This window comes from Thermobia domestica, chromosome 1, assembly GCF_964235325.1.
Source record: "Thermobia domestica chromosome 1, izTheDome1.hap1.1, whole genome shotgun sequence".
Lineage (NCBI taxonomy): Eukaryota > Metazoa > Arthropoda > Insecta > Zygentoma > Lepismatidae > Thermobia > Thermobia domestica.
In genome coordinates, this window is record NC_137454.1 from 259798713 (window position 1) to 260087070 (window position 288358).

At 35.9% G+C, this 288358-nt stretch overlaps 1 protein-coding gene across 3 annotated transcripts; it reads right to left on the reverse strand.

Annotated features, from left to right (window-relative positions):
• Nucleotides 1-7477: 7477 nt before the first annotated feature.
• On the reverse strand, nucleotides 7478-178885 carry Herc4 (HECT and RLD domain containing E3 ubiquitin ligase 4). Of its 3 annotated transcripts, none has more exons than XM_081726048.1 (23): nucleotides 178718-178885; nucleotides 167313-167475; nucleotides 156937-157047; nucleotides 153370-153492; nucleotides 148937-149050; nucleotides 144211-144372; nucleotides 137770-137921; nucleotides 132302-132432; nucleotides 120498-120744; nucleotides 109683-109810; nucleotides 102966-103134; nucleotides 100481-100670; nucleotides 90444-90553; nucleotides 81708-81887; nucleotides 78022-78042; nucleotides 66193-66282; nucleotides 55387-55566; nucleotides 41905-42082; nucleotides 31758-31890; nucleotides 19799-19948; nucleotides 17443-17591; nucleotides 11654-11844; nucleotides 7478-9163 (listed from the first exon to the last, which is right to left on the reverse strand). In XM_081726048.1, the coding sequence occupies exons 1-23, from the start codon at nucleotides 178739-178741 to the stop codon at nucleotides 9011-9013; spliced, it is 3249 nt and encodes a 1082-aa protein (XP_081582174.1). In that variant the 5' UTR covers nucleotides 178742-178885; the 3' UTR covers nucleotides 7478-9010. The 3 variants fall into 3 exon arrangements, with proteins under 3 accessions (XP_081582174.1, XP_081582181.1, XP_081582187.1); XM_081726055.1 differs by having other exon boundaries at nucleotides 178604-178878; XM_081726061.1 differs by lacking the exon at nucleotides 178718-178885 and adding an exon at nucleotides 178467-178604.
• Nucleotides 178886-288358: the final 109473 nt, after the last annotated feature.

The window sequence follows — 288358 nt, forward strand, 5'->3', positions numbered from 1 at the left end:
AATCAAATAATACAAGAAATTCTATTCTAAAAGTACACAAATCATACTTATTTTCTGTTAAGTTGCCCACTTTTCGATGGAACCGATGGTGGCCAACATAGACAGGTTTCACTGTACTTGCATTTTTTTGTATGTCCCTGTATAAAATTTCTTCCTTTTTGCAGATTCTCAGCCAAAAAAGAAGAAATTGAATGGGACATGCAAGTATTATATACTTTCAGAACTAGCAATTGTGCCCTTGCAGAGAAATCATAACACGGAGGCAGACTTAGGCAAAGCTACTGTAAAGGGTGGTGAAAATTTTGCCTTCCTGAAGGGTTGATTTCCAGTCGGCAAAGAGCCACTTTTCGACGGCGGCAAGAGGTCGGGTGCTGCCTGTGGGAGAATCGGGAAACCGACATCGAAAAGAGGTCCTTTCGAGCAGTCGGCAAACAGCCGGAAAGGCGCATAGAATGCGCCGGCGCCGCCGCTTTAAAGTAGCCATTCCGAGCAGTCGGCAAACAGCAGAAAAGGTGAGTAGCAATGCAATGAAAATCATGGCGGATTCCCACCAGTAATGTTGTACTCGGTACATTTCTACAATTCTCAGTATGATTTAAGTGCCATATACAGGGAAAATATCTGGGAATGACTTACAAATGCTTGAAAGCGACCCAAAATAACAAGTAGGCAGCTAATAGTGCCCGTTAACACGTCTGTGGGCCTAAAGCACATTTTTCGCTATCAGGACCACTAGGAACAACACTGTTCTATGCATTCAAAATTTTATCGTTGCAAACTCTTTCTTCAGAGAAAAGAAAAAGCCGCAGCAATCCGTCGGGATACGGACTTTTCAGGCTGTCGTTTCCCCACCAACTACTTGAGAAAGGATTTTAAACGTCAATTTCAGTTTTTATTGGCGAGCATGGCCAAAAATCGGCGACTATAAACAAAAGAATAGTCATGGTTTAATTTATCAGATTTACTGTTCCACTAATTGCCTGTCAAAAAAATCTTTGTAGTTGGCACGCCCCCACCGTTTCCCATTGACAATCCGTTGGAGGGCCGAGAGCCCAAATAAGAAAATACAGAACTGTTTGATTTTTTACATAACCAAACTTGTGCATTTATTGTTCTTTGATGCAAAGAGTTTCTGCAAAATTATACTTAAAAAGTTGGGAAAAGCATTATTTTTTAAATATCTTTTCGTAATTGTTAACTTTATAATCTCGCCAGAGAACACGCACCACTGTTCGCGCGCTCTAGCGTGTAAATTGAAGGAAGGAGAAATGTGGCGAAAAGTGATTTTCTAAATTTTTTTAAAATACAAGGGTCCCACTCTCTCTGGAAAATGAGATTTAAATAAAAATTAATGAAGTAAAAATTATAAATAAAAGTATTGTAATAAAAGGTAGATGGTGGCGGAGAGATTCAAACCGGCCTACCGCTCACCGCGCTGACGTTTTCCCCCTGGAGTGCGGATTTCTGCTTGGAAATAGCGTTCTTTTGATTGTATTATAGGGGTGCAGCCTGTATACCGTCTCGCTTTATTAAGTATTTTTGCGATAATAAAACGTTGCGGGTCACTTTTTCACTCTATTATGCAACAACTATTCACAAAAAGACAAAATCAAGTTATCACCTCTAGCAGTACCCCAGAGTTCTTAATCTAAAAGTTATCCAAACTAACGTAACCTAAATTTACGGAATTACTGCTCTATCGCAGGACCAATTTGAAAATCGAAAAAAATTGCACCAAAACGTATAACAATTGGTTATATTTAGTTGGATTAGATTAAGTTACGTTCGATTACGTTAGGGGCATAAAAACTACAGTGCAAAAAACACAAATTAACCTGTGTAGTTGGCCACTAGAAAGCACGAATGCTACGTAACAGTCAGGGCAGGGGGACGTTGGTGGGCCAGCGCGGAGATATGTTCGAAGGGAGCAGGTGTGTCAGCGACGGTGGGTATACGCGTAAGCGAGGGTAGTGAAAACAAGTGGACTTTGGTAATCATACATATTTCAATATGCCTTGTTATGGTTTCATACTAGTAACGCTTCAGTTGTAAACATAAAATACAGTTTTCGTACACTGTACAGAAATACATTGCTGTTGAGTTAGAAGCCACTTAACTTTGCAATTTCAAGAAGAAAATCGTGTACTACAGTTTCTTAACTGTCGCTCGTTATTTTTTAATAAAATATGAAATGAAATCTTTGTTTTACGACCCACGCTTATGCCGGTTAGGCTAAAGGAGTCTGTGATGATGAGAAATGAATGAAATAGTGGAATGAAGAAAGTGGAAGGAAACGGGAGAACTCCGAGAAAACCCACGAGCACGGTGCTTCTCCACCACAAAACCCACATGGCGCGAGGTGGGATCGAACCAGGGACCCCAAGCACCGGAGGTGAACGCTCTACCACTGGGCCATTGCGCCCTCCTATTTTTTAATAGTTCTATATAACTCACACATGATATGTCATTCCCTTGACATATACGCACCACTTCCACACTGCCTTTCGCGCCACTATATCGTAACAAGTGAACCTCTCCGCGAAATAGCCTATCCGCCTCCACATAGAGTGAAGATTACATCGGAAACAACAACTTTATTACTTTTACTATTCCCATTACCTAACTTTCACTCATGCTTTTTTACAAACAAACAAATTCTCCAATTGACCCGGTAAATTTCCTGGGATCGAACCAGGGACCCCAAGCACCGGAGGTGAACGCTCTACCACTGAGTCACCGTGCCCTTATTTCATTGATCGACTTCTCCTGTATTAGTTTAGCACAAATTTCCTTGAATTTCATTGACACCCTTCTTGGATGTGATTTCGTTAGTGATATGGGATGTGGATAAAGATGTTGTGCATAACATTTAATCAGAACACTAACAGTGACTCGTCCCACCACAAAGTCATTATTCCTACATTATTCTACGCGGGAAAGGCTTAAGTTTGCATGGGAAAGACACATGACGTACCCGTCTCTAAACAAAGATGTTATCCACTACACCACCTTAATTGTGCTGCACAACAGCTGAGAGGCCGATACTGTGTGGTGCGTAATTTTCTTGCTCTGTGAAACCCGTTTGCAAGGTGTCATGTTTGGAAATTGTTCGGATGGAAATGGAACAGTCTCTGTAGATTTTTTCCTAATTATGCGCCATTCGATTATTAGGGCTTCATCTTGATTCTTTTTTTTTTTTTTTTTTTTTTTAAATGTTGGTTACTATGATAATCATAATATACTACCTGAAATGGGAAGAATAGGTTTATGTACAATATTTGAACCCCCTTATGATGCGTATTTGAGCAAAATGAAATAATCATACAACGAGTTCAATCCAAGTGTTAACTATGTTCAACAGTTTCCTTATTATTGCGATTCATGAAAGAAAAATTAAATATTATAACGCTTTTAGAACGGAATTTTCGAAAACGTTTGGACACGAGACAACTTATACAGTAGCTCAATGGTAGGCCGCTTACCTCTGATGCGTGGGGTCCCTGGTTCAATCCCCAATCAAGTAAGCTTGTGGTGAACATCGTGTCTGCGGGTTTTCTTGGGGAAGTCCCGTTTTCTCCTACATTCCCATTCCACCGATTATTTCATCATCATTTATTTGCTTTAATTATCCGTCTCCTTAGCTTATAGGTCATAATCTTGGGACGTTTGGCTGAAAGATTTCATTTACGAGGCAACTTTATATAGTCTTCCATCTGCCCAACGTGGGAATAAAACATATAACAATAAAACGATATACGAAAAATAAAACTCAGCAGCGAAAAGGAAATATGAAAGCGATTATAAAGCTCAGAGAAAGTTGAGTTGATTTTGAGTTTAACGTCCCTTTCAGCAGCGAGACTATATGAGACTGGACCTACTGATTAACGTGGAATCCGAACCACATGAGCTCTCGCCGGGAATCGAACCCGGATCTCCCACGCGAAAGGGCGTACGCTAACCGTTTAGCCACGAAGGAGCTCCAGCTCAGAGAAAGGTTGTCAGGCCTGAAGCATGAAGAAAAACAAGCATTCGCTTAACAGAAACTACGCCATTCCCCAAAACACCCGCCTAACAAGCAACGTACAGAACAAGGCAGGATCAGATCCGACTCAAACTTCGCCCAGAGGACACATAATAGAAAAGAAGAAAAAATGCCAAATTGGAGCTGCCCCCATCCAGAAACACCAGAGATATGCTCCGCAACATAACGTACCACGCGACAATATGATATAAGGTAAACGTCGCAAGATACCCATTTATGTCGAAAACGGAAAGAATGGGCAGCACCAGGATGATCCAAGATATTTGATATGCTATAACACTGACTTGGCAGCCATCTTGAAAACCGCGATCTTGGATATAGCGTAAGATATTGAAATGGGAAGTGCGGTGTGTCGTGGGTTCTTGCCCTATTATTCTGTTCCTCAAATATACGTTTGTTTTGCTCGAATCTTCCACACTTCGTCCCGTCCACACCATTACACATATTCGCGGTTAAATCATTGGTTTTCCTTCTGCATTTTACCGTACATTGATATATCAGACACCCCGCTTCTCATTTCAATACCTTACGCTATATCCAAGGTCGCGGTTTTCAAGGTGGCCGCCAAGTCAGTGTTGATATCATCCTGGTGCTGTCTATTCTTTTAGTTTCCGACATAAATGGGTATCTTGGGACGTTTACCTTATATCATATTGTCGCGTGGTACGTTATGTTGCAGAGCATATCTCTGTGTTTCTGGATGGGGCAGCTCCAATTTGGCATTTTTTCTTCTTTTCTATTATGTGTCCTCTGGACAAAGTTTGAGACGGATCTGATCCTGCCTTGTTCTGGACGTTGCTTGTAAGAGTACTCGGGAGTCCTCTGAGATCTGAGTATTCAGGACATTCAACAAGACCCAATCTCGATGTTATTCTTATATACTGAGAAAAAATTAAAGAGCTTTCCCCTAATGCCTTAGAAACAGAATTCTATGAAACGCTGGGACACGTCTTCCTAACTTGGGGCTAATGCAAAGTTCCTACTGACATGGAGAAATCTATTTCCCTGACTTTCATGACAGGTGTCGAATGACGTTGACATATAAATAAGAAGTAAATAATGGTGAATATTTATATATGAGAACATTTATTCTGTAGAGACAAATAGTAATCAATTGTTCATACCTGCATTCCAATCACCTCCCATTAAAATCTGAAAAAAAAAAAAAAAAAACAGATTAAAGCCAAATAGGTATTATAATATTTGGCTAAGCTGAAATCGGTGTACAATTAATGTTAGAAAAAAATGTATTTTATAGAATTTCCCGGATTTCCAGTCTTTTTTTCCTGAACTTCCCTGACCTGCACCATGTTCCCTGACTTCTCTGACCAGTACGAATCCTGTAATGAGACTGTACTTTTTACAACTTTTTCAACCACCTCCTTCCTTCCCATATCAAAGAAGTGATATGGTTAAAAACAGAACAAAAAGCTCGCGGTAGGTACTATCTATCTTTAAAAATTCATTTCAAACAATTCAACAGCTCCCCGTAATGATGAGACAGAAAACATCGATTTTACTTACAAGAGAAGGCCATAAAGTTCTTAGTCACTGTGAGAGAGATATGCTAGTAATGTAAAACTCTGCACAATGATGGTTGGCATCTCAGTAATGTGTGTGTTAATTTGTGTCCTTGCAAGTCCCGCTGAATTCATGTTACAGCTAGAAAACTACGCAGCGGCAGCATGTTGGATAAAATAAAATGCCGAGCTGTGATTAAGTTCTTTCGTCTTCAAGGAAAATTAGCACAAATAATACATGGAGATAATAATTGTGTATTATGAAGAACGTTCATTTTACGACACAGTGAAACGCTGTAACAGAATTCAAACGAAGTCGCAAACTCTACAGGATTATCCAAGAGAAGGTCGTCTACACCCCAACGGCTACAGACCCAAGCGTGGTGATAAAACTTGAGCACCTAGTGCTTGAAGATAGACACGTGATCATGAATTGTTTAGCTAGGTAGGTGAACATCTGTAAGAACTGTGCTCACACCACATTGGACGACACTCCGCATATGAACGAAGTGGCAGCAAAGTGGGTTACCCGACTAAAAACAGCAACATTAGCAACATGCACAAAGCATTTTGGATCTATACCACAAGGGCAAGGATGTTTTTGGATACAGATCAGTGGCTGTGGATGAATGCTGGGCATAGCTGTATTTGAACCTGAAACCAAAGAAATGAGTAAAACAGAAAAGATATCTCGTCTCTCTACTCCAAAAAAAGAATAAAGTGCAGCAGCCATCCAACAAGGCTATGTTGTCCGAGTTTTGAGACCATAAAGAAGTAATCTTGCCTATTTACAAGGGTCTGCGATCACAAGAACCCACTGAGAAGTTACGGATGCTATGAAAACAGAGACGGGATTTGCTCTTGAAAGATATGTTGCTCCTAGCGGACAATGCACCGGCACTTCGAGCAGTAGAAACACTCACTTTTGTGCATCAATATGCCCACAACCTTTGCTCCACCGACCTTATCCTCCTAAGACCTGATGGTCGATATATTAACCACTAGAATTTCACGTCTGAAGGGTTTGAGGTATAAAATAGCGATGTAAGTGACATAGTACACATACTAGTAGAAAGATATATCAATGTTGATGTACTACGTTACTCATATTGCTATTACATACATCAGTTCTTTCAAACGGGAAATTCTAGTGGTGGATATAAAGACCATCATGTCTCAGGAGGATACTTACCCGATCTGGCTCAGTCCAATTACTTCCTCTTTCCAAAGAAACAATTGTGGGATAAGCGCTTTGCTGATGATGTCATTAATGCAATGTGAGCTTGGTTTACCTCCGACTCTGCAGATCGTATTAGGGGGACTGCTCCCTAGATATGAGAAATGTACGATAATAAAAAGTAAATATGTAGAGAAGGATGTTTCTGTAGACCAAATTACAGATTCCTACTACTGTAAGGGTAACAGCCTTCTAGCCTCCCCCTGTTTACATGAAAAGTTCTATAATCTAATAATTTAAAATTTTATGTGGAAGACAGTACATTTTCGAAAATGAAAATTTGTCGAACGGAGTCTAAATTTGCCAAATAGGTCCTCACTTCTCACAGCTGGAGAGAGTACGTCGCACATCCTGCAGTAAACGCTCTGAGCGCAGAAGATACAAATTTGTATCATAACTGTAATTTCTGCTAATGAAAAGGGGGATAATGAAGTTAAAAAAAGAAAGAAAATTGTCTACATTCATACAACATCATAAAGTGTGTTACAAAATCGCAAATGACTTGTAATACTTCTCTTTATAACTTGTAATACTTTTGGAAACTGATAAGGGTATCCAAAATTCTTCAAGAACAATAGATCTCTATAGTGTGTTCTTACTCCTGGGGAGGTTATGTTGGTTAGTGGTGGTTAATTAACATTATTTTAAGTCTCAACAGATATTTAAGAATCAAGAAAATAGACTGTTTAGCTTCACTGTATTATACAACAAACTTCATAAAGCAATTTATTTCACACTTAACAGTTTTCATATATCAACAGAACATTTGCATGAAGATATAGATCATCATTTGAATCTAAATCCACAATTTTAGATTCTACAAATCAACTGATATCTTTAAGGAACTACATAATTTTCTTTCAATGCTCGATAAGCACATGTATAAAAAGTATCCCAAAAATATTGTCTCTGAAACAATGTATCACTAGTAACAGGTTTGGCAAAGAATATCACGAAATACTTCTTCTATACAGGATAGCTTTGTATCTTCAAACATATTTTCTCAAACTCAAAATAACAAGTATTTAAAAATTCTTTTACTGAATTACATGAATTTAGTTTCAAAAAGCATCAATAAACAAGTTACAGCCCTGTATATCACTATAATTTTAGAATAGCCTCTTCTCTCGTAAAATAAAAGCCTTTGAAACTAGTGAGTAAATCATGTGCCTTTTATCAGTAACACTGTTGAATAAATCGTCTAGCTTTGGAATCTATGACTCTACACAATTTGTGGCCTATATCTCAACAAACTGACTACTCGTTCTTAACTGAACAGATTTATCACTACCAAGTACTTCCTACCCACATTTTGCTGAGAGAAAAGAAACTAGATTGACCAAGTACCAGGCAACAATTGTTTGGAGAAAAAATACAATAAAATAAAATTAAAAAAATGTTTCAATGCAAGCATGTGTTATTTAATGATAAATTACCAAGCACTAAGCACCTGCTTTTATCTGCAAATGACAAAAGGAAGCAGGGACGGATCCTAAGACATATGTACATGTTGAAAAGAAATATTAAATTAAAGAAAAGACAGTACCAGAAATAGTTTCTTTGATATGGATATGTTTCATTGTTGGTAAGTAAGTATGGTTTGTAAGTAAACATACATTAAAAACGAAAATAAAAGACAATACAACAAAATAAAGATTAAAAAATGCTTTCACAATTATTCATCTCTTACAGTGTTAAGTTTTTTCTTCTAAATAAACTCAACTTTTATATTTTTACAAAATGTTCTCAGCTTTTCAAGCTCCTTTTTGCCTCAAATAAGTCTTACAATTTTATGTCACAGCATTTTGTTTCCATAAAGGATAACAATAAAAAGATTGCTTGGAGCACACAATTGAATAGCAACAACATAGATTACAAACAAAAAATTCATACAAACTTAGGAGGTATTATCCTTAAATTGGTCCTGACAAATTAAGTGTAAAATAATAATAATAATAATAAAAAGTATTACGAAGAACAAAAGATATATTGTCATGTTTCACTATGATTTGGGCTTTTGGTATCTTTCGCACAAATATTAACATTTGATAAATTATTATATGTTACAGCATTAATTTATTAACAATGATCTTCGTTTTACCGTTGTAGGGAAGGAGAACTCCTTTATTTATTCTTACATTTTATACAATCACTGTCTTTTCATTTATATTATATACAATATCAACAATAACATAAAGTACAACATGAATATTACACTAGGGAAAATCCCTGTGTACACTGTATGGCTTGCAGAAGTTTATACCGAAGTCTTTCTTTAGTTTTGTATCTAGGCAAATCCAGCAAGTTGAAACAAGTATGCGCTACTGGCAAATATTTCTCATCATTAGTTGGTTGAATATATATCTGAAAATATATAGCAAACAGTTAACACTTCCATTACATGTTGAGGTGTTTTCCTATTACTTTTTAACATTTCTACCTTTTAAATTTTCAAAAGCAACAACACAACTCATAATATCGGGGAAAGAAACACCAAAGTTCACTTTACCTGAAAACTGTATTTTGAAGTTTGATAACCCGCCAAGCTTGCAGTATGATATACTCTAAAGAGATTTCGTATGTTGTAAATTTGAATATTTGACGCTGGAATCAGGAATAGTCACACAGTAATCGCATTCTTACTAACCAGTATAATTACGTGTTTGGTCCATAACTGTTGGACTTAGGTCTCTCTTCCAACAATAGTTCCTCCTTTCCATGGCTCTGGAGAGGACTATTAATGTTACTTTACTCCATCATATTTACTTTACTTACATTTACAACTAGCCTGTTTTAATTTTGATCTTTTCGAGCCAAAGAGAATTAGGTCATTTTCCACGCAGCTAATCACGCAAGTGCGAGCTTAAATCTGTTGCATAATTAGGTGAAATTGCAACGATTTTGCTGCTCCTAAATACAGGCGTTCCCGTCATATACTTCCGCAAGATGCATTTACGTCACGCTTATCCGGTGGTAGGAAAAGCTCGACCTTAAACATTACGTTACATAATTTACAGTTTCGAAATGACTTTGGTCGCTCTTTCCTCGAGCTACTTAATTCGTCTTCTACACTTATTTCTTTAATCAAAAGAAGTTACTTTAAATACTGGACTAAATATACATTAACATGTAGTTTTAATTGTTAGGTCAAAGAAACACGTCAACCGAAAACATCGATTATGTAGCATACCGTACAACCCGTTACAATCCATTATACGTCCAAACATCCGCTAAAATGTTCACTTTTTGTCAACTTGCAATTAGTACCTCTTTGATAAAATTAAGAGTCGCGATGGTGTAATCCAGTGACGGTCATTTTTTTTTTTTTTTTTTTTTTTAGAAGAAAGAAAAAAGAGAAACTTTAGATGCGCAAATACAATTTATTCAAAATAACAGTGGTAAAATAACAATAATAACTTTGAAGTTTCTTATAATCTTGTTCTCTGGATGCACTGATTCTCAGATGTGAAGTTAAATGATCATCTGTCAGTCTGTTTACAACACAACTCTTTCGAAGTAGCCCTGTTCTTCTTTTCATTTGTCAGATTAGGAATCATGAGGGCAGGATAAGTTCTTTAAAGGGGCTGAATCTGTCCTGCGCGCCGTAGCTTACTCATCCCTAGTTTAATCAGAAGATGGACATGAGTTGACACCCTGGAAGTTTGCTGTTCCGTGAGTGTATAGAATAACCATGAAGATTTACTGCATTAGATTGTCACTTCTGATGAAAAATGGATCTACTATGACAATTGTAAATGGTCAGGACAGTGATTCAATGTAATGGAACTTCAGGATGGTTTCAATCCCCACTCCCCTTCCATTCACCCGCCAAAGGTATTGTTGTTGGTATGATGACATCTTTATTTCTTAGTCAATGGTAAATGACCATTAAGGACCGTTATAATGCTGAACTCCTCTAAATGCACCGCAAGCTTGTTCGCAAGCAAGCAAGCAATGGTTAACTAACACAGTATTCTCATACCAGATGACAATGCACGTCCACATGCCACTCAAAGAATGGTGCAGATTCTCTGAGTTACAGTATGAAATCCTCCTCATCAACAGTATTCGCCTGGTGTCTGTCCCAATGACTATCATCACCTCTTCTGGCGTCTCGATGACTTCTTAACAAGGAAGAACTTCCAGAATGACTAGTTGGTGAACTTTTTTTTTTAAATTTTTTTTGACAGAATCCGATAGTTGACTAAGCGATGAAAGAAATTAATAGAATTAAAAGTGTGGTTGCAGCCAGAGTTTGTTTTGACTAACCACATATTGTAGTTTTCATTCTTTTGGCCTTCGAAAATGTTTGCGGTAGATGGACATTTCAATCGCATTACAATATATAGATGATAAAGCAGGTATCATCGCCGATTTCTGAGACTTTTTTTTTTTAAAAAAAAAAACGCATGGAAATCAAAATTACTTACCGGAAGTCAATTAAAATATTAAAGTAGGAAGGAAAGAGGACTAATATTAATATGATCCTAACAGTGATATTTCCCACTTATATTCTTTCTCTCTGATATTTCCTTAAAAAAATCCCATAATCAGTGAAAGCGCTTCGAACACAGTTTTCCTTTATAATGACCGTTCACCGTATCTTTAGTATATCAACGAAATCATAATCTATAACATAGTGAATTAATATGACTTATCGGAAAAATATTTTCGCCACCTGGAACACAAAGAAGTCAAATTACGGTAGATTAAAAAGACAGGAGAATCCTTACCTATTGAGTAACTATATTACCAAAGTTCACTTGTCATTGTTGTTTTGTTGATTGTTAATTATTTTAGTTTATATCTGGAAGTTTGTTAAATACATTAAATGTTTCAAATTCAAAGTCTTACCTTGATAGACTTCATGCCCAATATTGGAATTCGATCGCTGCCCGTAAGATAAAGAAGGAATTTCTTTTTTTGTTCCAATGTTAATTCCCGAAAAACTTCCCAGAACATCCTTATTGTAGGATCATTTTCTGTGTATCCATTCTTGTACTCCGCATTTCTTTCCAGCTCATCCCAATCATAATTTTCATTACCTTCAATGGATAAAAATTAGAGAAAATATCTTTAGAGTAAAATAATAATAGTTGAACAAACGATGATAATATGCTTCTGTGAACAACTGCAAATTAAGGAACGAGACTTTACAAGCATATTGAAATCTTACGAGAAAACAGCGAACCAAAACATCATTGACTCCACCGAGTCAACCAGTCTCTGCATTAATTTTTCATTAGGTCTGACAATATACTTTGGTACTTTGATGTTTGTAATTTTTTATATATTTTTTGTTTGTAATTTTTCAATATGTACCTATAACAGCACTTTCCCCTCCCCCCAAACACACATCCTGGCTACGCTACTGGATAAAATAGAACTTAAAAATACAATGAGATAAGTTACATAAACTCTTATCTTCTAGGAGCTGCTTTAGCAACAAAATCAAGAAAAACTTTATTGATTAAGAAGTTAGCCAAACTGGAGACGTATTTCTCACGTCTGTCACTAATCTCTGCATATTCTGCCCTTTATTTATTAAGAACATCATTTACTATTCCAAGATTGAAAGACTTGGCTAAACTAATCGCTGAATCGTCCATAAAAGCAGGCGCTTGCCTTAAAGCTTTACCTTCGCTCCCTCTAGGTCTTCATCTCAGTAATGAGAGGTTTCGAATACCAGTTGCGTTACGGTTGGGAGCAAATATTTGTGAACCCCATAAATGCCTAGCATGTAAGACTCCAGTACATAAAAAAGGATTGCATGACTCTTTTGCACAAAAGGTACAAGTAGACATTCCCGACACTCAAGTGTCAATGACTTTATTATGAGAGCACTCATTTCAGCTGATATACCGGGAATAAGGTAACCAAATGATGTAGTAGAACAGATGGTAAAAAATCAGATGGTATTACCTTGATACCTTGGAAGAGACAAATCATTAACTTGGGATTTTACATGCATGGACACTTTCGCACCTTCCAACCTTCCTTTCTTTTCACTTCAAGCGGGCAAAGTAGCCAGTCGAAAAGCAGCACAACAAAAAAAAAAAAAAAAAAAAAAAAAAAAAAAAAAAATACAGAAATCTAACGGGGAAGTACCAATCTATAAACCTGCCATTGAATCCAGACGATCGTGGGGCAAACAGTCCTAAACTTTATACAGAAATACACATTTATCCGGTGATGATAGAGCAAGCACCTTCCTAATTTAAAGAATACATATGGCAGTACAAAGTGGTAATGTAGCCTCCATATTAGGAACCACACTATATAAAGAACTGGATGAGATTTTCCTGCTTTAAAACATCTTCCGTCGACTGTGTAACTTAATTATTCTCTTATCTATGGGACAGCCGCTTCTTGCAAAATGGATAATCCAGCTATTTTGTCCAAATAATAGATTCCTTGAATGCACAGGATCCCAAAGACAATGCACAAATTTTCCCAACGAGGTGAGGAGAGTGCAAAGAAGATGACCCTTGCTGGTCATTGAAGCGAGGAAGATAAATATTTTCTAATCCTGTGTGAGATACTGACGGAGTTACATACGGAAACCTAAAGTGTGTGTGGTGTGCAGCAAAGAAAACCCAAAACTTTCAATCCTTCATGGAGGAAAATGTTTACAATAAGAATAATTTCATTTTGGGTTCATGAATTTGTTGGAGGAACAATTATAAAAATATATATTGTTTTTCCTGTATAATTTCAAAAGAAAATAAGTCAAGAATGCCTCGAATACACAATGAAAGACATAAATGATCATAAATGGTTACATAAATGGTCAAATATTCCACAATTCGGGCTACTCAAGGAAACAGAAATTCAAGGGGCAAAATATCCTGGTAATACAATCTTCTACCGGTGCAAATACTTCGGGTAAGTCCAAAAAAGCACTATAATCATATAACAATTCTACGTTAAAAGAGGAATCAGTAGGAGTGCACGCAGTCATTTAATAATGTTATGTGCGGCTCGGATCAAAGAACGAATTGGATTCGAAAAACAATGAAACTGCAAGTTTAAAAGCTTTCTAAACATTAAACATTAGTTTCAACACAAGCAATGGTTAGAATTTTAGACGTATAAACTCAGATTGAACGAAATACATGTGTATCAGTTTAAATTAAAAAAAAAAAAAATAAATAAATACATAAATTACGTAAGTCTGTGCACAAAATAAACCAGCAATTCACGGAAAAGGAGGGAAAAGATCAACATAATTACCATATATGAGTTACTAGAACTATTTGCCAAATTGGATCAATATTTTTTTATTTTATGTTTACCCAAAATAGTAAAGAACACATATTACCACAATTTATACAAATTTAACCAGCCATAGATAAATGAAAACTGGATCTGTTCACTTTGGGTACGGGGTAAATTAACATAAGATGCTTATAAAATTAATAATTTACACTTACAAAAAATTTAACCTGCCTGTAGCTAATTCTCACCTTAGAAGCCACCATAGACCCTCTACCTAACACACGACCCTGAATATAACTACGGCATTAGTAAAATATAAGCTTATCATAATCACTAAGGAGGATTTTCTCCCTCATTAAAATGAAAACATTAATATAACGTTTCTGTTTGTGCACTCTGCGCTAAATCATCATCATCATAGGTATGATGATGATTTAGCGCAAAGGGCACAAACAGAAACGTTATATTAATGTTTTCATTTTAATGAGGGAGAAAATCCTCCTTAGTGATTATGATAAGCTTATATTTTACTAAACGGTAAGGAAACGGATAATTAATAAAAGTGAATGATGCTGAAAAAATTGGTGAAATGATACTCTGAGAGAAAAACGAAAGAACAGAGAAATCCCACTATCTATCTCACATGACCTATGATCAAATCTCTTTACAAGATGAACGCTCTACCACTGGGTTATCGTGTCCTGATTTGCCCCAAAATGGTGTTAAATTAATAATATGCATTTCCTGTTAACACAAATATTAACTAATATATATACATACAAACTCAAGAGGATATTATAGAATACTTAAAAGCAAATTTCACAGAAATGAATCTATACATGTGGAACATGTGCCACAAGTGAGATATAAAATTTTACAGGACCATAAACTTCCAGTTAAGTGAGTTCCACATCCCTTGTTAATACCTTTACAATCCAATATTTACGAGGAATAATAGCTTCACCAAAATATGAAAGTAGTAGTTCGTTTGAATGACTAACTAAAGATGCTTCTGTGAGAACAACTATCACATAATTTCATTTTATTTTCATTTTCATTTTTAGATTACTTCCATAGGGAATTATATTTTTCCTTGTATCATTAGTTTGTTCAAGGTCAAATTCTGAAGACTGATGTTAACCGGTATTTCTCAGAAACTGTTTCACAGATTTAAGTCAAAATGACGAGATGAAATGATCTCATTAGGTAGCCTGCCAAATATGGTTGGAAATGAGTAGGGCCAGTAGCTACATTTCGTTAGGTTCAGTCCTGACCAAAAATGCAAATCGAAAATGTAATAATAATCTGAAAATAAAATGAAAATACACTCTGACAAGAAGCCACATAAAAAGTAATGGGAGACTTTCGATCATTCATCAAACGAACACATCCTGGAAGTTTCTATTATTTTTCTAGACGTGTCTCAAACTATACGAAATGGACATTTTTTTCTCACTTTTGGATATATATATTCTTTCTTGAATATTAAATGTTTACTATTCTATAATATTATCATTTAGTGTAAGTATTAATTTAGGTATAAGCTTAAGCAGACGACTGGAAAGAACTGATGGAAATACAATATGGGGTAAAAAGGGAGGAACTTAAACCCACAGAAACAATTTTGACAGCTTCAAGTACACATGGCTTATAACGAAACTTAATGATTCTTCGCTACTATTGGTTGAGCCTCTCGGTTTTCATATACAGAAAAATTGACACTTTAAATATAACCATTTTAGACAAGAATTCTACAGGGTGAGCACAGAAACAATCCCAGGTTTCAAATTAGTGTAAATTTAATATGCGAAGGAATATTTTGCTGAAATTTTGAACAGTGATAAATAAACTCAAAAAGTTTTTGTAGCAATAATTGAAATCACAAACACTCGATGTGCGCGCCACCTGTAACGCGGGAAATATCGCGGCGGTAATCTAGCTCCAATCACACGTTGTGAAGCATATCCGGTGTGATGGAGTTGACAGCATCACTGATGCGTTCTTGGAGATCGTTCAGAGTTGCGGATAATGGAGGTGCATACACTTTGTCCTTCACAAATCCCCACAGAAAGAAGTCACAAACAGTGAGGTCAGGTGATCTGGGAGGCCACTTGCAAAGAACTTGATCATTGACTCCAGAGCGCCCTATCTATCGGTTTGGGAGGTTCTCGTTTAGAAACCTGCGTACAGCACGATGCCAGTGTGGCGGCGCTCCATCTCTGCATTACTAAGTTGCGGAATCAACCAGTTACGTAGGAATGCTGAGTAACTTTCACCTGTAATTGTTTGTTCCTGAAAGAAGAACGGACCGTGCACCCGACGCTCTGATACTGCACAAAAAACATTGATTTTCGGTGAGTCACGTTCCACATTTACAGTTGCATGAGGATTCTGGGTTCCCCATATCCTTATATTGTATCTATTCACCTTTCCACTTAAGTGAAATGTCGCCTCATCGCTGAAAATGATCTTCGTCAGAAAGTTTTCGTCGTCCTCCATGAAATTTTGCATAGTCTCACAGAACTCACGGCGCTTTACCTTGTCTTGTGAGAATAACTTCTGAACCAACTGCAGTCGGTACGGGTAACACCGCAAACGCTTGCGTAAGATCTTGCTGATTGTTGTTTGTGGCATCTGCAACTCTCTGCTAGCTTTACGTGTAGACTTCTGTGGGCTGTGTACGAAGGATGCTCTTACGCGCTCCACAGTTTCCTCGGAGACTGGACGTTGCCCTGAATGTCCTTTTCTTTGATCACAAATGCACCCCGTCTCAATAAACGTTCTATGCCACTTCACAATGGATTTGTGTGTGGGTGGATCAGCATTAAATTGTCGTTTGAAATCACGCTGCACTCTCACAAAACTATTTGTTTTTGCAAATTGTAAAACGCACCAGCTTCGTTGCTGTGGGGTGAACGCCATTTTCGATGTTACTGCCCTCTAGCTGCCATGGTCAGAACTAGGATTCTGAAAAGATAGATGGGAAAATACTTTGAGTTTACTGAGCTCTGTGCAAAATTTCATGTAAATATTCAATTAAATGTTAATTATATGGCACTTTAAAATCAGGTGCTGTTTCTGTGCCCACGCTGTATTTTCTTTCTCAGACCTATCATGGTACTGAGAAATTAATTTTCAATCTTGAAATTATTATGACTCAGTAACGAACAGAAGTTGATAGATCAACTAAAAAGATCTATCCTCCTCCTCCATTATTATTATTATTATTATTATTATTATTATTATTGACTGATTTTCTGAAATTTGCCAGCACTGCTGATCTTGTGCATGAATATAATATGTGCAAAAATATTAAAAATGTTGGGCACATAGAAAAGTACAGAACGTTATTTCAATTCATAAGACAAAGCTTTTGTGTCGCTGAAAAAAAAAATCAAGTGGTTTGAATGAATTTAGTGTCTTACCTACAACGACAGCCATGAGCTCATGTGAGTGAAAAAGTTCTAGAACTCGTCCGCCACAGACTTTATGAAAACCCTGATGGAATGCTTGAAAATGGATTTCCACTGATTTGTTTAGCACGAAGTCCACGTAAAGATCTACAAATTCTTTCCTGCAGACAGAACAGTAAATAAAATAAGAAATTTTCAGATACTATCCAGTATAATTACAATCACAATTTAATATTATCCATTTTAACTTACTAAGACTAAGTCACTGTTTTTAAGTTGCTATACATCATACTGAATTATGGTCAAAAATTCCATAACTATGAATTTTATTGAGAATCTCACATTCTACTTTCATGAAATAAAATAAAACTGGATGTTACAGAAAATGATATTAAGAATCGTACTGATAAAAATCACAATGTGTAAGGATATATAAATGAAATAGGGATGTTATCTTTTTTTCAGACCAACACTCAATATAAAATTTATTTTTGGTCTGTACTATCTAGATATACTTAATTAGTCATAACCATAACAGCAAATTTAATGTAAATAAGAAAATTTTAATAATGTTAAGACACAAGTTTACACTAGTAGCGCTAGTAGTTCTTCAAATGGAAATGAAGATTATATTTCACTACGTATCTATTTATGTTCTAGATACTTTCAACTACTAGCTGTTTTGGAAACAAACATTGTCCAAAATACTGTATCGATGAACTCTTTAGGAATTAATATACACGACAGGAAAAATTAATGAATTTGAAAAAGTCGTGATGCAGCCGAATTTCGACGATTAATTTAATAGTAAGTTAAAATACGAGGTACAGAAGATTAATCGAGTTCTATGATTGAAATTAAATGATTTCCAATTAAACACCCAGACTAAGGTTCAGAAGTAGATATTCAGTCTATCTTCACTGAGATTTCCTCTTGTTTTTTCGTCTTACATCAACTGAACAAAAGGATATAACTTAAGGAACTGGACTGACACATAATTACAAATATTAACTTGAACTAACCTTGATATATTTTAGTTAATGCCTATTTTTTCAGTGGAAACTTCCATTTTCATCAATGGCGTTTTCTAAAAAGCATCTATTGCAAACTCATTACATTACATATCAATTGTTAAAACTAAATAAAGTTATAGTTACTTCATAGGTAAAGTTTTATTATTACGGGATCTCATGCAATTAAATGCTTTGCCACTGAGTTATATCTCTTTCCGTTTAATATCCCAATAAATCTTCTTAATAACGTTATCAATACATGACTTTCATAGATTTTTTACACATATAGTCTTCAACAACCTTTTAAGACCAATATTTGATCCATCTTTATCATGAATCTATTACTGCGGGGAATGGTAATCCTACTCACACACAGTAAAATTGCACCTTGTACTTTTCTATCTTATCACCGAGGGAAACTGCCTGTAAAAACTACTACACTGACACGTTCCGTTCAAGGGATAAGATAACAAGAAAGAGCGGTTCTGACTGTTGGTTAACTTTATTTTTTGGATATTTTATTTTTATTTCTTCCATGAACAATTTCCGAAAGCGAGAAGCAAGTTAGACTATATTCTTTATTTTAATAAATATTTATATTTGCTTTCTGGAACAGTTTTTCCATGGATATTCTTATTTTGCCTGGTAACCAGGGTGTACGATTTCAGCCAACAGCTCACGAGCATTCTTCCTTCCGTCTGCTTGGCTATGACATCATACTAAACATGCTCAGAAAGCCAAAATTTGTTTTAAATTTATTTTACATTTGTATGTTTGTAAAAATAATGTGTTACATGGATAACAGTAAGTACAACTTGAAGTAAATCTAAATGTAAAAACAACAATGTATTAATTAGAATATATGTCTGAATATTAGAAGATTTTGTTTGTTTGCTCTAAATCATTTCCACTGCGAGATTTATTACGTACGCATGCTCGAGACCCGTACATCAAATATTACACACAAGTGTGTATGTAAGTAGTAGCGAATCAATTTTACGTTCTTCTAATGGTAGTGCTAAATGCAAGGTGCTACGTGTTCCTAAGCAAGCTTAATTTTACTATCCTGTCAAACTGTATGACAAAATGAAATATACATAGTAGGTTGGAAAAGAGAAATGATACAAATGCATGATAATGAAAAAGTAAAATGAAAAAAGTAAGAGGGAATCCAAGATCTTGATAAAAGCTCACATGAGGTGGGATCAAATGACAAACTATTCGCACTACAAGCACGAGCTCTTCCGTGGAGACATCGAGTCCCTAACAACCGGGAAAATAAGTTTTGTATTAAATTAACCAGAAAAATTAACCAAAATATTAACATAATTTCATAGGGATAAAATTGTACTTACTTATTTTTTGAAGTAACAGGAATATTACTACCGTTTGGTTTCAGCTGATAAACTCGAACTTCACCGAAAACTTCTCGAGTAATTTCAAAATTCAAGTTAAATGTATCTTCAATGTCATCTCCATCATATTCCAAAAGAGACTGTAAACTCCTAAAAGAAAAATATAGTTTGTATAATTTCTACTAATTCTGATCAATAGTGTACTTATCATCCATAATTAAAAGTGAATCTTACTATATTCAACAAGGCTTTTTTTTTTTTTTTTTTTTTTTTTTTTTTTTTTTTTTTAAATTTTAAAGCTGTCAAAGTGAAACTATTTCTTTTGACTTTCCATTATCTCTTGCGAGTCTTTTGCCTTACTTATCGCTATTCTGGTATCGCAAAATCAATAACGTTTTTCCTGTAATTGTGTCTACACCATTCCCATAGACCCAACACAAGCTTCATATTCAAATGTTTTTAATAAGCATTCATATATTAAAACGACATCTTTGCATAAAGAATAACTGGACAACATACTTGAATTTATACTTAAAAGGAATACCGCAACTGAAGTGTAAGGAAGTGTGGCAATCACTTGCCTCTCCACATCCTACCTGTCTCTCTCTCTCTCTCTCTCACAGCTTGGTGACCTTCCTCTGGTAAGAAAATTTTATGCTTTACAATATATATATATAGGGAGAAATCAAACGGAGAAACCAAAAGAGGGAGAAATCGAAACTTTGCACGAAGCAACTACAAGGAGGGGGACATCTTCGCACGTATTATATAGAAACAACCAACAGTGTTGCCAACCCAATATATATTTGTTCAAATGGCACTACGTCAGATTATTACATATTTCAAATCAACATGTCAAGCTAAAACTTAAAATATCACATTTATTATTCAGTGTTGCAAACTAAGGATGTTATAGTATTACAAACATCCCAAGTTGGGAAGCCTCTATCACGCATAAAGCTCAACGGAGATGGACAGGATAATGCATATCGAAAGTATCTTAGCATTGGATACATGGTTATGATATGACTTGTTTCGAATGAATAGGAACGAAGTTATAAGGGGCTTCAAAATCTGAATCTTTTTGAAAGGGTTGATTTCGAAAAAATAATTAGGTAAGTATAATATCTAGTTACTTGTATGGTTTGCAATTGGCAAACAAATCATTTTGCCGTTTACAACACTTCGATATCTCCATGCATTGAGGACTGGAATTTATATATATGCAGTTTGGAGAATGTACGTTTATATATACGTTTTGAATAACAGTCCACTTCTTGTATAACAGTGTGTTCTCCTGCCACCAGAATATAAAATGACTCTGGCTTTGGGAAGTTGCCTATTTAAGCTGCATCGAGCCTACTTCATGTTACCATTTATTCTACATTCATCAATCGCAGAGGAAAAAAAATACTCAAGATTTAAGATCAAATCTAAAATGAGTGAGGTATATAAAGGAAGAAAAAAAAATAGATTAAACGGAAACGTATTTCTGTGTAACCAAATTTTATTTGATATCCATAGCATCTGACTATTTTCATTTTAATTTAAACTATAAGTATTCCAGGAACTTGCAGTGGTGCTTTCCAACCACGAAACTTCAATTTATTTTAATTTACATTAGCATGAAAAGAAAACTTTATATTTTGTTTGATGAATTTATCTTAGCTTAGTTACTAAATTTATTACTTGTGGCAAATAACAAGCCCTTTTAGATGGATATTCACCAAAATCGCGAAGAGCATCTGTTTTACGAACGCCTTGAAACTTTATGATCTAAAACTTTTATCTTACTGATCCAGTCTACTTTACTACAATACTAGCTATGCTATCCAAAAACAGTTTTTATTACTTTCATAACCGAGAATTCACTTCAGGTGGTAAAGAAAAAAAAAAATCAAATTTTCAAGGACTCACTCATAATCCCCTGGACTATCTTGAGGTTTTCTACGAACTCTACTCACCACCTCTTGTGAAATGCCCTGAATACATTTGATAATAAATAATATGGAATTCCAATTATTATACAGATAATAATTATTCCAATTAATTCCAATTATTATTATTTAATAACTAAATTCTCTTTTTCCAATAAAAGAAGTTGCACTTCGCATTTAACTCCAACTTTAATATTCTACTTTTTAAATAACAGAATATTATTCAAGTTTTCGAACATAAATTTTTCAACATGGCATCAACTGTGTTAATAGGCAAGTTTAATATACCAGGTAAGGTGCTTTATGAGGTTTGGATGATTAATAAAGTATTTTACGGATGGAATCCATAAAACTAAATTACTTTTCATGTATGGAGAAACTAATTACGTATTATACAATGAAGTTTTATTAGTTTACTTAGCTTCATAACTGAAATCCGGGTTTGTTTACATTTTGCAGAAACTGAACATAGGCCTAGTATATTTCTGTTCTTGAAGTTCTCTTACTCAGAATTTTACCTGTTATGACTTCTATTGCTGTCTGAAGTAGGTTATAATACTCGTAATGAATCATAGTACATTCGATAATAGTTTATATTTACATATAATATTGCAACATGATATTATCAGTATATAGCGCGGTATACACAATTATCAATACATGACCATACGACCCTAACAAGTTACTTAAACATATTCACACATATTAAGCATGCACGACTAGCTTTTTAGATTACTCAAAACGAAAAATAAGGTTGCCTCATTAACCTTTTCAGGACGAACGGCTCAACCCTTGAGCCAGCAATTCAAACCTCTCTAGCTCGGTTCCTAATTAACCTAGAGATATGATTTTGGTATGTATCTCTTCAGAAAGGATGGAAATTTCTAATCCTGTGTATATCATTCATGTAATGGGTCCCGCCGTGAAGGGGGAGGGGGCAAAGTTGGGTGTTTATAGTTTTCTCTCTTTCCCTTCAGAATTTGGGGGGAGGTACCCCCTGATGGAGCTACAAGGATAAAAAATGGCATCCATAGAGACAAATGAACATACTAACTAGCCATACCCAGTCCATGACTTTTGGGCTTGAGAGGGGTAAATATTAGTGGTACTGAATTTGCCCTTTTTCTTATTGTATATTTTCTTATAAAGACAAAAAAAAAAAAAAATCAAATTTGTGGAACTCTGGCAACATTGTTATTCATCGTACGCAAGAAAAAAAAGTCTCACATTTACGACAGATATTTGGGACAATGATACACCAAAGTCAAACCCGTCGGTTCAATACGAATGAAAAAAGAAATTCGGAACCCCACACCTACGTGACACATCCTGTATATTATTCAATATCCACTGTAATGTACTCTAACGTTGACAGCCCTAGCGACATTCCTAATTATCACAGACACACAAACCATACCTCGTAGAAAACCTTATAGACCAGCCATTCCAACAATGTAACTTTTCTGTGTCTCGGGCCAAACCAGTAAAAGAAGAAGAAGACGAAAGTCAAAATTTTGGGTGGAAAATCAAATTTTTCCAAATTTGTCGGACTATGGCAACGCTGTTATTTGTCGTACGCAAGGAAAAAAATCTCACATTTACGCCAGGCATTGGGAACAACGATATAAAAAAATGAATGGTGTAGGTGCAATAGGAGTGAAGAAAAAAATTCGGAACTCCGACCCTACGTGAATCATCCTGTATGTTTTCGAGAGATTGTGTATAAGCTAAGACTGGCAGACTTGGCCACGCCCCTAATTGTCAAAAACATCAGCTATACCTCGTTGGAAAGCTTATAGAACAGACATTCCAACAAGGTAACTTATAGAGGAGAGAGAGAGAGAGAGAGAGAGACAGACAGACAGACACACACACACAGAGAGAGAGAGAGAGAGAGAGAGAGAAAGAGAGAGAGAGAACAGTTATCACCTCAGAACGCACCGTTCTATTTTTAGCCTGGTCAAGGTCAACTGTAGCTATCAGTTGAATGTCGTAAATATGCAATACATTTCTTTCAACTCCCTCCTTTGACAAGTTATTTAGTTTCAGAAAAAAATCTTCCTGTCGAAGTAAAAGAAAAGAAAAGCAATGATCTTTCGACGAACAATGTTAGGTGAACCAATGCGAGTTTATTCTCTGCCGTTAGTAAGATAGAATTTTTCTGCATTCCTACTGCACTTACACGGTTTATTTTTTGCACAATTGTTCACAATAACGGGGGTAAATGTGAGAATTTTTTTTTTTTTTTTGCATACGACAAACAACAGCGTTGCCATAGTCCGACAAATTTCGAGAAACTTGATTTTCCCCCCAAAATTTTCATTTTTGTCTTCTTTTTCTTTTACTAGTTTGGCCCGACAGACACGAAAGTTACCTTGTTGAAATGTTTGTTCCATAAGCTTTCCAACGAAGTATAGCTGATATGTTTGTGACAATCAGGAGCGTGGCCAAGTCTGCCGATATTAGCGTATACCACAATCTATCGAAAAAATACAGGATGATCCACGTAGGTTCGTTGCTCCGAATTTTTTCCTTCATTTCTATTGCACCTACACCATTCATTTTTTTATATAATTGTCCCCAATGTCTGGCGCAAATGTGAGATTTTTTTTTTCTTGTGTACGAGAAATAACAGCGTTGCCATAGTTCGACAAATTTTTAAAAAATGGGTTTTCCAACCAAAATTTTGATTTTCGTCTTCTTCTTTTACTAATTTAGCCCGAGAGACACCAAAGCTGCCTTGTTGGAATGAGTGTGTTATACGGATTCCAATGAAGTATAGCTGATATGTTTGTGACAATTAGGAGCGTGGCCCAGCCTGCCAATGTTAGCGTATACCACAATCTCTCGAAAAAAATACAGGATGATTCACGTAGGTTGGATGTTCCGAATTTTTCCCTCCATTCCTATTGTACCTAAACCCTTCATTTTTTTATATCATTGTTCTCAATGTCTGGCGTAAATGTGAGAATTTTTTTCCATGCGTACAACATCTACCAGCGTTGCCATAGTTGGACAAATTTGGAAAAAATAAATTTTCCAACCAAAATTTTGATTTTCGTCTTCTTCTTCTTCTTTTACTAGTTTGGCCCGAGAGACACGAAAGTTACCCTGTTTAAATGGGTGTCTCATAATGTTTCCAACGAGGTTTAGCTGATATGTTTGTGACAATTAGGGGCATCACCAGACTTGCCAATGTTCGCGTATACCACAACCTATCGAAAAAATATAGGATGATTCACGTAGGTTCGGTGTTCAGTATTTTTCCCTCCATTCCTATTGAATCTAAACCCGAGACACGAAAGTTACTTTGCTGAAATGTCTGTTCTATAAGGTTTCCAACGAGGTATGCTTTGTTTATGTGTGGCACTTAGGGGCGTCGCCAAGCCTGCCTGGTAGACGAAAATTTCTCGGGAAAATAGGAACAGGATGATTCACCTAGATCGTACCTTCCGATTTTTTTTACCTAGCTATTGTACCTTTGCCCTTCATTTTTTTGGTATAATTATTATCAATGTCTGGCCTACAGGTCAGAATATTTTTTCTAGCGTACGACTAGAAACAGTGTTGCCAAACTCTCACAAATTTCGAAAAAATAAACTCTTCACTTTTCTCTCTTTTTTCTTCTTCTTCTACGGGTTGGGTACGGTAGCCTCAAAGGTTATCTTACTAGAATCTTTGTTTCATAAGCTTTCCAACAAGGTATAATTCATACCCATGGAAGAATTAGGAGGGGTGCTAGGGCCGCCAAAGTAAAGGTCTACGATTTTCTTGAAATCCCTGCCCGTCCTGGAAAGGTTAATATGTACCCTTATATATACGAACCCTGGTCTAATGTCAAAAGCACAAAAGTCCCAACATTTACACAAATCGTTCTACGAGTTACGAAAAGCAAATCGTAACACTTTGGCATATATAGGGTGGTTTTGAGAATGGATGATGAATGTAACGCAATGATTATTAAATAACTGGTGGAATAATAATATGGGAGCAAACGGGAGAGCCCTGGGACACAATGCTATCCACCACAAACTCTCCTAGAAGAAATCGATCCAGGGACTCATCTCCAGGCGAATTCTCTACTACTGACCACCGAATGCCTTATAATTTATTTGCGGTACTTTTCCGAAACAAAACTTCAACAATCACGAATGTTCTTTGTTCTTTAGTTTTATTCCAATAATCGACAAAAATATTGTTACATTGTACAAGCAGGTGAAACAGTAATTAGGATAAAATAACAAAAGCATGACAATAAATTTCTTGTAACAGGTGAAATTTCGTGTCACGAGTTTCACCCCAATGGACCATATCGAACTTGCAGAATACTGGATTAGAGTCAGGTAAAAGTGTACTAAGGAGACAGCACAATTGCGACTGGTTTTTCATCAGGAATTCAAACTGGGACATTCTACACATTTAGCAGAGAGAAACATCAAGAATGGATTTGGGTTAGGACTAGTGAATGAATATACCATACGATGTTAGTATGTAAAATTTGGTGCTGGTGACAATTGGAAACTGAGATCTATGGCCACAGACCAACGGCGTAGTGGTCGGTTTGTCGAGCACGTGCTTGACAAAGGCTTCCCTAACACTGTGAGTGAGACACACAGTCAATGCACTCAGGCTTATCTCTCCTGCCTCCCTTCTGCAATCCTGCGGACATTCATTCGTACAAATTGCAGATGAAATAGGCATACAGCATGACATTATAGATGGAGTGGGCTACCAACACGTTATTTCGCATGACGTGTCATGCTGCGGCCGGTCTGAAGACTGGCTCTGTGTACATTGTCCATAATTCCTCTATATTTGGACTCAATTGTCCTCGTGCACAATGTGCACCTTCAAGGTGTCCCTCAAACTTGGTACGCTTTTGAACGTCTAAGGCCAGTTTCTCAGGGAGTGGGATACGCCCACTGTGCGGCAAGACATAAGTCCTGAGTGCCTACCAGTTATCCTACAGACACTTGATGGATCTCTGCAACCGACAAGATAAAGACTCGTGAGTTGACACTGATCAACAAGAACCACTGTATGGGGGTGTAAAATTCTCCGGATATATGGAATAACCGGAAAGGTTTCTTGTATCGTATTGCCACTTCAGATGAAAAATGGATCTGCTGCAACGATCGTAAACGGTCAGGACAATTTTCGGATCGTCATTATTGTTCAGAATGGAGTCCAAAAACATCCCTCACACAGCTGACAGTTTCGTTGCTACTATTGTAATCTATACATCATGATGTCTTTTTCATTAGAAGTGAAACCATCACTGCAGATTATTAGAATCTTGAACTCCGTATAATGCATTACAAACATGTTCACAAGTAACAAGTAATGATGGTCGACAGAGAAAAAATTCTAAGGTTCACTAAATACATGCCCTCAAAGGACAGGGCAGACTGTCCATGATCCGCAGTATAAACCCTTCTTCACCCACCGTGTTCCCCTGACATCTATCCCACCAATTACCACATTTTTTGGTATTTCGACTACTTCTTTGCATCACAGACTCAGTCTTCTTTCGTCATGGAATCTAATCATTGGTTGAGAGATGGCAAAAATATGTAGCTTCAGCCTGATTCTACTGGCTAACCTGGTATTTTAGTTTTTTTTTTTTTTTTTTTTTTTTTCACCTTTGAAAGTGACGCATGTTAGTTAAACATTTCAGTCGCACCAACAGCATTTTAATAATGCATCTTCACAACATTTTTGTTCGTTTTCTTCATTGATTAATGTAGTTTGATTTAACACTACTTTTCTGCGCCGACGTATATCTACACTTTAACGTTCAATTAAAATATATTACTTCTCATCGCAAATTAAACCCAGCCACTTGGCCACAACGAGGCAGATAAGATTTTTCGCTTCGATTTGGTTAGGAATACTGTGAATACGCCTAAACTTAAAAAAAAAAAAAAAAAAAAAAAAAAAAAAAAAAAAAAAAAGACGTTTAAAGCAAGAATATGCACTGACCCATTAGCTGAAATTCCGTATTCCAAGAAATTTAATGAAATGATACAAATTTAACGGAAAGAAAGGTTTATTACATCTGTTTGTTGTAGCCTTTTAATGCCAGTATTTCACTCAACTCTCTGTTTTAGAATGGTATGGCTTTGGTTCGTACGTATGCTATTCTTTCAAAATATTCGTATTTTACGCATCTAAGCCTATAGAATTTATTTATAAAAAAAAAGATCATCCTTCACTCCATAGCAAAGTTGTGGGCATAATCGCACTCGTTTAGTATGCCCTCATAAAGAAAATGTATTTTTTTTTTTTTTTTAATATGCTGAAAAGTTAGAAAGCTCAACTATAATAATTCGCAATCGGCCGGTTTGATAACAACCTTTTCTATTTCACTCATACCAGTAATATTACAAACGATCCTGTATGGTGTGTAGTGTCTGTACCTCACTTTCTCTTGTTTACCCCATTTCGAAGTGGATGTCTTGTGTAAACAAAGGGGAAAGGCAAAAGAAGCAAGTATGTAAGAGATATTACCGATAGTACTCTACTTCTGAGTATATATGTAGGTTAAAGAAAAAACTTAACAAAAGTAATTTTTTTATGTTCTTCCAGTTCTTACGAATAAGAAAATCTTACACGTATTCTACTTCTCAAAAAAGTGAAAAAGATTTAAAAAGACAAAAAGAAAAGGGAATGGGATTCGATACGGTGTCAAAATGCTATGCGAGTTTTGTAACCTTTCTTAGAATATACAATATAACACTCCTTTTTTTACATTGCGAAAAGATGAAAAAAATGTGTGAGGCACAATCCAAACAACAACAGAGATAAGAACCATTCACAGAAGATAAGAAAATATCAAATAAAAAATTAAATCATTAGGAATCTTACCCAACATTGTCTGTGAAAGAGTAGAAAAATCTAGACTACGCCAGTATGGCAATATAGAAGGAATAAAAAAAGAACAGTCAGCTATGACATTTTTGAACATGAAAATAACAGGAAAACGGCTACGCGAGGGACCAAAGAATAGGCGACACGTTGAATTAGAAAGGGATGTCGAAAAAAGTGAAATAAGATGAGAAAAAAGACCCATGAAGAACGGAGAGGCCTTGCACACACCTAAATGCGGGAGGATGGTAGAATTGGAAATTTACAATCATGGTAATATTGACAAACAACAGGAGTTTACTTTAGACAGAATATATTGTAATATGGTATGTTATGACAAATTTAATTTGATTTGTGTTTTCCATACATAAAGAAATAGTTTTATTGGACGGATAATCACTTTCAAACTTCAAACAACAGGAAGTGCACGTAATACAACGTATAAAAGAAATGTTAAATATGTTTTTACATATGTCGAGCTCAGTTTCAAGACGTCTCTTGTCAAAAATTTTGGAAATCGAGAGAATGACTGTTTATTAATCTTTAATGGTTTCTCTATCAATTTCTGCAGGAATTTTGTTGCAAATCAATCTAGAAACCTGTAAAAATATCTTAGAAATATGGATTCGGTTTCAAAACGTATCTTGTTAACATCAAGATGGCGGACATTTTCGATCAAAATAATTTCAAAACAAAATGTCCCTTTTACAATGATTTTTCATCAACGTTTCAACTGCTTTCTTTCAAAACGTCTCTGGTCCCTTATACTTAACTGAATATCAATAGGGTTTCAAATACTAATAAATTTTTGTTTTGTAAATTAGTGATGCTCTATTCGTTGATACAGACGAATTTCGCGAGATTTCCTTCAATTACGCACCAAAATACCTGAGGTTTCAATGATAGGTTTTCTTTCTGCTGTAGTGTTTTTAGGAGGCCTGTTAGTTTCTGTTCGCTTGTTCGATTGTGAGTAAAATACGTTATTTTCAAGAAAGAAACATTCAGATGTGGTTTCTTAGTTATGGAACGTATCGAAGAAGGCCAGCAGCAAAAGTATATTGTTGCATGTAGACCTGGGAAAGGAAGAAAGTCTATCCTGCAATATGGCAACGAAACATAGCAAAGAGACAACCGTACTCGTCTAGAGCTTTACCTCGGCTACCTGACCGTAACCCTGCGGGAAAGACTTGAATGTAAAGAACTTTTTCTACAAGATGTGCGCAAGATCCACCAGTGTTGTTAGGAAGAGAAGAGCAAACTGATCCAAGGCAATTTCATACTGAAACATATAATATGCAAATCATCTAAACGGAAGCGAGCATGGAATGAACCAAAGCAAACTAATGAACTCTGGATTCGTTTTTTTGTTCCCAAATCAGAAGGAGGTACGAAATCACTTGTACAGGTTTGTAAGAAAACATTTTGCAATATACTTAGCGTATGTAAGAAAAGGGCTCAGCGTGTTTGTAAACGTTATTTTAGCACTGGCACGATGGCAGTGGAAAACTAAGGAGGAGACAGCAAGTCTCTCCTTTTTGAAGCAAAAAGAAATGCAGCTAAATAAAATACGTTTATCGAGAAGCTTACGCCCACTGAGAAACATTATTGCAATTTATCCATGATCTGTATGCTGTCGTATTGGCTCAATGAGTGTGATGCATCAACTGTGAATGAGGTTCACTTAATTTTTCCTGTACCGGGACACTCATTCCTCCCTCCAGATCGGGTGTTTGGGAGGGTTGAAATTGAACTGAAACAGCGTGATAAATTGTGATGCCTGAAGAATACGTGGAAATGTTCAAAAATCATAGTACTACTGTGAAACTGTTGTTTGACGACTGCGTAGTATATTACTGGAAACAAGTATCCCAGGATAAAATGAGGAAACCAAACCAGTGGCATTTCAAGTTCCCATATGCTAAAAGATTTATAATTCTACGCGGAAAATCCCTCAAAGAACCAATTATTGTCAGGGGAGAAGCAACATATAACATTGACACTGGAATGACGAAAAAGGTTTTCAAAGTTGACGTCAACGATACAAATTTTTTCCTACCATAAATTGCGAAAGGTGTTCCTATGAAGAAAAAAAAAAAAGAAGCTAGAAGACGTTGGGAGATTGCTGACACTACATTTTGGAGAAGGACAGCTATGCCGTAGTTGCAGTTCTACAAGGAAATATTTCGTAAGGAAACAACCGAAGAGGATTCTGAAGATGAGGCGGAATGAGGAAGATCTGGCAGACCTCTAGTGTAAAAGTAGATACACTCCATTGTATATTTTCTACTTTTATACTCAACTACCCAGGACATTCGTGGAAGTTCTTATACTACAAGATGTTTTTTTGTTTGTTTGTAGCATATTTAGTGACTTCTTTAAAAGCGAGTCATTTTTTCTCCGTGGTATTATTCTGTTTTAAAGTAATGGTAAACATGTACAATACATCATATTTCCGATAAATAAAAACTCTTTTCCTATTATTGTATACATTTGAACGAAAAATGTTTCTTACCCAAGGTTTTCCTTTTCAAACCGTCCTTTTTCCTGAATTTAAAAAAATGAAATCTTTAAGTTTTACGTCCCACGCATATGCCGGTTAGGCTAAAGGAGACGGTGATGATGAGAGATAAGTGAAATGGTGGAATGAAGTGGGAGGAAACGGGAGAACCCCGAGAAAACCCACGAGCATGGTGTTTGTCCACCACAAAGTCCTCACGGCGCGAGCTGGGATCGAACCAGGGACCCCAAGCACCGGAGGTGAACGCTCTACAACTGAGCCACCGCGCCCCCTGTCCTGAATTTAGTTTCAAAACGTACTCTGTCCTGAGTTTAGTTTTAAAATGTCCCTTATCCAAACAAATTCACTTAATTTCTCTTTAATAGTGAGCACCACCAAGATTTTTCGCACGAAAATAATATTGACCTCGAGAAAATTTCTGAGTAATACAATGCTAAGTTAATGACATAACGAAGACGTTAAAGGTTTTTTCTTCATTTCCCAAAAATTTAGAAAAGTGGACAAGAGACGTTTTGAAGCTAAGCTCAACATATGATTCTACTCTAGCAGTCCATACTTTTGTGGATTTATTCCACATTAAAAATTAGAAAATCATCAAATAATAATTACTGATAAAGAGTTAAATTCAATGACATACCTTGCAGTTGTAGGCATTAATCCTTTTAAATCCTGAAGTGTTACTGGTTCGTGAAGTAGCTTCTTATACAAAGCAAGTGGAAAAGGTAAATCGATAATGGTAAAATTATATATAGCCAATCCACACAGAAGACCTAGAAATACATTATTACCTTAATATTAGTCACAACAATAATTTTTTGTCTGGACGATAAGAAGCATGCTTACGCTTAACGATTTTATATATGAAATATTTAGTTCCATTAGGATATGTGAGAACCTACTTAACATATCAGTCATGCTTAAATTTCTATTTTCCCCGCTATTACTGAAACTTCTCAGTGAGCTAATAGTAAAAAGAACTCTTATCAAGTTTAAATCTTTCGCAAGCTAAAATTATTCCTCAATATATCCGCCAGATCAAGATAAGGGGATATCAAGAGAAATGTGTTTAGGTTTAAAATTGACAAGCAACAGAATTATCAATATGATTTTCGGTACTTGCTCATGTAGATGATTCCCCACTCTGCTATTTTCCACTCTAGATTAAAATTGTCAAAAGTCGAGTTCATCTGAAATATTTGGGCCTGATTCTCATTCTAGAAATATAGGAAATATTTATCCAATGGGTGCTCTCACTTCGCTAGTCGCGAGGTTCGGATTCGAATCCAATGCCATCCACTATAAAGATTTTCTCTATTACATTTCATTTCTATAGAGTGACACAGATGGTTTAATCGACGGAAAATATGCGAACTAAAACAGTGTTGTAAAATTATGACTCTAGCAGTTATTGTTGTTAAAAGTACTATGTTGAACTATTAAGAAAAAGATGTCCATCTTATTCCTTTCATTTTCATTGTCAATTCATATTCAAGAAATATATTTTCCTTTTTCGGAGCTCTCTCGTGGCTAAGCGGTTAGCGTACGCGCCTTTGGCGTGGGAGACCCGGGCTCAATTCCCGGCGGGAGCTCATGTGGTTCGGATTCCACGTTAATCAGTAGGTCAACGTCTCATATAGTCTCGCTGCTGAACGGGACGTTAAACTCAAAATCAACTCAACTCTTTCCTTTTTCGGTTGAACAATTTGGAGCCTGTAACATTTCTCCAAGAAAAAAAGAGCAGTAGTTTGGACTGAAACAACTGATTAGTCAATTGCGCTTACAGTTGGCTACTATGATTTATGTTGGTAGGTCAGGTTCATTGTACCGTACTTCATCATTTGTTCATTGGGAATTAAGAACGCCACCTATGAATTTTAGTAAAAGTGACAACTACTGATTTGTGTCAGAACAGAAGAAAAGATAATACAAGTCGGATCTAGTTAAATTCAATGGTGTTTCGTTAAGTTAAACAGGGTTTATGTTACTAAATTTGTGAGTGATTCGGTGTTAATCTAAGATCCACATGTGAAGTAGTGTGAATTAATATCACCTGAAATGTGATAATATATATATATATATATATATATATATATATATTGTGATTTTCTGTGAGTGGATTTGATGTGGCATATTCGGCGGAGACTGTAAGTATGTTCTAAATTTTAATCTATTTCTATTGCGCCATTTTGGACCAACGAATACTTCGTTTCCGGAGAATATGTTCCATCAGGTCACACGTAATTATTCTTTGCAATATTCGATTCAAGTTTAGAGATATAAAGTTTTCGGTATTAAATTAGAAAGTTATGTAAATCACTATTTTGATAGAAATGTTTAACAGGAATCATAGGACGTTGAAATGTGGAACCGTTCGCACTGCTATCTGAAACTATTGAAAGGGACGTCATGATTATTATTACATTTATTTAGTTGTTACTATTATTAGTTGTTGCATTTATTCATGAATAAATTGTTAATTCTATTGAAATTTACTGAATATTTCTTGAGAATTGGATGCTTGCCTATCACTCCGCATTAAAGGGAAAGCGTTTTGAACCCTTTCAAATATAGCAGTTTACCCGTTTTGGTGCATTGCTGCTACAAGCCTCATATAGAATGAATATAAATACAGTTATGATTTAACTTTGTTTTGATTTGAGCTAAACGACCGTTTCAGCAGTGTGGCAGGTGAGACCTGAACCTACACCTTAACGTGAGATCTGAGCCACATGAGCTCCCGCCGAGAATTGAACCCAGATTTCCTGAACTAAAGGCGCTTACGCTATCCATATACCCACGAGGGAGTTCTACAGTGAGTTATGAATAAAAATACTTTCTAATCATTTTATACTCTCTTAAGCTATTAATGACTTTTTATTTTCACTTGGTATGTTTGAAAAAGATTTGTTTCGTAATCTACATCCAAATGCGACCAAGATCAGATGAATTGTAGATCTCGTACGACATTCGACTTTCGTACGACGTTCTCGTTGTTATTTATTTGGGATCCCTAGTTCGATCCCATCTAGCGCCAAGTACGCCTTGCAGTGGAGAGGTATGAAACACTATGTGCGTGGGTTTTCTCATTGTTCTCCCGTTTCCTCTCGCTTTCTTTATTTCCACCATCATTCATTATCATCACCGTCTCCCTCAGTCTCGGAGCATAATCGTGAGACGTGAAAAAATATACAGTTCAAAACATGTAAAATAATCTATATATTATAATGATATTTTCTGACTATGATTTGATGTCTAAGAATATAATTCTTAGCCTTATTATGTCTATATTGTAAATAAAGGCACACACTATAGTTTTATTACCTTACTGTAAAACGCAGATTATCAATAGTCGCATAGTAATCGTAATACAATTACATAGAACATAAATATTCTTATTTCAAAATAGATCTGTGATAATTACTTGTATACGTAATTTTTGTTTCCTTCCAATTCCCTTTAAAAAACCTGTTTGAAAATATGCTACTTGCACGAGTGCGAGGGAAAGCCGAAATTTTCCAATGAAATAGCTTATCGAGGAAATGTAGGCTAATGGTTAGTGATCTTGTTTCTTAATATGATAATCCCAAGTTCAAACCCAGAGACCGTTTATCTTCCATGAAGTTTCTCCAAATGTTTTCCTCAAGTTTCACCAGAAAACTTGATATTTTTCAACATAGGCACTCTTCAATTTTCTTCCACTTCGTTTATGCTGTTGTAAAATGTTGCTATTTTTCAGTATAAATTAGCATCTCAGGCTGTATCACGAAGTTCGCTAAATAAATAAAAGAACATTTGTGTTCAATACAAACTTAATGTACGGTATTTTAAAGCATTCCGGGTAATAATAGTGAACTTAACAAAGGCTCGAGTTTAAACTTCTTTAGAAGGGGGAACTCAACAAAACCTCTTCTATCAATTAAGTAATTAATATTATCGTTATATTATTATTATTATTATTATTATTATTATTATTACTTTGGGTAAATAAAAAAGCTGATCAGATGTTGAATTTTGTCCTCATTATCCGAAACGCCTCGTATGTACTAAATTTGTATGAAATTAAAATACATTAAAAATTATGTACAGTCCTGTTTTCAATTTCTTAAAGACTATATTTGTGAATACTGTGGTTTTGTTAAGATACCTGTCAATGTTTCAAGTGTGTACTGCAATTCAGAGTAAATTTGCTATTATAATCACGTAGCACCTATCTCCAGCACACTGTCAACGTAGGGATTTTTTTTTTTTCTCTCGACAAGAAAGTGTCAACCAACAGGGGTTGTAAACAAACTGCACACCCCAAGATCAACTATCAACAGAGTTGATTTGCCATATTTAACATTAAGTTATCCTACATGACTGCCGACAAAAGAACGAACCACGCGGTGTGCTTCAACTGTCTTTCAAGTATGTGGCGTCTGAGGCGCGTTTGCTCGAAGATGTACGGTTTTTTCGCTCTTCTCACCAGGAAAAAAAAAGGAGGCAGAAAAAAGGAAAATGATAACTATAAACACGTTATCGCAAAGAATATGAATTTAAATTAACTATTTATTTATTTATTTTTTTAGTATAATCACGTGAACACAATGTTCCATAAGATGCAAATGAAGACATTAAAAATATTTATTATTATAATAAAAGGAAGAGAAATTAATAACCATGGTGAAAAACTTACTTGATGTACAGAACATAGTAATCATCCTTCCTATCTCATCATCATTATTGCTACTGTCACTCTGTGTTAACGGTATAATCAATATGTCGATATATTTCTTTTTAAATCCCTCTTTAATCCAGACCTTTTGTATTATACTCCATGTATATTTCACTACATTATCCCATAATAAATTAGCCCTCAACGCTGGTAGTTACTAGTGCGTATGCTTTTGTTGCACGATTCTTGGTGGGAGAGCACAAAAATAATTTTACAATTATTCACTTTCACAAATCACCTGTGTCCTTATTCTAAAGGGCATAGCCGTGGCAAAAAAAAAAAAAAAAAAAAAAAAAAAAAAAAAAAAAAATCTTTATAATAAATTGTTTACTTTGTCTGTTGTGGGAATTTTCAATCTAGGGGTAGCGAAGGGAGATGAAAAAGATAAATATAATTAGAATCTAGAAGCGGAAAAATGTATTTTTTTAAATATTTTTAATTTATTTTGATGAACATATATTTACTTCCATACTTGTCAATACAGGAAATAATATAAAGCAAATAGAAATAATGGAAAAATAACTAGAGTAAATGAAGAATGAAACTGGCAAATAATAATAATAATAATAATAATAATAATAATAATAATAATAATAATAATAATAATAATAATAATAATAATAATAATAATAATAATAAAATAAAATAAAATAAAATATACAAGAATACACATTCAACTTAAAACTGTAAGCGATGGGTAGCAATAATCCAAGAATTTATTGCAACGCGGAAATTAATTATTGGGGGTTGCAAGCAGGAGGATTTGATAAAAGGAGGTCATGATATAAAATAGATTGAAACAGCCTAGTCTATTGCATTGTTAGTAAATCTTTCGTGGTCATTGTTTTAACGAATCAAAGTAAAAGATAATTTATATCAATTATTATAATAACGGAATAGCAGAATGGATATCAAAACGTGCCAGCATAAAAAGAAGCAAGAAAGTCCTACAAATACCTACACAGATCCCAAATACTAACAGACAGAATTTAAAAATAGTTTTACAGAACAAACTTAACATCAATTTTGTATCTACTACCAACACAATATTAAAAAAAAAAAAAAAAAAAGAAAAAAAGAAAAAAGAAAAAAAGAAAAAAAAAAGGAAGGGTGAGAACATGTCAACAACGCCTTGTCAGACAGAAAGTAGAAACTATTCTTAGTGCTTAGCTGACACTACCGCCACGTTAAAATTGGTGTTCACTTATCAAGTCATTTGTGTCTTGCTATACTAGGCAGATTCTGGGAATGTAAATTTAAATGACCACTTTACTCTAAAAAACAACTAAAACAAGCTACTCGAGCTGAGATTTTTCCACATCCGGTATTGTGTTAACTACTATACAATGTTATTTTAATTTAAATGTTTAACTGATAATTTCTAACCACAAATTATGTTATCCAAAACCGTAAGTTGCACGAAATCCCATATAAGGTAGGATGAAGTTTGAATAGTTTTATTAAGAAAAAAAAGTCCACAACTCAATAATGACAAAGGCAGTTTACATTTTAGATGGCATATACTCAACTCCATGGCAAAAAGATTAATAATAAAAAGGTGATTATTAGACAGGAGAACAGGTTGCAGCAGTCATTGTGTTCTATCAAGTAATCTTATTTACTTCTTAGGTGGGTTATGGCTCATGCAACTGCTTCGTTTCATTTTTCTGGTTTTTAAGTTAAGTTTTGTCATCTTTGCATTATTCTGCACTAGCATGTAATATCATATATCCTCCCCAAGCCTTTTATTGCCATTTCATGATACGTAAATATTTTTTATTTTAAAGTCGATTAATGCTTTTCTACGGTTCTTTAGCGATACTGAAGTGGAATGGATTTGTACTTTTCTAAAATATACTTTAGGTTCTGTTACGTAGTTACAAAGGAATATCAACTCATAAATTCTGAATTTTTGGGCAAGCGTCTGATCATACGTTTGAGATATTTCCACATCAGAAAAATTTTTTGTAACATGTATAGATTACATCCATTATGCGACTATATATGTAGGTCACCAATAAATAGACTGCGATTGACCGATCGATTACTCAACGGCATTTAGTTTATAAGCTAATTTACTTTATGATAGAAACATGCTTGTTCTATCCATGTAGATAATTGATAGCTAGTAAACTTATTAAAACGCTCCCTATGTAGCTCGGTTTCTAACACCTGGTATATGGTGTAAATACGAGGGTCACTACGAAATTTTTGAGATACGCATTGTTGTGGCACAGCATTTAAATTCCAACAATTGCGTTCGGTAGTGGTATCCAGAGCGAAGAAGCGAAGCAAGTTTCAAGTCGCCTCGCTTATCGGCGTGGCCGTATCGCCTTCACTTGTTTGTTAATGTGAACAGTATTCGGCCGTCTAGAATGGAACTCGAAAGGGAACATTTTCGGGCAATGATCCTTTACAATTTCAAAAGTGGTTTGAACGAGACACAAAGCCTTGACCATTTGCAGGGGGCATTTGGGGACTTTGCTCCTTCCCGTGCTACAATTTTTCGGTGGTTTGGTGAATTCAGAAGAGGCCAGACATCGCTTAAAGATGAAGAGAGAGCTGGATGTCCGGCAACAGCAGTGTCAGATGAAAACATTGCCGCTGTGAAACAAATGATTCGAGAAAATCCTCGAACAACTTTCAAGGACATTGAATCTACAGTGAACATTGGATCGCCAGCAGTAACAAAAAATCTTCATGATCATCTTCGGCTCAGGAAGGTTTCATCTCGTTGGGTGCCTCACACTTTGACTGAACAGCAGAAGCGCATGCGTGTGGAATGGTGTGAAGAAATGCTTGCAAGATTTGATGGAGGCAATTCTCGACGCGTCTCTGACATTGTTACTGGTGATGAGACTTGGATCTATCAATCTGACCCTGAAAATAAACGCAAGTCTACAATTTGGATCTTTCCAGACGAAAATCCACCCACGAAAGTGAAGCGACCGCGAAGTGTAGGGAAGAAGATGGTAGCAACTTTCTCCTCCAAATCTGGCCATGTTGCAACTATTCCACTTGAAGAACAAAGGACTGTTACTGCTCAGTGGTACACCACTGTTTGTCTAACAAAAGTGTTCCAGAAGGTTCGGGAGCGGCGTCCAAGAACTGGATTGCGTGGGATTCTGCTTCATCATGACAACGCGTCCGCACACACGGCCAACATCACAATGCAGTTTTTAGAATCTACGGAGGTCAAACGATTTGTTCGCCGTATAGTCCTGACTTGGCCCCGTGTGATTTTTTTTCTGTTCCTCAGGATCAAAGATCGCATGCGTGGGAAGAGATTTTGCAGCCCTGAAGAAGCTGTAGTGGCTTACGAGAATGAACTTTCAACACTTGAAGAAAAGGACTGGCAACACTGCTTCCAAAAGTAGTTTTCGAGGATGCAATACTGTGTACAGTGTAATGTTGAATACTTTGAGAAAATGTAAGTCTTAAATTGATTTTAAGTATGTAAGTTATTTCACATCCCAAAACTTTCGTAGTGACCCTCGTATTATTCTGGTGATTTAAAAATCCAGTCAGTAAGTCACTTCCTCTTCAGTAAACCATACTTCTATTACTTTCCGTGTATATAATAAAATTACTTTTCTACCTAGAACACCCATATTATCACAACTATCACTTTATGTTAAAATCACATAATCGCTGCTCTATTACTACGAATCTTCATATTCGCCTTCTAAATAAAATGATATGCTACTTCTGCCTCTTTTTCATAATGTACATTAACTTTACATCTTCGTTATTTATTACGAAAATTTTACAATAAAATAATCCTGAATGTACCATCCTCTTTATTAATTCAAAACTACTTTAACCGGAAATTAAGCACTTTAACAGTTAAAAATCGAATTAAAAGTATGTGAATAAGTGATGAAGTTTACATGTAACATTAACCGAAGTAGTTAGTGGTAAAGAAACAATTAAGTGAAAGAAATTCAGCATGTCACGTACGGTGAGTTGTTTCAATATGTGATAAGGATAATAATACTAATCGTGAAATAAAATATTTATTTTAGATGTGTTTTAATTTATTTCAGCATCTTTTTGGTTGATACTTTCATCAGGGAACGTGGATTTGAAGAAAACTGAGTGCCTTAACCGTGATCACATTCCTGTTATTTTCTCAAAATTCCGCGTCCAACTACTAATCTTATTACATATCGTACACATTTACCACAAATAAAAATGAAAAAAACAATATTAAGTTTTTATCAGAAACATTCGCTATTTACAACATCAGTACTCGCATCCATGTTCTTTAGTGTTGCCAATTTCTAAGTTCATCTTGTTCTTTTCTAATGAGTAGAAAAATCCCAGAAAATGTTAGTATTCGATTTATATTCCTGACGTAATTAAATATGAAACGTTTCGTATTTATAACATTATTCCATAGATTAGCCTATTGAGTTTTGTAAAGAATGGATCTTTTACTTTTATTTTTTTTATAAAACAACATTTATTGGTTTTCCATAATTATTTGTGCTATATTTTAACAGACACGTAATATAAAATTAGAGAAAGGACTAGTCTGTGTACATAAAAAATAAAAAATAATAATAAATCAATAAAAATATATATATATAAAGGGTGAGGCAGAAATAGTTAGACGATGTAAAATGAACATAGAAAACGTAACCCGATAGATAACATGCTCATTTTGTTTTGTTTTGTAAAGTGGTTCAAAGCATTGTGTATGCATGTAGGTTTGTTCGACTGTTCGGTGCGCATGCGCAGTATTGGAAGAATTACGTAAGCCTTCCGTCAGTAGCCATGGAGCATTGGTCGGACGAACATCACGCTTCCCCAGTGGAGTGTTTCTTTAAGAACAAAGACTCTGCAACAATTACGCAGCGTAAGTTTCGGAGTCATTTTATCATTGGCAGAAATGGACAAGTACCGACACAACAAACTATTCTTAATTGGGTGAAAAAGTTTCAAGCTTCGGCTTCTGCAAGATCAAAGAAATCCCCAGGTCGTCGACGTTCAGTGAGAACACCAGGAAACATAGAGAAGGTTCGAGAAGCATTAATTAGAAGTCCAAGGCATTCAGCTCGTCGGCATGCTGTGTCACTTGGCATGTCAGATAGGAGTGTGCGGCGAATATTACACCAGGACCTACACTTCCACCCATTCAAAATTCAGACGATTTACAAGTTGCTCCCTGAGGATTTTAATGTTCGCGTACAATTCTGCAATACGCTGTTGCAAATGATTAGTGAGAATCCAAACTTTCTACAGAGGTTAATCATGTCCGACGAGGCTCATTTTCACATTGATGGATGTGTAAATAAGCAGAATTTACGGTACTGGGCACCCAGAAATCCAAGGTTCTTGCATGAAGTGTCCCTTCATAGCCCTAAAGTAACAGTATGGTGTGGTGTTTATCTTGATGGGATTACTGGACCATACTTTTTCAACGACGAGGATGGTAACATTGTAACTGTCACGTGTGCTCGATATGTGGACATGCTCGAAAACTTTTTACTCCCAGAACTGCGATGGCGTCGCCTTAGACAGATGTGGTTCCAACAAGACGGGGCCACGTCACACACAGCTATTGCATCGATCAACATTCGTGGAAGGATGTTTCCAGGACGGGTTGTCTTTCGTCGCGGCAATGTTCCTTGGCCTGCACGCTCGCCCGACCTATCGACATGTGACTTTTTCCTATGGGGTTACTTGAAGCAACAAGTGTATGCAACAAAACCAGCAACATTACAGGATTTGCGTGAATCCATTCAACATGCAATCCACCAAACCCCGCTGGACATGGTTCAACGAGCTGTGAGTGCTGTGAGGCGACGTGCAGAGATCTGTTTGAATAACCATGGTGCACACCTCACTGACATAATTTTCAAGACGTAGTTACCATATGTAATGCTTTTGTATGTGCATTCTGGACATGTAAAAGTTTTGTTCATAAAAGGTCATTAAAATATTTAATTTGCAAAAAAACATCGTCTAACTATTTCTGCCGCACCCTATATATATATATATATATATACAAATGTAATGTATTCCCCACAATTTCAATAGTCTAACAAGCTGTCGAAGTTATTACCTATTAAGAAGTACATAACTTCTTCCTCAAAAGTAGCTTCACTAAACCATATCATATTAGAATCTTCATGGTGTTTGAACATTCCGTATTTGGGATCTAAAATCTCTCGCAGCAACAACATAAAAAATTCCTTTTTCACTCCTCCTGCGTCTTCTGCTTCTTCTTCACAGAATTTTACCTTTAAAAGAATTATTAAAAAATAGTGATTGTTAATACATAGTTTCGTTTTTTTTAAATGAAATACTATACAAAATTTGTTTTTTTAATGATTTCAATACGAAATCTATATACGAGGGATGGAAAATACTGGAAACACTGAGTCCACACTGAATATAAACATGCAAAGGTTTTGTTGTTCCCAGAAAGTACAGTGGACTGAATTTTCATTACACTTAATGTCACTCGTGCAATATGTGCTTACAAAGACACAGTTGTGAAGTGTTGGTGTGAAATTGGACTGCCCTGAAGTTCTCTTTTTTGAAGTTGGAGCAGCGTATAGGGTAAGGATTGAGGTGGTCCATGGTAGAAATGTAAGAATGTATGCGGACAAGTTACATTCTTGCAAGTGACGGTTTGGCGTTTAAAAATTCTTCCAGAACCCAGAAGTTTAAAAATGATATTGATAATGGCGTATAATGTGAAGGAGTCACACTCCATCATCGGTCATTCCATGGTGACAGGTGCCATTCAGACGAGTGGGTGTTTCTTTTCAATTTGTTTTTTCGTTGAATTGATGTACATGAGTTTATTTATTTATACAAACTTAGAGGAAGTCATATATAAGAAATTGACATATGACTTTCGTGTAACGTGACTTTACAAGTTATTACAAATATCTTTGAAATAAACTGCTTAACTGTTCCAGATTTATTTTATTTTCAAACGGTAAGCATTATTTTACATTAAGATTATGACAGCATTTGGGAAGTATTAGAACACACACATATACAGTCATACAATAACTGTGACGGATGTGACAGATGTAGTGGTTAAGGTTACATGTACGTCATAATACATTAAACTAAACAAAGAAATGTCTCCCCCTCCCTTCCTCCAAATCTTCAAATCTGAAAGGTCCAGAGTTATTGATACGTTCATAACATCACAGCATTCAAACAAAATGTCATCTTCCTCAGACGAAATCGAGTAAATCCCGCGTGGATGTATGTATTTCAATGTTAAGTTCTTTCTTTTTATAATCAATTTCTCGTACAGTAGCCACGTACCGTTTGCTCAGAACTGGTGCTTTGGAGAGGTTTGCAGCCTTGACTGATAATGATACTAACAAGAAATCTTCGACTGAAATAACTTTGAGCGTTACTTGAGGTTTTGTATGGGCCATGTCTATCATTCTTTGATTTTGACTTCTAACCATTCTCCGTACCAGAAGGTAATTTTCACTGAAGACTTTGAAGTGATGTTTTGAGAGTGACATGGGTATTGGAATTGTGTTTCTGCACTTATGACATAACATTGGGTTGTAACTTTAAATTTCTTCAGCAAATGCACAGAGTATTGCATTTTTGACAGGTGTTCTACACAATGATAGAAGTCAACAGCAGAACTGATAATCACGGACAGCTTTATGTTGAGTCCATGACTTCCGTTACTATATGCACCAATTCCGTCTACTGCCCCTTTACCTGGAAGATGGAGAAAAAAACCCATTTGTTTCACACCGAAGTCTTCTTCGAAGTAACAAAGATTATAAAGAGTGTGGCGATTTTTAAACTGTGAACCGCGCCGCCATTAAAGAAAACCTCAATTTATGCTAGTTTAGGAAAAATCTTTTAGCTTTTATATAACAATCATCAGGAACATCCAAACATCATTTTTGTCGTGAATTAACTTGTCACTTATCATAACTATTGTGGTGTGCCTTGCGACCAAGTTTGGCTAGATACTGATTTCTTTTTCTTTAAAATAATTGTGAAGTTGGGTTTTTAACTCATTTATAATGTTCTCAAGTGATCCATCAGTCACAACGACTTATGTATCTATCCACTATTTCAATGTAACAAAATCATCCAAATCAGCATTCCTAAGTACCACCTCAAAATCACTTTCACAATCAAAACAGAGACCTATCACGCACTTCTCGTTATTTATGTCGCTGCAGAAAATATTGAACAGTGTCTTTTCATTAAATGGAAAATCTGTAACGTCAGGTGGGGTGAAGATGAACAAAACTTGGGAAATGTTAAAAGTGTCTCTAGTGAAGTAACTACGGAAGGTATGCGAAAACAAGTTAGTGCTGTGGATAGGCCAGTCTCTTCTTTTCAGAAAAAAATAAAAGACGCACAAAAAAGAAGCAAGCAGATTTTTTTTTTTTAAATATACTGTATATATATAAGAACACTTTTTTTTAAACCCAGAAAAACAGTCGCTCTAACTTCATATGAGCACAATGTGTTAAGTGAACCTAGAGGATTGACACTTTGTCTTGTGATGCCTCAACATATTGTTGTGTTATTTTCTTCGACATTTGTAATCATGAGGCAAATATTTGCTTTTTGACAATTTTTTTCAGCTTTACGTCAATTTTTTTTGGGGGGGGGAGAGGGTTGAACATGAACAAGATATATCCACAAACATGACAGTTATATTTTTGTCGTATTTTGTCAGATATATAGAAATAAAGGGTACCGTTAAGTCTAAAATGCATCCCAGAACGAAACATTTTGTTGGGCAAGTAACAGACAATATGGAAGTATGAAGAGAATGTCTTGTGAAATATTTTTAAAAAGGGAGGAAGGAAGCAAATTTTCCTGGCCACTTCAGGAAGATGTTTCTTAAGTATTATACCAAGATGCCAAGGGAAAGCTTCCCGAACCTACAGTTGACAGATGGGAATGCCCCATATTCCTTGCCGGGTTTGATAGTTTTGTTATAAGTTATAGGTTTATCACTGAGTTATCGTATCGTCTTATACAAACTACCATGCTTCACATTACATGTACCGTAGTGAGCTTCTATCACCCATATATGAACTATCTTTTGTGTAAACTGTAACAACGATTAATGTTTCTGAACTCCTTCTGAAGAATTTTGACTTTTATCCAGGTTTGTACGTACCGTCGTAATTTATTAGTTATTGTGCCGTATACGTATTTTCATTTTCGAGAAACACCTTCCTTGAAACTTTTGCTCATAACCTTCTTGATTTCAGCTTTAGAAATGTTTTAAACATACCCCCTAAATCTAGAATCTTTTTTTTTTTATTACACATTGTACGAAGGGGGAGGGATGTAGAAAAAAAAAATCATGTAAAATCTAGGGCACGTGAATCTAAAAATGCTTACATTTCAAAATTTGGACCATAAACAATTTTTCATACGTACATGATTGTATATTGTGTTTTGTTCAGGTTTTTTTTTTTTTTTTTTTTTTTTTTTTTTTAAATGAATTTTTCAAATCTGAGGTCAATATGAACGCATGTCTCACAGACGATGCCTTACAATGAAGATTATATGGGGTGTTCACGTTGACCCCACAACAGAGGTAAAGATGAACACATGATTTTTATTTTTTAAATCTTTTTCTAGTGCATTTAATTTTTTATTAACTAGTTGAGTAACATTACTGAAACCTAAGGTTATAGCTGACACAAATTATGCATCCCAGCTTTGCAAAATGAGAAAGTTATTTTAAAAAAAACTCAAAATTTTGTTCATCTTCACCCCACCTGACGGTAAAGCAATTTCTTCTCAGCTTGAATAAGAAAATGAAAGTTGGCGTGGTACTTGTGCGGTATTTATGTGATAGGCAGGCAGGACATTCTGGGCGAAATTAATAGCATTTGGATTTCATTAAGAAAAAGGGAATAATGTTAGCACTTTTATTCTATACCTTTCGTTAATGCTTTTCTTCTAGAGTAGAAATCAATGTCTCGATATTTGCGATCCAGCAAAACTATTGAAAGAACAAATATTAATACGAGCATAATAAACCGATTAAGGTATCGCTCGATTAAGGTATCCTTTGTACGTTCAATTAGAAGATTTAGTTTACAGGATATACGTAAAAACATCAAATTAATTTATTCCAAATAATAATGGATACAGATACACATGGATTCATTCAGGAAGACTATTCATTGACTATAAAATTATTAGGAAATAACCATCAGCTAATAGCTTTTACAAGAAACGGAGTTCAAAATATTGCAAATTACGATCAAAGGTCACTTTTACATACGTCATACCCGTCTTCCTCTATTTATTTGTAACAGAAAAATGTATCTTCACAATAACTATGTCTTACATTTAACAGATTGATTAGCTTACTTTCATGTTTCCATTTTATAAATAGAAGCACTTTGCTACAGCAACAAATTATACATATCTAAATTTCAATATATAATAATTAAACATACATGCGAATTCCAAATTACGCTGAATGTTTACATAATCCTCTTTTCACAGCAGAAACTACTTATAGTTGCTAAACAATTGATCGCAGACATATATAGCACTGTTGCCAAATCGTAATTATAACCATTTAAGGGATCAATATACTGCTTGCATTTAACATCGACCTTTATATTAATCACAGTAAATCTGTTTTTATAATCAATTACAGAAATTTCATATTAAACTTTACGTTCAGGCCAAAACTAAGGAACTTCCTAATAAACTACAACTGATGTCGTTTGTCCATTTTTGCATGGAATAACCGTCATGTGGTTCTACACCACTAGCTCATTCCAGACCGCGTACTACCTCTTCTTAAATCGTCACTTTTGTTCTGCTTTTGGAGGAAACGGCGGCGGTCCAACCACGTCTGCGCATTGTACACGTGACAACACGACTGTCACAATAACAATCCTACTCTTGTAGGAGACTTATTTCGACGGCGGGGATAGGAGCTCTTTGAACATCTCCATACTCTTCAGATCCCCTGAGACTTTCATCTCTTCTCCCAATCGAAAAAAAAAAAAAAAAAAAAAATAGCGCTCTTCTGTTAGAGACGCCACTCTATGCGAAATGGAGTTCTGTCGTGAAAATTAATCAAAACGGGACTGAAACTGATGTTCAGTGTTTATTAGCTCCTGTTGGTTGAATTGGGGTTTAGCATCACGTTTGGCAGCGAGACATGGACCTACTGCTTAAAATGGAATCCGAAACACACGAGCTCTCGTAGGGAGTCAAACTCGCGTCTTTCAGCTGTGTGACAGCAGGTCATACATGTTTGAATGTATAAAGCATTTGTACGTTCTCAGTAAATAGTTTGTACTCTTGGATGAACTGCTATGACTTTCGTTTAACCCTTGTATAACTATTCTGAGAAAATATTTAAGTTTGAACACCTACTTACGGTTCTAGTCTTATACCAGTCTTAAACATAAATTTATATATGTTTCCACATGACATGTTTATTTTTAGATCTTCACTCTTAATAAATAGAAGACGCTTTGTGATCTTTCTTTTTCTTTTTTCTTGTAATTTTTATTATTATTTTCTTTTCTTCGTACGCTCAAGGTTGATTCGTCGAAGCTCGAAAATTCAGTATTTCTCTTTAATGTATTTAGTGGAACGCATTGTTTCATATACCAATGTATCAATTATTTTCAGTATATCTGTTCTCGGATCATTTGTTGCATTAGGTTAGTGCAAATGAAATGTCGTCCCAGGTGTGTCATTTCCGAAGGCCAAAAGAATGAAAACTAGAACATTTGGTTAATCAAAATAGTCGCAGTCTGCAACCGCACACTTTTGCCATCGATCAGATAGAGATCGGATTGTATGACGAAAGAAGTCTAGAATCTTCGATGTGAACATTTCCCAATAGCCCGTTCATCACGTAGGTCTCACCTTCTAAGACATTATCGTTATGCAGGAAGAAGAAATGATAGTCAGTGCAAGAGATGTCAGGAAAATACACAGAGGGTGAGGAAAGGTTTCATTCTGCAACATGAGAACTACCACGTCTGTTGACCATTGTTGGATGCTTAAGAAGAAATTGGTGATGCATTTCATGGGGTTCAACACTGTAAAGCTTTGCATTGATGGTTTTACTTCCCTAGACATGACGTATTTAATGTAAACCACTATACACATCACAGACCACTGTACCAGCAACTAGTTTCTGTGCGTGTAGAGGCAGTTTAAGAAACAGTCGATCACGATCCAACCATTGTCCTTACCGTTTACGGCTGCCTAAGCATTTTTTTTTTTTTTTAAATCTGAAGTGACAATCCGATACAATAAAAATTCCTGGTTATTCCTTACACCTAGAAAACTGCATATTTTCAGAGCGATTATTCTTGTTTGCCGATTTCAATTATATGACACCCATGAATGCAACATTTTCACCTTACTAATTGCAGGGGCCGCCGAACGACAGTGGTATGATATGTCTAACTCTTCTGCAGTGGTGTGGACATTTTTCCCAGGATATGCTTCTTCGGTGTCCTTAAGGAGCTCATCCGAACATGTTTGGTTTCCGGTGCACACAATGCTTATTCTGCAATGTTGTATCACCAGAACGAAATCTGAAAAACCAACAGGGAATGGAATATTCATTCGCAATTCCATGGTCCAAATGCACCGTTAATGGTTTTTGCGACTTGCTGTGTAGAATGTCCCAGTTTGAATTTGTAAAGAAAATTCACTCGCAATTGTGTATTTTCCATCGTGCAATTTTACACAATCCTGTTCAACAACGCACTACAACCTCATTACGTGAATATTACCGTTTATTTGCTGGACGTGTATTGAATTCATGACGTTAGACGTGTTACCTTAGTCCATTCTTATGTTGTATTGCTGAGGTGAATATCCACCAGACGTCAAAGCGGACATTTTATTCGCACCGATCTAATATATATGTTGCATCCCTTGGTATAAACACAACGCTATATCGGATGAGAGAAAAAAGTAAGAAAAAAGAAAAAAGATTAAAGTAACAGTAAGAAAATAAATGGAAAGAAGAATATATAGTGTAAAATAGGAGAAACGAGATAAATATAACAAGAAAATAATACACAAGATGATACATTTATTGCCTCATAATTTCCCTTTAACAGTGTAACAAGATACAGCATTTGAATGCCATGATAACCGTGAGGGATCAATCTTGAAACCCTGAAGGAAATTAATGTGTGACTGTTGTTATTGACAGTGAGAAAAATACGTAGTGATAAGTATAAAAATAATAATAAATAAATACAGTAAAACCTGTCAACTTGGCCACCTCTCTATGTTGGCCACCTGCTCATCTGGGCTTGATTCGTCTTGAACCTACCTTTTCCCATAAGACATTCGTTACTTATTACTCTGTAAGTTGGCCACCTGTCTACCTTGGAAGTTGGTTGCACTGAAGCAATGTTTATCCTATAATGATAACGATAAATTTACCTGCGTATCTTGGCAACGCAAAATACCGTTTTGTTGTTTTTCTTAATTCTTTCGTATTCTCATATGAGAGGCAGATATTCTGTGAGACTAGAGACAAAGAGCATGGATTCCCATGATTTGTTCGTGGAGGTCAATGGCCAAACACTACCCTGATAAAGGGATGGTGAAGGAAGATGTGAATAAGAAAAAGCATGCATAGGAATCCAGGAAATGGTTGTACGTATTTGTTTATCCTGTCTGTTTTGGTAAAACCATTAGCTATACTGACTCCTTTCATCAGTGAGGAGCTTTAGTAATTCCGGAATATTCTCAAGGTTAAAGCTAACCGTCTCAATTGTCAAATATTGGCACCTGAAGGCTTGTTGAAAAGTAGTGGAGGTTTTTGAGATATTAATTCCTTTAAAATTTTCTCACATCATCTTCTGCTCCGACGGAAACACTCGTAGCTCTTGAAAGAGGTAGACGATACTATACAAAAATTACTGTACTGTAAATTGTTATCATTACTCTATATCAGGGTTGGCTGGTTTAAACCAAGGTGGTTTAACCCATGGTTTAAACCAGCTGGTTTTTTCAAAAAAAAAAAAAAAGTTTTTTTTAAAAAAACGAAAAATGTTCGTAAAATCTTGATGAACACACATTTGTGGGTTATCACGTTTCACTTCCGTATATTATTCGTATTATATTCAGACCTAAATTCTCCATTCAGTACTCAAAGAGATTACGCTACAAAAGCAACTTTTATTCTTTTTATAACTTTATGAATGTTTCTTTTATGATTTTTTTTAATAGATTGTTGTTATTGTTATGCAAGTGCAATCAAAGAAAAATTCTAAATATTGTTTCATTTTAATAATTTTTACTGTTGGTAAAATACATCGAAGTGCCGTACTTTTTTTTTTTTGGGCGGGGGGAGGGTCATACAAAATCCCACCAGAGGCATTTATTGAAATCAGAAGTATCTTTGGTATTTATTTATATCTAAATGGGTCAGGACCAAAGTGAATTCAAATAATTCATATCTTTATTCACTTTCCTTACTGATATGCAAATTAAGTCGTCGTATTTCTTTAACTTGGACTAAACTAGTAAACTCATAGTAAACTAACTTTGACTAAATTAGTTCTTCTGTACTCTGCAGTATTTTGAAATTGTCCATATGTAATTCTGTATAATGGTTTCACTTGTGCAACTGTTTATTTTTATTTTATTAATTAATTAATTTATTTATTTTGTCCTTCCGAAATGGCTCTTGACAATTATATTAACAAGTATGTAAAGATCAGTATGATGTATTTTTATCAGGAGTCCTTCGTGAGTGAGTCGGCAGACGTATCGCCAATTAATCCTGCTTTCGAGTTCAAATAGAGGACAATTTCTCTCGGATGTAAGCCGAGAAGCGGTTTGGATTTCGCTTTAAGCTTATGTAACCCCTTCCAGCGTAACCCGATTGTTGTATAATAACACCAAGGCGAAACAAACTTATTTCTGTCCATATGTGATGTAAATACATAGAGCAAATTATTTAAACCAAAAAAACCTGGTTTTTTCAATAAAAACCATGGTTTTTGCCAACCCTGCTCTATATACATTATTTAAAAGTAGCTGTCGTGCCATTGCTTATTAAAATTTTACAATCAAGTTATACTAGAAATCCTATTCTAAAAATACACCAATCACATTTATTTTCTGTAAGTTGGCCACTTTTCAATGAAACCGATAGTGGCCAACATAGACAGGTTTCACTGCAGTATTTTCTTCACTAGTGTCGTTTTAGTAAGAACGGACGGGGAAAAAATTATGTGATTGAAACACAATGGGCAGTCTGAAGATGGTTTGGTATTCGTAATTTATCAAGTAAGACAACAATTGTATAGGGAACTGGAGACTTTTTTTTTCCTGGGTAAATGGTAGCATCGGCATGCGCTGTGTCAAACTTGCGTGAATGATATTTGAATATGTTCACTTGATTCAACGAAATCGTTGCGATTAAACTTAGCTTATCACTCTTATGGTACCTGTTAAGACAGCAAAAAAAGAAATCGAGGATGTTACGCATACATTAGAAAAATCGGACAAGTAAAGCGAATGCGTTATTATCGATGGTTCCTCGCTATTCTTACTCTGTGAATGTTTTTCGGATATACGTATGGCTTTTTCTGAACATTTCATATGTAATATTTTTTCTCAGGAGAATGGAAATTTTGTAATCATGTAATTTCCAGACATGTGGCACTTTGTGCTCAGCACTGTACAACTTACGAAGCTTGTAAAGCAGTGAACGCTGCGTGGTGGAAAGAGAAGAAATGACTATTTCATATACTATTTGTCAGTGTACAAATTCAAATTCGGGTAAAAGAAACTTAGGTCTAAAAATATCATTGCCTATTTTGAGATCACTTTCAAAACAGTTCTTCGGTTAGATATTGATCAACTATGCAAGGTCTTCCATGGTCATGTTTCCTATTCCTGAAATCTGGTAACATATGCAGCAAGAAGAAATGGAGAATAGAGGCCGTGTCCAAAAGATACAAGTGCACATTTGAAGTACGCTTATTTCCGGAAATGACGTCACCTAGTGTGCGTCAAAAGGTCCAAGTTCACAAGTGTGCGAGTGCATAGTGCGTAGTGTGCGAGGATGTACACTACGTTAGTATACTTGTGTGCTTAATATGGCGATTTCTCGTAGAATGACCTAATAAAATTTTAATAGGCATATTCTTAATATTTTTGTTTAAGTAAATATATTTGTGGACTGATTTTATAATAATTTACTTGATAAACATACAAGTTAGTGATTTTACAAGTCGAATATAAAAATATTACGCAAATAACAAATGTATTTACGTTATGTTCTTTGAGTATGCAATAGAATTTAAAATAGTATAGGGAAAACAAACAAATAGTTTCTTTAATAATGCTATAAAGACATTTGTGCTTAAATATTACATGGTTTATGTAGCTTAATTGAAATAGTTGCACTATCGGTAATGCGGCTATTTGCACGTAAATGACAAATTTTAATGGTGTATGAATATATTAAGTTCTAGCATAGTATACATAGATTATTCTTTCTCTATAGCTACAGCTACAGCCGCAGCCGCAAATGTTAATTCATAGACACATAAGCCTAATTTTATAGTTTTGATTCTGAACGAATTCCTTTCAACGATACCATATTTCCTTGCACTTGAGAGAGACTGTAATATACCAATTACCATACATTGTGTATTTTTGACAGGTACCGAAAAGTGAAATACAGATCAAAAATTCCTTTCTCCACATTTATCAAAGATTTCACAAATTACTCCTGGTAAGTCTTTACTATTGCCATTTCATTTTTTTTTTATTCTTCGATTTAGCGATTTGATCTCTTGGTTCCGGTTTTAACAACTTGCCTCTTCACCCATATACTGTATATAAGGTAGTAGGTAGGTTGGTTCCTTTTTGTACCAAAGTATAATATTTAATTCACATAATATTGACGAGCGAGTGTTAGCGAGTGAAGGCTGGTTGGAACCCCGCAGAGCACTTTCTTTTCCGTCTTCGTTACGAATCGGTTCATTGAACGATTCATTGAAAGAAATGTCCAAAGTAAAGACTTGCCTTCCTCTTAATTCATATAATCCCATTACTGTACCCAATATTAAAAGATTATGAACAATAATTTCTTCCGTATAGTTGAACAATGAGAGCCATTACATTACATACTGTATTTTTTCATAAAACCGTCTCTTAATTTTCATAAAATTCTTATTATATTTTTAGTAGTTTATTTTACGTTTATATTTGGACGAGGGGATTTGTTTCGTTACTGAATAACCATTTTCGCAGTGGGAAGCATGTAGGAGAGTATATTTCAAGAGAGATGTAGGGCGCCGAAAGCGTAGTAAAATGCACGTAAATGTTGAAGTGTATACAATATACAGAACTCCATTCAAGCAGGCTTATAAGATAGTAATCTCACTTTTTTTTTTTTTTTTGTTATTTTTACCATACTACTTTCATTAGGGTTATTCGCCTTGAGCATGCATTATCCTTATAAATTGGTATTTCATAGCGACATAATAGCTTTTTTCTGTAATTTTGGTCCTCATGTTGTTCAACTTTACCATTTCTTTCCTTGTCATCCTTCTATGTGTTAACTTTTGCTGTAGATTAAGAATACGGAGACACTATTTCGATGATTTCCAGGTAAAATCAATAAATTCACAGTGAAAGAATAACATCTAAGGAACTTCAATATTAGCGCAATATGGTAGAAAGAGTTCAATCAGTATGCCTGAACTGAAAGAATACAGTAGAACTACAACAATTATACTGTCATTGTTGTGAAATCTACCGTACAGGAAGCAATTATACTCAGTATCAACCCTCTCCCAAAGTAGTTTTGTGCCACATTATTGTAAATACCGCTCCCCTCGGTGTCCTAACGCTCTTGCACGTTGCCTACTTTCAGTTGCAATAAAATTCCTAAACTAATTCGCAAAAGTGTCTTCAGCGCCCTAATCACCAGTGCTACTCTTCTTTCGGGAGATTATTAAATATTCCCTCCGCAAGCATGCCTAATAAAGTAGAATATCGCCAATAGTTTAGTGTTTTTTATGCTGTTACGAGTTTATTGTGCACATAAGACAACGCACACATATATTATATATGTATTGCATTTATGCTCCGCTCTTGTTAATCTGCGCGTGAAATACCCAAAATGACAAATATTTGCAGGCACCGCAAAGCTGAAGCTGTTGGCATACATGAAAAAAACTCTTAAATCATACATGAAAAAAACTCTTAAAAACCCCATATAGTCAATCTGTACGGTTTATTTATCTTTAATATAACTGGAAAGTCATTCATCTAAAGAAAAAAAAAGCATGCTAATTTTTTCTAGTACGCGAAATTCTCCCTTCTTTTGTCATCAATGTTCCATATTCCACCACAACGAGGCGCTGTAAGCAAGTGCTGATCAAAAGCTAATTTTACGAAGTGTACACTATTTAGTGTGCACTCCATTTGTAGACTTCGAGTGTGCATCCTCGAAGTGTGCACTATGCACTTTTGGACACGGCCAGAATATAATCTGCCCAAATTTGAGGAGGTACGACCGACCAGGTACGACAGAACAAAAATCCAGAAAAAGCATACACTAAATTTGAGACTAATAATGCACCACTGGACATACCTCAGTATCCATTTATAGACAAAACCAATCACTATTTTTGAATATGCACTTTAAAGTTGAATTATATTCGTATGTGCGGCATCAGCACGGTAAGCTGAGGATCCGTGTTCGATTTTCGGCCCAGTCATTCATTTCTACTTTGAAATTCAATGTAATTTTACCTATAGTACATAATGAGTGCTCGGAAAAAATTGCAGGAGCATATATAGGGTCTGTCCGAGGGAAGTCATGAAAAACAAAGAAAGTATTGCAAATATACGTATAGGTGCCTAAAATTCTTCGAATGCGATCCTTTTACGTCAACACAACATTGCCAATGCTTCTGCCATACTTGGTACGCCCCTGGAATTGTACAATCGGACTACGTAGAAGCTGCTTGCACTTCTTCCATCATCCCATAATGGTGTACTTTCAGGTTTCGTTTCATCCAATGGAGAAGACAGAAGTCTGATTTGAAAGGAGACTTACGTAGCGTTGTTGTGTTGTGCTCCACCAGAATCTTCTTTACGCGTAGCGACGTGTGACTCGGCGTATTGTTGTGGTGATTTCAGGTATCGGTGATTTCACTTCGGATCGACGGTCCCTAACTTCAACCGCTCGAGCGAGCATTTTCACATAAAACTGACAGTTCAGTTTCTTCGGCAGGTTCAAACCTGAGAGTCAAAGAAAACGATGAGCACTGATTTTGCTCTTTGCTTTTATTTATTTATTTATTTAAAGGACAGTATTTATCTTTGCATACAAATCCTACTAATGGTTCGTATTCCACCTTAAGCACTGAGGCCCGCCTCATATAACCTTAATGACGAAAAGAGGTGTTAACTCCAAGCAACCAACTACATTGTTCTAAGGAATTTCTTACGTTTACCACTAACTTTAGTAATAAAATAATATTCAGCTGCAGTGTCATCAATAGATATACTCACAAATTTCAATTATTACCTTGAGTGGCTTCTTCAAATCAGACGCACTAACATGAAGTAATTGAGAAAGAGTGTCCTGTACAATATTGTCTCGACTAACATTCAACACCAAATACTGACTCACAGATGCATCTAGAACTGGTTGAAACAATAACTGCGTAATTGCCCTGGTAGCTGCTTCGTTCATTGCATTTTGCATCTGAAATTATTAAGAAATTTTACGAGAAATCAAACAAAATGGTACAGGAAAACAATCACAAATATATATATGGTAGTTCTTTAGTTTTTTGGTTGGTTTATTACACTAACAACTCGCTAAGTTTATCCGATCCAAGTAACTTCGGGCTCTCCTGTAGATAAATAGTTAACATTCCCGAGTCTAGTGTGCGGGAGTACCAAGTTCGATTCTTGGTAAAAGGTCACGTGTTTCGAATCCTACGTCAAGCTGTAAGTGCTGTAAGACCTCATTATAGCCTTAGTTTAGCAAAAGGATGCTCTACACCAAAACCAAGAACCAATCAACTCCTAAACAAAATTAACCCTTTTGTATTACGATCTTCACAAAAAAAATTCTTCCTGTACTCTAGGATCACTAATAACACTGATTTATTAAACACAGCAAAATCGTTAGAGTAACATTCAATAATCGTATGAATGAAATACATCCCATGCTAGTACGCTACTCATTCACATTTTTTTCTAGAACTGAATAAGACCATATTGTGCTTATCATTAAATGAGATAACCAACGGAAATTAAAAATGAATTACTTTCCAGAGTGAAAATAATCATACATACGGAAAAGTAACATTAGAAGCGATTTCGCTAAACGCTTCATAATATAGGAGAAAAGTCATGCTGGCTGCAGCATTACCTGGTAGTGAGGTAAGCCTGAAAAATTTAGTAGATTAAGATAAAACTAATGGGGCGAGTGGGTCGGTAAGAAAAGGAAATGAAATGAAATCTTTGAGTTTTACGTCCCATGGTTATGCCGGTGAGGCTAAAGGAGACGGTGATGATGACTAATTAATGAAATGGTGGAATGAAGAAAGTGGGAGGAAACGGGAGAACTCCGAGGAAACCCACGCACACGGTGTTTGTCCACAAAGTTCACTTGGCGAGGGCTGGGATAGAGCCCGGGATCCCAAGCACCAGAGGTGAACGCTCTACCACTGAGCCACCGCGGCCCCCCTGGGTCGGTAAGAGTTCAGAAGAGAGAAGGAATAATAATTTAATATATACTATGCAAAGGAAGAAAACTTTAAAACTGAAATTAACGGGTAATCATTTCAACACGTACTTGAAATTCTGTGGTAGAAGCTCCCACGCGTTACCGGATGCAAAACAAGAAGAGGTACGGGTAACATTACGACGTTCTTAAACTACGAGTTTGCTTTAACTGACGGCACAACAGATATCGTATGAGAGTACACTGAAGACAACGAAGAAATTATGTTTCCGTGCATACCATAACCACTTTATGGGTTACTTGAAATAGTCGCTGTTTATAGCATTATAGGATGCTTATAGATGAATTATTAAATGATTGTGAGTAGCAGTTCAGTTTATTCAAGTCCTTAATATATACACAAGGGTTGAGAAGTATGGAAACTCAATAATGTTTCGACGATCAAAGGATGTACTAAAAATGTGTTATATAAAACTGAAAGAGTATCCAGAATGGATATTTTGTTGGTAGGAATCATGAAGAAAATCCAACCAACCCTGTGACATACACATGTATTAAGGCACATGCTACAAAAACTCATCTCATTGTGATAAACCCTCAAAATTAAGTATCTCCTGCGCTATCCACAGCACGCTGCCATCGATGTTACAAAATCTTGTCTGATTATGACAATCCCTCAAAAGAACCTCTCTAATTGTCTACTGCACGCTGCAATCGATGTGGAAGACACCAATATCATCGGCAGCACCATCCTCTGCACCATGCCTGAAGCGTTGATCTGTTACCGTACAACATTTTCAATGTCCAGGTGGGTCGCATATCGTCTTAACACGCTATGGTTTTCCTCCACATGAGCTCAAAATCTCACAGTGACAAATCCGATGAATACGCTGTGTTCCAACTATTTCCATTCCCATCGGCGCAGCAAGTTCCGTACAAAATCTGCTTTATGTGGCTTTGCATTATCGTGCAGTATGATTACATTATGCAGTCGATCTGGACGCTTCTCCTTAACGGTACGTCGTAGATGTCGCTGCAGGAAGTCTTTGTAATACTCTGACGTGACTGTGGTGTCATGAGGAACTAAATGACAAAGAAGTATTCCTCTTGTGTTATATGCCACAATCACCATCAATCGTATGGTCGAAGAATTCTGCCGAAACTTCTGCCTATGCGGTGTTCCTGGATGTCTCCACTCTGATGACTGCGATTTCAGCTCAGGTTCATACGCCCTGGACCAGAATTCATCAATGACGATGATTTCGGAAAGAAATTGATTGCCTTTATTCTCATAGCGCTGTAGGTGATCAGCATATCATGTCCACTTTTAACATAAACCTTCGTAAGGGCATGTGAAACCCATTTTAATGTAACTTGATGTAACGTAGGTTCAGATTGCGTCAACACTTTATGAATGGTGTGCTTCTCAATCCCAGTTTCCGTCTCTAATTCACGTAGCGTCCATCGTTTCTCGTTCTCCAACAAATGTTCCAACACGGCACGTGACACATCGGTCCGTACAGTTAGAGGTGGCCTGACCGTTCCATGCCGTTGGTTGCTTGTCGTCCTCGCTAAAAAGCTGCTAGCCATCTTGCAACATTTCGATATGGCAGAGCATAATTCCCTAACGCTTCTACCAATTCTCGGTGACATTCACTAGCATTTCTCCCCTGGAGAACGGCCACTTTGATGTAGGATCGCTGTTCCATTATGGTCTTCCATTTTACAACACTACTGACTCCGAACTGTTTTTCCCTGGAGTTGCCCTGCGTTCATCCACTACAATATAAAGTGCAACCTATTGACCAGATGATAAAGTACTGGTGTCAGGCTTCGTCCGAAATCTGTATTTTCCGTCCACATTTGCATATTGTTAAAAATTACTGGGTTTCGATTACATATTTTGAGCGTTTATCACAATGATACATGTGCATTTAAACATGTGTATGTCTTCTTGGGTTTTTTCATGATCCCTACCAACAAAATATTCATTATGGATACTCTTTCAGTTGTACATAAGACATTTTAATAGTCTTCGATTGGCGAAATAAATATTATTGGGTTGCCATGACTTACTCCCCAACCCATATTATATATATATATATATAGATAGATAGATAGATAGATATAGATATTCGAGGTCTGGACAAATAATAACGAAACTGGTGCCAAAAGTACGGTTTATTGTCACGAACTTACAAATTAAAGGTGATCTCCTTCAACATCTCCTCTCATTGTCTATACACATTTGCATACGAAGCAATTGTGGATATCTTCAGGTGTCACCGTCTTGAGTACCGCTGGCGTTTTCTGCTTCACCTCTTCCACGTCTGAAAATAAGTTCCCTCGAGAGAAGATTTCACTTTTGGAAAAAGAAAAAATATTGCACAGTGCCAAGTCCGGCGAATAAGGTAAGTGTTCCAGCACTGGAGACTTCTTAACTGCCAGAAATGCTTAACGGTCGAAGCAGTATGCAAAGGAGCATTGTCGTGATGCATCACCCATTCATTGTTCTTCCACAAGAAGGGTCTCGCGCATTCTCGCAGCTTCACCAAAACCTGCTAATAATGCTTGTTCACTGTCTGACCTGATGATACCTATTCAATCAGGAGCAGGCTTTTGATATCAAAGAACATAATGAGTATGACCTTCACTTTCGACTTACTCTTGCGTGCCTTTTTCATTGGCGGTAATGAGGCAGATTTCCAGTGCATGGATTGTTTTTTTGTTTCATAATCATATTGATACGAGGGCCACTATTTATATTCTGAGCCTAACAAGGAAAAAGCAGTAATTTGTCATCGAAAATTAATTTATTGTTTTTCGAAATATTCTCCCTTACGATCAATACACTTTTGCATTCGTTCGAATCATTTGTCAAAGCATTTTTTTTCAATTTTCTTGAGATACCTCCATAATATGGTTTTTGAACGCATTAATGCCTTCTTCCGCCGACGAAAATCGTTGTCCATGCAATTTATTCTTGACATTCGAGAACAAGAAGTCGTCACTGGGTGCTAAATCAGGACTGTACGGTGGATGGCACATCAATTCTATTTTTTGAGTGTTCAAATAGTCGGTTGTTAGACGAGATGTGTGAGAGCTCGCATTGCCTTGATGAAGAATGATCCGATGGCGCTTGTTTGTCTTCTGTACTTGACCAAAGACCTCCGGCAAACAAATTGTTGTGTACCATTCAGAGTTGACCGTTCTACGTTCCTCTAAAAGTACAGTTGCCACATGACCAGTTTTCCCGAAAAAACAGGCGACCATTTGTTTCGATGTGCTTCGAGCGTGAACAACTTTTGTTGGATTTGATTTATCTTGAAACACCCATACAGTCGATTGCTGTTTACGTTCCGGCTCATATGCATATATCCATGATTTGTCATCTGTTATAATCTTATATACGTCTTTTGAAGCACCGCCATAGTATTTATTGAGCATTTGTGTGCACCAATCGACGCGAGCTTTTTTTTTGAGTTTTTTTTCTTTTTAAGTTTTTACCAAATTATGTGGGATCCAACGAGAACAAACCTTTCTCACAGCTAAATGAACATGTAATATTTTATATATGCTGGTGGAACTAATGCCTAGGGTTGCCACAATCTCACAGTATGTCACATGTCGATCTTGCAATATTAGGTTTTGCACAGCATCAATGCTTTCTTGAATAACAACTGATTTTGGACAACCTTCGCGAATTTCAATGAGCGAATGGCGGCCACGAGTAAAATCGTTATACCAGCGTTTCACAGTGGCAAAGGATGGGGCTTCATCGCCAAATGTAAAAGTAAGTTGATCGATGCACTCTTGTCTTGATAATCCACGTCTGTCACGCAATCTTCAAGTCAACGTAAACAACACAAATAAAGCTATTGACAAAAACATTTGAAGTACGTTATGGTCAACAATGCCACACGTTTCTATGCAAACAAGAAATAGCGCCTAACTACAATCAGTGTTGCCAAGGTTCAAAATATAAATAGTGGCCCTCGTAGATTCACGTCTCCTCACCAGTGACAATTTTCGTTAACGTATCAGGTTGTGCTTCCAGGCGTTCCATTGTTTCACTGCGCATGTGCTTTCAAAAGGCCTGCTAATGCGTAAGGTTTTTCGGTATCGTTTTAGCGTCAACTTTGAACATGTTCCAATGGTCCTGCAGAATTGCGCGGACAGAATCTTTATAGATGCTCACCATGTCTGCTATCATTCGAATGCTAAGTCTGCGATTTTTCAGGACAATGTTAGTCACTTTTGCCACATTTTCTTTGTTGTTGCTGAGGCAAGATGACCCGGTCTTTCATACTGAGGAATGTCCCTCGCTGAAGCGTTTGCTCCACTCAAACACACTCATACGTGACCTGTCTTATCTCTATATACACCTGGCAACAGTTTCGCACATTCACTCTGTGATTTAATTTCACAAAGAATTTAAAGTTGACGCGTTGCTAAGTTTTCACATTTGCCATTCTTGAGACAACACGGTTGTACACTTCTCTCTTCAATCGCTGCTTACAGACTACGTCCGACTCAAGCAGCAATTTATGTATATCATTCTCTTCTCAAAAGTTCAAGGTAGCTCTGCGTGCATGTGCTTCTCATTGCTCCATGTATGCTACTCATAAGGTTGCCAGCTCCATTATTTTTAGCCAAGCCTCATATATATATATATATATATATATATATATGTTAGGGTGTCCCTTATTTTGGGTAATTTCGTGTTGCGATATGCACACCCCCCAAATGTATTCTATGTGACTGTAAACACGCATTAGTGAAATAACAGCTCTCTACGAGAACGTTAACCCATGCCGACTTGACGACAAAGTCATGGAAAATGACATTTCCACATTATAATATAATTTAATTTCCAATCGTGATAACAAAGAAACTAAAAGAGACAGAGAAACGAAGTTTTGCACGAAGCAACTAGAGAATGGACGACATCTGCTCGTCTATTGGCGAACATCACCGGATGAACAATGTTGCCAACCCAAGAGAAAGTTATGTTTTTGTAAAATGAATGACTTATATTGGATATCATCACTGGAAGCAACAATAAAAATAAAGACAAAAGAGATGGTAAATGGAGATCAGTGTTGCAAACTTTTCGAGAAATAACTTGTAACATCTGTTAAATGCAAACACCGTTGGAGCACATAGGGAGTGAGGTACTCAAGTTTTGTACACCTTAAACCAGATATTGATAAGAACTGTTTACGCTGACTCTAAGTCTACAAGGATCCACTGAACAGTGCTGCCATCAATATAAGAGAAAAGTTGAGTTTGGAAAAGGTACAATAACTCGGAAAAGGTCACTAATGCTGTGTAATTTGAAGCATGTAATGCAAGGGGAGTATGAGTAGTAGTACCGTTGTTATGTGAGATCGATAAGTCACGTACTGACGGAAGCATTCAGTATCTTGTTAAATAAGAGAAGTAAGGTTTATAAAAGATGGCAACGCTGCAAAGCGACAGTTTTATACTCCTGACGTCATCATCGTCATCAGTGACCTCAAAAGCCCAAGAGTACATAAACCCATGCAAATTGCACGCTGTTTTCATATTTAACCAAATTGTTGGGATTCCAACCCGCTGTGCAGCGTTGCCACCTTTTACAAACGTTCCTTGTCTGCTTTTACAAGATACCGTAATCTTGGTCAGTACGTGGGGCCCCGGTGGCTCAGTGGTAGAGCGTTCACCTCTGGTGCTTGGGGTCCCGGGTTCGATCCCAGCCCCCGCCAAGTGAACTTTGTGGTGGACAAACACCGTGTCCGTGGGTTTTCTCGGGGTTCTCCCGTTTCCTCCCACTTTCTTCATTCCACCATTTCATTCATTACTCATCATCACCGTCTCCTTTAGCCTAACCGGCATAACCGTGGGACGTAAAACTCAAAGATTTCATTTTTTTTCATTTTGGTCAGTACGTGACTAATCGATCTCACATAGCCACAGAACTACTCCTCATGCTCTACCACCTTGCATTAATGGTTTTAAACCATAAAGCACTAGTGACATTTTCCGAGTTGAGTATCCTTCCCAAACTCAACTTTTATCTTATATTGGTGGCAGCACTGTTCAGTGGATCCTTGTCGACTTAGGCCGTGTCCAAAAGTCCATAGTGCACACTTCGAGGATGCACATTCGAAGTCTACAAATGGTGTGCACACTAAATAGTGTACACTTCGTCAAATTAGCTTTTGATCCACACTTGTTTACTGCGCCTCGTCGTAGTGGAATAATGGAACATTGATAACAAAAGGAAGGGAGAATTTCCAGTACTAAGAAAAATTAACGTTTTTTTCTTTTTCTTTTTTTTTTCTTTTTTATTTTTTTACATGCATGAATTTCCAGTTATATTAAAGATAAATATATCGTACAGATTGACAATATGGTGTAACCATAAAATGACTTAAGTTTCTTTCATGTATGCCAAGAGCTTCAGCTTTGCCATATCTGCAAATATTTATTAGCATAAAAACCACTAAACTATTGGCGATGTTCTATTTTATTAGGCATACTTGCGCGAGGGAATATTTATAAATCCCCCGGAAGAAAAGTAGCACTAGTGGTTAGGGCGCTGATGACACTGCTGCGAAGTGGCTTAGGAATTTTATTGCAGGTGAAAGTAGGCAATTTGAAAGAGCGTTAGGACACCGAAGGTACCGAGGGCAGCGCTATTTACAATAATGTGGCTCAAAACTACTTTGGGAGAGATTTCATATTGACTATAATTCCTTTATGTACGGTAGATACACAATAATGGCACTATAATTGTCGTCGTTCTACTGTATTGCTTCAGTTGTAGGCATATTGATTAGACTATTTCTCCCATATGGTGCTAATGTTGAAGTTCCTTATACGTTACTCTTTCTTTGTAAATCTATAGATTTTACCCGTAAATCTTCAAAATAGTGCCTCCATATTCTTAATCTACACCAAAAGTTAATACTTACAAGGATGACAAGGAAAGAAGTGGTGGAGTTGAACAACATGAGGACCAAAATTTACAGGTAAAAGCTATTATGTCACTATGAAATAACAATTTATAAGGATCATGTGTACTTAAGGTAGATAACCCTAATTAAAGTAATATGTTTAAAAAACAAAAAATATAAGATTACTATCTTATAAGCCCGCTTAAATTGAGTTCTGTACATTGTATACACTTCAACATTTACGTGCACTTCACTGTGCTTTCGGCGCTCTAAATCTTTCTTGAAATATACCTGCTGCCTCTCCTACATGCTTCCCACTACGAAAATGGTTACTCAGTAACGAAACAAACCCCTCGTCCAAATATAATCATAAAAAGCTACTATTAATCTAATAAGAATTTTATGAAAATTAAGAGGTTTTATGAAAAAATACAGTATGTGATGTAGTGGCTCTCATTGTTCAACTAAACGGAAGGAATTATTTGTTCATAATCAATTCATAATGGGTACCGTAATGGGATTATATGAATTCAAAGGAAGGCAAGTCTTTACTTTGGCCATTTCATTCAATGAACCGATTCGTAACAAAGACTGAAAAGAACGTGCCCTGCAAGCCTCTAACCTGCCTTCACTCGCTGACGCTCGCTCGGCAATAATATGTAAATTAAATATTAAACTTTGGTATAGAAAGGAACCAACCTAATATGAGCTAACAGGCAAGTTCTCAAAACCGGAACCGAAAGATCAAATCGCTGAATCGAAGAATTAAAAAAAATAAAAAATAAATAAATAAAATAAAAAAATGAAATGGCCAATGTAAAGACTTACCAAGAGGAATTTGTGAAATGTTTGATAAATGTGGAGAAAGAAACTTTTGATCTGTATTTCACTTTTGGGCAGCTGTCAAAAATGCAAAATGTATGGTAATTGGTATATTACGGTCTCTCAAGTGCAAGGAAATATGGTAGCTTTGATAGGAATTTGTTTAGAATCAAAACTAGAAAATTAGGCATATCTACCTACGAATTAACGTTTGCAGCTGCAGCTGTAGCTGTAGGTATAGAGAAATGAATAATCTAGTTATTCATTATTCTATGATAGAGCTAAACATTTTAATTCATACGCCATTAAAATTTGTCATTTACGTGCAAATAGTTCCATTACCGATAGTATAATTATTTCAATTAAGCTATATAAACCATGTAATATTTAAACACAAATGCCTATATAGCATTATTAAAGAAACTATTTGGTTTGCTTTCCCTATACTATTTGCATACTCAAAGAATACAACATAAATACGTTTGTTATTTGCGTAACATTTTTATATTCCACTTGTAAAATCCTAATTTGTATATTTATCAAGTAAACTATTATTAGATCAACCCACAAATATATTCACCTCAACAAAAACATTAAAAATATGTCTTTTAAAATTTTATTAAGTCAGTTTGATATTATTGTTGTTCCTACTACGAAGAACTCCTATCTTAAGTACGCAAGTGTGCTAACGTAGTGTACATCCTCGTACACTACGTACTATGCAATCGCAGACTTGTGAACTTGGACCTTTTGACGCACACTAGGTGACGTCAGTTCCGGAAATAAGCGTACTTCGAATGCACACTTGTATCTTTTGGACACGGCCTTAGAGTCAGCGTTAACAGTTCTTGTCAATATCTAGTTTAAGGTGTACAAAACGTTAGTACCTCACTTCTTGTGTGCACCAACGGTGTTTGCATTTAACACATGTTTCACGTTATTTCTTGAAGAAGTTTGCAAAACTGATCAGCGTTTACCATCTATTTTGTGTTTACTTTCAGTGCTGCTTCCAATGATGATAACTAATTTAGGTCATTCAATTTACAAAAACATAACTTTCTCTTGGGTTGGCAACACTGTTCATCCGGTGATATTCGTCAATACACCGGCAGATGTCGTCCATTCTCTAGTTGCTTTGTGCGAAGTTTCGTTTCTCTGCCTCTTTTAGTTTCTTTGTTGTCACGGTTAGAAATTCTAAATTATATTATAATGTGGAAACGTCGTTTCATGACTTTGTCGTCAAGTCGGCACGGGTTAACGTTCTCGTAGAGAGCTGCTATTTCACTAATGCGTGTTTACGATCACATATAATACATTTGGGGGATACGCGTATCGCAAAACGAAATTACCCAAAATAAGGGACACCCTAATATATATAGAGACCTTACGTTTAAAATATAACGGTAACACTGTTTCCAACGTAAAGAAAGAAACTATAGAAAATGTCCTCCTTCTACTCTTAAAACTGGAATTCTTAAAAACGATGTGACACAGGACCGCTTATTTGCAATACGGAGTTTGTACACCAAGTTTAATTTTAATTTGACAAGATTCTGAGAAACTCAATTTTTCGCTTAAATTTTGACTCCCTCCGCAACACTCTTAGAATATGCATTTGAATCAACGTAACATGATAAAAATCCAGATTGATGTACTTGATGATTATATCCAAAAATTCATTTCAAACGGTTCAGCCCTTTTTCTGTAATGCGATCAGAAACAAGGTCCTTTTTATTTTATACAATAGATAGTGTGTGTTTCAACAGCAATAGAACGACATAAAGATATATATATATATATACGATGGAGGAGTGTGGTTTCCTTTACGAAATTTCGAAACCTGATTGCGTAATTGCGTATCAAACCAACTAACCTGAAGTGCTTGATCCGTTTGCAAAAGAAGAGTTTTCGCTGGTGCATCAAATAAGAATGGATAATTGCAGAAATGGAACTTTGATGTTGCCTGAAAAGAAAATAACGAACATATAACTTACCATATTACAGTTGACAGAACAAATAATATAATCTTGAGTTTTATTACTATTTTAACTATTCAAATTTTACACGCACATGTAAGCTTATATATTTACTAAAATCATTATTAAGTGAAAAAGTTATTATATCTTTAATGTAACTAGTCCAGGACCATCATGCAATGAATTGAAAAAAATATATATAGGAGAGAGATGAAACTTTTTGCAACAGTCTTAGTTTCATGTCCTAGTTATCATATTAAAAACCCCCTAAGTTGCGGGCTGTGGAATCTGAGTTATGACGTCATCAATATGGTCGCCTTAAGAATTTCTAGGGTATTTTTTAAATGCCTATAAACTCTCACAGAATTAACGTAGAAAGGTCATTTTTGCACCAAATTACAGAGAAACAGTTGAAAAATGTTTATGTCGCAATATCTTACACATATATCTAACATTTCTTCCTAGTTATATTTATCAAAAATGAGAAAATGTCCTTTTTCAACCTTTTTCGAAGTTTCTCTATAAATAACTAGGTAGTTATGCAACAAAATGAGATTCCCCCCCCCTACCCTCAGTCATGTAAGCATTCTTAGAACTGTAAAATGTTACCAATAGGTTGTCTCTACCATTAATAATAAGGGAGTTATATGAATTTATTTACTGTAAGGTGAGATTATTCACTAGCCAGACACGTTCTGTAATACAATTTTCTTAGAATGGTTACGAGTTCCCAAAAATCCGAATTAGAGTGGATACATGCATATTTTAACTAGTCACGTAAGTCAATATGATGTCTGCTGTATTAGCACTCCTTTTCCTCAATCCGAATTTAACTAGTATGGACCCATCTACAGTGTACTAATATATGTAGTAGAAGAGTGTAAATGTCTGCAGCAAAGCACCTGCATCGTGGCATTTGATTAATCGTTTATTCAAAGGCCTCGCAAATTGTAGCCGAAAGAGAAAATACAGGCGAATTGTCAACTGTTGTAGTCAGACCTGGCGGATTCCATACATCTATATCATATGTGGGTGCAATTGGATTTATCATAGGTGGAAGTGGACTTACAACGTTCAAGCCATTGAAGATTTCCTCGACATTCCCACGTAATGACAACAATGGAAGAACTACAGTCTTTTATGAAGGAAGCAGCATCGAGTAATCGGACTGCCAAATTGTAGGTGCAGTACTGTGAACAGGTTAGCATCATGAGGCCATTTGTACGTGCGGAACGCACTGGAGATTGCATTTAGAAAGGTTGAAAAATATAGTTGTTTTTTCATGCAGCTGGCCACCTTGCATACGCAAAATGTGCACATTTATACCTACAACAGATATCGACACTAGAAGAGAGACTGACACCAGGAAAGTTCCAAAAATTTGTTATCGCACAACATTTTGCAATTAGACGTACCGACAAAATGTGGGCTGGTAATTGGAGTCACATGACGATAAAAACAAATATTGATGAGATCATTCAAATCATATGGCGATCTGACACATGAACGTGGAATAACGAATAGCACCCTGAATCTATGGGTGCAGAGGACGTATGTATGTTCAGAGCTCATTAAGCACATTAAGGAATTACGTGGTATGGAACTAACTTCCTCTGAACAGCACATTCAGCTCAGGAAGTCACAATAAGTACGTAATTGTAACGACTGTTCAAAAGTGGTGGCGTGGTTTGCATCTCATTTTCATTCTAAGCTCATATCTTTATCAAGTGGTATTACAGCAAGTGAGGCTCTTAATTGTGACGATGCAGTTAGTGTCGGAAAAGCTGCAGCGGGACGAATTGTAAAGAAATCTTTTAAGGAAGTTCATTTACGTCGAAATGTCAGAGTGCGGACTTTAGCACATATGACTAGCGCTGTCAAAATCAACGACAATGTGGCTACTCCTATAAACACCATGCAGTTATTCCTCAGTTAGTTGTGTTGCGAAAACCGATTAGGACCTCCAGAAATGTTTAAACCATGAACTAACGACTCTTATTTCTATATGATGATTGTTACCTGAGAAAAACATTGAAATCCGTATTGTACGATATAATAGATATTTGTATCGAAAGTGACAAGTATCTATGTCCTCAAGATTGTACCTACGTTGTAGATGGTGGATATTTATTGCGAAGAGTTGTTTGGCCACAATACCTGACTTACAAAGAATTATATGGACTATATTAAATCTATGTGAGGAAACATTTTGGTAATAACTGCGTTGTCGCCTTTGATGGTTATTCCATGCCCAGCACAAAAGTTGGAGAGCACAGGCGTCGTGAGGCAAAATCTCAGTCTCTTGACATCCACTTCACAGAAAACATAATGTGCACGGTAGTACAAAAGAAGTTTCTAGCACTTTTGGAAATAAGGAACGATTTATTGCTTGTTTAACAAATCACCTTGAGTTTGGGAATATTTTGACGCAGCAAGCACAGATTGATATGCTGATACATTGATAGTTATAGTTGTTATGCTGATACAGCACTGGAGATGGCAGAAGAGAAAGCAACTATGGTGGTTGGCACAGATATCGATTTACTCATCCTTCTAATTACACTTGCTTCCGATGACTTACTTCCAAAAGTCATCTGTTGAAAAATGCCCTTCACGGACTTACCATATTAACTTTCTCCAAGATGCACTTGGAGATATATTTGGTCTAGGAATTAATTCGTGCGGGTGGACAAGAGATGGCGCAACGAACGGAGCGTCCCACAGTTCCGTGTATTCACACATGTGTTGCAAACCCCTGTCATCGCGTATCGTTCGTAGTATAGGGCAGTGGATTAAAGTGTCAACAACACCAGTTTGTAGTTAAGTGAACATGGCGCAATTTGTGCCTGATAAAGTGTTTTTGCGGGGTGTCCTGCTGTATTACTTTAACATGCAGAAAAGTGCGACTGAAAGTCATCGTATTTTGGTGGAAGTGTATGGTGACCATGCTCTAGCTGAGCGAACGTGTCAGAAGTGGTTTGCACGGTTTAGATGTGGTGATTTCGGCTTGGCAGACCAAGAGCGAGCTGGACAGCCAAAAAAATTTCAAGACGAAGAATTGACAGCATTGCTCGAGCAGGATTCGTGTCAAACGCAGGAACAACTTGCAGCAGCATTAGGCGTTGATCAAACAACAGTCTCCAAACGCTTGAAAGCCATGGGAATGATTCAAAAGATGTCACATTGGGTTCCACATGAATTGAAAGACAGAGACGTTGAAAGACGAAAAACCATTTGCGAATTGCTGCTTCAACGACAGAGCAGAAAGGGGTTTCTGCATCGAATTATTACGGGTGATGAGAAGTGGATCCATTACGAGAACCCTAAACGAAAAAAGGCCTGGGTGAAACAAGGTGAACCAGGCCCATCACAACCAAAACGAGATATTCACTCTGCAAAGGTTATGCTGTGCATATGGTGGGATATGAAAGGTGTGGTATACTATGAGCTGCTGCAACCGGGTGAAACTATGAATGGAGAACGTTATCGACGACAATTAATGCGTTTGAAGCAAGCTCTGGCCAGAACACGACCAGAATGGGAGAACAGACATGATAAACTTATTGTTCAACATGATAACGCTCGCCCACATGTCGCAAAACCGGTCAAAACCTATTTAGAAAATGTCGGATGGGAAGTTTTACCCCACCCGCCGTATTCACCAGACGTTGCTCCTTCGGACTACTACTTGTTCGATTGCATGAACAACGATTTGATTGGACAGCGGTTTACTTCTTCAGAAGATATCGAAACATGGGTCTCTGACTGGATCGCTTCCAAGGATGAGGACTTCTTTCGCCACGGAATCCGTACATTGCCTGACAGATGGGCGAAAGTGGTGGCTAGCGATGGACAATATTTTTCTTAAGGTATTTATGTATTTTGTGTTTGTACTACAGCTTCAATGTGTGCGTACCAACCGCACGAATTAATTCCTAGACCAAATATGTCAAGGGATGCTGTTTCAGGGTGTGACACCACGTCATCTTTGTTTGGCCAAGGGAAGAAAAAAGTATTCTGACTTCTCCAAACACAGTTTAATCTATGACAAATTACTTCAGTATTCAATAATCCCAATGCAAATGCTCAAGAAATAACAGAAGCAGGCGCGCAACTTCTATTGGCCTTGTACGGTACTCCTAAAGCAAAGACGTCTCTGAATATTCTTTGATATCAGAGTTTCCTAAAAGCAGTGGCAACAAGTCTTATCACCTCTCAGATGGAACTTCTCGACTTTCCCCAACATCTGCGGCAGCAAGAGAGCATTTAAAACATGTTTATCTTTAGGTGCAACAGTGGAGAAGCAACAACTTGCTACCCACTTCATGGGGACGGGTCTTCAAAAATGATTCTCTGCAGCACTTTTAACGCAAGAACCTTCGGTTCCGAACTTTATCTTAAAGTTAATATCATGCATGTGTGAAACTGGATGTGAACAAGGTTGTCGCTGTCGTGGTGTTAGTTCACAGTGTTACGTTTTGTGTGGATATTGTAATGGTAGTGGGTGTAGCAACTCCAATATTCCCGGTTTCGATTATGATGATGAACGTTCTGTTATCCGTTACCTGTTCGTAAGAAAGATGATTCAGATAAGTAAGATGTAATGTCGAATCGTTTGTGGCATTCTATATTGGCGTTGAGTGCTCTTTGTTCATTTATTTGCATGATGCATTATTGTTGGTTACAATGCACTATTATTAGTTGGTTCAATAAGAAAATAATGTTGTCAATAATGGTTATTTTTGTTCAAGTTATGTATGTCTCAATTTTAACCAGGCAGAGTTGATAAGACCAAAAAACATCTCCATCATTCATATATTTTTTTTTGAATTCAAATTAGAGCTCTGTATTATTTAGATAGTCTACACTTGTTTTTAAAAAGTAAACGTTGAAATGTGTGCCATGATTAGGAGAACAGACATTTTACTATCCTTTGAGAATATTCATATGTACTAACAAGTATTGAGCAGAGTTTAAAAATATATCTCCATAAATTCTAATATAAGAAAGTTCTATCACCATTTTGCAGTCGGCCTAGTGAATAATCATATCTTGTAAATAAATTAACATACCTCCCTTACTACTAATGATAGAGGAAACATATTGGTATCGTTTTAAATCTCTAAGAGTGTATTACATAACTAAAGAAAAACATCTCATTTTGTCGCATTTTGTTGTTAGTTATTTATAGAGAAACTAAACAAACAAACAAAAAAAAAAGATTGAAAAAACATTTTCTCAATTTTGATTAATATAACTTAGAAGAAATGTTAGATATATATAAGATATTGCTATATAAACATTTTTCAACTATTTCTCTGTAATTTGGTACAAGAATGACCTTTCTACGTTAATTCCGTGACAGTTTACAGGCATTTAAACATTACCCTAGAAGTTCTTACGGCGGCCATATTGTAGCGTCGGCAAAAATCCACTGTCAAAAATTGTACAAATTTTTGCCGCGCTCCACAAAAATTAATGGCAATTAGCTTTGTTAATTATGATATAGAATATTGTTTTCTTAAAATTCTAAAACAGGAAAATAGAAAGAACATATGGAAGTCAGTCTTCCTCTTAGCTCACTCAGTTCCTTCACGTTGCTTTATTTATTTATTTACCGTATTCTCGCGTGTATAAGCCGCACCCTTAAAATTTAACTTTACTTCCGTTAAAAAAAATCTTTTGTTCGTTTACCGGTAATTATTGATTCAAATCAACAATAGCGGTATTTGAGTTAACGTGCTTGTTCCTATATTGAATCGTTGTTTCGTCTGATTGTGGCTTTGTGGATTTGTTTTCTATACGTGTTTCGTGTGCTGTACGGTAAATACCGTACAACAAACGCAAAAAATTAATACCGTAATTATCTTTAAGCCATTTTAAATCATTCGCGTGTATAAGCCGCACCCTACATTTTCGTTTGCTTTTTCGTGAAAAAAAGTGCGGCTTATACACGCGAGAATACGGTATTATTTTTTTCAATTAAAAGATTTGTTTTATTGTGTCTGTTTCCATCCTCCCTCCGAAAGTTGACTTCGTCTGGTGAGAATAGTTAACCCATCATCGCTTCCGTCTGGGGAAGATAACATTGTCTTTTCAAGAAAAGTAATAGATACTCATTTTGGTTATCGTAGTTTTAAATTAAGAAAAGAGACAAGAATATTCTAAATTAAATTTTATTTTGTCCATTGGTGAAAAGGTTATTTTTATTTGTCAGTAATGTATCCTGTATGACTAACACAAAGTCTAATTTCCTTGCAACAGACCCACAAGTGTTTGATTATAAATTTTATTACTCACTCTGTTTTTGACAGTTTTCGTCATACAACTTGTCACAGATCCTAAGTTACTACTTCCACAGTGCATGTATGAAGTTTGATCTTTAAACTTTCCAAGTTTTATTTGGTATATAATGTGCTTAGCTAGCAGTGAAGTAATTAAAATTGTCATCCTAAATTTACACCTTCTGTAACCAGATGTGACTCTTTGTGCACATGAGGTGAAATATCTAACCTCTTAAAATTATCAGAGTCCTGTATTAAAAAAATATCTAATGTACAGTAAGCATTTAGGAAACGGCCCTTCTTTCTCCTGTGCAACTCCTGAGTCCAAATTTCGTTTTACAGATAATCAAACTCCAATCAGGTAAGACTAGAGCTTATCCCCTTATACACCTGACACTGCCGAAGTGCTTGGTGCAATTGATAAGGTTTTAACGAAAGCCTATTGCACCCTCGCTCTCGAGGGAAAATGGTTGCGTTTTCGCCGAGGCACGAGCCCTGTGCTCTCCCGTTCAGGAGGAATTTCGTCGAACATTCACGACGCGGACATGCTGTCCGTCGTCTAAGGAGCAATTGCTGTGTTGTCGCCGAGACACGAGCTCCATGCTCGTTGCCCCTTTCACGGGAACTTATACTTGGAGACTTGTCTCCCGTAGACAGTTCATCTCCCGTCACGTTTATTACCGACTAGTGCTACTTTGTTGTGTCGGTACTGACTCTTAATAACATCTTACGGCGTATGAACTGATTGGCGAATGCTTTAGTACCACGGTCGCCTTAGTTAAGAATTCCATCTCTTAACTTTACTACGAACAGTGCGTGTGTTATCGCCATTTCATTCATCAGTGTTAACTTCAGTTGTACTCAGTATTATTGTGAGTATGCAGCTCAAGCTAGAACTTATTTGCTGCTATTAAGACTTTTCTATTAATCTACAAGAACTGTGTTATTCACGGATCCATTACGATCCATCATTAACTCTAAACTGCTTTGGCTTCTAAACGCTTCCTAACTCATATTTACAGTTTGCTTGTGCTAAGACTGAGTTACTTATTTTTCGAGACCTCATGTAGGACATAGCCTGTTGTTGTATAAAGTCTACGGATTTATTCGAGCCAAACAATAAAACTCTATCTACCTCCAACTACTTGAGTCGCTTCAAATTCTCACAATATTTCCTTATCTAAATCTCTCATCGTTTCCTCGAGACATCTATTAACGCGTCATTCATCGGCGTACGAGTGCTATAGTCTACTGGGGAATCAGAACAATCTGTGAAGTCAAATCCCGTTGGATGCCATTCTATTGGGCGCTGTATTCTACCATTCGTCTCACCTTTATTCCAATATATTCGGACCAGAAGACCAGCCTGTGAGAAGTTTCAATACTCAGAAGAACTCCTGTACGAAGCCCAGTGACATCATCTTGTACAAAGTCCTGGTAATCGTCCTTCTACCCTGTTCTTGTGTTTCAGCCGCTCGAAATACAAGTGAGTAATTGTAACATCAGTTGTGATTTAGTGTGTTAAAGTGAAACTCGCTATCTGATGTGTACGAAACGTCTATACCAACGTCGGTGGTACCCCAGGAGTTTTTCACCATCTCGACTTCAGAATGCCTGGCGGTAGGACCACGGACCTCAGGTGGGTTACAACAGTTTCTTTAGTATTTCAATGTACCTATCGCTTGCATTTCCTTTTCCATCAAGTCGTTTGACTATAAAGAAGATCACCTCGCACGTAGTTTCAAAATTACTTTGAAACCTTTTTATTGTTTTGGTGTAGCTTACGTGAATGTTGATAGAGCGAATTCCAAGCGTTTCTCTCTATTGGTAAATTGATATTTATGTTTGATTTCGAATGATCTCATTTATTAACGAATGGCAATATCTTTTGTTTAGTGATAGCGGTATGATGTATTTTTAATACGATAATTGTTCAGTAATCTAAACTGACTGATAGCAGTGGTATTCCAACTCGCTGAAGCCTCTACACTAATATTAATAGAGTTGTAAGATCTATTTTTGGCATATCCTGTAAACGTTGATTCATATTAATTACTCATTCTTTTGTGTATTAACACTGCTTGTCCGATCTCTACCGAGACGGCCACATTCTATTTATTTGTATTGCTTTGGGACCCGAACTCTGTTCCCTTTGACAAGTGGTTATTCGATAGCCTTATTACTTGAGATGGACATTGCGCCTTGAATCATTTGATATTGTAATTGTGTTAATAAATCATCTACCACTCGAGCCACGTAGCTCGCTTTTGATATGGACTAATTTAAAGTCCCTATATAAACAGCCTTTTTCAAGGCTACTACTTGTTCTTTGATATTGTTATTTTGTTGCGTGTGGACTTATCACAAGTCCTGGTGGTTGACAGTCTCTCCAAGACTGCTCATTCTCATGCTATTACGCCCGATGGGATTTATGACATTCCGATATGGTAGATTGTTACTAAGTGTTCTTGTTATATGACATTTATGTTTTGCCGGTATGTAAACACTTTATTGTTGTTTGCTATCGTTCTCTGTCGGTGTCTTAAACACCCCGTTAGTACGCCCATAAATTAGTTAAGCGCTCGTGTATGTTTGAATTAATATTTGTGGATACTACAAAAGCTTACTTGAGAAAGTGAGCAAACTATTATTCTCTGAATGCAAGTGATAGAAGCAGTGTTCTCACAACCTCAAAACACTGAAAATCCTATCAGTCGGCCACGAAGATCTATTTCCCCTTGACCCCCTTCGTGAGCGCGACAATATTGATGACGTCATAACTCAGATTCCACAGCTCGGAACTTCGGGGACTTTTAGTACGATAACTAGGACATGAAACTGAGACTATTGCAAAAGGTTTAATCTTTCTCCTATTTTTTTCAATTCAGGACTTTATTATTATTATTATTATTATTATTATTAAAGTTACTGGTCTATAACGGTATTTTAAATATTGCATTAACAGGATCACGAATCCCGATTTCTCACATGACTTTTTTAGAATAAAGGATTTAAATGCCAAGTGAAATGATGTAATCTCTATGAACTACTATAGAGAACTCTGTTCTATCCAATTAAAACTACGTAGATTATAAAATTAAATTTGAATAACTTCCTATGTAATGTGTAAGAATGTGAAATAATAAATTTAACAATGTTAACGGAAAAGATAGATCTCCGATTTTAAAGCTCTATATAGATTTATATAAGTTTCTGTGGTATGAAACTAGTTCTACTCTTTACTAAAGCAGAATTATCTGACATACCAGAACTTGAAACAAAACTTCAGATGCTTTTTTTTTTTTTTTTTTTGTTAATCAACACTTTTTTTTTTCGTCAATCAACAAGTGCCCGCGACTTGTGAAAAATCCACCGGTACTATTGTGAAATACCTTTTTTGTGCTCTACAGGGAATCGAATGCAACAAAGAACAACACATTTTAGTCAATAGACCAGTGAGGGGGGCTACTTACAACTTCTGAAAATTCCATTCCTGCCACGTTCTATACATATACAATTTTTAGGTCCAGGGATCAACTGAAGTCTACACTGCTAAATTAATTTTATTATTCATGTAACGTGTAAGGTAAAGACTAGTTTTTGCATTTTCTTTCGAAAGAAATCAATCGAGGAACGAAAAATATACAAATATGTACTTACAACAAATAAATATAAATGAAAGTAGTGTCTTTACATTTTAGAATGCTTTCATATACAGCAATATACTGTCTTCACATTTACGTCCTATTATTCTACCTTCTTAAGACTAAATACTACAGCACTTTCATAAATAAATACAAGGTGCGAATTAATGATTTCATTAAGCCGGCCTACCATACTTATTATTAAAGGAAGAGATATTATTGAACTATAAGAAATTATGATAGCGAAAATAATACACGTAAATTCTACATTGATAACTCGCATATTTTTTATATGCTGGCACGCAAATAATGACTAGCACTCTACTGAATTATTGTGACCAAATAAACTGAAGTTATTCTGTGATTATGTAATTAAAACTTTCTCTTTTATTATTTAAAACACCTAAAATACCTACTAATATTTAAAATATCATGTAGTCTAAAAGATATTGAGTCTTTTGAGCACGAGATGGTGTTAGTGCCCCAAATCTGAGAGTACATGAATCGCAGCAGGTCAAGGTTAATGCCATTTGACAAATGACTTGAAGCTAGCAGATGCGCAAAAAATGTTGAAATTCTTGTAATCAAATGTAAGGTTCTGCGTCCTAAAGATTAGTGAACTTTCTGCAAGACTGCGCAATGTTCCATAGGCCTGTGAAGAAATTTTTGCTGTTTATAGGCAAGATACGCTGTCAAAAGCAACAGCCAAAAGACGGTATAGTCGCTCTCCTTCTGGAAATTTCGATGTCCAAGATGATCTTCACAGCGGGTGACCAATCACAGAAAAAGTGGATGAGATTCTGGCGAAAGTTGAGCAAGTCCAACATGTGAGTAGTCATTACATCGTCAAGGACTTAAACATCTATCACCAAATAGAGTTAAACCATTTGGAGAAAACTGGCTACAAAAAAGAAGCTCAACGTTTGGGTGCCGCATGATCTGACTCCAAAACATTTACTCAATCGAACTTCTTTTTGCGAATCTCAACTGAAACGCAACGAATTGGAGCCATTTCTGAACCAATTGATCACGAGCGACGAAAACTGGATAACCAATGACAACACTGTGTGAAAAAGATCGTGGTCGAAGTGAATAAAAGCTCCTTAATCTTTGGCGAAGTCCACACTGAAGCTGAAGAAGATTATGTTGTGCGTTTGGTGGAACTGGAAAGGTATCGTGCCGGGCAGAACGATAGACTCGGAGCCATACTGTCGACAATTAGTGCAAGTGTAACCAGAAGTAAAAAGAAACAGCCGGAACTGTTCAACATAAAATGTCTCGTATATCATGCTGATAATGGCAAATCTCATACATTTTTAACGATCCGTCAGAAATTGAGAGAACTTCGCTGGGAGGTTATAATGCATCCATCGTATAGTCCGTACCTGGTACCGTCAGACTATCTCTGCAAAACTCCCTGAATGGTGGTGTCAAGTCAGTCTCAAAAGAGGCCTGTGAAAATGTATCACAATCTTTTGATCGCTACAGGAGTTCTATAGCGATGGAATTGTGGTGTTGCCGCAGAAATGACAGTCATCGAACAAAATTATGCACATGTGGTTTCATAATGTTATTTCTAATTAACAATAAATGTATTACCACTTTTGGACTCCAAAGGCTCAATACTTTTAAACAACTTGATGAATCGACTACTACGACCTAATGAATTGGGTTATTAGCTTAATACACTAGAGACCGCCCGAGACATGGATATCTCATCACTTTAAGGAGGAACAATTTCCGATAGTACCAAAGATAATTCGCACCCTGAATGTAAAATTAGCCTACTAATATTTACCCTTCTTATTAATCCTGGTATCTTGATCAAGACGATTCAATCAGGAACACATAAAACGAAACAAGAGTTTTGAACAGTGAGCAATCTTTATCTAAGGAAAATCACACAAATTAAGAGTATCGGGTTATTTACAAATAATTACGACACATATTTCAACATTTGTTATGCACATGGCTCATCATAAATACATCCTGTGAATAATAACATGAAATACTGTGAATGCAGAGCAATACCTGTTCGTTTGCAAGAAGTATGAGGAGCTGTTTACACTGGATCATTATCAGCCATTAGATGGTATTAATATTTAAGGATAATAACCGAAAGTACTGTGCAAAAACTTTTTATGAACCATGTTTTGGTTTTATTAAGGAAAATGTAATTGATTTTAAGCTATAGTTCAACGTCTCCATTCCTTTATGCGTATTCCATACACCTTTCTAGAAGCCTGAAAATACCTTTACGGTTGAACTTTGTTCCAGCCGCTTGCAGACACTAACTCACTGCTTTTAGTATCTCCTCCGTCGTCTGAAAGTGCTGACTTTGTAACTGAGTCTTTACATGACTAAACAGATGATAACTTCGAGGAAGAGGGCAGATAAAGGCTGAGATTAGTGCGGGCGTGCATTTTTATGTTATTCAGGACATGTTATGTTATTATGTTATTATTTTCTTTCCAGGACATTTCTCTACAATGCACATTGGAGTTAGTAAAGTGTTCGTACTAACGGCGAGCATTTATAGTCATGTTTACCTTTCTGAATTCCAGAAGACGGCAGTATTTTTGGTTTCTTTTCTTTTGCCGGTAGGGTTGGAAAAAATCACGATTATTTAAACAAAAAACATTTACTTATATGTAATAGACATTGATCATCTTTTTGTCGCCAAGTTGAATGATGCAAGTAAGATTCGTTGAAAAGCATTCATCTCAGTGGTTTAAGAAACTAATAACCTATATCAAGGTTAACCTATATCAAGGTTAACTGCATACGAACTGACGCTACCGAGGTTATATAAGCAACCGAATCCATCATACGTGGATCTTGCTCTAATAAGGAGCGCAAAACTTTGATGAAAGAGCACCTGTTTCAACTGGACCGCCTAGGAGAGCCAAGAACTATTTTTCTCAATCGGTAATAGCAAATCAAAGCAAGTAAGTGCCACATTGTCCCGGTTAACAAGATTTGCTCTCTAAACCACAATGAATCGACCTTGATATCTTCATTGTAAAACTTTCCTTCTACCCTTGGGAAAAGTATTTCAATCAAAGTATAGAAATAATGAAAAATATCCAGGTCAATCCAAACGCTAACAATGCTTAACAATATTTTAAATGGTTAAACTGTTTTAGCGCTCATGTCAACTTATTTTCAATATACCGAATTCCATTTCCCTAACATGAGGGGATCGTAAGATAAGCTTAATTATCAGCATACCTATTTTGAACTCTTCTTCCCATATTTTAATGGAAGTGACATGCCCGGCTTGAGTCAGGTACTACAAAAGTACGTTCATAAATTCATTTCAAACAGTTAAGCTGTTTTCTCATGATGATGAGACAGACTTCGCCAATTTGAATGTGAGAGGGAAACAATATATAAACATTTTTCTCTTCTCATTTTAGAAGTGAAATTCTGGAAAGTGATGGGGCACGTGTCAAATTCATTTTTAATGTTGACCTTATATGCCGAATTTCATCATCTTAACTTGAGAGGCTCTTAAGACCCTTTCTTTTTGGTATAAATTTTGAATCCCCCTTAGGATACGCATTTTAATCAGTGATATGATAAAAACACTTTGAGGTACTTGAGGTAGGTGCTTGAACTACCAGCTTGCCGTATGTTCAAAAATTCATTTCAGAAATCCTCTCTTTAACAAGGAGTTAGATCATCGCACGTTCTTGAAACGAAACATTACTATCAGCCATTTTGAAACAACTACCTGCACTCACGCGATATAAGTTAGTGGCGTCAACCTATTTCGATAGGTTTAAAAACGTGCTGGGTAAGCACCGGCCAGTAATATGGAAACCGGGTTCGATGGCTGACTCAACATAAAAATGAAATGAAATGAAATCTTTGAGTTTTACGTCCCACGGTTATGCCGGTTAGGCTAAAGGAGACGGTGATAATGAGTAATGAATGAAATTGTGGAATGAAGAAAGTGGGAGGAAACGGGAGAACCCCGAGAAAACCCACGCACACGGTGTTTGTCCACCACAAAATTCACTTGGCGGGGGCTAGGATCGAACCCGGGACCCCAAGCACCAGAGGTGAACGCTCTACCACTGAGCCACCGCGGCCCCGCTGACTCAACATAGGAGTTGGCAAAGGTAGAGACAATTGACCCTCCCTGGATTCTTGTATTCAAATAAAATTTATTTGAATAAGTCCATTTCAAATAAAGTGCGTACTAAATGTACCCTTGCTTTGTGAAACTGAGTTGACTACAAAATATGTCAATTTGATTATTTGTTGAAAAATTATTGATGCTCTTCCAAACAATGCAACACATCAGTGGATATCTTTTAGTTTGTGCAGCTTCCAGATTTGCGAAATATTTTTCCGAATTGAAGTTAGCTGCTAACATTCTTTAGTGTTCAAATTGATAATTTTTCTTCTGTCCAAGATCACGTGATCTAGTTGGTGATTATATTCCAAGATCACAAAAAGCGTTAGTATCTTCAATAATTTAATGAAAGTTACTTTAAATATTTTGAGTGAATTAAATATCGAACTGACTGCACACCAACAAGTATCCAAAAATACATCGATCTAACTATCCAAGAGATTTGGAGGAATAATTAAGATGTTCAGTATTAATTCCATATTTAGATTCTCTAACTGCATCATTGGAAAACTACTTTTCTCCTTGCAATAAGAAAACATTTTCTGTGAATGATACTTAATCCTGGAAAATAATATTGCTGGTGGTCCAACATGGTAGGAACTGTGGAAAAACAAAGGCATTACAAAGACAACAAAATACACTGACTTACTGGGTCATTCTTCCAAATTCTATTTTCGGTGCATTCGCAATTTTGATTGGACTAACATCCTTACTACGACGTGCACTTAGAATAATCATTTAGCACTCTCTGTCGTGCAAATCTTGGATCTAACAAATTACGGTAAACGACTGAACTGCTTGTCTCATGAGCGTTCCCCATAAACAAGTAAACACCAAGGAAAAGACGTTTCTGGATTAAGTCCTTAAATTCATTTTTCAACCTTACCGCCTTCAGTTCGCGTTCAAAACAGTACAGAAGAAAAAGTAAAGCTGAAAATATGTAAAAGTATAAAAACTGTTTATGTTCTCATAGTAAAATACTGATTTCTATTTCAGATTGAATAACAGCACTGAGAATTTAATATGCTGAATTAAAAATTTAGTATCACAAAAATATTAATTTGTAAGAAATAAGTCTGATTGTTCTCGGCCCTACACATATCACAAATATACAATGATAATCAAGTTTGAAATGACTGACTTAGCCCTTTAATAGCCTAAATAGTAAATACCTAAAGTATCGAAATGGAAATGATCTGACTTTACTCCTACCTGAAAAAAATCCTGGCGACGTCCATGTACCTCAGTTGCACTTTTTCACTCTTTGAGCTTTCACTAAAACAAAAACAGTTTATTTCTGCAACATACAAACAATAAACAAAACTTTGATAAATACTTACAACTGAAGGATCCTTTTCATAGAGCCACTTTACATAGTCTACACGAATATCAACATTGTCAGTCAATTCGGGAAGGTAAAATGTGTCATAAGGCACTTTCAAACCTTCATCATGGTTAATTTTGTTGAGCTTACTAAGGACTTCAAGTGTAATAACCATACTGTCATCCCAAACCTGTGTCTGCAAGAAGAAGCATCAAGGCAATTACATACACATATATAAACACTGAACAAAAAAATCATGTATCACACTATAAGAATGAATTGTTTTTCATCGGATCACATGAAAACAGCTGAACCGATCGAAATGAATTTTTGGACATAGTTATCATCTATCTCGAACTAAGTTTTTATCATGCTACTTTTATTAAAAAGGATATCACAAGGGGGAAGGGTAGTGCGAATCATGTGAAAAACTTAGTACCTCACGAACCCCTCAAGCTAGGAACATGAAACTTGGTGTATAAACTACTCATTAAAACAAACGGATACATGTCCCAGCGTTTAAGAAAATTTTTGTTTTAAGAGTAAGAAGGCAGGTAAGGAGACATTTTGCATCTATATTATATATAAATGTGTATCTCAACATAACCCTGGAACAATTTCTCAAATTTAGTACACATATGACTCAATCTGAAAAAAAAAAAAAAAAAAAAAAAAATACTGAGGCGGTACGGCACACCTAGTACTCCAAGGGGATGCGAGGTGGATGACATCCAAAATATGTCGAAAATGTCCTATATTACTGTCGAATTCATAGTTTTCGGTGCGCAGAACTGAAAAGTGACGCTCTCGACGTAGTTTAAGTCCTAATTCAGCTCCCAATCAGCACAGGGGTGAGGGTAGAAGTAGAAACTGGTTGATATGTAAAACTAATAGAAAACGCCCAATATTAAGTGTGCAATCCAAAGTTTTCGAGGTCGCTGAGATGAATAATGACCTCCTGATGCTGTTTACAACTCCACGTTCAACCCCCATCGATACGTGAATGAGAAGGGGTGAGGGCTGGAGGTGTGAAGATGTGACATTATGGACTTCTATCATTAAGCTTTTATTGAAATCTGTATCCTAGAGGGGAAGAGGATTTAAAACTTTTTGAAAACTTATTCTTTCTGTGTGAAGAAAGGCATTTCAGCTAGTACAACAATAAGTATCTTCATAATACCACAAAAAAATTTGACTATATTGAAATAATTATTCTGGTCATACGTTGCCTTCCACGGGATGTAACGCTAGAAAGCTTAACAATGACGATTATATTTACATTAAATTCAAGCTGTAGAAATTGGAACAAGAAAGTATATATTCATCACCTGCGATACGGATGGATCAATTCCATATAGTGTTTTCAAAAAACAACTTCTAACGACATTAACGACTGTTTCTCTGCAATACCTTTTAAAGTAATAAGTAGGACAATACTAATTGTCTATATGTTAACCGACGATGAAGTAACAACACTTCGCACTGTAATCAGGACGTTGCATTAAGTTCCTTAATTACACGAAACCGAGAGTTTGCGTTCATTAATTGAAAGAACGTATATCTTTTTCACTATGTTAAATTCTTCTTAAACCCTCTACAAAACTGATATGATATGAATTTCAGATTGTAGCTAATTGCCACTTAACCTTCATCTCGAAATTTGATAACACCATGCCACAAAGACGTCTGCCCTCTCCTTTAAAATATACTTCAATCATCCATACCAATTATTTCTTTATGAAAATTTAATATTATATTTTCTTGTACATGATTATAAAGCAAGACAATCTAGTATCGTAATCACGGGTGTCAAAAATTAATAGTTCGGAAAAGAACAACTAATTTTCTTCTTCTTCGAACTATTTTTTAATTATTATAGGTTTCTACCACCATAAACATGAGGAAAGGTAATCAAAAACCTTAAAAAAGATACACTAGCAGTAATGCTGCAACTGTAATCGAGTGTAGGTGAAATATATATATATATCCTCAATATTGTATGCTTAACGAGATAGAGAATATGTTATACCAAAATCAAAATAATTCAGATGATACCCAACGTTGCATTGAGTCGAAAAATCTACGAGCCACTATTATGATACAGTATGCAAACTATAACACAGAAGCATCGTCGAGGCACTTTTCCTTGGGGGGATGGGGTAACAAAGCCTAAGCGAGCCCACACCAGCATCCCGAATAAGGAAATAAGGGTTTGTTATTAGATTAATCTTTTAAAATATAATTCGGAATTATCTGCAAATTTTCAAATAGATTTGCAGGAAAATGGTTACCAGTTAAGAAGTAATTATTGAAACTTTAAACTTCTATCTTTAAAATTAAGTTATTTCCAAATATGTTACACCTAGTTCAGTTACCCTTATTTCATGCAATTTAAAGTGACAGATTTTGAATATAAATGATTACAGATAGCAGATCCTATTATTTATGCAAGCTATTAAAAATGAAATCTTTCAGTTTAACGTCCAACGACTATTTTCCTTAAGCTAAGGAAAACGGATGATTAAGGCAAGTAATGGCGATGGAAGAATCAATGGTGTGTTGTAAATATATATATATATATATATATATATATATAATGTGAAGTTTTTAAATTTAAAAAAACCCTCTTTTTCATTTTTTCAAATTAGTTTTTTTTTTTTGGCAACTATTATTTATTCATTTATGTTGCAAATAAGAGAAATAATCAGCAAAACTCGAGTCGAAGGCCTCGTTAACTTACGAATCCTTTCTTTCTTTGTACCTTTACGAGCAAAATGGTGTGATTATTGTACATCTGAATACTTTTTTATTATTATTATTACTAGTAACTCGGGTTGTTGTCTCATTCTCCCGTCCTGGTCCCGTACCTGTCTCTCTTACACAAGCAAGGGAAAGTACCGAAATTTTCTGTTGAGCTGTTATTGCTGTTCGATATCTGACATTGCCTCCTACAGTAGCAGCATGTGAGAGGTCGTTCAGTACCTATGCCGCAGTACATTCGTGTAGACTAAATAGATTAACAAATGATATATTCATATCAATCACAACCTTAATTTGGACGTAAGAGTAAGATTGCCTCTTTTGGTTCGAATATCCCCGGAACATCTGCAACTTTCACCACATCACTCATCAGCACATCAATAACATTTATAGCGAAAGAAATCGACGAATGTTTTGAAACTGAAAGTGACGTTACAGACATTTCGCAATTTACGCTACACGACACTTCAAGCGACACGCTTGAAGTGTCTTCACACGATTTTTGTAAAACTGATGAAAACAGCTTAACAAAATTGCTTTGACGATATTTGTATGTTTATAAAACCATACCCTTTGTTAAAAGTAGCTACTTCAAAATATTTTATCTCCTCAACCTGATAGATTATTTAAGTAGCAATTTCAAAAGTAACAGATGCCGTTTTTTGATAATATTTAGAGTTGTACAAAATTGGGTGCTTGTTGCAGAATCTGAAGGAAAAATTAATAAAATGTTAGAAAGACTAAAGTCATGGTGATTGGAATAAAGGGGTCGGTGTCAAATATAGAAGTAGGAGGAGAGAAAATAGAATAGATGACTAGTTTTCGATACTTCTGTAGTATTATCGGTGATGATATATGAACATGAAATAAAAACAAGGATAGGAATGGCGAAAGAAGCCTTTAGGAGGAAGAAAATTATATTTTGTAGGATCTTGAATAAAGGGTTGAGAAAAAGATTTATAAAATGCTTCGTTTGGAGTAATTGTACTGTATGGGTCACAAACATGGACATTACGCAAAAATGATGTAAAACGACCGGAAGCGTTCGAAGTGTGGGTGTGGCGAAGAAAAAGACAATAGCTGGGTCGAGCGGAAAACGCATGAAGTGTTAGAAATGGTGGGAGAGAAAATAACATTTTTAGATATTATTAAGAAGAGGAAGAGAAATTGATTGGGACATTGGCTAAGGAATTGGATCATGAGGGACGTTTCAGAGGGTATGGTGGCAGGAAAGTCGTACGTGAAGACGAAGAGGTTAGTGGAAGACCGTGGAGAATGGAAGCTTTTCAGTTGCGGCAAGTGACCTGTCAGTAATGGCAGAATACCTATGATGATGATGATGATGAGTCTTGTTGTAAACAGTAACCTTATAAGAAAAAAACTTTCTCCTTTTTACATCTTAATTCCAATAATGTTGCTGAGAAATATTGCTTTAAATTACGTCATCCTATATTCATATCTTGTGTGTACAAAAATTGTACAGATCATATATCTAGTCGACAGATTTATGTGTGGAATTTAGAAAAATGCTAGTAGGCAAATTAGTATTTTTAGAGTTTACCTTTAGACAAGTTATTTGCATTTTATACTGCACGTGAAATTATTTTTGTACTTTTTAAAGGCCTGCTTTCACGTGAAAACAAATTTTCATTTCTACTTTTATTTCTTGGTTGATATTGATGAAACACTGCTCAAACCCAGATTATTAGTAGGTATGCTACTCATACATATTGTAAAATAATATTTGTATCCTAACAGTATCTAGCGTTTAATCTATGTTGCATTTTATTGTAATTACCTACATAAAGTACCTCTTACTTAAATAGATGTTAGAAACATTACAAATAACTATTTGAAAAAATAATAGAAAAAAACGAGAGGCAATGTGCTTTTCTAAAAAAAAAAAAAGTATGTTTCTGAAAAAATACAAACTTTTTTTATTTACAACGCTAATAGAAGGAAACGGAAGTACCCCGAAAAAACCACGGACATGATGTTATCCACACAAACTTACTTGGCCGGAGATCGAACTAGAGACCAAGCTATTAGAAGTTCACTTGGTGAATGCATATACACATAGCTACCAAAAGCTGAATGAATCGCGTATAGTTTCTTCCTTCTCTCTCTCTTTCTTTTATCATTTGCTTATGTTAAGATATTGAAAATACATGTTATCACTTTCGGTAAACGGCCATTCCATTCTTACGGACGGGACATTTTAGCTCACGATTGTATCAAAAAAACAAAATTCTAAAAAATATACAGGATTGTGTATATATCTTAAGATTGGTAGCTGGGCCCTTTTTATCTAACCCTATTTTTTAATAACAGAAACCGATTTTACCGTCTTTATGATGATCAGTAACTAAACTTACGGACGGGACATTTTTTGGACACATGTTGTTGTAGACGTCAACTTGAGCGTCATTTTCTGCGAATTGCAAAATTTTAGCAAGCTTATTTTTTTTCCTGTTGGGTTTAAACTATTTACCTACATGTTGCCTCACATTTCATCTGAGAAAATTTATATTTTACTCAATAAAAAAAGAGTCAGTAATCTTACGGACGGGACCAAGAATTATCTTACGGACGGGACAAAAAAATAATTGCTAAAAAGGGCTTCTTGGAACACTCTTTACTGTCTGAACTGAGTTATTACCCACAAAAGAACTAAAACCAGACGTAATGTTTACAGATTCGAGAAACAGAAAGGAATTATGCACTTGAACTCTTTTAAAAATTAACACAACTACACGATATTAAGACAAGGAGATTGGATGAGATTTGTAACTTCACAGATTTTTTCACTTGGATGTAAACAGTTGAATTCACATTTTAAAATGTTTAGCACGTACAAAAATTCAATATCATCATTCTTCTCACCACCACCTTAAGTGACAACAATTGTTTGTGTGTGTTTAATTTCTTCGAACACTTTAACCAATTTGGCTACTTTTATTGTCACTCTGCTTAACTTATTGGGGGTTATCATATTATTAGCCGGAATCCGAGTAAATATCACTGAATTTCACTCGCGCTCCTTTCGGACGGTCTTCAATTTCTTCACTTGGATCTAAATATGACGATTCTAGCTCAGCGTGCTTCCACACTTCGTAACAACTTGTCTCAGATTGAACAGTTCTTCCGGTTTCAATTGACGCTCATGAACAGGGCGAAAATAATGTCGAGACTGAACTTGCGGCATAGAACAAACGCGGGTCCACCTTTTCTCGAGAATATCCCTGTGTTCACTCACAATTTCTTCACCAACGAAGAATAACTGAATTCCGTCGGGCTTACTTTTTCTCATTTGAAACTCAGTGCAGCATTTGAAAAATTCCCTTGCTGTAGAAACCTCCATCTGTCGAGACTTAACCCTTTGCCACACAATTCTCTTGAGTGTGCCTCCTACACCATCCACGGCTCCTTTCACGTGAGAAGTTGCAAAAAAGTTCCACTCACCAGTCACCCCAAAGTCATTTTTTATCATACACATGTTTGCGTGGGTAAATTTATTTTTGAACTCCTTAGCACAGCCATCTGAGAAAACAATCATATGGCTCGTAATGTTACTAACAATCGCATAGCACTGCTTTGAATTCTTCATCCAGGCCACACCAGGAAAAATAGTGACTTGAGTTTGTTTCCAGTGTGCACCCTGTATTTCGTTTTGTGCCACATAGGAATAATTTTCTGCAAAATCTACTTGCAGAACAACTTCACCACACTTCAAGTTGTCTTTTTTCATTTGAAAGTAAGATTCTTGGGTCATCTTAACAAAGCAGTGAGTCTTAAATTTTAACAAGCTTTCTCGTATCACATTTACTGCATCTGGAACAGTCCCATGGACAGTACAACGAGTTGGGTGTCCGTTCACATCAATCCACTGCTTCCAAAAAATTTCTTCACTTAAATCACAATCACTACCAACGAAAGCTGAAAGATCTGTTGTACAAAGCTGGCAGTTTCCAGTCATGCAATTTTCGTTGGTCACATCACAGCAAAGGCCTTTAAGATCTTTGGCGGTTTTAGGAAAACCATGTATTGCCTTGACCAGTTCACTCACAATGAAATTGAAGTTCGCGTGAAGCTTACAGACACAAACATTATGTGGCAATTTAGAACTAAGCATAATGTGTGTTGGTCTCAATTCGTAGAACTTACTTTTCTTTACTTTAATTTCAGGACACTCTGTACGAAACAAAGTAAATGTTTCATTTACTGTCATTAAAAGGTGTCTCTTTTGTTTTTTAATTTTCCCATTCTCAGTTTTAACGCTCTTGAAATCGCGCTTTCCAGGAGCTTGCCTACTTATGTCGTCACGGCTGTAGAAATCTTAAACCTTTTGTATAGTTTCATTGCTGAAGATTGTAGCCCCCCTTTCAGTGATTACAACAAATAGTAACTGTATCGAGTACTTCTTACGGACGGGACACATTTTCTTAATTCGTTTATTTGTTAAATATGAATCACTGGTTGATCACACTTTGAAATTAACTTGAAATTACATTTCTTCCTTTACATATGCGTTTTCAGAACGTTATTATTATTCTACAGAACATAAAAAGAACTTCTTTACCTTTTATCTTACGGACGGGACATCCGAAACACTTTTAAGTGCTGAGCTATTTCTAGGAGAATCAGAAGTGATAATCCACTGCCGAACACTGCATTATGCACACAACAGACAATGACTTTTTTCCTTCCAAGTGTTGCTTTCTCAAAGTCAGTAACATGGATAAATAAGTGTTACCAACAAACGCCTGAAATATTTCCCGGCAATGCACAGGCAGTTTAGTAAATTCAAACTGCCAAACTTGGACAAAATAAATTTTAATTGCGTTTATTTATTTTTCACTCAATGATACACATTCTTCGCTAACTTAAGGCATATTTTCAGTTAAATACCAACAACATGAAAATTTCACTACAAGGTTTACTTTTGCATGGAATGGCCGTAAACTGAAACTATCACCAAAAAACAACCGTCTGAAGTTATAACATTTTCCCCCCCACACGAAATTTATTTCAGATGTATGTAACATTTCTAACATCTCTCAAGAAAACGATTGGCTTTATTAATAACACTAAACGCTATACTATAAAGAATAACTATTTAAATACTGTAAGCAAATTGGATGAGTCAAACAAATACAGTGATACATACAGTTATTTAATATGTACAATTATTTATTATCTATGTAACTGATACACTGTAATACAGTTATTGCTTGATTTTTTCACATCTTACGCTATTACTATAACTCGCAGTTTTGCCCCACTGGTTAATGGGAACTGAGTGATCGGACCCATCATAGTCAAACATGAGATCATGCTCATAATTTCAGTTTTGAAGCTGGTGATTAATACCAAATATTTTTTATTTATAAAATATTTTTCTGGTTAAATCAGGCCGGCCATAGACTTACGGGATATAGCGCCAGGTAGTTCAACTTTCATGACCTTTACCATAATTCATATTTCCTGCTTCGACGTTGTCGTTTTGCTTGTCCTACTATTCTCGTACAATGCAACTAACACAGCTTGATAGCTCAGTAACATAAGAACAGTCTGACATTTGACAGTGAAAACGGTCTTTATTTGATCAATTTAATATTATATTGCAAGGAGATGCAAGTAAGAATAGTTTGTTCTCCATTCCACAACTTTCTAGAAAATTAACTATTCCCTTATTTTTCCTTTACTACTATTATTACTTGGTTTTATCGTTTTCTTTCCCACTACGAAGAATTGTGTATCAACTCTAGTGCAAGAAATCTGAAATTTCAGTCGGGAACGGTATATTTGTAACGGTCAATTATATTTGTTTATACATAACATCTTAAGTCTACACCACCAGAAACCGGAACACACTACCTCAACAACGACTCTCAAAACATTTCTCATATTTAATCTCCAAGAATCCATGAATGTCTCTGACATACAATGAAACATTAACTGACAGAAGTATTAATCCACTACCAGAACTTACCTTCAAACGACTATTTGCTTCAGGTAACCTGAGTAAATATATCACAATGTCTTTATAAACCCGTATTAATCTTTCAAAATATTCCATTGGAGTTTTGCTCCACCAAATGCCTATAAAGAGAGAAAATTAATTATTACAAGTATTTTCAACGGCAATGTTTGAATCACCACACCGACATATAATTTCCAAAATTCCGATGAGGATATGCACATTTCTAATTTGATAATAATTCTAAAGAGGCCACACACATTTCTAATTTGATACTATCATCAGCCTACGACAAATAAATGTAATGAACAATAAAGTGCTTGTGGAGATAAACATGCAAAAATCTAAATGATTTTTGGCAATTCATCTGTGCATTTTGATTTCAAATTCAGTTTGTTTATATTCCACAAAGCTGTATCTGATTCATTGTCGAGTTACCAACAAGCTGTTTAAAACACCAGTTAAATTTAAACAATTAAAAGGTATATAATAACTAAAAAAAAGAATTAATTTCAAACGAAGGCATTTAAGTTCATTTCCAGCGCCTTTCTGTAATTAGTTTATTGTACGAATATATCTGCTTTTCATTACTGATACACAATTAAGAGTGTGTTATTTCCAGAGTTAATACTTTATTTTCCCTGCAAGTCTATGTATTTTCGTTATTTCTCATACCTATTTTTTGTAGAATGACCCCATTATTCTTACCTGAGAATATGAAAAGAAAACGTAAAAAAGAAAAATCAAGTAATCTCTGAGCCTTAAATTCATAATTTGATTCTATGCTGAATGTGTTGCAATTACGCCTGTATATATCTGCCTTTTTCGCACTTAAGCGTGTAAATCGGTTAAAATTTTGGATAAGACCCTTTCAGTATGGCAAGAACTTTACCCCTATGTCCGTTGGATTTTTTTTTTTTTTTTTTTTTTTTAAATCTCTATATTGACATTCAATTTACGCTCCGTTTCAGACAGTACTAGTTAATATGACGAGGTATCACAAAGTTTGTGCAATCACTTACAAGAAATCCTCTTTGTGTAGAACATTGATACCATGATGGTATTAGTTCTTCTCTACGTTGTCACCGTGCCTAACGACATATCTTTGCCAGTGGTTCTTCATTTTCCGTAAGCCCGTTTTGTAGAAGTTTGCAGTTCGACTTTGAAACCACACGGAAACCACCTCAGAAATGATGTTATCCCAACTGTCAAAATAGCGTTCTCTGAGTGGACGTTTCATTTCTGGGAAGAGAAAGAAGGCAATTGGTGCTAAATCCGGTGAGTACGGGTGTGGAACAATATTTCATATCCTATGTCCACTGTATTCGTCATGGATGCATACGTGGAATGAGCTGACGCATTGTCTACGAACAGCAGCACCCCTTTTGTGTCAATTCACGACGTTTCTTCTCCAGTTTTAGTCGAAACTTAGTCAGGAGATGGGAATAATAGGTACTAGTAATAGTTTGCATCTGTGGCAGGTGATCTGTCATGATGACCCCTTTAGTTCCAGAAAACGGAAAGCATCACCCTGGCGGCACAATTTTGCATCGTACCTTTTTAGGGTCAGGGAGGAGGGGGTGTTTCCGTTGTTTCCACATTTTCTTTGTTTCTGGATCATAAAAATAAACTCAATTTTTACCCATTGTCACTAGTTCACCGAAAAAGTCCTCTTCATCCACCTCACAATGTTACATTTCTCTTACAGCGTCCTTGCGATCTTCTAGAAAGGTGTGAGCAGTCAAGGCACCCACGTGCTGAGACTTTCTAAAGATGCAGCTGGTTGTGAATGATATTCCAGGCAGACCTACTCATAAGTATTGCACACAACACTTTCAATGGTTATCCTCCTGTCTTCCATTATGACCTTCTCAACTTTCTCCGTCAAGACGGCTTCATCAGTGAAAGATGGTCTTCCAGATCTAGAGGCGTCTGCGGTGGTTTATGTGTCCAATTTGGAATGTTGTTTCCACTTGGATACCATCTCACAAGATGGTCTTTCATCCCCATTGATATCTTTCATCTCTTTGTGGATCTGCTTTGCTGATCAAAATGAAATGACAAAAACCCAGTTCAACCCAAGTGCTAACTATATTTAAAAATTCGTTTCAAATGGTACGTACGGGTGTTACTTCTTTGCGAAAAATTTTAACTTTGCGGGAATTTGAAGTTACATGATGTTATCAAGAAAAAGATGGGCCGCTATCAAAGGATGTATTGTTGGTAGTAGTACTTGCATACAGCTCTGCAGAAATAGTTACTTTTGTCCCATCCACCGCATTTACCCTATTTGGCATCCCCGATGTTAAGTTCGTTACTGAAGTAGGAAACTGGTTTGCTGCAGAACTTGCAAAATTCCATGGAGTGTGTTCTTAAGAACTTCTGAGATATGAGAAGTGTGAAGAAGATATATGGTGAAAGAAGTGTCAGTGGAAGACATTTCCGATTTCTTGCACATCCAGATAATAGTCGGAGTAAGAACTTTTTGATCTGGTATTTTATTATTTTCAAGTTGATTTGAAAGGACAATGTACTACAAATAAGAAATATACATCCCACTAACCTGTTAAATTTAAATAAGATGCGTTGTAAAATGATATGACCACGGTGTTAACGCACTGAAGGGAAAATAACAACGAATTATGATGAAGATTAAGACCTAGTATGCGCTGGATAAAGAAACTGAGAACGTAATTCCATGTTCTGCTAACTAGCAGGCAGGACAGAAAACACTTGAAAGCCTGATTTTGCTGTTGCAAAATGATACGATCACCATGTGATAGGGAGGCGGAGGAGAGCGTTACTTTACATTGATGAAGGCTGTTAACGCTACAAGCCCTCGCAAGGAGAAAAATAGGTTAAGTGTAATTAAAGACACAGTATTGAGTGTGTGTGTGTGTGAGGCGTAGAATTGACGTAGGAAAATGGGTCAGGAGTGCTCTACATGACTATGAAAAAGGGCAAATTATCGCTTATAACACTGACGAAATGTCGGCCAGAACGTTTGGGAGCGCCGTACGTGTGGTTAATAATTAATTAAACCTGAGAAAAATTATGGTGTAAAGAAGTCGACTGAAAGACCACAGAAACTAACAACGAGGTCAGAAATGTAGTTCGTAAGCTCAGTGGCGGTAGTAAAATGTAGAATACATGTCACGTGATTCCACCACGAACACAAATCAACCTTGTACAGAGCTACTGCAACGTGTTACAATACACGGAAAAGGAAGTTCAATCTCGGTTCACAGCGATCACAAGAGTGAGTAAGCTGAGTGAAAGACCATGTGAGTTGAAAGGAAGACGGGAAGTGAAATAAAAATACATTTCTCTTCATCTTCAGTACAGATGAAGATAAATTTAACTTAGACGGGCCAGATAGGTGAGCATATTACTGGCATGGTTTGAGAAAAGAGGAATAAATCTTTTCCAAACGACAGCAAGGTGATAAGTGCATAATGGTCTGGAGTGGATTTGGTGCTCACGACAAAACAAATCTGGCTTTCCTTTCATGTTGTATGAAAGGTCACTGACTATCAAACGGCGCTAGAAGATAACTTACTTCCCTTTGCTAATTTTGATTTGTGGAACTTTCCCGATGCTTCAACAGGATAATGACACTACGCATGTGGCTAATTCCACGAAGAATGGTTTCAGCGCAAAAACACGCCCATAATGGATTGGCCTGCAATCTCGCCAGACCTAAATACAGTGGAGAATATCTGGGGTGTGTTGGCTCGGCTAGTGTATGCTGACCGTAGACAATACAGTAATTATCGAGTTTCTGAAGGATGCTATTGTTGTTGCATGGGATGCAATTAACTTTCCCAACTTACACAAACTACTGCATACTATATTTGAACTATATTCTAATCACAGAATACAGCAAATGACTAGGATATTTACTAATGTAAGAAATGAAAATTATATATCTAAAAATATTTTAACTGAAAACATAAAAGAACTGTGTTAGTACAAAAATTCTTTTTTTTTTTACAGAAATTAGTCAAAATCAGTCATGTGAAAGTCGTTGTGGCTTTCACTTTTCAATGGCTACACGACTATGAATTTATTGTCTGGGAAGTAGGCGTCACTTAACTTACGACTTTCGAGAAACTACTACTGAAATAAGAAAATGGTGCATGGTACGACATGAGTAAAGAATGACGAGTAATTAAAAGAGTAGGCATACATGTTGAGAGCATCAGTATTGGCAGCTCTTGTCCGCTTAATCGCAATCATTCATTTAATCAATGAGGGATATATATATATTTGGTCTAGGAATTAATTCGTGCGGTTTTACAAAAGATGGCGTAACTAGCTTATTGTCCCATAGTTTCGTTGATCCAAACATGCGTTGAAAACTACTGTCATTGAGCATCTTGTTTAGTATATGTCAGTTGCTTGAAGCGGAAACAACAACATTTTTTCTTCAACTGAAAATGGCGCATTTTGTGCCTGATAAAGTGTTTTTGCGGGAAGTTATTCTTCATTGCTTTAACATGAAGAAAAGTGCTACCGCAAGTCATCATATTTTAGTGGAAGTGTTTGGTGACCATGCTCTAGCTGAGCGAACGTGTCAGAAGTGGTTTGCACGGTTTAAAGGTGGTGATTTCAGCTTGGAAGACCAAAAGCAATTTGGACAGCCAAAAGAATTTGAAGATGAAGAATTGAGAGCATTGCTTGATCAGGATTCGTGTCAAACGCAGGACGAACTTGCAGAAGCATTTGGAGTTGAGCAACCAACATTTTCCAAACGTCTCAAAGCCATAGGAATGATTCAAAAGATGTCTTATTGGGTTTCACATGAATTGAAAAGAAAGACGTTGAAAGAAGAAAAACCGTTTGCGAATTGCTGCTTCAAAGACAGAAAAGGAAGGGATTTTTGCATCGAATTGTAACTGGTGATGAGAAGTGGATTCATTACGAGAATCCTAAACGAAAAAAGGCCTGGGTGAAGCAAGGTGAACCAGGTCCTTCACAACCGAAACGAGATATTCATTGTACAAAGGTTATGCTGTATATATGGTGGGATTTGAAACGTGTGGTGTACTATGAACTTCTGAAACTTGGTGAAACTATTAATGGACACCGCTATCGACAACAATTAATGCGTTTGAAGTAAGCTCTGGCCTGAAAACGACCAGAATAGAATAACAGGCATAATAAACTTATTTATCAAGATGATAACGCTCGACCACATGTCGCAAAACCGGTCAAAACCTATTTGGAAAATGTCGGATGGAAAGTGTTACTCCACCCGCGATATTCACCAGACACTGCTCCGTCTGACTACTACTTGATCAATTGCATGAATAACGATTTGATTGGACAGCGGTTCACTTCTTCAGAAAATATCGAAAAATGGATCTTTGATTAGATTGCGTCAAAAGATGAGAAATTCTTTCGACACGGAATCCGTAAATTGCCTGAAAGATGGGAGAAGGTAGTGGCTAGCGATGGACAATATTTTTGTTAACGTATTCATTTACTTTGTTTTTGAAATAAAGCTTCAATTTTTATTAAAAACCGCACGAATTAATTCCTAGACCAAATATATATGAATGAAAGATAGAATAAACCTACGAAATAAATCCACGACTTACAGCCTGACATGTAGTTACACAGAGGTAAATTATTGCTCAGAATCATAGTTCTCTGTTCTCTGTCAGTATTGTCTTGCACTTCTATGGTCCCCAATAAGAACACAAAATATCTCTGAATGCCATTACAACATGATACAAGTAGCATTTTGAAATAAAAATTTGTTTCAAAATGCTACTTGTATCATGTTGTCGTGGCATGCACAGATATTTCGTAACAAACAAATCATTAACAAGGAAGAACAATTAAATAAAAAAATTTAATTGATTAACATGTACTTGGGAATAAGAATTGTATAAAACAAAGTATTTATGTGAAAAACTAGTTATGTTGATAACAAATGCACAAGAAACCATTTTACACGATACATTATGGTGATGAGACCTTGAAATATAAGCCTCGCTCTGGGAGGCCTAAATCAGTGGATATAGACCACCTGAAGGCCGCTATTAAAGATGATTCCAGTCAAACATGTGAGGAACTTGCTCACCGATTCGAGGTAAGCAGGGAAACCATCCGGGTAAGTCTGCATCAGTTGGGGAAGACCTGGAAACTGGGTCAGTAGGTCTCTCACCAGCTGACCGCTACGAGCCAAGCTCTGAGACTGAATATCTGTTCATCTTTGTTGACCAGACACAAAATCTGTCCAGTTTTGGACCGTATATTAACTTGTAACGAGAAATGGGTCATGTATGACAATAAAAAACGGTCATACCATTGGCTATCACCGAATGATCCGAAGCCTTTGATTGCAAAACCGAACTTCAATCAACGCAAGGGTTTGCTCTGTGTTTGGTGGACTACAAACGGTATCGTGCACTACGAATTCTTGGAACGTGGTAAGACAATTACCAAAGATGTGTACTCATCACAACTGAGAACGGTAGCCATCAAACTAACCCAGAAATAGCCAGCACTAGTGAACAGAAGAAGTGTGCTCTATCACCAGGACAACGCGCGCCCTCACACCGCAAGCCAGTCGCTGGAGGTAATCTCAAAACTTGGTTGGGAGCTTCTACCTCATCCTCCCTACTCCCCAGATGTCGCCCCTTCGGATTACCATTTATTCTTGGCCATGGACAACTTTATGCGTGGCATGCAGTTCAAGACTGAAGACGTCAAAAATGCAGTTGCTGAGTTTTTCGAGTCTCGGGAACAAATATTCTACAAAACTGGCTTTTACAAGCTTGTAGAGCGCTGGGAGAAGGTTGTAGAAACAAATTGAGGCTATTTGCAGAATAAATAAACCGTTAAAACCCTGTAATTGACAGTTTTCTTTCATAGTATAAAAGCGCACGAACTTTCTTGCTTCCCTGATATATATATGAATGAATTTCACGAACCAGAAGAAACACAAAAATATAAAATTTGCAAGCAATCAGTTTAGTCGAAGTCTGGCTATGCCTATTTTCATTTCATTCTCAGACTATCCTTTGTAGGCTAAAGTAGTGCTTCCCAATTTAATTTTATAATTTAAAAATCATTATATATTTAATAATTAGAAGAAATATTAAAATCAATTTTGAGAGACTATACTAGTCAGGGCCTCCAGTGGTAGCAACAATGCTTAGTACTACATATCATCAATACTTCATAGAAATTTAAAGGATTTTATAATATATATTATTATTAATAAAATATTAAAGTGTGTCGTGATGTCGTGAACGTTAAGTAAAGTGTGTCGTCAGTCTAAAAGGTTGGGAACCACTTGACTAAAGGAGGCGAAAAAGTAAAAGATGATTCTATAATTTGTAGGGTGAAGGATGATGAGTGGAAAAAATGAGAATATACCAGAAAATCGCAGGCCTTATTACCAGACTGTAAGCGCTCTATTACTTCTCTACTGTGTTAAAAATAAATGCCTGCATTTTTTACAATTTTATATGTATTTTTTTTCGACGTACCGATATATCGGTATCGGTGATATCGGCTACTTTTGAGAGTATCTGTATCGGCAAATGGACACCGATATTTACCGATACATTTTCCGAACTATTTTCAATTTGTTTAATATTAACAGTGACACTTATATTTCATCGGTTTCTTTTAGACTTAAAGTTGATCTAAATTATTATCAATTGTACAATTGATTTCTTTATACGTGTACGCCTTTGATTTGCACTTCTCGTACTCAAATGATATTTTTAGTCCATCCGTGCCAAAACAGTGGTGAAGAAAAGTCAAAGCTCCTCAGTCAGGATCATGTGCGCCCAAAGAAAATTTTCTAGAAGGGGGGGGGGGGCATTCCATGGTTGCTATATTACTTCTGGTATTTAATATACGTGGTGTGCTATATTACATATACATTTATAACCGCTTTCAGTAGTCTGTCCTCCGCTGTCTTCCAATGAGTATTTTCCGTAGGCCTCGACTTACCTGGGTAAGATGTTGAAGGACATCTCCGAAAAGAGATTACAGAATTGTTCCCAAATTGCTCGTCGGTCTCAATGACGAGATGAGCATTAGGCACGGAGAGATTTGGATGTATCGTCTCGAAAATGTCATGAACGATCAGACGGTCATCCAGACCACAACGCACACAAACATCACTCATACACACAACGAAAACACTGGATTAAATGACACTATACTTATTTATTAGAATACTATTAAAAAGAAAAATAACGAAGAGAAACAATCACAACACTTAACACTGCACATATATAATTATTTCCATTAATAAAATCACACTTTACTTTCTCACTGCATTATAGCCCTTGGTCACTTTGTATATTAGAATTGAAGATTATGATAATAATTTCACTAAATATGCTTTTCTCACACCATTAATGCACTTGGGGAATTAGCACTGGAGAAAGTGTCGCCGGGATAATCCCACGAAGTAATATGGTTGCTGTTCCAAACAGTCCTGAAGAGTCGACATGAGTCTTCAGCAAAATTAAGTAGTTTTCAAAATGGAATGATAATGTTGGAGGGCGCGTTATAACTGGTACGCACAAGGTGTGTGAACCTGGGATTTACCGATTGGGGCTAGCCGTAAGAAAACGTCCTTCACCGGCTAATAGCTTATGCCCCTTAGCACAACGTTATACTTGATTCCGGACGCGACGTGCGTGGTTATTGCCTCGAAACGTGAAGTAACACTCCTCGAACTTAAGAGGTTCGAGATACGAGGTGCATTGGTTTACTGATTAATGTTGGCAGTTCATTCTTAAAAGCAGTCAGGTTAAATCACCTGTATGTACATGCAAACAGAACATAAAGAAAGAGTTGACGATAATTTTAGTCCACTGGCCACAACATATGAGACATTGCAATAACTTGACTGTGAGAATGTTTAGATAACAAACTGGTAAAGCGATGTGGCTGGCGTCGCTCTGGTGTTCGAACATCTGGTCAGCTAGTATTTCTATAAATGATTGGAGAATACACTTAATTCAGTTCCAAATGACCATAGCCTATAGTTTTTGCATATTAATATGTCAGGGAGAAACACAAAGAAGCTTCGTTGCTCACTGAAATGTTCTCACCAGAAAGCAATGTTTTAAATATATATATATGAAAAAACGATGAAAGACTTCTTTGTTCAATTGCGTGGGAAAGAAGCAATTCCCACCGAAGAAAGAACTTATTTGCGTCGCAGAATAAAGTATAAATCGAAAAAATAATTACTGTCTTTACAAAATATACAGAGCGTCCACAAAAAATACTTCTATAACCTTGTGATGGTTATACATTTTCGTGTGTCAGGAGGGTGCCACCCTGCTCTAACCCTTCGGGTGCCCATGGTGAGGATAGTAGACCCGTCATTTGAATCCCAAAAGAGACAGAGGTTTAGATTCAGAAGAAATTGCTATGGAAGAAACCCACAAGACGCTCATTTGTCATTATTTTCGCCTACTTACTGGTTACAAATAAATAGTCTAAAGTTAGTAAATAGTTTTATCGTTTTCGACTTCGCTTAAATAACCCTCTCATTTTTTATGGTATACACAGCAACACTTGGTTCAGCACGCATAATTTTGTAAACAATAAAAATTTGTAACGGTAGTATCCGTTTGCATTTTGTATGTAACAGAGACCTAGTAAATACAATGTAACTATCAAAGTGCATTATCACTCTAAATATCAATCACTGACTCTTAGAATTAAGTTTACACTATGAAAGTATTTGCTGCTTTTTAGTTCCTTTCATGTGAGCTGAATTAAGTTTAGAGAAAATATATATTTTTGTATGGACCCTAATATGAAATTCTACTTTTGTCTTTGTATGTCAACTTTTGGTCTTATATCTAATATATCCTATTACAATGTTGATCATTTCATTATTCTGAAAATTCCTGTTAATATATAAGAAATGTGTGCAAAAGTATCGGTATCGGCCTCTTCGGTATCGATATCGTATATCGGTGAAAAAGTGGTATCGGTACATACCTATAATTTTTACAATTATATTTAAGAAACAACTTGTAAAAAAACAAACTTACCAACTATTTGTCCTGCTGCAAATTGCAACTTTATTATAGCATTTCCGAATGGACATTGAATCCCAGCATAATTCTTGGGATTATCAAATTCGTGATATAGAGGTAGTGTGAGGTATATCCGTAACGTTTCCACATCCGGAGGTGAAGGTACCAATGACGGAAGTAGATACTGTGTCACACAACCTGAGATCTGAAAAAAATTTAATAACAAAAAATACACGGTAATAAAAATAATAATAATAATAATAATAAGAAGAAGAAGAAGAAGAAGAATTGGCTCCCACATATTATCTGAAATGATAAAACACTGTTGCAAAAAACCTTCACCAGTTTCAGCCACATAACGTAGAACTAACCACCGACACCAAGTCATACTGCAAATATCAACCAAACCCAGTACTTGAAAATGATAACTACAAACTCTACTAGAAACAAAAAGGCAGAACGGATGTGATAATACATATAAACAGACCCGACATCACTATTATCAATAAAATAGACCAAAAAGTAACTCTCATAGATGTAGAAGTCAACTGACTCAGAACATACATATAACATTTATTACAGAAATTAGCAAATGTAAAGACCTGAAAAACCAAATCAAAAACATAAGGAAATGTCAGAAAAATACAGTACGACTGATCATTATCTCAGCTATAGCTATTGTTCCTACGAGTAATGTAGTGCAACTGGAATAGATAAACACATCATCATCATCTAACAAACCTACAAAAATCAGTAATTCTAGACACCTGCCAAAGCCAACTCAGATCATAACATTGAAATCGGTTTAAACCGAGGCACAGCAGTGATAACAATAACTATAATAACTTAGTATCGCCATGCCAACTAGACAAATTTCACATATCATTGGTTTCTGTAAAAGAAGTGTAGCACACGCTAACAGGCAACATTATTTAATTTACTTGTTAAGTATAAAACTTTACATTCTGCGACATTTCTGTATATTTCTCAAGAATGAATTAAATTTTATGTATTTTTTTTTTCATAGTATATTACCTACACGACGAAAGAATGCATCTGTCAATACTTGGATATACAATGAATTTGTTTTCGAAAGGAAAATATTACTTCACTGAAATTGTACCTTAAGAACAGAGACCTGTATTTATTACCACTGTCAAGCAAAAACAGCTACTCGTAAATACATATTATTAAATTAAAATTAAGTAGTAACCTTGTACTCCAAAACAATGTCTTGTATTATATAAACTATTTCAACTCTCTCTAATGTTTTCATCAGTAACTCTTCTCCGCTACTATGCTTATTGTTGATCCTCAGTCCTATGTGGAAACATTCTCAAATCACCAAAATTAACAGAATATGAAGAAAAATCCGTGCCAAAAAGCTTTACACTTGGGTAAACTTCCAACTGCACTTTTTATACTAATGTGAGGATGCTAAATCCAATGGAATTATTTTTAATCGTATTTGCCCAAGGAGTCACGTGAACATAAGCGATACTTCAAACTTCAATTTTGAGATCATTTTTCTCATGACGCTATGGACGGATGTTTCAAAATAATTAACAAAAAATTTGTTATTTACCAATATATCTAAATATTCTTAAAACGTATCGGAACAACAAGCTAGTTCAATATTTAGTAGTAAGTTAACATGGATAAAAATGGATGAGAGAAATATGGATGGAAAATGGAATATATACCACCAAATAAATATGACGTGAGAGATGGCACTAACATAACGAGAAGACAACATTGGATCTTTCTCTATCATTTCCCGCTTTTTCCATATTCCAGGTCTAACCATAAAACAATAATGAACTAAATATGTCAAAATTATCCCAAGTTTCAGCATCCAAACAGCAATGTAGGCCGTACCAAGGGCCTTCCACAAGATTTTGAAGACATAAGTGTAGCTGGTAAATACTGTCTTCCCCTAGAGCTTTATGCCCCCCTCCCATCAAATTAAGACGACTGGATAAAACACTGGACACAAGTCTTAGAGTCTCAGTGACAAATTCATTAAAGTAACCAAAAACGGACAAAATATTCAATTGGAAGCGGTCTACAACAACGCTTGGTGTTTTACGTGTCACATTAACAGATAAAATACAATGAAATTTTGTACAATGCAAATATTGACAGAAGAAAATTGTTTGACATTCTGCAATACCACCAGATTAAGAGAGCTGCGAACCCAACGAAGTTGTATTTTTTCAAATGACACCACGTCAGATTATTGCATATTTTGAATCTACATGTTCGACGAAAACTTACAATACCATATTTATTACTTACTGTTACAAACTACGGATGGTCAATATTACAGACATCCAAATTTCGGACACATTACACTCACAGCACAACTGTGTGTATATTTTAAAAATTTCTGCGGATAGTATGATGCATATTTTCCAGCTTTAAAGTATATGATTATCAAAAACCTAGTCATTATCAGAAAAGTTAGCACTAGAAAAAAAGAAAGAAAAAAAAAACTCACCAATTCACAGATGACAGCATTTTTGGCTCTACTTATGCACGTGAAACCTCGTGCTGCTTTCTGCATATCAATTCCGTGATGTCGAGATGTACAACAATAATGCTCATCATTATCAAGAAGGAACGAAGCATTAAAACAAGCTTGACTACTAAAGACCGTTTCAATGTAACTGCAAGAAAGAAACAAAGAAAACAACTACGTCATATCTCTACTTCTGCATCCTTTCAATGCCCCAACAGAAAAAAAAAAGTCACTACCCTAAACAGATTCCAAACTCTAGTCTAGGTAAGCAATGCTGAACCAAAGACACACATCTGCGGTGTCAGAAAATTTGATTCACCTTCTGCTAAAGGGGAACTTCAACTTACTGGAGTGGTGCTAACGGTGATAAAAAACTCCTCACAGTAGCTCAACAACATCCTAATCTGGTTCAATGAGACAGATCCAATGACTGAGATAAACAGGGTTCTGAAAACCCTTTTAAGAAAGTGGGCTTTATTCGGCAATATTGGGTATTATTTAATCTTGTACGTACATTTAAAACTATATTCCCACTTAAAATAGTATTTAATCAGTCATGTTTTATTGTACACATGAAACTGGAATTCTCTTATGGGGCCGCGGAGGCTCACGGTTCGATCCTAACTCCCGCCAAGAGGGCATTGTGGTGGGCAAACTGTGTTTATGGGTTTTCTCGAGGTTCGACCGCTTCCTCCCACAAAAAAAAAAAAAAAAAAAAAATCGTACACCGGGATCCGTTATACCTCATCCACGTATCGGGGGACGTACTTTGCACCAGGGATATACTTTGCATCACTGACACTTGCTTTTATTTCGATTTCTAGAAAGAAGGAAATACAGAAATTTGTACAGTAACAAAGAGGTGGGTAATTTTATATAATATAGAATAGAAATAAAATTCTTCCTATTATACTCCATCCTGACTGAAGATGCCTTTAATTTCCCTCATATACTGAGATAGTATCTCAAATTTAGGAGCCAGAATCAAAAACAACCTTTATTAAATGAATGTCTTCTATAATAAGTTTTTTCTTCGGGGAAGAATTGGAATGTAGGAAATATATTTTTAAATCTCGTTTTCAATTCCCAATTTGCTTTCTTACAATACATTTTACGATTACAGGACTTTTCCATAATATGACCAAGAAGAATTTGGGGGTTTCGCGATCTGATTGTCGTAAGAGGTATACCTTTAGTAAGTTCTTTTCTTTTAAGTGAAACGTTTTCGATTTGTAATTATAACACTACGTAAGTATGTCCTAAAAACAAAGGAAATGTAATCGCAGTGTTTTTTCATTCCAGACTAGCTAAAATGTCCCTTTGAGCCTCCGATCCCCTCCTTAGCATACGCATATCAATGAAAGAGTAATTATCAAAAACTCAGGAAGATTTTTTTTTTTTTTTTTTTTTTTTTTGGCATAAATTTCGAAGTCCCTCCTCCCTTAGGATACGCTCTTTAATCAAAGTTACATAATAAGATTCCAGTTTGAGGTAGGTACCATGTTTAGAAGCTCATTTGAAACTGCTTTACAGTTTCTCTTGACGCGATCACAACTGACACAGCTGACTTAAATGCAAGGAAGGAAATTATAGAAAATGCCTCTCTTACAACCATAATTTTCAAAAACGTTGGAACATGTGTCCACTTATTTTTAATGAGATTAATGAGGAGTTTATATAACAAGTTTAATCTTCCTAACTTGGTGGACTGGTGACATACTGCATTTTTTGCTCAAATTTTGAACCCACTCTACCCTTTTAGGATGCGCCCTAAAATTAAGGTAATACGATAACAACCCAGCTCAAGGTAAGTTCTATGTTCAAACACTCATTTCAGACTGCTGAACTGTTTCCCCGTGATGTGATAAGAAACAACAGGCAACATCGCTTTTAACGTAAAGAAAGAAATAGAAAATGCCCTCCTTCCCCCCTTAAACTGGGAACTCTCATAAACGGTCCACTTATTTTGCATAACGACCTTATATACCAAGTATCATCTTTCTAACCTGACAGGGTCGTGAGATACTCAATGTTATGCATAGATTTTGACAATCTACTCCCCCTTTAGAATACACATTTTAACCAAAGTAACATGATAAAACCTAGTTCGAAGTACGTGATAACTACATCCAAAAATTCATGTCAAATGGTTTAGCTATTTCCTTCTGATGCGATCACAAACAAGATCTTTCTCATTTTTACATAATAGCCTGAACACTGTTACAGCGAATTTGATCAAGCGCAAATAAAATTCGTTATGCATGATTCCCACACTTTTTCCCTTTTCAATGGTATTCTATTCTGGTGGTAATCTCTTGATAAATATATATTTTAAGCCAATTCTAAAGCTAGATGTGTATGAGAAACACGACTGAAGAAATTATAATCAGATTACCATTTTAATTCAAGTTCTGAAGTAGATTTTTGAAGGTGGGTTTTAATTTTTAGTGGATTTTATCTCCCTCCTCCCCCAAAAACCGTGAGGAAAATTTCACTAACCTGAAGATGTCATACTAGACACAATTCCTTTTTCTGGTCCGTTACTACTTTACTCTTTTAGCACTATACAGAAATATGAAATTGATAAACATAACTTGGAAATCCTTGCGCCATGGAATGATATGCCTTTCTGGAATCTGAAGATGATCCGTTGTAGTGACTTACGTACATGGTATAATACGGGAATAGCACAAAAGAAACTTTCATATCCCAATGGTGGGGTTACCTTAAATATATACAGAAGAAGCAAAGTTTGCCAGGAAGTATGTTACACATAAATCATTTATATCAAAAATCAGGGTAAAAGGCTATTTATAAACATATAAATAAAAACCTTCTGTATGTCTTGCTTTACAGGCATCAATACCCTTGTTCTTATTGTTACTGCTGGTTGAAGTTTAGAGTCTCATTTCAGCATTGAGACTATATGAGACGTGGACCTACACTGTACGGTGAAATGCGTTCAATGCTCTCCTACCAGAATTAAATCAGGGATCCCGTGTACCAGCCACTAGATCAGTGGAGGGGACACAAATTCTGGAAAAGCAGTTTGGATATTGCATTGCTAGTATGTGCTGTAGTTTTTAAATAATTCCGGATAAAGAGTTTTCGATTATGCTGACAGGCCAACATAATTCAATACTGTATATTTGAAAGCTGTAATTTAATTTAAATTTTCACACTTCGTCCCAGCAGTGGTGGGAATGTTGACATTTGTCCATTAGCTACATGTTGATATCAATACACACATTGGTCACATTTCAATATCGATCATGCGATCCCACTATTGACATTCATTTAGTTTACCCAGTTTCTTAGTGAGTCCCCTTGAACAATTTCAACTTGGCCTCAGTTGTTGCATCCTTATTGGTATGTAACCGTGCAGATCACATTGCATCCGATTGATGAAATATTATTGGTGAATTGGCAATGGATTTCATGTTCTTGATGCTATTCCTTACATTTCCGACGCTTTGAACTCACGTTTACTGAGTTTGAGTGCATTTCTGGACATTTTTCGTTAAGTGTTTCCACACATGTGAATCACCCTGCTTCATCTGTTGTGCTCTACCGACACTCCAGAAGTCTTTCTAAAGCATTTGAGTACAAATTCGCTATACTTAATACTCAGAACGTCACTGTTGGCCAGCATCCGTTACTCAGAACGTCACTGTTGGCCAGCATCCGTACCTGGCTATTATGTAACCACACACAACGGGCATGAAGGTGTCCGCCATTTTGTATTTGTTCCAGATATCGACTTAATACAAACGAATTATTGTTACCTGGTAGAAACCCTATCAATTCATATCCATTTAGACCAATTTTCATTTGGCAGATTATCCGGGACTCCGTACGTTCCTTTGGGGAATTTCTTGCGCGTGCATTGTAGGATTGTGAAACATGCAAAATTCAACAGCAGGTATCACTTCGTCAGTAAATTTTTTACCCGCTCTCTTTACGTTGGATAGTTTCCGAACTATTGGCGTCCGAAAGTCATTTTCCCACGCTTTCGGCACCTTGTAGATACGAAACTCTGTCCGATAGACGAAAGTTCAAGAGAACTTTTTTTCTTGTCTCAATGGCAGGAGTCACCTCCCAAGAGCTGTAACACTTATTTTGCAACACCAGTAACTCTTAGTTCTAATTTCAACAACTAATAATTTAAAAACCAATCTGCAAACGTCTTAAAAATTCTTTAGAAAGCTACAAATGATTTTTGTCAAGTTATCATCGACTTAATTCATATAAATGAAGAAGTAAAGCTGCTTGATTCGCCACATTGCGTAATTGCCTCCAGCTAAGAGATGGACTAGAAATATATACAAATCTGGGAGTTAAATTCTTGATGCATTATATAGAAACGAAAATGGTTACTTTTACACCTTAAAATGAAGAATAATGAATATACGATCTAACTTGGGTTGAAGTTTTATTGAAAATCTTAACAGCAAACTTTATTTCCTTCTTAAACGAGTATTCTTAGTGCGTGCAAGCTTGAAGTCTAACAGAGGTACAGTACACTCTTGTCCAAAATGATTGTTATATATCTATAACTGTCTTCTTGTAAGAATATAATTCGATAATTATTTTGCGGGGTACTTTTAATACCGATATTAATGTGTATAATCGGGAAATATATATTTGTGGTAAATTTCATAGGAAAAGAATTGAGGGGTAAATTTGGATAAGGACGTAACTAGCAATTCTTCAATTTTTCAGGAGAGCAGAAAAACAAACGCCCTTATCCAATTAAGCAACGTATGCACAAACTATTTTTGGAGAGACGCGTTCGCTACGGAGCAGAGATATTACCTTAACACCACCTAGACACATACGGGCATGCTCAAACTTGCAGAAAATACGTATATCTCATTTTACCGGAAATAGGTCGATAGGCCCTTATCCAAATTACCCCTTCAATTATAAATATAAAAATTAGAATGAGTAAAAAAAAATGTTGCTAAATGAACAAGAAAGTTTTATTTTCGTTTTATTGTTCTTATTTATGCTCTTTTGACATGAAATTTTCCACCCATACTAACATTATGAGTGACAAATTTCATGTCAAAAGAGCATAAAAAAAAGTACAATAAAACGAAAATCGAATGTCTTTGCCGATTATACACATACTGACATTATAAGAAATACCGGCGAATTCTTATCAAATTATATTCCTACAACAACATATTTATAGACATGCGACAATAATTTTGGACATGAGTGTACATGACACCACCGTTTCTATTTTAAGTACATACAATGTACTTGTAACCAAGTATATCGTACGTTGTTCATGGTTCTTCCATGTTGTGCCATTTCGCGCATATATTAAGACAGACATAACCTATGTGTAGGGGCACGAGTTTTTCGCACTATGAATTTGGAAATTTCGCGTTTCGTTTTTCACATTTCGCGTTTTGTTGCATTTTCCAAATAAAGTTGTTTTTTTTTTGTTTTTTTTAAGCTCTTGTGGGAAAGAATTTCCTGACATTTTTACAATTGTTCCTTTTATTCAAAGATCACTATAAAAATAAACCATTAATTACCTAAAAACAAAATACACTGAATATTTTACTTGACAATGTCAATTTCATTTATATGTTTCCACATTTTCCTCCTTCATGTTGTATGTTTGTCACTTATCATCAGCCCATATTTGGAAAAAATCCCTCACAACTGTCATTGCTTGTTGGAAGCCACACATATGTAAGTGCATTTATAACAAACTTCTTGGAAAAAATCCCTCACAATTGTCATTGCTTGTTGGAAGCCACACATATGTAAGTGCATTTACAACAAACTTCAAACAATCATCACTTCGGAACTCCCCATCCAGCTGCGATGGTGATAGCTAACGGGCAACATGTTCCCTATAGCCGTGTCCTAATTACCCAAAATGCACAGTTCATGCCATGTTCTACCATTTCATCAGCGGAAAACTAGCGTTTTAAATTAATGAAAACGTATTTTTAAAATTTCGCGTTATATCGCGTACTGTTAGAAATTTCGCTCAAAACTGCCAATTTCGCGCTTTATCGCCCAACGGAAACCAATGAAAATACACATATCATAAAACGTCAAGAACCTGAAAATTACTTAATTCTGACGCATTTCGTTTTATCCCGCATTACGAAAAACTCGTGCCTCTACCTATGTGTATGTGTGTGAAAATCAGAATCGACCTGATATGCTTAATTAATGCTGAATCTTGTTTTTAATCTTAATTTCATAGTTGTGTTTCACAGTTACAATGAGTTGCAAAGGAACAAAAATTGCACATTAGCATTGTTGTTTCTCGATCCCACGCAGCAAATGAGTAGTTTCTGTGGTGGTCGCTTATATAATTACCTAATTACTCAACATTGAACTTCATTACTACAAAGTCTTGGACGAGAGGTGGCTTCGAACACCGGTATTGGAAATATAATCTTAGTTTTCTCCCGTGAAAACTACAAAATACATAAATATGTCTGTTTACGCATTGTCCAAAACTTGTAACCTTCTTTCCTCAGAATTACTCTTTTGCCATGGTTTATCAAAGACTGAAAGAAAGGATCTTGATGTTTATGACATGCTATACTACTAAAATACTAGGATCTATGTTGCTACTACATACTACACGCTTATACTATATTAATAGCTACTAAGCTACTATTAAGTTAGTAGAACACTACATCCAAATATGGTTCTTACGTCATCAAATCCTGATCCAAAGAAGCTTCCTCAGGTACAAGTTCAAATTTTTCTAAAACATCAAGTGTTATTGATAGGATCTGAGAACGTGGGTTAAATACTCGATAATCATCAGGAGGAATACCAGCCTGAAATTTAATTAATATGCATTTTAGCAAATTATATATATATAAATAGTATCTGAATAAATAAATGTCTATAAAGAATATTTGTAAATAATAAATAACCACAAGTTGTTCAATAAATATTTAAATATTTTGTATTATTGTATGTAAGTTGTCATTTCTCGATAGCATAGACTTTTATATCAACTATGATTTTTATTATTTTTTGCTATTAATCAAGATCTGAACTGCGCTTCTAATATAGATACTAAACTTTATGAGGGCAACACTGACAATAACTCTGTTCGTTTCGGCAATTTATTACCTTCATAAGTCACATTTTCTCCTTTTCAGATTCGAAGATATCCCTACTTGTACACCACTCATACTAGCTTTGGATCTATCTAAAACTGAATAAATACCGAAAACTCTCCAAACTATCAATTTTATGAATCAGTATTTGTTAAAGCGTCAGTCAACATTTTAACGATTTCCACTTTTTTTTTTTTAACAAATGTTGATGTATATATTAACAGTGACTTGTCTTACGGTTTCGGCAATTTATTACTGGCTTTATGAGATACATTATCAGGCTTGATTTTGTTATTTATTCAATTATAGATAGATCAGGGTGTCTACTAAATGTTCATTTTCAAATTCCAGGTTTTATCAAGGTTTTCAAGGTTTATTTTTCCTTTTTTTTTCCAGGTCTATTCAGTAGAGTGTCATTTATTGTAACACGTATAAGTTAATGCAATTTTATATAGTTCTTAACAAAAACTGGTTATAATTAGAGAATGCATATGGCAAGTGATAATTTCTTTAAGTGACCAGATGAAAAGAAAAAACTGACTGAAATATAGGTTCTCAAAACATATACACAAGAAAATGTTTAATTAAAATATCCCCCTACCAGAAGGCCGGTTGAGAGAAATGTGCAGTAGCTTTAAATATCCTAATGTAGGAATACTATACAGGGGTGAACCTTAATTAAACCGACAAACTTTGGGAAATGATTCTCGGCACCCAAACAAGAAAAAAAAATCCTCTTTAACTCTTCGAGGGCGCATAGTTTCCGAGCTAAAATGTGCCGAAAGTGTGGAAAAATGAACTTCCGACGCCTATATTTCCAAAATTATCCAAAGTAGAGAGTGCTGCTTAAAATCTCACAAAGGAAATCATATGTTCAGAACAGATAGGACTTCCTTAAAGAGATATTAAGCTGCACTCTCTACGTTGGATAGGTCTGGAAATATAGGCCTCGGAAGTTCATTTTTCCACACTTTCGGCACCTTGTAGCTCCAAAACTATGTGCCGTGGAGAAAAGCTAGAGGATTTTTTTTTCTTGTTTCGGGCTCGGGAATCACCTCCCGAAGTTTATCGGTTTAGTTAAGGTTCACCCTATATAATAGTAAATTTCCGTCAAAAACATTACTTCAAATAAACTAATATTATAGTAGTAGCACGTAAGTGTTGATGAACAATGACAAAAATGGCGGGAAAATAGCTTACTCACCGCTAAGTTATGGGATAAAATACCACAAGAGTATTTTACTACAAGCACTCTCCTTTAAAGTACTCTTGTGGTATTTTATGCTAAGTACTGGTAGGACTTAGCGGTGAGTAAGCTATTTTCCCGCCATTTTTTGTCAAACTAGCATTAGTTTAGAAGTAAAAAGAAAATGATCATATATAATACAAATTCTTTACGCAAAGTAATCCATATTGTCAAACGTTAGTGCAGATTCTTCTTGGATGGGGACTGGTCATCAGTTATATTATATTTAAAAATGTATTGTAACATGAAAGTTTAAAAAACTGAAAGTTATGGAACCACGCACATTATATGAACAAATATAGAAAACAACTTTCACAGTGAACAGTTTTTGACATTTAACTTCTCGAGTTCAACATCCCTTTTAACTTTTTCTCCTGTTCTTCCAACGCATCTACTGCTTCGACGTCAGTAAGTATTACTTTCTTCTTTAATTCCAACTCTTTTATTTTCTTCTTAATATCTTTCTTTTCTCGAGCTGCTCTGTCTTCTTTTTCACCGCGATCTTTCAGATATTCATTTCTTCTGCTTGATGCATTCCTCACATACTGGATCATACTCTTTGTGGTATTCATATTACGTATGTCACCAGCAACACGCACAGCATCCAACATACTTCTCTGTGCAATCAAGCACTCCTCTTGGAGATTTTCAACAATGCACTTTGTTAACTCCTTTCCACTGCTGCTTGCTATGGAAAAGTACACATATCTTATCAATGTTTTAAACGCATTGGAGACACCTTCTTTACTTAACAGATCATGGAGGAAAACGTCTAATCTGTCATTTTTGTAAATGAAATTTTATAGTTTTCGTGCTGTGTCTTGGTCTGAACAAAATTTTAAATATTCCCGTTTCACCATATCAGCATTTACAGGTGTTATTTGCTCCTTCTCGACAAATGTCTTTAGGGAGAGTGTGTATTCACTGAATCAACATAAACTTTTAAGGCAGGAATCATAGTTATGGCACGGTTGATAACTTTAGAATTCTCCACCCACCTAATAGAACAAAATTTAAGAGGGAAAACTGCTGTTCCAGATGCTGCCATGAAATCTGCTCTTCTTGAAGGAAGTCCTTGAACAAATAGAACAACGCTCTCAAAAACTCTGTCACATTCCAACCAGCTTTGGTATGCACAGTCTTAAAAGCCCCATTAACAATATGTAAAGAGCACGTTCCTGTCTCCAAAAGCTGTGGACCTTCACAATTTTCTTCACTCAGATAGGCCTTTAAATCACTCAGAAATTTCAAATTAACGTTGGGACCATCAAGAGAAAGCTGAAGTAACTTACGAAAATCGAGACTCTTGTCCTTGAAAGTATTTATAAATGCACTTAACAAATCCTGGGCAGTAGCATGTCCGAGGAATACTGATGTTAAATAACGTGTTAAAACTTTATTTTCGTCAGTGTGCCAGAAACGAACTACTAAGTCCATTTGATTTTTCTGTGAGATAGTATTTAGGCTTTCGTCGAACGATACTGCAAAAAATTCACAATTTTGTAGTTCATGAATAACGTCTGTTGGAAATATGGGCCCAATCCAAAAGTGATGACATAACCTATTTTGTCTTTGTGTAACTGCATACTTTAAGCGACTTCCCACTCAGGAAACATTAAAGGAAACAAATCCGTTGCACTCGCTTGACTTCTGGCCGATGCATGACTTGTAATTTTGTGTAATGTCCAGATTATTTCTGCTTTCGTCACTTGGTCTTTGATACGATAACTCTTTATTACACCGCTAGTTTTTGCTGGGCTTTCATTTCTCTCCTGAACAACTGGAGTAGATGATGTGCCAGTCACTGAACTGGAAGACGCTGTAGAATTTTTGTGTACAGGAAGGCTCCTTGTTAACATTGCTTGAGAACTTTACGATCGAACATTATGCATTAAGAGCTTTAACAGCTATTTGATGTTTCTTTCCTTTTCCATGAGATTTCAATGATCCAGCTCCCATATTTGAAATGTCAAAATCAGTTCTGCAGAGTTTACAACCTGCTTTAAATAGATCGTTGGACCTAATAACCCATTTCCACTGGCCTTTCCACGAGTCCTGGAATTTAGTTTTACTTTTCCCCATTTTAATGGCTGAAAAATAAAATGTTAATTGTCACTGTGTAACAGGATTTATTGCAAGGCTAGTAAAATGTTAACCTAAATACAAAAAGTGATTCCGTTAAGATGTGGGCAATTTTATTTTTTCCGGTGATACATCTTTCGGCCACCGGGAATGGTGTTCACTGCGACATCAGTGGGATTGGACTCCTGTTAAATATCTTCGACACAGGAATATAAGCGGAATGTTGTTCCAGACCTGTCTACTAATCTTGCTATAGAAACATGTAAACCAATGTCTTCACAAAGCAGCAAATACGCTTGATTCATACTATGCAAATAAGCAGCAACTACAGAAAAAGCTTTTGGCTTGCATGCCAGTATCCCCTCAGTGTAAGACACAACCTTAATACATCATGAAATTTAACCTTTTCAATTACCTTAATCTCATCGGGGACTAATTTAGCTCTTTTTGTAGTCACTGTTATTCACAACGACCATGCCAAACAAATACAATCTTATTGTCTCTTCTTGTACCCTCAACATACTTTCCAAAAACATTCACCGCCTGCACTCTGCTCACGTCTGTCTGTCTTTCTCAACTACGTCTCCACTGAATAAGTTATTATTGGCTTTTGACTTATGTTGTAGTATATAACTTTCTTGCATTTTACAAAAATATACTTATTCCATACCAATCCCAAAAACAATGGGTGATATCAATAAAAATAAGTAACTACTCGTGAGAAGTCCTGCTCGAGAATCGGAGTAACTGCACCTGGAGTAATCTCCTCCCTCAATTTCGTATCAATAAAACAAGACACTACTCAGGTCTAGTCTGCTCCAGATTTATGAACGTTTACTCGCGCTTCCTCTGCACGTAGCACTGAGTCGTATCAATAAAAGAAGTGATTACTCATTTCTCCCATTCATCGCGCAGTCATTTCGTTGTTTGTAACCTATGGCGTAGTATCTTAAAAGCCATGAAACGGGCAAGTAGCAACGATAGCTTCAATCAAAGTGCATTTGTGGATATTGTAAAAGAGTTTCCAGTGGTACTTTCAAAGTCACAGCTACCAGAAAGTAAACGAAGAAAAGCCGAAACTTTGAAGGTAATTACAGTGAAATGCAACGAAATATCAAATACATCTACGACTGAGACACAAATTCAAAAGAGAATCTTTAATATTCGAGCGAGAATAAAACAAAAAGAAAAAAGAAAAAAATAAAAAAATAAAAAAACGGGAAAGAAGAAAGTAATACTGAAACCATGGGAATGAACCTATTTGAGCTGATGGATGTTGATTGGAATCCAGCACACGACAAGCACATATCACGTGTTGTCCAAGGTCTTTGTAGATTGTTTGGTTTTAAGTACGAAATCAGACACTTGGCTCCTTTGTTTTCTTTTTAAAAAAGTCCAGCCACCCACGTTATAAATCACGTCCATCTGATTCCGTTTTCCACACCATACGTGTCCCTTTTCGCATTGACATAAACAAAATACATTCTCATGTATACACCCTTTCTATCAACGTTGAGTTGAGTTGATTATTAGTTTAACGTCCTTTTCAGTAGAGTGCCTATATAAGACAGAACCCACTGATTAACGTGGAATCCAAACCACATGAGCTCCTGCCGGGAATCGAATGCGGGTCTCCTATGCCAAAGGCATGTACGCTAACCGCTTAGCCACGAAATAGTTCTTCCTATTAACGTATTACTCTCCAAAATACTAGGTTTCTTTAATGCCACTTGTGTATAGTCAAGTGCTCCGATAGCACCTGGAAATGTATATTGTTCTTGCCACTCTGCCTTTGCTGTTTGTATATTACGCACACTTCCGGAAACAATCCATTTTCAGGTAGTCATAGACAGTACTTTGAGCCACACCAGAATCCCCTGACATTCCGACCTAGAATCCCGGATCACTCACGTAACGCAAGAAAACCAAGGGCACCGATTTCTCTGTAAATTTGGGGGGGAGGGCATTCAGATGCAGAAGGTATATATATCAGGATTTTAAGACAAATTGCACTCTAATTATGCCAATATTGTATATTCATAAATACAATAGGGGGCCCACATGAGCTTTGGGGAGCCCGGGCCCCCACAGAATCGGCGCCCTTGAAGAAAACCCGCATCTTTTCATCATTACGTAGTCCATCACCCCGAATTTCGGTTGATTCTCCTTTAAAAAATGTTGTGCTAATCACTACATTTTCTTTCATAAACTTATAATGCTTTTTGTAATCTCCATTTCCAACATTTCTATGCAGTTTATAAGTTTTTCTACGTAGTAAAACAATCATATACTCTGCCATATTTCGCACGGAGTCACCTATTTAGCTTGCTCCACAAATTTGGAGAAGTTACTAGCATCACAGAGGAGTCTTTGATTTTTATTGATATCAAACGCGGAGTAGTTACTCGGCTCGAGAATAGAGGTGTGGTTACTTCAAAAGGGCTGGGCTTCTCCGAGGTCAGCCGAGACGACTAGTGCTCAGTTCTCTTTTTATTGATACCAATGCGAGTAACTACTTCAAAATTGGGCGTAATGAGTAACTTCTCCGTTTTATTGATATCACCCAATATTTTAAAAACAATTTTAAAACTTCCAGGTTCCTCGTCCAATTCCAGGCTATTTCCAGGTTTTCCAGGTCCAAAAGTAAATTCCAGGCTAATTCCAGGTTTTCAAGGTTTTCCAGGTCAGTAGACACCCTGTAGATTCACAACTAGTCTTCTCCTTTTAACCTTTTTAAATATATATAAGAGAGAGACACACACACATCTGGGGTCGGCTTTTTGGATCGCAGTTCTACCTACACCTGTTTCTATCTTGTCATATTCATTGTGACACCACACCGCACCATATCGTTCATAACACAATCTCTCCAATTTTTTTCTTTTGCCGACCTCAGGCTCATTTCCCATTCAGCTCTATAGCATCTGCTCGTGAGCTACTTATTTCAAAGGTATTCTTACGTCCAAACCATTTCAGTCTACTTTCTTGAAATTTTTCCACTACTGATCCCACCTTTATTGTTCCCCAGATCACTTCATCCTTAATTTTGTCCTTCCGCGTCCCTCCACACATCCACCGCAGCACCTTCCATCTCCGCATCTGTTCCTTTCTCTTCTTCGTCGAACAACATTCCGCTCCGTATAATATGGCTGAAAGGACAATATAAATATTCTGTCTTGGTTTTACTAATTCTAAATCTTTTGTTCTCCAATGTTCCTCTCCAGGCATTTAATTTTCTTGCAGTGCTGCTTAGGTCTCACTAATCAGTACGATGTCATCCGCAAATAGCATATTCCAGGGTGCTAGCTCTTGGATATCCTTTGTAAGTTCGCCCATCACAACTGCAAAAAGGTATGGCCTAATATTAGATCCCTGATGATGCCTCTTCCCCTTGACTGTGAACTCTTCTGTTATTCCGTACGCGCTCTTCATTTCTATCCTACATTCATTATACATATCTTAAATTAAACAGATGTATGTTTTTAACACACTTCTTCTACAGTGCCCACCAAATAAGATCTCGTGGCACTCTTATCATATGCTTTCTCTAGATTGATGAAAACCATATGAAGGTCCTTCCGGCATTCTCTGTACTTTTCCGTTAGCATCCTAAGTGCAAATATTGCATCCGTTGTCGATCGTCCTGGCATGAAACCGAATTCTCTGTTATTTCGGGTTTTTTTCCTCAATCTTGTCTACCACTCTCTTCCAGAACTTTATTGTGTGGTTCATAAATTTTATTCCTCTTTAGTTGCCACATTCTTACACATCTGCTTTGTTTTTAAAAACAAGTAACGATGTAGCTGCTCCTCCATTCTTTTCGCATATTTCCTGTTTCCAAAATCCTATTAAAAAGTCAAGTCACTGCACTCCTTCTTTACCTGAAATTTTCCATTTTTTGATAGGGAGCTTATCCTGTCCTGGAGCTTTAGGACTTTTCATGTTTTTCATGGCATTTTCTATCTCTATCATGGTCACACGCCGAACCAGTCTCGTGGATGGATTTTTGAAAGTTTCCCTCGGGTTTCCTTCATTGAGAAATTTCTGGAAATACTACTTCTCCTCACTTGTCAAAACCTCGTTATTTTCGTTCTTGATTCTGCCCACCTGCGAAATATCGTTCTTTTGACTCTCTCTCACCTTCGAAAGTTTGTACATAATCTTTCCTCTCTGTTTTGTTTCCAGTTTGTTGTACAACTTATCATATGCCTTGCTTTTTGCTACACTAACTGCCTTCTTGGTGTTCTTCTTCGCTTCCCCGTAATCCATCAGATCTATAACGTACAAAGTGAAAAAGTGACCGACTGGATCGGAACTCAAACCCGGGACCTCCGGCATACCGTGCCGATGCGTTAACCACTACGCCACCCAGTCTGACCCCCAAGAACAGCCACCCACTCTCCAGGTCGGCGCTCGCAACTCGGACCACGTGGATTGTACCACAGATCCCTGCTGTGCTTGGACAATCCCTGTGCTCATATATTGAGTACCTATGACGGTTGTGATTTCATATAGATATTAGTGAAAGAGAAAATAACCGATTCCTCTATAGATTCACATCTATAGAGGATATGGTGTGTTAAAAAATCGGTTGTTTTCTCTTTCATTAATATCCATCAGACAGCCGATTTGCCAGAGTATAGATTCAAAGCTAGTATGAACGGTAAACGAGTGCAGAATTTTTCCATTATTTTCTATTGCAGAGCTCATAGTAGTATGGTCTCTACTAAATAGTTGAAAAGTGACCAAAAGCACATGAAAAAGTGACCAAAATCTCATCAAAAAGTAACTTTAAACCTTGATGCCAAACTTGGGCATAAATTGAATTTTACAATTTTTTGTCAACCAAAATAGTACCGGTTGGATCAGAGCTCAAATACGTAATGTTTTAACGTTCAGTTTAAAAATTATTTTACTTAAGTCTGTCAGCTAATAAAAAAAAAAAAAAAAAAAAAAAAAAAAAATAGATTACTTGTGTTTAGAGGTTCATTATTAATTACATATTTTGCACGGTTTTGTATTTCAACTTTGATCTGGATGGGGTAAGGCTAAACTTCTATATTTTCATTATGTAAAACAATACAAAATTAAAGTAATGTAATTAATACATGGCACCTAGATTACCATTAACTGGTAATAAAATTTTGTCTTGTAGAATTGGTTTGCTACAAATTTTGGCTTGGTACCATATGATTGGTAAACATAAGTATGGTTTCTACTAACATTCTGCATACAATGAAACGTAAACTGTAAATAGCTAATATATGTCATTCTCCTTTAACACAATATGATCAAAGCAAATAATGTCTATTGCGTTTACACCCTTATTATGAACTTTTAAAATAAATTACAAATATTAACTAAAATGCAGTTGCATACAAAATGAAACAAAAAGCAGTAACAAGAACGCATGCTAACACATTTTCATATTTTCACATAAACTTAAATCTTTCTTCAAAAAGAAGTGAGTTATTAAGGAGGATTTTTTTTTTCTTATCTACCACTTTCTGCAAATTATCGGTCTGTTTCTGTTCATCTTGCGAATCTTTCCTTATTTTCTTCAACCCCTCCAACATACCCTGCGCAAAGTGCACTTCAGTCATATCCTTTCTCTTCACAGCTGTTTTCAGACGTTCAAAGGCCTGAAACAAAAGTTCACTTTCTGCTTTTTTTTCTTTTCTGTTGCAGGATTGATTCCATGTCCTCAATACCACTTTTTTCCTTTGTCAATTTCTCCATCACCTCTCTCTTTGCTTGTTGTTTTGTTTCATCTTTCTTTTTTAATTCTTTTTGGGCTCCCTTCTTTCTTAGGTTTTCTAAGTATGCTTTGTAATTACGGTAAGCAGACCTAGTAGATGTAAGAAGTTTCTGAGTAAGTGGAACCAGTTCTGGCCTATTTCCAAATTTCTTCATCCCGGACTTTATATTTAACTTAGCATTGAGAGTTCTTAAAGCCATCGCTGTGCAATCTTCAGAGAGCAAACGATGTTACAGTGAAAATCCGCGTTCCACGTTAGCAGTGTCATGACTTAGAGAAAAACTTTCACCACCGTTGCCACTGCAGGAAACTTGATGAAAAAATTACTCCAGAAACTATCTATTCGGCCATTGCAGAGGCTTCCTGAGAAATTCTCAAGTTGAAGTAACTACCACTCATCACTAAATAAATCCAAGTCAATGTTGTGGGGACAAAATTTTGCCAGATTTGTAATATACGTGACACTCTCAGATGACTTCACATTTTGCAATTAAAGACACGTATGTAAGTTCTAGGGAAATTTCAATAATTTTTACTATGTGTTTATATACTGTCACGTAGTGAGACTTTACATTTTTCTTGAAACTAAGCACATTCTTCTCCTTCCAACTTCTGAATGCTAACCTTGCTTCTTCTCCACACTGCAGTTCTCCAGCTGCATCTTCCTCACTTACAACGCTTTCATCCAGTTGTCAAAGATGTAACAACTTCTTTCTTCACATATCGCAACAACAAAATCTTCTTAACAGTTCGAAGTTGAGAATACAGAATATGTACAAGGGACTCCTCCTTCTGAAGCAGTTCTGTGATATCCTTGAAAAATTTAGCACTTAAGATGACAGAATTTAACTGCGCTTTTTAGAAGAGTAATAAGTAACAAATTCTGTCTTTTTCCATTTATTTTTATATTTTTCATAGAAAACTGCCAATCCAAAACATAAATCACATGAAAAATGATTTTACCCCCGAAAAAAAGTAACTTTTAGTGACAAATTTGAAAAAAAAAAAAAAAAAAAAAAAACTTAGTTAACGAAGTGACTCGCTATGAGCCCTGCTATTATGAAACATACTATCACATTTAAGACATAATACGACTTTATTTCTCTCTCTCTCTGTCTAAATATGTACAATAATCATCTATTCTGATACCTCGATTGAATATAGGGAGAGATTTGTAAGTTTAGTTAAGCTACACAAAATGTCTCGCTCCTTTTATTTGTTATGCTCACTATTATCCTATTTAAGGCAGAAAATACATCAAAACATTAACTTCTCAGCACATGAACGTAAGGAACTTATGCCAATTGACATACCTTCTGTAAGGACACAGAAGCAAAACTATGATCTCCACCAGCAAATATCCTCCTAATCACACAGTTGTCTTCTTCAAGATTTTCACTTAAGTCCATTGCAGACACGCCGCTTGGAGAGACCCATGGGCCCAAAACCACTTGAGGAGTAGCAGCATTACATGCTACTCGAGTACCCAATTGGCCAGCTCCTCCCACTCCAAAGGCATAGACACGACCTCTTGACGGGACAAACGCAAGTGTATGTCTCCTACAAAACAGAAACACAAATATATCAACATGTGCATCTTTAGCTATTTTGGAGCTGTAATTAAATTCATCATCAATAATTTCTGGCTAAAATAACGCTTATCTGATCATTTACATTTTCACACAATCACATCACCACCAAAACAAGCTAAATTTGTGAGTTGTAACGTGAAACATAAATGCCAAGAGATAAAATCTTTCCTGTTCGTAAGTAGAAATGATATTAATAATAAAAAGAGCAATTCTAAAATAAACGAAAGTACTAATAATACTAGAAGTATGATTTGAAATTTGATCAATACTCCTATGACAATATTAATTGTCATTAATGGAGAGTGCGCATGACTTCTTTCATACGAGACTAAGAATATAAAACCCGTGACTCAATTAAAAGAATAACTTTACGAGGGCGGTAAATACAAACATTACTTAGTAAAGCAAGAATAAAATTTATGAATTAGAGGAAATCTGTCCAATGGAATTTATATTGGTTTGAAGCGGTGGGATACTTCACCTCCGTTTCTTTCTATTTTCGCTTTAGAATGCGAGACTACGAAAACTAAGAAAGTAACACAGGACTAAATGACACTGGGATATGCCCATTAGGCGACTTTTAGTCGGAAGATATGTTGTCAGAAAGTAAGACTTCCATCGCTGTTTTTCTGGAATAGAATTTCCTTCTTTAAGTTGCTTCTCGATTCTCTTTACGATATTGAGTAAATATCGAAAATTCTGTCTCCCACCGAGCATCGAATACGGAATTCGCATACCAAACACAAATGTGTTTACAATTCGGCTACAGTGGGTAAGAGAACTAATAGGAACTACTCTCAACAAGCAATATAAAAAAATATATTACAGCACATTTATATAAAAGCTCAATAGCTCAATTTGGTCTGTTGCAGTGTATGGATGTGAAAATAAAACGTCACATTGCGGAGATGAATATGCGTTGGCGTTTTCAAATAAACTGTATGTAAGGTAAAAAGACACGGAAATGAGTAAATGGCGAAAATTATATAATAAGGAGCTCACCAACACCCGAGGGCGAATCATTAACACACAACTATTTTTTTTCGCCCAATATTATATTGGTCTAGGACGTGAAAATTGAGAGAGAATTACTTGATGCTCACACTGTAATAACAGTTGTTCGATCAAATGTACCTTTAATTAGCAGAAGCGTGAACTACTTAGCAAAGATGAGGCGTGTTACAGCCGTCTATTTCTGAGAGCAGAGACTATTGTGCTGCCAAAATGTCTTAAGCCGTGGCAAAAATGCGAACTAACGCTCACACCTTCACACACCCACGCGTTGAGTCAATAAGGGTTCCGCTGTTGCTAAGCGAGAGAAAGCGAGTGGAATTCCTTCAGCCGATAGCAGCGCTTGCAACCGAAGACTAGGGATCAAGTCAATGTAGCATATCTATAGTAGTTCGTCTTTTGTGGACAAAAGAACAACACCCAAGTGAAAGTCACAGTGAAATGATACGCGTGTTTCGGGAAGGCCATAGTAACATCTCCAAGAATGCAAATTCTTTGAAGAGGACGACTATGTGAATCTTGAAGATTTGTTACATGCTGGGAGTTCTAGTAACACCATCAAGCGAATAACAATATCATGACACTTGAAAGAGACAATTCGTAGTAACCAGTGAACTATCTTTGAACAAGATCAACATTTTGTATGGTACAGTGTGTGATGTGGTGCATAACTTAGTGTTCGGTGGGTGCCAAAGAACGTCACAGACGTCCATACGTAGAGCGAATAATGATACGTCTGGATCACCTGGCACGATACACTAAAAACAAGGACATTTTTCTGGAGGTATTATTACAGGTGACGAGTCTTGAATACACCACTAGACGTCTGAAACAAAGTGGACATCCACGGACTGGAAACACAGATTTTCCACCAAACAAGGAATTCATGGTGACTCAATCTGCGAGGGTTCTACTGGTGAATTTACTAACACATGGGGCCATTGTGAATGCTTTATCGTGTGAAACAGCATTGGTAAGGCTGTGTCGTACACTTGTGAAAAACGCCCTAACACTGAATTGGATTAGAGTTTTAGCGTCCTTTTCAGCAGCGAGGCTATATGAGACATGGACCTATAGCTTAACGTGAAATCTGAACCACATGAACTCCCACCGGAAATCGAACCCGGGTCTCCCGCGCCAAAGACAAACGTCCTAACATTACTGCTGGTAATGTTCAACTTCTTCCATGTTGCTGCTTCTGTTGGTGATAAACTAGAAATGTTTGACTACAAGATACTCGAAAGAACGCCGTAAAATCCTGATTTGGCACTTTCATACTACCATCTTTTTGACCCCATTGAGAAATTCTTGGATGACAAATTAATTTAGATATATGAAGTGAAATCGGTTGTGCGCACATTGCTATACTCCCAAAAGATGGACTTCTGTCAACAGATTTTTGAAACTTGTGCTGGGATGGAAGAAATATCTTGGGAGACTTGACAGTTACATTGAAAAGTAGCTTTAATATGCCCCTTTACAATGATGTATTCTTAATGTTTACCTACTACACTCTCTTCTACAGAAATTGTTGTAGGTTTCTTATTGATTTGCCCTCGTATACTAATCGTTAAACCTAGTGTGGATAATTGAAGCCCCGCCGTAGAAAACAATATAAGTGCCAGAAACAGAAGTTACTGTAATAATAGTGACAGAAGATAGTAAACTGCACCCAAGCGTCACAAAATAGAAAATACTATTGCTTAGAAGTACAACCTCGCATGTAAGAAGTATGAAAATCTAACTACAGCATAAACGTATTTTAAAAAAATAAAATAAGTGAAACAATTTCAAGGTGGCACTTACATTGTTTTCTACAGCGAGTCTTCAATTATACCCAGACGCATAGAATGTATTGTTTAGTTTATTTATTTTATTTATGAGCTTTAAGTCCCACAGTTGTGCTTTTAGGCTAAAGGAAACGATGAGAAATGAAACATAATAATGAAATGAATGGTGAAAGGACAATATAAAACACCTATGCCCTGAGCGGGATTCGAGTCTCCGACATATAATACAGGCCTTGCAATCGCCAGTCTAACGCCTTAGACCGCGCGACCCTAGCAATCACTCTTGTGTTGGTCTTATACAGTACCATTGACTCAACTATATGATTCTCTAACAGTAAAACACAACCTGTAATTTACTGAAAGATGGTATAGGATATAGTCACGCAAGAAAGAAGTCCGCCTTTCAAGTCGTACGAGAGAGGGAAAATATTTCCTACCCTGTTTGTGGATCGTTTTGCCTTTAAGTGAATCAACCACAGGCGAGTCAGTGGATAGTCATGAGTTTTGTTGAGAGAGCGAGAGAGAAAGAGTGTGTGTCTATTTTGCTATGTGTGAATACCAAGTGAAATATTTTGCAATGCATTTTTTTTTTGGGGGGGGGGATATAAATTTGGAGGGATTGCACTCCAACATTTTGGGGAGATGGGTACTGCTGGGATAGAACACACATTTTCTTATGTAAATGTATTATAACTAAAGCCCGGAATTAATGGCAAAATGCTATAAATTTTATGTATTGCAATTTTCATGATATTTTCAGGAGTGCAATTTCACAGTATAGAAACAATTTCTTTTCATTTTCTCTTCCCCTGCTTTTTATCCATGCACAAATGACAGCATATCCATGATTTAGTTCGCTCTTATCTGGCCAAGCGATCGCAGTGTCTGATAATTGTAATCTATTTCCGTTGGAATGTGGCAAGTGGAGGAAAAATGCTAGTGCATCTTCAGTTCCTGGAATTTAGAAGGACGAAGATAAACGAAGATGTTCACTTTAAAGAAATTGTCAGGTATAGGCAGTTACGAGGGTCACTACGAAAGTTTTGAGATACGCATTGTTGTGGCACAGTATTTGAATACCAATAATTGCGTTCGGTAGTGGTATCCAGAGCGAAGAAGCGAAGCAAGTTTGGGGATCTTGGTCCTTCCAGTGCTACAATTTTTCGGTGGTTTGGTGAATTCAGAAGACGCCGGACATCGCTTAAAGATGAAGAGAGAGCTGGATGTCCAGCAAAAATTGTGTCAGATGAAAACATTGCCGCTGTGCAACAAATGATTCGACAAAATCCTCGAACAACTTTCAAGGACATTGAATCTACAGTGAACATTGGATCGCCAGCAGTAACAAAAATTCTTCATGATCATCTTCGACTCAGGAAGGTTTCATCTCGTTGGGTGCCTCACACTTTGACTGAACAGCAGAAGCGCATACGCGTGGAATGGTATGAAGAAATGCTTGCACGATTTGATGGAGGCAATTCTCGACGCGTCTCTGACATTCTTACTGGTGATGAGACTTGGATCTATCAATCTGACCCTGAAAATAAACGCCCAGGGTTTGCCCAAGTGGGCCCAACCCGAAACCCACCTGAAAAACCCACCTTAAAACCCACCCGGGTTTTTGAGCTTTTTGTTAGTGTATTATTGGTACAACTAAGGTGATCAGATTGAAAGTGAATGTTATCAGATTTTTAGACTTTCTTTGGGCGAATTGGATGCTTTATGTTAAGGTATACAGCAATATTCAACATAAGATTTTTATAAGGTTCTGAATGCACTGAATGAATAATAATAATAATAAAAACCTTACCTTAGCCTGAAATAATTATAGAACAAATTAATGTATGGATTATGCTTATAGCTTATTTGAAGTAAAATATGCAGATTTATATTTTAGAAAATCCTTTTCGTGAATAGTGTGCTCACCGACTCGGCGACGCCGAGGGACGTTATCTCTCATACGTTTGACGGGTTTAAGGCCATAGGTGTCGGTACTACCAGTAAATTTGTAGTGCATTCGTAAAACTATTGGTATTATTTTTGATTACCTTTGATGGTAACACAAGTATTCTTCAGTAAAATTTGGTTTTCCAATAACAATAGTTTAATTCAGTTATTTGTTGCTACTCTTCGAATAAGCATTCTGTAGAATCAACACCAGCAATAACCTAAAAATTAATGTCAAATTTAAGAAGCTTAATGTTCAGGGTTCTGAAAACTACGTAACGCTTACTATTTCAAGTGCTGAATTGAAACTTGTGTACTACTGGAAATTTCGATGTACAGTACAGAAAGCTGCATTTTCGAAGAAAAAAAAAGTCGCAAAAGAACTACTCGTGAAATTTCCGCAATTGAACGCACAAAGCATCGGAACTGAATACTTCAACAATAAAACTATTTATTTTACGATTGAAGATATTTAATTTTAAACATGTACTTTATAAAATGTGAATTATATCTTCGTTAATTGTTTTAAACTAACTTTCTGGAAAGAACCGTCTTTCAACAAGTGCTCGGGAAATTCCCGTAATTGAACGCACAAAGTATCGGAAGTGAACTTCAACAATAAAACCATTTATTTTACGCTGGAAAATATTTATGTCGTATAACACATTTTGAAACATTTATTTTATAAATATGAATTATATTTTTGTTTTAAATTAATATATTTGGTGTTCATATTTGGCGAACGTCACTGAGGCAGTGCCGTAGCTTAGATTTTTTTCTGGGGATCAAGCATTAATACGTGTATTTTGGCCCCTTAGAAAAAGTTGTTTTACTAATTCTTGGGCCCCCTCTTTCCATCTTCCCTTTACTCTTTATGGGTATCCGGAGCCTGTGGGCCCTCCCGCACGGCAAGGTATGCGGGGACGTTAGTTACGCCCCTGGGCCCGTTCCATACATGACAAATTAATTAAGGGAACAATATTGACAAATTTCAAAGCCATACGAATAAAGATTATTTCTAGGGCTCCTTATAGTACAGTTTATTTATTTATTTATTTATTTATTTATTTATTTATTTATTTTTTTTTTTACTGAAATGGGCCCATGACTCATTTTTGTTTTATTTACCTTTTGTGTGCTGCTTTATGTAATGTAGTGAACCTGCTTGACGCTTCATTTATAAATTCATGATCGTATCGTATGTGGAGTAAGAAAATTTTGTCTTGAAGTGCCCCCCTCGAACGGCGGGGAGCTTCCTTGGGGGCAGTTACGGCCCTGCACTGCGCTACTGGGATGATTCAATATACATTTGTTCGTTCGTCTGCCTGTATCATACATACATACATACATACTACATTTAAACTTTCGGTCTCGTAAATTTAAATTTTCAGGGTATAAGCACGAGACACTAAATTTCCTGTATAGATTTTGGTGGCATACCAACATAAAATTTCAAAATGGCGGTCATTTAAAAAAATAGCAGTGAATACAAAATTGTTGCAACATGTGACAATGATAATCTTGAAATATAAATCACATTTTATTACTTTTACCCCAAAGACATTGAAATATTTCGATAAAACCCAGTTAAACCCGAAAAAACCCAATTAAACCCGAAAATACCCGAAAAAACCCATATGGGCCCAGGTGGGTTGGGCTTTTTCAGAAAAACCCGGGTTTTTTCAAACCCTGTAAACGCCAGTCTACAATTTGGATCTTTCCAGACGAAAACCCACCCACGAAAGTGAAGCGACCGCGAAGTGTGGGGAAGAAGATGGTCGCAACTTTCTTCTCCAAATCTGGCCATATTGCAACTATTCCACTTGAAGAACAGAGGGCTGTTACTGCTCAGTGGTACATTACTGTTTGTCTAACAAAAGTGTTCCAGAAGCTTCGGGAACGGCGTCCAAGAACTGGATTGAGTGGGATCCTGCTTCATCATGACAACGCGTCCGCACACACGGCCAACATCACAATTCAGTTTTTAGAATCTACGGAGGTCAAACTTGACTCATCCGCCGTATAGCCCTGACCTGGCCCCGTGCGATTTTTTTCTGTTTCCTAGGATCAAAGATCGCATGCGTGGGAAGAGATTTTGCAGCCTTGAAGAAGCTGTAGTGGCTTACGGGAATGAACTTTCAACACTTGAAGAAAAAGACTGGTAACACTGCTTCCAAAAGTGGTTTTCGAGGATGCAAAAGTGTGTACAGTCTAATGGTGAATACTTTGAGAAAATGTAAGTGTTAAATTGATTTTAAGTATGTAAGTTATTTCACATCTCAAAACTTTCGTAGTGATCCTCGTATTGTGAGTTGCTGGCGTGCGAAACACATAGCTGCTGTTGATGTGCATTTCGGTGTGTCAAGATACCGAAAGTTAGAATTCTAGGAAAAGATGTAAACATTTGTAAGTAAGTTTGGGTGTACTGTGTTTTCAACAGATGGTTCTGTACAGTTTGCAAATTATGTGAAACTGTGATTTCCGCTGAGAAGCGTTATTTTGTCACTTACCATATAACCACTGAAAAACATAAATCTGTAAGGACACGCAAATCAACTGGTGGACAAGTTCAGAATTCTCTTGGAATATTCACGTATCCCGCTTTGCGTACTAACACTTTTGAGAATAATCTGCGTGAGGCTCTAACTAGACGCACATCTCTTTATCGTGGGTGAAAAATGTTTCCTTTAGAAACTTCCTCGAATAATACACAAAACAAAAGGTTCCCAATGAATCGTCTTTAAGAAAGACTTACCTTAATAGCGCGTACAATAGAACTACTGTCGATATTCCTATAAGTGTTGGTGACAAAACTATATGGATTTCAATTGATGAAACATACGATATTCTAAGCCGTTCCATTGCTAATGCTGTACTGGAACTTCGGAAGAGGAAGACGTCATACAAATATATTTGATTCCATCAGAAGTTCTGGAGAAAGTAAATGATATGGCAATTCCACAGGTTTTTACAAAATTACTATTCTGTGACCAGAATGCATAAAACATGAGAGGGTTGTTCTTTTTATCATAGAGGAGCTGCATACATGAAAGGCACAGCAAAAGCCATTAAGGTTCTATTCCCAATTATAGTGCATGTCGCCTTTCTGGCACACCTACTACATAGAATTGCATGCAGAGGAAATACGTTCTCATTTTCTCGACGCTGACCTTCTCGTATCAACTGTGACAAAGGTATTTCTGAAAGCTATATTGTGAACCAGAGCCTTTCGTAAATTAGCCTCTGAACTTCCACTCCCACCAGAGCCCATCTTAACGAGATGAATTACAATTGTTCTCTTTCATGCTAAGAACTTCAAATCCATCAAGAGAATCATTCATACCGGTATTTTTGATAAGGGTGATGCATCTTCAATTAAGATTGCTGAAAATTTGCTTAAGAATTCATTGAAAAAGGACCTAGCTTTCATTGCAACATATTACAAAGTTAACCAGATGCTATTACCAAGCTTGGAAAAAGACTTCACCTAGTTGTCTGAAAACCTTCAATGATGCTGTCAATGATCTGAGTGTTTTACCTGGTGACAAAGGTGCGCACATTAGGCGGAAGTCTGATCGTGTTGTAAATGCTAGATTTGGAAAAACTGAAGAATATTGCTAGCGTTATGAAAGATGATGATGATGTAACTACTACAAGAACATAAATTCTTCCTAAATTATTTGTTTCCAGTATGTTCCAGTGATATCTGTAGATGTGGGAAGATTATTTTCACATCTAAAGCTAATTCAGCAGCTTATAGCGTATGCTAATGATGTAAATTTAATAGTGGATGATAGAAGAACAGTAGGAAAAACGCAGAGATCTTATTAAACGCTTGCAGGGGCATGGGTTTAGAAGTAAATGCAGAGAAAACTAAATCCATGGAAGTGCGTCGGGACCGTAATACGGCAAATTATGAATGCGTTAAAATATTAAATAATACTTTTTACAAAGTGGATACTTTCAAATATCTAGGATCAATATTAACGGACAAAAATCATATTGACGAATAAACTAAATGTCGACTAAAAGCAGGGAATTCGTGTTATATTCAGTTCAAAATCTCTTGTCGTCGCGAATTCTGTCGACGAATTTGAAGCTTAAAATATATAAAACGATAATCATAGTGGTGTTCTGTATGGTTGCAACACATGTTCGCTTACTCTGAGGGAAGAATATAGACTGAAAATATTTGAGAACAAGATCCTGAGACGAACATTCGGAACCAACCAAATGGAACGGGAATGGGGAATGGCGGGAACTTCATAACGAGGAACTACACAATTTATATGGTTTACCAACCATTCTTAGTCATCAAGTCTAGGAGACTAAGGTGGGCAGGTCACGTAGCTAGGATGGAAGAAAGTAGAAACGCTTTCAAAATCTTGACTGGAAGACCAATCGGAAAACGACCATTAGGAAGACCTAGGCACAGATGGGAGGATAATATTAAGATAGATCAAGTAGAGATAGAAATACAGAGTAGAAACTGGATCCAGTTGAATAAGGATAGAAGTCAGTGGAGTGCTTTTGTGAACGCGGCATTGAACCCCCGGGTTCCATAGGCCATAGAGTTAGTTAGTTATCTAAAGCTAATTCCTTCTAAAAGGAGACAAAAAAGTCTCTCATTTGAAAATCTTACGAAGTTGTTTATATTTTCAGAATACAAAAATATGAAGTAACTTCCTTAAGTGAAAATTAACTCCTGGTGTAGTGTAAACCATCTTCAATTTAGTACTTCTTGTGCTTTGAATGTTTTCGAAACTGCTAGCGGAACTGTATGTGAATAAAGTGTGACAGTGTTTCTGCGTTTATCATTTGGTTTTATTGTTACTACTGAAGAATGATGAATGGATCGTTAGATGTCGTCCTTCATGCGTTGTGCAATTTAAATGTTTTCAAAAATTTTAAATTGTACGTACTAAATGCTAAATTATTATTTTTTTTTAAAAATCAGGATTTTTTTTTTATTCGACTAACAAACCAATTATAGTCTATTATAGTTTTTAAATATTATACTTTATCTTTTTCTCCAAAAACCCTTGTTTGTTTTATTTTGCCATTTCAGGGTTTTAATATAGCAATGTTGACAGCCATTTTGGGATTTTTGTCATTAATTCCGGACTCCAATTATAACTAGTAATAAGACGGTTGTAAACTACTGCGTATGAATTTTTGGTCTTTTCCTTTTTTTTTTTTTTTTTTTTTTCAAAAATAAATTCAAGAACTATTTGCCACTCTATCTAAAGGCACTACGTAAGGAAACACATTGCTTATCAGTAGGGGGCAGAAGTTGATGAAATGTTATCTTTTTTCTGGCATCGCGGGCACTATGCCCATCAAATACACACACCATACTTCGTTTTTTTTTTTTTTTTTTTTTTTTTTAACATATTTTTACCAATTTTCAGCTTTTAGGTCATTTTTGTCATTCTTCCTAAGTTCAGGTGATTTTTTTCCGTCATTTTTGGTATGTTTCGGTATATTTATTATTATTTTTAGTATATTTTTTTATTATTACACACATTTGTCTTTGTTTCTATGCTGTCACGACTAGTGGTGTATTGCAATCATATCAGGTAAATGGAAAAGTTTGAAGTCAGAGTGTTTGTGTCTGATGAAGAGGACGTTAGGTCCTTGAAACTGTAACACATTGTAAGTATAATTTTTAATATATTTCATTCTGCTCTGGTCAGAACTGTGTTTTATTTGTTACTCTACTTATCCAGAGCCATGAAGTTTGTTCATTTTGAAGTTTTCATTGTCATTAAATATTTCCAAAATTAATTTGTGTGTAATATTTTTTAAAAATCATTTCTGACATTTAAATTTGTTACTTTTTCGACAGTCTGTATCTTGGCGGAAAGAGGCAATGTTCTAGGAAGTCCCTCCTACCCCAAATGTGTCCCAGATTTTCACTTTGCGATTTTACATATACAATTTGTTAATTCTAAATAATAATTACGCGGTTTACGTAAAAGCATTATTGCTTTATCTTTGCAGTAACGCTCCGGAGACGAAAATACAGAATGCTACGTATAGGCCTAGATGGGTATATAAATGCACTTTACGCTTAATAATTGGCTATATTTGTCTTAATCATTAAATCGTTTAAATTTATATTTTACTTGGATATTTTCATTTAAAATCAAACTTACATATTTCAACTGAAGAAGCTATCTTAGTTTTTCTAGTATCGCGGACATGATGCTTATCACTTGTATGTTCGTTGTATTCTTTTAAAGTTACAGTTGCAAATTTAATCGTCATTTTCACAAAGATCAGGTTATATTTCCATGTTTTTAAGGGCATTTTATAGCTCATATATATCTAATTGTTTTAGGTCGTGATCTTCGCCCCTTACTTATCAGCAAACATTGGATTTGCCTGCAAACTTCATGTGAAAGCAGCAAGTCTCTCGATGGAGTTAAATCACATAAACAGGGTTGGAAGTATTTTTTCTCTCTCGTATGACCTGAAAGGTAGAATTATTTTATTGCGTGACTGTATATCAATACATGCCAATGTGCTTACTTTTCACCCTTGTTCCTCGTCTATTTAGTTATGTTGATATTTCGACTCGCGTGGGAGTCAAATTAGCAACAGTTTCCAGCCTGCAAGAGGTAAGAAACGGCTGCGAACGTGGCTCTCGGCGACGCGAAATATCAACATTAAAAAACACCAAGGATATAAAAGTAAGCACATTGTTACAACCTGTAACCTGTAATTATTTTAAGTGTGTCATATTCTAAATTACAGAAAAAATTATAATTTCACCTGCCGCAAACTACTTGTGTCACGGTGCTCCCCATGAGCTCCATGACTTTTCGAGGCACAATTTCATTTGCAGTTGATCCATGGCCTAACTGTCCATACATGCCCGCGCCACAGGTAAACACACCACCATCCTGTAAAGATGAACCATTTTCGAATTAGAATAAATTTTTAAAACTTTTAATTTTAAATCATCACTCAGAAAATACACTCGTGTACTGTGCTGACATAAAGTCACAGAAGAAATAATCGTACGAATTGCAAAATGCAAATCACGAATGACAATGGGCAGACAGAATAATCTCATTTTAAACTGTTTCGTTGTCAATGCATTTTGTCTGGAATTATATCATAAAAGTAAAGGAAAACCTGACTGATGAACTGCCGGAAATAAAACTACGACCTGCAACATGATGAAAGAATGACCCACCATTTAGGTTACTAGCAACATGTTCAGCTTTCTATGCTGCTATGATTCCAACAGTTTGATATATATTCGAAATTATCTTCTAGAAAAATTCACCAATTAAAAAAATCGAACAGTAACTTGGCATTACAAAATAATGACCAGAAAGTGTCTTGTTAGATAGGTATTGACGAGTAAGCAACTAGTACAGAAAATATTGTATAGATGGTTTAAATCCAAGTACTACATCAGGGTGGCAACAAAAATTACGTGAAAGAATTTCCTGCCTTTTATTGTTTTTTCCAGATTTTTTTTTTTTTTTTTTAATTTTCCCTGGTTTATAATTAGTCATACAGACGGGAAAACAAAATCAAGGAAACATGACAACGATGATACATAAGTAACAGATTTTTCCTCCAATGAAATACAGAAATGAATAATATAAAAACAAATACAATGTACTTTATTACGAAATTACACAACTCTCAACTAATAAAATTCGTGCTCAATGCAAGAAATTAAACACCTTTCCAAAAACTTGAATCTGTACCTTTAGTGAAAGTTCCATTACATGTGATAAGAAAATGTCATAGTGAAACATTCATCGAAAAAGGGCGGATGTGTATCCATAAAACTGGCTGCGGTATATTAAAACATTTCTTTAGAAACAAAAAATTTCAATTTTCCTTTATTTCCTATCAATATTGCGCATAGTCAGTTTTCTTTGTTTCAAGCTCGTTCAAGATGAGCTTAATTTTCAGCATCTTTTGTTTTCCTTCCTCTTTCTCTCGTCGCTGATTTGTTGCTTCTGCAAAACGAGTACAAGCATTTCGTACATAATGAATCCTGGATAAATTGTCCCAGGGTCCCAGACAGGACCAACTCAAAATTCTTAAATAGAAAGGAGATCAACTTGCATATAGTATGAAAGTTGGTGTTAAATGAAAGAAGATAAATCAAGTCTCGACACTCTACAATAAGCCTGTGCAAAATAGTGGTGGGTCAAAATATCAACACAATTTTCATTGCAAAGTCTCCGTGTTTTTGTTTTTACACCTATCCCACCGTTTCAGATTCAAACGAATGACCACTGACTTTGCAATGAAGATTGTATTGGTATTTTGACCCACCGCTATTTTGCACAGGCTTATTTTAGAGAGTCGAGACTTCGTTTACCTTCTTTCATTTGACACCAACTTTCATACGACGTGCAAGTTAACCTCCTTTCCATTTAAAAATTTTGAGTTGGACCCCGTCTGGGACCTTGCGGGAGACCCTAGGGCAATTTATTTTACTTTGATACGTTGTACTTTTGAAATGATGGAAGACATGTTTTTCTGTTTTCATATCTGCCTCATTGCTTCAGATTTTTCAGGGTTGCAACAGACTTTACAGACGCGCTTAGACTTTAATAAAAACGAGTAAAATGCTGCCCCCAAGAGGAATGTATAAGACCTCCCCAATTTTGGTAACCGGTTTTGATCTTACCTTGACCCAAGCTTTCAGGAAATATGTATATCATCCCCATTTTGTGGGTTCAGGTCCCGGATAAGTGCTACTCAAGTTTGTTCTTTTAACAGGTTGACTGCCAAGGTGATTTGAAGGTACTGGTCTCAGGAGGCCATAAATTTCTTCTTACCTTTTGCTCGATTATGGATAGTCATGTCACATTTTTGTCGCGATGTTCTGCTTCTCGCAAAAATGTACCAATGGGAGCCAAGCACCATATGTTATGCTCATGGGGTGATATCAATAAAAATAAGTAACTACTCCTGAGAAGTTCTGCTCGAGAATCGGAGTAACTACACCTGGAGTAATCTCCGCCCTCAATTTCGTATCAATAAAACAAGCCACTACTCAGGTCTAGTCTGCTCCAGATTTATGAACGTTTACTCGCGCTTCCTCTGCACGTAGCACTGAGTCGTATCAATAAAAGAAGTAGTTACTCATTTCTCCCATCCGTCGCGCGGTCATTTCGTTGTTTTTAACTTATGGCGTAATATCCTAAACGCCATGGAAGGGACAAGTAGCAACGACAGTTTCAATTAAAGTGCTCCAGTGGTACTTTCAAAGTCACAGTTACCAGAAAGTAAACGAAGGAAAGCCGAAGCTTTGAAGGCAATTACAGTGAAATGCAACGAAATATCAAATACATCTACAAATGAGAGACAAATCCAAAAGAGAATCTTTAATATCCGAGCGAGCATTAAGAAAGAAAGAAAAAAAAAAAAAACTAATTTGAAAAAGAAAATGGGAAACAAGAAAGTAATACTGAAACCACGGGAACGAACTTCTTGGAACTGATGGATGTTGATTGGAATCCAGCAATATCAAGATTAGCACGACAAGTGCATATCACGTGTTGTCCAAGGTCTTTGTAGATTGTTTGGCTTTAAGAACGAAATCAGACACTTGGTCCCTTTGTTTCCTTTTTTAAATAGTCCAGCCAGTCACGTCATAAAGCACATCCATCTGATTGCGTTTTCCACACCATACGCGTCCCCTTTCACCTTGGCATAAAAAAAATATACATTCTCATGTATACAACCTTCCTATCAGCGTTAGTTGAGTTGATTTTGAGTTTAATTTCCTTTTCAGTAGCGAGGCTATATGGACGGATGAGTAACTTGGAATCCGAACCATATGAACTCCCGCCGGGAATCGAACGCGGGTCTCTCATGCCAAAGGCATGTACGCTATCCGCTTAGCCACGAAGGAGCTCTTCCTATTAGCGTATTCGTCTCCAAAATACTAGGTTTCTTTATTGCCACGTGTTTATAGTCAAGTGCTCCGATAGCACCCGGAAATGTATATTGTTCTTGCCACTCTGCCTTTGCTGTTTGAATATTACACACACCTCCGGAAACAATCAATTTTCAGATTTCGCAATAATCGCATCCATTACACTTGTAGTAGTCATAGAAACAGTACTTTGAGCCACAACAGAATCCCCTGACATTCAATTCAGACCTGGAATCCCGGATCACTCACGTAAAGCAAGAAAACCTGCATCTTTTTGCCATTACGTAGTGCACCATCCCAAATTTCCGTTGATTCTCCTAAAAAATGTTGTACTAACTACTTTACATTTTCTTTCATGAACCTATGTTTTTTGTAATCTCCATTTGCAACATTTCTATGCAATTTATAAGTTTTACTACATAGCAATACAATCATATACTCTGAAATATTTCGCACGGAGTCACCTATTTAGCTTGCTCCACAAATTTGGAGAAGTTACTAGCATCACAGAAGAGTCTTGATTTTTTATTGATATCAAACGCGGAGTAGTTATTCGGCTCGAGAATAGAGGTGTGGTTACTTCAAAAGGGCGGGGCTTCTCCGAGGTCAGCCGAGATGACTAGTGCTCAGTTCTCTTTTTATTGATACCAATGCGAGTAACTACTTCAAAATTGGGCGTAATGAGTAACTTCTCCGTTTTATTGATATCACCCATGGTCTCACAGTAATTTGTAACAATGAGCATCATATATGATCCTCAAGAACCTGAATAGTTAGTAATTTGTGATATCAAGCATGGGCATCATATATGGTGCTCATGGCCCCACAGAGATATAAGGTGAGCACCACATATGACGTTCATGGCAGTCAACCTGTGAAATTATATGCTATACACTACGCATTGATTGAAAATCCTCTTTCTAGATCTGAATTTTCATGTGACAAAATCAAGACCATTTTAACATCTTTAAATGATTTTACTCTGAGGTTTTCGAATTCATTAGCCAAAAGTTATCCAAACACTGCCCAATTCTAGAGTACTGACTCATAATTGTTGTACAATTTGAATACGAACAAAACTCTTTGAACTAATTCAGCTAAAAGAGATTTCATGCGATTCACTCCATCATCAGATGCTGTGTAAATTTTAAGATTCAACACTAGTTAATTTATAATTTAAAGGTGACTTCTACGCAAGTTTAAGAACAAATTTCTGTAGACACTTTCGGCAATTTAGGCAGAAATCCACAATGTCCCAACTCCATTATTGGACATATTTAAAGCTCGTATGTGTAGTGAAATAATGTCTATTTTTCATAGGAAGATTTTCTTTATTTTCCATATCAATTGGTATACATGAACTCGAAGAATTAAAAATTTCTAGTTTTACAAACACATCACAGTTTTTTCACCACCTCCGATACAGTGTTGTAAAAAAATGGAATGTTGAGAGGAGAGTCAGTCTGAAATTCAGTAACGAAAGGTTCTACTTCTGAAACAAGTGCTTTAAAAAACGTAAATTTAGGAATAAATATCAATACGATCTGATAGTTTGAAGAGCTCGGAACTTTCGAAACTTTCTTATCCTTCCTGACACGTTGAATATACAACAGAATATACGGAAAAAGTCAATGGCTCGCTAGGCAGCACTATTATTTTGAAGCCAATACAGAACATAACTTCAATGGAAAATTTTCTGATTCTATAGGAGTATACGCGACACGGTATGCTGAAAGAAGTTATTCAGCAACTGCTGCTTTAAATGCTCTACGCAAAGTAACCCACAGCTTCCTATATCAAGTATTACAGTAACCTACAGGTTTCCTGATATCTGACTTGAAGATACGCAGAAAGATAATGTTTACATTAAGGCCATGTATTAACGTTTGAATAATCTTTTTCAACCTCAAAGTTGAAAGTGTCTCTTTGAAAGCGACTGAAAAGTCAGAAGCTGTAGAATTCCGAAAATCACGTGCACACTTGCCCTTTATGGTACTCCAGAAACGTTCATTTATGACTCCTTTAACGTCCCACATTTATGTTCTCCAGCTTAATCAAAACTGTACTACCACCTGAACACGAGAGAACAACGATTATAAATGCCGGTAGGCGTTGTGGTGAGAACTATGATATTTTCTTATTTAGAAAGTAGTTCTTATATCGCTACATTACTAAAAAGCAAAAGACTGAAATTATCACTTTTAACAAAGACTGAAATTATCTCAGCTGTGAACACATCTTTAAACAATTAAAATCACACGTTTTCCCTTTCCCAATAAACACTACTGAGACAAGAATGTAAAACATTATATACTAATACTACCTTTGTAAGAAACACTGAGAAATCTTCGCCACAGGCAATGTATTTGACTTTGATAGTCCTCAAGGACTTCAACTGACAAGGATACATTTTGTCTATATTATCGTTCAAGCCTAGCTGACCAAATGAATTCTTTCCCCATCCAAACACAGCACCTAAATAAATAAATAAATGAAAAACATTGTATGAGAGACACAAGCAAGATTTTACTAATTTAGATTTAAGGTATCTATAAAGTTTGTCCCTAACAGAATCTGTACATCATCTGTCTATAAACTTTCAAGAATGTTTCCGTTTCTTTCTCTTTCCAATACTGTTAACGGAAAGCCAATTGCATTATTACCACATATTTGAACTTGAGTAAGTTAAATTCTACTTAGTTTGTGGCACGGTAAGTTTAACAGTAATTAGCAGACAAGTATTTTTAAGTTCGTGGGTTTTTGTGTGAAGGGTGTGTGGATAGGGAGAATACCTTCATTTCAAGGCATTAATCATGTGGTATCAGATATCATCCTGAAAAATCTGGTAGGGGCCGGAAGGAGGGAATCAATATAGCTGCCGGCGGAAGAGGTCTTTCTTGTTTTAAAGGGTTTTAACTTCTACAAATTTTCAAATGAAAGCTTTATGCTTGCATCAATGTTTATATAACACAATCATTGTATTTTCAGCCATCCACTTCCACTGCGACATCAGCGTTTAAATATGGCGTCTCTGAAACCCAAAATTAAAAGTCAAATAATTTTGAAATTGCTACATATACGCGAAACTGTTCTAAAATAAACGCTATATATAATCTAAGTCCGACATCCCAACAATATAATAAATGTCTCAACTAAAAACCCACTTAGGAGATCAAGATATATATATCATCAAAATGGTCGCCACACAGTATTTCTATTTCTATATAGAAAGAGATATATTTAGGCATTACGTTAGTCGAAGGTCTCATCACTACCATCTGTTGGTTTTTTCCATTGTAAGTCATTGTTAATACACTTATCTTCATTTTCATCACAAGGGCACAGTTTCGTACATCGTAGAAATTGGGTTCGACATTTGCATGCCAAAAAACACTTACTTCTTGCGCAATCACAGTGAATCAGTGAAATGCTGTCTCTGCACCGCAAAGCAGTAACGCACTAACGACCTTCGCAATAACATTGAAGCAGAAGTGAGTGCGAACAGATGGGTAACAATTAGAGAATTGTGTGTGATGTTTTCTGACGTTTCAAGGAACACTATTCATGAAGTTGTGATTGGGTTAGGATATAAAAACTTGTATGCACCCTGGCTCGAAACAGTTGACTGACGAACACAAAACCAAGAGAATGAGATACGTAATTGATTTTCTTACGCACTACGCAGTGGAGGGAGATGCATTCCTGGACTCTATTGTAACGGGTATGAGACATGGAATTTCAACATACGCCATAATTCAAGGAGCATGTTACTAGTGCACAGTGGTGCAGAACTGAAAATTCCTGGCCAAAAATCGTTTACATGGGAAAATATGCAAATAGACTGCTTATATTGTAGAGAATTGTTTCCTCTCATAAAAGAATAGTAATACAGTATTGTAGAAACTTTACATAAAACAAACACACCAGTGGCGTATCGAGCTTGGGCGGGGAGCATAATTTCCAATTTTCAAAGATGAAGATTTAATTCATACTTTACATTGTTGCGCAACAGATATTGTACTTTACAAGAAAAAGAAATAGAGTATTTTACAATTTGTATATATTTGAAAATTATACATATTTCTACAATATGTAGGTGTTGAGTTGAGTTGATTTTAGTTTAGCGTCCCTTTTCAGCAGCGAGGCTATATGAGACGTGGACCTACTGATTAACGTGGAATCCGAACCACATGAGCTCCCGCCGGGAATCGAACCCGGGTCTCCCACGCCAAAGGCGCGTATGCTAACCGCTTAGCCACGAGGGAGCTCCAATATGTAGGTGTTCATTGTATGTTACATGAAGATATTATGGCAAGGAATTAAATTTCACTTTTCCAAATACGTGAAATTGTCAAACGAAAAAGTCTTCTGTATAACAAAATTTTGTTAATTGTGATGAGTGTTGTTCAAAGCAAAGACCTACTATTACGTACCGTGCAGCACTTGACTTGTGGAAGAGTGTGCATGTAGTGTATCACATGTCGATCTCGCTGTCACTATTGGTATCGACAGTGCGAGCTTCCAGCTGCCCAGGCGCAATGAGCAGTCCCAACACTTCCTGTGAAATCACACCAGAGTCCTCCTGGGCAGTTTCCGCAGGGACGAGATGGACAGAGTCTGGTATGAGAAGCAGCCTCAGAAGCAAGTCTTCCATGGTGGCCACTCCAGACACTTTTTGCGTGTGACTTGATGTCTTTATGTTGCGACTAATGAACCTCCTCAGACAGCTGGCCGATTGGGAGCAGAGCAGATAATATGATAGAAGGGCCGTGGATCAGGATTTTATGTACAGTGATGGATATGTAATTCCAGGGGCACAGAGAAACATTCTTCCCGGAAACACTTCTGAATTGACAGTTTTCTTCTGTTTATTCTGGCCTGGTTGGATTCCGTAATTTTCCACTTATTCACCTCCAGCTTGTAGGATAGGTTTAAAATAAACTCCATGAACCTGATGCGTGCGTGGAGAATAGATAGTCCAAATTCAAACGTCCTCTGATCCATACTCCTCTTCAGACAAGTGTCAATATTGTTAAGATCACTGGATGTCGCCGAGCACAAGTAACACCTCAAAGTGGGCGTTATTTCTGTCACAGCATTACAAATCTTCCCGTCCACCATAGTCTACTAATTTGTGTGCTATTTGTACTTCTTGCCCTGATGATGTGGTGACTTTTGAGCGCTGTACTTTAACATAACTAATTTTTAAACAATATCATATTCAGTACATATTACATCATATAATCAGGGGGTTTTGTACACTTTGCCCGCTCCGCTTTATATTTGTTTCTCATTATCGGATGACTTCAGAGAGGAAAACAATGCATTAAATACAGTCTGTATCCTTGTGGTTTCCGATTATAATTGTTTGAGAGTCAATTATTGCAATGTAAATGTAAATAACTCACAGCCCGGCAGCTGGCCACAAAACAGAGTGACTTTCAAGACGTTTTATGTCGTAACTTGCAAATCAGTGTGTATCGGCATTTTATCCTTATAGCCATATCCAACACACCCTGCTGAATCTACCAGTGTAATTGTCGCCGTGGACCTAAATGGTACTTTTTTATATAACATTCCGAATGTCATTTGTACTGAGAGAAATTTAGCTATTTCTTTGAGGTCATAGTTCCACATGCAGTATGCACAAAGATGAAAACAATGTATGTTGTAGCAAACTACATACTGTGATGAACTTTCTACCCACTGGAATTAACTGCACAATTATATTATTTGGACGATTTGAAATTAAAAGTTTGTGATCAAATTACGTAAAATAGGTTCTAAAAATTGGCGAACCTTTAAACTATGAAAAACATAGTAGCACCTTCTATTATGCCAAATTAGTCCAGTATATAATGCACTTTTTACGTTTTACGTTAAAGTGAAAGTACATTGTCCTTAAATTTCCATTTTTTATTTTTATTTATTTATTTATTTTTTAATTTTTGGCCAGGAATTTTTAATTCTACCCCACTGTGCAGTGGTGCCATACTCATTCCCTAAAAGCTAAAAAAGTCTGATTCAACAGTTTTAGAGATCGCCACGGCATTCTACCGGTGGAATTCATGCCTCCTGGAAGAATGATTAATGCTAAAACATAATGCTAGACTTTGAAACATCATCGCCCTACAATTCAAAACAAACAGAGGAGCATGCTACTACGTGGAATCAGTTTTATACATAACAACGACTGGCTTCATTCACCAAATGTCACAAAGGAGTTATGTGAGGCGTCCTTGATTATCCTATCAGCCATACAACTCCGATCTCGTACCCAGTGACTACCATCTGTTTCTATACCTAAAGAAACACCTTGCTGGAAAACATTTTGACGACGACGATGAGGTCAGGGAAGAAGTAATAACGTGATTCCAAATGCAGGCGCCAGATTTTTACGATTCTGGGATACAAAAACTTGTTCCGCGTTAGAACAAATGTTTGGATAATAGTAGCATTTATGTGGAGAAATAGTCTCTGTATCAGTGTATCTTTGTTTGCGTCCAATATAGTTCTTGCATATCTGATTTTTAGTTCGTATCTCTACGTTCCTAACAAGCCTCGTACTTATATTACTGTTAATCAATTAATTTTTAAGGTAATCTAACTACCTAAGTTTAATCTCCCAACACTGATACCAGCTTTATTTGGAGTTTTAGGTTCTCTTTTCACAGTTGGGCTTTACAAGACGCATGTAGGTTAGCGAGAGATTATTTGCACTCCCATCAACAATCTACCTTGGGTTGCCGCAATAAAGGCGTGATTAATAATTATTTAGTTGCGAAGGAGCTCAGATGTCATTCTTCGTTTCGCAGATTATCTTGAAACATTTTATTATTATCTATAAAAGAGTATAAGTGACCCACTCTTCAACACCTAGGTTATACTATCATAGCTAGAAACGTGAAATTTGGACAAAAGACTCATTTTGTCACAAAAGCAAGGATACGAAAGGATGTTTTAAACTACATATCAGGAGGTTAAATAGAGTTCAAATATTTTTGCCAACAACAGAATGGTCATAACTTACGAAGTTAATCCATGAAATTAAGATGAAACTCAGTATATAAACTCCTCATTAAATATAACTGAAGATGTTTTTTTGAGTTTTCAAAAATTCCACTCCAAAGGGAAAATTCCTATTATGTTCAAATTTCCCATGTGAGAATATGCTTAAGTTGGAGGTAGAAGTTCAATACATTAACCCATCACTAAAAGTGAGAGAATATTTATAGCACGAGGACGAGACACATGTTAAAAAAAAAAAAGGCTGAATTTTTTTTACGCGGGATTGGCAACACTGATGAAGCTGGCCATTCGCAAAAACATCCCCATGTTTTCTCTGCTTGCAACAACGATAGAATCGTCCGAGTAGGGTCGCGTACGTGCAAGCAGCAGTAAGGTGAAATGGCTGCCGTAATACAAAATGCTGCTAAATGTGAAGTGGGTTCTGGCATACGGTTTTGTGAATGTCAAAGGACAGAATGTACCTCACATTTATCGAGAATTGTGTGCCATTAACAGACTGACAGTAATTCGTAAAGGGAAGATCAGGCAATTGTGCAGAGAGTTTAATCTGTTTATGACGATGAGCGTGGCGAAAGGCCTAATGTTCAGACGGGCTACCTGGTGAGACACGTTAACGAAAAAATTGCGAACCAATCGCCGGTTCACATGAATTAAATTCATCAGTTTCCAGACGTATATGTGAAAACAGTGCATCGAATTGTGACTGATAAGCTGGGTTATTAGAAACTATCTGAAGTGGGTGCCAAAAATGCTGACATGTCCTTACGAAGAGCAAAGAATGACAGCTGCACGTGACTTTCGGGCCTACTGGGGAAGGATGGAGATGACCTATTTTCTCACATAGTGACGGAGGATAAAACCCGGATATCGTACGTCACTGGGGAGTCGAGGCAGTAGTCAATAAAATAGCGGCATTCTGGTCCTCTTAAGCGAAGAAATTCAAACAAACAGATACCATCATTGCACTAAATCATGGCAACCGAGTTTTGGGACCAAAAGGGTGTGATTCTTGTTAAATTCTTGGTACCAAGACGAACAATTACAGCAAATGTGTATTGCCAAACATTGTATAATCTGCAATGTACCATCCCCAACCGGCGGGGAAGAATGCTACACTCTAAAATTCTTCCGATCCATGACAACGCCTGCCCACACATAACTGCTTGTACTTCTGAGATAATTCAAAGATTTGGATGGGAACTATTCACTCTTCTTCCCCCTTCAGCCCCGACCTTGCCTCCAGCGACTTCTTTCTTCGTCTGAAAAAGTGCCTTGCATTGAAGCTTTTAACGACAGTGAAGTGCTCAGGACACCATTCTGGACTGGCTGCACACGAAGTCGGCAGATATTTACACAGAGGATATACAGAAGCTTGTGCCACGCTACCAGAAATGTCTGGAGGTGTATGGTGACTACGTCGAGAAATAGTCAAGGTACGTATTGATATATCAATCACAATAAACTTCTTATATCATTTTCTTGTTTTAAAAAATATATCAGTTCTTTCTTTTCTGACATGCGCCTCGAATATAAGCTCTTCGTTAAAAATGAGCGAATACTTGTTGCAGGTATTCAATAATACCGCTTCTAGAGGGGGAAAAGGTGTACAACTTCTACAATATCGAAAATTTTGGTTGCATTCTTTAAACATTATTTTCGTGCGAAGAACGGACACTTCTACTAGTCATTATACAATCAAAAACTGCTTATAAATTTTTAAAAAAAGGATACATACCTGATTTAGAAACAGCAAAACTATGGTAGCCTCCACAAGCCACAAATGAAATAGGAATTCCCTCCAATGATTTGATTTTTTGTGGCTTACTTTCAGAAATTTTCGATGTTCCTGTCCCAAGCTGACCATGATTATTACAGCCCCAAGAATACAGTTCACCATCTGAAAGCAAGCAGTCTTATACTATAGCACATTATCTTCAGAATATGCAGTAGAAATATTAAAATAGGCAACATTTATGTTCTATGTATTTCATACATCTTAAAAAACAAGTATGACAAATAGTGATGTGAGGTGGAAAATTTTCCGTTCTAAAAAAATGTCAGTAATAAAGTAACAATTCCTCAGCAATCATAAAATTGGTTGAATTCATGTACAGAAATGTAACAAAGTGAAAGATCGTTTAAAGAATCTGAAAATTTGCATGCCTCACACAATTTTCAGTACTATGTAGGAACAAGTGAAACCATTTTTCATGAATCGAAATATTTTCTGTTTTATATGAAAAAATTGAAGTACTTTTTATGAGTCGAAAAATTTTCATCATTTTGAAGCAAAAAGTAAAACAACTTTTTGTGCATCGGAAAGTTTTATTGCTCTGTAGAAACAAGTGAAAGGAATTTTCATAGATCGGAAAATTTTCATCACTATGTAGAAACAAGTGGAAAAAACTTTTCATAAGCCGGACAATTTTGGATATTATGTATAGTGATGTTAAGTGGAAAATTTTCCACTACATTTAACTGCACATTCAGCTACAAAATTGAATTTCTGTAGAGGACAGTTAATCAGCAACAAATTATAATTTTCCAATTAGCTTTCGGGAACCGGAAAATTTTCTAATATTTCAAGTTGGGAAATAAACTTTTACACAGTGTTTCTCTCTCTCTTTTCATCTGCGAGCTCCTTCGTTGCTAAGCAGTTAGCATACGCGCCTTTGGCATGGAAGACCTGGCTTCGATTTCCAGCGGGAGCTCATGTAGTTCGGATTTCACGTTAATCAGTTGGTCCCGTCTTATATAGTTTCGCTGCTGAAAGGGACGTTAAACTCAAAATCAACTCAATTCAACTCTTCTGCGTGTGTGTATGCAAAGTGCAGAGAACATGAGTTCGTAGAGTACAAATATCCAATTCTATTATTTAAAATTTCAATTTATTAAAAGTCATGAATGTTTTCCGATTCATAAAAACATACTCCACTTATTCCTACATCGTTGTTTAGCCGTAGAATTTATTGGTGATAAGTATTGTCTTACATAGTTTCATGAAGTGAAAATCTAACCATTCATTTCAAGAATGTTTCAAAAACTTCAATGCGTTCTTCCCTCAGAATCAACCTTTGATCTTACAATATTAGATTCCGTCAGTTTAATACGGATAAGTCGGTTTTCTCATAGCTTTACTACTTTTATAGATTTACATTCTGCACCATTTGTAAATAAGTAGATATAATAAAGAGAGAGAGAGAAACACTATGTAAATTTTTACTTCACAACTTGAAATATTAGAAAATTTTCTGGTTCCCGAAATCTAATTGGAAAATTATAATTTGTTGCTGTCTAATTTTTTCTCTACAGGAATCGAATTTTATAGCTGAATGTGCAGTTAAATATAGTGGAAAATTTTCCACCTAACATCACTATACATAATATCCAAAACTGTCCAGATTATGAAAAGTGTTTTCACTTGTTTCTACAACGTGATTAAAATTTTCCGATTCATGAAAATTCCTTACATTTGTTTCTACAGAGCAATAAAACTTTCCGATTCACAAGAAGTTGTTTTACTTTTTGCTTCAAAATTATGAAAAATTTCCGACTCATAAAAAGTTCTTCAATTTTTCCATACAAGACACAAAACATTTCGATTTATGAAACATTGTTTCACTTGTTCCTACACAATACTGAAAATTGTGTGAGGCATGCAAATTTTCAGATTCTTTAAACGATCTTTCCCTTTTTAACATTTCTATACATAAATTCAATTAATTGTATGAATACTGAGGAATTGTTACTTGATCACTGATATTTAACGGAAAATTTTCCGGAAAAATATGGAAGAAAATTTTTCACATCACATCGCGGCTGAACAACGATGCAGGAATAAGTGGAGTATGTTGTTATGTATTGGAAAATTTTCCGTTTCAACATTTTCCGGAAAATTTTCATCACTGTACAGGACAGACAATTCTTCGGTTCATGAAAAACTGTTTCACTTGTTCCTACATAGTACTGAAAATTGTCTGAGCCATGAAAATTTTCAGATTCTTTAAACGATCTTTCACTTTTTAACATTTCTATACATGATTTCAATCAATTTTATGAATACTGAGGAACTGCTACTTGATCACTGACATTTGTTAAGAACGGAAAATTTTCCGGAAAAATATAGAAGAAAATTTTCCACCTCACATCACGGCTAAACAACGATGAAGGAATAAGTGATGTTTTATGAATCGGAAAATTTTCCGTTTCAAAATTTTCCGGGAAATTGTCATCAGTGTACAGAACAGACAATTCTTCGATTCATGAAAAACAGTTTCACTTGTTCCTACATAGTACTGAAAATTGTTTGAGCCATGAAAATTTTCAGATTCTTTAAACGATCTTTCCCTTTTTAACATTTCTATACATGAATTTAATCAATTTATGAATACTGAGGAATTCTTACTTGATCACTGATATTTGTTAAGAACGGAAAATTTACCGGAAAAGTATAGAAGCAAATTTTCCACCTCACACCACGGCTATACAACGATGAAGGAATAAGTGATGTTTTATGAATCGGAAAATTTTCCGTTTCTAAATTTTCCGGGAAATTGTCATCAGTGTACAGAACAGACAATTCTTCGATTCATGAAAAACAGTTTCACTTGTTCCTACATAGTACTGAAAATTGTTTGAGCCATGAAAATTTTCAGATTCTTTAAACGATCTTTCACTTTTTAACATTTCTATACATGATTTCAATCAATTTTATGAATACTGAGGAACTGCTACTTGATCACTGACATTTGTTAAGAACGGAAAATTTTCCGGAAAAATATAGAAGAAAATTTTCCACCTCACATCACGGCTAAACAACGATGAAGGAATAAGTGATGTTTTATGAATCGGAAAATTTTCCGTTTCAAAATTTTCCGGGAAATTGTCATCAGTGTACAGAACAGACAATTCTTCGATTCATGAAAAACAGTTTCACTTGTTCCTACATAGTACTGAAAATTGTTTGAGCCATGAAAATTTTCAGATTCTTTAAACGATCTTTCCCTTTTTAACATTTCTATACATGAATTTAATCAATTTATGAATACTGAGGAATTCTTACTTGATCACTGATATTTGTTAAGAACGGAAAATTTACCGGAAAAGTATAGAAGCAAATTTTCCACCTCACACCACGGCTATACAACGATGTATGAATCGGAAAATTTTCCGGAAAATTTTCATCACTGATGACAGAACTAGAAATTTCGAAATCTAAGACTAGACTCTACATATAAGGGGCATTTTCTGTAGCATCTGTGGGAAAACATTAGCAAGTTATCAGAAGACATGTAATCACTTTGACGCTGTAATTTTATTTATAAAATTTTTACCACGTAAAACTTGTATAATAAAAACAATATGTCTATAACAAATATATCTACGGATATTATTGTAATTATATAATTTCAGAATTTGGGAACGTTCCTGTTATATTTAATAGGTTCTGCGTTTTTAAGTCTAAGTAATATTTGTGCCTTTTACTGGAAAAAGATCTAGCACCATAACATCATAGAACTTAGATAACACTATGAAATAACGTATTGAGATTTTTTTTAAATGTTGATCAGTACTCTATCAGCATATCACGATTTCAAAATTTTTGGAAGACATGTTTCTCACTTGTAAACATCTTAGAAAATCTTACCATTCTATTTTATAAGATGCTGAGTTCTACGGAGCTACGCTTTCGATTTTTTTAAAGTTATTTAAAAAAATAAAATGAGCTGAATTTTATTAAGAGAATTCTTAATGGAACATAAATTTGTTCTAATTTCTGTGATAGCATTACTCGTCTTCCCTTGTCCAGTTGGCTAGGACACTTGCCTTTGATGCACAAAGTGCCGGGCTCCATTCCCGGTGGAAGAGCATCAAACGCATTTCAAGTGGTACAGTAAGTCTTGTCTTATACAACCTTGCAGCTTACAAATAACGTATGTATAAATCAATCAATCGTCTCTGTATTTTTAGTTTTGATACGAACTCTCTACTTAAGCTACCACGATCCCGATTACAATCCCTATTAAATCTGTATAACTACGTACCTTATATTTAAAATACTTTCAATGTTTTAAAAGTACACTATAATAGTTCTCTTTCACTGTGTTTTGATGAAAATGTTCTCAATTTTTGTATGCTATGTAGTGAATAACATACCTTATTCTTTTTAATACCAAATTATAGTACTTCCTCCCACGATTCGTTGTGTTTTCTAAGTACCTTCTCTAACTGTTAATATAATAATCACGACTCTCAACTACTCACATGTACATAACACATTCTTTCTTTCACCACTCTAAATAATTCAAATCTCGTAATTGTTCTAAATCTTAACTACAAGTATCAAAGCATTAGTAAAATATGAATAAGAAACACACATATTTTTATTATCTTCTCAATGATTACAGAAAATATTTTCATAAATACATTGAAGCTGTTGTACGTTTACATAGTACACTTACTATTGGTAAGTACTAAAGAATGTTTATGCCCACAAGCTACTTGAATTATATGTTCTGTTGCCAATGCTTTTAACATTTTCGGATTGGGCTCGTAGTCTGTACCTGTATTTATGCCTGAAAATAAAAAGAAAATAAATTACAAATATTAAAATGAATACCACAATCACGGCATCAAATGTAAATAAAAAGTTTTTCTTACTTATTACAACTATACTTGTAAAGCTATAAAACTTGTACAGCATCAAGCAGGAGGAATTACCGTAACACTGAAACAATTACAGAAGTAAAATTATGAAATAAAATCTGGGCTTATTAACTTGGTTGAAATGGTGTTTATCATCCCATCCAATGAAAGTCCCTGTTTCCTTTTCTTCTACGACAGCACCAAGTAGCAAAAGTATCCTTGCTTTTCAATCTACTAAGATTTTAAGCACTGTCTGGAATTCTCTCATTTTTCTGAATGACGCTAACCATGAGAGAGCAGATTCTCTGGTGGTTCAAAATACAGAATATTTTATACTATAATTACATTTTACGTACATTATTATTATTATTATTATCTAAAACGTTAGTTTCCATACTTGGTTATAAACAATAAAAAAAAAAAAAAAAAAAAAATAGAGTAAATAAACATTCAAAATATTAACTTGGACTAACCTGGGCATCGACTGCAACTTCTAATTACATATCGTGGCATCAATCATTGTGGTATAGATGTATCAAACAAAAATCTTTCTAGAATTAAAAATACGTATACACAATCACCTCGCTAGGATCACTAACAAAAGTTGCATTTATAAATAACAGAATTTTCGCATAGCCATTCTAAACTTTTGTTGAAATTACTCAAACGTTTTCAGAGGTATATAGTATTTCTAAATGGATTTTGTTCGATACCATGAAGATATATTGTGATGATGATTGATGCCATGAGATGTGAGGAGCTCTAGTCGATGTTTCATGGGGGGTGGGGGAGTACCCACTGAAATTTTCGGCAATTATTATATGCCACGTATTCCACACTCAGTTACAATTAGTATTTGTGATCATTTTCACTTTAGGTCATTAAGTTCTGAAAAATTCAGAACACTAAAAACAGCACGCTGAGAAGGATAGTATGTAAAACAGAAATAGGAACTCTAAATATCATCAGATCTAAATATTATTAACCGTAAAAGTAGTTCCCCGTTCACGACAGACGAACTCAGCCACAGTCGGTGCGAGAATAAAGCTCATACCTTAATAACCTCGTCACTTACACAGCAAACTCTAGTAGCTTTCACTCTCACGATTTCATCAGGTGTCCACTCAACTCAGACTGAGTTAATTCTTGAACTGCACTTGGATACGAGAATCACTAAGGAATATATATTCCTCTGTCACCTTGAATCCAGCAACCCAGACCGCCTGGTTAGTAGGTAGATGTCCTACTTACTACTTCACAGAGACTCTTGGAATACTTATACATTACAATAGACTTTAAACGAAAACGGGTAAGTATATGGATACACATACATATATCATATAGGTATGTGTACTTCAGAAGTATGGTAGCTAACCAACCAGTTCCACAGATCTAGAAATTACAAAGTCTACCTCTTGACCCAAACTTCAAGTAGTTCTGTCATCACTCATACTTTACATCGATTACCGTATATACATTTGACACAAATATCAGAAATCCAATAATCAAACTTCACAATATAATTTTATATTCATATAAGATACAAATCTGATTTTGAGCTAATACTCGAATAAATAAAAATTAAAAACAAAATTGTGTAGAACAAGTTAGCTTCAGAACTCAGAACAGCGAGTAAGTCCATCTTCCACATCTTTGGAAGTAACATGAAAAATATCGCGGAGTTGACAAATAGTTTATGAACTTTTCAATCCGAAGTATTCACAAATTCCTGTTCATTTCAAATAAATAAATTCTTCCATTTTTTGAAGAAGGGAAGGAACTTAAAACGCTAACCGCTTATCTTGCTGTATTGCTAAACTAATGTACTGAAATAAAAATTGTGTACGTCTTGAGATTTGATTTCGACCCAGTTTTCTTTAGGAATTTCCTAGCTTCCTAGCTAAAAATTCCTATAGTTTCAGTAGCAAAGGAAATGAACATATGATCATCTTTTAATTTGGAATATTTCGTGTGTTTTCGCTTACAGGCTGTCTCTGCAGCATTTCCTATCTCTTTACATGATGAAGCTAAATGGAAAGGTGCAAATGTGTCTACATATGTGACGTCCCATACCAGTCGTTGTCCCATTTTCCAAGGGGTTAATGTCACTCCATCTGGTCATTCCTTATCATCTCGGGACATTCCAGATAATTCTAAAATACTTGAGATATCAATACTGGCAAGAGCTTGTCTTATTATATTATTTAGCTCTCCATGACGACAAATTCGACCTCTACTCCTAAAACACTTTAGTGCATGTAAGCCTTTTTCATCAACCTGTTCTTGACAAGTACATTTGAAACTATGACACATATTTAAACCGAGACGCAGAGTGACACAAATTTGAAACGTGTTGTCCAAGAAGTTCCAATATTTTTTGACGGTGAAGCCTGTAGCCATGCACCAGATTCTTTTCTTTGTAAGGATTTGAAACGGGCAATATCAGATGTATTTTCAGGGACCAATTCTTTATCATTTATTCCGGCTGTATAACCGAATGGATTGTATTCCAAAACTGCTACGAATGTCTCAAACATTGAAATATTTTGAATAATTACAATTTATATACTGAAATCACAGTTTATATTGACAAATATTACTATGCATTGCGACAATAACGAAACAAGACTGATTTTTTCTGTAAAATTAATTTTCACACCGAAGTTTGTAGTAGTGAATCTTGCACAAGACCTTGGGGACACGTGCAGAAATTTCAGCTCGTATAACGAGTTGTGAGTACAGACTGGGGTTGTGATACCTCGTCGCAGTTTCAATAATAGGACAAAATGTGAATATCAACCTCTAAGCGTGCTTAGGGAAATCACCAAACGGAAACATCTGAGGTACTGAAAAAGGTCTGTGGGGACAATTGCTTCTCTCGTTGCCGTGTATCTGAATGGCATAAGAAGTTCAGTGATGGCAGAGTTTTGCTTGGTAGTATCTTGGAAAATTATTAAATGAGCGACAAGCAATCTAACACGTCTTCAACAAAATTAAAATACACATGAAATGTCTCCTTCATGCACTTTATCTCACGAGTATATGCTTAAAACAAGTTACTGCCAAAATTTTGTTTTGACGTACCACCATCATTCTATGCCAGTTTCGCAAAGGAATGAACATGGAGAGTCAGAAAGACACTTTATATGTTTTTCTTGTACCTAGTAATCAACACATACTTTTAGAGATATATACTTTAAGTCGATAAAATAAAACAGCAAAATATATTTAGCTAGAAGGAAGTTAAAATAATTACCTACTCAGTGATCCTTTTCAAGACTAAATCAGGTCACGGTGAAATCAGTTCAAACAAAAAGGATTATGTTTGTTGCTACAAAATAGAAACTATAACACATGTGTACATCTAAATTTTATTAACTCCAAACAAAAGGCCTGCCATATTAGGAAACTAATCACAAATGAAATTATTTATAACAATAAATGCAGAATTGTAAACTGGAGAAATTTTGATGACTATAATGTTTCGCAATAGTGACAGGGACAAACATATCTCATGTACATATATAGAGATTCATAAAGTTATAGCTATGTTTGTCATCACATAGTATCAAGAGAATCACTGTATTTTTACTGTTTCAGTTTACACTGCAATGAAATCAATATGCAAAACTTGCCATTATTCGACTACAATGGCTCCTTGTCTTCACTATAGCAGATTTGTCCTTGTGAGATTACTCGAAGCGATTTTCGAAATGTGATAGCTGTATCATTTCAGTACTAAACTGAATTATTACTGTAAATAACATTAACAGGTGATTCCTAATTCGACTACACTTCATTAATTCTAAACAAATTTACTACTTCACATTGTACATGCTAACCTACTTATACTAATTAGAAACAAACCGAAGGTAACATATATATATATTTTATTTTCTTACCTCTTAAGTGCTCCAAAATTTACAATTATTATCTAACAACAATATTTCGAAAGCTAATTATCATTCTTTCTCAAGGTTTTATGGATGAAGATTAAGATTTATACTTCTAAACAATATTTTTCTCAGATATAAAGTTCTCCAACACTAACTCCAATTTCTGATTAATTACGTACGTTACCTTCAATTACAGTAAAGGAATTAAACTCAATAATATAATGCGTATTGATAAATACCTAGGTATACCGCTCATTCAACTGTCTTTTAATATACAATTATTTTTATTAAAATTAATTTGTATGTAATAGAAGTTTCTTTTTAACACGATAAATAATTGTGCTATGTCTTACCTAGTTGGCCAACTGAATCCGAACCCCAACCAAATAACTGACCCCATTCATTCACTGCAAGTGTGTGTTGAGCTCCACAAGCAGCACGTTTGATATTGTACGCTTGTAATGCATCTATTAGCTCTGTAAAAATAAGAATTGTATTTATTTATAAATAATTATTGACTACATTTCGTACTTCCACAATGTCAAGAAAATGCTTTAGAAATTCAACAGCTGCTTTTCTGAAGTGACTGAACTATAAGGCTGTCACATTAACTTCAATCTGCTCATTCACTAATACAAACTACAAGAAACTATTCATTTGTTCAAGCTGCTTCAATTCAGCCGTGCATACTAATAAATGTAAGATCCATGGTTTGAAATTATGGGACTGATGAAATACCTGGAGAATTTTTGTAATGCTTAATACAAGTGTAGACCTGAGCCTTCTGATTATAACACAAGGACGTAACCATTTACACATTTTTACTCGGCATCACTTATCTGTACCAAGTACTAAAATGGTGATGAGTTAGTTTTAGAAAGCTGAAAGTAGTGACGTGAGTGATGCGACGTTACAAGATAATGTACGTGCGTAACAACATCGCATCTCTAGATTTTCGTGAGGCTTTCTTGTTTCATGACATTCATTTCTCATTCTATGAATTTTCACTATCACTCAACTGCACTAATCATTTGCTTCGTTGGGTCTAGATGACATAACTACGGGATGTTAAAAAGATTTCGTCGATATTACTTTCATGTGCAATCGTTTTGAATAAATTTTGGATGTATGTCTAATACTGAAAAGGTTTTTACTTTTAATAATTGTCAGATATTTTAATACTTAGGCTTGTAATATTTGCAGTACCGAAAGGTAAAGCAAGATAAAGGTCTGGCACAATCATCCCTATAAACGAGAGTGAAGCTTTAAAGAATGGTTGGTGATATTTTTCTTAAACATTACTTTTCACATAAAACCAGTCTATGAGATAAAATTTGTTACCATTGAGGCTTCATTTTCTTTTCACACAGTTCATAGACTGCAATGCTCATCATAAATTACAATTTTTAATATGAATCAATAAAGACTTAAGGTTGAGCACGAAATTTGAGTCAGTTTAATCGGTAGTTGGCAAACAAAATAAAAGCCAAAGGCCTATCGCCAAACAAACAAACAAACAAACAAAAAAACTTGGTGCCCAATGGCGATCGGGAATTTTGTGGCCTGATCCAAAAAACTGCAGATTCAAAATTGCAGGTAAAATCCATATCAAATCAACCAATGATAATTGCTGATAACATTTATTTATTTTTATTTTTGCGCACACAGTTTCACCTACATTTAGAGAACTGAAAACAAAAATGAAATGAAATTAAATCTTTCAGTTTTACGTCCCACGATTATGTCGTGTAGGCTGAGGTAATGATAAGAACGAATAAAATGATGGAATGAAGAAAGTGGGAGGAAATAGAAGAACATCGAGGAAACTACGCAAACGGTGTTTGGTATTTGTCCACCACGCAGCTCACTTGGCTCGAGCTGGAATCGAACCAGAGGTGAATATTCCATCACTGAGTCACCGCGGCTCCTGATGGATTTGAGAAGTACTTGCTCATTTTTTAGGTGTTCAGTTTTCTTTTGAATGGCCATTTTGTATGGGCGCGAAGGCCCATTTTGCACTTTATAAAGGTTAGCGGTGAAAGCTTAGCTCCGTTATTTTTGAGGATACTTATTTCAAACAGAAGCACTTGAAAGATAACTAAATGTGCAAAATTTTATATTCAGTGTACACTTACGCCCACTATTCTACGAATACCTTTAAAAATGTTTAAAAGTTAAAGTTTGAGAAACGAAAATTGTCATTTTTGAAATTATAATTTTTAAAGTAAACCCTTCATCTTTATTTTATTTTCTATAAATCAGCTTCGTGGTATATTACTTCCTAAAAAAAGTTTGGTGGATGAGAGTCTTTTCCTTTTTTTATAGGTTATAAAATGTGATTTTTCGAAAATCTGCTACGTTCAACCTGAAATATTTCTAATATTCACAAAACAATCGTTATTTGTACAGTAATAAGTGTTTTAAATCTGATAATTGAGAATTGGCTAGTTTTGATTTGTGGTTTATTTTTATGTGACGAAATTCGGTTTATTAGCAATTAAAGTACAACTAAACTGAGAGTTCATTCTACAATTCAACTATATATGTTAGGTCAGTTTAACTGTGCATGCTCTTTCATTGTAATACTGTAATAATTTATTGCGAAAACTAATTGTTATTTATATTTTAAAGGAAATGATTATTGAAAATTAAACGCTGTTTTGTCTTACGTAATTCTCGAGGTCATGAAATTCATACAGTAGTTGAGACCACTTTATTAATAGGAAGCCATACGTATTTAGCTTACTGCTTAAATATACAAAATAATACAAACTACAAAGAAAAACTTCTTTAAAGTCGGCGCGGCCAAATAATCCTCAGCCGGCTAGGTTCTATTGAAGCCACTCTGCAACTTTGTAAACTGCAAAATGGGCTTACACGCCTTACAAAATCCCCTCTTAAAAGAAAACTGAAAATCTAAAAAACTAATAAATGCTTGTTTTCAGCTACTAAATATAGTACAACTGTGTATATAAAAATCATTAGAAACTAAATATATTTTGTTAGCACCCTTCTAATCTGAAATTTGTGTGATTTCAAAAAGCCTGCATGTGGATTGTAAACTGTCAATCTAATCCAGTCAGGATTGTACTAGTCAAGATGCAGACTGAAATATCAGAAAAGTATGAGTAAAAATATGCATTAATACTAACTTTTTTTTTTTTTTTTACTTTAATTAAGTAAATGATGTAAACATATACTACATACTCCTTATGCATATATTTTGGTGCATTACCATATATTCCAACATCCAGAAAAACTACGAGTATGAAATAAAACTTATATAACAGATTCGTTACATAACTATTCAGAAATGATTACAATTTCAGAACTTGATAAGTCAGTATGGCGCAAAGACTCCAAGTGCTGCAATCAGGGTCTCTATACATCGTAGCATCGAATCAAACAGGAGTTGGGGGTGTTCCTGACGAATCGCTGCCACGCTGCTTGTTACAAGTCCACAAGATATCGACAATGTCTGTTATTGTTTTTAGAGTGTCATGGGTGTAGAGAGGATAGCAGATAACAGGCAAAACTGATTACGTATTTGAAGTCTGGGGCTAAAGTCCAATTACCATTAGGTATGTTTCGCTTTAGTGCCGAAAATTGTGCTACCAGTGTACTTCAAGTTCCCGGGTTTGGGCTGGAAGTCAGGATTCTTCTCCAAGTGGGAGATGTAGTTCAGTTTCACTGTCAGCGTCGGAAAGTACTTAAATTGTAAAGAAATAAACAAAATTGTGTCGCTGGATATGTTCCCTTTCTTGCTTTAAACACTGGGAAATCTATGCTTGCGAACATTTGCTTACCAACTTCTCAACTTAATAATGTCATTTAATAACTCAACTCAATTTAATAAATGTCAATGAAGTACAAAATGAGCGAATTACATGTTGACTGATAATTAATAATATACATCTTACCTGGCTTTTTTCTTGATTTCGAATGTCCAAGCTGCCCATAATCGTTACTCCCACAAGAATACACTTGACCACTGTCTGTCACTAGAACTGTGTGATTATCTCCACAAGCAACTGCAAGGTAGAACAGTTTACAAGCATGATTTTATATTTCCTTCTCGTAACTATTTTAATAAGTAAGACTTACATTCCACATCATTAGCGGTGTACATTTCCTTAATATGAAACTTTCAGCGTAGTGAGAACATAAATCATTAAATTGTACGATACCAGTATATATAAAATCTTTATTTCAGTTCAGTTCTAGCCGCCGGTCTAGTGGCTAGTGCGCATCGGTGCACGAAGTCACGAGTTTGATTCCCAATGGAAGAGCAACTCAATACATTGTGGTGGTTCAGATTTCACCTTGGACCGTATGTCCACGTCTCATATTGCCTTGGTGCTGAAAGCCTCAGTGGCAGAGCGCTTACCTCTATTGAGTGGTGTCCCTGGTTTAATACCCGGCCAAATAAGTTTGTGGTGGACATCATGTCCATGGGTTTTCTCGGCGTGCTCCCGTTTCCTTTCCTCCCACATTCTCACTCCATCAAATCTTCTACCATCATTCATTTCCTTTAATCATCCGTCTCTCTCTAAAAGTACTGGAAAGGTTTGAGGAATGCCTTTGAGTCTCATCCTAAACGAAGACAAAGCCCGATCTACACTCCTCACAGGAGAAAGCGGGCAGCTTCTTAGGCGGATAACGTAGGTGGGGACCGACTGACTCTCGGGATAAGGAGTCAGCCTCTACCAGATGCCAACAGCCTCCTCGCAGAGCGGATGGTCAGGTCACCTTCTTGACCTTAGGAGGGGAACCTGTCCTAAAAGGCGGATGAAACACGAGATGGTCAACGGCATGGAGATACAGAAAGTAAATGAGAATACTTCCACACTACCACATTATCGTTTTCCCAGGAGGAAATAAATATAATGATGGTTCTCCCTGAGGTAAAATAATCCTCCGTTCAGGTTTCAAAGTGGGGATCACTCCCGGAAGAATCATCAAAGGAGAAAATCATAATTTTATTTTAGCATAGGAACCTGGGACGTGCGAACTTTACGACGCGCGGGTAAACTTGAAAATTTAAAAATGGAATTGGATAAATGTAAAGTGAACATAGTGGGTTTGAGTGAAGTGATGGTCAGAAAAGGACGAGACAGTATCGGGAATTGCACAATATCCTATTCGGGTGGCGTTAAGGTCGAGAGGTGTCATAATAGCAATGAGGAATGAAACAACAAAAAGAGTAACCAAAGTCGAATGTTGCAGTGACCTCTTGATGTTTCTAAAGCTAAATGCAAAACCAGTGAATATTGTGATAATACAAGTGTATATAGCAACAATGAATTAGAAGTAATATATGACAAGATTAGTGACATATTGCATCAGGAGGGAAGAGATAAGGTCAATGCCATAGTAATGGGAGACATCAATAGTGTAGTGGGAGAAGGAGTTGCGAATAATGTGGTGAGACCATTTGGATTAGGTAGAAGAAGCGCACAGGGCCAGATGCTGATCGACTTCTGTAGGCAAAATTATATGATGACCAATACGTGGTTTAAGAAAGAAAGGAAAAGCTGTACATGTGGAAACGTCAGCGATAAGTAAAGTTATTCTATCGATTACGTTTTTGTCAAGCAACGTTTCAAAAATATAAAACGTGAAGACCATGCCGAGAGTGGACATTGATTCGGTTCACAATCTCCTAGTGAAGAAAGAGCAAACCTGGTTAAAGTCAATCAAGAAAAATGGGAGGGGAAATAGAAAATGGAACTTAAAGCGACTAAGAAATATGGACAGTGATGTGAAAGAAGAGATTGAAGAAAAATTCTGTGCAATCAGCAATATGGTAAGCAGTGTAGAAAATAGATACAGAAAAGTTAAACAGATTCTACTGGACACACTCCACTACAATATTAGGTCATTCCACGTCAGTTCAACCAAGGCTTTTAACCCACTATCTCAGATTTGGATGAAAATTGGTAGTGTTATAAAACTTTTTATGCTGATTACAAGTGTGTAAATTTTATTACAATAGTATCAGTGGTTCAGAAGTTATTGCATTTCACAAAGAGAAGAAAATCCATTTTTAACAGTCGCGACACGATATTTCCCCCTTTTAGAAGAACACTAAAACAATCATATTTCGGTTCCTATTAATGCCAGAAACATGGTTCTTTTTCTATTCAGATTGTCTTTAAGATGTTTACCATTAAAAACATGAAAACTTTCCTTAGAGCTGATAGAAAATTTATAAAGTCATTTGAAAAGTAACATTTTGTAAAAAAAAAAAAAAAAAAAAAAAAAAAAAAAAAAAAAAAACTAGAACGCCATTTTGTAAACTTCAAACCTTTATTTCTCAAAATCCCTATCATGGATTTCAATGAATTTATTTTTGTTTGAAAGCTTATTATATCTAGTTTCACATATACAAAAATTCTGATGGACCATCCCAGTCAGTGTTGCCAACTGATTGCGAAATAAACATTTTCCAATAACTTCCATACGATTTAACATATCCACCCCAACATTGGCATAAGTACTATTCGGTATCTTAGAAACACGTCTGTGGGCATTACCATTCCTCCCAAGCAACCCAGTTGTCAGGGTTCCCAACCAATTTCAGGGTTTCCTGTCACAGCGTTAGACGTATCTGTGCCACATTTTGCAGTAACCTTATTACATCTATTTTCACTATACAAAAATTGTGATGGGCCATCGAAGTACTGAGGAAATATCCCAGTCAGTGTTGCCAACTGATTGAGAAATAAACTTTTTCCAATAACTTACATACGATTTAACATACCCCCTCCCAAAAAATATTGGTATAAGTACTCTTCGGTATCCTGTAAATACGTCTGTAAGCATTACCACTCCTCCCAAGCAAAAGTTATCAGGGTTGCCAACCAATTTCAGGGTTGCCTATCATAGTGTTAGACGTGTCTGTGCCCACACTGTATTATTACGTGCGACATTACAAATACACGAAATCGTGTGAACCAAATACCTCTAATAACTGAACTACCAATTTCGTATATTCACTCTGCTCTCATTTCCAAACAATAGCGAAATTAGTCTTTTTCTTTCTTTCTCTGAAAATGTCCATGACACTAGAAAAATTACTACATGGTTCAACGCTCTAATCTTTCTGAAAATCAGAGTTAGTGAATGTATTTGAACATCTTTCAAAAACTGTTTACCCCGCATAACGGAGGGCGTATCTACTTGTGTATTTATAACAAGTAAAGTCTTATGCTGCTGTTCTAATGTAGTATTGTTATTGTTAGAATTAAGGAAACTGTTGTATCTCAATGTGATTCCCCCAACTAGCTATAACTATTCAACACGAAGTTACTGCTTTCTTTCAGATGATATGAAACATGACGTACCAACAGTTTCAAACACAGAAACTGGTAATGTCGGATTTAAAACAAAATTTTCCTCGCGTAACAAAAGTACAATATTTTACTGATGGGTGTGGAGCCCAATATAAAAACTGCAAACCCTCTTTTTTTTTTTTTTTTTTAACAAGCCTTTGAAAGTCCCCTTGCGATGGAATTGGTGGAGCTTTCAACTGGGTTGTGACAAAAGCAAACTTTCAGAGACCATTGTCTGATCAAATAAATACATGTGCCCTTATGTATCATTTCTGTGAAGAAAACATCATTAACACCATGTTTTTCTTTGTGGCTGTTCTTCGTGCCACACTTCAACAAAGATTTCTGAGAGCAAAAACAATTTCGGGAACAAGTGAAATGTATTGTTTTGAAAAAACTGGTCCATTCAGATTGGATCGAAGCGTACAAGTCTGGATGAAGATTTTAGTTAGTGAATAGTGATGAAGGTAATGCATTAGTAAATTTCCTACATCTCCATGGTCCATCTCCCAAATTTTATTGGGCTGAAAATGATTCCTGTTGTGTTTCGTTTACTCACATCTTATGTAAAGTTGATATAAGAACTGCTACTGGCAGAACATACCAGTTATCTCCAAAGTCTCTGCAAGTAGTTACTTCAATGTGGGAAACCGTTTACAAAAATTACTTGATGTTAATATCTAATTACAGAAAAATCGAATATCCATTTTATGTGCCATAACATGTACCCCTTATAATACTGTCAAGCTTGTTATATTTGCTTCTTTGGTAGTTATTCTGATTAACATTCAAAAATGCTAATGCTCATTTATTGTTCAGATTATTGTATTTTTCCCTTAGCTATAAATTTTCGAAACTCCCTATTTCTCCTGCGTGCGTGCTCGGATGACCCATCACAATTTTTGTATAGTGAAAATAGATGTAATAAGGTTACTGCAAAATGTGGCACAGATACGTCTAACGCTGTGACAGGAAACCCAGAAATTGGTTGGCAACCCTGACAACCGGGTTGCTTGGGAGGAATGGTAATGCTCACAGACGTGTTTCTAGGATACCGAAGAGTACTTATACCAATGTTGGGGTGGATATGTTAAATCGTATGGAAGTTATTGGAAAATGTTTATTTCGCAATCAGTTGGCAACACTGACTGGGATGGTCCATCACAATTTTTGTATATGTGAAACTAGATATAATAAGCTTTCAAACAAAAATAAATTCATTGAAATCCATGATAGGGATTTTGAGAAATAAAGGTTTGAAGTTTACAAAATGGCGTTCTAGTTTTTTTTTTTTTTTTTTTTTTTTTTTTTTTTTTTTTTTTTTTTTTTTTTTTCACAAAATGTTACTTTTCAAATGACTTTATAAATTTTCTATCAGCTCTAAGGAAAGTTTTCATGTTTTTAATGGTAAACATCTTAAAGACAATCTGAATAGAAAAAGAACCATGTTTCTGGCATTAATAGAAACCGAAATATGATTGTTTTAGTGTTCTTCTAAAAGGGGGAAATATCGTGTCGCGACTGTTAAAAATGGATTTTCTTCTCTTTGTGAAATGCAATAACTTCTGAACCACTGATACTATTGTAATAAAATTTACACACTTGTAATCAGCATAAAAAGTTTTATAACACTACCAAATTTCATCCAAATCTGAGATAGTGGGTTAAATTTCCTCAAACTTTTGGTTGAATTGACGTGGAATGACACTATTGACAGGCTGGAAAGAGCTATGCTTAAGATGGAGAAACGCAGAAGGGTGAAACTACGGGTATCAAAGAATACAGAAGGCTGAATAACGAACTGAGAAGAGAGAGACAAAGCCAAAGAGAAGTATATGGGACAGATATGTGCAGAAATAATGGAACCTCATAGGGCACAGCAGATATGATCTGATGTATTAGAAAGTACAAGAAGTAAGAGGAAAAGCTCACAAAAGTATACGCATGTTTGGAATCGAAGAGCAACAAGGTCATGTAATCACTGACCATCAAATAATCCTTAGAATCTGGGAGAGATACATAAAGGATCTGTATTACTAGAAGAACCGTCCCAAAGATATTGCGATCGAAGCAAAGGAACAGGTGGATGACGAAGGAAAAGGACCTAGTGTATTGAAAAGTGAAGTAGTACAAGCCATGAAAGACATGCGACGGAGAAAACAATTGCAGGCAACGACATATCAGCAGATTTGCTCAGGTGATTAGGAGACAATGAAATGGAAGTACTGACTTCATTTATTCAGAGAATGGACAAGATCTACCTGAGTGGAGAATGGTCAGAGGATTTTCTTGATGTTACAATAGTTGTATTATCTAAGAAAAAGCCAGCAAAGAAGTGCAGTGACTGAAAAAAATTATTGTGCCCATACTGACAGTTGGCTGGAAAGTAAAATAGAAGTGATGGTGGAGGAAGATTAGTTTGGACTCCGGAAAGGAAAAGGCACATAGATGCTACTGGGTTGATGACAATTATATCAGAACGATTCTTGACGTAAAGGAAGAGTTGTGTTGTGTTCCATCAACTGGCAAAAACCTTTCGACTGGGTCAATTGGACGAAACTTCTGAAAATACTTACAGAAATCGGGGTCAACTGGAGAGACCGACGGACTCGTTTGCAACCTTTATATACAACAACGAGTGAAGTTGTGCTTGAATCAAAAAGAAACCGACAGTATGGAGATCGAAAGAGAAGTAAGATAAGGATGTAGTATGTCACCCCAATTATTCAACATTTCCAGTGAATCTTTAAAGAAGGAAGCGTTAATGGTAACTGGCAATTTCAAGATTGGAGAGCAGATCATTAACAAGGTCAGGTACACACATGATACGGTTATTATACAGGATGTCTACTAAAATTCCAAAATGAAATTTCGTGACTTTTTCGTGACCTTTTCTTTACCAAATCATAAAATTTTCTAACATTTTCACGAGAGAATTTGGGTGCGAATTAGGCCGAATTTTCATCCATGCGATACAAACTTATTTTGCTTGCAATTCGGTAGCATCTAAAGCCGATCATAGACATTTTTGGTGGTGAATTTTGACGTTTTATAGAACAAAATTTTTCAATCTGTACTTACATTTGCACAGTTTAAAAAAATCGTGACTCAAAAGCTAAATTTCGTGACTTTTTCGTGACTTTCGTGACCGATAGACACCCTGTTATAGCTAGAACCAAAGAAGGACTACAGGAGATCATGGACAAAATAAATGAAACTGGGAAACAATATGGAATGGAAATCCATGTCGAGAAATTGAAAATCTCTCTTACGAGTCAAAGCAGAACAAAAAGAACTTGAAGAGAACTTGACGATAATTTCAAGTATCTGGTAAGTATTTTGACATAAGACTCTTACTACACTTACTACACCAAAGAGACAGTCAAGTATTTCCGTAGCCAAAGTGGCATTCAACAAGAAAAGATCACTCTTAACTAACAGGCTAAATAATATCGGACTAAAGAAAAAACTGGTCAAGTGCTGCGTATGTAGTATTGGACTTTATGGTTCAGAGATTTGGACATTACGGAAGTTAGAAAAGAAATATTTAGAGCTTCGAAATGTGATATGAAGGAAGATGGAGAAGATAAAATAGATGAAGAGAGTAACAACCAGACATTTTAAAATAGGTAGGAGAAAAGAGGACGTTTTTAGCCAGCATCCTTCGTAGAAAGGCCAATTGGATTGGAAATTGTTTTCTTCATATCGCCATACAGGAAAAGATGGTAGGAAATCGAGGAGTAGGAAGAACAACACAATTGATTGATGATTTGAAAAGCAGAAGAAAATAGTGGGAGTTAAAAGAAGCTGAAGATTGAAAAACGTAGAGGAAACATTTTCAGACTGAACCCAAAAAGAAAGAAAAAAATATTAGTCTAGACCCTGGCAACAGGCAGAATACTTAACAATAATAATAATCGTCCTTCTTTTTAGACTAACGGATATAATCGTAGGACGTTAAACTGAAAGATTTAATTTCATTTCATCTTAATTCTACTCAGTGAAATTAATAAGGAACGCATTTCTAATAAATACTAATTAAAAAGAGTTATCTAGCGTTCAATAATTTTAACCACCCCACTTGAAAAAATACTTTGCAATATTTATTTTTTAAATTACGTATGATTAATGAAATGATGGTGAGATTATTTTTTGTGTTCTCCCATCAGGAATCGAACACAGGACCACATGCACTAAAAGCATACGCGCTAGCCACTGGACCATCGGAGAAGGCTATTTCAATTTTATTTTTTGATGGAGCTTCTGGCGTGGTCCTGTAATTCAGGTTTATTGGAGATGAAATAGTGTTTGGGGAATGGCCTACATATCGCATTATAAAAGTTGGACTTTTTCGTGATAGTCTGTGAACCCGTCAACTGCATCAGATTCACGCCCAAGTTCAGTGGTTAGAAACCCACGCTCGTAAGAGGTCCCGTCCTGCCTAATCTCGGTGTTCTATAAGGACAAAACACACACAAACTCAAATTTTAATTTTTGAACAATTCTTTCCAGTGCTGTCTTAAAGCTAACCTACGAACTTTAGACATACGTAAACTATTAGAATTCTTATTATTTAAAGTTTACCTTAGCTTCGGCAGCTGATATTCTTCCGCACCCGAGAAAAAAAAAAATGCACACACTTCGATCATAAAACAAAGCCTTCGGCGCATGATAACCCCACTGCGCTTCCGGAAGTACGATCTTTTCCCAGTGTCGAGCTTTTACTAGTGACCATGCTACGTGTTCTCAGAAGAAAATATCATGAAAACTACGGCAAAAATTACATGATGCTAGTGAAAACTTTCTATTTATGAAACAATTTTACCCACAAACTCACTCCGAATACATAGCTACCTTGCTACTGTATGGTTCCGTCGTAAAAACAGCAGCTTGTTTGTTTGTTACTGGTTCCTATCCTGTTCAAGCCTCCAGTCAACCTTAGTTAGTATCATTCTTTAATTTTCTTTTTGTCCATATTTTCCCCCCAAAACATCCCAGTTAAAATTAGCGTTACGTGCACATTTATTTTCTCGAACTTATCATCCTATGATATTCGGTGACGTGTATCGACTAAGAAATTTACCATTCTCTAACTTTCTTTACTCACTCATTGGTTTGCCTGTTTTCGCAACGAACATTTTCTTTACCACTTTGTTTTCTAAAACCTTCAAACACCGTCATTTCTCCTAATCGATGATCAAGTTTACATCCATACTATGAACTGAACTGTGCTTTGTTTGTTATTCCATTCTTAATTTTTGACCAGAAGTCGCAGCAATTGAGCAGAGAGCATAATCTGTATCTTTCATCACTACTCTACTTTTCATCTGCATGTTAATATTCTATTCTCGTTTGTTAGAATTATGCCTGGGTATTTAAGTTACTTATTCTACGTTATTATTTTTGACTTCTTCGTTATCGTGGGCCACTTATATGTGTACTTTGAATAGAGGGTTAATGGAGAAGATGGAACCTATTTTTGGAAAGCTAAAACAATTGCAAAAACCCGCATCCCGATATCTCTTACCATGTTTACTCTATGAAAATCAGTACTGAAACCGGCAGTAATAGTAAATTTCAACCGCTTTCGGTTTTGGTAGAGTTTCGGGTTGTGATGGTATGTTTTCTTGACAGCCTGAATCGTCTGTAGAAAACCGCTTCTCGCTATCTAATATCATTTTGTTTGATGGAGATGAATGTTGAAATCAGAAATGGTTAATTTGAACAACTTTTGGTTTGAACAGTGTTAATGGAGAAGATAGGACCTATTCTTAGGACAATGAATCAACTGCAAAACAATGCATCTCAATATCTCTTACCGTTTTTGTCCTATAAAAATCAGTATTGAAAACAGAAGTAGTAGCAAACTCTAACAACTTCTGGTTTTGGTCGAGTGTTCGGGATAGTCATGGTACATTGCCATGAGACGCTGAATCGTTTACAAAAAATGCTTCTTGCTATCTGTTACCGTTTTCGTTCTATGGTGATAAATGTCAAGACTGGAAATGGCTAATTTGAAGCAACTTCGGTTATAGAGAGGGTTAATGAAGAAGATGGAAAGTATTCTTAGAGCGCTGAATCGATCACAGAAAACCACATCTTGATATGTTTTTGCCGTTTTTGCTAGGTGGAAATCAGTATTGAATCCGGAAGTAATATTAAATTTGAACCACTTAGGTTTTGGCAGAGTATTCGGAATAGTTGTGGAGATGCTGAATCATTTGGAAAAAAAAAAAAACGTTTTTTGCTATCTGTTACTATTTTCGTTTTATGGTGATAAAAGTATGAATCGGTAATGACTATTTGAACCACTTTCCGTTTGAATAGAGAGTTAAGGAAAGAGATGGAACCTATCCTTGGGATGCTGAATCGATTGCAAGAAACTGCACCTCGGTACCTCTTTCCGTTTTTTGTTCTGATCTTGTCAACAGACGGACGAACTGACAGATAAAATCGTTTTATAATACTTCCGACACTTATGCATAACATAGTTTGGAAGTCTTATAAAACGAGTACTGAAGTGGACTTCAGATTGAAATCTGTCATAATTTATGCCAAAGCACATCAATACAAGCAAATACTCTGCTACATACTGGTTATTTTGCTATTTAACTGTTTGAAGGTTGTATAAAGGAATGGTGAATTTGAGTAACACATATATGACATGAGAACTTTCATTCGTCCTACAGTAAATCTAAAGAAGTACAATTTCCGGTATTCTGTGTAAGCAACCACCACAAAGGAGCATATCATGTTATATGAAGAATAGTTTCTCTACGAAACCACCAATAAGAAAACGCAGAAGAAAGACGAAAAAATAATTCGGTAAGATTTTCGATACAAAAAGTTTAAAATTAAAGAATTATTTCATTGGGTTTTACAGCAACCAGAACTGTTGAATCTATTACACTACTAAGTCTCATAAAATATGCACTCTCACTTGTCATTTCCAATTTTCTTACCTTCTGCCACATTCCACGCATCTTTGAACTTAATTTCTTGCGGTGTCAGTATCTGTTCCTCTTCGATCCCGCCAAGGCCAAGTTCACCGTTAACAGTGTTTCCCCAACCATACATTGTCACTGATAAAACTTCTTGCAAAAAATTTCGATTCCAATAATCACCCTGCAAGAAGAACACATACAATTAAATTAATATACCTTAAATGCAAGCTTTATCCAGAAAATAAGAGTAGTTCTTAAAATAAAATAATTTATCCAATATTCGTCGCACAAGAAAATGCAAGATCAATCGTTTCTGACATGTTCATTATCGATTGTATTGCGTCTATCAGGGTGGAAAAAATCACGATTTTTTAAATCATTTTTGTTGATTTTTTTATTTAAATCGATTTTTTTGATTTAAATCGATTTTTTTTTATTTAAATCAAATCTTTCTTCTCGCGTAATACAAGTCACGAACTGAAGATAAAACATTAGGAATTAATATTAAATGTTAATTATGCAATTTAAGTGAAAGTATTGGGCTTGAATTTTGAATTGATTGCCAGTTGTTAACTTGTTTCAATCCCAAATACAGATGCAAGGGTTGGGGGAAAAAAGTCTTTTTTTTGGGGGGGGGGCACTCGTTTTTTTCTGCTTCGCTTTTTTGCTTGGGAAATTTTGGGCTTTTTTCCAAATTCTGCTTTAAATTGATAAAGCACGTTTTGTTTCGCTTCTCTACAATACAAAAACTCATTTAAGTAGTAGTGGATGCAGATAATAATACAAAACCTCGAAAATAAACATGAATTTCGAAAACATATTTCAAACAATTTTAATTTTTAACACATTTTTATTATGAATCCCAAAAAATTAATCCATGTATATAATAAGTTGCAGTTAAGTTTTAACTTTCATATGCATTATAAGCAATATTTTTTATTGTGAATTAAAAATACAAAAACAAGGAAAAACTGTTACATGACATACAGAATTTATTGTACTATGTGTGTGTGAGTTCAAACAAATAACACATCGGGAAGATAATAATATATTTACTGAACAAACGCACAAAACAAATTTAAGTTTCGACGCCGTAGCCTTCTCAAAAATAACATGTTCTTCTCTTTGTTCATTACGTATATCAAGTGGCTCAAGTGGTACAACGTTGGTTTCGCATTCGGGTTATGGGTTAGATTCCCGCTGCCGACCATCCTGACGGGTTTTCCAGTGTTTCCCTCGTTCCTACCAGCCAAATGCCGGGATAGTACCTACTTAAACAGGCCCTGGCCGATACCTTCCCAAATCCTTTCCATGGTGTCAGATATCCAGTATAAAATAGCCTCTGAGCTACATCTGGTGATTATTAAATAAATAAATAAATATCATTCTCTCGTCAATCTGTTATAGTCTATAAGTTTATTATGTCTGACTTCCGAGACTTTCATACACATTCGTACTAGAGTAACAATGAAAAATAATCATCGTTTTATTACAATCCAACGTATTACTTTAAAAGACTGAAAAAAATGGAATCTTTGTATGAGACGCTCAAAAATCACCTAATTTGTTAATGCACCTCTTGCTTCCGCCTTTGCTACCCCTACAGAAACTTCTTTGAAAAGAAACAGAAATGTTGAAGATGTATTTTCTATTCATTTATTACATACGTAATAATCTGTTACCACCTATCAAGTGCTTCGGACCTGTCAAATCGGTAAAGTCCCAAATTCTGTAATGCACTGACTGTTCCTTAAGCTTGTTTAGTAGAGTCAGGAAAGTACTAAATTTTCTGTTCATGGATCATAAGCATAATACTGTTCATCTGAGCTTTTGGTTTCCAAGGCCCTGGAATATATAACTACCATCACGGTTTACCCAGTCCTGAAGGTTTCTGAATTTTTAACAAGAATTCAACATGTCATTACGGAACTTTTCCTTTTAAAAAAAAAAAGAAAGAAAGAAAGAAAGAAAGAAAAAGAAAAGAAAACTACGAAATACATTTAAGTCAGGCACAACAAACATGAGTGAGTGGTTAGCTTTTCCGCTTCTATTCGGAAATCCGGGATTCAGTCCCGCATTCGACCATTCCGACAAAAGTTCTTAATTCCATCTATGAATGTAGAGATAGTGCGTGTACTGTGATTCCTGGCTGATTTAATTTCTTATGTTTTAAATTGTTGTTATTACTAATTACCAGTAATGACGGATTTGCGATTAGGGTGAGGGTGTCTTTCGGACTGAAGCCTGTTCTCTTAAATTACCGAATTTCTAAAACAAACGAAATTTTAGTTATGTCTTTACTCATAAACTTCAAGCTTCCCTCAAATGAAAATCAGGCATTAAAAAATAATAATAATAATAAGAAGAAGAAGAAGAAGAAAAATCCTTCCAAAACACTTTTATAAATCCGTACTGATTATTTGTATAAAATTGTATTCAATGTTGCATCCGGAAGATTATTGCTACATCATTACACAGCTACAGTATAACAAAAATGTGGAAGTATGCTCTGACGGATATATTGAAAAACATAAGTTTAACTATGTGCTAGAAACTAGAATACTAAGCTCAAGAAATGAAACACGAATAACTAAAAATGAAATGATCTAAAGAAGAAAAAAATGTCGATAACTCAGAAGTTAAAATAAAGTTATATAGCCTCTAAAATTGCTCTCAAATACTACGTACTTAATGTTTAATTTATAAAACATGTGCTCCATCGAACCTGATGGTGAATTCTAGAGGAAAATATGGCATTTAAGTCATGAAATCTTGTTCAACTAGAGAGTATACTGTAAGAAAGCTATTTAGATAGAAAAATCATGAAAATGAAAAAAGCCAAAATTTCCGTTTTTTTTCCCTAAAAAGCCGGATTTTTATGTGAAAAAAAATCAATTCAAAAAAGCCGACTATTTTGCATCTCTAATCCCAATGTTTCTTAAGCACTAAAGAAAAGGTGCGGCGACATTTATCAACATAATACTTTTTTTCACAAAAGTTACTCATATTTGGCAGGGGCATACCTAAAAAAAAATAAAAAAAATAAAAATAAAAAACTAGCTTGCGGCACGAAATACACATAAAATACGCAAATTTCCCCTAAAGTTATAAAATTTAAAAAAGATTTAAGTTTCGGAGGGAGAGTCGGACCCCTTTATAAATACACCCTTATTATCTGGGAACAAACAAACAGACGCGCCCACAAAATAATTTTCGTCTTAAATGTCCATGGTGATTTTCTCGTTGGAATAGTTAACGATTTAAAAACCTTATGTTACGAAGATAAGAAAGCAGAATTCCTCCGTTACCCGTTCAAAACGGGATTTTCCCTAATCATCCTCTGCATGAAACACTCGTTTTCATCTTGTGCTGCACATACATTTGCACCTTATTGTATTATGATTATCTTCCATAATTGAAATAACACAACAGAGGCTGGATTTTACTTATTTTCACTTTAAATTAATTTCGGAATTTGATTTAAATCAACGATTTTTATTTAAAAAATCAATCCGTCTATACACGGAATGTGAATCTATTATCTTCATATAATAAATTACTTCATATATACGAAACACCTATTATTATACTCTCCATATATATGCCTGAACTTGTTAAGGTACGTAACGAAGAGTGAATATTTGAGCCACAATTTAGAATTTTAAATCAGAATAAAAACATAGTACTATGGAATTCAATTTACTTAATTTTTGACAGATTTAAATATTACACTGACAGAGCAAGATTCCACTATCCCCTTCCTCTCATCACCTGAAACCCAAACTTTGCTAAAAGTAAGATACTATGATTCTCACTTGGTATTTCACATCATCCGAAAATTTTGTACTACTACGTTTATTACCACAAAATAAGTCCACTCTCTGAAATCTGTCATCTTGTAAGTTTTAAATTGATTTGCAATCAATTGTGAAGAAAAAGTGAAAGCATCTTTGAGTGGTTCATAAGAAAAGAATCATTTGTAAATGTTCAGGAAAGAGAAGACTCGGAAAAGTACTCTGTTGACAATTATAAATTTTCATATCTCTATTATATCTACAAGCTTTGGCTTAGTATGACCTATAAAGCTGGGCCTTGTTTCCCAGTGTGCGCTTACAGACTCTGAACGTACTAGAAAATATACACTAAGTCAGCCTATCTTTGAGTTAGTACCAAGAACTGAAAATATGTGTTATTTCTGCTCTCAGTCACAACACACAAACAGTAGAGGGAAAAGGAGGGAGTTCTCGGGAAAAGTAACATACAAAAATGGTCCACGTTCATTCGTCAGGGAAGAGAGAAGAGAATTTCAACGAGGTCCTTTCAATATCGGAGAATGGTCTTGATAAACTGCTGAGAAAAGTTATGTTGAGTTTGTTGACTTGCTTGTATAACCTTAACGACGACTATAGAGCAAGGTATTGAATGTGTATTCTATTTGATTTTTCACATTTTATCACATAAATTAGTTAATTTTGTTCGATTGGAGGAGATAACGCAAACTACAATTTACTGAATAAAAACAGTACAAAAAAAAAAAAAATATTAATACAAAGTCCGCCATACAAAAAAGTGCAGTGTGATTTCCGATCCCTTTCCCTTCTGGCGCTATCACTAATTATAAAGGGATGAATGGTGGTTTGTTCACTGATCTAGTGATAATTTTACGCCTCATCTTGTGCCACAAAATTATCATTTCCATCCATTTTATAACTAGACCCTAAATTAAACGGATTTTTAACTGTATGCTCTTGTAAAAAATTATCATGTGCTGATCACAAAGTAAAACTTCGGGGATACACTCATAACAGTACGAATATATATATATATAGGGGGACCACTTATCTCGATAAGCCCTTGTAAGTTTTACAATACAAAAAAAAGAAAAAGAAAGAAAAACGCTGAAATTTTGTACCATGCAAATATTAACAGGGAGAATTGTTTGACACTCAATGTGACACCACAGATTAGCAGTGTTGTGAACTTAATATAAAGTTGCAGTTTTTTCAAATACCACGTCAGGTTAATACACATTTTAAGTCTACATAATTACACTAAAATTTACAATATCAGATTTCTTATTCAGTGTTGCAAAGCTTAGGACACTACGCTATCATAAACATACAAATTTTGGTGACCTCTATTCCAGTAAGATGCAACGCAAGTAAGACGGACGGGGCAATGCAATCCAAAGTGTAGACTATGATCATGATATGACTGATTTGGAATGAATATGAACAAAGATACTGTATAAGGGATAAAAAAATTAACGTTTTTAAAAGTTTTCATTTCGAAAACTACTTACGTAAGTACATCATCCGCCGTTCACAGTAACTTGAAATCTCAAACTGTTCTAGAGATATGATAAATACCAGTAAAGTCTGCAACCCTCAGGGTTTGAAAAAAACCGGGCTCTTTTGAAAAAGCCCAACCCACCTGGGCCCATATGTTTGGCCGCCATTTTCTCAAAAACCCCACCTTTTAAAAATCTGAATTACTTACAAGTATTGCAGAAGTACCTAAGTATTTAATATCCGTTAACTGTCCATGCGGCTGCAGCCTCTAACGTTCGCAATTAATTACTGAAATTTCGATTTTTGTACTTGGAATGTAAATATTTGTTATGGGCATTTAGCTCCTGTATACAAGGTGATTTGAAAGGGAGTGCGAAAATTTTGAGGGTTGAATCCTGACATCAAATCAAGTAGAAAAGTTCCGATAAACATGAGTCGAATTCTGCTTCGTTTTCGAGTTACAGGGTTTCAAACTCGAGACCAAAATCGGCTCACGACAGTGGAAAATAAAATATATGTTTTGCGTTAAATCAGAAACTATGCGTGAAAGTTATGATGAAATTCAGAAAGTTGATTTGTATCAATATGATGATTTTTACGTGCGTTGCAATTCGGTTGGCAGTGTTGTCAACTTGGTATAAATTTTATTTGTTTCCAAATAACCTACGTGGTTGTTATTTGACATTTGGTATTCATTAATGATTGTAAACATCACATGAAGCACAATTTTCCCCACGTCACAACAGGTTTCGAAAACTTACATATATTTCATTAAAAGGTTTTATCTCGTGCATTATTGATAGTTTGAAACAATGAGTGTGAATTTCACTTGATATTTACCATCATCATTTAAAGCAAAATGTTGAGTGAAAACTACGTCGGTGTAACTTGTCATAACAATAATAATAATAATAATAATAATAAGAAGAAGAAGAAGAAGAAGAAGAAGAAAAAGAAGAATTCTTGTTGGAGAACCTCTACACATCAAGTTCGAACTTGTTCTAGAAGTTTTGCTGCAACCACTAACAGTTTGTTACGTGATTCGCTGTCGTGAACATTGTCCTAGTGTTCTCTGGAAGCATGAAAATTGTTTTCACTGGTAACATGACATTGTAGTGCACTAGTTACAGTGTTTGTGTGAATAACAATGGACAAGTTCTATTACAGTAAGGACCGTATTAAATGCGTTGATCATGCTAAAAGGCGTAAGAGGATTGTGTACAGAAAGAATTCTCGACAAAAATTTTATATTGCGATAAAATATGGATTGCGTACAGCGTGTCTGCCCAAACGTACTATTAGGGGAGGGTGATTATTTGTGTCCTGTGCACAACGCGATTTGAAAGGCAATATGAAAAATTTTGAGAGGTGAATCCTTCACCGTAGTCTAGGTTTCACCGATAACGGCCGTTTTAATGACAACACATTTATGTTTAGCATGTTAACTGTCTGGTTAATGGTTTCCAAATCTACATTTAGAGAAACAAATTCTTTATCTTGCTGCTGCATAATTTCATCTTTAAACTTTCTTCCATGGTCACCAATATCACACACACACACATTTACGTTGTTCACGGTAAATATTCGGTTCGTTGTTCACGGTACAATGTATATCTATAGCTGTCTCATGTATATTAAAGAAAACTTGGAAAATGTCAGTACCCGAAATAAAATTCATTGCTATAACACAAGATACGGAGACGACCTCGATACACCATATTTCAGGTTAAGTAAAAAACAAAAGAGTTATAAATACACTGCGATGAAGATGTATAATCTTCTATCTACAGAAATTCGTGGTATGTGTAATAGAAACTTCGAGAAACATCGTAAATCTTGGCTCATTGAAACAGCTGTGTATAGCGTTTTAGAATTTGAGGAAGAATTAAAAAATAAAAAGTGACTAGCTATGTACCTATATATTTAATGTACCGGTATATATTTTGTATATTCTCTTGACGTTGTCTATTGCAACAAATGTTGTTTAACGACAATAAAAATATTCTATTCTATTCAAAGCACCCTTTACACAAATAACCAACTTCTCCTAATACTACGTTTCGGCAGACACGCTGTACGCAATACATATATTTTACCGCAAGATACATTTTTTATCGAGAATTCTTTCTGCACACAATCAATCCTCTTATGCCTTCTAGGATAATCAACACATTTAATACGATCCTTACTGTGATAGTACTTCTCCATTGTTATTCACACAAACACTGTAATTAGTGCACTGCAATGTCATGTTACCAGTGAACACAATTTTCATGGTTCCAGGAAACACTAGGACAATGTTCACGACACCAAATCACGTAACAAACTGTTAAGTGGTTGCAGCAGAACCTCTTGAACACGTTACAACCTGTCCAGCAGATATCAGTTCGCTTCTTGAACAAGTTCGAACTTGATGCGTAGTTACGAAAGGTTCTGCAATAATAAAAAAGAAATTTTTTTCTTATTATTATTAATGATATTACAACTTACACAGGTGTAGTTTTATTCGACATTTTGGTTTTACTAATGATGTTAAATATCAAGTGAAATTCACTCAATTTTGCAAACTATTAAACTCCAGAAGGTATAACGTCGTTGGTTTCCAGCGCTTGGACTTGCTCGTCACTGAGGGTGTGGCAAGAGGGTAGCCAATCACTACCAACCGTCTACTGCGCTCAGTGAGCCACGAGTAACCAAGCTGGTCACTCCCTATAAACGTCACTACAACTTTTCGCGGGAAGACAACGACGTTATACCTTCCGTAGTATAATAACGCACGAGATAAAACCTTTTAATGATATACATGTAAGTTTTCGAAAACGGGGAAAATTGTGTTTCATATGATGTTTACAATCATTATCGAATACCAAATATCAAATGAAAACCACGTACTGTCATTTGGAAACAAATAAAAGTTCTACCAAGTCGGCAACACTGCCAACCGAATTGCAACGCACGTAAAAATCATCATATTGATACAAATCAACTTTCTGAATTTCATCATAAATTTCACGCACAGTTTCTGATTTACCGCGAAATATCTATTTTATTTTCCACTGTCGCGAGCCGATTTTGGGTCTCGAGTTTGAAACCCTGTAACTTGAAAACGAAGCAGAATTCGACTCATGTTTATCGGAACTTTTCTACTTGATTTGATGTCAGGATTCAACTTTCAAAATTTTTGTACTCCCTTTAAAATCGCCTTGTGTACAGGAGCTAAATGCCCATAACAAATACAGTATTTACATTCCAAGTACAAAAATCGAAATTTCAGTAATTAATTGCGAACTTTAGGGGTTGCAGCCGCATGGACGGTTAACGGATATTAAATACTTAGGTACTTCTGCAATACTTGTAAGTAATTCAATTTTTAAAAGGTGGGGTTTTTGAGAAAACGGCGACCAAACATGGCGCCTTAATGAAATTTTCAGCTTTTCATTATAGTAAAACGTAGAATGTAATAATCAGAAACATATGTCCTTTACATTTTTAAACGAAAAATGTTCTTAAAAGTGTAAGTGTTTGTATACATTTTTGTACGAAAAATGTTCTTAAAAGTGTAAGTGTTTGTATAATCTTGATGAACAAACATTTGTGGGTTATCACGTATCACTCCCGTATATTATTCGGATTATATTCAGACCTAAATTCCCCATTCATTACTCAAAAAGATTATACTACAAAAGCAACTTTTTTAAATAAGTTTACGAATGATTGTTTTGTAATTTTTTTATAGTTTATTACTATTGTTATGTAATTGCAATCAAAGAAAAACTCTAAATATTGTTTCGTTTCAATAATGTTTACTATTGATAAAATACATCGAAATGCCATACTTTTTGTGTGTTCGGGGGGGGGGGGGAAGGGTCATACAAACCTCAAGAGAGGCATTTAGTGAAATGAGAAGTATCTTTGGTATCTATTTATGTATAAATGAATGAGCCGAAGTGGACTCAAATAATTCGTATCTTTATTCACTTTTGTTACTGATACGCAAATTCAGTCGTTGTATTTCTTTAACTTGGATTAACAAAGTCGTTGTTAACTAACTTGGACTTGTAGTACTTTGAAATTGTCCATATGTAATTCTGTACAATGATTTTCACTTCTGCAACTGGTTATCTTTTTGTCCTTCTGAAATGACTCTTGACAATTATACTGAACTTTAAGTAGGCCTACTTAAAGTTCAGTACAACGTATTTTTTTTATCAGGAGTCCTTCGTGAGTGAGTCGGCAGACGTATCGCATTTGTGGCCAATTAGTCCTGTTCCGAGTCGAAATTGAGGACAATTTCTCTCGGATGTAAGTCGAGAAGCGGTTTGGATTTCGCCTTAAGCTTATCTGACGCATGCCAGCATAACTCGGTTGTTGCATAATAATACTAAGGCGAAACAAACTTATTTCCGTCCATATATGATATGAACGGAACTTATTTAAACCATAGAGCAACTTATTTAAACCAAAAAACTTTTTTTTTTGTTTTTTCAATAAAAACCATGGATTTTGCCAACCCTCTTTTTAAGAGACCTTATCCAGTAGATTTCGATGCTAGAAGCAGAGGTTGATATGGCTCGTGAGGATAGAAATAAAAATGTTTGAAGTTAGCAAAATTTTCACAAAAGTTGGCAACATTGCGAGTGAATTGCGCGATTTCTATTGGACCAATAGACGAATTTTGGCCCTCCACCAAAATATACAACTTTATACTCTTCCTCCTATTGAAATTATGTCACTAAGTACACTCGTTTCTCTACAATAAAACTTTCAATTTGACATGTTTTTCAGTTTTTCGATCAATACGAGAGGAGGACCGCCATTTTGGAAGGCTGTATATCGAAGAGATTTTTTTCAGCAAAAATAAAATACGGGTCTCATAATTTTGAATGTAGTTTCTCATTATAAAAAAATAAATTAAATATGAGACAGTCGGGTGGACCAGCCTGGACGATTTGAAATGGTATCACTCATGGTATAAAAACTACAGTGCAAGAAACACGAACCAACCTGTGCTAGGTGATCACTGAAAAGCACGAATGCTCTCTGAGTCAAGGCAGGATGAAGCTGGGAGCCCGAGCGGTAGCGAAGGGGTGCGTCCGGAGGCGCATGAGCGATGGTGAGTATTCGTGTAAACGACAGTAGTAAAAGAAGTAGGTTTAGGCAATCATACCGAGTTAAATGGTTGTCATGGTTACATAGTGCTCCACTTGTAAACAAAATACGGCTTTTATACACTGTGCAGAGATACATAGGAGATGGAAAATAGTATATAATACAGAAATCTTTCATATGCATTCATTTATTTTATGCGTCGTAAAGCACTTGTAGTGATTTTACACTAGTAACCCTACACTTGTAAACCTAATACTAATATTACTTTGTATGTAATTCCATCGCTTGCAAAAATTTGTTCCTTATACACATCTCTTCATTTAAAGTATTGATTTCTACCTGTAAATCTTCCAAAACGTGGTGCGCCAAAAGTAAACCATTACCTGATTCACTTCCTGTATTAACATGTTTTACTTGTGAATTGTTTAAGTATTGTTCAAGTATTGCATATACTCTTAATCTCATTTCTGAATCATTGTAATCGTAGATACTTCTCGATCAATCAATATAATGTGCCCAGATTGATCACGAGTATGGTTCAACAAAATCTTAGCCTCTTCACAATTACATTCCGGATTCATTTCTAACAACGACACTTTATATATACACATATATAAATTATACATCAACACTTGAAGTGTTTTATATTACGTACAAGGGCAAATATAGCTACATACACATTTTCTCATAAATGTATTTTTTTATTAGAACGCCTTATAAACATACTACTAATGAAAGTCACTGACGTTTGTTTCCAAGAAATATAACTTACTCTTGCAAATTATTGGCGTACACTTCACGATTACTCGACGATAATCTAAAACCGGTAAGAATTCCCACATCAAGTAACCACTTTCGTCATGCTTTACCCTACCCACATTACTTAGCACATTCTATCGCCAAACTTACATGGATTGAAACCAACGTTGGAAATGAATACCCATCTAGAAATTTCTGTTCCCGCTCATTGCTTGACCTGGATTTACTACTTTCTAAATAAAGTACAACTTAACGTATTTTTACCATGCAGGCATCAAAATATGCCATGCTGTCTACGTATGAGAATTTACTGGAAATATTTTGTCTTCATTATCCATTTCACATTAAATTTTGGAGATTTCTTTCTCCTCCTTTCCAGGTGCAGCGCAATAGCTACAAATCCCATCCGAAAAATATTCAGTTAATGGTTGCCATCCCTTAGATCTTAAAAATGTGTTTAATGTATCTAACACTCATGTAAATAACTCATTCTGTAGAGTAGTGTTTCCAACCTGTGTGTCGTGGCAACTATTATAGTATGTCTCGAATTCTTGGATTTAAAAGTAATTTTTATCTCATCTAGAAGGCCATCCGCCTTATGCAGAGTCGTTTCGGCGTATGATTAGAGTAATACTAAAGACCTGGCTTTTGCAGAAAACATATCTTAGTCGAACTCTCAGTGGCGGATTAAGCTTCGTCGGCGCCCTAGGCACAAACTTAATGTGAGCCCTTCTCAAAAGAAAATTGTATTTGCATTATTTTAAGGCTAATATAAAATTAGTGAACATACTGAAATAAGAAGCGAAGTATAAAAATCAATAATAAATTAATACACCTAGTACAAACAATTCATTTTATGTAGACCCTATGTGTTATACCTAAAATTATGTAATGTATTGAGAAACTAAATTCACGAGTCATAAATGAAGGTGCTTCCGTATCACTTTGATTGCTGTAAACTCGTATATAAGTTCTTCAAAGTTGATGTGTCCACAGGGCCGGCGCTAGTAGTTTTGCCGCCCTGGGCGAAACTTTCACATGCCGCCCCTTTAATTCGCAAACCTTATTTTGACAGAAGACGTTCAAGTGTCACGTAAAAGTAAGATTCCCTATTTAAAAACATGTATAAAATGGAAACATAAATAAAAAACTGAACTACCTCTCTCGAATGTTTACGTAATATTTAAACGACTACACACATGGCACAATATTCAGTATGCTCGATTTCGCTGTATATCTGTGATATACAGAAGCGAATACAAAAATTAAAATTTTTAAAAAATATATGTTTTAGTCACGACTAAGAATTTTAATTTTTAAGCTTATTTTATATCTAAAAGGTGTTTCCAATAGAGTATGGAGCATGAAGATAATATAGTGAATAAGACATTGCGAGAAGCTAAGTGATTATCCTAAACTTATAATTTACTGAACACAATGGAGATACATAAAATTTAACATACCTTAATTGAAATAAACTTTTCTAGCTTTGATATGAGCAAATTTCTGTATCACATTCGAGTAGTCCAATGTTTCAGCCAATTCGTATTCTATTCATATCGTCGCTAGACTACTCAAGCGTTTCAGACCTGGAAGAACGTAGATAGTTTTTAATAAGCTTAAGTTTCGAAAAACTTCTTTCTCCACTTGCCACTGTTACCGGCAAGGTTAACAAAATCCTAAGTGTCACACTGACATTGGAAGCAAAGTCATGTTCCTTAATTAATCTTAAGGGGTGCGGTGGCTCAGTGGTAGAGCGTTCACCTCAGGTGCTTGGGGTCCCTGGTGCGATCCCAGCTCGCGCCGTGTGGACTTTGTGGTGGACAAACCGTGCCCGTGGAATTCTAACGTTTCCTCCCAATTTCTTTATTTCACGATTTCATTCATTTCATTTCTCATCTTCACCATCTCCTATAGCCTCACTGGCGTAATCGTGGGACGTAAAACTCAAAGATTTCATTTCATTTAATTTATCTTAAAATCTCTTTTAATTATAGCGGATAACGCTTTCAGTTCGTATTCCAAATCACTGGGATTATATTTCGATTTTTCGTGTGTTAAAATGCTGGCAAGTTTAGTACAATTTTCAGACAAAAGTTCAGGTAGCATAATATCTTTAAAATTACTTATATCGTAAAAAAAATCGAAATACTCGCTGTGATGTTTAAGTTGTTCAAACATCTCTCTTAAAGCTAAAACAATCACGTCTAGAACTTTGTAATAAAAATCGATCTTGTATCTTGTTTGTGGATCTTCAATTGCTTCATCCTCTGCTTCGTACTGAAACTCTCTCTTCTTTTGACTTCGAGCTTACAGTGTAGTACCTATCCGTGGATCATCCATATACAATGCTGATGCTAACTTCATCGCATAAACTAAGTAAGAATGAAACTTTGCATTATTTCTGCCTCTTTCAAAGTACTCAGATATATTTTCGAGAAACCCGACTGCATCCAACACATGAGAATGAATGCTTTGGAGACTTTTGCTTACTATGTTTACTTGGAGTAGAAAGTCATAATGGATATCAAGTGAGCAAAGGAAAGAAAAAGTTACGAAGTTGGTTTACTATACACAGAGCATCGTGGGTGACTATTCTATCTGTTCTATTGTCGTTACTTATTTGAAGTAAGGCATCATAAGCCTTCCCTATTTGATATCCTACGTAAGTAGAGTCAGAGCATCAATTCGGCTTTCCTACTTTGTGGTGCTTAATGGTTTTAAAGTGAGACTACTAATATGCTCGTTTAGTATGGCCCAACGTTGAACTGACGCAAAAATAAAGTTATAAACTTTTTAACTATACAAAAAAAAAAAAAATGAAACAGCGCACCAAGATGCTGTGGCTGCATCGTTAACAACAAGGTTTAGTGAATGACTACTGCAAGGAACATAGAAGGCTCGGGAATTTATTTCTAAAATTCTCTTCTGAATACCTGAATGTTTGCCTTTCATAGCGGAACCATTGTCATATCCTTGGCCCCTCATGTCTTCGATAGGAATGTTTATTTCTTTTAGCTGTTTTATTATTTCTTCTGTCAGTCCTAGACCAGTGGTGTCTGTTATCGGTACGAAACTAAGAAAGTGTTACCAAATATTTACGAGACATTCTCCATTATTGCGTGTAATTTGTACACAACGAACGATCATTGTCAATTGCTCTGTAGCAGAAAGACGGCAAGGGAAATATTGAATGAGATACCTGTGGCTAGTAGTTTGATAACTGAATATAAAGGGAATGTTCTGAATTTCATGAATGTGAGTGAAGTAACTTCAATTGCATTCTCAGTTAAACACAATTTTATTTTTCCATGTAGGCCTATAACAAAGCATTATATTTTGATAACATTCTTTTCTTTTTTCAAATTTTGCCGCCCATTAGAATTGCCGCCCTGGGCGGTGGCACGGCTCGACCCCCCCTTGCGCCGGCCCTGTGTGTCCATCAGTCAAGATGTGTGCTTCGATGTGGAGAATAGATAACTCGTTCAGTCTTTTATTACACATCGTTAAACGGAGATAAGTCTTCAGTCTTTTTAGAGCCGAAAACGAACGTTCAGCTGAACAGTTTGTTACAGCCAGTGGCGGCGGTTGGACGTTAAAAGTGGGGAGGCAAGACATGATCTGAACAATTGTATATCAATGTTAGATTTTCTGGTTGTTTCTAACACTGTTTGATGAAAGGTTGTATAACTAATAAGATACTATCTTTTTCACTTAAAATGCCGTATATCGTATTTCTATTTTATTAAGTAAATTCATAAGAGCAATACAGGTAGGTACTATCCGTTTATACTCTTAAACAACGAAAGTGTAAGAAGAGATTTGAGTTCTTGCTCATGAACATCTAAAAATTCTGTCTGGAAAATTGTGTGATCAGATTATTTAATAAATTTGCAAAACAAATAAATAGAAGGGATAATATTAATCATAGTAATGAATAATGACGCTTATTTTGCAGAAGTTATATTGAAACTGGAAATTAATAAACAACTTATACTTTTAATTCCACACATGCCATTAAATGAATGTTTTTACTCTAGAAAATAAAATACAGTAAGTACTGCAAACATATGCTATGACATTTAAAGAAATATGCAATTGTAATACTAATTGCTTTGAATTGCAATTAAAACGCAATTCCTGTAGCTTTCTTAACTCCACGGGAAAACAAATAACCAGTACGTACTCACGCAACGGCAAATATCATATGACGCCATTTTTTCTATGAAACAGTAATACATACAAAACCTTTACCAGGGTGTTCACATTCTGGAAAATAAGTGTAAGTCAGAGAAGTAAAAATGTATCAGATGAAGTCAGGGAAATGGCATATTGGTCACGGAAAGTCAGGAAAAAATCGATTTAGGTCCATTGTTCGATTACTGAATTTATGAAATAGGGTTGATTTCTTTACTGTTATTGGATGCAAAATGTAGCGTTCTCAATAAATGTTATTCAGGGAGGCAGTGTTCTCTGATATAGTTGTTGAAACTAATTTTCTGCAAAAAACATATCTAACTGCGTCCTGGCATATTTGCTCAAAACGGTAGACGCATGGTGCCAAGAGGATATCTGGACAAGTGGCTGAGAACGCGAAGAAATAGTATCTCCAGCTCACAGTGAAAGCTCAGACCACCATGGCTCAGACTGAAGAATTTAATGAACACTCGAATGAATTCATAGCCAATGATAGAGATGGTATTGGAGTTCCAGGGAAATGGGAATGGGAAGAAATTCGTTGACTTATGGTCAGTTATGAAATTGTGTTTTATCTTTTTTCACGGAAACGCATTTTTTGAAAGTGGTTTCACAACAAATAAAATTCTCATTGTTGACAACTTACAAGAAGAATCTCTGGTGGCTCAACGGATCATATATGATTCTGTGATGAGAATAGGTGGATCATCAGGATTAATAATTACAAGAGGTATAATAAATTCAGTGAGAAGTTCAATGAGACAATATCAGGTGTATTTGGAAAAGAAAAGAGAAATAAATGCTGGAGACGAGAAGAGGAGAGAGAAACCGAAGATTCAGCAACAACTAAAGGAGCTGGAGGAAGAAGAAAAGAAAATTAAACTGCGGAGACAAGAAGAAGGATATTCAGATCAATGAGAAGAAAACTATGCGAGAAAGGATGAAAACAAATTTCTAAATGGGTTGCATTTAACAACTGCACCAGCAAAATATGTGTCACATAATGTGTGTGTGTTTTTTTTAAATAATCAGTAAAATCATGTATGAACTGTTTATTACTATAGGCAATATTATGATGCTGTGTAATTGGTATTATAATGTGTAAGCATATATTGTGTATTTTTTTTCATATCTTAAGTACTCTGTATACTGCACACTTTCGTTTGTAACTTTACATTTTGTGTAATATGTAGACCTAATCAATATCGGCCTAATGCACATGTTTGTAAATTTACATTCCTTTGGAAAGAAAATTGAAAAAAGAAAAAAACAGATGCGGAAGAGAACAAGGTCAACTATGGGGAGTGTGGAGGCTGGAGTTTCTTTTTTTCTATATTTTTAAGTTATTCAGGGGTCAGGGAAATCTGGAACTTTCGTCATGGAAAGTCAGAGATCTTTTCTCCAAATTGTGTTTACACCCTGTTTACATTTCCAAATGAAATTATATAAATTAGGATGTTACTTCAAAAAAGTGGGGGGCAACTGCCCCTCTTGCCCCCACTAATCGCCGCCATGGTTACAGCAGTACATAAAAATATTCTTAATGCAATCTCCATATTTGGAAACACAGACTGCAACTTTTCTTTCCGTATAAATGCTAACATTTCTGCTGGTGCGTCACAGATTCCTCTGGTTTTCAAAAGTCCCGCAAAATGTACACATTCATTTGAAAATGTTGATACGAGATCAGTTTCACATGCAGCCTGAAGGTTGGCTGCGCGCTCCGAAATAACAAGAACTTTGCAGGAGCTTAATTTTTTTTTAAAAAAATGAAGTTCTCAGATATTATTTTATAGTTTTCCTTTCTTCTAATTAATTCAACGTGCAATTTATCAAGAATAGGAAGAAACACCTCAACTTTAAATTTTTCTCTTCCTGTTAGAACAACCTCATTGTCTCTTACTTCATCGGCTTGAATGTTACGTTTTCTAAGCTTTTTTAACTACACTCGTAATCCATATCAGTTTTCTCCATTCGATTTTTGCTCATAAGAGTCGAACATGTCACGAAGAGAAGTTATAAAGTTCACAATGATTCAACATGTACTATTGTTAAATCTATGTTGACATTTTGTAATTTCACGATGACACTCTGGAATCTCTGCAGTATATCATTCCAAAAAGTGATCATGAAAGCTGTTTCCAGCCTGCTTAGTTGATTCAGGAGGAATAAGTCCTCATTTCGAACTAGAGGTTTCTCAAAAGGATCATCACTTACATGAGTAAGGGTCTGAATTACAATATCCCAGTTTTCATATATACATGTACAAGCCTCCTCTCGTGCTGACCAACGTGTCTGTGATAAAGAGTTTAGTGTTTTCGTTCTTGGATACACGAAAGAAGCAAGTAAGTTCTAGCGTTTTGTTGAACTAGAAAAAAAAATGTAAATATTTTGAAGCATATTGAAAAAAGCACATGTTTCCCTACAACTGCTTGCCGCACTACTTCCGACCAAATTCAAAGAATGAGCTGCGCAGGGCACATGATACGCTTTAGAATTTATTCCTTTAATTCGAGCCTGTAAACCTGTATATGCCCCCGACATATTGCTGGCATTGTCGTACGACTGGCCTCTGCAATTAGTAAGGTCAATAGAATGTCTGGTCAAAATATCTATTACAGCTTCGGCTAGATTTTCAGACTTGTGACCTGGATTTGACAGAAACGAAAGAAACCTTTTAACAGGTTTACCCTCTTCATTCACTTATCTTAACACAAAAGATAACTGATCAGTATGCGAAATATCTGGAGTTGAATAAATTGTTAGGGAGAAATATTTGCTTTGTTTTATGTCATTAATAATTTCTTTTCTCACTCTATCAGCAAGTAGTTCAATAACCATCAAAAATTGTAGAAGATAAGTAGCTTGTATGACCTTTCCTCCGGATTTACATACCGTTCAATGTGTTCCGCAAGAAATGGATCAAACTCGGCAATAAGCTCTAAAGACATCATGTATTGCCCGTTATGCAGAGAATTGAATTTTTCTTCGTGACCACGTAAAAGAAGCCCGCGACTTGTCAACTTCTTTGCGGCAGAAAAAATTCTTCTTAAGACACTGGCCCAGTACGTACGTTCTGTCTGAATATGTGATTGAAAATGGTTCTCCAAGATCCCAACAGATTTCTGCATTGTTCGCAGTTTTTGTGTTCAGAATTTTCGTGTGATGCTAGAATATTTGAAATGCTTTTCCAGTCTGAAATGCCGTGATTTTCGATCTTTGTCTTGCCTTTGAACAACGTACATGATGCACAATAAATGGCGCTACACGAATATACCAAACAATTCTGCAAAATCGATTCGCAATTTACAAGTTTACGGGAAAAAAAACACTCTTATTTAAAAATCTTGTCTTGCCTACTATGAATCTTTGCAATTTAGAAATATCGTTTTCAGTATTTTGATTATTTCCACGTCTTAGAAGAATGTCAATTGTAGACTCCTTCAGACACCACTCGGCACGATCGTCACTAACGAAATTTGCATTCTTACTGTCAGAACCACTAACTCCTACGAACTGAGAAGACATTACTTTAAGTGTACTTTCTTCCTACAGTAAACTCACAATAGTCAACATTTTTCGTTTCACAGAGTTCACCCGATCTAACTTCTTCCACATCAGTTACTGAACTGCTTTCGGAAATCACTTGTTCCTTTCGCCTAAAAAATGTGTCCACTGTACCAAGCTTTTTTTGTAAGGTTGCTTCTCTTTCACGCTTTTCGTTTGCAAGTTTACGATAAGGCGCCCCACTTAATTTTGTTCGCTTCATGCTGCTGGATAAAAAAAAAAAGAAAAAAAAAGAAAACACCAAGTAGCAAACGCACTAACAACCTACTGAATGCACCAGAAAATGCAGTAAGGCAAAAACTAGTTGCATCGAATTAGATATCTGCGTAATTATTTATTGCAAAGCACCAATACTCTGCATATAACAGAAGTATCTCCGAGTAGATTAATAACACGGTTAAAAAACAACCACTTCTGAGGCCCATTCGAAAGATGCACTAACTCACTTAACAGCAGTCTCAAAAATGACCGACTGTATTTTCTTTCGCTCTGTCTTTTTTTTATATATATATATTTTTTAAAAAAAGACTGACATTGTACAGGAATGCGACTATGCGAGTTTCAAACAATCAGTCTTCTTTGTCGCTTGGCCATTGGTTTCGCAAGGATGATGAGAAATCGACAGTTTATTTACAAAAACAAACCAACAAGCAGGGTGCAAATTACCGGGGCGGATGAGGGGGATTTCCCCCCTCAACCACATTTTGTCCACCCCCCAAAGAACTCAGCTGAAGTATCCCCACCGGGGATACTCGTTTTCCCCCCCAAACTATGCTCAGTGTAACTCCAAATTTCTTCAGAATGATCGATGTAAACTATTCAGTTTTGGTCATTTCTACTTACCACCTAATTAACTACTATTGTCAACGTTGTTTAGTTGAACTTTATTATTATGATTACGGTTGTTACTTGCAACTGTACCTTCGTATCCTTCAGTTTGTCATCGTTCTTGAATTTGAATGTATTAAAATACTAATTGCGTATAATAAAGCTACATATGGATTTATAAATGTTCTAAGCGGTTGGTCAAGAAGAAGTAAACAAATAGCTTCTTCCACCATACTTGGCGAAGTTCGGACATGTCATATTTATCCTCTACATTTGTATCATCATCTTATTTTAAATTTTGTTATTACATGTTATTTCATTTTCCAATGTACTCTTTGTTAGCAGGTGGTCTTCATTCCCTAGTAGTTTGTGTGTATGCAACTCAAAAATAGCATTTAATTTGTGATAATTAGCATAGTAATCACTGCCTTTTACAGTTTACCTAATGAACTTTTAAAACTGTACTCAAAATCTGAGATATAGGTATTCTCTCGTAAGTAAGTATATGTTAACGTACACGCTGGAGATACGCTCTTAGTGAGCAGAAATGTTAGTGGATGTGATTTCTAGGTGAATAAGCGCATAATTGAAGATTTGTTTCAGCATTTGATAATAGTTTGTATAAGCACTTCAACTGGAGCGGGTCTTTTAAAAGTTAACCCTCCATTTTTCATCTTTCTTTTCGCTGTACAGTTTGCTGTCCACGCTAATAATGTTGTCTGAAAAACTTCAATGTAATGTTTTACTTTATTTGAATAACGTAGCCCATAGTGAATCAACTCATCTACAACTTAACAGTAAAGTAATTGTAAGTGTTGACTTCCTGAGCCTTATCACGGAATCGATATTTGGAAGATAAAAGTCGTGAAGAGCGCAGCTTTAGCGGGGAGTAGAAACATAAGCTCGAAATTTGAATTGAGAGATTTTAAATATTTGGCCATTGATTTGACCTTGATGTCAGAAATCGGGACCAGCAACAATCCATTTCTTGTTTGATAGGCTAATATCTAGATTTTAACTTTTTTTTAAAAAAAAAGTATGTCCGGTTTAACTGATAATTTTAGTGGTTTTCATAAGACTGAAGTATTTTTTTTTTCTTGCTACCTGTATGTAATTACGCAAAGTGAAAGATTTCAATATGAGTGGAAAAATTAACATATGCTTGTGATCATGGCTATCGCTTGGGCCGAACTATTAACTAAATAAACCTTAAAGAGCTACGGAGACAAGAGTGAGTACAACATTTAAACATGTTCAGAAAGGTTTGGTGGGTTGTGTATATGTCAGACAATATATACGTACATAATTATTGTCGGTAGATTTATTAAATTAATAAATCTCTTATTTATTACAGATGTCACACACACACACACACACACACACACACACACACATACATACATACATACATATATATATATATATATATATATATATATATATATATATATATATATATATATATATATATATATATATATATATATATATATATATATACAAATGTTGATCAGAAAAATGGAAACACCTGTAGTTGGCAACACGTCAGATGTATGGGTTGGCAGTGGTGTCGTGGCGACCGAAGCGCCAGTGGTGGTGTGTTAGGTCGGTCTCCATACTACGTCAGGCGCAATGTGGAACAGCAGTGTCCAGTGGCTGCAGCAGACGGAGGTAGTGTAAAATGGGAGACCTCTCAGATTTTCAAGGAGGGCAAATTGTTGGTGCGCGGTTATGTGGAGTGAGTGTGACAGTAGTGGCTACTGTGTTAGGTGTGTCGCATGGGTTAGTGTCGAAGGTGATGACGGCCTACACAACACACGGGAAAACCACATCGGGGAAGCGGAACAGTGGGCGGAAGAAAATCATGAGTGACAGGTCACGCCGGGTATTAAAGCGCATTGTCACGCAGAACCGTCGTGCCACTGCGGAGCAAGTGACGGAGGAACTCAATCAGCACCTCCCCCACCCTGTTTCGACAATCACAGTCCGCCGCGAATTACATAACATGAACTTACGGGGTCGTGTTGCACGGGCCAAACCGCTCATCAGGGACCATAACGCTTGCGCACGCCGCAAATGGTGCCGCGACCATGCAACTTGGACCGTTGAGGACTGGGAACGTGTGATATGGTCGGATGAGTCATCATTCACCCTATTCCCAACCACGGGCCGTGTTTATGTGTGGAGAACGCCCAAAGAAGCTTATGATCTGCAGTGTCTCCGCCTAACTGTGAAACATGGCGGCGGTTCGGTGATGATGTGGGCCTCAATATCATGGTTTTCATTGGGTACTGTGGTCACACTTAGCGGACGAATCACTGCCAACGATTATGTCGCAATTTTAGGGGACCACTTGCATCCTATGGTCCGGATGTTGTTCCCGGACAATGACGCCATCTTCCAGGATGATAATGCACCCATTCACACAGCTGGCGTTGTTGCAGCGTGGTTTGAGGAACATCGGGACGAAGTTCAACACCTCCCCTGGCCCGCCCAATCCCCAGATCTCAACATAATTGAACATCTGTGGTCCGTCTTGGAAACACGACTTCGGCAACGATTTCCACCTCCATCCTCTCTCACAGAACTGGCCGATGCCCTGCACGAGGAATGGTGTAAAATTCCACTTGCTACCATTCACGACCTCTATGCCTCCATCCCACGTCGCATCAAGGCTGTTCTGAAGGCGAAAGGTGGCCCGACACCATATTAATCTGGTAAGTTTCAATTTCGTTCAGGTGTTTCCATTTTTCTGATCACCATCTGTATATATATATATATATATATATATATATATATATATATATATATATATATATATATATATATATATATATATACGTATATATATGGGGGTAAGGCATTATTGTCTCATTTTGAAATTTGCACCTTCAGACGTTATGTCTTGTTGGCCTAATTTTATCACCCCCCAATATAGATTATATAATTCGCACACTGCCAACAAGATTGTGTGGGCGGCTTGCATTATTGTCATTGCAAGCGATAAAAGTTACAGCACGGGTTAAAAAACAAAGTGATTGACGCCTCATTTCGAATCTGAAGGAGGCAGAGCAGACGAAACATTTCTCAATAACACATATGATATATACGATACACCAAGGTTTCTTCCGTATGAAGCGAAAGGTTGCAAACCATTGATTTGAAACACTGGTTTCAAAGGTCTAAATTGTTACTGCGTACGTAAGACATTTTTTTTATATATTCAGGAGAAAAGATTTGCCGCCCCCAAGAGTTGCCGCCCCTAGGCACGTGCCTAGCGAGCCTATTTGGTAATCCGCCACTGCGAACTCTTTAGTATAGCACTAATGAGTTGTTAGAACGACTCTGCATAAAGACCTATGTGTTTTGATTTTATACGACATCGATTTTTATTTTTATTTTTTCTAAAAAAAACGATTACATTTTGTAAGGATATGCGTCAACGCAAGGAGAAAATCGCTAATTTGCGATGATCGGCATTAGTGTAATCAGGAATGTGATGGAGGGTATACGCGGGTATACGGCGTATACCCACCTTTAATTTTGGAAACTATCGTGTAGCCACCTAAAATTTAGGAAGTGCGCGGGTATACGCTACAGTCGATCCATAGTATACTCACTTCATTTTAACAAACAACTGCTTTTCATGTAATATTAAAAAAAAAAAAAAACGCATTAAACAGCTAGTCGTCACGATGTTGCTACGAATGAGGTCTAAATTGTTTTAAGATGTTTGCGTTTTCGGGGTATGGGAATCGAGTTTTCCGAGGATCCCTTCTATAATGGAAAATAGCATTCGAAAAAATAGCAGTTTTTTTCCTCAAGACATCATATGCACTGTCCGTACCTTCTCAAAGCTGACCTCTGGTATTAAATGAAAATCTGTAGTTTTAGGTCCCACGGTTATGCCGGCTAGGCTAAAGGAGATGATGATGAGAAATGAATGAAATGGTGGAATGAAGGAAGTGGGAGAGCCCCGAGAAAACCCACGAGCACGATGTTTGTCCACCACAAAGTCCACACGGCGCGAGCTGGGATCGAACCAGGGACCCCAAGCACCGGAGGTGAACGCTCTACCACTGAGCCACCGCGCCCCCAAACCTCTGGTATTATTACATAAAACCATGCTGTTTCCAAATATTTTTATTGAAAACTCTTAGAACTCTTTTGTTGCTAAAAATTAGTGGCAGATAGAATTGAGGGTGAGGAGTAGGGTCTATTCATGTGCTGACATTGAAATTTTTCTGTTTTAACATAGGAATGACCACAATTTTCGCGCACTCTGATTCAAATTCAAAGTCTGCCAATATGATACAATTTGAGCGAGGCAATATGGAATGGGGCCAGGTCCTTTCTAATCACCGAAGGCGGTTCTGAAAAATGTGGACTTTACTTTAGTTCAAGGGTTAAAAGGAAATCAAATTAACACATTTGCGCCAAGAAATCGTTGACCCCCACAGAAATAACTGCTACCTACAGTTTCCCTTGGGTGCTGGCTCCCGAAGAACTCCCTAAGAAAACAGCTGATAACAATTCTGGTCCAGGCTCATACTCTGTTTGGGCGCTGATTGATAATATTGAGATATGACAAGTGATTTGGCATGAGCCACGTTGGTGTTTTTGAGATTCAGGTTGTATTGTACTTACTTTTGCGTATGCACACGCATACGTATACGCAACTGGCAAGTCGTCTGCTCGCAGGAATTCACACACACATGAATGAAGACGATGATATTTACTTAGGTAAATTCCTATTTATTGAGTATGGATATATGTGGGTACGGAACGGAATAAAATATATGTATACATTAACAACATACAAAACTCTCACTTGACAGAGCTAAATGCTCAAACAGAAGAAATTTCGCTGCGGCAATCGAATAAGCGAAATGAAGAATAAATTCTTAACACTGCATGGTAACACGCACACTATTTATGAACACTAGAAACATAGCCCTTGCTTAAATATCACTTGTACTATAAATTGACTCTTCGCACTGAGTCAAGACTTTCACTTTTTAACAATGACAAGGGGAAAGGGGAAATGTTGGAAAAACGCTGGTCAACGAAGTAACTTGACTCCAAAAGACGCTACATATCCCGAAGGTATCTGTTTGTCCTTTTTCTTCACATCTTATATACGAGGGCTATCCAGAAAGTAGATTACGTTTTGGAATAAAAAATCAACAAAGTATAGGAAACAAATTTTATTATATACAGATGAAAGCCACACACAAATACTACTTTTCGACATAGTCACCATTCAAATTAAGGCATTTATCGTAGCGATGTACGAGCTTGGAAATTCCTTCGTCGAAAAATTCGGCCGCCTGCGACTTGTGGTAACCAAGCTTTTCGCTGATGATTTCGTGCAACAAACTTCGCGAAATTTGTGGAAAACTCAAAGAAAGTTCCGTTATTGTGAACTTTCGATTTTCACGGACTTTAACATCGACTTTTTCGACAAGTTCGGCAGTCACTTTGCTGGGTCTCCCACTTCGATCTTCGTCGTGAACATTGGTTCGGCCATTTTTAAATCTTATGACCCACTGTCGCACTCCACCTTCAGTGATAATGTTGTCCCCATACACTTCACACAGCTGCCGATAGATTTCTATCGGTTTACAGTTTTTTGCTGTCAGAAACCTTATTACTGCACGCACCTCGCAGCTCGCGGGATTTTCAATTAACGCAGACATTTCAAACCGTCACAGTATCTTAACGGAGCACAGCACGAACCTCTCACTAGCACGGCTAGATGCCGACTGAGCTGCGCAACGCTCTGACCCCAAGATGGCCGCGCTAGCCCCGCCCCTAGCGGACACAGACGAAAACGTAATCTACTTTCTGGATAGCCCTCGTATTAATATAACACCACAAAGTCCTTCATACTATGACTTCTTGCTATCACTTCTTCTTACAACGAACTCTTTTTGCTAACTTCCCGCTTCTACTCACTCTTGGGAACAACCCGTTTCCAACACTTAGGGTTGACAATGCACTCTATCAAATAATAAAAAAATGTTAATGTTTTCTGCATTCATACGCAGTGCCAATGGGTCGACGTTATAATAGAGAACACTGGCAACATTTGATTTGATCCCGTGAGAAAGAAGCTTGGAAAGAATAGTTAAAAAAAGTGTAGCAGTCTAAATCGATAAATTCTTTCCATGGTTATAGGATTTTTATGCACTACTGTTATACGTGAAACAGTTCAGTGGAAAGGAGCGAACGATGGTAATTGTGTGTATGAGTCATTCCACCTACGACTCCTGCAGGATATGAACACTTGTTCTCACGGCAGGAAGGATGACGTAATAACTAATAAGAGTGTGTGAGAACACGATAAACACAATATCATTCCCACACAATATCAACTTCGTATCCAAAAATATTCCCAATCTTAACCCTTTCGATCATCGTGTCCACGTACGTGGACATTAATTTTACACCGTTTTTATGAGACCGATTACTATGATATATCCTTTGTGTCATTTTGTACTCGTGCTTGGACTCTATTATTTTTACCTGTAATCAAAATATATCCATGCCTGTGCAACATTGATGGTGCAGTGACGTCATAGTTATACGATGGAGAAGCACACGAAAAGTAGTGGAGGTAAGCATTATAAATATTTATTATTTTTGTTATTTCTCCAACCCCTTTACTTGTAATTTTAAGGAACCATCATATGTGATGTCCAAAAAGAAAACTCGCGTTAAAATAATGACAAAAGCTGCTATTGTTATCCCGCAATATGTGTTTGAAATTGTATGTCCTTAATCTTGGACATCGTGACTCAATGTATGCTTTACCACTAGCCAAAGATATGTTGCAATTGTAGGTAATATTATTCGAATTGTGCGTTGTATTCTAAATATTAGAGGTTGATTGCCATTTGTAGGTATGACATAGTAAGCAGTATATCATTCTTTTTTGTTTCAGGGGAGGTTTCACTGTTGGCACTTCTAAGAATGGAGAATTCAATTATTATTTTTCATTTATTCAATTATAATTTTTCATTTATCTTTCATACTTTGGCAAGAAGAAAGAGACTTCGCTTATGGTAGATTGTTGCCATTTTAGATATAAAAGATTTGGTTAATAAGCAGTATTTGGTTCTTTGTTTTAGGGGCAGGGGCGGCTTCAAGGTTGACGCTGATAAGATTAGAGAATTTAATTATTATTTCCTCATTTATCTGTCAGATTTTGCTAAAAAGAAATTGACTTGCTTTAGGGCACAGGTTGCCATTTGTAAGTATGCTATATTTGGTTAGTAAAAAGCACCTCATTCGGTTGTTTTCAGGGGCAGTTTCAAGGGTGACACTGATGAGAATGAAGGACTCAACACCTATTATTTCTAATTTATATTTAAAATTTAGTAAGTAGAAAATGACTCTTGTTAACGGAGTTGGTTGCCATTTGTAGGTATACAAGATTTGATTAGTAAGCAGCATCTCAATCTTTTTGTTTCAAGAACGATTTCAAAGGAGATACTCTAGAGAGAGTAAACATAAAAAATACGTATATTTAAGCTCTATTTTAATTATTATTTCTAAATATTTTTCAGGTTTTGGTGAGAAGAAAGCTACTTCTCTAAAAGCAAGTGATATTCTAGACATTTTAGAAAATGGAAATCTCTCAGACCTTGACGAGCTGGAGAGCGATGATGAAATTCCAGAAGTTGGACTGGAACTGGAGGTGGAAACAATTGATAGTGCAGAACAAGAACCACATACAGCAGAAACTGAACCTGAAGTCCCGGTAGATGATCTGGATTTTCTTGATTTGAACCTGACTGAGAAGAAGAATATTCAGTGGCGTAGAAGCGTGTTGTTTGATCCTCCTCCTATGGAATGGAATGGTGTTGAAATCCATTATGATTTACTGCGTCCTATTGATTACTTTCTAAATTATATACCAGATTCCTTCTTTGATATTATGGCCGAAATGACAAATCTATATTCTACTCAAAATAACTATAATATGACTCCTACATGCAGTAAGGAAATAAAGTGCTTATTTGGCTTGCACATAATCATGGGTTGTTTGAAAATACCACGGGTAAGATTGTGTTGGGATTCTCTGCTTGGTATATCGGTGTTTCCAGAAAACATGACTTCTAACAGATTCTTCAAGCCACGACAAAATCTTCATTGCATAAATAACCTGGATCATGATATATCGAACAACGACAAGCTATGGAAAGTGAGGCCAATTTTGGAGTCTGTAAGGAAAAGATGTATTGAATTACACTTGGAAAGAGATCTCTGTGTAGACGAACAAATAGTCCCTTTTAAGGGCAATGTCTCTTTTAAAAACTACACAAAAGGAAAACCTCACCCTTGGGGAATGAAAATTTATTTCTTATGCGGAAGTTCTGGTATGGCATATGATTTTATAGTGTATCAAGGTAAAACTACCGAACTTAATAATCAAGCTGTACAAACATTTGGTCATTCCGGGGCGATTGTTTGGAGGCTATGCGAACGGATATCACTGAAGAATCATCGATTATTTTTTGACAATTATTTCACCTCTTACACTTTATTAGAGGCATTACAATCCAAGAACGTTCTGGGCGCTGGGACTGTGCGCATTAACCGTTTCCACAACCCTCCTCTAATGACTGACAACGAAATAAAGAAAAAAACAAAAGGATTCAGTGATGAGGTATGCAGCAGAGATGGGAAAATCATGATGGTGAAATGGTGGGATAACAAACCTGTAGTTCTTGCTTCCAATTTTGTGGGAAAAGGCAATGAAGATACAGCAAAACGGTGGGATAGCAAGGAGGGCAAATATATAGGCATTCCAAGGCCTTAAATAGTAAAACACTATAATGCATCAATGGGAGGTGTTGATAAACTTGATTTTTTGATAAGTATTTATCGAATCAATTTGAAGTCACGCAAATGGACACTGAAAATGATTTTTCATGCAGCGGATTTAGCATTGGTGAATAGTTGGTTAGAATACAAGGAAGCTGCTAGAAAGCAAGGCCTACCAAAGAAGGATACTCTTGATCTGCTGCATTTCAGATTGAGAGTGGCAGATGCTTTAGTGAATGTCGGAAAAACAATGGGAAAAAAGAGAGGACGTCCTAGTAGCGATAGTAGTCCTACGACAGAAGATGTTCCTGCAAAGAAGAATCGACAGGAAGTGAGACCGTCGAAGGAGGTTCGAATGGACTCAGTCGACCACTTGCCAACACATTCTAAGAAGAAGGAGGCCACTCGATGCAAAGTTGAAGGGTGTAAGGGAAAGTCGCACTGGTACTGTTACAAATGCAAAGTGCACTTATGTTTGCAGAAGAACAGAAACTGCTTTTGGAACTTCCATATGAACTGATGTATTCAACATGAGCTGAGATTTCAAATAAGCGATGGTCAAATTGTAAATCATGGCAATATATTTTTCTTGTGAATTGTGACTACAAAAATCGAATATTTAGTTTACAACATATATTTTCGTTTCTCTGTTATCAAACATTCGCGAGGAAAAAAATAATGGCTATAACTTATGTATTGACCCTCGTATATTATAAAGCTCAAGATAACGCTTAGTATAACATGTTTATTAGTATTCATGCAACAATGGAGGCTTATTTTTAATAAAAACCATTCAAAAGCACTCTCTAATTTAATAAATAACATTTCTCTATGATTTTACCAATATAATAAAATTTGGTGATATTTTTACCATTGAGTCACTTTGTCCATAAAAAAGAACATCCTGTGACGTCACAACCAGAAAAGTTCCGTGGAACCAAACTCAGCGGAATACATTAGAGTATGATAGTGAATACAATGACTAAGTTTCAGAATTTTTGACCAAAGGGTAAACTTTTGTGACTGAAAGGGTTAATAAATGTTGTTAAGAAAAAAGTATATGCGGAACAGTCATGGTGACGAAGACTATAAGTTGGAAACTATTTTAGAGAAAGAAAAAATAAGTTTGCTGCGACGAAGCACTCTGTCTAGACGATAAGAGTTGCATTGAAAAACAACAAGTTCTTTGTTCCACCGTGAGAAACGATAAGAATGGCCGAAGAACACCTGCATACAACAGAAAGAATTGAAGTTCTCACCAAAAGGAAAAATAGCTGTTCGGTTCTATGAGTAAAATAATAATTTCGTTGCATGAATACACGTTAAAAAGAAATACACTGGTCGTCCAAAAACATAGTTTTGTGACCGGGCAGACGGTCACATAACAAAACATGTGACATATCGTCGGTCTAATTTCAAGCATTCACTGTCGTTCCCAATATCATCAACTTCAACAGCGAGCCTTAGATTATTACTGTTCATTTGTTGCCGCAATTGACATCAAAGAAAGCGGCAATTTATTTCTATAAATACTCAGCAGCTAGTAGAATATTGCAGTAGCAGTTTTCCCGCAGCCTAATGGGCAAAAAGGGAAGGGATGAAAATAAACATTTTCTTCGTCGTTTCGGTTTCATTCAGATAAAAAATATTTAAAGAAAATTTGTTAGCAGGAGGTTGTAGAAAACAGAAGTTAGGAAAGACTTGTTGTGTATGACCATGTCACAGCAATCTTTGATAATTTCAGTACAACCGTCACTTCGTAAATATTTGCTTAATATTGTTTAAACTTTCTTTGTGGGTTGACGAATTAAGAGTTGCTTCGCAATTTGCAAGATGTCCAAGAAGATGCTAGAAAATTAGTTAAAAACGGAAAAGAGATAATACCTTTGTAAATTCCGTTGATGAAAATGTAAAAGCAGAGTTATCGAGAAATAGCGAAGAAAATTCCAAAGAACATGTTAATTTGCCAGCTACTGCTTCAAAGAAAGACGTAAGCATGCATATTTATTTATTTCATATAACTACATACGAAGCTGACACATACGGATCTTTATCTCAACGCAACCAGCTTCCATCAGAAGTCACAACGTCTTACAGTGCTAAAAACCTTGATCTACATAGCAGTCTCCGTAAATGGCCAGGAAAGTTTACTAGAGGAGTTCAACCATCTTCGTTCGACGCTACAAGGGAATGGCTACAGTCTTACACGTATCAACATGGCCATAAAAATGGCCGTTGCTTCCCAACACAAAGTGATCAAAAAGTTTCAAGAAAGTGATAAAAAAAAGTGATCAAAAGAGTGAGAATTATTTCTCTACTGCCGTATTGCCTTTCATTGGCCGCATCTCTGACAAGCTCAGCAGGATACTTGCCTTGCCTGACATAGTATAAATGTTATTCATAAACCTCTAGTCAATAGCAGATCAGTGAAATATGACTTTCACTTGCACACTCCTGATGTATATCGTATACCAGGTAAATGTGGCAGATCATACTTAGGGCAAACTGGATGTACGATAGAACGATGAAAACAACACAGAATTGATTTTACAAATACCACCATAGTAGACGAGTGCATCAATGTTTGGGACAGAATAATAAAGAAAGCCATAGCTGTCTTACGAGAAAGGAACATTCTCAATAGACAATGGGTTTCAACTCAGCCCTGTCTGGTCGGCCCTTTTCAGGAACAAAACGATATTTAACAAAGCCGTTTCTCGTGGCCACAACAATAGCCAATAAGGAGCAAGCTTCCTCAGCCAACCAGAAGCCAGCATGTCGCTTAGCTAATCACAAGTCCCCATTTATAGCTCAGCCTTAAATAGTTACCGTATATACATGCCCATAGGCGCCGACTTGAAGAAATTGGGGGGGGGGTCCAAGCAATGAATAAATATATCATCATCGTATTCAACCGTTTTCAATTAATGCTTGTTGAAAGCCCCTTCCCTCCCAAATCTACTACTCCGCTGCAAAATTCACACTGCATAGATCTTCACTTGTCAGGTTAGTGTTGCCAGAGTGTTGGTTGAAGCTTCAGTGTTCTATTCAACACCAGTCTGAAAACCGCCTTTTCTATCGAATAAGAAGGCTGTAAGGATGGCCACGAGCGACTTCCGAGCGAGTTTTCTTTGAGACTCGACTCGAAACAGACATATTTAAGCGAGACTCGAGAACTCGGTTCGAAAAATTTCCTCCAATTCGACTCGAATTCAGGTCGAGTTTCGAGTCGAGTCGAGCCAGAACGAGCCAAATGGAGCTAAATTTTATGTAGTTTCAAGTACTCTCTTCAACTATCCTACATAGACAGTATAATTATTATCAATGATACTACTGTTACCACAACTTATTATTATTATTATTATTATTATTATTATTATTATTATTATTTTAACAACACCGTGTATGAACATGAAAGATAGGTGGTTTCTATCTGAATACTAAAACATAATTGACTGCCGACCTCGGTAGTCGTGAAGTCTAGGAGGCATGGTCATCGTTCACGAGATTCTGGATTTGACTTCTGGAGAAGCAAGGATTTGGCTAAGGCCAAATATTATTAAAAGTTATAGGGCGATGGCAAACATGTTCAAACTGCTCGGCTCGGGCTTAGGGTTGTCGGCCTGGGTGAGCCGATCTAAGCCGATGACTCACCCAAACCGAGACGAACAGAGCTGATAACTCAGTTGGGACGAATCGATGGCTCATCCCAACCATGCCGGCTCGAGCATTTCGCTCCGTTGAACTGAGCCGAGCAAGTTTACATCACTACCCGGATTGAGCTTTTGTTTGGGCTCAAAAATTCGACCGTGCAGGTCTCAGCCTTGATGGTAAGAACTAAAGTATATACTTAAATTGGTGCTAACAACATTTGAGGCATCGTTATAAAATCCTTTGTCGTCTCCTTATCGAGACGAAACGAGATACAAGCAGTGTCTCCTCTCGTGAACAATACTAAAAGTATTCCACCTTATCGCTTATATTTCTCATGGCTTTCGCTTTCCAGTCTAATCATGCCATGATTTTAAAACGAGCTGAACGAGCGAGCCATTTATCAAACTCGACACAACTTGAAACTTGACCTAAAAAACAGCGACTCGGTTCGGAACTCGACTCGAGAAAATTGCTTTAGACTCGACTCGGAACTCGATTCGAATTCGAGTCGAGTAGAGTTTTAGCTCGGCTCGTATCCATTCCTAGAAGGCTATTCCTAACGTTGAATTAAAGGAATGACGAAGTTTACAACAGAAATTCTTGCTTCTCTTTGTTAATTTTTCCTCGGCCGGATTATATTGGAGGGGCGAGGACACCACCTCTAAATATTGTTGAGGCCAAAAGTGTCCTGCCCCCCCCCCAAGTCGGCGCCTATGTACATGCCCACATGCCACTCTCCACCAATTAAGAGAGGCAAACATAGTCCGAGCGAAACTTGAACAAGAGTGCACAGAACCTAAATGAGTTTTTGGAACAGGCAGTGGACGGATAATTAGCGCTAAGTACAGTGTCAATTACCAACGTCCAGCTAGACAACTAATAACCAATGTTAATTTCCAACCATCGGTTAGGTCTTATGACTAATACTACAGGCTTTGCCTGTGTTTTTCAAGATCAGACACGTACGAAACATCGTTCTGTTCTTCTAAGAACAGCACTTATCCGGCTATTTTTTTTAGATGCAAGAGCTAATGTATTTCTTCCCTGGCCATCGGTGCTAACGTTTGACAGGAATCATTCTATTCTTTTAAGAACAGTATTTATCCGGCTCTTTTTAGAACCAAGGACCAGTGTTAATTAGCAATGTTTGGTTAGGTTATACGATTAAGACCACAGGCTTTGCTGGTCTTTATTGAGATCAGACTTAGACTCGAACAAAGGATCGTTCTGTACTTCTAAGAACAGTACTTATCGGGCTCTTTTTAGAGCCAAGAGCTAACGTACTTCTTCCATCCCTGACAGTGTTGACGTTTGACAAACTGAAAGAAAGAGTTGAAACTATTGCACTGCTGTCAATCTTGAGTGACCGAGCACTCATGTATACACAGATATTGTCAACAGTCGGAGTGCAAGTGGGATAAACTTATCCCAACGGGACAATTCATCTATATTGCACACAAGAACACACTCATTCACATTCAACATCGCAACTTTGGATATCTAGTGGCATTATACCAAGATGTTGCTCACACACGCTATAACCTTCTCTTTAACACTGGAAGAAAAGCCATCAAGAAGCATTCACCAAGAAACATGAAGACTACATGAAGTACTAGGAGCTGAAGTCTCATACGCCAGACAAACCAAGAGGAACCACATAAGCAGACCCTCCCTAAATCAAGAAAAAACCACGGAGACCACTACAGTTATTGCCTGAGAAGACAACAACCACACCTGGGAAAGTATTTTCTTCTGATGAAGAGATACTACCGGAGGCTTCATTTTAACCTAACTCAGATGCTCCAGACCCCATCAACAGCTATGCTGAAGCAACAAAATCTCCAACACACACCATATATAGGGAAGATGATGACTCAAACAAGAATAATTTGTTTCTTCGTAGAAATTCCAGTCACGATTCCCAAACGAAGAATAACGGAAACAGAGGCACCAACTAAGAAAAAAGGCAAGGATACCGTGTAAACACTCGCACCCAGAATTCTTGACCTTAACAAGAACCAACAAGAGGAATCCCACTCAGAAAGGATCTGGAGGACGCCAAGGACAAAGCAGAGCTACAGACCCAGCAATAACCGGAAAAAAGAAATAGAAAATTCATCCAGACAGGACACCGATTAGGTCACAACCCAGAGGAACCAAACACACACACACACAACATAGCGAAACCAAACAAACTTCTAAATGTAGGAAGCAGACGAAAACCAATTTGAAGAAAGCTACGCTTTTTAGGCTCGCGCAGGAATTAAGAAAAGGAAATATGAAAACGTCACGTAGCATACGGAGTAGAAGCCTTCTAAGCAAAAACAGGCAAGAGGTGTTACACGTAGAAGACCAACCAACAAATAGAGGAAAACAAAGGAGGTCTTTCCAGCTATCGCCAGAAAAGTCGACGCAAAACATTCCTGAAAGGATGCCACCTTCTGAAGAAGAGTTACCCCAGAAGCAACCTTCTCTCCAGCTACGGGATCGGCCCTCTGTCTATAGCTATTCTGATGCCGTCTGCACCTACACTGCAGGATAGAAACAACTACTAGTAGATAAACAAATACTCAAAAATGACTGAGAACAACTACTACTACACAGATACGCCCATAAAACAACACTCACGAAGATCGGATAACCAAGACAAGATCCAAGGGAAAGATAGATGTAAAGATGAACAAGAACAAAGCAGACAAAAAGGAAAAGAAAACTATTCTATAGAGAGAAACGGAGTGCTATAAAGAGAAACAATTGCACATAATATTCAGAAGAAAACTCAACAATCAACAGACAATAATGGTTACAAAGAGAAATAAAAAGTTTCTCAGTGACTATTTTAACGCAGACCCACACAAGACAGGAACACTTATCCTGAAAAGAGCGATTAAACAACGACGTCGCAACACAAAAGTGACTAGACTATATCATCTAAACCGAGTAGTAAAGATTTAGAATTGTAAATAAAGAGACCGCGCTAACGGTACTTTAATGGTTTTACAAGATAGAGAAAGCGTGTGACGTTAATTGCCACATGGTGAAAGTAGGTGAGGGTTTTTCCTGTACGGTGAATGACCTGTATTTAGTGTTATATTTATTTATATTGTATTTTTAATTTCCTTGTAATAATTTTAATCGACGGAAGGTCAACTTACTTAATAATTTTTATTTGTTTGATTCCGTAGGAAGCTCTGCTTTCGTATTAATTTTTTATTCTTTTGCTTTGATTTTTATTGGATCGTATCTTTTATTCTCTCGTATTATTTCTTAATTGTATCGTTTCCCCTGGAAACTCGTTGTTAAAAATTTGATTCTGATTATGTCAAAAGCTCTTTGTTAAGTTTGATTATGATCCAATAAAATTATGTTGTGAACATATTTAAAATTTGATATGAAGCTTATTAGAAAAATTATACTAAAATAAAATTAATCTCGAACCCAGCTTTTTAAGGTGGATCACCACCTGGAAGTCAGTACATATTTTAGCTTATTTCCTTAACTATTGCGCAATGAAACGTTACATATTATAAATATTGTACTATAAGATAGAGTTATGTTTCGGGTACATTAGTAGACACTGATTCATTTGGTTGTGTCTTCTGATGTCCAAAAAGGTAACAAATAAAAGAAAATATTTGATTCGTTTTACAATGAGCACACAAGGTGACACTTGTTGTTAGATCTTGCCAGAAGTGGTCAGTTTTATGAAATGTTTATTTGTATGTATAAAGTATTTTAAAGTAACGATCTTATTACGAAATAGACATATTGTTTGACCGTTTTTCGTGTTATGTTCCACATTTTATTTGAATATTAATTTACATTTAAAGAAATAGATTTTGAGAAGAAATTTGCGCAGAACGCCATAATGCGTTGTTGCCAAATTTGTAAGATTAATTCCTGGACTCTATCATTGCAGTTCGAGAAGCAGAACTTAGCTGAGAATTTCGATAAGGGTCGAAAAGTAATTTTTCCAGTTAGTATCCGAGTAGAATTCCCTGATTACTTCCTTTATTATCTTGCATCAGTAAACACTCGACACTACCTGGCAACGCCGCAGTATTCAAGCAGCGTTTAACAAAGCACCGAGAACACCTAGTGATCCACCTTAATTAGAACATTTACTTTTGGAAACATGTTTTTTAATTGTTCGTAAAATTTTATTCAAATAGAACAGCTATGCTATGATCATATTACAATTCCCCTGGAAAATCGAACACTGCGTGTGAGCGTACCAAAAACATTCGATGAAGAATCTCTGATTATGATGTAATTTTAATTGGTTCGTTTTTTAATCCCTCGTAAAATTTTATTCAAATAGAAGAGCTATGCTGTGATCATATTAAAATTCCCCGGAAACTCGTCTTTAATCTCTCCTAATTTACTCGAACACTCTGTGTGATCATGTTTATTCTTTCGTTTTCATTAAAGAAAAGTCAGAGGAATTATATTACGAAATATTAAAAATTCGTTGAACAATCTTTGATTGTGATTATGTTAATTAATTTAATTGGTTCGTATGCTAAAGCATACTCTGTAGAACAGCTATGATGTGATCATATTAAAGATGGGAGGGAATAAACTTTCTTCATGCGGGACTTTTTTCTTTTTATTTATTCGTAATGATTTTTAATTGGATCATATTTTTTTAATTTTCCCGTAATGATTTTTAATTTGATCGTTTCCACTGGAAACTCGTTGTTAAATGTGTGTGAGCGTACTGAAAGACGTCGTGTACGTATATTGCTGCATATAGAGAGTATGGTCTTCGTATGTCCTTCCTGGCTGAGGTCTGGATAGTAACTGAGGTTTTCGCGCGCTTTTGGAACCCGGATGGAAAGCTTACGGTGTATGGTATTGACCTCGTGACATTAGAGAAAATTGCTGAAGCATTAACAAATAACTTTCACGTTGCGGTGAGTAGACATCAAAGAACATCGCCGACTAATAGAAAAGAACTTTGGCGCCGTGGTGAGTAGACATCATAGAAAGACGCCGACTAATAGACAAGAACATTGGAACTTTGGATTGATAGGTGGAAGTGAAAAGCTGGTTGGATAAGTGATTGACCTTATTGCTACGTATCATCAGAGAAAGGCGTGTACTAATAGAAAAGAACTTTGACGTCATGGAACGTGAACACGTGATTACTTTTTGGGTATGAAAATACTTTAAATACAAGCTATAAGAGACAAAAATATAACGATACATCATGCAGTCGTATAAGAAAAAGGATTATTGCAAAAGTAATATTGAAGCATCCAAATCTGATGCTGAAACAGAAATATACAATTCATCATCAGATGAAGAATTTGATATTGACGCGATAGAATCACCAGCGCTAAATGTTTCAGACACCCTACAAACATCGCCGCCTGTATTATCAAGAACATCAAAATTTTGGAGTTTAGACTGTTGTTGTAATAGTCAAAAAGTGGACCGACAATGTACAAAGAATGCTATTGAAAAATGGGATTTCAATGATACATTAATATGCGATGGATGTAGAGAAGGTTCCTATTAAGCCTACGCTCATGATTGTATGAATGTACCCCCAAAGTCATTGGAAACCCGTGCATGGAGTAGATGTCCTAGTGTTGAAGAAGATGTGTTTTACCTGTATGCAAATACAGACATTATTGGAATATTAACAAGAGAAAAATTTTATGAATCATATCTGGAATTGTTAAATGATACAGATTATCACCCGGAGTTACTGGAAGTTTTATTAAGAAAACACAGACGGAAATCGGACATTCCAGAGTGAAAAATGTATTCAAATCGTAGTAATGTTTCATATGTGTTATGTACTGCTAAAACTAGTAATGTGAATTGTGAATGAAAAACAATAAAAGTATACTTACATAACAATTATCCGATTAAATGCGTGGAATGCTAATTGAATATTCTTTATGGTTGTACTCATCTTCATAATGTTAGAACATTTGTAGCGAAGTACTTATCTCTTGGTGACCTTTTTGAAGTGTTTGAACAAGAACATAGTGAAATATCATTTCTGCTTTATGCATAAAACTTGTGATCTTTTTTAAAAAATACAGTTTGTTAGTCAAATTATACCATTTTTATTCAGTGCACAAATGAAATTTCACTATGCGTAAATCAATATATTATTGATATGCAAGTTTTAAAATGTCTGATAACGAATTTATCATTCGTGAGTTTTGTTTAAGCGCATGTGATGGTACAGTAAATTTTCATTGTTTGGTAAAATGGAATATAATTTGTCATTAGGTGCCCCAAAACTGGATATACTGTATCATTCATACACAACCTTGTATTATCTAATGCAAAGAATTCAGCCTTTTATTGTAAAGGTTTAGAGAAATCTCTATGGATTAAGAGAATATTTGCATTAGATAATGTTATTGATTTAGAAACGAAACACTGTCCTTCATTTAATGAATTATTTGGAAACACATTTAATGAATATTGTTCTTTTCACAAATGTAAAGAAATCAGGATGTGCATATCGCAATACACAACAGTTGAATTATTGGTGGAAATATGAAAGATCAACAACATTAACTAATGCATTATCAAGATTTTAATGAGGAATTGTAAATAAAATGCAGGAATGTAATATTTAAAAAAATATAAAAAAAATTAAAAAATGTAAGTAAAAATCGTATATATAATAAAAAATTAAAAAATGAAATATATATATATATAATAAAAAATAAAGAATATTTTCCTTTTTTAAATTTTGTTTACATGTTTACAAACAATATCATCATTCTTTTTCAAATTTTTCTTGTTAAACATTTTAAACACTTTTGAAATGACTGAGTGCGCATAATATGATGCAAAAAGAATAAAACAAAATATCCTCACAACACAGATTTATCGTCCTGATATTGTTGACTAATTGTAAAATATATTTTAGTATTTTTGATATTTTTTATTTCCTTGGGAATGTGCATAGCAAGACTATCACAGTATTAGCCTTGTTTTTTGTCATTAATGTACAGTGTAAACCAGTGCGTACCATTTGAATCAGATGTATCAAGATTAATCATAAGTGCAGCAGGCGGTTCCACCATTACAGGAAGTTTGTCAATGGGGTAAATTCCAATAACACATGCACCAGTCACTTTATCAATTAATAACACTTTTAACAATTCGTCACTATTCATGATGAAGATTATTATTATTTTTGTTAATTGTAGTAGGTATGTAATTATCACTGTTATTCACATATAAAACATAATCATACACTTTTACCTATTCACTATACAGTAATGCTTCATGAACACTGCACCTATATTGTCCGAAACGATGGTTATTATGCGCACACTTGTAAAAACTTAAAGCAGTATACTTTAGACAGTCTATTTCTTCCAAATTTGTAACATTTCTTTGAAGAATTTCTTGAAGAAAACACTTTCTAGTTATTCCATATGTGTAAATACTTGAAGTATTTGAACAATATGATTGAAGTATCTCCTTAAGATGTGAATACTCTACATCGCCTTCGTGCCAGGTAATGCCATATACATTCTCAGCTAGATACTTGCTTGTACTTATGATTGGCTCAGATAACTTATTTATTGGATATGGTGGTTTAAATATCCAGTTTTGAAAAAACGGAACGTCAGGATTTACAATTACTAGCTCCTTTACAATAAATTAGAAGGTGTTATCAGTATAAATATTTCTATCTTTATCTACTTCTGATAATGAATCAAATTGTGCTTACACAACACATGTGACAGGCTCAGTTAAAGTTTCTGAAAATGATATTTTTAAATTTACAGGGGAATTACGAACTACACCTCATGTATTGTCATCTAAAATTCCTGTTGGAGACAGAATAAAAGCATACAGAGCATATCGATTAGGATATTCATCAAAAGTAACAGTGTGTGAATAATTTTGATAATATATACCCGTACCTGATATCAGATTATAGTAACTTAGAAGGTATAAATCATTTTTAAAATCAGGGGTGAGGGGGTTGGGAGGAAATTATTATGAGCCAACGTGTAATTGCAGTTTGTTAACCTTACAGCTTCGAAACTCATAGGGATTAAGATGTGATATCCCATTGAAGGCTGTGTTGGAGATGAAACCAATAACCAGAACTTTAGGAACATTATCCAAGAAGAGATTATCAAGGTTGTAAGACTTAACTTGTGCAGGAATAGTATAAGATCTTGTTTCTACTCTTGTGAGAGGTAACTTGGCCGTTTCCAAAACCATTCGCGTATTTAATTGCATAGCTAAATCTGCAGCTACATCATTGCGTCGTACATGAAGAATAACTTCCTCAAGCGCAACTTTATAATTTGTATTTTCAGGAGACATTAAGCAAAAGTTGCGTTTACTGCGGTGTAATTTTACACATAAACTTACTTTATTGGGAAGCATACGATCTAAACTTACAATATTAGTATCAAGACGTCCGTACATTTCAAAAGGTTTACTATTTTTCACCTTATTAGCACGTTTTTGAAAACGAGTATTTGTATTATCCAATTCATTAAAATGTTTTGCAGTATCTTTATGCCACATGGCACATTCTAAATGGGTTTGAGAAGCATCATAAGAATAAGTTAATAATGTTTCAATATATGCACGATAAGAATAAGATCCTGATGAAGAACTAATTAATTTATCATTTAACGAAAAATCAATTTGACTAAATAAAGAATGTAAGAAATTATTTACTGATGCAACATTATCATCTTCAGTTAAATTTGTACCATCAGCTTTTGTAATTTTAGAACGTACATAAAGGTACAAATATGTAGGATGAATAAATTCCCCCTGTTTCTCCAGGAATAACAAATTCAATAGGTCCTTCCGAGGTTAATGTTGAAATAGGACGATATTCAGCATTTGTAGTTGCTTCAATAGCTGTTTGTGTCATAGATATACAAAAGAAATCAAATTCATTGGTACAACATTAAGAACTATTTGAATTTAGGACGACATTATGAAAAGATATCGTTTATATGTTTACGTTTTGTTGGTGGTCCAAACTTTGCAGGAGCCTTCCTTTTGCAGGAGCCTTCCTTTTGCGTGACCGTCTCTTACCGCTACCAGTTAGCAACTGTCCGACTTTATTAATGGCGTTTGTCTTTAAACTATCACCAGCTTCTTTTACTCGTGCGCGAACAGATTCTTTAAATGGATGATTTTCCAATACATCATCTGCAACTTGGATACCTGTTTGTAATGTCTCACGCCCTACAGTTTTTGCAACTTGTTTAAGAAATGGTAAAGCAAAATGAAATAACCCTTTAAAGAAACTACCTATACCATGTCCCCTTTGATATACAAGTCCTGAAAAATATGGTATTCCACGTCCACGGTAATAAGAAACACGTCTTTATCTCATCTTTATTATTATTATTATTATTATTATTATTATTATTAGTAGTAGTAGTAGTAGTAGTAGTAGTAGTAGTAGTAATATTAGTAATAGTATTAGTATTTAACAAATGCAGGTGATCGTTTAAAAGGTAGTGTTACGGTCAGTGTCCCAGATCGGAATGGCAAATTTCGCCCTGCGTTATCTTTTAATAGTATTTCGATTGTGTTAAAACAAAATTTTGCAAGTAACATATAACGAATATCTTCAAAGGTAATTGTCTGTACTTTTCCGTATTTAATATCAGAGATTGTAGCTATACGTAATAATGGTGCTTTTCTATCAATTAAAAAATTAATATTGTATAATATTTGTATAAACAAAAATTTGATGTGGATATCCAATATCTATGTATAGGTGTTTGAATCCCCAACGTTCTTTCACAAGATCTGATTTTTCAGAAAAACCTAATTGTAATGCTAATGTAGGTGACAATGTGACATTCTACACGTTCATCACATTCAACATATACAATATTTGAAAAACTAAATCTTATAAATCTTGATACTGTGTTTAATTTATCTATTAAATGATGAATAGTTGGATAATACCCAACAATAACTTTGCTTTTCATAGGCTCTGCATTTTTAAATTTATACCATATAACATTTTCACCTTCGGTAACATTATAATATGTTAATGGAATATGTACTTCACTTAACCCTACGTACCAATCGGATTCTGATAATCGTATATTATTTTTAATTGATTAATAAACTGTGTTGGACTATTTGCTGGATATACATTTGTATTAGCGTTTGAAAGTAATGCAATCTAAAAACTATCATCAATACTTTCAGAAATCATTTTCGTTTAAAGTGAAGTGTCAAGTTTGAAGTCCCGAAACAAAATGGTAATTTCAACCCGTGTTCATCTTTTAAGTTTACTTCTATCCTATCAAAATATTTCTTTTCAACTTTAAAATAGTGCGCTGTGTAAAACACAAAAGATTTTACATGACCTTGTTGTACATTATATAAACTAAGTTTTCGAACTATTGCTCCAATATCTTGTTGTTGTTTTACAATATCAACGCAAACATTAATTGTATTGGGAATATTATAATCTAAATTACATGGACATTTTCCACGTGTCAATATCAAATCAACATTTCTAACTTTTGTGTATGCAACATTACTAACTTTTGGTATACAACGTTTGTGTATCAAGTGTATTTTCATTAATAAATTCAAAAATATTTTGTAATCCCAGTGTAATACCAATCATACATTGATCTTCTAATTTTAAAGAATGTTTAATAACAATTTGATTTTTATTTTGTAAATATTGTGATATACGAACATTTTCAGGAATCAGCTGAAGAATAGATTCAATAGATGAATAATATCCTGGTGTTATAGGAACATGATGACGTTCAACTTTATCATCGATAACAGTAGTAATTATAATTTCTTCATTTTCATCAACATTATAAAAACTCCATGGAATTTGTGTTAATGCAACGCCCCATTCCCTACTATTTAAATAAATAGGTTGTGCTAATTTAACTCGAAATGAAGGTGTACTATTATTATCGAAAAGTTTACTACTAGCATTTCAAGGGAGAATAACGTAAAAGTCGTGTGTCAAGTTTGAATTCATCTTCCAGACTGAATAGAATCTGACCAAATCCACGAATTCATACTTGAGGGATATACCAACCATTTTATTTAAAATACATCCACCCATTTTTACGTTTTATTACTTTTTTTAATGAGATCAGTTTTCTTTGAATTTATAATTACTTTTTGAAATTCTTGCGCATAAAATATTCCTCTAATTTCTTCACCATTCCAATCTTTTAATTTATAAGTGATAGGATCTGATTTAATACATTTATCAACAATAAATATTTTTTGTGACCATTTAGGTAAATATCCTTTTTCTAATTTATGTTTGTACTTACTAACGAACATAATCACCAAGACTAAATTTACGACTTGTATTGTTGTTATTTAATGTATTTCCGTAAAATGTTTCCACACTTGATTCACATTGAAATCATTTACTTATGCTGGTGCCATTTTAATACTTGAATGATATGAATGATTATAATTATTTACAATTTGATGCAAGACGTTAATATATCGATAAGTTTTCTTTGCAGTAAAGTAACGATACAATTTTTCTTTTAATGTTCTTATAAATCGTTCTGCTAACGCGCACTTAATTTCGGAACGAACACTATAATGACTAATTTCATATTCTTTAAACAATTGTTTTACACGACGATTATAAAATTCTCTACCTAAATCAGTTTGTACATTAAACACGGGTAACTTGAAAATTAAAAAAAAATTCTCATTGCTTTTGCCATTTCAGGACCTTTCTTTGTTTTTTATGGGAACACAATAAGCATAACGTGAAAAATATCAATACAACATAATATATATTTATAATTTTTATTATACTTTGCAATATTTAGCATATCTGCTAAATCCATTTGTAATGTTTCATTTGGTGCACTAACATAATAATTTTCACGTTTAAAAACTTTACGAGCTGGTGCATGTAATGTATAAGCATCTTGAGAAGCTAACCAATTTTTAATTTTCTTTTCAGACAACTTTGTTTTACGTTGTAATATTTGTATATTCGATAAAGAATCAGGATTTGAATAATCGTAATATATTTTTGATAATTTTGTCATTTTTTCTTTTACATACTATATTCTTTCCAATGTTTTAATAAATTAGATACTGTTGTTGGACAAGATGATGATGATTTTCTTATTTTACGACTAGGTTGTCTTTTACTAGGAACATTAAGATCTTCTAGTAAATTTTTAAATTCATGAACAACTATAGGATTTCTTGAATATTTTCTCGTACGGGCGACATCATTTACTAAATCTCTAATATTTGAACCGGGTATTGTTTCTCCTTGGATACGTACTATACCGTACTTGTCCCACTGAATTTGATCAGAACTTGTCAACTGCTTTAATAATAGATCTGTTTTCCTACGTAGTGTTTTCGGTACTGATTGTAAAATGTCCGATACAAATGGTAAAATATAAGTATTGTTATCATGTTGGAGAGCTGATGATGATGATTTTTCTTCTTCTTCTTCTTCTTCTTCTTCCTGAATAGCAGGTAATGTAATAGGTTTATGTGAAGATGAAGTATACTGTAAATAACGATGCCAAGCTTATTGATATAATTTCCACTTTTGTTGTATACTAAGATCATGACGTTTTAAAATAGTATTCATTTCTTCATCTAAACGTGATTGACGTGAATCTATGGATTTAAGATTGAATCGAATGGGCCCAATCTGATTACACAATTTGTAGTAAATACATCAATTCAATGCCTGTGTGAAGTTGGCCCCCCAAAAGTTTGGGCTACACGAGATCTTTATTGTGTCAGAAAGTACTTCATTTGGTCTGTTTGGGCTAGCAACTTTTACCGTTTGGGCTACTCTGGAAACAAAGCTACAGCCTCATAAAATTTGAGGGGCCAAGTTCACGTTAGCCCCCCAAGTGTTTGGGTCAGACGATATTTTTATTGGGATGAATAGTACTTCGTTTGGGCTGATTGGGTCAGTAACTTTTAGCGTTTGGGCTATTATAGTTTCCGAAATACGGGCTATTAAACTTTTGAAAAGTGATTTTCTTGCTTCTTTTGTCGGGGTCAACTTCACTAATATGACATTTCTGACAAATACGTTTACTAAAATTGGCAGTATTTTGTGTCGATTAGCAGTTTAGGAAGTTTCAAGATTTGGGCTGTATTTGAAACAGAATTAGAGCTTCAAAAAGTTTGGGGGGCTAACTTTACATTAGCCCCCAAGTGATTGGGCGAGACGAGATTTTTATTGGGCTGGATAGTACTTTTTTAGGCTGATTGGGTCAGCTACTTTTAGCGTTTGGGCTATGATAGTTTCCGAAATATGGGCTATTTAACTTTTGAAAAGTGATTTTTCTGCTTCTTTTGTCGGGGTCAACTTCACTAATATGACATTTCTGACAAATACGTTTACTAAAATTGGCAGTATTTTGTGTCGATTAGCAGTTTAGGAAGTTTCAACATTTGGGCTGTATTTGAAACAGAATTAGAGCTTCAAAAAGTTTGGGAGCCAACTTTACATTAGCCCCCAAGTGATTGGGCGAGACGAGATTTTTATTGGGCTGGATAGTACTTTTTTGGGCTGATTGGGTCAGTAACTTTTAGTGTTTGGGCTATGATAGTTTCCGAAATATGGGCTATTTAACTTTTGAAAAGTGATTTTCCTGTTTCTTTTGTCGGGGTCAACTTCACTAATATGACATTTCTGACAAATACGTTTACTAGAATTGGCATATTAACAATTCTTTGTAATTTTTAAGCCGAATACTCATCCACATTATATTGTATATAGGGAAAGCAATAAGAAAGCAACCTTCTTTTTCTCAGTTCGTTTATTTCAAAAGATTATGATGAGCACTTCATGTTTCTAGGGAAGTACTTGAATCCTTTTGCTCCACCTTGCTGAAAACGAAATACAAAATTATAAATATGAAGTATAAAGCTTTTCTATATTTTTCGCCTATTTATAAAAGTATCAACGCAGGTGGGTCAAGTTTTTGCTGGAGTCTTGGCAGTCTTGGTATTCTTACACATTTAGTGTTGGTTTTGATCTTGCATATGCATCCTCGGTCCAGGAACGTAACAAGGCTGGGGCAACCGGGAAGATCCCCCCATCCAAAGGCGATCACGGTGCCCGCAGGTACGGTCGTAAATAAGTGGGAGTCGTGATTATATGACCTACGTTTTAATGGTGACGGGCAACTTCTCACGGTGAAATTTCACATGGTCCTGTTTATCGGATTAATCATTCTGCAGGTGTCATGCACTTTCACATGGCCCTCCTGTCAATCATTTGATTCATCTTGAAAACGGTTTCACTATAGGAGGAGGGAAGACACAAAACAACTGTCACCTAACTAAGAACATAAAAAGAGCAAACACAAGTTAAATATGAACAATTGCAATTAATACCACAGGAGAAGAGCTTAGGAAATGTTTCACTTTCACAAAAAGAATATTCAAAATAACCGGAAATTAAAATAACTTAAGAATAAGACAGAAGAAAAGCTAAGCAAGCCAAACTTATAGCAAAGAAGGAGAGAAAATAATAACATAAACAATATGAAATTGATATAAATAGGAAAAATAATAATAAAAATTATCGCAAATTGAAATAGATGAAAACAAAAAAGAATAGCAAATGTAAATAAATAAGAACAGAAAAGGAACATCAATATTGTAATCATTAGAAATAGAAGATACAACAATCACAAATTAAATTAAATAAATAATAAAATAAGCGCACATCAGAGAATTCAGTCAGGAAGTTCAAAAATCGAAAAAAAATGTGCCCGCCCCAAAGCATAGAAAACGTTGTTATCTGTGAAACACAAAACATTAGCTCTATACTCCAATGCGGTTTGAAGACGAAACTTGTAGTCTTGATACTTTCCGAGCGAACAACACATCGCTGAGGTGGAATATTCATACTTCTGTACATTGTCAATCCATTTTGTACAATTCATAGTTCATTATTCCAGCTTTTGGAGATGGATAGGAACAAGTTCGAGCGAGTTCTTTTGAAACTCGACTTAACTCGAAACAGACATCTTTAAGCTTGAGTCGAGAGCTTGATAATTTCCTCCAACTCGAACCGAACTCAGGTTAAGTTTCTAGTCGAGTTGGGCCAAATTGAGCCAAATCTTGTGTGTAATTTCAAGTACGTTCTTCAAGTATCCTAAATAGACAATATAATTATTTGTTCTGTCCTCCCACACCCTATAGTGAAAGCGGTTTCAGGATGAATCACATGATTGACAGGTGGACCGTGTGAGAATGCACCACACCTGCAGAATGATTAATTCGATAAAGAAAACGGTGCGAAATTGCTCGATAATGAGGACTGTGTGAAACTGCACAGTGCGAAATTGCACGGAATCATTTTAATGGTTTTGGGTGACTACTTCCAACCTCTGCCAAATGTAAATTGAGCACTATCGTAGAAATTAATAATGACGTAATTCCGTGTCAAAACCTGTTGCATAATGTGTGGAACATTGCATCTTTCTTCACCATTTGGCGTTCCACCGATGTATAGTCCAAACAGTTTATAAGATAAGAAAAATCCTTACCTATTAGATTAAAACCTATTATTTCCGGCAGCAAAATATCTGAAGTCTAACCCTCTTTCAAATACAGACCAAATCTTAATAGCCCAAAAAACTAAAACTTGCTGACCCAATCACCCCAAACGAAATACTATCCAGCCCAATAAAATTTCCGTCAGGTCCAGTCACTTGGAAGAGCTTGAACTTGGGCCTCCAAAATTCGTGAAGGTCCAACTATTTCAAATACAGCCCAAATCTTGAGTTTTGCTACACTGCTAGTCGACACAAAGTATTGAAAATTCTAGTAAACGTATTTGTCAGAAATGCCATATTAGTGAAGTTGACCCCGACAAAAGAAGCAGGAAAATCACTTTTCAAAAGTTTAATAGCCCATATTTCGAAAACTATCATAGCTCAAACGCTAAAAGTTACTAATCCAAACACCCCAAACGAAATACTATCCAGCCCAATAAAATTTCCGTCAGGTCAAGTCACTTGGAAGAGCTTGAACTTGGGCCCCCAAAATTAGTAAAGGTCCAACTATTTCAAATACAGCCCAAATCTTGAACTTTGTTACACTGCTAGTCGACACAAAGTATTGAAAATTATAGCAAACGAATTGGTCAAAAATTCCATATTAATGAAGTTGACCCCGATAAAAGAAGCAGGAAAATCACTTTTCAAAAGTTTAATAGCCATATTTCGAAAACTATCATAGCTCAAACGCTAAAAGTTACTGATCCAAACACCCCAAACGAAATACTATCCAGCCCAATAAAAATCTCGTCTGACCCAATCACTTGGGGGTTAATGTGAAGTTGGCCCCCCAATTTTTGTGAAGCTCTAATTCTGTTTCAAATACAGCCCAAATCTTGAAACTTCCTAAACTGCTAATCGACACAAAGGATTGTCAATTCCAGTAAAGATATTTGTCAGAAATGTCATATTAGTGAAGTTGGTCCCGACAAAAGAAGCAGGAAAATCACTTTTCAAAAGTTTAATAGACCATATTTCGAAAACTATCATAGCTCAAACGCTAAAAGTTACTGATCCAAACACCCCAAACGAAATACTATCCAGCCCAATAAAAATCTCGTCTGACCCAATCACTTGGGGGTTAATGTGAAGTTGGCACACCAAATTTTGTGAAGCTCTAATTCTGTTTCAAATACAGCCCAAATCTTGAAACTTCCTAAACTGCTAATCGACACAAAGGATTGTCAATTCCAGTAAAGATATTTGTCAGAAATGTCATATTAGTGAAGTTGGTCCCGACAAAAGAAGCAGGAAAATCACTTTTCAAAAGTTTAATAGCCCGTATTTCAGAAACTATAATAGCCCAAACGCTAAAAGTTACTGACCCAATCAGCCCAAACGAAGTACTATCCATCCCAATAAAAATCTCGTCTGACCCAAACACTTGGGGGGCTAACGTGAAGTTGGCCCCTCAAACTTTATGAGGCTGTAGCTTTGTTTCCAGAGTAGCCCAAACGGTAAAAGTTGCTAGCCCAAACAGACCAAATGAAGTACTTTCTGGCCCAATAAAGATCTCGTGTAGCCCAAACTTTTGGGGGGCCAACTTCACACAGGCCAATTCAATGTCGAAATGTCTTCAAGCAATCGTCGCAGCTAAAGGGTATCAGACGAAGTAATGAGAGGTCCTCTTGTTTTCATTTCGTAGCTTTTTACGTTCATTTTTCGTTGTGTCCAAATACTTTTTGTTGTATTGTCAACAGTTGTTATCTTTTGTTCGATATTATAATGTATTATTTTCATATTTTTAAATATGTATGCATGCAAATAAAAGACCGTATTTGCTCCTTGTTTCCAACATAAATCCAATCTGTTATTTTGTTATGTACGCTGCAAAGTAGCGGCTCTTTTGTTTTTGTACGAGGTGTCCAAATACTTTTTTTTACCCACTGTATGTTCCGATAGTAACGAACACATTTCTCTTCCCAAATACTTGAAATATATTCTCAGTAATAAACTTCAAAGCGTATATCAGGAAACAACAAAGCTGCTAAATATGGTATTGAGGATTCCATTAACTTCAGCGTTTTGAAAACATTCAATGAGTGCCCTGAAAAGAGTGGAAACATACTTAACGAACAGCATGGCAAATTACGGACACTCTTTTTGAATTACGGACACTTACAATAAAGAAATTGGTGTGGAGGCTTTGTAGGATACCTGAATCTAAAATGCAATGAAATGAAATCTTTGAGTTTTACCTCCCACGGTTATTCCGGTTAGGTTAAAAGAGACTGTGATTATGAGAAATGAATGAAATGGTGGAATGAAGAAAGTGAAAGGAAACGGGAGAACCCCGAGAAAACCCACGAACACAGTATTTGTTCACCACAAAGTACCTGAATCCAAAGAAAGAGCTATTGATATTTTCGCCGAAATGGAGAAGAGGGTATGGAGCTCATTTGCAAGACTGTAAGGTAGTAGGTAAGGTATTTGGTATTAGGATTAGGTTAGGTGTTGTAAGGTGTTTTACTTCTATCGTTTTTGTTTTTACTTTACAGCTTATTTCTAAGAAATTTAGACATGACTATCCCTAAAGATGATATGGGGAAGTAATGCCCCCATTTCTAGCAAATGTGGTACCATTCAGAAATCTATACTTCGAAAAAAAAATACTATACACCAAATTTCATTAATTATAAAATGTTATACTTAAAGGAAGAGAGTAAACATTTATTGCAAAGAATATTGAAAACTCAAACCTTAATACTATATTTATGAATTACCAGGGATCATCTTACTTGGAATAGTGATTAGTGTATATCAGCATCCTTTATACAGTACGAAATATTAGAACTAAAAATAGAAGTAAAAAACAAATACTCTACAAATATATAGTTTATATAAGGGGCGATCAACTGAAACTCGTTCGTTCCATGTATTATTGGTACAGTGTGTAGGAGTATATTGTTTGTTTAATAGTGTGTAATAGCTAATGTCCCTGTGTGTTGGGTGTAGGAATGTTTGTCCATACGTGTTTTCGTTTTGCAGGTATAACAAGTGAAAGATGGCGTTCAAGATTTCCCAATCCGCCCAAACAGGACCAGCGTGCCGTCATCCAGTTTCTGAGTATCGAAGGTTAACAACCAGCTGAAGTGTTCCGGCGTTTGAAAGACGTGTATGGTGATGCATGCGTCTCCAAAACAACACTGGTGGACTGGGCCAGAATGTTTCGGAAGGGACGTGAACAAACCACTGATTATCCCTGTCCTGTGCAGGATTTGTTTCAACGATTCAAGTGGGAAATGTTGCGACACCCGCCCTACAGCACTGACCTTTCATCTTGTGACTTTCACATCTTTAGGCCTCTAAAGAAGGCATTGAAAGGACAGAGATTTCAGTCTGACACTGAGGTTCAGGACGCTGTGTATGATTGGTTTAGGGCGCTGTGGTTGATAGTCAGCCGTCCAAATTTTACATGGACGGCATTTGTAAGTTAGTGACACAGTGGGACAAGTGTCTCAACGCTCATGGTGACTTCTTCTGAACAATATTTTTACTGCCCGCTAACCATAGACGCCTTTAGATAGTGTACAAATTTCCGCTCGAAATAAAATTTATTTCATGAATTATGGCCACTGAACGGGTTTCAGCAGTAGCGGTTTCTGACGTAGAGTTACCGGGCTGCAGGACGCTTCTTATATTTGTGTAATTGTGTTAGATTAATTTAGCTCAAAAATTTTCATCCATTCATTTGAATAAACTGTTCTTTAATTAACAAGATACAGAACTTCGTGGAGCGCGATTATCAGCGCTTTCCGCAGTGTAAGGCTTCTTTCACATTATCCGGCGATTTGCCGGATACGTTTCCGGCAGTTTGTCGGATGAAAAGTGTACCCATTCATATTATCCGGCGTTTTGCCGTGGATGAAAAATATCCGAGCAGGGTTGCTGTGCAACTGAAGAAACAAACCTTGTGACTCTTGTCGTATTGTGGTGGTTGCAATTGACAGATGCCTGTCTATCTTCTACTCGCTTTGTTAAGATAGACAGAAAAAAGGTCAGAGACACATATGTGTTCACCTTTTTTTTTTTTTTTAGAGAAGTGGTAACTTGAAGGAGAATTTTCTATACTGTTTCCACAATCGATAGACTTGAGCAAAATAGCGACCAGGTTCTGGATATTTAAAATACGATCCCGGTATTCACCTGTTGTGAGTAGGAAAACCAGGATAAAGTTCTTTCAGGATAGTCGGTGGTTGAGATCTATCCCAGAATCCAGAGGGGGATCTAGAAGGTAAAAAGTGGGAGGCTGCCAGACCCCAGACTATGAGAAGTATATCATGAGTTTACTATAAAGTTTCAAAAATATATAAATAATAGCTTAAATTATTTTCGTCACACTGAAAACTGGTGGGGCCTAGACCCCCCGGTCCCGGGCTAGATCCGCCACTGCCAGAATCCCAAGTCAACACAACCACTGAGCCCAAGGCTAATCTGTAGGCATTATTATTATTATTATTATTATTATTATTATTATTATTATTATTATTATTATTATTATTATTATTATTATTATTATTATAGTATTTCGGGTTTATTCTTTTATTTTAAGGTTCCGACTATTGACTCAAGTAGTGATGAGCAAATGCAAGACCAAGACCAAGACCGGGGTGGTCTTGCTCTTGGTCTTGGTCTTGCACATCCAGTCTTGGTCTTGGTCTTGCACTGGAACACTTGGTCTTGGTCTTGGTCTTGGTCTTGGTCTTGCACACCCAGTCTTGGTCTTGGTCTTGGTCTTGCATCCAAGAGTCTTGCAAGTCTTGCATTCAAGAAATCTCAAGCTTTTCATAGGTAAATTTTACTATGGATATAACGGATAATAGACTCTACAATGCACCAGTAGTAACGGAAATACAATGTATATTTCTAAATGTAATATAATTTAACGTCGTGTAAGTATGATGATAGTGTACAAATAGGTGATATTTTTTTTAATGGGTGCCCACGCTTCACTACTTATAAAATATGCCTAAATCCCAACGTTTCGTAATGTGTTTATATATTTTTAACAGATCCAACACTACGCTGGTTCCCAAACTGGGGAGGCTACCCCTGAGGCAGATGAAAGAAAATCAGACGGCACAGATTATTGAAATACCATGAATTGCAAATTAAGTTTTACACTCTAAAGACGTCAGATTTTTCTCTTAAACCACGATTAGCTTATCCTTGTATTAAACAAACTTCCAGTTAAGTATTGAAACTTTGTTTTACTGATTCCAATATGTATTCTATGGGGCACATTACGCAAAAGCGATTCAAAAATTGCAGACTTTCGAAACATGAGCATGGAGAAAAAAGGAGAGAATTAACTGTGTTGAACGAAAACGAATGAGAAGGATTAGAAATATTAGCACGAGGAGCAAAAAAGAAGAATTTTAGATATTGTTTAGAGGAGGAAGAGGAACTGGTTAGGATATTGGCTTAGGAGGAACTGTATTATGAGGGACGTGCTAGAGAGTATCGTGGAAGGAAAGAGATGGAGGGAACGAAGCAGATTAGTTGAAGTAAGGTATTAAAACAGAAAATTGTTACGTCAAGACAAAGAGACCAGCTGAAGACCGCCGAACGTCGAACCTTGTCTCTTGAAGCAAATAGCCTGCCAATAATGGCAGAATAGCTATGATGATGATGATATGTTTAGCAATATTGACCAAAAAAGAGAGAGAGAAAATTAAAATAATAATCAAATCTCTTAATATTTTAGAATAATTTGAGTGAAAACTGAAAACGACTCAACTGTCTATGTCTTTTGTGTAAACTCAATTTATATAAATATTGTTTACCTGTATTAGAAATACAAAATAAGGGCACCAAACTCCAAGTTATTTGAAGTCTCACTTGTGAATATGGATTACTAGCATTAAGTACCCACTTCGTTGGGTTAAACTAAAATAATAATAATATATTTCGTTAGTCAATCACTTTTTTACTATTAGTAAAGCGCTCTCTAATATCGGCCATTTTCGATTATTTTTATGTTTCTCTCTCCTCCTCCTCCCCAAGTTGCAGGGCTGAATTTGGATTTAAATGGCATCACAAGTGTCACTGTTCTTGTCAGAGACCTCGAAAATTATGGATTCTGCACTAATATTTGGTCTTTTTTGAACTTTATTATGTATGTCCCTCTCCCCCAAGTTACGAGGCTGAATTTGGTCGTAATCAGTATCGGAAGTGTCAGTATTCAATTCAGCGACCTCGAAAACTATGGATTCGACACTAATATTCGTCATTTTCGATCATTTTTAAATATCTTTCCCCTCCCCCTGCCCTCACGTCAAAGTGATATGACAGAAATCATCTCAGATCCGATCCTCATCTATGTTGAAAACGAGATCGACTTCGGTCGGCTGGTTCAAGAGTTATATATATATATATATATATATATATATATATATATATATATATATATATATATATATATATATATATATATATATATATATATCCCTTTTCCCTCCTCCTCCTCTAGGTTCTACCATCAAAGTGAAACAAACTCTAAAAAAAAAATTCAGGAAAGAACCTCATACATGTTAAAAAATTGACTGAGATCGGTTGAGAGTTATTGAGTCACAAACTTAGTCACTTTTATTTTTATTCATATTGATTTTTGTACACCTTCCCCTCCCCTACGTTGCTCCGTCAAAGTGAACTGACATATAACATTCCAGGCTTGAACCTCATCTATGTTAAAAATTTGATCGAGATTGCTCGTTTGGTTCAAGTTATTAAGTTTTATTTATTGTTTTATAACTCCCCTTTTCCCCTCCCCTAAGTTTCACCGTCAAAGTGAAATGATAAAAACACTACCAGGCCCAAACTGCATCTATGTTGAAAATTTGATCGAGATCGGTCGGGTGGTTCAAAAGATTAGAGGCCACAAAAATAGTCACTTTCAATTTTATAGTATAGACTAGCAGCGTTCACCCCGCTTCGCTGCGGTCACCCCGGCCCGCTTCGCTGCGGTCACCCCGGAACGCAATAAACTTTGTTACTTAGATAATTTTTACTTTTTCGCTTTCAAATTGCAGTAAATGTTAAAATTATAGCGCCTGTCATTTATGTTAACCCGCCGAGTCACATGGTCATGCGGGTTGCATATAAATACGTTTATTTTTACCTATGATGAACTAATAACAAAGGATTTGTACGTATGGACACTTGAATGGTCAATTATCTCAAGACACTGGTAATTAAAAATTAAAGTGATATGATAAAAACCATCTAGGGTCCAAATCCTAACAACCCCCCAAAAATGAAAGAAATTGGTTCAGCCGTATTAGCGTGATGAGTTCACAAAGGATTTGTGCGTTCTCTTTTATATATATAGATTTATTGTTGTAGTATAATGTTACATCGCTCAATCCTCGATGTATCGTATACCTAAGGAGGCTAAAAGTTATATTGATAAACAGTTATTCAACGTATATTCATATGCCCATGAAATCAAACTTGCGGTCACATGTGCTAGGTTTTTGTCAATGTCATGAAAATGTTATTTCGATATTAATTTTATGAGCACACATTAAAAATTTCCAACGGATGCTGGAGTCTCGGAGCCAAGGCCATACCCATGTAGTCGACACCTATGGTGTACAGTATTATGAATGTTCAATACTACATTTCTATTTAGTTTTGGAAGAAAAACACCTCTAATATGTTTTGAAACGAAACATCTAGTTTAACGTCCCACGTTATGCATCGAGGCTAAGGGAGACGGTAATGATGAGAAATGAATGAAATGGTGAAATGAAGAAAGTAGAAGGAAACATCAAAACTCCGAGAAAACCCACGCACACGGTGTTTGCCCACCAAAAGGTTCCCATGGTGCAAGCTAGAATCCAACCAGGGACCCGTATAACCACACGTGACTGCTCTACCACCGAGCCGGTACTTGTGCAAGACTCTTGCGCAAGAGTCTTGGTCTTGGTCTTGGTCTTGCAGGTATGGTCTTGGTCTTGGTCTTGGTCTTGCACCCCTTGGTCTTGGTCTTGGTCTTGCATCGGGATTCCTGGTCTTGGTCTTGGTCTTGGTCTTGGTCTTGCATGCAAGACTCTTGCAAAAACTGCAAGACCAAGACTCTTGCGCTCATCACTAGACTCAAGTCTCTTTAAAGCACTGCTCTAGTCCCTGTATTAAAAGAACTATTCAAGAAATTTCAACCATAGAAGTGTTAAAAATAATTATAAAATATATAAGGTACGGTATATTTATCAAATATCACATCATAAATTCTCTCTTGCTTTGTGAACGTACATAAAGGAATAATTACTAAATATGTAATATTGCTGAAATATTTGATAATGTATATTTCAATTTTGCGGCACCACAAATTTATAGAATTACAAGCTCATTTGTCCAGTGCTACCCGGACATTTATTTCTCCCATTCTTCTATTACATAGAAAAAAATAATTTATATTGATTTGGACTCTTTAATCAACGACTTATAGATTCGACACTCCGGTAGTATCGGTCGTTTTCGATTATTTTCACATGTCATCTTTTCCCATATATTGTATGTAACAAGTTTGGTTAAAATTACTCCAGGTGTACTGGGCTAGAACATAACCACATGCACAAACACACTCCACACACACACATATACTGTATATACGTAAACCATACGCATCCATATTATCGCAACCACTCTCTATTCTTTCCTGGCAACACTTGCTTCCTCCCCCAACACCCATCCGGCAGTGTGCCGCGTATATGTGAAGAGCTTCATTGCTTGTAATGTCCCGCTTGGCTATACACGGCGATCTGCCGCGCCGGATTCTAGCAGGGAGATCCGGCTGCTTTTGCTCGCCGGATAAATATCCGGCGACCGCCGCACATATGAAGAGTTTCATTGCTTACAATGTCTTTCTACCTTGTCCGGCAATTCGCCCGAAACGGATCCGGCAAATCGCCGGATATTGTGAAAAGTTCTACTAACGAAGGAGTCCGCTTCAACTGTACAGCGGGGGACACTTCTAAATGGTACAGCCATATGGAGATTTACGGCTAAGGTGTACCATTTAGAAGTGTCCCCCGCTGTACAAGCCTAACCAACAAGCATGGAGCAAAGATCTCTATATGCCTTGTCCACTTTCCTTTTTTTTTCCGCCCAGCGAGAATAGCTTCCACCGTGCTGACCTAGGTTAAGACCGAAGACAATCTGCACAAGCGCCGAATATTCCTGTTTTTCGCTTTCTTTTTCTGTTTGCTGACGGCGCTCGATTCTCTGTTTTCTGGTCTTTTTAAAAAAATTCCGAAAGGTCAGGGAGCCACACCGAACTGTCGAAGTTTATATTAAATGAATTGAACATTTTTGACACAGATTCAAATCGTAGCAAAATTATAGCACAGACATTTGATGGGGCATCGATAATGAGGGAATCAATTCTAGACTGTGCGGGAGAAATAATATAAGTCAGAAATTGGCCAAAATTAGATTAGACAAAATTGAAGATCTATGTGTCATGCTCCACCTTCGGTTAACTTGGCATAGGTCAATTCATACTTATTGGATAGTTTCAAATATCTAGGATCAATATTAACAGACGAAGATCATTTTTACGAAGAAATTAAATGTCGACTAAAAACAGGGAATTCGTGTTACTATTCGGTTCAAGATCTCTTGTCGTCGCGACTTCTGTCTAAGAATTTGAAGCTTAAAATATATAAAATGATAATCATGCCTGTTGTTCTGTATGGTTGCGAAACATGGTCGCTTACTCTGAGGGAAGAACATAGATTGAAAGTATTTGAGAACAAGATCCTGAGACGAATATTCGGACCCAAGAGGAACGGGAATGGGGAATGGCGGAAACTTCATAACGAGGAACTACATAATTTATACGGTTGTCAAGTCTAGGAGGCTTAGGTGGGCAGGTCATGTAGCTAGAATGGAAGAAAGTAGAAACTCTTTCAAAGTCTTGACTGGAAGACCAATCGGAAAATGATCATTAGGAAGACCTAGGCGCAGATGGGAGGACAATATTAAGATGGATCTCGCAGAGATTGGAATACAAAGTAGAAACTGGATGCAGTTAGCTAAGGATAGAAGTCAGTGGAGAGCTTTTGTGAATGCGGCATTGAACCTCCGAGTTCCATAGGCCATAGAGTTAGTTAGTTAGTTAATTCATATTTAAGCTTGGTAAAATAAAAAAATCGCCTGAAAACCTGTATTTTTTGACTCATACTGTTTCTCCTGCGCAGTCGAGAATTAATGGCGTACAATCTAAAATTAAACAGCACTTTCCTTTGGCACACTTGTCCATTGTTACGATCATCAACTAAATTTGATAATGGAAAGAGCTGCATCTCAAAATCAATCGGCAAGGGTTTTTTCCTGTAGTTTTTCGGGATTTTCCACATTTTCCCTCCCGCTCTCCACAGCGTGTGTGTTTTGAAAAAAGTGTCTGTACGACGCATTCCCAGCGGGTCAGCTACTCGATGGAATTTCAAGTCACGAACCGTCAATTCCATCTATGAAAATTTAAATGTTTTGAAAGAGTCCTTTTCAGAACTAGAGAAATGCACCTCAAAAATCACAATACACGAATCTCGAGCTATCTGTCATATTCTAGAAGACAGTGATTTTATGTTTTGATTAGAAGTCCTTCAGAAAAAATGCCCCATGTGGATATTTTCTATAACCAAATTCAGTGCAGGCAAACTGATAGGCTTACCATCAAATTACAAAGCAGTTAAATATTCATTGAAGCCATTGGGAAAATTCGGAATGACACTGACGATATTATGACAAGTGATATGGTTCTTCCAACAGTTGATGAAAACAAATGTGGGCGAATTGAAACTTGCAGAGTACCAGATACCAAAGAAATACGTGATCGCATTTCTGCGGAGGCACGAAATCGATTTGAGAAAACAAGCCATTTGGATGCCGCTAAACTTCTGTATTCTAAAAATTTTAGTGATTTTTCGAAGAAATTTCCGGAACACATCCTGGACATTGCGGTTGAAAGCTATCTCTTGTTAGATAAGCAGCGACTTCGACATGAGCTTTTGGTACTGTCAGCTTATTTTTAATAACAACTTACAGGACACTTTTAGCGAAATAACAACCCTTTTGCAAATAATAGTGATCATACCAATGTCCACAGCAGAGCGTGAGAGATGTTTTTCATCTCTAAAGAGAATTAAGACATTCGTGAGGAATATCCATGGGTCGAGAAAGGTTAACTCCCTTGGCATGCTTTCAACAGAAAAACGTTTGATCAACAACATGCCAGATTTCAACTCCAGGGTGATAGAGAAGTTTGCCAGCATGAAGAATCGAAGGATGGATTTCAAATTCTGACTTTAGTGGGTAAGTATATATATATACAGACAGGGCCGATCCAGGATTCTCTGAGGGGGTGCACCAATAACTACCAGTACATTTGAATTAAATTTGAGTTTTTTTTTGTGTGTGTGTGTGATGTGAATGGGAATTCCTTTGGAAATGCTAAATATCTGCTCGCGATGAATTCTTTCCCGTCAACCTTCAGAAAATTGACTTAAACTATTGATTTTGCAAAACTCGCTGCTAGCTTCTCACTTTAGGTAGTGTATATTTACAACGAAGGGGGTGCGCGTGCACCTTTGTACCCCCTAAATCCGGCTCTGTATATATATATATATATATATATATATATATATATATATATATATATATATATATATATATATATATATATATATATACAGTATATATATATATATGTGTGTGTGTGTGTATGTGTGTGTTTGTGTTTGTCTACCCAGTTTTTTACAGCAAGCTTCGCCACTGTTTGCGTATAGCCTCCGTCATTCACGAGCCTACTCCTTGCGGACACACTCCCGTGCTAACTCGCGGACCTCCTGTTGGTTTGTGTTTTCTGCACAGTCGTTTTATGGCATATTTCCTACTCATGTTTGCGTGGGCGTCTCTGGAGGAGGGGACACGGAGACATGCCTCCTCAAACATTTTGTGTAGAAGAAGAAAAAATGAAGGCTGAAAAAACTTATATGGAAGAAGTAAAGAATAGTTAGTACGAAAAAATTTGTTATATTTGTTGTTAAGAAATAGTATATATACTTACGGTAGTATATATACTTACTTGAAACTAGCCTTCTATGAAGGAATTGTCTAAACAAGGAAGGTAGAAAAAGATTACAATTAAAGTATATTTGATAATAGTTATGTCAAGGGAAAGTTGTTAAACGTGTTTAGTAAGAAAAAATGTAAAAGTTGTCAGATCACAATTTTGAACTGACTGAGGTGGAATAGTACGGAGGGAAGTTGGCGCGACTGAGTCAGAAAAACTGCAGAGATACCATAGCGTAGGCTAACGTATTCCTGCACAAGGCCAAATTGTGGATATCAAAGATCAAGATCAAATTTTGGTAGGACCAAATACCAAATTTTGGGAAAAGTACCTAATTTTAGGGATCAAAATGTTATGGTCAAATTGTTTGGCAGGAGGGTCATGGTCATGGTCAGGACTAAGCCCTCTTGGCATATAACCTTTCGTTCCCTTTGGTAAAAGCACAAGAGTCCTACATACTGGTGAAACGCACTAGGGCGTCAAGGAAGGCTACCAGGATGGGTGCCAAAATTTTTGTGAAAACGCCGTTGGATGGGCGTTGCGTGATCTTAATGAATAAGGAACTTCTATTTTACTTTAATTTTATATAGTAATAAAATTAATAATTATAATAAAAAGCACGAGATTTTACAAAAATATTTCATAATGGCTACACAGGGGTGAGCACCATTGCACTCTGAGCTCCATCACTCGACTCTCCCTTCAATTCAATTTATATTTGTAAATATGAACTGAGAAAAAATTCCATATGATGGTTTTACTAAAGTAGTTTGTAGATGCAAGTTTTTATTGAAGTCAATATCGTAGAAAATACCACACTGAAATCGGAAGCTGTGGTCGGTAATGAAAACGTCTTTATATTTTGGGGGGAGGGGGAACAATAAAGACGCGTTGACGTTACATTCTGCATCATTGTCCAAAAAGTATATCATGCTTAATATTAATTTGACCTGAAATAAGAGGCGAAGAGCCACGAAATTTAAAGGGAACAGTGTTTGTTTCACATTTTGAGGTCACTGTACCAGAAGTCAAATCAACATCTGTTTGATTGATTTTTTTAATGTGAAGAAGTAGTATTTAGGGGGGGGGGAGATAGTGGACACAATCTAAGAAGGAGGAGAAAAACACTAGCCTTGAGACGCTGCTCTCCCAGGGGGAGAGAAGATCAAACTTTAGCAGGTAGGAGGAAGCATCATTAGTTAGTGAGATATTTTCTGTTTGAGCTGTAGAGAGTATTGGTCTTTCATGTTTAACACCTTAGTCGAGAGATTGGTAGTGGGGGAAAATGGGGGCTTTTGCCCCATCTGTATCTAGTGTTTTTCTTTATTTGTAGTATTTTGAATCGCTGTAAGATTTACACAGAGTTGTAAACGTTCACTTTTGAAACGAGATTAGCTCAGCTCAAACTCACAATGTAAAAAATGAGTTAACTCAAGCTCAAAACTCTTTTTTTTTTAGAAGGAACGCACTCAACTCACGCTTTTTTGAACTGCCGCTCAACTCCACACTCAACAAAATAAAAATATGCTCTGATCATTTAATAACTAAAAATATTTACAATGATGTGGATTGATAACGGTCTGGATTGCAATTGGAAATATTGAGGTAAAATATATTACTTTATAAAAAAGAATAATATCAAAGGAACTCATTTGTACAACAAGCAAATCTCTAATTACAGTAATAAGATACAGTAACATTGACGTCCATATGTGCCCCCATAAAAGAAGCACTTTATACATCTTTTGTACCCCACACCTCATAAATACTTGCAAGAAGTATAATGATGTGCGAATTCGACACCTCTACATTATGCCACTTGGTTACCTTTGCTCCCTCAGCCCTTATATTTCCCTGTGTTATCAAACAACTATCCTTGCCCAACATATTTAGCGAAATGGCAGTCTGCTAATAGAATAAATGTATTTAAAGCATGAAGAGATTTGTTTGACCAAAAATAAACTATTTTGCAGTCATATTTTGTATTCTGAGCAGTTCTTAATCTGTACGAAAAAATTAAATAGGCCTATGTCTACATTACGTACGTTTCAAGTACCATAATAAATGCTTTAAAAATCGGTCAATCTATATGAAGTTACTTGGTATCAATGAACGTTAATTCACCATTTTTAATTTTTAAAGATCTTATAAAATACTATTATCATATACATTGGCATCTATCTATCTATCTATCTATCTCTCTCTCTCTCTCTCTCTCTCTCTCTCTCTCTCTCTCTCTCTCTCTCTCTATATATATATATATATATATATATATATATATATATATATATATATATATATATATTTCAATCTTAGTTTCTCTGGTTGTTTCTAACACTTTGTTTGACGAAAGGTTGTATAACCAATAGGGTAGTATCTTTTTCTGTTAAAATACCGTATATCGTATTTCATATTCTATCAAGTAAATTGACAAGAGCAACGTAAGTAAGACCTTTGTACTCTTAAACAACGAAGATGTAAGAAAGATTTGATTCCTTGCTCTTGATCATTTTAAATTCTGTCTGGAAAATTGTGTGATCAGATTATTTAATAACAAATTTGCAAAACAAATAAATAGAAAGGATATTATTAATCGTACTAATGAATAATGAGGCTTGTTTTGTAGAAGTTATATTGAAACTAGGGATTAATGAACAACTCATATTTTTAATTCCATCCATGCTATTAAATGCATGTTATTACTCTTAGAAAATGAAAGACAGTAAATACGACAAGCATATGCTACGAATTTAAAGCAGTATTTGCTTTTGCAGCTTCCCGAAACATGTTCGTTCCCATTAGGCGCAGTTTTTTCTTTTTTTTTGGAACACAACAAAACACAACAATACTTAGAATCACTCCACACTCCAGTTATACAAAATAATCCCAAAACCTAGAGTTATGTTGAGTTCACTAAATTTAATTGTATATACATTCGCACACACTGGCGTCTCTGGCATGTAAACTTGAGGGGGATATCAAAGAAAGTGATTTAAATGGTACTACCTAGCTCAACCTGTTTATTAACTTCGATTCTATTTGTTACCCTTCTGCTTACCTTTACGGATCCCCTAAGGTATATCAAGAACTCGATTACAATCGTTTCACAGCCTGAATATTCCAAATAAATATAAATATTATTATTTATGTGATATTCTGTTGTTAGTAAATAAATTAAATTAGAATAAAATATTAAATAGTTTGAACTTCAAAATATTTGGGGGGGACGCGTCCCCCACGCCCCCCACTAGAGACGCCCGTGCTCGCACACCCCTAAACACACCACTTCAACGTATATTACAGTGAAAAACAATGAAAAAGGTAGAAGTTGTTTCTTATTACTCTCTTTTTAATCAATATTCCTTATTACTAGATACAAGAAAAGATATTTTAGGAACTGTCAATTTTTGTGCAATTAAAGAATAACTTGTGAAATACTTTTCTTTCTTCGAAACGTTCTCTCAATTAGTTTCAAAGCGGCTGACTTACATATCAACCCCTTGTAAGAAGAAGTGAAAGTATGCTAGAATTGTTATGCTCCAATAGATTAATTTTTGGGTTATTTTCCGATGCAATTAAAACACAATTCCTGTAGCTTCCTTAACTCCACGGGAAGACAACGAGTATGTACTCATGCAACGGCAAATATTATATGTACTATTTTTCCTATGAAACAGTAATACATACAAAAACTTCACATTTCCAAATGAAACTATATACATTACCGGGCTACTTCAAAAAAGTGTGGGTGCAACTGCCCCCCTTTGCCCCCTCTAATCGCCGCCCATGTATATATATATATAGGGCTCATACTATTACCATCACAGAACAATACTATAGTGACCTTTTGTAAAAACTTCGAGTGCAAATTCAAGAAAAAAGGCCACAAGTGATGTCCAGAGGCGTTCTTTACCATCATGACAATGCTTCTCCCTGCCACACATCAGCAGTTACCATGGCTACTATTCACGACTGTGGCTTTGAACTCGTTTCTGATTCATCCTACTCTCCAGATCTGGCCCCCTCAGACTTCCATTTCTTCCCTAATATATATATATATATATATATATATATATATATATATATATATATATATATATATATATATATATATATATATATATATATATATATATATATATATATATATATATAAAGGCTCTAGCAGGACGACGTTTTGCAAGCGATAATGACATCATGACAGCCGTGGAGGAGTTTCTGTGGCCACAACCTAAGGACTTTTCTTCTACTGGGATGAGCACTGCAGCATTGCTGGAGCAAGTGTGTTGCTGTACAAGGACATTATGTTGAAAAATAAAGGTATTACCAAATCTGTACTTCTTATAGTTTCCTCAAGGCTCAAAATTTTCAGTCATCACTCGTATATATAAAAAAGAAGTTTTGTTCCCAGTCAATTTGTGTGTGGCGGACATTTCCGTTGAACATAACGTGCCAATAAGTAACTTTGCATACGTTAGCTTAAACTCGTATATCTTAGGAGTGAGCTATTCAAAAACATTGCAACAAACACCATTTTCTTCAGCACTTTCTCTTCTTAGCATGAGAATCCTAATAGAAGAAAATTACTCGCTAAATTTAGTATCGAAATTTAACAAATTCTGCTTTTTTAGATTCAAAGTTTGAAATGAAGAGGTGAAATATCAAAGTTGATTTTTTATTATTATTTCATACGGTACTATAGTTACTATAACAAGTACACTGATAACACTGATAACATTTTTTCTACAATTTTTACGATTTTTAAATTTGATTTTTTTTTTTTTTAATTTTTGCAATGTTTGAAGAAATTTTAACTGTGATACTTAACTTTGAACGAAACTGTGAATTTTCAAAAGTTCAGCGGAAAACATTTTTATGCTACACTCAACCATTTGTTCCTTAACTAAATACTTAGCCAACATGAATCATAGAACACTGTTTTAATTTATTATTTCTATTTTAATGTTAAATGAGTTTACAACATTCAAATAAAAAGTTAATTTTGAACATTAAATAAAATTGATCACCAAGAACAAAATATATAAAGTATTAAAAGAAGTGAAACAAAAATAATAAAGCATTGTAAAGTATGAAATTGACTATTATAATTATATTGAGAATAACTACAGTAGGTCTCTGCACGGGCGTCGTTAACAGGGGATCAGGGGACACGTTTCCCCAGATTTTAGTCAAATATATTTAAAGAAATTATACTACTTTGTTTATATTATAACTTTCGTCGGGAAAAAGGATTTTAATTTTGATTCATCCGACCACCTCCCCCCAGATTTAAAAAGCTAACGACGCTATTGGTCTCTGTACTCCCATTATTAACTTTTCGGATGGAAGTGGCAGCCAATATAAGACTAGAAAAAGTCAAACATTTTCAACAACAAAACAGATTTTGAACTAGAAACATTTGTCTATTTTGTATTACCTATTATCTTGTCCCACAAGAATAAATTGTCACTTGTAACGACCTTAAAACCTGCGAAAATACAACTTATTAGTTAAAAAAGTCATAAAGTAATGATATGATTACACATCAGTATTAATTTACGCAAACTGGTCCAGTATGTTGAGTTAAAAGAACATTTTAATAACCTATAGTCGTCGGTTTATGAAATGCCCAGTAAGCAAATGCTTATTATTTAAAACTCTTTTCAGAGTTCGGACAACAGCAAACGTACAAATGGACTATTATATTAGTTTGTAGAAATAGCAATACCCGGTGTTGAGTGTGTTTTACGTTCAAGCTCACCTATATTTCGAGTTAAACTCAACGCTCACATTTTCAAAACTAGTTAGCTCATGGTAAAACTCACTAAAAAAGAGCGCGCTCATTTACAACCCTGGATTTATATGACTGGGTATGTAATCACTGTTGTGAGATACGAAACCGTTCCATAAGTGAAAGTTAGGGGCTATCGGTTGAGTGAATATAAAAAAAAATGAGTGGCAGGATAGTAGGGTGTAGTGGGCTATATTGAAGATGATACTATCATGGTATATTACGTTTATGGATGTTAACTTTTTATTAAACACCTTCGTCTTCTTATTTGTGCTTGGTGAATTTCCAAGTACTCCCTACTTTCGTTTCGTTATTATTAGAGTGAGCAGGCTTATTATTGCGACAGCAGCAACGTGTACACGAGGGCTTTGCCTGCGGGTTGACCGTTTGTGTTTCGTTATACTATGGCTTTACGAGTTCGTAGGGTGTTGTCTCTAAAGCGAGCACGATTCCTAACTTTTCTTTGTCTTTTCTTGGAATATGTAGCTCGAGACGTAGCTTTACTGAAAGCAACTGGGGCTCATTCGTGGGTAAGCGGTTAGCGTACACGCCTCTGGCGTGGGAGACCCGGATTCGTTTCCTGCCGGGAGCTCATGTGGTTTGAATTCCACGTTAAGCATTAGGTCCCGCCTCATATAGCCTCGCTGCCGAAAGGAACATTAAATTCAAAATTAACTCAACTGAAAGTAACTGTCGGAATTTGACCATTAAAGAACGTATGAAACCCTAACCATGATTGATCTAAGTTTTCTGCTAGAGTCCCGTCCATTGTGGACCGTAATTGTTTCTTGAGTCCCGTCCATTGTGGACCGTAATTGTTTCTTACAATCTCCTCTGCTGGAGTATTTGTGCTCTTTGCTTCATTTCTGCCTCATTTATTAATCGATCAAAGTTTTTAATGGTTCTTTGCGAGAAATTCATAATGTGCTCTGGAAATAAACTGCTGATTACATCCATTAAAAACTCTTTAAATGCAGGTTCAAGTGTTAATTGCTTGCTCAAATACTGTTTCTCATGAATATAAGTCAATCACTCATTGGGTTTCTGAACTCTTGACCAATATTGATGAACCACAGATACTTGGAATGCATTTGTGCCAAATTGTTTTAGAAAAATAGTTTCTAAATCAGGCCAAGAGAGGAAGGAATGTCTCTCGCTGGACTTCTACCATATAGAGGCAAGTCTGTTAAACACACCGGAAAAGGTTCTGATTTACATGAATCAGACCAGTTAGAAATGAGAGCCTATTTGCGTTTCAAAGTTTGTTAGGAACCTACGTATTTGTGTTCTCGTTGGACAAACTGGATTAAATCTCGGGAGAAGTAGGCAAAGTCGAGTAGGTTAGGGTGGTTTGTTCCATGTTTACAGGTGGTCTTTTTGGAGGCATAACAAGGGGAATAAGCTGTGAAACTAAGTTATGTGGGACTCTATGGTACTACAGATTAAGTAGAAAGCAGAAAACATATCACTTGAGGGCGTCAGAATGGAAACATACATACACTAAACGAAAACAAAAACAAACAAACAAACAAAAACATACAGATACAATAAAAACACAGAAATAAATCTGTTCAATAGAATCAGAATTTCCAGTCGAGAGCCATGTGACCAGGGTTGGCAAAAACCATGGTTTTTATTAAAAAAACCAAAAAAACCGGTTTTTTTTGGTTTAAACCAGGTTTTTTTGGTTTAAACCAGGTTTTTATGGTTTAAATGATTTGCTCTATATATTCATATCATATATGGACAGAAAGAAGTTTGTTTCGCCTTGATGTTATTATGCAACAACCGGGTTATGCTGGAAGGGGTCACATAAGCTTAAAGCGGAATAAAAACCGCTTCTCGAGTTACATCCGAGAGAAATTGTCCTCCATTTGAACTCAGAACCAGGACTAATTGGCCACAAATGCGATACGTCTGCCGACTCACTCACGAAGGAATCCTGATAAAAAAAAAAAATACGTTATACTGATCTTTACATGCTTCTTAGTATAACTGTCAAGAGTCATTTTAGAAGGACAAAAAGATAAACAATTGCACAAGTGAAACCATTACACAGAATTACATATGAACAATTTCAAAGTACTGCGGAGTACAGAAGAACTAATTTAGTTAGTTAAGCTAGTTAACAACGACTTTTATTGGTCCAAATTAAAGAAATACACCGACTTAATCTGCATATCAATAAGAAAAGTGAATAAAGATACGAATTATTTGAGTCCACTTTGGCTCAAACTCATTTATACATAAATAGATACCAAAGATACTTATTTCACTAAATGTATCTCGTGGGGTCTGTATGACTTCCCCCCTTCCCCCCCAAACGCAAAAAGTACGGCATTTTCGATGTATTTTATCAATAGTAAACATTGAAACGAAACAATATTTAGATTTTTTCTTCGATTGCAATTACATAACAATAACAACAACTACAAAATAATCACAAAATAAACATTTATAAACTTGTAAAAAAAAAAAAGTTGCTTTTGTAGTATAATCGTTTTGAGTAATGAATGGGGAATTTAGGTGTGAATATAATACGAATAATATACGGGAGTGAAACGTGATAACCCACAAATGTGTGTTCAGCAAGATTTTACAAACACTTACACTTTTACGATCATTTTTTTGTTTTTTGGTTTAAACCAGTTGGTTTTTTTGAAAAAACCAGCTGGTTTAAACCTTGGTTTAAACCATGGTTTAAACCACCTTGGTTTAAACCAGCCAACCCTGCATGTGACGTCCTCTTGCCGATTGTTTGATTAGTAGGAGTGACAATTTGTTAATATCAAACAAGGACGTAATGAAGGTATTAAATAAATTGATTACTAAATGATATGTTTATGTAAGGAAGCAGGAAGAATGGGAGGACACTCAGTAGCAACAGTTGTTATATAACAGGAGCCATATTGTCTACAAATGATATAAAATATTTAATTTTAAATATATTAACATGTTAAATAAAGAAAAATAAGAAATATGCCCTACTATAAAAATAAATATTCACTACAGATATCTGATGAACAAAAACTACATAATTGTTAAATAATGAAATAGTAAGAAATCATAAGTCAATATTTGGTATATAATGGTGGCCTGTCTGGGAGACCATCCTTGATATTGGACACACTATTTGAAAATATTAGAAGAGTTTTTTTTAAAAACTTTTCCTACTTTTTACAATAAAAAATTAAACAATGTTACACAAGGATCAGGACTTCTTTACGTCTTCTTGCTCGTATTTCAACTTTTGGCAAAGACTATCAGGTTGTTGTTTCGCCCAAATAACAATTTTTACATGAAGCAAGTAGTTCCTTGGTGTGTATCACTGCGAAGTTATATTTACCAATGGGCCATGGACCATGGCGGCAAAAATGTTAAATACAGACCTGATGATGACTTTGTATCACTATTTCAATGTTGTTCTTTTCAGAACCGTCCGAAGCTTTACTATTAGCCATTATTCTATTCTTATTTCATAACTTCATTCATAGAAAATATTTTTTCTAGGGTATATTCGAATCTTTGATCTTTGGTTTTATTCATTTCGTTTTCTTGGCATGTTATCACTGGACTACTTTTTTCACTTGATATAAAGGCTAATTTGTTATTTTATGAGACATTTACAGAAGTTTGGTTTTCACGTATTTCGATACAAAATTTTCATGAATTGCTTCGCATATCTGTAGAGCAATGTGTAGAAAGATAGACTGCAATACTGCAGCTAATATTTATAATAATTTCATGACAGAGAAAGACCTGATAAGATTTGATATCTTTCGTACGTAAGTCTCTTCAGAATAAAGTTCAGTGCTGAGTAGTACTATTTTCTCTACAAAATTCACTTGTAATAGTATCGACAATGGAAGGAAGTTAGAATATTTTAAATCTTTTCCTTCTAATTTAATCCATTTAAGCTATCATTGAACAAAAATATCAAAATTAATGTGCCACTATTCTTTCCTTCTACTGAAATCTTCAAACAATTCGAATATATTAGGAAAAATGAGATATTTTCGATGAAACATCAGTTACAACAGTGGTTCTTAACTTTTCGAGGCTTGCGCCAATTTGGTTGAATATGATTATCCTAAGCGTCCTCATCATCTTAAGCCAATCCATCCACGCCGAAGGCTGAGCAGAAAACTTGAACGAAGCAGTCTGACAACAAACAAAGGTTTTAATTCATAAAATCACACTTGGAGAATATACAGGGACTCGAAAAAGTATTCGTACAGTCCCAAGTTTTCTATAATTTTAATGGTACTATTCATATCAAGGATGTAAAGTGGGTGATAAAAAAAATTAGTGTATACATCTATGAATATATTAACGAAGTGACTATCAAATGTAAGCTATTTTTTCCTCTAACAAAAATTTAAAAAAAAAAAATAATTCTAAAATCGTACGTGGAAAAGTATTCGCATAACTGTCATATCCAAGAAAATAATAGGGGAAGGTGTTGTACCTTTGAAACAATGTACCTTTGAACACCTGTGCTTTTCTCGAATTCAGAGTTATCTAGGTACAGTGATTAAAATTCGTTTGAAAGAGTAAATGAAAAAAGCACTACAAATGTGTTTGGCTGTCGTTTACTGGGTGTTGTGCCGAGTAATGTTCCTTTTAATTTTTTCACTCCCAAAACGAAGATTTTTTGTAGTTACCTTTTGAGTTTTGTGCTCTTCGGTTTTCGCAACTTGTGATATTTATTTGTCCAAACTTGGGGTAGAATCATTGGTGAATACAGTAATATTTTTAGTTTTAACTTCTGTTCAATATTTCAGCTAGAGAAGATTTTTTTTTTTTTCGTAATGGTGGCCCTCTTGCACCTATGAACATTAATGCATTGAACGACAAATAATACTGTTTAAAGCTACACAATGTAAGTAGTTAAAACAACTGATATTTTTATATAGGTTAAGTTAGGATATAAAGTTATTAATTATAATTTTATGTAGTTTCTAAATATTCGCTTATTGTATAGCATATAAGGTTATGTTAAAAGAGCTGTATATGCTCAACTTTATTGTTCACAAGTTTTTGTTAGAACTTCTCTTCAATTTTTAATTTAGTTAATAAAATTTCAATTCTGGGGAACTGTTTATAGCTAAACCTTTTATTACAATTTATAACTATTAATATTTGTGGCTTCTTTTTATATTATTGCCACAGAAACATTGTAATTATAAATTTGTTCAAAGGTACAAGAGGGTCTGTTCAATGGTACCGTACATGACCATAATGTACCTGTGAACAAAACGGATGTTTTCTTATTATATCCTATAAAAAATACTGTAATTATATAACACGTTTAAAAATCATCCTATCTGATAGCAAAGAGATGGCACTTCAAATATACACGAAAAATTGGGGGAAAAGTGCTGAATATTAGCACCAAAATTTCGAAGACTCTAAAAGTGTTCACAGGTACAACGCCTTCCCCTAGTAATAAAAACATCATATTTCAATTGGTTAATACTTTGTAGGGTTCATTTTAGCAGCTATAATTGCCTGAAGTCTTCTGTAAATGGGAACGACTAAGTTCGCTGTATTTTTAGGTGAAATATTGTTTTGCTAATGTTGGTGTTGCAGCGTTGTGCAACGACCAAAGTATTTCAAGAAAAAAAAATGTTATTAACAATAGTAGTAAAGAACAGAAAAAAATACTTTCTAATACTCCCATGTATACTTTAAGTAACACATTTTTTACTTCTGTAACTGTCCGTTCCGTTAATCCGTTTTAAAAAGCGAAAAAGAATCCTTCACAGAGTCTCTAATTTATATTGCGTTGCAGCGAGCATACAACGACCAAATTCCTTCAGCGCAGTGTTGGGTAAGTTACTTGTAAGAATGTAACGCGTTACAAGTTACTTTACTTTCTCTTAAAATGTAACGCGTTAGTAACGCGTTACTTGCCCCAAAAAGTAACTGTTACTTTACTTCGAAAGTAACGCGTTTGAATTGGGGTCGAGTTTCGAGTCGAGTCGGGCCAAATCCGGTATGTAGTTTCGAGTACTCTCGTTAAGTATATTACACAGACAATATAATTATTATCAATGACACTACTACTACTACAACTTTTTATTATTATTATTATTATTATTATTATTATTATTATTATTATTATTATTATTATTATTATTATTATTATTAATAATAATAATAATTTTAACAACACTGTATATAAACATGAAAGATAGGCTGTTTGTATTTGAATACTAAAAAACTAGTTGATTGCCAACCTCGATAGTCGTGAAGTCTAGGAGTCAAGGACAGGGGCTCATTTAGGGGGGGCAGGGAAGGGTAATTGCCCTCCCCCCTGAGTTTGAGATTTCTATAGATTTTATCAATAAAATAGTAGTAAGTCAGCGAAATACGCGAAATTTTACTTATATCAAGGGGTTTTGCCCCCTCAAACAAAATCTGAAATGACGCTCCTGGTCAAGGACATTGTTCACGAAATTCTGAATTTGGGTTGAGGGTCTAGGTTGAGTATTCGAGCTCGAGCCAAACACTGTTAAAAGTTATAGGGCACTGGCCAAATATCTTCAAAACTGCTCGGCCCGGGTTTTTATTTGTCAACGACTCGAGCAACTCGGCTCACAGCTCATTCACTATCGACCCGAACCAAGAAGTGAGTCGAGTTAACAACTCACCGAACCGACTCGGCTAGAGTCCTCGGCTCAGTTGAGCCGAACCGAGAAGATGGCTCATCCCAACCAAGCCAACTCGAGTCGATGGTTCACTCCAAGCGAGCCGGCTCGAGCCATCTTCTCAGTTGAGCCGAGCGGAGCTGAGCTTGTTATAAAAAAATCTCTTGTGGTCTCGCTATCGAGACGAGAAGAGATGCGAGCAGTGTCCCCTCTCGTGAGCAGCACTAAAAGTACTCTATATTACTGCTTAGCTTATATTTCTTATGGCTTTCGCTTTCCAGTGTAATCAGGCCATGATTTCAAGACGAGTTAAAACGAACGAGCCATTTATCAAGCTCGACTGGACTCGAAACTCGATTCGAAAAACTGAATCGGCTCGGAACTCGACTCGAGAATATTACCTTTGACTTGACTTGAAACTCGACTTGAATTCGAGTCGAGTCGAGTTTTATCTTGACTCGTGCTCATCTTTATGCGTAAGAAAGAAATGGTTGCTTATTATTATTCTGCTGAACTAATTATATAATAATAACAATGTTGTTATGTAAAATTAAAAATACAGAATATAGAGAAACATTACACTAAAACTAATAAAATGAGAACACATGAACTGGGAGTGAATCAAAACTTGCCAGTAACTCTAAAATCGATACATGCTTTTTAAAGCTAGTTTCAAACTATAATCAACGGGACTCTAGGATAAGCAAACTGATCTGAAGGAACTCCAATATTACATACCATCAGCAAACTATTTTCTAGTAATAAAGTAGGCCTTCTCATCAGAACAGTTTATTCATATTAACCCCTTACTGTATATCGTTAATTTGGCACCCTAGTTGTTGATATTTTCCGCCGGGGCACTTCAGGCACTTTACTTTTAAATTCTGTCCACCATCATCCTCAGCTCTTAAGAAAAAAGTATTCTTTCAAATGTTGGAACGGTAAAATATTTTCATTCTCCATCTTTATAAAAACAACACCAAAGTAAAATAGACTACCGGTATCATTGCACTCATAGCAGTGGTGCCCACCCCCCTCATGTCCATGACGGACCCCCCTCAATTGTCTATCCGTAGGTGTTCTTCCATGAAAAAAAAATCTTTTCGATTAATTTTTACACCCCCTCAAACATATTTATATAGATTTTTAACCCCCAAATATTTCAATGACGCAGTTTGCGTCATAGCCCCCCCCCCTTGTGGGCACCCCTGCTCATAGTTCACTCACTGAATGTATTGATTTGGAGCTGTCAAAATCTACGACAAAATCTTCCAGGTGCTTGCAATCAGTACACGTGATTTCCCTGAGGCTGTCATCTTTCAAAAACAGCAAGTGACACTATGAACTTATCTGTTCCTCTATGTGTCGGTGACTGTCGGTCACTGACATACGTAGTTCATGCTCAATTGTTTCATTCTGAGAAATTTACTTACAGGAAAGAAACATTTGTTTCCGAAAAAAATATATACATATATTGTAGTTACTCATCCGAAATGTAACGCGAAAAAAGTAACGCAAACTAGGTACGTTACTTAAAAATTTGTAACGCGTTACCGTTACAGTTACTTTGGAAAAAATGTAACGCGTTACTAGGAAACGTTACTTAAAAGGTAACGCGTTACTTGCGTTACGTTACTTCCCAAGACTGCTTCAGCGCGGCAATTGAAGCGAATAAGTCTCATTTCCCCTATCTCAGAAGTTAAAGGCTCTGGTCATTGCAGTGCTAGTAGTAGTGGTCCGCGTTGGCGCGAATGACTCATCCTCACTCTCTTTTATGGCCGGGGTGAAAGGTCAATGACCTTGGTCGGGGTCAATGACCTAGGGGTACCTAGGACCACCCCCTCTAAATTTTGGCAAGGGTACCTTGGCCCACCCCCTAAATTTTGGCAGGGGTACATAGGACCACCCCCCTTAAATTTTGGAAATTGCCAAATCTAAAAATTTGGTGTGGTAGCCTAGGACCATAGTATGTACCTCTATTAGTATTGGGTGTCTATGTCGTTCCCTTTCATGGGTAAAAAATTGCCAAAAATTCAAATTTCGGGGGTTTTTGACCTAATTTATCCCCTTTGATGAGGTATTATTACCCTATATAGTTATATGGGCGTATACAGGGGTCCATTACCTTTCATAACATATGGGTATATTAATGCACCCCTTGAAAAATTTGGGAGGGGTACCTTGGCCCACCACTTAAATTTTGGAAATTGACCAATTTAAACATTGGGTATTATAGTACAGGACCCTAATATCTATTATGATAAATTTGGGTGGTCCACCTCATTTCCTTCTAGGGGTACAAAATTGCCAAAAATATAAACGTAAGCAATACGTTATACCACGTGTTTGGTTTTTGGCTCAATTTATCCCCTTTGATGAGGTGTTATTACCTTATATGGTTATATGGTCATGTATAGGGGTCCATTCCCTTTCATAAGATGTGGGTATATTTGTGCACTCCTTGAAAAATTTGGGAGGGGTACTTTGGCCCACCCCTTTAATTTTAGAAATTGCCCAATTTAAACATTTGGTAAAATAGTATAGAACCCTATTATGTATCATTATAAATTTGGGTGGTCCATCTCGTTCCCTTTCATGGGTACACAATTGCCAAATTTTAGTACAACCACGTGTTTGGTCTTTTGACCTAATTTATCACCTTTGATGAGGTGTTATTATCTTATATCGTTATATGGGCGTATACAGGAGTTCATTACCTTTCATAAGACATGGATATATTAATGCACCCCTTGAAAAATTTGGGAGAGGTACCTTGGACCACCCCTTAAATTTTGGAAATTGCCCAATTTAAACATTTGGTATTATAGTATAGGACCCTAATATGTATTATGATAAATTTTAATGGTCCACCTCGTTCCCTTTTAGGGGTACCAAATTGCCAAAATATAAACGTAAGCAATACGTAGTACCACGTGTCTGGTTTTGACCTAATTTATCCCCTTGGATGAGGTCCTATTACCTTATATGTTTATATGAGCGTATACAAGAGTCTATTACCTTTCATAAGACATGGGTATATTGGTGCACCCCTTTAAAAATTTGGGAGGGGTACCTTGGCCCACCCCTTTAATTTTAGAAATTGCCCAATTTAAACATTTGGTATAATAGTATAGAACCCTAATATATATTACTATAACCTCGTTCCCTTTTAGGGGTACAAAATTGCCAAAATATAAATGTAAGCAATACGTTGTACCACGTGTTTCGTTTTTTACCTAATTTATTCCATTGGATGAGGTCCTATTACCTTATATGTTATATGGTCACGTATGGGAATTCATTTCCTATCATAAGACATAGGTACATTTGTGCACCCTGGAGGGGTACCTTGACCCACTCCTTTAATTTTGGAAATTGTCCCTTTTATATGTTTGGTATTATAGTATAGGACCCTAATATAAATTACTATAAATTTTGGTGGTTCACCTCGTTTCCTTTCATGGGTACGAAATTGCCAAATTTTAGTACAACCACGTGTTTGGTTTTGGCTCAATTTATCCCCTTGGATGAGGTCCTATTACCTTATATGGTTATATGGTCATGTATATATTGGTCCATTTCCTATTATAAGACATGGGTACATTGATGCACCCCGGGAGGGGTACCATGGTCAACCCCTTAAATTTTGGAAATTTTCCAATTTGAGCATTCGGTATCATAGTACATGCCTCAACATGTATCATGATAAATTTGGGTGGTCCATCTTGTTCCCTTTCATGGGAAAAATTGCTAAAATATAAACATAAGCAATATGTTGTACTATGTGTTTTGTTTTTGGCCCAATTTCTCCCCTTTGATGAGGTTCTATTACCTTATATGGTTATATGGTCATGTATATGGGTTCATTTCCTATCATAAGACATGGGTACATTGACGCACCCTTTAAAAATTTGGGAGGGGTATCTTGGCTCATCCACTCGGTTTTAGAAATTGTTTAATATAAGCATTTGGTGTCATAGTACAGGACTTCAATATGTACCACTATAAATTTGGATGGTCCACATCGTTCCCTTTCATGGGTAAAGAACTACCAAAAATCAAATTTCGGAAGTTATTGACCCCTATTTAGCACGTTATATGGGTATGTACAGAGGTTTATTACCTTTATATATTTATGTTCCCTTTTAAATTTGGGAATTATCAAATAACAAATTTCGGTAAACGTTTTCTAGGACCCATTGGTATTCCTCTTATGACCAAATATTCAAACTTTAAAGGTTATTGACCGGCTTTATTATTGAATAAGTACAGGATTTATCATAAGACACAGGTGTATTTGTGTACCAATCTTAAATTTTGGGAGGGGGTATATTTCTTATTGTCATATCAATAATTGGTAATTGTTCTTAAAATTGGATAGTATCTCATTCATTGGGTAAATCCTTGTCAAATATGAGTATGATCACGTGATCAGTTATTAACCTATGATGGGATTAGGAGTCCAGAACATTGGTACATTGAAACTTTGTAGGATAATTTGAGAATTGTCAAATGAAATTACGTCATTGGTTTTGATTATTCCCGCCAAATATAAACGTAAGCAAGACGTTGTACCACGTGATTGTCCTTGATGAGGTAGTGTACAGGGATTCATTTCCTTTGTTGTGGTACTTCTTAAGTTTGAGTACACACACTTTTAGAAAACAGTTGGTTCTACTCAGGTAAACAATTGACGGACATTATTGACCTTATTGAACATATAATGATATGATTAATTCTAAGACTTAGGTATATCAAGAGAAGTATTCTTTAAATTTGGGAATGGTGATAAACAGAATTTTAACATAAGGCGCGAAATTTGAAACAATACATTGAACTTTAGTCACAGCTCATAGTCTAAGATCATTGGTGGTGATTGATTTGAAATCTGATAGCTAACCTTATTGAATCTTATGACTCATAGACGAAAGGCAATACATGCTACAACAGTTTGAAATTTAATCATAAGGTGATGTAATCTGACACTAGCAAAGTTATTGTTAATGCGATTTGATTGACTGATCACTATCTTTCCTGCAATCTGATTGGTTGATCACTATCTTTCGTGCAATCTGATTGGTTCAAATCTTTGCTGCATTCAGTTTTAAGGTTTCGTTCAACATTTTGCACTCACTGATAAATATGATCAAAACCGTTTATTTGTTAATCGAATAGTTAAAAACCGGATAAAGTTTGACGGTTAACCGTGAAACGTAAAATTTTTTGAAACTTTTTGTTTGAAAATTCTTGCTTTCAAATTTTTGTTTGAATTTTTTGTTTCAGAATTTTATTTGAAATTTTTTCTGACAACTTTTGTTTCAAAATTTTTTGTTTAAAAATTTGTTTGAAATTTTAAAAAAATATTTCGTTTCAAAATTTTGTTTAAAATTTTTTGTTTGAAATTTTTTCGTTTCCAAATTTTTTGTTTGGAATTTTTTGTTTGAAATTTTTTTCGTTTTAAAAATTTGTTTGAATTTTTTTCGTTTGAAATTTTTTGTTTGAATTTTTTTCGTTTCCAAGTTTTTTCGTTTCAAAATTTTTTTTTCAAACTTTTGTTTCAAAGATTTTTGTTCGAAATTTTTGTTTCAAATTTTGGTTTGACACTTTTTTACGTTTGTGCACTCATTAGTAAAGAACCGGAACTGTTTAGAGCAAAAATCTTTGACAACATTGTTTTTTCATGATGCAATAGTACACGTCAGAACATGATGATGCAACGTCATCAGTTTTGCATCATATATAAGTATCGTTCGAGTTAGTATTCATGATAACATCATCATGGCTACTTGTCTGCAGTTTCTAAACACACGTGATGTGATGAAATCATTTACCAAGATTACTGATTTACAACAAAATATACCTTATAGAATCTTAGCTAGCCAAATGATCCCTACAAAGTTTGGATTAAGAATCGTAGTGAAGCTTGAATATGATAAGAATATAAATTTACCAGCAAGATATTTACCCATGGAAGCATCAAAACAAGAAGAACTGCTGCATTTCTTAAATACTGGATCTGTATCTTTATGTTACAAAGGATTCTTGGGTCGAAGTCATCAATTTGAATTTAGTACTCAGCCAGATTCGTCAGCAATTGTGATGAAATCATGAATTCAAAGGTCAGCAAATTCCTTTGACGTCAGACATAGTTGTATGAATTTCGTTTGTCAGGATCACGTCAGAAACTGTGATGAAACCATGAATTCAAATGTCAGCACATTCCTTTCCAATGACGTCAGCCGTAGTTCTATAAATCAACCAATACACTGTTATCCCACGAAATCATTTGAGCAAGTGCTTTTCAGGAGGAAAGATGTGTACTTCTAACGATAAAGAGTTCATCTTCTCAAGCTATTATTCAATAAATATATTTCAAACAAAACATGTGATAATTGGTATCAGTGCTAGAACATTTGAACCAGTGATTCGATTGGGCAAAGCAGAACAATTTGGTGTACAACTGACCTGTGAACAATGGCAAATATTATGTTCACGAATCGACCAAATGAACGATTATTTTCATGATGAGCTAAATGTGACCATAGTCAAATCATTAGGCTCAAATCATGAAGTGGTGCTGCGTACAGTCCTCGAAGAGAAGATGGTGCTGTCACGTAAAAAGAGTACATTTCATGTCCCTCGCAACATGGTGTATCTAACACAAACTGAATGGAACAAATTCATCAGCGTATTTCAGTGTGTGAAACATGCAGTGGAAGTGTGCAACAAAACTAGTATATTCCTGAAAAAGTACTATTTTGAAAAATGTGTTATGCATATTGTACAACATGTATCTAGATATTGTGATGGTTGTCAACATCGTTCGTGGGTGCATACCTGTATTGATAAACAGTTTATTTGTGATCAAATGGACATTGAGTTTCCACCAATTGATATTGCATTAGACCTTAAAAGACTTCAATTGGAATTAAAATTATATGCTAAAGACAAACTAGTGCAAGAAGTTCAAAATACATTGTATCGACAATATCCAGAACCACAATCTGGTATGGATGTATGTGGAGTGTAATAAAATGATCCATTTCAATGATTTGTGTTTTTCCATTTCAAGTACAGCCCCATATTCTGACGTGTACTATTGCATCATGAAAAAACAATGTTGTCAAAGATTTTTGCTCTAAACAGTTCCGGTTCTTTACTAATGAGTGCACAAACGTAAAAAAATGTCAAACCAAAATTTGAAACAAAAATTTCGAACAAAAATCTTTGAAACAAAAGTTTGAAAAAAAAATTTGAAACGAAAAAACTTGGAAACGAAAAAAATTCAAACAAAAAATTTCAAACGAAAAAAATTCAAACAAATTTTTGAAACGAAAAAAATTTCAAACAAAAAATTCCAAACAAAAAATTTGGAAACGAAAAAATTTCAAACAAAAAATTTTAAACAAAATTTTGAAACGAAATATTTTTTTAAAATTTCAAACGAAAAATTTTTAAACAAAAAATTTTGAAACAAAAGTTGTCAGAAAAAAATTCAAATAAAATTCTGAAACAAAAAATTCAAACAAAAATTTGAAAGCAAGAATTTTCAAACAAAAAGTTTCAAAAAATTTTACGTTTCACGGTTAACCGTCAAACTTTATCCGGTTTTTAACTATTCGATTAACAAATAAACGGTTTTGATCATATTTATCAGTGAGTGCAAAATGTTGAACGAAACCTTAAAACTGAATGCAGCAAAGATTTGAACCAATCAGATTGCACGAAAGATAGTGATCAACCAATCAGATTGCAGGAAAGATAATGATCAGTCAATCAAATTGCATTAACAATAACTTTGCTAGTGTCAGATTACATCACCTTATGATTAAATTTCAAACTGTTGTAGCATGTATTGCCTTTCGTCTATGAGTCATAAGATTCAATAAGGTTAGCTATCAGATTTCAAATCAATCACCACCAATGATCTTAGACTATGAGCTGTGACTAAAGTTCAATGTATTGTTTCAAATTTCGCGCCTTATGTTAAAATTCTGTTTATCACCATTCCCAAATTTAAAGAATACTTCTCTTGATATACCTAAGTCTTAGAATTAATCATATCATTATATGTTCAATAAGGTCAATAATGTCCGTCAATTGTTTACCTGAGTAGAACCAACTGTTTTCTAAAAGTGTGTGTACTCAAACTTAAGAAGTACCACAACAAAGGAAATGAATCCCTGTACACTACCTCATCAAGGACAATCACGTGGTACAACGTCTTGCTTACGTTTATATTTGGCGGGAATAATCAAAACCAATGACGTAATTTCATTTGACAATTCTCAAATTATCCTACAAAGTTTCAATGTACCAATGTTCTGGACTCCTAATCCCATCATAGGTTAATAACTGATCACGTGATCATACTCATATTTGACAAGGATTTACCCAATGAATGAGATACTATCCAATTTTAAGAACAATTACCAATTATTGATATGACAATAAGAAATATACCCCCTCCCAAAATTTAAGATTGGTACACAAATACACCTGTGTCTTATGATAAATCCTGTACTTATTCAATAATAAAGCCGGTCAATAACCTTTAAAGTTTGAATATTTGGTCATAAGAGGAATACCAATGGGTCCTAGAAAACGTTTACCGAAATTTGTTATTTGATAATTCCCAAATTTAAAAGGGAACATAAATATATAAAGGTAATAAACCTCTGTACATACCCATATAACGTGCTAAATAGGGGTCAATAACTTCCGAAATTTGATTTTTGGTAGTTCTTTACCCATGAAAGGGAACGATGTGGACCATCCAAATTTATAGTGGTACATATTGAAGTCCTGTACTATGACACCAAATGCTTATATTAAACAATTTCTAAAACCGAGTGGATGAGCCAAGATACCCCTCCCAAATTTTTAAAGGGTGCGTCAATGTACCCATGTCTTATGATAGGAAATGAACCCATATACATGACCATATAACCATATAAGGTAATAGAACCTCATCAAAGGGGAGAAATTGGGCCAAAAACAAAACACATGGTACAACATATTGCTTATGTTTATATTTTAGCAATTTTTACCCATGAAAGGGAACAAGATGGACCACCCAAATTTATCATGATACATGTTGAGGCATGTACTATGATACCGAATGCTCAAATTGGAAAATTTCCAAAATTTAAGGGGTTGACCATGGTACCCCTCCCGGGGTGCATCAATGTACCCATGTCTTATAATAGGAAATGGACCAATATATACATGACCATATAACCATATAAGGTAATAGGACCTCATCCAAGGGGATAAATTGAGCCAAAACCAAACACGTGGTTGTACTAAAATTTGGCAATTTCGTACCCATGAAAGGAAACGAGATGAACCACCAAAATTTATAGTAATTTATATTAGGGTCCTATACTATAATACCAAACATATAAAAGGGACAATTTCCAAAATTAAAGGAGTGGGTCAAAGTACCCCTCCAGGGTGCACAAATGTACCTATGTCTTATGATAGGAAATGAATTCCCATACGTGACCATATAACATATAAGGTAATAGGACCTCATCCAATGGAATAAATTAGGTAAAAAACGAAACACGTGGTACAACGTATTGCTTACATTTATATTTTGGCAATTTTGTACCCCTAAAAGGGAACGAGGTTATAGTAATATATATTAGGGTTCTATACTATTATACCAAATGTTTAAATTGGGCAATTTCTAAAATTAAAGGGGTGGGCCAAGGTACCCCTCCCAAATTTTTAAAGGGGTGCACCAATATACCCATGTCTTATGAAAGGTAATAGACTCTTGTATACGCTCATATAAACATATAAGGTAATAGGACCTCATCCAAGGGGATAAATTAGGTCAAAACCAGACACGTGGTACTACGTATTGCTTACGTTTATATTTTGGCAATTTGGTACCCCTAAAAGGGAACGAGGTGGACCATTAAAATTTATCATAATACATATTAGGGTCCTATACTATAATACCAAATGTTTAAATTGGGCAATTTCCAAAATTTAAGGGGTGGTCCAAGGTACCTCTCCCAAATTTTTCAAGGGGTGCATTAATATATCCATGTCTTATGAAAGGTAATGAACTCCTGTATACGCCCATATAACGATATAAGATAATAACACCTCATCAAAGGTGATAAATTAGGTCAAAAGACCAAACACGTGGTTGTACTAAAATTTGGCAATTGTGTACCCATGAAAGGGAACGAGATGGACCACCCAAATTTATAATGATACATAATAGGGTTCTATACTATTTTACCAAATGTTTAAATTGGGCAATTTCTAAAATTAAAGGGGTGGGCCAAAGTACCCCTCCCAAATTTTTCAAGGAGTGCACAAATATACCCACATCTTATGAAAGGGAATGGACCCCTATACATGACCATATAACCATATAAGGTAATAACACCTCATCAAAGGGGATAAATTGAGCCAAAAACCAAACACGTGGTATAACGTATTGCTTACGTTTATATTTTTGGCAATTTTGTACCCCTAGAAGGAAATGAGGTGGACCACCCAAATTTATCATAATAGATATTAGGGTCCTGTACTATAATACCCAATGTTTAAATTGGTCAATTTCCAAAATTTAAGTGGTGGGCCAAGGTACCCCTCCCAAATTTTTCAAGGGGTGCATTAATATACCCATATGTTATGAAAGGTAATGGACCCCTGTATACGCCCATATAACTATATAGGGTAATAATACCTCATCAAAGGGGATAAATTAGGTCAAAAACCCCCGAAATTTGAATTTTTGGCAATTTTTTACCCATGAAAGGGAACGACATAGACACCCAATACTAATAGAGGTACATACTATGGTCCTAGGCTACCACACCAAATTTTTAGATTTGGCAATTTCCAAAATTTAAGGGGGGTGGTCCTATGTACCCCTGCCAAAATTTAGGGGGTGGGCCAAGGTACCCTTGCCAAAATTTAGAGGGGGTGGTCCTAGGTACCCCTAGGTCATTGACCCCGACCAAGGTCATTGACCTTTCACCCCGGTCATAAAAGAGAGTGAGGATGAGTCATTCGCGCCAACGCGGACCACTACTACTGTGCTTCTGCAACACAGCACGGTTTCCAGTGAATGGGAAGGGTTTTCGCGCTAAATAAGCTTTCTGAATTTTATTTCACTAGCAATTAACAATCTGTTTTTATGCATTCATATTTTTAAATTACGGGACTATACTGAAGCAAATCAATATAATGACAATTAAAAAAAAGTGATAGCAGAATTACAAAATAAGAAAGAAAACATGTAGTAGAACAGAAAACAAATGAAAGTAGACCCGCGTTTACAAATTAATTCTTAGCTTATATAGATAATGAAGGCTTCTTCTACAGTAATTTGTGAACGAAATATTAATAAGTCAATATGTAGAATCCACCCCCACCCCCCTCTGTGGATAGTATTTTAGTATATACATATTTCTTTTATAAAATAAGTATATTTTGTACTCTTGATAATTTCCACATAAAACTCTATGATGGGGAACACCACATTGAATTTGGGACTAGTTAGCAATGCTCAGGTGCTCAGGGGCGTAGCCACGAGGGGGGAAGGCAGCGGGTCCGGACCTCCCAAAAATTTCGAAACTTGGCTAACATTTGTAGACTTTCTTAACGAACTATACTTGTTTAACAGAGAAATGATTGATGTAGGCTAAATATTTTATTTTATAAATATTTTATCATGTACTCTTTCTTTTCTTATAAAAATAATTGTTCTGTCATTTTTTTTCTAAAAATATAGGTGACAGTAATTAAGAATTACTTATGGTCTTTTCGGGTACAGTACAGGTTCGATATTACGTAGACGTACTGGACCTCCATCAAGTACTTTGGACCATAGGTGTCCAAACTCGCGAGCCCGGCGCTCGTGAGCTCGGCACTCGCACTCAACCGGGCTCGCGCTCAATAATTGAGCGCGAGCCCAAGCGAGCGCGAGCCCAGTTGAAAAAAGTGAGTGCGAGCCCGAGTGAGCGCGAGCCCACTTGAGATTAGTGAGCGTGAGCCCGAGTGAGCGCGAGCCCAGTTGAAAAAAGTGAGCGCGAGCCCAAGTGAGCGCGAGCCCAGTTGAAAGAAGTGAGCGCGAGCCCGAGTGAGCGCGAGCCCACTTGAGATTAGTGAGCGCGAGCCCGAGTGAGCGCGAGCCCAGTTGAAAAAAGTGAGCGCGAGCCCGAGTGAGCGCGAGCCCACTTGGGATTAGTGAGCGTGAGCCCGAGTGAGCGCGAGCTCAGTTAAAAAAGTGAGCGCGAGCCCAAGTGAGCGCGAGCTCTGTTGGGAAAACTGAGCGCGAGCGCGAGTGAGCGCGAGCCCAGTTACGATTAGTGAGCGCGAGTGCGACCGAGCGCGAGTGCAGTTAAGATTACTGAGCGCGAGCCCAAGTGAGCGCGATCACAGTTGAGAGAAGTGAGTGTGATCGCGAGCCCAAGTGAGCGCGATCACAGTTGAGAGAAGTGAGTGTGATCGCGAGCCCAAGTGAGCGCGATCACAGTTGAGAGAAGTGAGTGTGATCGCGAGCCCGCACTCGCTTCGCGCTTACGTGGACTCATTTGCTTCAGAGACAAGAACATAAGAAACGCATTCCATGTGCAGCATTGAAAAGGAAGATTTTGGTAGGTGAGTGTGAGTGAGAGTTAGCAAAAATACCCATCTCTGCTTCGTAAGCTCTGAATGAGACGTAGCGTTTTCAAAATTCTCCCATCATTCCGAAAGATGCAGAGATCATATGATGCTTGTATTTTATGGTTGAAGGTACAGAGCATAGAGGGAAGTGAGGCAATTCTTGGAAATTGCTATCTATTGTTACAGAGCAGCAGGATTTTTGCACATGGGTTTGTTGTCCATATCGAAGGATAGTATGAAACTAGATTTCAGTGGAAGTTTTTTATTTTTATTATTATTTATTTATTTCTAAAGAATTTGAAACAATGCTATAAGCAATGAATAAAACTACAACAGCTTACAACTTTTCTTTTCTTCTTCTTGGCCAAAAACTATATGAATACTTCGTATAACACATTTAAATTACGGCAAAATATTTACAATCATGCACTTGCGCCTTCCTTACACCGTGTCCTGGGTTGGAGTCCTGATGAGGAGAGCCTTGAAATTTGATCGTATTGCGGTGCTTATGGTTCTACCTTAAATTGAAGGTCACCGTGTCATATAGCCTTTGTACTCGAAAGAGTGCAATAAGCAATTTTCTCTGCTAGTGTAGTGACTAGCGCGTATTTCCTTTGTTGTACGTGGTTCCAGGTTTGATTCAGAGTAGGAGAGCACAAAGTTTAATTTTTCATCATCATTCACTTTCATTAATCATTCACCTCCTTCAGCCGAAAGACCTTAATGGTTTGACGTTAAATTATGATTTTTTTCGTTTTTTTTTTCTTTCTTTAATCGGTAATCGAATATGGTTTAGTCTTTGAACTGTATACACGGAAGAATAAAAGTTTATTCAAAATATTTGAAATGTATATTTGACGTGCAATTTATTTGTTTTCAAAATTTCTAGTAGGTTCAATAGTTCTATTCATTTCTAACAGTTAGCATAAGGTTCTACGGAGATCTATTGTTCTATTAGACTAAACTTGAGCTTAAATGTCATCTGGACTCTCAACAAAGTATAGCGACTCTTTAAAAATGTGTATTCGACATGAATGTAGGTCGTTCTCGATTATTTATACGTCACCCTTCTATCCACCGCTAGGGAGACCGGAGTTATCTTGCCCTACAATATTATTGTGATTGTATGTCATATGTGTATCAAACTTCGTTGAAATTGCTCCAAGCGTTCTAGAATTAAACTTGAACATACGTAACATATTCTAATGGTGATGCCGAGACCGAGATTACTCTAAGTATCATGTTTCTCCTCTTTAAATTTCAAGACGAGACAGACTTTAGTAAATCGAAACTAGACCGAGATACAACATATCGATCGAGCCTTACTTGAGAGTCCTAAACAAAACCGTGAACGAGAGACAGTTAAGAATGGGCACGAGCGAGTTCGAGCGAGTTTTCATTGAAACTCAACTCGGCTCGAAACAGACATATTTGAGCTCGACTCGAAAACTCGGATCGAAAAATTTCCTCCAACTCGGCTCTAAACTCGACTCGAATTTGAGTCGAGTCGAGCCAAATCGAGCCCAATGTTGTGTGTAGTTTCAAATACTTTCTTCAGATATCCTACATTGACAATATAATTATTATTAATGATACTTACTGCTACTACAAATTATTATTATTATTATTATTATTATTATTATTATTATTATTATTATTATTATTATTATTATTATTATTATTATTATTATTATTATTATTATTATTACAACACCGTGTATATACATGAAAGATAGGCGATTTGTATCTAAATACTAAAAGCGAGTTGACTGTTGACTTCGGTAGTCGTGAAGTCTAGGAGGGAAGGCATTATTCACGTGGTTCTGGGTCTGATTTCTGGAGGAGCAAGTATTTGGGCTCGAACCAAAAATCGTTACAAGTTAGAGAGCGCCGGCCAAACAAGTTCAAAACTGCTCGGCTCGGGTTTAGGGTTCTGAACGGCTCGAGCGGGTCGGCTTACAGCTCATTCGCTATCGAGTCGAGCCGACAGCTCACTCAACAGAGCAGCGATTGGTAGAGATTAGAATTTCAGTATAAGGCAAGATCATGGGAAAAGGAAAACTATCAGATTAAACCAGAGTATTTGTTAAAATATCAAAATATAAATTGCATAGTTGGTTGGCTTGGAATCTAGCGTCCCTTTCAACATCAAAGCTGTACGAGATGTCGACCTACGGTTTAAGATGGAATGTAAGCTACCGTTATGAGTTGAAACTTTTTAATGGTCTCCCACCAAGATTCAAACCTGGAACCCCATGCTTCAAAGACATGTGCTCTGGCTATTCAAGTATAATGTAATGCAAAGTGTTGGACTTTATTTATTGGGGTTTAATGTTGGTTTTCGGTACCGAGGATATCTCAAACAAATTTCCTGTTGCTCAGGCTCTTGCGACTATATCAGTGGGGCCACATCAGATGCGAACTATAGCTTAACGTGGGATCCGAAGCACATAACCTGCAAGGAAACGAACCCGGGTCTACCACGCCAAAGGTACGTACGCTAACCGCTTTGTCAGGAAGGAGCTGCAAATATTGATCGAAACAAGACCGAGACTGATACGTTGTTTTTCGTATACAGATACATATATTAATATGCATGTAGGAATAAATTCAAAATGACAATATAACACCAACTAAATTATTTTCCAAGTTTGATTAAGATAAATAAGCTGTTTTGGTCGTTTACTTTGTTTATACCTAGTTCAACAAAGGGGAAAAAATTTCGTGACAAAGTTTCCTATATGCTAATGCTGTGGTGATAAATTTACCGATGACAAAATTACTGTGTAAAATTTTCCGGTGACGAAATTACCTATATGCTAATATTTTGGTGAAAAAATTACCACTGACGAAATTACTGTGACAAAATTTTCGGTGACAAAATTACCTGTTCGGCAAATTGCCAAGAATGGAAGTGAAAAATGGCCAGCTTTAAGTAAATTTGGTGCAAGTTGTTCGATGTCAAGTTGACATACAGCCCTTAAATGGGCCTTTTATCTAGTTAATTTTGAAACCAGATACACGATCATTATGATAGCGCTAAATTTGGACAACATAATTCAAACCATCTTCGAGAGAAATATCTGTAAATAAACGTTTACATGTGGACGCATAAGTTACATTCGTTCAGCTTAATAAAGCTTAGTTGACTGATTAAGTTTAACGAGGTTTATGAAAGGGAAACCTCTATATTAATTTGGAATCTAAATTAGATGACTTGCCAGTTCTCACTGGTGATTACACCACTTCTCCTGAACCCTAAGTCTTGTCTCGTCTTGTATAAATTCTCGAAAACTTCTTTCTTGTCTGGATTCTCGAGGATTCACTTCTCGTCTCATTTTGTAAATTTAAGTACAAAATGTATTCCCTTATCTAATAGTTCTCAGAATCCTTCTGCTTCAGGAGAGAAGTCTAAGAAGGATGTAATTTAACAATATTTAAACCATATTTCTTATTGGAGTATATTGTGTAATGATTTGAATATCTTAGGCGTTCCTATATGCTATTCATTGTGATCGTATAATTACTTTTATAATTTATAGGTTTTATATACGGATCATTTAGCACTGAAATGATGTTTGAAATCTAAGACTTGGATGAACTAGTGTTGCTCACCAGACTCGAAAAAATTCTCGTCTCGTAGAGAAAATTGTAAGAGTGATAACGGTGACGAGGTTCAAAAAGTGTTATTTTCAACAGTAACTTTCAACATATTGTTTCTTATAATTATTAACAATAAAGAGAGATATAAAATTTATATAAAGGATTGAGTTAGTAATTTGCACGAAATTAGTTTAGTAAATTTCGTTTAAAATTCCAGCAATAATACTCTTTGTAATAGGCCTATATGGTATATATTTCTTATGTGGAAAATTCTTTGATCCACTTTTTAAAATTTGAATACAATACGCACCACAGAAGACACCTGCACTAAATTCAAAGAAATCTCTGCAGCACGGGACGAAGGGTCATTCGCCGCTCCCCACTGGCAGACCATCGCAGAAATCTTTCACTGCCCCTCCCTCCCAGGAGCCCGTCCTAGATCAGGGCCTAGATTTCAATAATAGATTACCTGTAGGCGTTATAGCTGCAGATAAAAGGTTTTCTTTGGGTACCGTAAAGTGAATGCACAGAAACATTATGTTCGTTCTGATTGCTTTTCCAAGAAATGTATACAGCTTCGTGAGTAGGTGATATTGTTTAAGACAAAGATCATCCAGTACTGTAAGACGGGGTTACTTTGCAGCAGATGTAATGAATTTTAAAGAAAATCGCATGTAACTTATAAACGTAATGATTTAGAACATTATATTTTAAACATATAATAGCTAGATATATAAGGAAAACATTCGTGCAAGTGCATTTGTAAACATTCACGATGACCGTGATTACTATAATATAAACTTTGGTGCAAAGTAACATCATAGGTCAGGATACTTTGCACCACATACAAAAAATATGTTGAACATAGGAACATAATGTTTCTGTGCAATGTTTTCCCTTCAGTATTTATACATTTCACTTCCTACACAAAACTGTATGAAATCTACAAATATTGATATTAGAATCATGGTACTGGTATCAGTACTTAGTATGATTTATCGATATTTGTAAAGAAAATTGTGTATTTTCTGGACCGGCACAGGAACCACATTCTGATTTTTTAGCATATATCCAACAAAAATGTCAACTCAGGAACGAAAAAAAAAAAATCCTCGTGAACTGATTTCCCTTGGTAGCTCTTTGTGCCCAAGAATATCATCCAACTGTAATCATTGGAAGGTTTACGGGGTTTGGGGATTTCAGGCTGAAGCCTAGCCAAATTTCAGGATTTCTTTTTTAAAAAAAAATAATGTTAGTAAGTCCTATGTGTGTAAGCTTCAAGCCCCCCAAAACGTCCAAAGATTAAAAAAAAAGAAAAAAAAGAAAGAAAAAAAGAAAAGAAAGAAAGAAAAAGCTAAGCCTTACTGAGTGAAGCGAATGAAGCGGATCCGCCATTGTTCGCAATTTATTTTCCGACAAGAAATTAATTCCAGCATCTACCTTTATAGGATATTTACCTAAAATTAGAAAGTAGGAGGTGCCAGTAGTAATAATTTCCTCTCTAAGCTATATTTTGGACCGGTGGAAAGTAACCCCTGATTCAAGGCTGAAGCCGCCTACTCCCAGTTTTATTTTTTCTATGTAAACTTTGAGTATTTCTTGCGAAGATTATTCGCCAAAATACATCTCCAGGAGGAAAGTACAGAATAGAAGACTTTCGCAAGTATAAAAATTACATATGTTAATTAGTCTTGTTACATTGTATGTTCTAAATAAAAGAAAATTAAATCTTCGAATTTTACGTTCCACGCTTATAGGCTACTGTGTAGGGTACAGAAGAGGGCGACGATGACATGAACGAAGAGGTGTAGTGATGAGCAAATTCAAGACTAAGACCAAGACCCAGGTGGTCTTGGTCTTGCACACCGAGTCTTGGTCTTGGTCTTGCACTGGCACACTTGATCTTGGTCTTGGTCTTGGTCTTGCATCGGGATTCCTGGTTTTGGTCTTGGTGAAGACTCTTGTAAAAACTGCAAGACAAAGACTCTTGCGCTCATCACTAAAGAGGAGGAATGTAAAAATAATAGGAGGAAACGGGACAATCCGAGAAAACTCACGCACGCGGTGTTTGTCAACCACAAAACCCATTTTGCACAAGCTGGGATCGAACCAGAGACTCCACTCGCAAGAGATGATCCCTCTACTACTGACTCACCGCGATTTAAATAAAGTTTTGATATAATCAGTGAGAGATGGATTATTCTTTCTTGCCTTGTTAAATATTAGCCACTTCTTTGTCCAAATATGTCTATTTCTTTATTCTTTTTCTCAACAACACAACATTGATAGTACCTGCATTTAAAACCATTGCTTCAAAAGTAATGTTTGAAGGACACTTCATGTTGTGCTAACTTTAGAATATTTTCTGCAAGCCTATGTAATTGGTTGTTTTTTAAGTCAATAATTTATTGAAGTAAAGTAATATTTAGGACGTTCAGAGGACAATGAATCCAAGTTCATTTTCAATAAAGTTCAATTTTGCTCAGCAAATTAATTTTATTTAAAAACCTAATGTCTTCGCAGTCAAGAGTCCGAAGTAAATGTAACTAAAACCATATGAAAGGGCGTGGAATAGCTTCATATTGCAGCCGCTAGACAGAGGTGCCAGTGGGGCAGGAGGGCAGTCGCCCCACCCCCACTCTGAATTTTAGATTTTGGGACCAGTAAACAGGCCCGTAGCCAGCCTCGAAATTTAGGGGGGGCTAAATGTAAATTAGGGGGCATACACACAGATATATATATATATATATAATGTCTGTCTCTGTGTGTGATGATGAATAATTTCTTATGCTCTTAAAACTAAAACTACAGCCTGAAGGAATTACTATTAAAATTTTCCTCTATAGCGTTAGTACAATTGTACCTGAAAGATAGAATACTGTGTTTCCTTTTTATTTATTTGTTATGGCAACAAAATATTTCTTCCGTTTTCTCATCTTCAAGGAAATAAAGAAATATTAAAAAAAAATAGTTGGCCGAAGGAACCAATCATTAAAATTTCCAAAGAATTAGTACAGGAAATACGTTTTTAAATTTTTGATGGACTGAAAAAATATTTGTGAAACTCGAAAACATCTAGAAAGTAATGAGATTTAATACTATCTTCAAAGAGATTCTACAGAGGAGGGTCTCAAAATCTTAAACCAATATTTTGAAATACATGTGGCCTAAACAAATATATGCATATTGGAAAAATGAAATTAACATCTTACCTGTATTTAGGCATGGGCGCGAGACGCGAGAACGCGAGAAGTCTCGTCTCGTCTCGTCTCGCAAACGAGACGAGAACGCGAGACGAGACTTATAATATTTTGCGAGACGAGAACGCGAGACGAGACCTGATATCTTTTGCGAGACGAGAACGCGAGACGAGACTTCAGCAAGTCTCGCGCGAGAAGTCTCGCGAGACTTCTCGCGGTCTCGCATAGTTTACATTTGTGATATTGATATGGTATTCTTTTCCAAGTACCATCATACATATTGAAGAGAAGATAGTTAATAATGTTAGGATCGAGTTTTGTAATAAACATGGGTGTACCGACAGTAGAGCGCTAGCAAAGAGAGTGATGATAAAAGAGCGACAACCAGGAGAGCGTTAGCCAAGAGATCGACGGGTCAAAAGGCGACGCACAAAGAAAGCGACAGCCAGGAGACCGACGGTCCAAAAGGGCGACGCACAGAGATCGATAAACTATGGATCAAATGCTTGAAACGTGGTCATAATTCAAAATCAGTAAAAATAGACAAAAATTGCTATAATGAGGCTTTTGATCTTGTTAATTATCAATTTGACATCAAATAAAAAAAATGGAGGACAAAATTTGGAAAAAGTAAAATTGGCGAACTGGACTTGGTACATTGGTGCATTTGACTTTGTTGATTACAAACTTACTAATTTGACATTAAAATTTAAAAATTCAAAATTGCGGATCCATATAGCGGACTGCGTCTGAAAAAGTTTGAGATTCGAGAGGGAAAGATACTTTGTCTACTTCAATAGCTAGGACAGAGTCAATCTACCAGTCATTTATTAACTAAAATATAACTTAATGAAGTCATTTTAATTTTTTAGCTAAACAATTGTTCTTCTCCCCCTTATTTTTCGAAAGCTTAGTCCTCAACCATATAGTCATTCCACCTGAAAGCGAAAAATCGAGCAAGACGGTCGATTATGTGAATGATAATAACCAGAAATATTTATAAAGTTCTAAACCGTGTCGAACAAAAAGGCACAGTGGAATACTAACAATATTTTGATTCCAGCAAGAAATATGCTTCCTCCACAAGTGGTGAAAATTTCAATTTGTATTTCGACTTACTTCTGTCCCGGCATGTGTTTACGTGGCTGCACGTTCCTTGCTGCTTCACGTTTCTTAGCAGCTGTAAAATTACACAAAAACATTCTTGTAAATAAAGTCCGGGTGTAGAAAGGAATGCAATCACAAACGAGAGTCGTGTTTTTCTGTTTTCACTCCTTTTAGTAGACTCAGTTCACGATTGTTTGTAATTACTTGCAAAATTTGATTTTGTTTGTAGCGGTTTCAGACCCTGGAATGCAGACAACACAACAATCTTGATGTAGCGTTGGAGCTTCAAAAAGTTGTAATGGTCACATCTGTTTTAGAGATTGATATGTATTGCTTTCTTTTCTTTCTTTCTTTTCTTTCTTTCTTTCTTTCTTTCTTTCTTTCTTTTTCTTCTTTTTTTGAATTTTGGAGCAACAACAACAATATAAAGTGACAACATGAAAACAGATACTTTAGTGAGGCTCAGAAACAAAAATTTGAGCGTTTTAGTTATTTCCGATCAGAAGTTAGAGGGGGCATAGCTCAGCATCCGTTCTCTATGCACTATATACTTTATACCACTAGCACTAATAGGAATTAGAAACACAAAAGATGATTTTTTTTCTATAGAAAGTACAGATGATACTTATTATTCTCTCAAAATTACGTTCCCTTTGACACAACAAATTTTTCAATACTTCTTCCGAAAATATAATTTTGGTTTAATTCATCGACTTGGACTAAAAAGACCCAAATATTTCGTAACCCAAAATGTGTATTTGCGTCACTACTACGTGGTAAAAAAAAAAAAAAAAGACTGTACACATATCTATAGTGCAATTTTGAATTTATTTATTTATTTATTTATTCAATCTTGATAGAGCTCCAAGAAAATGAACATAACTTAATATTCAACTATGATCGTATCTTCAACATGAATGGCGTGCATTACAAACCATTCCATTTTCCTTCCTATCACATATTGATAAGTGTTCAGACAAATACTCAAATCTCGAATGCGACCGCACGAAGATTTTGGCATAATTTGTCGTTTCCACATGGAATAACTCTATAGGTATTGTCTACATGTTCAGCCGAATCTCCATGGAAGTTATTCCCTTCATCACCTTCGTTTGAGTCGTCTAAATTTTTGTCAGCTTCCGTGTTGGAAATAATTAAAAGGTTCACAGCTTCAGATGACAAATTCTTCATTTTCTTATGAAAGGATTTGCCTAAAGAAGAAATGAAAGGATCTGTTGTTGCCAAAAGCCTTCGGAACTTATCATCCATGTTTTCAATACGAAAACAGTTTCGAGAAAAGTTCTGACAAGCTGACAAGAATTTAGACGGTTCAGACGATGAATTCGATCAGATTGGGCTGAACGTGTAGACACTTATATGGTTGAGGATGAAGCTTTCGCAAAAGAAGGAGAACAACAATAATTGTTTCGCTGAAAATATCTTCAGTAAATTGTCCACTGATTTCGCATATTTATTCTTTATATAACTCCTCTTGTACCATTACCACGCTAAATAAACACCAAAAATGAATTGAATTCAGGCCTCGTCATACCGAAAGTGAAAATGTTTACTATTTGCCTAAACAAACAGCTAAATTTCCGTATTTTGTTTTGTTTAATCTTGTTTTTGAGGCAAGAGATAGAGATTCGGCGAGACAAAATCAAATCTGTCTCGCTTCGTGACCAGGATTGGTGATATTCAAGAAACAGTTCACATTTGTTTCAAGATAATACATTAACGACATCTCAAGATAGACTAATCTTTCCTCTTGTCGCATCTCGTGAGCGCATCTATCACTAGTTAATATAAAAACTACTAATACTATAGAATTAAATTTGTTTGGTCCCGACACTACTCGAAACTTGAGCAAATATCGAGTCGAATTGGAGATTTTTTGAACCGAGTTCTCGAGTGGATATAAGATATTTTTATTTCGAGTGAAGCCAAATTTAAAGAAAATTTGTTTGAACTTGCTCGTCCTCAACCCTCGAACAGAATGGGTCCAGAAAAGGTAAATCAATATTGTGCGTTCGTGCTGTACGTTGCAGGAAGGAACAATGCTGTCATAATTATGAACTCCCCAAAGATGTTAATGTTCTACAAAATTGATACCTTAGAAGTGCATGGTTCTCATCGAAACATCCCTTCCACACAACATCATCACCTGAAATCGTAGAGACAATCGCAGACGAAGGCAAGTCAGTAACTAATAGTTTATTTCTAAACTTTTGGGCTAGTATTTATTTGAACATTTACTATAAATTATGTCGACTAGTGGAAATAAAAAAATACAATTTTCCTTTGTATTATGAAATTTCTATTGATTTTTTTAATGTTTTACTGTTATTTTGGAAGTTTCAAAGTATCAAGTTAACGGGGTAAGTGTTGTGACTTTTCGGCAACACTGATAGTTGCTTAGTTAGCTGTTCTTGCTTCTTGAAATGGTTTGGTCAGATTGTCACAATTACTGATTTCATGATAGGTTTAAGTTAACAAGGTTAATCAAAATCTAGTTATTTTAGGATATTTCCTCATGACAAAAGATTCAAGAAATAAAGATTGTATTAGTTTTTTTTTTTTTTTTTTTTGTCACTACTTTCCCAAAATGTAATAAAATAGATTCTTCCATTATCTACACTGTTTTCTTTATTTTCTCTTTGGGGTCGTGAGCCAAGATCTTTGGTCATAAAGTTCTTGAGGAGGGGGAGGAAAATCGGGGGAAAAAACGACACGTTTTGCCTTGTGTATCCACCTCCTCCTGATGATGAGACTACATATTGACAAATCATAAAAGCAGGATAGCAAACACCAGTACAATGCATTTTTTTTTTTAATTTCTTTATGGAGAACATATTTGGAAGACGTCTTTTCGGAAAATTTTGTAGACGGAAACAATGAACTTAGGTAACATTGCATATTCGCGGCTGCGGTTTCCGGTCTTCTGTTATTGCACCCTCGGTAAAAATATCCTAGTTCAAAAATATACGGCTCGCTTTGATTTTTCCTTCAGTGCAGAAATTCGAGGCGTCGGTCAGAGGATACCATATCTTCTCTCTCTCTCTCTATTTCTGTCAGTCCCTGACACTCTGACTTTCTTCTTCCTATTTTCGATGCATTATATATATATATATATATATATATATATATATATATATATATATATATATATATATATATATATATATGAGGGGAAAAGGCACGTGTTTAGTTCCAATGTGATGTAAAGCCTCTGGGTTTAGAACAGATTTGTTCCCCCTGCCCACCAAATTGTTTTCTTACGGTAACTTGTTTTATGAAGGCAGAAAAAGGGCCTATTGGCTTGTTTAAGAAGGAAAATTTTTTAGTCAAAATAAAGCAGTTGTTTCTTTCCGTAAACATAAATTTAAGACAAATGGATTTATGGCTGCAAGACGGATCCTCTCACCAAAACCAGAACTGATATCTGCTTAGCTTTTATTCGTCAGAAATTGAGGGAGAGAAACAGTGACGACGCCAGAGGGGGGCCAAGGGGGACGAGCGCTCCCTAGTAGCTACTTCTGCTTTCTGACTGCTACCTAGACTGCCCCCCCCCCCAAACTCCTACAATCTTTAAACATTCTACATGTAGTATTTTATATCAGTATCATAACCAATCTCATTGTCAAATTGTAGTCTACTGTACTTTCCATGGATTTACTATGTGGTAGATAAGTCCTCAAGCTTTCTTCTTTGAGCGTCTGAGTATTTCTGTTTTCTAATTCAGCGCCTTTTGAGGTAAATTTTAGTTATACTTCTTATGATTTTTAATTATTGTGCCTAGCGAGCAATAGTAGATTTGGTCGACTTGTTTTCTTCTCATTGGATCAACTTCGATTGGAAACAAAAGAAAGGTAAAACCAGTTACATAACTTGTTTGTATTTATCCAGGTTTGAAGTTTTCAGTTTCATATTTTGTTTTATTTAAAGGTTCTATACTTATTTTTTCTGAAACATTATTCACAGCTTTCAATATTCAGAGGATGTGCTTATAACAGCTTAGTTTGCAACTACCAGGGCTTAATTCTTTTGAAGGGGATAAAATGAGTTGTGTTTTCCCTTCCTGCAAATGATAATAATAAATTTATGGAATTAAATTGATTCCCAATAAAACGTATTGTCAGAGTGCTGATCTTTAGTTAGTAATTGGCTTACACTATTGCTCCCTTATTTATTTTATTTCAAAGTACTGACGTGACGTCTACCATATTGACTAGGAGCTGCTGAAAAATTCGTAGCCCAACCCAGAAGGAGTGCACGTGGAATGGTAAAGTTTTACTTCTTCTACACTTTCCTCGAAAATCAATATACTACCTTGTGCAGTGCTCCAGTTTTTGCAGAAAAGTTAAAAAATCTGAAGATTTCCTCGCACCACTGTTCGTAGCACTATCCCTATCAGATCTAAAATGGCGTCCTTTCAAGTGTTATTTAAGTTTGGGAAATAAGTACACGTAATAGTTAGACGGAGCTAAATCTGCGGAATAAGAATGATGCTCTAGACATTGAAATCCTAGGTTATGCAATGTCAGTTGTGTTCGCAGGGGCTTGATGGACAGATGTATTCTCCTGAAAAAAAAAAAAGAGAGAGAGAGAGAGAATTCCTTTCTTTTCATTTTCCAGTGCGTTGAAATTTGAATTTTTCTTTCAGTTTTGTGCTCGTAAGTAATGTAGAGATTCAGGATTAATTATTTGACCGTTGCGGAGGTAGTCTATGAGTACGACTCCATACTTATCCCAGAAGAATGTTGCAAACAGTTTCTTAACCTACTTTCTGTGTCTTGAACTTCTTGGGGCGTTGGAGAAATGAGCGCTACTACTCCATTGACTGTTGTTTCGATTCAGGATCATAGTGGTACAACCATATTTCATCTATGGTTACTATTCGTGAGCGAAATTGATCAGCATTACGGTCAAATTGAAAGAAGACTTCTCTTAATGCCGTCACTCTTTTATTCTCCTGACAGATATTTTGGGAACCCATTATGTCGAGAACTTGAGCATACCCAAGCCATTCTGAATTATGCTACCGACGAGTTCCAAAGAAATGCCCAGAATCTCTGACACAAGTTTTGCTGAGAAGGTAAAAACTAAGAAAGCGGGGTGCAGCCAGACCTCAGACTATAATATGTATATCGTGAGTTTACGATACACTTTAGAAACTATATAAATAATAGCTTAAATTATTTTTGTCACTCAAAAACTGGGGTAACCTTGGCCCTCCAGCCCCGGGCTATATCCACCACTGGCTGAAATGCTGCAATTTTCAAGAATAATGCCACAAATTGCATCCGTGATTTCGGGAAGAGTCATTGCTTTTAATCATCCTGGATGTAAAGCATAATTTGTTGAGAAATCGCCACGTTTATACTAAGCCATTTACTTCTTCACCACTGTATATAACGGAGGAGAGTCCCATGGTGTTTCACTGATTTCCTAATTAATATACTTCGGTGACTTTCCTTGGTGGAACAAAAATGTTATAACAGTTAGGATCTGGATGTTCGTGAAATTATCTGTTTGGGCACACATAATCATTTCAGAAGCCTGAGAAACAATAAGAATTTCATTATTAATATGCAAATTTGTATTTATACATACAGAGATATGTTTTTCTAAACTGCGGTTTCATTTTTCTACCTAGTACCTACACTCCTTCTGGATTGGACTAGGACATTTTCAGCAACTCCTCGTAAATTCTCTCTCTCTCTTCGTATATATATATATATATATATATATATATATATATATATATATATATAGAGAGAGAGAGAGAGAGAGAGAGAGATGCGTAGCATATAGTACTGGACGAATGTGTTACTCGTAGCATACGCGAAAGTAATTCAATTTATGTTTAGATTTCAAAAGTTTCATTGAAACATATTTCATATGCAGACGTTACTTATTTGTTAGTTACAAACTTTACCTGAAATAAGTTTAAGTTATAATCATATAGGTCTAATATAAAAGCAGTAACGAAATTACACAATGTAATGTAAAATAAGTCAAACGTAATAAATATGTCATATTTGGCATGGCAAATAGCCGCCCTCTGAAAATGTATCTGCCCCCCTAAGAACTTAAAGCTAGCGTCGTCACTGGGGAGAAAAATGCTGTCGGTACTCCACTACTTTTTTATGGTTTTCTTTTGATTTTGAGGAAAAAACTAGTGTTTCAGATTGCAAACAGTTTGAAATATTATTTCAGATGAGCTTGGTTCGTTGCGTGAATTTCATTCCATTCCTCAGTTTGCGAAAGACGGTTTGTATTGAGTATAAGTGGTGCTAATGAAATTCTGTTTTTGTGATGGAAGGGTATTTGTCTAAGAAACATACACATGATCTGAATAAATTTTTATTTAAGCTCATCGTAGTATTTCTTGTAGTTATTAAAGTTTAATCTCTTAACTCTCAATTGTTAAAAAAACGTTTAGATGAAAGTGCATTTAAGTTGTGAAATATATATTACTAACGCTGCACGTTTACTATAAACACGGCTATTTGAGTTACCGTCTTACCAAGTTATTTGAAAGCTTTTATCTTGCAAGTAAGATTACTCAAATGTAACGTGCCGATTTCATTCATACTTCACATAGCAGAGACTACAGAAAACTGGCATTTTTTAATACCGAGAATGTGGGGTGTAAAATCAAGCATTGTGAATCGGAATGAGTGGATAAGCATCGTGTAACAATGCAACTATGAAACAAAACTATGTAAACTTTGAGTATACATTATTTTAAAAGGGTCGAATAAAAGAATACATTATTTCAGTATTGATTTGCGAGACTGCGAGACCAACGCGAGAAGTCTCGCGCGAGACCGCGAGACGAGACTTCCAAAATTTTGCGAGACGCGAGACGAGAACTTAGGTCTGCGAGACGAGACGAGACGCGAGACGAGAACAGCTTTTGATTTTGCGAGACGAGACGAGACTTGTTTCAGTTCTCGTCTCGTTTGGTCTCGCGCCCATGCCTACCTGTATTATTATTTACATGTCCTTAGATACGAAACTTTACATTTCTTCAAATATTACGGGCTTTATTTTACACTTGTACTTCTAAACATTTTTTGATCAGTTTTTTATGGTGATGTTCGAAAGAAATAATGATATGTTTATGGGTTTTTGCTATCTACAAATTTATAAATTTTATAAGATTACGAAACACAAACACAACACGCATATATACACTCCTCATGTTGGCACACTATAGTAGAAACAAGTTGAACATTTGAACAATCACTAACAACACAATCACAGTATAAGTCTCCTTGTTTTGGATGCTGCCAATCTTAGAACAATTGTGTCCAGATCGAGATTTCTGGTGATGTCATTGTTGTAACTCAACAAAACAAGATCGGCACGGTGCAGTTAATGTACAACTCCTTTTGAGAAAATGCCCTAACAAAGAAGGAATTCCTCTCACCTGAAGTAGTCCTACATAACGGTTGACAGGCTTCAGGGCAGAAATTTAGAAAAGAAAATATTCAAATTTACAAACGTAGGTATAATTTCTAATTGCTGTCTTTTTAGTAACTGAAAAAATACATTTTGCATAACAGCTGTGAGTTCCATTTTATCACAACACGTTTCAATTTTTAGACGTCGCGGACCCCGTAGCCAGGTCACGCGGACCCCCGGGGTCCGCGGACTCCAGTTTAAAAACCACTGCTCTAGACTCTTTGGAACATACTATCAACAATCAAAAATTTAGGACGATTGCTACTAAAGTCATGTTTAAGTAAAAATAATATGTTATGTTTTGGTACTCGAGCATTCAAATAAGAAATAACTCCAAGAAAGTTCCCTGTTCTAGCGCAGTTACCTTCTTTCTCGAAACGAAATTGACAAGAGAAGTAATAATTCATTAAATTTTCTTTGTATAGTATGATACAATTCATATCAAAGTATACATGAAATTCTTCTTTACATTGTACAAATAAGAATTCGACATCAGTTGCTTTCGTAGGTACTAAAAAAGTTTAAGTTAAGAACTAATGATTTAAACAGCTATTTACTTATTTCTATTGAAGATATATCTTCTTCAAAATGAAACTACATTAGCAAATTGTTACTTTTGTGGGCTACCCCGTAGCCTCATGGGTACAGCGCTCGCCTTTGGCGCGTCCGGTTTCGGGTTCAAACCGTACTGGGAGTCCTCGGATTCAAACCGATAGTGATTTGGATGTTACTTTAAGCTATAGGTCCCGTGTCTACATAGCCTCCCTGCTGAAGAGGGACGCTAAACTCCCCAACGCACCCTGTTTTAAGTCAAAGGTCAAATTTCAAATTTATAAAGCATTATACATATTATCATCCAATAAGGTTCAATTTTTAATTGAAAATTCTGTTTTTCCTATAAGTGCAACTACTACCTCCGTTTAGTTTGCTACATTTTTTGTTTACATACCAGAAGATTGCAAGGTATTCTTTTACAAAATAGTAACTTTGGATGATTAGGTTTACGTCTGATTATCTGCATGAACATTTGATTCTGGCACCAAAGATTGGCAACAATTATTAAATTATTTTAATAAAGCATCTAATAATTCATCCCCGAGAAAGATTAAGTGAATCGAACTTATCTTTAGTTTAAAGATATATTAAAAGTATTATTTATCTATTCCAAGTTATTTAACAAATAGTCAAGTTGCTGATACACTACAATTCTCATTCTTCAAGTCAACTTCGGTGCATCTTCAGAAACCTGTATAGATCAACTTTCAATTACAACCATGTTCAACAACACAACAAGAGTAAACACAATTCAGAAAAGGAAACTTTTCTTACTCCGTTATCACGTGACATAAAAATTCCCCCCTCTCTCTCCATGTCCAATATACACAAAACAAACCCATACACCTATGTTACGATTAGAACGAAGCAGTTGCATCCTCCTGTTGAGGGATGCTGTCTTTTCAATCTCTCGCATATTGACCGAAAGCCAATGACTCACAGCAAAAGGATGTTTTCAGTTGCAAATTCCAAGAAGGACAGGAAGAAGTAAACCATAGCCGTCTTTAGATAGCTATGAGTAGCTATGAGTAAACTCTTCGCCCGCAGATTAAGGTAAAACTATGTTGTTTCTGAACACAAATGCATGTTTGCCGATAGAATAACCATAAATTATTTTTCTCCTGCAGCGAGGGTCGTTTGCACACGAAGCATTAAAAAAAAAAATAAATAAATAAAAAAAGATAAAAAAATAAAAAAATAAATAAATAAATAAACCAGTCTCACGCTCAAAGAAATATTATAATAATTCAAAGAAGCGTAGCGCATAAATAGGCCCATACTTTAAATGAGGATAATAAAAGTAAATTTTAATTTAGCACTCTAAAGTACATTTGGAAATACAATTTCTTCCAACATTTCAGTCAGGGTTCGAATTAAACTTTCGAACGAGAGGGTTATGTTTATGTATTGTTGCTGTAAATGTAGAAGGCGAAAATTTATCCCAGAAATGGATGTTATGTTACTTCTGTGATACGAGCCGGACATACATTTTTACCGAAGGGGAATTTCCCCGGCATCCCCCGTTAATTCGAACTATGACTTTAGTAGGGGGCTGCAAAAAATTTAGGGGGGGCTGAGCCCGCCCTAGCCCCCCCTTGACTACGGGCCTGCCAGTAAACCAGTTTTAGAAATATTTTGATAAGCGAAGTCCAACAGAAAACGGTTGGAGATAAATAAACATAATAAAAAGTGAAACAGGAAAATGACACGGGGCCACCCAAAACATCGCGTGGACAAAACCTCGCCGCCAAAACCTCGTGGGTCCTGAGATCAAGCCAACGTTCAAGAATTATCCAAACTTCAACACTCCCTTACGAGGAGCATTTTGCAACATACCTTCTTATGGTACAAGGAGAAGATTTGTACCAAAACGTAAAGGTTCTATGCTTAGTAGTTTTTTTAGATCTGGAGAACGGCAAAATTCATTCAAGGCATTCCATTCCATTCCTCCTCAGGGCATGCATTTCGCAAAATATTGTCTTATCCGGAGCTAGTGCCCTTGTGGAGCGAGAAGATTTATACAAAATGTCAAGTTTCAAAACTTAATAAGTTTTGTAAATCTGGCGATAGAACATTCTACATTGAAGAAATCGTCGTGAAGAGGTTTTATCCTGACAACATTTCTTCCCAGGCGACACTACGTCTCGCTTAATTTAGACCAGGCGAGATTCTGTGTCGCGCGATCATTACAACCAGGTTTTGGTTAGGCGAGATTTTGGGTATGGCGATATTTTGGGACGCGAGGTTATGGCAAGGCGAGGTTTTGGCCCGGCGAGATTTTGGCCCGCGAGGTTTTGAGTGGCGAGGTTTTGTCCAGGCGGGGTTTTGGCCCGGCGAGATTTTGTCCCGCGAGGTTTTGGGCCGCGAGGTTCTGGCCGCGAGGTTTTGTACCCAAGCCGTTCCCTCTGTCTTTACGGTGTATTTGAATTGCCACAACCAGGTAGTATGGTTGGATATACACATCAACAATTGACCTTCGCCTTATCTCCACTCGCATTCAACACACGGTGTGAGGTCCAATTGAACACAGACATCCACGAAAAGGGACAGAACTTTCTTGGTTACCTTTATAGTTATGCACAAAAGTATAGCGTTTGGTCCCGGACAGTAGTTCTTGATTAAGCATAATAAAAACTATCTTGAATATAATTTATGGATAATAATAATAATAATAATAATAATAATAATAATAATAATAATAATAATAATAATAATAATAATAATAATAAGAAGAAGAAGAAGAAGAAGCTAAAATAGTGTTTTTAGTTTTCCAGAAGGAAACCAAAATTTTCCTTTCTTTCAGGCCTCAAAAACACTAGCAGCAACACATTTTTTTGGCTTTGTACATTGTAGCTGCCCCCCCCCCTCAAAAACGACGGACCCCCCTACACAAACCTGCTGGCTACACCCCTGCCCATTTGATACGAGCTGCGATCGAACCAGATACCTCACGCACCAGAGATGAACCTTCTACTACTGAGCCATCACAATCTAAATAAAAATTGGATATAATCTGTGAAAGTTGGATTATCCTTCCTTGTCTAATATTAAAATCCTATTCCTTGTCCAAACATACCTATTTCTTTAGCGTCTTTTCTTTATTCTTTTTCTCAACAATATAACATTGGTAGTACCCACCCTTAAAACTTTGCTTTCGATCGATCCATTCTGCAACTGCTTTCCTCAGCTTATATGCGTAAATTCATGCACAATGCACAGAGCCGTAGCTAAGGGGGGGCCAGCGGGGCGCCCGCCCCGGGCGCTGATAGCAAGGGGGCGCCGAACGAGCAAGGAAAAAGAAAAAAGTGGTGTTGGACATGAGTAAAAGATGAGTCGCCCCCAGAAAGTATTGGCGCCCTATTAGATTAATATTGCTGTCGGTTATCAATGAAATACGTAGATTTCTTTAAAATTTTCTTGCTCGCTTCGCTCGCAATCCAAGAGATTAAATAAGTCACACGTTTTTACTTATTACTTAAAGAGTTATTATAGATTATTTCTTAATGACATGTGGTATACAAGGTGCCGAGTAATGACTTATAGCGTACGCAGGAGCATTTTCAAAACCAGAAACGAGCAAAGTCATATTCGGCGTTTTGACAGTGATGAGTTTGCTCAGTTCAAAACTTTTTTCTACCCAATCGGATTAATCACGAAGCACAGTGGGGCCAAAGCACTGAATTCTTGGCAAAAATAAGAATTCGTAATATGAAGCAGAAAATTGAAAGAAAACCAATTAGTTCGGTGTGTGCAGTGGCTACAATAATGTTATTTCGACATTATTTAATCAAAAACCTAGTTTTACATCATAAAAGGAAATATTCCTTATATTCGATCCTAAATTATGTAGACCCTAACAGATTTTATGATTGGCATATGCTTTAATTTGTCAATTTATGATTGGTTTACATTCTTACGCATAAAAGGAAAAAGTGTACTTATTCATTTTGCAAGTGAAGAGTAATAAAATTGAAGAGAAGTTCTTGCTTATCAAATTATTTGAAAGTTGTGGAGGATTCGTTATGACAATGAAGATGCAAGGACGCTTCAATATAAAAATTATCTCATCACAAGTTCTCGACATGAATATATTATCAGATATATTGAAGATATTATGATTTACAAGCATCAGTAACCTGTTCAGGTTGTTTCATATATTGCATCGTGCATTACGTGAGCTCATTTCAGGGCTTGATTGGAACACTCTGAGCTCGAGCGAACGGAGGCTCATTACAGTTGATTTCAATGTCACTTCTGGACACGTATCACAAAAAACACAATACTGAATTGATAAACACCATTTTTAATATTGATCTATCTTATGGTCCATAGATTGTTTATATGCTTTCAGTACCACAGTATTTTCCAAATATGATATTAAGTAGGGGATTATCATAGTGATGTGATAATGATATTAGCATCATTTGAAATATGATTATTGACTACACATCACATCAACATTCTAAATATACAAAACGATACATACATATCGGCCGTGTCACCATTTTCACCAGCCACTGAATATCTACATGCTATGGAGGAACAGTCGCATTCAAAGTCAATTTCCTATCTTCTGTCACTAAGCAGCGCCTCTCCGGCTTCAGCGGATAACCAAATTTACACGTCCCATGAGTTCATTGTAAACTGCTATCACTTCTTTTCCTGCACACTATCTTATGTGTACACTATTAAGGTTTCATTATAACAAATTATATCGAGTCAATCTTTTACTTAATTTTCGAGTTTTTGCTAAGAATTGCATGGTGTGGCCCCACTGTGCGATGGTGAGAATGAAGGTATGAAAGTGAGAAGAGTGAAGATACACATTCACGCTGCTGTTTGCGCGGGAAAATTAAAAATAAAGGTAAACAAGGGGAACAATAACATTTTCGAACTTCAAGCAGTTGTAGAATAGGGGATTAAGGGGTCAGAACTTAGCCAAACGAAATTCGACTTTTTCAGACACTTATCACTACCAATGATTTATTTTTAAATTCCATTGACATATCAAATGTTTCCAATTTGGAGGTATTTATTGAGGTCATTTTTTCATCATTTTTTTTTTTGGCATCGCCAGCATATTATTTTGTGCATAAGTGTCTAGTTGTGTGATGTTTTTATCTATCTACATACATACAAAACATAAGTACACACACTCTTTAGGTATGTACGTGTTAGTGTATTTTAATATATTAATTAATAATAAATACCTTAAATTCAGAACTTTCGTTCATTAAGAAATTAAGTAATTACTATAATTTCAGACATTTCAGTAGCCAAAGTATATTTTAGATTTTAATTACAAACATTGAACATATTCTTCACCTCCATCGATCAATATTTAGAAATTTACAAAGAAGGCTCCTGAATTTTCATTTCACAAAATATTTCTTACCGTAAAAAGATCGAGATTAAAATACTATTGATGTGGTCACATACAGAATAAAATTAAAAATTTTACAATTATTACTGGAAATTAATACTATCACCCATTTCGAACAATTAAAAAACACATAGTTTTTAATATATTGAAATTTCATTTCTTATCGATAGTATGAAACGTTGTAAATAGTAGTAACATTCCATAACTGTTTTCCTAGTGAATCTGTATACAACTAAAGGTAATTTTGTCAAGTTTACCAAAAAGTCCAAAATAACACTCTTGAAAACAGCTCTTGTTTGAAAAAGGATACATAATGATCGTTTTTGGTTGATGCAATGGTCTTCTAAGAAGATTAATAACAACAAAAGCTTCTTTTCTTATATATATATATACAGGGCCGGTCCAGGATCGTCTGAGGGGGAGTGCACCAACATCCATAGGCGCCGACTTGAAGAAAATATTGGGGGGGCCAAACAATGAATAAATATATCATTATATTCAGTCGTTTTATATCAACTGCTTGATGAAGGCCCCTTCTCCCCTTCCCCCTCGGACCTCTTTCCGCTGCATTCGCTCCGCTGGGAAATTCACGACCTAAGTCAAATTTGCCTCAAGGCATTAAAACAAATTCAAGTTCAAAATTTGGGAACTTCACTGGAAGTTTACGCACCACATTGATCTTCACTTTTCATATCAGTGCTGCCAGAGTGTTGGTTGAAGCTTCAGTGATCTATTAAACACAGTTTTGAAAATGATGTTTTCTATCGAATAAGAAGACTGTTCCTAATATTGAATTAAAGGCACGACAAAGTTTACGACAGAAATTCTTGCTTCTCTTTGTTAATTTTTCCTCGACTGGATTATATTGGGGGTGGGGGTGGGGTGATGACCCTACCTTTAAATATTGAAGGGGCCAAAAGTGTTCTGCCCCCAAAGTCGGCGCCTATGCCAATATCTACCAAAATAACCAATCACACTGAAACTCTTCAAAGTGACAGACGACAATATTCTTTACCCCTGAGAACTGATCCATAGAACGGGGGAGTATTTTAAAGAGGGTCGCAAGTGTTATGCAGGAAAAAATGTTGTCTCCTCGTGGTTTCTGTTTCTTCCCTACTTGAGAAATGTTATATTGTTTTGCTTGGTGAATATTTTCCCTTCAAGCTTTAGAAAATCGACTTTTTTTTTTTTTTTTTGCAAAGCTCTGCCCAAACGGAAACATGATAGAAGAAAGTTTCGGAAAGTGTTGCTATTTTCACTGGTAGCTTCTCATTTTAGATACTGTATATTTACAACGAAGGGGGTTGCACGTGCACCTTTGCACCCCTCTAAATCGGGCCCTGTATATACTGTATATATATAATGATTGGTAAGATGAGTTAGGGGGCGCCGAATTCTACTTCGCCCCGGGCGCCGAAATCTCTAGCTACGGCTGTGACAATGCATGAACTGCATGACGCGCATAAACTCACATCGTTAGTTTACGCGCGTAAACATACGGTAGTGTATAGCTGAGCTTATGTTGCAGACCGACATTAAACAGGTGTTTGCTTCAGGAATAAAATATAAGAAATGTATTCCAAGTCCAGATTATAACGACCTGCAAGATTTTAACCGCTTTGCAAACGAAAATGAAGGAAAAGTGCATTCTGTACTATCTGAAGTGTATTATATTTATCCACTCGACGAATGTTTGACATCTGACCTGTGATCTCATTGTCGAAACATCTTTGGGAATGGAAATCCCATTTTTTCATACTTATTATCAATGGTGTTTGAGGCTGGCATTTGTTTTTGTTTTGCAAATTCCATGGCCATTTTCTTTTTCTAATAGATCATAGAGTAAGGAAACTTCTTGACCCTACAAGGTAAGAAATTTATATATAGCAACTAATGTGAAGCTTACGTTCATAGAAAAGTCGAGCGAAATATGTATTATTTTAATTGTAGGTTCTTTAAATCTCAACAAACAAGAGTAGCTCTTAATAGTGTTAAATACATGTAACATAATTTTTTCTTGGCTTATTAATTTATATTACCAAACATTTTATTTATTCTTTAAAAAAAAAACAAAAAAAAACGACAGTTTTAGCAAGTTAATTTTACTGAATTCTTCTTGAGATCTTTAAATGTATTTTACGCGAAATTTAATTACTGCACTATGTAATTTTAATATTTATTTTTTTAAAAAACTGAAGCAATATTATATTTATATTTTAGAAAATTTGAAAACAAGGGACACTTAAATAGACCAGAAGGAGAAATATACAGGGTGTCCAATATACAATGCAACCCGGAGTTTGGGATAGAACTTTTGAACCTGAAGTGATACACGAATAATGGTTATACCAAAATGAAGCTTTGTTCATGCATATATTTTTAAACTAGGAAGCAACGATTGAAGTACACTAGAAACCACACAGTGTTGCCAGATGTAACCGAAGGTGTAAATCAATTTTTTTGCAAAATATGTTAATTGAATCATAACTTATACGTATGGATGTTCTTCGTTAATTTTCAGTTTGTTTAGTTGGAGTAGCTTGGAAAGTATGGAGCAGAAAAAAGAATTTTTCATTTCCACCGATAACTAATCGGATGAGGCCTCTGTAAGGGGTAACTAGGGAAATCGTAGTTTTCATAAATTAACACTCTGAATTGGCAACTTTACTGATGTTTCAGTGCATCAAAAGGTGTGTTAAGGATCTAATTACATTATGCAATTCCTGAAAACAATGAAAAACAAACTTTGAAATTATAATGAAATTTGTTTTTACTTATATGCATCCGGCAACACTGCTATTCATTTCTATGGGGCTATTTAAAGCAAGAGGCATACAAGAACAAATCTCGAACTATTCAAGACCTGGAAACGAACATTCGCGGTGCCATTGAGAACATTAACACTTCTAATCTTCGTAAAGTTGTTGCCAACCTGGTGAAACGTGTGAACCAGTGTTTGAATCAAAACAGAGGACACTCCCAGCATCCGCTGTAGAGCTGGTAACTCATTTCTGATAGTAGCAGTGTTACCGGGTGCATGTAAGTAAACGTTTTATCATGATAATTTCAAAGTTTGTTTTTCATTGTTTTCAGGAATTGAATAACGTAGACAGATCCTTAACACACCTTTTGATGCATTGAAACATCAGCAGTTGCCAATTCAGTGTGTTAATTTATGAAAAATACGATTTCCCTAGTAACCCCTTACAGGGGCCTCATCCGATTAGTTATCGGTGGAAATGAAAAATTCTTTTTTCTGCTCCATACTTTCCAAGCTACTCCAACTAAACAAACTGAAAATTAATGACAGAACATCCATACGTATAAGTTATGATTCAATTAACATATTTTGCAAAAAAATTGATTTACACCTTCGGTTACATGTAGCAACACTGTGTGGTTCCTAGTGTACTTCAATCTATGCTTCCTAGTTTAAAAGTATATACATGAACAAGGCTTCATTTTGGTATAACCATTATTCGTGTATCACTTCAGGTTCAAAAGTTCTACTATCCCAAACTCCGCGTTGCATTGTATATTGGATACCCTGTATATACATACATACATACATACATACATACATACACACTTCCTTCCTTTAAAGTCTTTTTATTTTATTTTTTGTTTATTTATTTATTTATTTTTTCGAAATCTACTCTGAAACGATAGCATTCAGTTTGCCACTACTCGATTTTGGTGTTGTTTGTCACAATATTTTCATACGGATTTATCAGATCATATTACAGTGAAGTTTAGCACATACCTAACGAAACAGCTAAGGGTTACCAGGCATTTATATTCATATTGATTTAATGTGATTAAGTGGTATGTATTCTCGTCTTCCGGACAAATGAGGTATCATATACTAATTGCTAAAAAAAAAAAAAAAAAAAAAAAAAAAAACGCAAAACATTTTAAATTTTACGATAGCTTCGTCAATTGACATAATTGTTTAAATAGTAAGGTAGTTAGGGATCTCTTGCCTGTCAGATGTCAATTAACAGGTTAATAATTTTTTTCTACAACAAGCAAGACTTTATTTTACATGAATTAAAGACCAAATACAAATTCAATTTATGCTCTTTCGCAGGAGACCAATTCGACAAGCTTGGAGCCTTATATAAATGACAGCGTTTTGGTACTAATGAAAAATACAACTTACGGTATAAATGTTAATTTTCGACCCATGTTGTGTAGATGCTGGTCGATTACTCGACGAGATGCTGGTTGGTTGCTCAGATGATCCTTGGTCCTCTCCCTTACCTTTTTATATTGTATAAATTTCCTCAGTCAGACCCTGAGGTTCTCCATAACAGCCTTGTTTGTTCACTTAATTACTTTTTACGCTACGTGACTGCCGGAGAACCTCATTAGTCCACGATAAGTGTAACTGTTTATCCAAAATTCTTTTGTAACCTAATTTAAGTACACATACATTTTTTACATATAATTACTAGAAAACAATGCTAGTTATTTCACTAAACTTTTTTGATATATTCCTTTTTGCAATATGTTGAGCTAACTTTTTTTTTTCAACTCATGTCATAGTTTCAATACAGTCCCCCACTGATGAGGAACTGTTCCTGAACATCACCGTAGTGTGTGTCACTTCTGTTTTTTTTTTTTTTTTTTTTCAACTCACAGTTGTGTAATGAAACTATGACATGAGTTGAGGAAAAAAAAGGAGTGACACACACTACGGTGATGTTCAGGAACAGTTCCTCATCAGTGGGGGACTGTAATGGAACTATGACATGAGTTGAGAAAAAAAAAAAGTTAGCTCAACATATTGCAAAAAGGAATATATCAAAAAAGTTTAGTGAAATAACTAGCACTGTTTTCTAGTAATTATATGTAAAAATTGTATGTGTACTTAAATTAGGTTACAAAAGAATTTTGGATAAACAGTCACACTTATCGTGGACTAATGAGGTTCTCCGGCAGCTCGTAGCGTAAAAAGTAATTAAGTGAACAAACAAGGCTGTTATGGAGAACCTCAGGGTCTGACTGAGGAAATTTATACAATATAAAAAGGTAAGGGAAAGGACCAAGGATCATCTGAGCAACCAACCAGCATCTCGTCGAGTTATCGACCAGCATCTACACAACATGGGTCGAAAATTAACATTTATACCGTAAGTTGTATTTTTCATTAGTACCAAAACGCTGTCATTTATATAAGGCTCCAAGCTTGTCGGATTGGTCTCCTGCGAAAGAGCGTAATCTGAATTTATATTTTGGTCTTTAATTCATGTAAAATAAAGTCTTGCTTGTTATAGAAGGAAATTATTAATCTGTTAATTGACATCTGACAGGCAAGAGATTCCAAACTACCTCAATATTTTAACATAATTGTATTTCCTGTTTTAACGCAGTTCGTAAAATTACCTCATTTTATATAATGTAGCTACTATTTTTTCCGTTATGTTATGCGATTTAAAAACTGGCATTTATATACTTAAAGAAATGTAAAGATGAATCGAAAACTAGAACCACATTATGCTTATCATTATCATTATCATTATGCTTATCATATATAACTTCTTGACTCAAAGTGATATTATGATGTAAGTTTCATATTCACAAATATCTTGCTTGACCTTTCATTAACTTGTAATTTTCTTTGATAGGTGTTTTGTTTTAACAAATTACAGGCTATAATCAACGCACAATTTCAAAAATTCAGTTTTAATACTCTTAAATTTGACTTAAATTAAGAAATGTTCATATTTACTGTATTGTAACAGGACAATATGCCTTCAAACAGCAAACACATAATTAAAAGTAGAGGCTGCTTCGGAGGGAAGTCACCGTTAAAAAATTAGTTTTCTTTCTTCAAGTGAGAGAGAAAAGATAACCTAATGGAATTACAAGACGTGGGACTCGATTAGAAACACTATTTTACGGGCCCCAGGTTTCCAACTAACTTGCATATATATATATATATATATATATATATATATATATATATATATATATATATATATATATATATATATATGAAGGGCTTGGAGTAATATAACTTTAAGCCACATTTATACGTATTGTGCAACGAAATTTATCGCTGCACTACAATACAAATTAATGAAGGCAAGAACACCATTTACGATATTTACTGCCATCTAATCTCAATTTTTGCAAATTTGTCAACAGCAACGGGTTGAATTTGTTTTTACAAATGCGGCTTAGCACTGTATTGCCCCAAGCCAATTATCTATCTATCTATCTATCTATCTATCTATATATATATATGTAGGGTGCAAATTACCGGGAGAGATGAGGGGAATTTCCCCCTCAATCACATTTTCTTCCCCCCCAAAGAAGTCAGCTGAAGTATATCCACCGGGGATGCTCGCTTCTCCCCCAAACTATGCTCAGTATAACTCCAAATTTCTTCGGAATGATCGATGCAAAACTATTCAGTTTTGGTCATTTCTACTTAAACCTGATTGTCCACTATTTTCAACGTTGTTTAGTTGAACTATATTATTATGACTATGGTTGTTACTTGCAACTGTACCTTCGTACCCTTCAGTTCGTCATCGTTCGTGAATTTGAATGTACTAATTGCGTATAACAAAGCCACATATGGATTTATAAATGTTCTTAGCGGTTGGTCAAGAAGAAGTAAACAAATAGCTTCTTCCACCATACTTGGCGAAGTTCGGACATGCCATATTCATCCTCTACATTTGTATCGATTATCATCTTATTTTAATTTTTGTTATAACATGTTATTTCATTTTCCAGTGTATTCTTTGTTAGTACATGCTCTTCATTCCCTAGTAGTTTGTGTGTATGCAACTCAAAAGTTGCAATTAATTTGTGATAGCAATTTGTGATAGCATAGCAATTACTGCCTTTACAGCTTACGGAAATGAACTTTTGAAACTGTACTCAAAATCTGAGTACATCATTCGTCGTTATAGGTATTCTCTCGTAAGTATATGTTAACGTACACGCTGGGGATTCGCTCCTAGTGAGCAGACATGTTAGTGAAGGTGATTTTTAGGTGAATAAGCGCATAATTGAAGATTTGTTTCAGCATTTGTTAATACGACTGGTTCTCCGTGTCATTGTCTGTGTCTGTATCATAGGTGTCCAAACTCGCGAGCCCGTCGCTCGTGAGCTCGGCACTCACGCTCAACCGGGCTCGGGCTCAATAATTGAGCGCGAGCCCGAGTGAGCGTGAGCCCACTTGAGATTAGTGAGCGCGAGCCCCAGTGAGCGCGAACCCAATCGAGAGAAGTAAGTGCGAGCCCGAGTGAGCGCGAGCCCAGTTGAGGGAAGTGATCGCGAGCGCGAGTGAGCGCGAGCCTAATTAAGAGAAATGAGCGCGAGTGCGAATGAGCGCGAGCCCAGTTGGGAGAAGTGATCGCGAGCCCGAGTGAGCGCGAGCCCAGTTGGGAGAAGTGATCGCGAGCGCAAGTGAGCGCGAGCCCAGTTAGGAGAAGTGAGCGCGAGCCCGAGTGAGTGCGAGCCCAGTCCAAAGAGATGAGCGCGAGCCCGAGTGAGTGCGAGCCCAGTTAGGAGAAGTGAGCGCGAGCGCGAGTGAGCGCGAGCGCGAGTGAGCGCGAGCCCAGTCCAGAGAGATGAGCGCGAGCCCGAGTGAGTGCGAGCCCAGTTAGGAGAAGTGAGCGCGAGCCCAGCTGAGACGGGTGAGCGCGAGCGCGAGTGAGTGCGAGCTCAGTTGAGAGAAGTGAGCGCGAGCGCGAGCGAGCCCAATGAAAAATGGCCATCTATGCTTTGGACCCCTCCCAGCTAACATGCTGTTCCTACGTCTGGCGGGTTTCAAGGTTGCTTTTCAGAACGTATGATATTGATAAGCATTGTTTCGCCTCATATGGAAGTATATTGTGTTCATCGTGCATTGCGTAAGAACCAAGACGGATAATTTGGAATGTAGTTTTTTTCTTCTTTCTTTTACGCGCATGTGTGTGTGTGTTGATGTATGAATAGGTTTGCCAACTCTGTAAAATAAAAGCCCCGGCACCTCCTCAAAGTTCCCTATGATATAGGTCTAGGCGTGAAGTATCTCTGTTGGGACCTATCCATGGAAAGGAAATGTATATTCTGTATGTCCTTAGAACATTCATTAATAAGCTTAATAGATACATTGTGCTATAAATGAGAAACTGAAATTGATCAATCGGCATTGATCAATTGATTGTATTTACCAGTAACTACCATTTCTTTAAAATTATCGAAACAAATGAACAAAAGTAGAATAATCTTTAAGTGACAATTTTGAATTTGAAAAATGAAATTTACTCTTTAAACATATAGGGCCTTATGCAGAATCGTTTTGACGTATGATGAGCAATATACTAAAGGCCTGATTACTGCAGGAAACATGTGTTAGTTGAACTCTTTAGAATGGCACTAATCACGCGTCAGAACGACTCTGCATAATGCCTATAGTCTCTACTTCAATTACAGGAAATTGCTTTAAGAAGTCCTTTTCCACTCTTAATAGATGTATAAAATTCCTTGAAAGTAAAGTTCAAATTTTCCCTGATACAGTCCCTGTCATCTCTCTAAAATTATTTAAACAGGTGAACAAAATATATTAATCGTTGATAGATGGTGAAAGGTAACAGTTTTGGGTTTACAGAATGACAGCTACTTTTTCAATATCTATACTTCGAACTAGATACAAATGTGAAAAAACCGGTCATAAAGGGGCTGGTGAGAAGTTTGTACCCGTCACCGGCTTTAATCAAAATAACCTCAATTTTTCCGACCAGGAAGGTGAAAATCCGGCCAGTTGGCAGCCTTATGTATGAATATGTGACATTCGCAATTCATATACCAGTACCTCTTTTGTATCAGCTGTTTTGGTTATTAGTTATTAGATTTAATTTTATTGTGTGTGGTTTAATTCTGTAAATAACCCTAAAATTCTGAATGAATTGTATACCATGACTTCTGTAAATACAAAAAAAAAAAAAAAAAAAAAAAAAGCCCAGTTTTCAACTGAGGAAAAACTTGCACTTAAGCCTTAGACAAAAACAAGCAAAGTGCAATTCAGGAGTGTTCGAGAAATAAAAACCAGTTTAAATTTACAGGACATCTTATGGCAGTAATGTTGTATGCACTAGATACATTTCCACAATTTATTTTAAATTTCCCTAGATAAATTATGAATAAAGCGTGTTCAACGTACATATATATATATTAAATAACACTAATCTCTGCTACGAACTCTCTTCAGTCTACACTGAAGAGGAATTCGGATCACTGTCAGGGACTGTTTGCTAGAATGAATTGTTCGCAATAATCTAGAAAAATTATTTAATGAATCTACAACACTTCTGAAATTAATATATGGCGTCAGCAAAAGAAGAAAAGTTTTTTTTTTTTTCACATCAAAAAGAATTGACACTTTCAAGGAATTAAATGTCCCAAGAAAGGTTATCACCATTGGTCTTTCCATCGAAAAAGACCTGACAATAAGAATACTAGAGTTAAGTTGAGTTGATTTTCAGTTTAACGTCCTGTTCAACAGCGAGGATATATGAGACGTGGACCTACTGATTAACGTGGAATCGGAACCACATGAGCTCCCGCCGGGAATCGAACCAAGGTCTCCCACGCCAAAGGCGCATACGCTTACTGCTTTGTTACGAAGGAGTTCATAAGAATATTATGCTTTGTTACGAAGGAGTTCATAAGAATATTAGAGTTCAACCAGCATGTATTAGGCAGATTTGCTCCAATCAAAGAGAGAAGAATGAACTTACTAATTAAAGTGATTAATCGGATAAAATTTTCTGCATTTTTTTATTTTTAAAAAACATAATTTTATTTAATTTAACGTCACATAGCATTTGCATCTAAAGTTATGCTGATTAGTCAATGAGTCCACTTTATATCTTCTGTCTCCGACCGTTCATACTGCAACACCCGAAACCACAATCCACCGGCCGTCACTGCTTCCAATACAGCATTTTAGAGAACTGCTTTGTTAGAAATAACCTTGTATCTTACTTTTTGGTCAAAAATTTCTCATAAATATCTACGGGATAAATGTCTAGTTACTACGTGTGTGTGTGTGTGTGAACTTGTCTGGGTACATTATTAGTACCCACATCCTAGTATTGTGTGTGGTAGTGCATCCTTATTGTGCAAAAATATGAAGTCATTATTGGGCATCATTTTTGCAGGTATTTGCCGAAGATTGGTGTTTAAAATATTGATATAGTTCCTTCGGTTAATCGTTTCTTCTACAAACCACAAATTCCCGACAGCAACAACACTCTTGGACCGCCAACTAGCATACATCCTCCAGCATGATTCACAATGGGAGTATGATTTTTGGGATCGATGTCGGTTCTCTTCATCCCTCGCATAGTTTTTCTTTCATTTGACTCAAGTTGTAATTAACTCTCGTCGATGAAAAAAAAAAAAAAAAAACTTTCTTTCAAATGTCAAAAGGCTCGGATTTATACCCTTCAGAGCAAATTCTAGGCACTTCTTGCGATTGCTGTTAATTGAGTTGAGTTGATTTTGAGTTTAACGTCCCTTTTCAACAGCGAGGCTATGAGACGTGGACCTACTGATTAACGTGGAATCCGAACCACATAAGCTCCCGCGCGATTGCTGTTAATACCCCAAGTTTTGTATCTTGAGATACGGTAATTATAGTATGCTGTTTTCAAACCATTCCTCACTGTAACCAATGATACCTTTACTTGTCCAGCTCATTTGCAATCTGAGGGACATTTATCTTTTGATTAATTTTGATTAGTATGCACTATTATGTTCTTGTATCTATTTAATAGTTCTACTCAGTAACGTAGCGTGAAGTTGGAAATGGGTAGGAGGGGCCCTGTCCTCTTGCGATCATTGTCACTCGCATGAAACCTTGTTGCATGCATAGCCTATATGAGTGTAAAGTGAACTAAAAATATTACCCATTTCTCTGTTCTTCCAGTTAACCATACTCTTGTATGCTACTACTTAGATTGGAAATGTCCTACTTCTTTTTCATCTTTTCCTACAAGCAAAAGAGATGAAGTGCGTTGCTTATTGTTTGTTTAAACTTTTTCCTTTGTTGTGAGACGGGTGAAATGTCTCGTTCTCAATGAGATCGTCCACTAAGTTTCACGATGTCTTGGTAGATCTACTTATGTCACCTCACTAATACACCTACATACATGCGTATCACGCAAAACTGACAAGTTACACTATCAAAGAAAAAGTAAAAACGAATATAGACCTACTGTATATTTAAGCATTAATTCACCAAATCATATACACAAACTTAATCACTTGACCCACAACATCTCATATCAGCGTACTAATACAGAACAATAGTCCTGCAGCGCACAATCAATTGTGCACTTACATATTTTTACGGAAATAGCTATTCTTTACATGGCACTATTTAAAAAAAAAATGCCTCACCTGGGGACTCATTCGTATCGGTCCTCGCCAAACTTGCTTATCGCAACCCAAAATGTACAAGCAATTATAAGTACTATACCAATTACCGCAAATTAAAATGTTGCGTTGCGATAACATAAACCAGTACGGAATAAGGTACTATTCATACTTTTATTCTTTTCTTTTCGTTGGATTTTTTTTACTTAATTCGAACTGCTAAATTTTTCATAGTATTTCTGTTTTGTATTTCCTGACAAGGCCACGTCTGTTGCTTTTGTCTTCTCGAACACCCAAAAGGGTAGCCTTTAGTCGTCTATATTCGTAGCCTTTAGTCGTCTTTGTGAGTATTCGTCCACTTTCGTTATATCATGTTGAATTTGTGTATTCCATTGATAGTTTTCGTCTGCTGAGAGTGGCGGCCCATAGTCTTCAATGCGTTCTTGCAGAAGCTTCACTTCAACTCGTTTGATGTTTAAACAGCGCATTATAAAATTAACCCATTTGAATAAAATTCATTGTACAAATGTCCGAAAGCATCATTTCAGGCTGATGTATAAATTAATTGGATAGGCTTAGCCTTATAGCCTTAATAGACACTACGTCCCTGGTTGTACTGGGTAACCACTCCTACGTTCGTTTTTCATTGACCTCGTAACCCTGAATTCATCTAGTATCAACTACACCATTGAGGGAAGTCGTTCCATGATTTTAGATATTTCAAACACCGATTTAGTCTAATTGTGAATTTCTCTGACAATTTTTCTTTCATCCTCCATTGTTCCTTATTCTTTGTGCTCCATCTTAACTTTTTTTTAAATGATTGTGGTGAACGGAGACCGAGAAATAGGATGATATTTCTGTCAACAATCTTCTCAAGCACCAATGCAAGAATAATCACACTAACATTGCTTGGCAAGTATCTTTACTACGAACAAAACTACGGTGTACGAATACTTTTCCGACGGGAGTAAAGCGTGAAACCAACAAACTGCGCTGAATAGGTGGCACACAACTGATGAACTAATGGTGCAAGATAGTGAGAACGTAATTGCATAGGGTTCGTGTATATATCATATCATCTCAACTTAATTTACTCGTTAAACAATCTAAACAGACGTTCATTCTTAAAAAATATGTACGAATACTTTTTCGAGTCACTGTATATACCACATGGAGTGGAAAGTTTGCGGCCTTATACAGGGTGTTTCAAAACAACACTGACAACGTTTGGGAGGTGATTCCTGACACCAAGATAAGAAAGTACAGACCAACTTGGGTGCACAAATGCTTCCTTTCGGAGTTATAGGCTGCCGGAAACATGAAAAAAAAAAAAAGAATTTTAAAGGTCCATAGCTCCAATACTGTGTGTCCTACCGTAGTCGGGTCAAGACTTCACTTGGGAACTACTATGTACCCTATCCAAATAACCAAGTTTCAGAATCCTGCGGTATATGCACAATTTTTATACAGATAGTTGGTGAGTAATTACTTCAAATTATATTCCCGTAGCTAAACTCCCTCTATAAAAATTTTTTGCGTGATTGCCTTAGGATTCTGAAACACGTATTTCTGGATAGCTCACATATTAGTTCTTAACTGAAGCCTTGACCCAACTGCAATAGGTCCCATAGTTTTGTAGCTATGGACCTTTAAATTTCATGTTTTCAGCAGCCTATAACTCTGAGAAGAAGCATTTGTGCATCCAGGTTCGTCTATACTTTCTGTCTTATCTTGGTTCCGTAACATTTCATTGAGTAGTTTACGCATTACACACATTAGAGTGAGTGACGCTACTTGTGTTGTGAGAAAAAAATGAATTCCAAAGAATTTCGTGTTTTGATTACCAATTGATTTGTAATGAAGAAAAAAAATCAAAGGAATGGTTCGCTAATGTTATGGCACATTATCATATTCAATAGTGAAGAAGTAATATACCGAATTTAAAAGTGGTTGTATACGAACCAATGATGCTGAACGTTCAAGTCGTCCAACAGTTACTGCAGAGAATATCTAGGTATCGTAGTATTTTGGATGATCGAAAAATTGAAGTGAATGAGATAGTTGACATCGTAGAGAGATCAACAGAATGCATGTACTAGGTTTTACATGAACATTTGGGTATGGAAAAGTTGTCTGTGTAATGGATGCCGCATCCTCTAATAATCAACCAGAAGCACTAGCATGTTGAAGATTCGGAGCGTTCTTTGGCGGTTTCAGCGTACGGAATTCAGCTCTGCCAACTCTTCATTAACGTTTCTACATCCTTTCTTCTGTTCGGTCTCAATTACTCCCTCTTCCCTCCACAGAACCACAGGAAATCTTGGTAGGTTGGATTAGAATCTAGCTTCCTTTCAACCCTGAGGCTCAATGACACGTGAGCCTACATTTTAAGGTGGAATTAGAACCACTGTAATGCTTAAAATTTTGTTGTTTTCCCTTCTGAAATCAAAACCTGGGAACCCCATGAACCAAAGGTACGCGCACCAGCCACTAGACCAACTGGGAGGGCCATAAAACGTTTGTTCCCTTAAATTCGCTTCAGTGCATGTATTTACGTTGGATAAATACACGAAAATATGGTAATGAAGAAATTTTGCTTCAGAGAACACGAATCTGTCCTCCACTTGCACGAAATCAATATAAGTGATACAAAGGAAGGGACGAAGAACACAAACAAAAATATTGGGTATGTTTGCGATAAGGACTTTTTTTTTCTTAGTAATATAGGTTAAATTTATTTAAATTAGTTTTTCTGTTTCATTACTATTTCTTCCCATTCCACTTTGTTTTAAACATAGTTCACGAAAAAAAAAAATGGCTTTAAAAAATCTGTATTAGAGGGACTTGAAATACCATTTTATTCTGTATAACTCGACAATCTCAGGTACCTTGCAATATCTCTAGTTTTGTTTTAAATAAATTGTTATGAGGGAAACTTTACAGTACTATACGTGTTGAGTAAATTTCTGGACTTTACATAATGTTAAACTTCCTCGAGAAATAACTTGTTATATTCTTACATTATTTTTGTATTTTAACAACAGTCCCTACTCTTTAACTTTGCAATTTTACCAAACTTTATACTGTATCTTAAAGCATATGCTAGTACCTGAAAACCTTAGAATCGTAGTATATATGTTAACCTAAATTTTTAATCAATTAGTATCTCACTAATCCTTACGAGTCCAGGGTTGAATTTCCGTTGAAACGAAAGATTAATCAAATTAGATCGACAACATAAGTAAACTTTCTACAACTCGCACAAATTTGTAAACCCTAAAATTGCCTCAACTGTGTTACTATAACTTTCGTGCGTAAGATTAAGGATTCGATTTGAGAGAGGGAGCATTAAACAAAGCACTTAGACGATAAAGTGTTATGTTACATTTTTGAAACGCTGCATTCTGG

What these genes read in the sequence shown, in the direction of transcription:
- Herc4 (XM_081726048.1), bottom strand. Translation starts at nt 178,741, where the DNA reads ATGGCATATTTTGATGCCTGCATG. An exon ending in TGCGTGGAATGTGGCAGAAG is followed by an intron (nt 157,048 to 167,312) that starts GTAAGAAAATTG and finishes TCTACCTTGCAG; the next exon opens with TTGCTTGTGGAGATAATCAC. An exon ending in ATGCTGTCATCTGTGAATTG is followed by an intron (nt 100,671 to 102,965) that starts GTGAGTTTTTTT and finishes AATTTTTTTCAG; the next exon opens with ATCTCAGGTTGTGTGACACA.